This window comes from Oryctolagus cuniculus, chromosome 19 (assembly GCF_964237555.1).
Source record: "Oryctolagus cuniculus chromosome 19, mOryCun1.1, whole genome shotgun sequence".
NCBI lineage: Eukaryota > Metazoa > Chordata > Mammalia > Lagomorpha > Leporidae > Oryctolagus > Oryctolagus cuniculus.
In genome coordinates this window covers 31,652,591-31,935,756 of record NC_091450.1, presented here as the reverse complement: position 1 = coordinate 31,935,756, position 283,166 = coordinate 31,652,591, and the positions used below count along the sequence as shown (strand labels likewise).

The 283,166-nt window shown below is 53.9% G+C and overlaps 5 protein-coding genes across 16 annotated transcripts in view; 1 reads left to right on the top strand and 4 right to left on the bottom strand.

Moving 5' to 3' along the window:
* The window catches only part of NLRC3 (NLR family CARD domain containing 3), a 36,187-nt gene extending 18,357 nt beyond the window's left edge, over positions 1 to 17,830 (bottom strand). For all 3 annotated transcript variants that reach the window (XR_011384449.1, XM_070063988.1, XM_070063987.1), the window contains exons 1-5: positions 17,314 to 17,830; positions 4,458 to 4,519; positions 4,026 to 4,221; positions 2,187 to 3,936; positions 1,411 to 1,497 (exon numbers count right to left, since the gene is read on the bottom strand). Coding sequence is in view for 2 of the 3 variants with exons in the window: in XM_070063988.1 (XP_069920089.1) it covers positions 1,411 to 1,497; positions 2,187 to 3,936; positions 4,026 to 4,197 (2,009 nt within the window). In the remaining variant the exon portion in view is untranslated. The remainder of the gene's footprint in view (positions 1 to 1,410; positions 1,498 to 2,186; positions 3,937 to 4,025; positions 4,222 to 4,457; positions 4,520 to 17,313) is intronic.
* Positions 17,831 to 21,951: 4,121 nt separating this feature from the next.
* On the bottom strand, positions 21,952 to 44,059 carry SLX4 (SLX4 structure-specific endonuclease subunit). Of its 8 annotated transcripts, none has more exons than XM_051836239.2 (17): positions 43,801 to 43,966; positions 43,190 to 43,563; positions 40,907 to 41,622; positions 39,155 to 39,379; positions 36,901 to 37,090; positions 35,423 to 35,635; positions 33,427 to 33,623; positions 33,011 to 33,327; positions 32,293 to 32,515; positions 32,100 to 32,123; positions 31,817 to 31,902; positions 30,806 to 30,952; positions 29,685 to 29,851; positions 26,216 to 28,458; positions 24,012 to 24,111; positions 23,166 to 23,564; positions 21,952 to 22,930 (listed from the first exon to the last, which is right to left on the bottom strand). In XM_051836239.2, the coding sequence occupies exons 3-17, from the start codon at positions 41,259 to 41,261 to the stop codon at positions 22,585 to 22,587; spliced, it is 5,232 nt and encodes a 1,743-aa protein (XP_051692199.2). In that variant the 5' UTR covers positions 41,262 to 41,622; positions 43,190 to 43,563; positions 43,801 to 43,966; the 3' UTR covers positions 21,952 to 22,584. The 8 variants fall into 8 exon arrangements, with proteins under 8 accessions (XP_051692199.2, XP_051692201.2, XP_051692198.2 ...); XM_051836241.2 differs by having other exon boundaries at positions 43,190 to 43,427; XM_051836238.2 differs by having other exon boundaries at positions 43,223 to 44,059.
* Positions 44,060 to 76,489: 32,430 nt separating this feature from the next.
* Positions 76,490 to 79,125, top strand: DNASE1 (deoxyribonuclease 1). The gene is given in 9 exon segments (NM_001082740.1): positions 76,490 to 76,649; positions 76,985 to 77,129; positions 77,452 to 77,540; positions 77,690 to 77,773; positions 78,006 to 78,121; positions 78,256 to 78,368; positions 78,444 to 78,598; positions 78,719 to 78,815; positions 78,932 to 79,125. Coding segments are annotated over 8 exon segments (846 nt in total). The 5' UTR covers positions 76,490 to 76,649; position 76,985; the 3' UTR covers positions 78,980 to 79,125.
* Positions 79,071 to 128,644, bottom strand: TRAP1 (TNF receptor associated protein 1). Its single transcript, XM_051836281.2, has 18 exons — positions 128,488 to 128,644; positions 103,868 to 104,032; positions 102,921 to 103,003; positions 102,006 to 102,146; positions 97,716 to 97,787; positions 95,858 to 96,018; positions 94,881 to 94,990; positions 94,405 to 94,478; positions 93,758 to 93,913; positions 92,419 to 92,539; positions 91,594 to 91,663; positions 85,102 to 85,249; positions 83,490 to 83,675; positions 83,026 to 83,164; positions 82,691 to 82,776; positions 82,014 to 82,159; positions 79,348 to 79,420; positions 79,071 to 79,258 (listed from the first exon to the last, which is right to left on the bottom strand). The coding sequence occupies exons 1-18, from the start codon at positions 128,573 to 128,575 to the stop codon at positions 79,157 to 79,159; spliced, it is 2,121 nt and encodes a 706-aa protein (XP_051692241.1). The 5' UTR covers positions 128,576 to 128,644; the 3' UTR covers positions 79,071 to 79,156.
* A 4,511-nt stretch (positions 128,645 to 133,155) lies between these two features.
* CREBBP (CREB binding protein) lies at positions 133,156 to 267,847 on the bottom strand. 3 transcript variants are annotated; one of them, XM_051836278.2, is made up of 31 exons: positions 266,999 to 267,847; positions 236,503 to 237,215; positions 200,747 to 200,923; positions 184,756 to 184,996; positions 183,429 to 183,542; positions 176,290 to 176,532; positions 174,593 to 174,695; positions 173,914 to 174,057; positions 172,995 to 173,112; positions 172,326 to 172,497; positions 171,953 to 171,997; positions 169,841 to 169,965; positions 169,079 to 169,267; positions 166,459 to 166,875; positions 164,244 to 164,423; positions 162,823 to 163,012; positions 158,023 to 158,141; positions 157,040 to 157,279; positions 156,536 to 156,624; positions 151,284 to 151,364; positions 149,760 to 149,816; positions 146,296 to 146,373; positions 145,928 to 145,995; positions 143,527 to 143,677; positions 143,148 to 143,294; positions 142,643 to 142,756; positions 141,507 to 141,672; positions 141,114 to 141,281; positions 138,110 to 138,271; positions 137,687 to 137,968; positions 133,156 to 136,390 (listed from the first exon to the last, which is right to left on the bottom strand). In XM_051836278.2, exons 1-31 carry the CDS (start codon positions 267,081 to 267,083, stop codon positions 134,258 to 134,260), a joined length of 7,311 nt encoding a protein of 2,436 aa, XP_051692238.2. In that variant the 5' UTR covers positions 267,084 to 267,847; the 3' UTR covers positions 133,156 to 134,257. The 3 variants fall into 3 exon arrangements, with proteins under 3 accessions (XP_051692238.2, XP_069920084.1, XP_069920085.1); XM_070063983.1 differs by lacking the exon at positions 200,747 to 200,923; XM_070063984.1 differs by lacking the exon at positions 236,503 to 237,215 and having other exon boundaries at positions 266,999 to 267,174.
* Positions 267,848 to 283,166: the final 15,319 nt, after the last annotated feature.

Below are 283,166 nucleotides of genomic sequence, written 5' to 3'. Positions count from 1 at the left end.
TGAGGTGATTGTCTGGCTGGAATCCCCAGGCTGGCACTCCCCAAACTATGTCCCAAGAGCCCCTCGGAATCCTTGGGAAGGCGTTAAGGGCCAGCAGGGGTCTTGGGCTCTGGGATTCCCACATCTCCTTCCAATCCTAACAGCACCCTTTTGTCTCTCGTACTGACCGGGGTTCTGCTGGGGTACATTACTTTCTAAAATGGTTCTATTGGTTTTAAAAAGTTTTTAGCCCATTCATCCAAGGCCACTTTCTGTGAGTGTCCTCAAATTCTAGGGAGCCCCTGCCTGTCTCCCCAGGACCTGTCTGGTATTCTGTGAGTTGGATTTCGGGAGCAGCCAAGTCGTCTTCTGCAGTACGCCACACAGCGGGGTGGCATCAAGGACCAGCGTGGTCAGGTAGAGAAGGACACGTGGCCAGGAAGAAGCACTTGGCCTTGCTCTGAGTGATTCGAGCAGCGCCAGCTCCTGGGAGGTGAGACTAAAGGCTGCTGCTTCACCCTCTGCCGAGAGCGCTAGAGGCTGGCACGCTGGAAGGTTGTGACCAGTTTTCTGTCGTGGGGGTTGTGTCTTGGTCTTTCATTCCCAAGACTCAGGTAATCCTGACCACGGTGAGCCCCTCGTGGGCTGCCTCCCCTGCGCCTGGGCCACTAGAGCCCTTTGAGCTCATTACAGCCTCACAAGGACCCTGAGAGGTAGCAGGCAGTGAAGGATTAACCTTGAACCAAGGACAGTTTGGACCCTGCATCGCCCCCAGCCCCCAGGAAATCCTGGCTGGCAGGAATGTCTGCCTGAGGCTTGGGCTGGCTGGCTGGTTTACCCAAGATGGGGTTTATGGCGGGGGTCTCCGGCCACTTGGTAGCCTCTTGACCTCTGCTAGGGTGGAGGCCGAAGGCTCAGGTGAGCCTGCGGGCAGTTGGCTATGCCAGTGAAATGCTCTGGACCAGGGCTCGCTGTCATCACACGTCAGTGCTGGAGTGGATGGCCGGAAGCGTGTGTCTGGCCTCTCTCTCCTGATCTTACTCTGCGTCCTTTAAGTGTAGCGAACCCTGATCAGGACTATAATGGCTTGGCATTCTGAGTCCTAGGGAATCGCTGACCCTGCACCTGGGCGTAAGCACCCCCAAACCCACAGGGATGCCCCCGTGGGCATCGTGGCTATGGAAATCATGGCTGGCACCCCACTGGCACATGTGGTACCCAGAGACACGCCTTGTGGGCACCATAGCACCTGCCCCCGCCAGGCCCTTCTTTCTCCCTACAGGTGAGGAGCCCCTTCCGGAATGGGTGGAACAGCATCCTGAGCCGCACGCTTCCCAGACGCCTCCCCTCAAGGGTCCCCCAGCCAGCGAGCAGAGGGGACACTGAGAAGGGACAGGTGAGCAGCCTGGGCGGGGCTCCCGGGCCAGGTACCTCATCTTCTGGATGCGACAGTCCTTCCCACTCAGCATGCTGCCCAGCAGCTCCATCACGGGGTCCTGGAACTGGTTGTTGTCCAGCCTGGCCAGGGGGAAGAGGGCTGTGACAGCGAAGGGTCCCCCGCCCATGGGAGGCCGTGGACACACCCTCTGCCTCCTCTCCATCCCACCGCAGTACCACAGCCGTGGCTCCGAGGTCCGTGCTCGGCAGCCCCCATGCCCAGGCCTAGCCTATGCAGGTGAACTCCAAGGCCCGGTGCCCCCGAGCCTCACGGTCCCTACCTGGAGCAGTGTCCTCCGTGGGCGGCAGCCCTAGCAACCAGCACGCCTCACGCCTGTGCGCAACACTCTCTGCTGGCTCTCCTACGTCTGAGGACACCTGAGCTGCTCTCGGGCCCTCAGTGAGTCTCGTCCCATACCCTGTCTGGCCTCTCTTTCCTTGATCTTAACTCTGAGTCCTTTAAGTGTAGCGAACCCTGAGCATGACTGTAACGGTTTGGCGATCTGAGTCGTCCTGGGGAATCGTTGACCCTGCACCTGGGCGTAAGCACCCCCAAACTCGCCCGGAGCAGAGCATGGCGCATAGGGTGCAGCTTACGTCAGCAGTGGATGGTTCAGAGGGTGCGGTGGGTTGAATTATGACCCCAGAACGGTGTGTTGAAGTCCTAACCCTGAAAATGTGGTCTTATTTGGAAATAGGGCGATTGCCTTGGAGGGAGTGTGTCGAGTCCCTCTGCTGCCTCTTGTGCCCACCCCCCACCTTGTGCCCACCTGAGGCTCTCGCAGTAGAGCAGCTGGGGCAGCAGGCTCTGGAGGACACCCTGGCTGAGGCACAGGGACAGGTTGGCTTCCTGGGCACAGGCGTCAGACACCTGCAGCAGGTAGGCCAGGGCAGCGCGGTGTGAGGGGCTGCTCAGCCCAGCCAGGGCCCCGCGCTCCATGGCCTCCTGCACGCTGTGGGCCAGCTCCGTGCACTGCAGCTCGTGTAGACAGCGCAGGACGTTCACCGCCTGGGCACCGACGGCAGCTCTGGGGCGCAGGCAGCCCTGCAGGAGCTCGGCTGCCTGTGCCCGGTAGCTCTCGTGCTCCCCTGGGGCCAGCAGGGAGCCGGCCAGCAGCGCGTTGACCCTGGGCGACAAGAGGCCCGAGAGGAAGCGCAGGAACACGTCTAGCCGGCCGTCCTCGGCCTGCATGGCCCGCTGGGCCGCGCTCCGGAAGTGTGTGAGGAAGCCCAGCCGGGGCCAGGACACGCCACTCTCGGTGAAGAGGTCGAAGATGGCCCTCTTGGACGCACCGTAGTAGTAGGCGGCCGCCACGAACTCCTGCAGGGACAGGTGGCCGAAGCAGTAGGCAGCCGAGGAGGCCAGCGTCTCCTCGCGCTGCAGGAAGCAGCTGCACAGGGCCCCCTGCAACAGAGCCAGGTCCACACCGAGCGCCTTCATGTCCTGCTCGTAGAACACGTACTTCTTCTTCACCAGCCCGTGGAAGGCCAGCCGGCCCAGGGTCCCCACCAGCCTGCGGCTGCCCTGGGCCAGCTGCTCGATCCGAGGGCTGGCCTTGCCCTTGTCCTGCCCCTCCCTGCTCAGGGCCATCCTAAAGTACCAAGCGTAAAGCTCAGCCAGGGTCCTGGGAGGCCACGGCGCTGCGTCCTGGCACGCCAGCCTGCTGCGGCGCAAGTGGCCCAGCGCCGCACCCACGAGCTGGCAGAAGGCCGGCACGGCGCACATGAGGTACAGCGCCTGGTTGGCCCGCACCTGGCTCAGGACCCAGCCCGGCAGGCTCTGGTCCTCAGGGAACATCTGCTGCAGACACTCCTCCATCTCCGGCTGCGTGAAGCCCCGGATCTCCGTCATCCGGTCCACCAGGCCGCCCGGGATTTGGCCGGCGGCACCGGGCCGGGACGTGATCCAGACAGAGACTTCTGGAAAGAGATTGCCTCGGATGATGTTGGTGATCAGGTGGTCCACCTGGATCTCCTTCTTAGGGTCCGTGCAAGCCACGGTGTTGGAGAAGTCCAGGGGCGTCTTGCACTCATCCAAGCCATCCAGGATGAGAAGGACCCTGGCTGGGGCCGCCACAGCCAGCCCGGACTCCCCGATGTGCGGAAAGGCAGAGCAGATAAGCCTGTCCACGCACAGCTTCTCGTAGGTGTTGAGGTCCCGGAAGGTCAGGGGCAGCACCAGCGAGAAGTCCTTGCCCACCTGCCCCCCGGCCCAGAGGCGAACAAAGTGCCTCACCAGGGTGGTCTTGCCCATGCCCGCCACCCCGACAGTGATGGAGACGCGGGGCGGGATGGACACCCGGGACAGGGGCAGGAACAGCCTGTCCAGGGGGATGGTCCTGGCGGGTCGCTGGCCCCCGCGGGTGGTCTCCACCTGCGTGAAGTCGTGCTCCCTCAGCTGCAGGTCTGTCAGGCCCTCCACCAGCAGGAGGCTGGTCAGTCGGGGCGGGAGGCCACCTGGCTCTGGGCCACCTCCTGCCCGGCTCAGCAGGGCCTCGCGGTGCCTCTGTAGCCGCAGCTCTGCCAGACACAGGCCACAGGGGAAGGTGGGTGAGGAGGGGGTGGGCCGGGAGAGGGCCCAAGCTCCCCCCTGCCTGCCCTGCTGTTACCATGGGTCCCCAGCAGGGAGTCCGGCATCCTGCTGGGGGCCTGCAGGGCCTGAGGGCCTTGGCTGCCCTTCCCGGCCAGCAGGTCCACGAGGGCTTTCACCTGCTCAGCTGGGGAGCTGCTGCCTGGGCCCTGGCCAGGCTCCCCACCCATCCGTGTTTCCAGCTTCCTCATCGGGTCCAGGACTGTGACCAGGAGCTGTGAAGATGAGGACAGGGCCCGGATCTGCTGCCTGCCGCACCTCTGTCCAGCAGCCCAGGACAGGAGAGTGAGCCTCCACGAAGGGGCTGGGAAGCCCCTTCCTCCTTCCCCAGCCCTCCAAGAGGGGCCGGGAGGACCATTTGCTGCTGGAAGGTGAGAACAGCTGTGGGGACGCAGGGGCTGAGTGGGTAAGAACGGGGGTTCTGGGCTCAGACCGTGGGTCTGCCACTTACCGCCTGGGTGACCCTGGGTGGGCTACATCTCCTCTCTTCACCTGAGCGTCCTCACTGGTGACCTGGAAGTGGTGTGAGGTTAGAGAGGTCTGCACAAAAGGGAGGAACAACAACAAAAATAGTGTGAGAAGTATACACGCTGCACAGCCCCAGCTAGGTGGTGTTCTGGAAGGGGAAAGCACAGAGTGGGGAGGCAGGGGAACGGTCATCTGTTGCCAGGGCTGGGGTGGGGGAAGACTCAGTGGAGCCCAGAGGGTGCTTTGGGTCGTGACACTTTGCTAATGTTGTCATGGTGGGCGTGTGTCATGGTAGACGCCTGTCACGGTAGATGTGTGTCACGGTATCCTGGTAGATGCCTGTCACTGTGGGCGTGTGTTGTTGTACATACGTTCAAAGCCACAGATCTCCCGGCACCAAGAGTGAACCCAGATGTCAGCTGTGGACTCTGGGTGGTCGAGACCTGCCGTGGTTGATTGGTGGTGACAACAGACCACGTGGTGGGGTGTGAAGGTGGAGGAGGCTGTGGGTGACAGGCGGGGGCTATGTGGGAGCTCTCTGTACTTTCCCATCTGTTTTCCTGTAAACCCAAAACTTCCCTGAAAGGTAAAATCTAAAGGGGCGTTTAGCTGAGCGGTTAAGACGCCTGCATCCCACATCAGAGCACTTGAGTTTGATTCCTGACTCCAGCTTCCTGCCAGGGCAGAGCCTGGGAGGCAGCAGCGAGGCTCAAGATGGAGTCCCTGCATCCAGTGGGAGACAGCGGCCAGGGCTCGAGATCGAGTCCCCGTGTCCAATGGGAGACAACGTGGCTTTGGTTCTCAGTTCCAGACTTCAGCCCAGCTCAGCCCTGGCCGTTGCAGGCATTTGGTGAGTGAACCAGCAGATGGGAGCTCGCTCTACTTGCTCTCTGTTCTCTTGTTCCCTCTCTGTCTCAAAAAAAAAAAAAAAGAGAGAGAGAGAGAGAGAGAGAGAGAGAAAAGCTAAACAGAAGCAAAGCAAGGAGGAAAAAGGGGCTGGGCTGGGGTGGGCTTCTCTGTTTTCCGGGGCCTGCAGGAGACACCATGAGGCAGAGCCCCCCACCCCCAACCCCTTGTCCCGCCTCTCACATTCCTTTGCCTCCTGTGGCCAAAGCTGGCCACACCCTCTGCAGCTCTTGGCAACAAGGTAGACAAGGAAGACCCTGAGCCCTCCTCGCTGCTTCTGACCTGGCCCCGGCCCCAGCAGCCCCTCAGGGCATCCCAGGGACTCAGGGACTGGGGCTCAGCCGTCCACGTCCAGGGGCTCAGCTGTCCACGTCCACCATGTGTGCTACTAGGAGAGAAAGCACCCTGTGGTCTCTCTTGAGATCCTTTAGTACAATGTTACATTTCTGCTCATCTAGATCTTGCCACTTTTCTTCTTAACAGGTGTTTTCAAAGTAGCTTTGGCCGGTTTTATTGTTTGGTATAGTGATGGCGGATGAGGCCCTGGGACCCTGCTGGAGGGGCTGCCACGGCTGGCGTGCCTGGCAAGAAGGGGCGAGGGGTGGGGCGGGCTCGGCCTCCACCCCTGTGAGTGTGTGGTGTGAAGGTGATGGGTGTTGGTGTATTTGATGTCGTGTGTCCTCAACAAGTGACGTATTGACAGTGGTTCCCATCATTTCCCAGTTCTCTGTCCATTTCTAAAATTGAACAGTCTCACCATGTCGGCCCACACCCACTGCTTCCCCAGAGCAAAGCCAGCTCTGGGCAGGCAAGGCAGGCGTGCAGGCAGCGGTCAGAGCCCAGACCATGGGACCTGCTGTTTGGGGCAGATCTGCAGTTCCTTTTCTTTTCCTTTGGGGAAGGATTCTCATTTCCTGGTACCATTCTTGTGTGTGTGTGTGTGTGTGTGTGTGTGTAATTATATATATAATTATATATATATATACATATATATATATATATAATTTTTTTTAAAGGCAGAGTTACAGAGGGAGAAGGAGAGACAGCGGGATATTTTCCATCCTTTGGTTCACTCCCCAAATGGCTGCAGCAGCCAGAGCTGGGCCAGACCAAATCCAAGAGCCAGGAGCTTCTTCCAGGTCTCCCATGCGGGTGCAGGGGCCCAAGCGCTTGGGCCATCTTCTGCTGCTTTTCCAGGCCATAGCAGGGAGCTGGATTGGATGTGGAGCAGTGGAGAATTGCACCAGTGCCCATACAGGACGCTGGCCCTGCAGGTGGCGGCTTAACTCGCTAGGCCCCAGCACTAGGCCCGCCACACAAATATTATGTAGCATTCATTGCAGGGGAGCCGTGCCCCAGACACTCTGTTCTGTATCTGTGTCACTTCCTCCTAATAACTGTCATCATCGCTCCCATTCCACAGACGAGGATGCCGAGACTCAGAGAAGTTGAGTGACTTGCCCACGGACACGCAGCTGGGAGACGGCTGGGCTGGGACAGAAGCCAGGGCCTTCCAGGCGACAGTGCTTGTGCTGTGTGACCTGCTGCCTCTCTGGGTAAGTTTACACATTCCTTGAAAAACCAGGAATGTGACGTACGAGCAAGTCCCATCTCAGCACATGTCACTCTAGTGTTACTGTCTATCTCCACTCACTCATTCAGCCGGCACACGCTGATTGAGGGCCCGTGCAGGTCCCAGGCGCTGGGGAGGGAAGGTGAGTGAGTTGGACAAGGTCCTTATCCTGGGAGGGGCTGGGTGCCGGAAGACGACAGTAAGGAACATGGGTCGACACGACCGTCTCTGACGGTGACAAGTGCTGTGACATAAACAGCCTGAGCGACATGCGGCATGGGGGCGATCCGGGGGAACAGGAAGCGGGGAAGACCTCTGAGAAAGGGACAGGGGAGTGGAGCAGGGTGAGGAGTCAGCCGTGCAAAGAGCAGTTCAGGCAGCGGAAGAGCGAGCGCAGTATAGAGAAGAGGGGAGGCCAGAGGTGCCGCAGCGTAGTGAGCGGGCGGCCGGGCCCACCCTCGGCCTGGCACAGTGAGCGGGCGGCCGGGCCCACCCTCGGCCTGGCACAGTGAGCGGGCGGCCGGGCCCACCCTCGGCCTGGCACAGTGAGCGGGCGGCCGGGCCCACCCTCGGCCTGGCACAGTGAGTGGGTGGTCGGGCCCACCCTCGGCCTGGCACAGTGAGTGGGTAGGAAGTCCCACCATCAGGCCTGGCACAGCACGGTGAGTGGGCGGGCAGGCCCACCGTCAGGCCCAGGCGACAAAGTCACAGGGGACAGGAGGCCTGGTCATGTCCTAAGGAGCTCAGCCTGTTCCAGGTGTGGTGGGAAACGGCTGGGCCAGTGACGCGTATCTGATGGCACAGCACTGCACTGCGCTTCTGAACCGTGGCTGACTTCACTGGGCCTCTTTGGATAGAAATTTAGTGTCTTTCCCTGAATGTCTTGCTGTGTCGTCGTCATAACCGCATCTCTGTCACCTGTGCAGACTGACATGTGTCAGCTCTGCCCTCTCTGTGCCCAACCAGCACGCTTCCTGACACTGAGCCAATTGTGCCTTCTACAGAACAATCTTCTGTACACAGCATGACAACATGTGAGTCAACAGGACAGAACACATAATCTGGGGATGAATGTGTGTGTGTGTGTGTGTTGCTAATGCAACAGAAATCACATTTCAAATCAGTAAAAGTGGTCTTGAGGGAATTGACCTACCTATGAAAACAAATTTTTAACTTTCCATTAAACCCACAATTTTATTTCAGGTGGACTAAATAATTAAAATTATATGTGCAAAACTATAAAAGCACAATAAGAAAATATGAAAGAAATTTTTAATGTTCTTTGGGTAAGAAAGACTTTAAAGCAAGACATTATAATCCAAGAAGTTAGAAACTGGAAGACTAACAGATTTGCCTGAATTTAATTAAAATATTAAATCATTAAATACATAATTGAATATTAAATAGTTGAAATGTTTCTAGGGACTAGTGCTATGGCATAGCACGTTAAGCTGCTGCCTGTAGCACCGGTAGCTTATATGTGCACCGGTCGAAATCCTGGCTGTTCCACTACTGATCCAGCTCCCTGCTAGTGGGCCCATGAAGGCAGTGGAGGATGGCCCAGGTGCTTGGGCCCTGCACCCACGTGGGAGACCCGGAAGAAGCTCCTGGCTCCTGGCTTCAGCCTGGCCCAACCCCTGCCATGGTGGACATCTCTGTCTCTCTCTCTCTAACTCTGCCTTTCAAAAAAAAAATTTTTTTTTTTTAAAGAAAAGGGCCAGGCACTGAGGCATAGTGGGTAAAGCCACTGCCTATAGCGCCAGCATCCCATATAGGCGCTGGTTCAAATTCTGGCTGCTCCACTTCAATACATTCTCTGCTATGGCCTGGGAAAGCAGATGATGGCCCACGTCTTTGGGCCGCTGCACCAAAGTGGGAGATCTGGAAGAAGCTCCTGGCTCCTGGCTTCGGTTTGCTCTGTCTGTTGGGGCCATTTGGGGAGTGAACCAGAGGATGGAATATTTCTCTCTCTCTCTCTCTCTCCCTCTCTCTCCCTCTCTCTCTCTCTCAGCCTCTCTGTAACTCTGCCTTTCAAGGAAATAAATAAATCTTTAAGAAAAGAAAAGAAAGAAGTAACCAGATAGAATTATGGATGCAGATGGAAAGAGATCACAGGTAATTCATAGAACATACAAATGACCCAGCTGTTGGCAAGATGCTTGCTTAATCACACTAAGGATGAAAAAAAAACAAAATGACAAGTTGTCATTTTCATCTAGTTGGCGAATGTTCTGAAAACGTAACGGACTGCGTTGGTGAGACTGTGGCAGTAGTAGGAATGCTAATAATAACTGCAAGAATTAGGAATCGGCGCAGCAGTTGTGGATTATAATTTGTCATTAAGTATTTTTAACGCAGACTTTCTGCTTCAGGGAATTTATCCTAAAGAAACAACTGGGCAGCCGGCGCTGTGGCATAGTGGATAAAGCTCTGCCTGCAGTGCCGGCATTCCATCTGAGCACCAGTTCGAGTCCCAGCTACTCCTCTTCTGACCCAGCTCCCTGCTGATGCACCTGGGAGAGCAGTGAAAGATGGCCCAGGTGCTTGGGCCCTGCAACTGTGTGGGAGACCTGGAAGAAGCTTCTGGTTTGTGGCTTCAGATCAGCCCAGCTCTGGCTGTTGTGGCCAACTGTGGAGTGAACCAGCAGGTGGAAGAACTCACTCTCTCTGTGCCTCTGCCTCTCTGTAACTCTGCCTTTCAAATAAAATAAATCTTTGAACAAAAAAAAGAAAGAACTGAATAGGTAACAAAGATGCAGTTATGAGGATAGTCATAGAAACACTGTTTAATACAGCAAGAGACTCAAGGGGAGGAACTGAATTTCTGTCCAAGGGGGACTGAGGAAATCGGTTATGGTTCAGATGCACAGTGCAGTCCTGTGTGGAAAATGTCCACAGTGTATTCTCTCTCTCTCTCTCTCTCTCTCTCTCTCTCTCTCTCTCTCTCTCTCTCTCTTTTTTAACAGTTTATTTATTTGGGAGGCAGAGTTATAGAGAGAGGGAGAGACAGAAAGAGAGGGGTCTCCCATCTGCTGGTTCATTCCCCAACAGCCAGAGCTGGGCTGATCCAAAGCCAGGAGCTTCTTCTGGGTCTCCCATGTGGGTGCAGGGGCCCAAACACTTGGGCCATCTTCCACTGCTTTCCCAGGCCACAGCAGAGAGCTGGATGAGAAGAGGAGCAGCTGGGATTTGAACCAGTGCCCATATGGGATGCTGGCGCTGCTGGAGGAGGCTTAGCCGTCTGCACCACAGCGCCAGCCTCTACAGTGTATTCTCTCTCTCTTTTTTAAAGATTTATTTATTTATTTGAAAGAGAGAAGGAGAGGCAGAAAGAGAGAGGGAGAGAGGGAGAGAGGGAGAGAGGGAGAGGGAGAGAGGGAGAGAGGGAGAGAGGGAGAGAGGGAGAGAGGGAGAGAGGGAGAGAGGGAGGGAGGGAGAGAGGGAGAGAGGGAGAGGGAGAGAGGGAGGGAGGGAGGGAGAGGGAGAGAGGGAGAGAGGGAGGGAGGGAGGGAGGTCTTCTATCTGCTGTTTCACTCCCCAGATGGCCACAATGGCTGGAGCTGCGCCGATCTGAAGCCAGGAGCCTGAAGCCCCTTCCGTGTTTCTCACGCGGGTGCAAGGGCCCAAGCACTTGGCTATCTTCTACTGCTTTCCCAGGCCATAGCAGAGAGCTGGATTGGAAGTACAGCAACCAGGATACGAACCGACGCCCATATGGGATACCAGCAGTGCAGGTGGCGGCTTTACCCGCTACGCCACAGCACCAACCCCCAGCATATTCTCTCTCTCTCTCTCTCTCTCTTTTTTTTTTTTTTTTTTTTTTTTTTTTTTTTGACAGGCAGAGTGGACAGTGAGAGAGAGAGACAGAAAGGTCTTCCTTTGCCGTTGGTTCACCCTCCAATGGCCGCCGTGGCCGGCGCACCGCACTGATCCGTAGCCAGGAGCCAGGTACTTATCCTGGTCTCCCATGGGGTACAGGGCCCAAGTACCTGGGCCATCCTCCACTGTACTCCCTGGCCACAGCAGAGAGCTGGCCTGGAAGAGGGGCAACTGGGACAGAATCCGGCGCCCTGACCAGGACTAGAACCCGGTGTGCCGGCGCCGCAAGGCGGAGGATTAGCCTAGTGAGCCGTGGCACTGGCCTATATTCTCTTAATATAAAAGTTTTAGTCCTTTCTTTGAAGTATGATTTATATGTAATAAATGCACCCATTTTAAAAAAGATTTATTTTATTTATTTGAAAGACATAGTTAGAGAGAGAGGTAGAGACAGAGAGGTCGTCCATCCGTTGGTTCACTCCCCAGATGGCCACAACGGCTGGAACTGCGCCAATCCAAAGCCAGGAGCCAGGAGTTTCTTCCAGGTCTCCCACATGGGTACAGGGGCCCAAGCACCCGGGCCACCCTCCACTGCTATCCCAGGCCATAGCCAAGAGCTGGATGAGAAGAGGAGCAGCTGGGTCTCGAACCGGCACCCATATGGGATGCCGGCATCTCAGGCCAGGGTGTTAACTCGCTGCGCCATAGTGCTGGCCCCTAAATGCACCCATTTTAAGTGTTCAGTTAGTTGAGTTTGAGAAATGGATGCATCTATGTAACAACCACCACAATTAGGACGTGGAACTTTCTAACTCCTGCTTGTTTGTAGTCTGCGCAGCCCAATGCCTAGGGCTCAAGGTCATTGGCCTATTTTTCAATATAAAGTACTTTGCCTTTTTTAGAATTTCATGTAGGTAGATAGAATCACAAAATGTCTGCAATGTGTTTTCATCTGGAAAAAATCAAGATGCAGGAGAGCGTTACAATAGGGTACCATTTTTGCCTAGTTATAGAAAAAGCCTACACGTACATGATAGTGGAATTAAGGAAACTTTTTTTTTGACAGGCAGAGTTAGACAGGGAGAGAGACAGAGAGAAAGGTCTTCCTTCTGTTGGTTCACCCCCCAAATGGCCTCCACGGCCGGAGTTACACCAATCCGAAGCCAGGAGCCAGGTGCTTCCTCCTGGACTCCCATGCGGGTGCAGGGCCCAAGCACTTGGGCCATCCTCCACTGCCTTCCCAGGCCACAGCAGAGAGCTGGGCTGGAAGAGGGGCAACCGGGACTAGAACCTGGTGCCCATCTGGGATGTTGGTGCCGCAGGCGGAAGATTAACCAAGTGAGCCACGATGCCGGCCCTGGAATTACGAAATTTAATTTTGAATTTTCATTGCTCAAATTTTGCTAACAAGCGTGCATTGTTTCCTCCCTACACTGAAGCAGATTGCTTACAGACCTGTGTGTATGCTCAGCAAGAGTGTTAAATCCTCCAGTCACTCCTCACTTCCACTCCCCAGGGATGACCTCTTCTGGATGCTGTTTTTTTTTTTTTTTTAATGTATATATATTTATTTATTTGAAAGGCAGAGAGAGAGAGAGAGAGAGATTTTCCATCTGCTGGTTCACTCCCCAAATGGCTGTGGTGGCTGGGGCTGGGCCATGCCAAAGCCAGGAGCCAGGAGCTTCTTCTGGGTCTCCCACATGGTGCAGGGGCCCAAAAACTTGGGTCATCCTCTGCTGCTTTCCCGGCCATAGCAGAGAGCTGGATTGGAAGTGGAGTAGCCAGGACTTGAACCAGTGCCCATATGGGATGCCAGCACTGCAGGCAGTGGCTTTACCTGCTAAACCACAGCATTGGCCCTGGTGATTTGCTTTTTAAAAAATTTGGATGCTGGGCCGGCGCCGTGGCTCACTTGGTTGACCCTCCGTCTGTGGTGCCGGCATCCCATATGGGCACCAGGTTCTAGTCCTGGTTGCTCCTCTTCCAGTCCAGCTCTCTGCTGTAACCCAGGAGTGCAGTGGAGGATGGCCCAGGTGGTTGGGTGCCTGCGCCCGCGTAGGAGACCAGGAGGAGGCACCTGGCTCCTGGCTTCGGATCGGCGCAGCACCGGCCATAGCAGCCATTTGGGGAGTGACCCAACAGAAGGAAGACCTTTCTCTCTGTCTGTCTCCCTCACTGTCTAACTCTATCTGTCAAATAAAGAAAAATTTGGATGCTAGTGTGGTAGGGTAAATAAAAAATAGAAGCTTTTGATATTGAAAAAATATAAAACTATCATTGTTCACTGTTGACATAGTTGTATATATAGAAAGTCTAAAAGAATTTACAGTTAGAACTAAAATGTGAATTTAGCAAGGTTTCTCAGTAACAGTACATGAAAAAAATGTTATATTTCTTTTTTTTTAAAAGATTTATCTATTTATTTGAGATGTAGAGTTACAGACAGTGCCTTCCCGGGCCACAGCAGAGAGCTGGATTAGAAGAGGAGCAGCCGGGACTAGAACTGGCGCCTGTATGGGATGCCGGCACCGCAGGCTGAGGATTAACCTAGTGCACCATGGCGCTGGCCCCTATATTTCTACTTAATAGAAATCATCTAACTGAAACTGAAATTTAAAATACATTAAAAAAATCAACTATCTGGCACTGTGGCTTAGTGGATAAAGCCTCTGCTTGCAGTGCCAGCATTGCATGCGGGCACCAGTTCAAGTCCCAGCTGTTCCACTTCTGATCCGGCTCTCTGCTGGCCTGGGAAAGCAGAGGATGGCCCAAGTCCTTGGGCCCCTGCACCATGGGGGAGACCCAGAAGAAGCTCCTGGTTCCTGGCTTCAGCCTGGCCCAGCCTCGGCCACCACGGTCATTCGGGGAGTGAACCAGCAGATGGAAGATCCTTCTGTCTCCTCTTTCTGTAACTCTTTCAAATAAAAAATAAGTTGGGGCCAGCGCTGTGGCATAGTGGGTAAACCCACCACCTGCAGTGCCGGCATCCCATATGGGCACTGGTTCAACTCTTGGTTGCTCCACTTCCAATCCAGCTCTCTGCTGTGGCCTGGGAGAGCAGCAGAAGATGGCCCAAGTCCTTGGGTCCCTGCACCCACATGGGAGACCCGGAAGAAGCTCTTGGCTCCTGGCTTTGTATTGGCACAGCTCCAGCCATTGCTGCCATTTAGGGAGTGAACCAGCAGATGGAAGACCTCTCCCTCCCTCCCTCTCTCTCTCTCTCTGTCTGTGTCTCTGTCTCTCCCTCTCTCTATCTGTAACTCTACCTCTCAAATAAATTAAAATATTAAATAAATTAAAAAAACAAATATTCAGGAATAAATCTAGCAAAAAATTTGCAAGAACATCTCTGCAGGGAACTATCACACACCAAGAGCAGTGGTTGACCTCCGTTGGGTTCATGGGCTGGAAGAATCAATGTTATTAAATGCCAGTTGATGTGTGGAATCAGTAACACCCCAGACACAGCCCCAGCAGGCTTTGTGTGGGGGACAGCAGAAGTCGGCAAGGTGATTCTAAGACATACGTGGCTATGCAGAGGGCTCCAGAGTGAGCAGAACAATTTTGAAAACAAAGCTGGAGTGCTTAGACTGGGCGGGGGCGGGCAGGTGGAGCCGTGCGCTGGAGTGGCAGCTGCAGAGCCCACTCACGCACGTGGACACCACTGCGCTGGGTAAGGGATGTCCATGTGCGTGGAATGAACCTCGACCCCAGCTCCCCACACACCAGGATAACAAGCTGGGCTGTAGGTCCACAGGTGCGAACACAGCCTTTGAGAAACACTGAAGGAGAATGTCCGTATAGACTCGAGGGAAAAGCTAAGCACAGAATTCACTATCTATAAAAGAAATGGGGCTGTATCAGGGTTTGTTAAAATTAGGGATGCCTGTTCATTAGAAGACAGCATTAAATCCCTGTTCAAACAAAGACAGCATCAAGAAGGTACAAAAGGAAAGTAGATCAGGAAAGGGAGAGATGGATGGGGTGTGTGTGTGAGAGAGAGTGTGTGTGTGTGTGTGTATAAAACAACATGTTTGTTTCTATATCTCAACACAAAATACATAAGGGCTGGGCCAGAGCAAAGCCAGGAGCCAGGAGCTCCACCTGGGTATCCAGTAGTGGTGGCAGAGACTCAAGTGCTGGGCCATCACCTGTTACTTACCGGAGTGCACGTTAGCAGGAGGCTGGATTGCAAGTGGCAGCAGGACTCCATCCCAGGCTCTCTGATATGGGACGAAGGTGTCCCAAGTGGTGGCTTAACCTGCTGTGCCACACCACCCACCCCCGTGAACCTCCATTTTAAAAAATTAAGCCAGGGAGCTGGCAGTGTGGTGTAGCGGGTAAGGCCACCGCCTGCAACACTGGCATCCCATATGGGTGCCAGTTCGAGTCCTGGCTGCTCCACTTCTGACCCAGCTCAGAAGCTCCTGGCTCCTGGCTTTGTATTGGCAGCTCTGACCATTGTGGCCATTTAGGGAGTGAACCAGCGGATGGAAGACTTCTCTCTTTTTGCCTCTATCTCTCTCTGTAAATAAAATAAATCTTATAAAAATAAAGCAGTAACTATCTAAACATTAATATGTGTGTAAGCCAAAATGAAGCATTGTGGCTGCTGGCCTATTAGTGCCAGAGGCCAGGATGTGCGGGGCCCCTGTCCTGCACAGGGACGGAGTGATGTCAGGGTGTGGCCTGGCCCAGCCGCCTGTCAGGGGTTGGGGTAGTGGCTGGAAGGATGTGGGCACCACGTTGATGAAGGGCCAGGCTCAGTTCCTCTCCGCTGTACAGAGCATTATCTGGACACTGCTTTTATTTAGCTTTTAAAATTGTGGTTAAATGTGCGTAACAGAAATGTTACCATTATAACCATTTCTGAGTGTCCAGCTCTGAGGCCTGAGGCGCCCTGCCAGCACTGCACAACCATCCCCCCTCTCCGGAAACCCAGTCCCCATCAGGCACCAGCTCCCCATCCCCTCCCTCGGCCCCCGGCAACCGCCCTCTCCTTTGCATCTCCGTGAGTTTGAGGGCTGCGGTCCTGGGTGTAAGTGGAATCCCCCGGTTTCCGTCCTTTTGTGCCTGGCCCCTGCGCTCAGCACTGTGTGCTCCAGGTCCATCCGTGTGTCCCAGCCGTCCCTTGTGTGCATTGACCGTCGTGTGAGGGACCCTGGGGGTGAGCACCTCTGGCCATGGTGGACGGTGCCACTGAGGACTTGGGGGTTCAGGCATCTTTCTGAGATCCTCTGTCCAGCTCTTTGGGGTACACACAGGAGTGGGATCGCTGCATTGTGTGGTCATTCTCTGGGACACAGTTTTTGTTCTAAAAATAAAACCCACAGCTTGACCCGACCACCAGAGATTTCACTGAGTGGAGTCCATTCACAGAGGATCAGAGCTGTGGCAAGCGAGGCCGGGGCACAGGTGGGTGACCACTGCCCCCTCCCTGGGAGCCACGCAGGTGTCCCCAGGGCCATCCTCAGAGCTACATCTGGGGGAGAGTGGGTCAGGGCACCTGAGACCTGGACTTCTGCCTCACCCCTGCAAAGACCCAGATCCAACTCACTGTCTGCCAGCGGTTCTTGTCTTGCCTTCTGCTTCTGTCCCAGGGCCTCAGCCCTAGCCTGAGCTGCTGGGCCTCTTCCCCAGTGACCGGCCCGGCCCTGCCCACCGAGAGGCCTGGGTGGGGTCTTCCCGTGCCACCCGCCACCCACTGCCTATGTTCCTGCCGTGATTCCTTGGGTCATTTCTCCTCCCTCCCGACTCCGTCACCACCCCTGAGTGCTGGCGGCTCAGTACTCAGCCCTGGCGAGGCGGCCCCAGCGCCATGGTGAGCCTGCTGCTCGAGATCAGGGGAGGAGGAAGTGGTGCCTGCCCTCAGACACCACCTCGTTACTGCCCCGACCCCACGCCCCAAGCAGGACAGCCGCACCCCGGGACAGAACGGGGGTGCCCAGCTGCTACCTTTGGTGGCAAAGAATGAGACCTGGGCTTAGGCAAACCAGCGCCTGCAGGGAGGGACCAGCGGGACCTGGGGCCCCGCAGCTTGGCCATGGGCAGACGCTGTGGCCCAGCTGGGCAGTGCCTGTTTTAAGAAGGCCTGCCCTGAGCACTTCTCCCTCAGGCCCCAGGGCTGCCCACAGGGCACAAGGTGGCCTCTATGGGGCAGGCGCGGGGAGCTGGGTCTGCACCGTCTCCACCACCTCCCTTGGGTCTCATGACCTTGTCACCTCCACTTGCAGGTGGGGAATGAGGCTCAGATTAGTAGCGTTGTTGGCTGGGAGCCACCTGCAGCCAGGGAGCAGGGCTGGAAGTTCCCTGGGCTGCACTGCGCCGTCTGCCACCTCCCCCCAGCGCCTTCTCGCCGCTTCCTGCTCCAGTGCCATCTCTGGCACCTAAGGGGCTGAGCTTTGAGCCCTGGGACCTGTCCTGGGTTATCCTTGGCACATGCCTGAACCTGGCACCCTCCTCTTCTCACCCATGCCCAGGAGTAGCTCGGGCCTCGAGTCATGGTCCGTCCTCCCAGCGAGACAGGCTGGACTCGGCTTACCTTCTGGGCCTCCTTCCTGCTCCGGGGATGCTGAGGCTGGGGGTCTGAGTGGGGGGCCATCTCCGCAGTCCTGGGCCCTGAGATGCGAGGGGATCTGGTGTGCTTCCCACGCTGAGTGCGGGGCCCGAGGGCGCGGTGGCCGCCTCTTGCCGTCCCCACTGCGCCCACCACTGTCAAGGCGTCTCTGACTCCTCACCTCTTCCTGTGCCGGGCGCCACCTCAGCCTTCCTTCCTGTCTCTTTTCAAAAGCCAACAGCCTCGCTGACAAATCAGTGAGCGGGGGCTGCCTGGGGCGCAGCTCTCCGGCTCTGCCGTGGCCCCTGTCAGTGAGAGCAGGGCGGCGTCTCCAGGCTTTCGGTTCTGGGACGGAGCATCCCTCAGACCCAAAGCTCAGAGGCAAGTGCTTTCTGTCACTGTCCCGACGACGAGCAGCTCAACAGTAAAACCACCCCAGTCCAGGGAAGAAGTGGGCAAAGACCGGACACAGTTCTCAGAGGAAGCACAGAGGGGCACAGATACGTGGGAAAATGCTCAGCATCAGGGAGATGCAAATCAAAACCACAGGGAGCCCCCCCCCCCCCCCCCCGTGGCTCTCACGCGGACAGCAACAGACACTGGCGAGGAGGTGGGGAAAGTGGGACTCCTACTCACTGGTCGCGGCAGTGTAAGTGCAGCCACTGTGGAAAAGTGTGGAGACTTCTGTTTTTAAACAATTATCTATTGATTTTGAGTTGAGAGAGAGATCCTCTATCCGCTGGTTTACTCCCCATTTGGCTGCAACAGCCAGTGCTGGGCCAGGCCAAAGCCAGGAACCTGGAGCTTCATCTGGGTCTTCCACGTGGGTGGCAGGAGCCCAAGCAATTGGCCCTCTTCCGCTGCTTTTCCCAGGCCAGTAACAGGGAGCTGGATTGGAATTGGAGCAGCTGGGACACAAACCGGTAGCCACATAGGATGCTGGCAGCTTAACCTGGCCCCAGAGACTTCTATAAAAACTAGAAATAGACTTGGAAGAAGCTCCTGGCTTCAGACCAGCCTCCTCCGGCCAGTGTGGCCATCTGGGGAGTGAACCGGCAAGTGGAAGAGCTCTCTGTTTCTCCCTCTCTCTCTAACTCTGCCTCTGAAATAAATAAATCTTTAAAAATAAATAAATGAGGGGCCGGCGCAGTGGCTCACTTGGTTAATCCTCTGCCTGTGGCGCTGGCATCCCACATGGGTGCCGGATTCTGTCCCGGTTGCCCCTCTTCCAGGCCACTCTCTGCTGTGGCCTGGGAGGGCAGTGGAGGATGGCCCAGGTGCTTGGGCCCTGCACCCCATGGGAGACCGGGAGGCAGCACCTGGCTCCTGGCTTCAGATTGGCGTAGCTCTGGCCATAGCAGCCATTTGGGGGATGAACCAACGGAAGGAAGATCTTTCTCTCTGTCTCTCGTCTCTCTCTCTCACTATTTGTAAAAAATGAATGAATGAATGAAAACTAGAAGTATACTTGCCATATGATCCAGCTATCCCAGTACTGGGTATATATCCAAAAGATGTGAGTTCATTGTATGAAAGAGATACCTGCTCCACATATTTATAACAGCGCTGTTAACAACAGTCAAAATAGGAAATCACCGAGGGTGTCCCTCAGCAGATGAATGGATGAAGAAAATGCAGAAAATATGGTGTGTGTGTATAATGGAATTTTATTCAGTCATAAAAAATATAAAATTCTAACCTTTGCAGAAAAATGGTTGGAACCGGGGCACACCATGTGGAGTGACATAAGCCGGACACAGAGCAACAAACACTGCATGCCGCCTCATGTGTGAGGAGCGGAAGTTCTTCCAGAAGGAAGCCAGCCCGCGTCTGTTGGAGCCGTTGACTGACATAGGGTTGTAAATACCGAGGCGGTCAGTCGATGGCAGTAGTGCACGACTGTTGGATGAGCGGTTCTGTGACTTGCACAGTTTGATTATTGCATAGCCCTTGCCTAGTCGCCCGGTGGGCTGTTTTCTATTTGCTGAACTCTGTCGTGGAGCCACTGAGCCTTTGAGTATAACACGCATTGAAAATATGCTCTCTTGGCCGGCGCTGCGGCTCACTAGGCTAATCCTCTGCCTTGCGGCGCCGGCACACCGGGTTCTAGTCCCAGTCGGGGCGTCGGATTCTGTCCTGGTTGCCCCTCTTCCAGGCCAGCTCTCTGCTGTGGCCTGGGAGTGCAGTGGAGGATGGCCCAAGTGCTTGGGCCCTGCACCCCATGGGAGACCAGGAAAAGCACCTGGCTCCTGGCTCCTGGCTTCGGATCAGCGCGGTGCGCTGGCTGCGGCGGCCATTGGAGGGTGAACCAACGGCAAAGGAAGACCTTTCTCTCTGTCTCTCTCACTGTCCACTCTGCCTGTCAAAACAATAAAAAAAAAATAAATTAAAAAAAATGCTCTCTCAGCAGTGACTTTGCACCAGGTAAGCTTCTCTCTTCCTGAGGAGGAAGCCTTCCAGGTGGTGGCTGGACGCCCTGAGATGGCCGGGAGGCAGTGGCTCAGGCCCACGGCCATGCCGCCCGCGCCTCTCCCTCCCTGCTCTCCTTCCTTCCCTTCTCTGTCACCCCACAGGCACCTTCTGACCCAGCTGCACCCTGCCACGTCTTCCTGTGAGACAAGGGGCCTCCAGGGCCAGGCCACCTGCGCCCCGAGAGGAAGCGGCAGAATGTGGTCCCTTGCTGCACTCTTGCTCCGCCCTGAAGGGGGACTGCGGCAGGTGGGCCGCACCAACAGGGGACAGCTGACAGCCCGGGCTGAAGGACACGAGGAAGCTTACAGGGAAGGAAGAATCCGGAACACCTCCCAGGGTGTAGGACAGGGAGTGGGCCGCTTCATATGGGGCCACTGAGGTGACCAGGTGGGTGCCCAGTGGTGGAGCACTTGGGGTCTGCAGGTGGGGACAGTGACGGCTGCAGCCGCGTCCAGCAGCTCGTGTGACTTGCCAGCTCACCCTCCAGGGCCTGGGCCTGGGCGAAGGAGGGGCGGGAACCCCCATCTACTAGAGGCAGACTTGCTGTGGTTCACGACACCCTCCGTGTCCCCATCCCTCTCTCCTGGCCAGCAACGCTTTCCTCATACTCAGGACTAGACCAGGTGCTGAGAGGACACCCCAGTGGCCCCCAGAGAGGCCTGGCTCCAGGCAGGCAGAGCGCAGGACCAGTGGCTGCAGCCCTGGCTGTGACGTCAAACCAGGCCACCCACAGGATGTTGGAAACCACAGGGGCCTGGTGAGTCTATCACATGAAAGAGGCCTCCCTCCGTGGTTCACGCGCCGCGGGTGCTGAGGATGGGTACCAACACCCCCCAGGAACGTCCGTCAGCCCAGCCAGAGCCGGCCTGGCCCGTGGCCTCAGCTCCGCAGCGTCCTCTGTGAGAAGCGCGTGGGCTCCTGGCCCCTGGGGGACTGGCGTGTGTGGAGAGGAGGGCTGCACAGTCATCCTCCCTGTGGACTCAGGGCTTCCTGCTTGCAAGGCTGGGGCGCTTCCTTGTGAGCCCCCTTGCAGGGCCGGCAGCTCCCTGCCCCAGGCTGAGGCCAGGGCCACGAGACATGGGACGGGCCTGGCATTCCGGTCCCCTCATGGCCAAGTGCGGCTGATCTGGTCCCCAGCCCTGCTTCCTGCGCAGGTTCCCTCTGGGGTTCCTCATCAGATGGGAACTCCTGCCTTGTCCCCAAAGCGGGCCCTTGGCACACCTGCTGCCCCAGCCTTGCCGGCACCACGACGGCAGCTCTGCTCCACCGTGTTCCTTTTCAATGGATGAGCCGGCCCAGTCCTGTGTGCCTGCCTGCTGGCCGGTTCCTGTGGGCATGTCCAAGTTCTCGGACACTGAGCCTACTGTGGTGGTTCCTTCGTGGCAGGGGCTCCTTCCTCTGAACCCTCCCCCCAGCAGGCAGCACGGCCTCGCCGGCCGTTTCAGAACAAGGTCGTGTTGCTTCGCACGCGGGCTCAGGCTCTCGTTCCTGCCTCCCGGCTGGGCTGGCTGAAGTTCCCCTGCATTCCCCCATCCTGACCCTGCCCCCACATTGCCATCAGTGACTTCTTTCGTCACACATGCCTTTTGATGGTCAGGGCTCTGACAGGGACCTGGTCTCCTCCAGCTTCCAGAAACAGCCCTGCTGGGGAGCCCCTGTGACCCCTCTGAGAGTGGACATGAGGCTCTGGGCTCCTCACTGTCCGCTTCAGGCCCTGTGCACCTGCCAGGCCAGGCCACGTGTCCAGGAGACCCGTTGCTGCTGCTCCACTCCCTCTTTGCTGATGCAACCCTCAGGCCACTGAGCCCCGACCCCCGTGCCAGGATGCAGCCAGGGTGGCCCGTCCATCTCCCCACAGCCCCTGCTCAGGCCACGCAGCGCTCTGCAGCTCGTCCCATGGAAGGTGGGGCCTGGCTTGGCGGCTCTGCATCTGTGCAGCCGTGCCTGAGGCTGGCCCACGGCCTCGCCTGGCAGCTTGGGGCCCGGGCAGGGCTCTGTGAAACGCCGTGTATGACTGACGGATGTGCAGATGAGCGCGTGGCCGTCTGTGACTCACCTGTGCCCCCAGTGCAGGAACAGGTGGGCTGGGACCACCTGGGCTCAAGCTCATGGTCTGTTTCCCTGGGCTTTTTCTGAGGTGCAGCTGCCAGGTTTTGTAAAGCTGTTTGTTTTTATTGCACATCATATAAAACCAACTGCACTGGATTTGAGACAAGGGCGTTCTCAAGGACTGGAGACCCAGCCTCCTCTCGCCTTCGCCTGCCGGTAGGGTACGTGCTTGCCTTGGGGGCTCGGTGGTGCTGGTGCCAATGACCGGGCCAGGAGGGCTGGGCCCTGGTCGTGTGGTGCAGGGAACTGAGGCCACGTGGTTTGCTGGTGGTGGCTGTGCTGAGAAGGAAGCCAGGTCCCTGCCAGCTGGCCTCCAGCTCAGGATGGACTCGTGGGGCAGCTGGGCCTGGGCCTGGGCCTGGGGGATGCAGGGGGCAGATGGGGCAGGATCAGGCCTCGCCCCGCCACCTGGTGCCGCCCAGGCCCCCAGAATCCATGAGGCCCCCGGGAACAAGAGGAGACGTGGAAGCACCGACAGGCAGGGGCGGGCCTCCATCCAGCCGTGACGTGCTCCAGTTCCAGCGCAGGAGGCAGGGCTGCGCCCGTCGTTCCACAGGCCCCAGCCGAGACGGAGGAGCCTGGTGACCGGGCACCCTGCAGCCTCCCACAGGCGGTCTGGGGGCTGTGACACGGGTGCAGGCCGCACACCTGGAGGGTGGGGTCCAGGTGGGGGCGTCACTTCTGCCCCCCTTTCTTCCTGCCCACGCCCCGCAGCCTCTTCCCCCTGAGCTTCTCCTTCCGGGCCGCGGCGGTGGTGAAGGTGACGCAGTGGGTGTCCAGGAAGTCCAGCAGCTTGCCCGCAGCCACGCGGATGCCGTTCTGCCTCAGGGCAGCCTGCAGCTCGGCCAGCTCCAAGGGCTGGTACAGCAGCACCTTCCGGTACAGGGCCGGCGTGGAGCGGATGTAGCGCCTCACCGCCTCCTCCACGGCTGCTGCGGGGACGGCCGCCTGGGAGGCGCTGACGCCGTCCTCCTCTTCACCTGCCGACTCGAAGGCCGCTCCGAACTCTGCGGAGGAAGAGCTGGGGAGAGCGACGCGGCCTGTGACACCTCCTGCAGCCCGAGACGAGCCCCTCTGAGGGAAGGGGTGGGTTCCCACGGGCCCTGGGCAGCCTGGCACGCGGCAGGAAAGTGCAGATGTGGGGGGCGTGGGGCCGGGAGCTCTGCGGGGCTGCTCCGGGGGGCCTGGAGGGAGCGAAGGTAACGGGGGCTTCCTGATCGCCCAGACCCACTGCCCCGCCACTTCCATCTGGTTACCTCTGTGAGCTGAAGGAGCTGTCACTGCTGTCCACAGAGGTAGCCATGGATTCCTGGGAGGCTGGGAGACGAGCGTCACCATCAGGGCCTGGAGAGGCCTCGGGGGCTGGTGGTCTGCCAGGGGCTGGGAGGCCCCCACTGGGCTGCGGCGTCCCATGCTGGGGGCCCTTGGCCCTTTGCGGCCTGGGGCCCGGGGCGGCCTCCAGCTGGGTGCAGCCTCCCGCCCTGGAAGGCTCGGAGGTCTCGGCGTTGTAGGTCTGACTGCAGGGTGCCTCCCGGGACACCTGTGAGGGCGGGATCTCGTCCTCCGAGTCCGACTCCAGGGTCTGGTGAGTGTACTGGAAGATCTCCTTCAGTTTCAGAACCATCTGGCGTTTGGGCAGAGGGCGGACTCCGAACCTGAATGAGAAAGCAGGTGAGCATCAGGACTCCGCAGCCGGCACTACCTCCTCGTCCTAGCCAAGAGCGGTTACCAGCACATTCAGTGACGCGCTGTGTGGCTGAAGCACGGTGCGACGCTAGAAAGCGTTCAGAGGTTAGTTAGTATCTGTGCTGTGCACCGACTGAGCACGGAGAGCTGACGCGGCTCACGGCAGGGGACTCCACAGGCCTGCAGACCACAGGGAGCGTGCGCACTGGGTACGCGGAAGGCCTTCCTGGGGCCCAGTGCGCAGGGAGGCCGGGAAGCTCAGCCACCCCCTTTCCCTTGAAGAGCAGATTAAAGAACCTCTGCCAAGCCCAGGGCCAGCTGCGTCCCCCAGACCTGAGGCGACCACACGGTGCCGCTCCGCTTCCAGGGCTGCCCAGCCTGGCTACGCGGGAGGGACACTGAGGAGCAGCACTGACCTGTCCAGCTCTTTCTTCAGCACCGGCGTCTCCAGGATGGAGTACCTTGGCATCGGCGTTATGGGCACTTTGGGGGGCAAGTTCTTCCTCCGATGAGCACCTTCGGGCAAGACAAAAGCAGCACCCACTTCAACACGAGGGATCCGGACTAACCGCTCTGATCCCGGCGGTGCCACCAAGAGAAGTCAGCGCGTGGAGACGACACCACCACGACGTTGCTCAATGAGCGCCGTGCTCAGTGTTTGGAAGTGAGGTGCCGCCTCGGAAGCAGCCCACGGTGCACGCCCCGCCTGGTAGTGCCGGTGCCGCGTGAGTGGTGTTCCTGGAGCTGGGCAGCCCCCCACACAGCCACACGTAAACGAACTTAAAAATGCTTCAGCATGCCGCGGCAACCGGAGACAGGTGTGCTTCCCGCAGGCAGACATCAGTATTATTTTTATAATTCAACTATTTAAAAATTCCCAATTAAAAACAGGCAAAGGACCTCAACATGCGCTTCAAAGAACATACACAGGGGTTGGTGCCTTGGGGCGGCGCCAGAGTCCCACACGGGCACTGACTGAAGTCCCAGCTGCCGTTGCTCGTGACCCAAGTATGTGGCTCTCTGCACCAGTGTGGGAGACACAGAGTTCTTGGATTCTGGCTTCAACCTGGCACAGCCCTGGCTGTTGTGGCCATGTGCGGAGTGAACCAGCAAATCAAAAATCTGTCTCTTTCTCTGGGACTCTGCCTTTTCTTAAAAACAAACAAACAAAAGCCACAGACACATCGAAGACAAACCACAGATGCCACCTCCTACCCGGGACACTCTGTTGTGAGGATGGAGGAACTGGGGCCCTCCCACACGCTGGGGGGATGTAACGTGGTGCAGCCACCTTGGGCAACAGCTGGTTCCTCAGAGAGTGACCCTGCGGGTCCGCTCCCGATGAGCACTCACATGCCTCACGCAGCCAGGACTGCGAAGGGTGGGTGGAAGAGCAGAGGCGTCCGGGCGTGAAGCTCGAACCTCAGGCTCGGAGAAGGACGCCAGAGACCCCAGACTCGGTGGCTCGGTTTGGGGGTCTATGCCGGCAGATCCAGAGGTGGAGAGCGGGTGCGTGAGAAAAAGGTCTGGGACCAGTGGTGGCGGTCGCACACCTCGTGAACGCAGTGACAGCCACTGAACTGCGCACCTTAGAAAGTGAACTCTGGTGTGCGCATCCCTCAGTCAAGCTGAGGTAACGCAAGCATCGTTTTGATGACTGGGACACATCAGGACCGGCAGCCTCTCTCTGACCACAGAGCCCCGTGAGACCAGGGGCGTCTCCATTCCTCCTGTCCCTTCACGGCCCAGTGCCCGCGTCTCCCGCCCGCCGCAGGGTTCTCATAGCACCCCTGGGAACCGGTGAGAAATGCAAATTCCGGGTCGCCTTGGGTCCTCTAGAGGCAACGCTGTGGGGTGGGCTGCCAGGTGGACTGAAGAAGCCGCGGAAGGCGGAGGGCACGTCAGAGGCCTGCTCCCCCTGGGATCTCGGGAGGCGTGAAGCACTGGGCTGCAGGCTCCAGCAGCTTCTGCCATGGCAGCAGCGACTCACGGATTTGAGTCCCCCGTGACGGGCATGTGCAGCCCCTGCACCTCACTGCCCACAGCTGCCCCACCTGCCTTTCTCGCTGAGCTGAAGGGCAGTCACAGCACTGGGCAGCCAGCCCTCCACCAGCTCCCCATTGCTCCTCTCCCCAGCCCCTGGAGCCACGCGTCCCCCTGGACGTGCGTCTGCACGGAGTCAGCTGTGACCTCCTCTGCCCGCTTTCTCCTCTCCCGCGCGGCGGGCTGCTTCCTAGGTTCAGCCACGCAGGAGCCCGAGTCAGCCTGTTCCTCTTCATGGCTGGACGTCCCTTTCCCCACCGCGGCCGTCCACCCGGCCTTCTCGGCTCTTAGCGGTGAGTGTTGGCTTTACCCTGCTGTGGACGTCTCGGTGGGTGGGAAGGCTGACTCTGCCTGATCCTAGGCACAGCTGACGTGCCTGCTACAAAGAGCTTTCACTTCGGGGTGCTGCTTTGTCATTCTGGAGAGGGGCTTGCCAATCTGCATGCCTGGGGGTGTGGGGACCCAGGCCCGTTCAGGGGACGCTGCCCTGCAGCTGAGTGGAGTTTTCAGTCGGGGTCTCCACACCCCCTCAGTGTACAGAGTGGAAAGCCCAGATGCCCCCCATCCCGGCACTCACCTGGTGTCGCCGATGCCCCTGACCTCTCAGCGCCATCGGCCCCTGGGGTCTGGGCTGTGGGAGGAGCTTCCAGCGACTTTTCTCTGCCATCCCAGTCGTCCCACAGAGCTGAATTCAGAAAGCTCAGTCTTTCGCTCCCTGGGGAGCCGGCCTGTGAGGACGACTCTGGGGACTTTCTGCCTCGGGTGGGGGTAGCACCACTGTCTGGGGACTTCTGGGTCCTGCTGCAGGGACTGCTGGTGCCCAGGGGGCCTGTCCGCTCGAGGTTCAGGTCATCAATTGGGATCGGTGAGAGGGGCTCAGGGTGCCAGCAGCAGCTGTCCGCTGGCCCTGGGGGGTCACTGTCCGGCAGGGGGCTGCTGTTTGCCGGAAGGGAGGCGGCCTCCTGCTCCCCTTCGCTGTCCTCAACTTCCACCACTTCGCTGGCCGCAGCCGCAGGGGGCCGGCCCGGCCTGGGTGGTGAGCATTCTGGGAACTGCCAGGTGAAATCGGGGAGGCCTCTTGGAATGGCACGAGGGGCCAGTGGAGAGGAGCGCTTGGGGCGCCTGGGCTGAGGCCGGGGCGGGCTCCGACAGCCCCGCCTGCCACTGTCGGGAGCCCCCGGAGTGACGGGAGCACGGCTGGCGGGTGGCGTCTGGGGCACGATCACAGACCACTCCTGTGCGGCCCCTTTCGCCGCCCTGTTCTCTGAAGCCCGGGGGGCGTGCCCAGTCTTCTCAGCCACGGGGGTCCTGGGCCTGAGGCTCAGGATTTGGGTCTGGGATGAGCAGTCGCGGCTCCTGCTGGCCAGGGGGGTGGCGGGCACCAGCCAGGACGAGGTGTCCGTGGTGCTGTCCTCATCAGGGGTGCTCTCGTGGTCGCAGGACAGCCAGGGGGTCCCCCTGCTGTGCCCAGGGCCCCGATTCTCTGACAGCACCTCCTCCCCCTGCCGCAGCCCAGTTCCTCTTCTCGGTGGGCTTTGGGAATGTTCCAGATCTGCGTCCACATCGATCACGGGAAACAGCTCCGAGGACCTGGGGCTGATTCCCGACAGCTCCCTTTCTCCTGGGGGGTCAGAAGCCGGCCTGATCTTGGCTTGTTCCGGCTCCGGCTCTTCATCTGAATCTGATAAAAGGATAATCTCATCCGCCTCGCTCCTGGAGGGAGGACTCTGGGACCGGCAGCTGGAACGCTCGGGCTCTGTCTGGGTGAGGTCAATGGATGCCGACGCGGCCGGGGTAGCCGGGGCAGCAGGGGCCCCCGCGGTTCTGGGTTCCAGCCTGGGACTGCAGGCGTCGCCTCTCCGCAGGCCTGGCTCGGTCAGCGCCATGAGGACGCTGCAGGACCTCTTCTGCCTAGAGCACGCCCGTGGTGATGGCGAGCGTGGGGAGGCCGCTTCAGACAGCCTGCTGTGCGCCAGGCCGGATAGCGGGCCTGTGTGCTGAGCGTGAAGCTGCGAGTGGCCAGGACTCCCAACGACTGGGGGCTGCGGCGGGGGGCAGCTGAGATGGGGGTGGGGAGCCTGCTGGGGAGTGGGGGGGTGGGAAAGCTCCCCCTCCCGCCCCCGGATAGTGCTCTCTCGCTCCTTGTGGTCACTCGCTGCCTGGGACGGTTGTAAGAGCGCTCCTTGAGTTGGTGCCAGCAGCGGTTCCTCACTGTGGATACGGACCGAGTGCAAGGAACCTTCTCCCCTTGCCCAGCAGGCCCCAGAAGGGGTGGGGGAGCTGGAGTGACCGCCTGTGTCCTCTGGTGCCTCTTGCTCCTGGGTCCCTGCCTCGCTGTCCACGGCTGAGCGCTGGCCCTGTGGGGGCAGAACGCGCGGCCTCACGCTCTCCCTGCGGGGTGAGGCTGTGGCTCTCCCAGGCCCTGCCAGCTCCGTTTGCTCTGCCTTTTCCAGCTCGTCATTGCGCGGGATGCGTGCCAGCACCTGCCCAGGCCCTGGACCGTCCTCGGGGAGCTGGTCAGCATCCTCCACGTCTGGGACTCCTGCCCCCTGGAGAAGCCTTCGCTGAGTAGCTGCGAATTCATAGATCTCCTGCATTTCTGTTTCATTCACCTCTTCTCGGTCTTCTTCCTGGCCCTCGGACTTGGACAGAGCCTCTGCCTCCTCCTCCTCCTCCACCCACACCGACCGCAGCAGCTCCTGGAAACTCTCCAGTCTGCTCTCACACGTCTCTCCTTCCTTCTCCGCCTGGCGCTCCTCCTCCACGTCCACGCCGGCAGACGCCTGCTGGCACAGCTGCGTGAGGTCACTCACGCCGAACCTGTAGCAGGGAACACAGGCGGTCAGGCCCCTCTGCACAGAGCCCCCCCCCCCCCAGTGTTATGACCTGGGGGGGGGGGGTGCAGAGCAGAGCCTTCCTGAGAAGCCACAGCCGGGGCTCGGGCTGGCCTCTCCCTGCTCTCCTGGGAAGATGGTGTCCAGGCGCCTGCCCAGGAGTACCCAGGGTCCCTTGGCTCTAGCAACCGGAGACCCACGCCACCTTCAGGCACATCCGGTCACTGCGGCCTCAGACATGAAGCCGTGCAGCAGGCCGTCTGTGACAGGAAACAAAGGGACTCTAAACCCAGAGGGCACGTGCTGCTCGAGGCCCTGCGGGCGCTGTGCCCGGTACCAGCCTGGCAGGCTACACCTGCGGGCGGCCGGGCACCCGCTCATAGGCTCTGTGGCTGAGCGCCTCCTTTCCCGAGGCTCTGGCTGACAAGGCTTTGTGCTAAAAGCCCTCGGGCCTTGTCGTGGGGAGAGGCCTCTTCTTGGCTGAGCTCTCTACTGAGCTAACCTTTATCTCTCTCAAAACCCTGGAGTGTGGACAAAGCCATGGTGGCTGGCAAGCGTGGGATGGAGACCACGCACGTCCCCCATGTCCACTCGTGGGGATCTAGAAGAGGGCTGCTGTGTCCAGCTCCCCCGTGGAAGGACAGTTAAGGTGCAGCAGCAGCATTTGTGGGGTCCTGAGGCAGGGGGCCTCTCCCTTCGCCACCCGGGAGCTGAAGCGCGCAGGATCCAGCACCCCTGCAACAGTGTATTCCGGCTGGACTTGGAGGTAGCAGGCCCTGTTCACGACCGTCACGGGTCACAAACTTGGGAGTGAAGGTATTACGGGCTGGCATTACGGCACAGGTTAAGCCACCATCTGTGTCGCCGGCACCCCTGATTGGAGTGCCAGCTGCTCCACTGCTGACGGAGCTCCCTGCTAATGCGCCCGGGGAAGCAGTGGAGGGCGGCCCACGTGCTTGGACTCCTGCCAGCATGTGGGACACGTGGATGGAGCTCCTGGCTCCTGGCTTCAGCCTGGCCCAGCTCTGGCTGTTGCAGCCATCTGGGGAGTGAACCGGCAGATGGAAGAGCTCTCTGTCACTCTGCCTTCCAAATAAATAAATCTCTTAAAAAACAAAAATAGTATGAACAGGACTCAAAGTTCCGAAGGCCTCAGCCTGACCCTCGACCTGCGGACCTGAGGCTGTGGGGTACAGTGGAAGGACAGTGGACCTGAGGGCCAGGGCATGTAGGTCAGGGGCCAGGCGGGGAGGCAGGCTGCTGTCCGCTGTGTAGAGGTACTGCAGGAACGCACGGACCGCCTCGGCGCTCACGTGACTCAGCAGGACGCGCTGGCTCCGATCCCCGTCTTCCACAGCGCAGAAGCCTTCGTCGTTCACCTGAGTGGGGGCGGTAAGGTGCAGTGAGCCTTCTGGTCAGGTGGCCATCACCTGGAGTGGATCCTGGGAGTCTGCAGCCTTGTGGACAGCTCCACACCCCAGGAGAAGCGTGCCCACGGTTGGGGCATTTCATTGGCCAGGAATTGAGTGGGGTGGGTCATAACAAGCCTCTGTCTAAAGAATCTTTTTAGCAATGTCTGTTCAAGAGCCCAGCTAGTTGCCTCTTGATAGACACAGCAAGAGCTCTAGAACTTTCTGACACACAGCAGGGCACTGGATTCCTGCTGATGTTGAAGTCCAGCACCTGTTAGAACGTGTCGGAGCAGAAGGCTGAGAACATCGGCAACTCTTATGGGGCTGGGTGTGTGTGTGTGTGTGTGTGTGTGTGTGTGTGTGTGTGTGTGGCGGCGCAGGCATTTGGTGCAGCAGTCTAAACATCTGCATCCCTGAGACAGAGTCCCATCTCTGCTCCTGACTCCAGCTTCCTACCAACGTGCACGCTGGGAGGCACGGTGGAGGCTCAAGTACTGGACTCCCTACCACCCGCGTGGGAGATCCGGCTTGAGCTCCAGCCTCCTGGCTCTGGCCTGGCTCAGCCCTAGCTACTGCAGGCATTTGGAGTAAGAAAGAGGATGGAAGATTCTCTCTCTCTCTCTCTCTCTCTGCCTTCCTAAATTTAAAAATTAAAAACAGGTAAGAAAAAAAGGTCAGTTTGGAACTCTGCAATTATGCAAATTGAAAAAAGAGGAAACCGTTCTGGGGACAGAGCGCCTTGGCCTTGATTCTGCAGCACAGAGCATGTCGGCCGCGCTGAGGCCACTCCTCACGCGGCAGCTAGCCTGACGTGCCTCTCTGTCCTCCCCAGACGGGACCCTGACAGCAACAGAGCAAAGACGCTCCCGTGCAGGGCGGAAGGGGCAGGAGCGGGGGAGCTGCCTGATGGCCGGTACTCACATGCTGAATGAGAAGTGGACATCGGGCGTAAAGCACAAACTTGTGGGCATAGAGCACCTCGCCGCTGTCCACCTGGAACTGGACGTCGCTCAGGTGCGGGTTGTTGACCATGGCGCTGAAGTCGGCAACCAGCAGCCCGATGGAGAGCTGAAGTGAGAGGCACAGCTGTCAGCACTGTCACCGTCTCGCGCTACTGCCACTCTGCTGACCGAGCAGCGCGGGGCGCCCCTGCTCAGGAAGGGGATGGGCTGTGCCGGGCTCTGCTTTGTATCACCACAGGCACTTGCAGTCGGGCAGTGAGGACACCAGCCCGGGTCTCAGATGCCCAGGCAGGGACCGGCCGGTGGGGAGAGGCAGCACAGCCCTGACAAGGACGAGCAGGCGGCATCCGTGGTTCTGGAGCGCGGGGTGAGCTACGCGTGCTGTAGGCCCAGTGCTCAGAGCAGCTTGGTGTGCTGGACCCAGGCCCCGCGTTCCAGCACTTCAGGGCCCACTGTCCACTGTGCACGTCGATGCCATCGCCCTGGCCCTGGTGTGGCAGTGTGGCTGAGGCCGGGATCCTCTGGGGATGCTGTCTACTCTCGGGAAAACCCAAGTGCTACCCCACTGGTCACCAACACAGGACGAGGGACCGTGGTAGGAGCCGAGCGCGGCCCCGGGGCCACACGGGAGGGTTGCCGTAAGTTGCTACGGCAGGAGCACGCAGAGCACACAGCGGAACGAGGGCCCCGCACAGAGAAGAGCGGCCCCCGGACTCCCACGACTACGCAGGCTTGGGGGTTCAGCCACTGCGGGCGCCCGCCGTGTTCCGAGACAAGCAACAAACAAGCCTTCACAGCAGGGCCCGGGGGCAGCCGGGCGGGGGGGGCTGCCGAGTCCGCCTGCTGGGAAGCAGAGCTGCTCCGTGACGCCAGTGGAAGTGGGGAGGCCCTGGGGACAGCAGGGAGTGGAGCTCCCCACAGCGGTCACAGCGCCAGGGAGGGGCTCACGTGGGAGACCCCCAGTCCTTACCGAAGCGTGGTCGCCCCGCTCCAGGTGCTTCTCCTTAGGCAGGACAAAGCCGGTCGGCGGGAGGCCGCGGGGCACCACATCCAGCCCTGAGAGGGGGTGGAGGTTGAGATAACGTCACGTCACCCTGACAATGTCGGCATCCAGCCGGCGGCACCCACCACAGGCCAGGCTGGACCCAAGATGCCTTGGGAGGAGCTGGCTGAGGACATGGCCATTTAAAGCAAGCCCCTGCCGCCGCCATTGCTACCACCGCCCCTCGCCGGAGGTTACAAGGATCACTCACCTGGGCAGCCAGCTCCGTCTTGGCCTAAAGTTGAAGGAAAATCGTGACAGACTTGTGTGTGCCACAGTCACCTCCGAGCAAAGCAAAAGCTGCTGGGCGCTGCACGTGCTCCTGCAGCAGGGGACACGCCGCCGAGCCTCGGGGCTTACACGAAGGCGCCCCCTTCCCTCCTGCGGCCCACCCAGTGTCTCACCTGTGGCCCCATCGGAGCTGGCCAGGTCCTCACTGCTGGGCCTCGGGCTGGCACTCAGCCCCTCCCGTGCCAGGTCCACGAGGTCCTGCAGGGCCTGGTGCTCCCTCTGGCTGGCCGATGACGACAGGTCCCCGGGGCTGCTGGGGAGAGCAGGTGGCCCCTCCAGACCTGACTCTGGCTGCTCAGGAGGCCTCGTAGGTCGTGGAGGCTCCTGGGTCAGGCCCTGCAAGAAGCGCGCAAGCCAGGGTAAGCACGTGGCTGCTGTCAGACACTGGCACGCAGCAGCCTCTACACATGCGCACGGCCAGACCCAGACTGCAGAGCGGGACCGGAAGTGTCCGTCACTGAGTAGCGACAGGCTGCTCTGAGTGGCCCATCCGTGCCTGTGGACAGCCAGGGGACCCCAGGAAGGCGAGAACTGACTCAGAGCCACCCGCGCGACTGTCTGGAACATGTATGCAGAATGTGGTTCCTGGGCGCCTGCTGTGATGACACCAGCCCCACGGGAGTAGGGCCTGGGACTCGGTGTCCTAAACACTCTCGGGGAAGCCGAGGCTCTGCCCTGTCCTCACCCGCAGAGCCGTGTGGCTGCCACAGAGAGCGCCTCAGCCGAGCCCTGCCCCCCACCGCTCATGCTGTCTGTGGCCCGGCGCTGGTGTCGGAGCTGCAGCTCTGTCCGCAGAGCCCGTGCGCGCGTGTCTGGAGGAGCAGGGCTCACCTCGGCAGGCCGCTGGGGCACGATGGGAGGGACGAGGCTGGCCGTGTAGAAGGCGTCCACGGCCCAGGCTCCGGTCAGGGCGCTGCCCTCCCACAGGAAGTTCTGCTTCCCTTCCGGCGGCTGCAGGCACCAGCCTGCCTTTCTCAGCTTTTCCTTCAGAATCCTGCTGGCGGGAAGCGGCGGCGTGCGGGACAGCGGCGCCTCCTCTGACAGCAGCAGGGCCACGCGGTCCTCTATCTGCCTGCCTGTGGTCACGCGGTCCTGGACGAGCAACTGCGGGGGCGACACCGGGGGCTTCCTCTTGCGACCTTTCTTCTCTAGAGACACACGGAAGCGACGCGGTCAGCCGTGGACTCAGCAACAAGCTGCGTAAGCCACAGCTCCGGCCACACCCACCTGCTCCCGGCCACACCCACCTCTCCTCGCGGAGAAAGCACTCCGCAGTCTGAGCGCAGGCGTGGCAGGGCCCTGCTCCATCTCGGAGCGGGACAGAGCCATGGCCACCAGCAGGTCCTCGGACGGTGCCTCGGGCGGGCCGGCCTTCCTTCTCTTCTGGGGCTCCTTCTTGTTCAAGGTTCCTTTCCGTTTCACACCTCCAGTGGGGCTGCTAAAGCTAAAAGACAGCCCAAGGGAAGTTAGTCACGGCCACGGGTGCCCACATTTGTGAGGCCGGGGGCTGCTCTCCTTTGTGGGGGTGAGAGAAAAGGGATGAACGGGGACCCTTCAGACAGAGGCATCCACTGCCTTGGCCTTCAGTGAGCTGATTCTGCCGTCTGTGAGCTCTCTGACGCAGGCCGAGGGTTCAGCCAGTCCAGACAGGACAGGGTCTTTCCATGTGGTACTGCCCAGCAGGTTCCCGGCACAGGTACTGCACACCCCAGGGGTGGCCAGACCTGGTGGAGTCAACACTTCCTGGCTCCAAGCTGGCTCGCGGGACCTGCCATCACCTTCTGCCCATTCATGCCTCAGGTGCCCAGGGCCAGTCCTGAATTTAGCGCAAGTCCTACCGTTCGAGTGTGCTTGTGCTAAATGCAGCACAGGAACCCAGCGCAGCTGTTCTGTGTGAGGCCTGAAGGCAGGCGGGTGCCGCGTGCAGCCTGGGGGAGCACGGGGGTGGCATCCCGGGCAGGGGAAGGAGCCGGGCAGGGGCGAGGTGAGCCGAGCCAAGCCCCGCCCCGCCCCTCCCCGCAGCTGTCCTGGGCCTCCAGCTCACATGGAAGCTCATGCTGGCTGCCAGAGCACAGACGGCTTGAGATTCTCAGACACTGCTCTCGGGGTCTGAGTGAGCCCCGGGAAGCCGGTATGATGACCACGGCCTCCGAGAAGGGATGGAGCCGCCCATCAGCCCTGGTCCCCGTATGATGGCTGCATCTCGGCACTCGCCAGGCAGGACGGGAGGAGCAAGGGGCGAGTGGGTGCTCTGACCAGCACCTTCTCCCATGGGGAATTCTGACCACCCCAGAGTTCCAGACTCCCACGGCTTGGCCTCGGGAGAGGAGGTGCAGAGTCCCGGGAAGAAGCCGATTCCTGTTAGCTGTCTACTCTGCCAACCCAGGACTCGTGCACGTGGAATCCCAGCACTTGGAGGTAAGTTCAAAGCAGAGCCATTGAACCTGAGCAGGCAGCTGTGTGGTCCCGCCAAGAGGCAAGTGAGAGCTTAGACGACGTCTATTTAAGGCCTCAAGGCTTCCAGTCCTCCTGTTCGAGCGTGCCTGTGCTAAACAGACAGCTCCTTGGGAGGAGCCCCCACCTCTGCCCTCTGCAGTCCCAGCCCAGCTCAGCAGCCCACAAACCACGTGCAAGGCTGTGGCTAGGAAACACAGCCAGCAGCCTCGGCCTTGTCTTGGCTGCCGACGGCTGTCAAGGGAAAAGAAGCCTGGGCCTGGGCCCTGGCAGCTGATGCTTCCGTACAGCTGGGGAGGGCGTGGGGCAGCGTGTGTCGGGACGACACCTCAGCCACTGTGCACCTGTGGTTTGCATGCCGAGGGCTCACTTCCCCACTGTCACGGCCTCTGCTATTTTAACACTCATCCTTAATTCATGCAAATTTTCCAAAAAGGGGCTTGTGGGTAAGCCTCAGCAACTCTGAACTGTGCTGAATAATCCTACATTAAGAGAATACAAGTCAGACCGCACTGAGATGAAACCATGGTGCAGAAGAAGTGGCTGAGCCGCAGTGAACACCAGCTGCTGAGATGCTTGGGGGCACCGAGTGCAGGCCTGGGGGCTGCCGCTGCCGCGGGGGCATGCCGGGGAGCCCAGCCACGCCCTTCTGCGGACACACCTGGCTCCCGGGTGCAGCGTCTGTCTCCACCTGAAGCCCTCCCAGACTCTGCCAGATGTGCTCCGCAAACATTTGCTTTCCAGAGTCAGAGAGGCCTCTGCTTGACCTGTCTCTCCCAGGGGACTCACCTGGGTGTGGGCGGGTGTCCTCCGCCCTCGGGCTGGGCTGTCTGCAGCCGCACGGCCTGCAGCAGGAGCTGGGGGCCCACCTCCATCCTCGCTGCGCACTGCTTCAAGTGGCTCGCTCTGCTCTTTGAGGTGAGAAAAGCTTTGCCACAGATGGGGCACTCGGGGATCTGAGGTGCAGGTGGTCGGAGTGCCTTTTCCGCCTCGTCTAAGCACCTGCAGAGAGACCGTGGATGTACGTTAGCGTGGACGTGCTGTGGCTAGAGCACGTTCCCCAGGGCCAGCGTCCTCCCCCCGGCATCACGTGCTACGGTTAGATGTCTGCTAGCAAGGGCGGTTACAGAAGGCTGAGACACAGACACCAAAATTCCCATACGTCCCAGGGACCCCGTGCCAAAATACTTCTCCAAAAGATCTGAAAGCAGGCCCCCAAATACATGAAACACGAGTCCAGAGGCCAGCACGCGGCGTGTGAGCTAAGCCTCTGCCTGCAATACCAGCATCCCATTCAGAGTGCGGTTTCAGTCCCGGCTGCTCTACTCCCAGTACAGCTCTCTGCTGGTGGGCCTGCGAAGGCAGCAGCAGATGGCCCAAGTACATGGGCCCCTGCACCCACGTGCGGGCACAGATGAAGTTCCAGGCTCCTGGCTTCCGCCTGGCCCAGCCAGTCGTTGTGGCCATTTGGGGAGTGAACTGGCAATGGAAGAGCTCTTCTCCCTCTCTGTTTCTGTCACTCTACCTTCCAAATAAATCCTAAGCAAAGGAAAATGCCCAGAGCAGCTCAGAAACAACCGCCAGCGGTCCACAGTGGCTGAGAAGAAATGATCTGTGCGCACCGCGGGGTGCTGAGCCACAGAAAGGAATGCAGTGCAGTCACGTGGCCCGCGTTCTGTGGTCAAGAGTGGAGCGCGTACACAACCTGGTCCTGTGGGACTGCACTGCCCAGGCGTGTCTTGGGTACCTGGTTTGATTAAGGACACTGTGATGTTATAGTTCCCATCGTGGGGAAACCATAGGTAACTGTACCGATACGCGCTGCGTGGATGAACTTCCAAACCATGATTCTAGGCGGACAGACACAAGAGGACAAGGACTGTACGAGCCCACTTATGTCAGGTGTCCAGAGCAGGCAGAGCCACACAGACAGGAAGCTGACTTTTGGCTGTGAGGGGAGGGAGGGAGCAACAGGGAGTGACTATTAAAGGGCTGGCATTTCTCTGGGAGTGATGAGAATAATCCAAAATTGACTGTGATGATGGGGGCTCAACTCCGCAAATACGCCAAAAGCTGCTGAATGGTACCTCTACATGGGTCAAGTGTGGAGTATGTGAATTCTCTCTCAATGAAGTATTTTTACAGAGGACAGGCTGACAAGATTGAGGTGCTGATGGGGCATCTCAAGGTTCCCGCTAGAGCCTGGGGGTACCCTGGTCCTGGCCACAAGCACGGGCGAAGGGACTGACCGTCGGCACCGCTCCCACCTGTTCACGTGCTGCTCCCGCCGGGCCACACTCATCATCGAGAGGTTCTTCTGACAGATCTGGCAGAAGAACAAGCCCTTCTCCTCCAGGTCGTTGCCACGTGCAGACGCTGCTTCCTGCCCAAACTCGTGCTGCAGGGCCAGGGCCACCGTGGCGTCATTGTCTGTGGCAGAGAGCACAGGCTCACACCCTGTGGGGAAACAGAGAGCCCTGAGGGGCAGCTCCAGAGCCACACCCTCCTGCGTCTGCAGTGGGTCACTGGGCACCGGCACCACGTGGTGAGAAAAAACCCGGAGCTGGCACGCCCAGCTCCTGCAGCGGCTCTTCTCACACTGTACCGTGCATATGCAGTGGAGCCTGTGAAGGCGTGGTTTGGATTCCGGAGGTCCCACTGCAGCCTGGGACGCTGTGTTTCTAACAGCTCCCGGCCGTGGCAGCAGTACTGGCGGCCCAGGGCCACTGAGCGTCAAGGGCTTTCCCCCCTTCTGCTCTCTGCCAGTGCAGCCCCACCAAGGTTTCCATGAGAGGTGAGGACCCATGTTGCTTAGGGGACCAAGAACAGGACGCCTTGACATCGTGTGCCTTCTGGGGCGCCCCAGCACGAAGCACACGGCGCCAGGGAGGTGCTGCTGCTGGGGGTTTCGCCTGCAGCCAGTCAGACCTCTCATGTCTGTACCATCTACCTGCAATACTAGGGCTACAGGCAGGCGCTAAATGATACAAGGAAATAATAAAACAAATCCGGAAAGTGGGAAATCTTGTAAGGCAGCTAGCCTGGGCTCTTCAAAAAATGTCAGAGGGGTGGGAGAACTGTCCTAGAACCTCAACCTTGAGAGACTAATGAGCTGTGTAAAATGCAGTGTGCAAGCTTATATTAAATCCTTGTTTAAAAAAGAAAAAAAGCCGGCCGCAGCGCGCCGGCCGCGGCGGCCATTGGAGGGTGAACCAACGGCAAAGGAAGACCTTTCTCTCTGTCTCTCTCTCTCACTGTCCACTCTGCCTGTCAAAAAAAAAAAAAAAAAAGAAAAAGAAAAAAAAAGGGGGGCTGGGGCTGTGGTGCAGCAGATTAAAGCCCTGGCCCGAAGTGCCGGCATCCCATATGGGTGCTGGTTCGAGTCTTGGCTGTTCCACTTCCAATCCGGCTCTCTGCTATGGCCTGGGAAAGCAGTAGAGGATGGCCCAAGTTCTTGGGCCCTTGCACCTGCATGGGAGACCCAGAAGAAGCTCCTGGCTCCAGATCGGCACAGCTCTGGCCATTGCAGCCATCTGGGGAGTGAGCCAGTGGATGGAAGACCTCTCTCTCTGTCTCTACCTCTCTGTAACTCTTTCAAATAAAAAAAAAAAAATCTTTAAAAAAAAAAAAGAAACCAGCTACAAAAGATCCTTTGGGACCATTGGGGAAATGTGTGTATATGCTGAACGCCAGGCTATATTAATGGAATTAGGCATGAAACTGGTATTGGGGTTAGGCAGGAGAATCCTGCGAGTGATGGCATGATGCCTGTAATGTTCGAAGGACACAGACATGAAAGATGTCTGGTGAGACTATCTGGAACTGTTTTTTGGGTTCAGCCTGCTGCCTGACTTCGGAGTCACAAATAAAGCCAATTAAGAAGTGCAAAACTAAAATTTAAAAAAAAAGCCACCTTAAAGAATTCATTTACATTTTAAAAATGATTCTTTAAGGGAAAAATTTCATAATAAAATAGTTTTTTTTTTTTTTGGACAGGCAGAGTGGACAGTGAGAGAGAGAGACAGAGAGAGAAAGGTCTTCCTTTGCCGTTGGTTCACCCTCCAATGGCCGCCGCGGCCGGCGCACCGCGCTGATCCGATGACAGGAGCCAGGAGCCAGGTGCTTTTCCTGGTCTCCCATGGGGTGCAGGGCCCAAGCACCTGGGCCATCCTCCGCTGCACTCCCTGGCCACAGCAGAGGGCTGGCCTGGAAGAGGGGCAACCGGGACAGAATCCGGCGCCCCGACCAGGACTAGAACCCGGTGTGCCGGCGCCGCTAGGCAGAGGATTAGCCTAGTGAGCCGCGGCGCTGGCCAATAAAATAGTTTTGAAAGAAAGCTAAACCTTTGTTAGGAAGCTAAACGAGAGACGCCACAGGTGACCCTCCACTGGCTGGATCCAAGGAGGCGGCCGGGGCCGGCACCAGCAGAGCCTGCTCCCGGCAGGAACGCAGTGAGTGCCAGCTCCTTCCTGCCGGAGTTCAAACCTGCGTGTGTGGAAGACAGACGCACGCGCGTCCTACCGTTCCCGGCTGCCGTCTGCTCCCCAGGGCTCTTTGGGACGCTTCCTTCGGCTGCCGCCCCAGGAGGCCGCTCTTCCGGCTCATGCTTCAAGCGCTCGGGGTCAGCTCTCTTGAACTGCTGCATCCGCTGCAGAACCAGCTCTGCCGTGCGGGGTTTGGAGGGATTTGGCGCCGCTGTGGTCAGGCAGGGAGGCGGCGGCTGGGAATCGCCGTTGGGAACGCTCTCTGGCAAAAAAGAAAATCGTCACATACGTCTGTGGCGGCTGGAGACCTGAGACTTTCCATCAGATCCAGGCTAGACCCTAGTTTCCCAGGGATCCTTTAGGAACTAGTTCAGGTTTGACTGGTGAGGAAGCTCGCTGCTTGTGGCAGAGCACACACAGATACCAGCGACAGGAGGGGCACGAGGGGTGACAGCCTGCAGTTTATTTTTGGGGTGATGACACTGTTCTAAAATTACCTGGGGTGGTCGCCGCACAACTGTGTGCACACACTGCAAACTACCAGCTCGACACACTGAAAGATGACTTCTGCGGCATGTGGGTATCTCAGTGTTTAATAACGAATGCTAGTGATACGTGTTCCTCTTTTTCTAGCTCAGGTCTCCTTTCACCTGGGATGCAGGTGGCCTTCCAGGCAGCCCACCAACTCCATCAAGTGGTATGTCAGTTAGGAGGTCTGCACGGTGCAGGGCTCTGATCAGATTCACAAAGCAAGCATGAACGACCAAGAACGCTCCAGCAGCGGGACTGAAGCTAAGTCCCTGTGTGCTCAGCCCTTGCCACCACTGTCCTGGGAGGTGGTGCTGTTATTTAAGACTTGGCAGTAAAGGCGAGGACACGTTAGCTACAGAATTCAGCGGCTTATGCATGGCTGGTTTCCAGTGCTGCGTGAAGAGCGCGAGCTAGCTAGACCAAAGGCGGGACCGCACAGCTGCTGCACACAAACAAGAGAGAGAAAGCCTTTTGAAGGGCTGAAAAGAAGGACCTGACCATTCTCCTAGGACCAAGCCCATAGGGTTCGTCATGCGGCTTCCTCAGAAGCTGAACCAAACGGGCTGGCCCACTCTGACTTACCTGCCTTAGAATCGGTTCAAGAAAATCAGAGAAGCTGCATTATTTTCACTCATGTCAACCGCATGATACAAACAATCACAGGGAATTACCAAAGCGCAGAGGCCCCAAACAGTCACGTGGACAAGTCACACATATCTACTTTATCACTGTTGTTTCCAGTCCTGGGACGGGCTACCTATTTAGTAAGTAACACAAGGCCAGACCCACCCATTCACATATGACCAATGGCTGTGTCTTACTACAACAGCAGAGCTGAGTGCAGTCACCCCTCAGGACCCTTGGGACACTGACCCCAGGACACCTCCCACCCCCATCCATGGGTGCTCAAGTCTCCGTTATAAAACCGTATAGTACTTGTCTATAACCTACGTGCACCCTCCCTGTGTGCTTTAAGTCATCTCTGGGTTACTTCTAATGCCTAATACAATGCGAACGCCATGTAAATAAGTTCACACTGCATCATGTAGGTAATAATGACAAAGAAGTCTGCGTGCTCAGCGGAGTCATGACTTTTTCTCCACTATGTCCCTGCCCTAGTTGGGTGGATACAGAGGGTCCGCTGTAGGGGTAACACTGGATGGCCTACAGAGCCAGTGGTCACCATCTGGCCTTTTCTAGAAATGTCCCAACCCTGGATTCCTCTGGCAGGGTCGGGCAGTGGTTCTTGCTCAGTTACCTGTCTGGGTGCCCTGCGCTCTTTCCCCGAGCCCAGGCTGATGTGCAGCAGGAGCGAGCGCACGTGCCTCCCCGTTCACAGTGACGGCCAGGTCACTTGCTTGCGAGTTGGTTTTCCTTGTCTTTTTAGCCCGAGGGGACAGGCTGCCAGGTGGCGGTTTCTTCTCTGCTGGGCCTGGGAGGGGTTCTGCCTTGGTGGCGTTTTGCTTGGACTTTTTCAGTTTGCTTCTTATCTGAGTGCCATTTGAGGCCTTCTGTGTCTTCTTTTCTCCTGACACCTGCTTGGTTCCATTTTTTTTCACCCTCTGGAGAAAGCTGGCGCAAAGTTCTTGAAAATCGTCGTCTGACTCATCCATTGTCTTAAGGCTCTCAGGCTGCTCTTCAGAGGAGTGAGGGTCGATCTCAGGGCAGGTCCGGAGATGAGAGAGGGACTCTCATTCACACCCACAGCTTCGCCTTGAGTTCTGCTCCTCACTGAGACACAGAGAGTCTGCACAGTCAGACAAAAAGGACGCTGCTCCTCTGCGTAATGATGCGGGTACCTTTATGGCCTGTGGCTCAGCAACACATTTCAAGCTTCCCTCTGCAAAAGGTCACAAGTCAGAGAGCGGTGTCCAAGAGATGCCTCTGAAGTAGAACACAGACGAACGGGGGGCTCACAGCGCGCTTCAAGGGGCCCACGGTGATAAAACACAGTTGGTGCATTTACCTTCACATCTGTGGAAAGCCAAACACATCTAAGCGTAACTATGCAGATCATGCCGTTTTATGCCATTTCTTCCAGGCAAGTACAGTGCACATGGAGTATGGGAGTATGGAGTGTCGGAGTAACGATACTGCTGTCAAATACTCAGTGCAGCCTGAGTAACAACCTGACTGTCCTCCAGGACATCAACACCACAACCCAGAAGAGGAATCTAGAAACCTGCTGAAGCGCATTCTCCCACAGGCAGCACAAACATGCATCTCAGGAGAGTGCTTTTCCTGAAATGGGGGAGTAAATTCATGAGGGGCCTTCGCTGCTGAAACAGGTAGTTCCCCACATCTAGGGACCTACCGCCCTGCACCCCGGCCATCAGCTGTGGAGGCTCTAACAGCGAACTGCAGCGGGAGAAACAGGAGGAAGGCAGAAGGGTGTGCCCCAACGCCCACCGAGACGCCCACTTTGCTGGGTCCGCCCAGCCTGCAGGACTGGATCACGTACTTTGACACACAGCTTAGCAGGGTTCAAACACCGAGTTCACTTCAAATCCAACAGCGCAGTCCCTACTAGTATTCCACAGCTGGGCCGATGAGCCCACCTGCCCACCTAGCGACCCTCACCTTGCACGCCAGCTCCGCAGAGGAGCGGCCTGGGCCTCCTCAGCTGCTCCTCACCACTCGCTGGCCTCACAGCGGCGCCCAGACCGCAGACCCCGCGCAGCAGGTAACGTCTACGGGACGCTCACGGTGCGCCAGGCACCGTTCCAATTGCTTTCCAGGTCTGGACTCAGCCAGTCCTTACGAGTCCTTTGTCACACTTGGTTTACTTGAGAGACCCAGCCAGGGGCGGGATGAGAGCGGTCCGTTCCCACGGCGTTAGCAGCGGCAGGGCTGGCCCTCGCCCCGCGAAGGACACTGGCTGGCCTCCTTCGCCCCGTGTGCTTTGGCTGACCAGGTGCCCGACTCGCAGTAGGTGTTCGACACTACTGGGCTGCAGGCAGCGTGGCGCAATCCAGGGTGCACAGGGGGCGGCAAGGGACGGGAACGCGGGGCTAGGCTGACCGCATTTGATCCGCTGGGCGTGAGCAGCCGCCCTCCGCCCGCCTCCGACAGCTGCTCAGCCGGCGTCTGCGGACCACAGGGCGAACCCAGAGGGCAGGCGTCTTGTGCCTCCTCAGCCTCGTACCTACCCGGGCGCCCGGCTCACCGCAGGCGAGGAATGAATGAATGAATGAACTGGGGCGGGCGAACCCTCCCGCTGCCCCCAGACCGGCGACCTTCGGAAAGGCTGTCCGGACACTCCAGCAGGGAAAGGGCTGCCCCGGACTCTGAGGACCTCACAGCCAGCGGAGACCCCCGATCGCCGGAATGGCTCCGGGTCCGCCCGCCCGGCGCCTCCACCGGGGCGCCGCTCCTGCCTCCGAAATGCCTCGGCCGCGGGCGGCCTAAGGCTAAGGGTTTAGGGAGGGAGGCAGGCGGGCGAGCGCCCTCGTCTCCCTCAGCACAGCGAGAGCGGCTCGCGCTGACAGGGCCTCCAGCGCAACAGTGCAGACGCCCAGCCCCGAAGCCCGGCTCCTCCTACCTCCCGCGCGCGCGCGCGCCGCCGCCGCGGTACCTTAACGGAGGGTCACGCGCTTGCGCATGCGCCGCCGGCCTCCCCCGCTCGGAGGTCTGGATGCGCAGGCGCAGAGCGGTTCCGGGGGCGGTTCTCTTCCCGTCTTCCCGTGCGGCCCCGGCGTTTCCGGGCAGCGCGAGGAGGGCGAGGCGGAAGTGGCGTGTGGCGAGCAGTGCGGCCGCCGTCCTCCCTCGGGTACAGCTTACTGAGTGTGGAGGAAGAGGAGGCGAGAGTTGGGGGGCGCCCGCGGAGTTTTAACTTGCAGTCTGGCTCCGCCCCCATTTGTGGACTCCGGAAACGTTTGCGGGTGTAATGGCGGCCGCCTCGGAGCGCCCCCGCCTCTGGAGCGGACGGGGGTGAACCGAGCTAGAGACGGGGGTCGAGGGAACCCCAAACCCAGGCCCGGGACGCCTCCCTCCCGGGGAAGGTGGCTGAGAGCCGAGGGCTGGCGGTCGCGGGGAGAGGACCCGGGCCCGTCTCCCGCCTCCAGGGCCTGGAGGGAGTCTGGCCGCCGCGGGCCACCACGGCTGAGCGTTGAGGATCTGAGCCTCAACCCGAGGTTTCCTCAGCGTCCTTACCGTGGCGGCCGGGAACTGCGGTGACCTAGGAGAGAAGCGAGGGCGCAGGAGCAGGACGGGGTGGCGTGGTCGTGACCTGCGACCCCAGGGCGTCCCCAAGTTAGGAGCGCTGGAGAAGTGAGGGACAGAGTCGGAGCGAGGACAGTGGGTGTAGTTGTTGTGTAAGAAATAATACACATGACGTAGAAGTCAAAGTGTACGCCTTAGTGGTTTCTTCGTACTTTCGTAAGATTACGCATCCGTCATAACCACTAATTCCAGGACTTTTTTTTTTTTTTAAATTTTATGACAGAGAGAGAAAGGTCTTCCTTTGCCGTTGGTTCAACCTCCAATGGCCACCGCACACCGCGCTGATCCGATGGCAGGAGCCAGGTGCTTCTCCTGGTCTCCCATGGGGTGCAGGGCCCAAGCACTTGGGCCATCCTCCACTGCACTCCCGGGCCACAGCAGAGAGCTGGCCTGGAAGGGGGGCAACCGGGACAGAATCCGGCGCCCCGACCGGGACTGGAACCCGGTGTGCCGGCGCTGCAAGGCGGAGGATTAGCCTAGTGAGCCGCGGCGCCGGCCAATTCCAGGACTTTTAATAACCCCAGACAGAAACAGCTGTTCCTGTAGCGGCCACCCTCACGCTCGTTCTTCTCCTTGTGGGTTTCGTTGTAACATGCATCAGTGCTGAATAATATTCCCTTGTATGCACAGGCCACATTTTATTCTGTATTTGTTGCACTTTTTGACTTTTATAAATAATGCTACTGTGGACGTACAACTTTGAGATTCAAATGCTGATGGGATTTCCAAGACGTCTTTTTGTGTGCAGGAGTTGGGAGATGGTGCTTGCCCTCTGGTTTGGAAACCTCAGTGACTTTGTGCTGTTGTGTCCAGCTGGGTTAGTTAAGTAGAACAGGAGTGGTCCTCTTCACAGCAGCAGGGGTGCGGTGGGATTTTAATTTGCAGAGGTGACAGTGATCCCATGATACACATGAAAGGAGAGTGTATTACATGTCCCAAGAAATGGGAACATGACAAACCATGCAGGGCCCAGGGTCAGGTTGTGGTCAGAGGGAAGGACTTAGGAACAAGAGGAAAAGCCTGGAACTTCCCTGGGCTTCCACAGAAAGGTCAAGCAGGGCAAAGCAAACGGGTTTTTGGCTGGTTTGAGGAATTCCCGCAGGTGGTGGGGCTCTAAGGGAGACTTCTAGTTGCCTGTCGCTTGTCCATGGGGTGGATGGTTTAGGGCAGGGGAGATGTCGGCTTCCTGTGTGAGACTTGGATGCAAGGGGTAGTCAGCTTACCTGTGAGATTGAGACCATGCTCCCAAGTCAGTTGTTGATTTTCCTAGGCGGTAGCCAGCCCTGGGGTCAGCAGTCACTCCCTGCCTGCAGGAGAGTTTTAAGATACCAGGATGTCATAGGATACAGAAAAAAATTTAAATGACTAATTCACATAGATATGGCTGGGGTGACATAAAGTGAAGATAGTTTTTCTTCAGAGTGATTGGAAATGAAGTGCCTGAATCCTATTTAGGATTTAAATCTTGAGAAACCCAGTGAAGAGGGCCCTTTCTTCCTCCTCCCTCCCCACCCAAATTTTGGCTGTATTATTAAGGGGGGCAGTTAGTTGAAGAACGGTTTCCTTAAACCTGAGTTGCTCAGCTGAATCACCTGTGGGATTTTTAAAATCGGAAATGCCTGGACATGACCCTTCAACCTACTGAATAAATCTTGGGATAGTAATTCCAACCTCTGTCTTCTGAAATTTTCACAGATGATTCTGAGAACTCTAGATTAAGAGCCACTCTATGTAGCCTGTACCTACTTAGCAAATCCTGTAGGCTGAGCATAAAGAGCCGAAAGGTGGATGAGGGGCGATGGGAATTAGAAAGCAACGTAATCCTTCCCTATGAGGAACAAAGTTCCTGTAATGGGGGCAGCCTTTCCTTTGGTCCAGGGTACACAGTGGGAGTCCCCTTGTCCTGAACCTGACCGTGAGCTCAGGGGTTCACACGCTGTACTGGATTACACAGAAGTCTTTTGTGACTGAGCTGAGGTACAGTGTCCAGAAATAGTGTTACTAGGTCCATGTTCTTTCAGTGAGAATACTACTGTATGTTTTCTGCCGCAGTGCCAGAAACACTCAAACCAGGGATGAGGGAACATTTCACATATCAAAAGGTGAGGATGTCTCTGTGTTTGGTGAACCTTACAGGCTTTCTCAGTAAAGGAAAATGGATAGAAAATCCAAAGATAGATGCATGTTTTCTACTTCAAAATTTATTATAAAGCACCAATCCAAAGCCAGGAACTTCTTCCAGGTCTCACACAGGTGCAAGGGCCCAAGGACTTGGGCCATCTTCTACTGCTTTCCCAGGTCACAGCAGAGGGCTGGATCGGAAGTGGAGCAGCTGGGACTTGAACTCGCGCCCGTATGGGATGTTGGCAGTGCAGGCGGTGGCTTCCCCAGTTTTAGTTCTTGTAATTAAAGGTCTTTGATACATTCTAAATTAATTCCTGTACATGGTGTTAAGTGTCCAGTTTCATTTTCTTAACATGTGGATGTCCTGTTATCCCAGCAGGATAGGAGTAGATAGGATAGGATAGTAGATAGAAGGTGTTGACACCCTTCAAAATCAGTTACCAAGGGGCTATGCTGTGGCACAGTGGATTAAGCTGACGTCTGCAAAGTCAGCGTCCCGAATGGGCAATGGTTAAAGTCCCAGCTGCTCCACTTCCTATCCAGCTTCCTGCTAATGTGCCTGGGAAAGCAGCAGCAGAAGGCTCAGGTGCTTGGGCCCTTACACCAAAGTGCGACACCCAGATGGAGTTCCAGGTTCCTAGCTTTGGCCTGGCCAAGCCCCAGTCATTGCAGCCATTTGGATAGTCAACCAGCAGATGGAAGATCTCTCGCTCCCTCTCTTGCAAATAAATTAATAAATCTTTAAAAATACATGTCAGTTTCCAAAATGGGCCTGTGATGCACAACACTGTGGGTTAAGTAGCCACTTGGGATGCCCAAATCCCTATGGGCAGGCCTTACTTGAATCCTTGCTACTCCACACTGATTCAGCTTCCTGCTAATGTACATGAGAAGATGATGACCCAAGTACTTACATTCCTCCCACCCATATGGGAGACCAAGATGGCGTTCCTGGCTTTTGGCTGCTGCTTGAACTAGCCCTGGCTGTTGTGGACATTTGGGGAGTGGAACAGATGAGAGATCTCGGTCTGTCTGTCCTTTATCACTCCACCTTTCAGTGAAATTTTACAAATCAATTGCTTGGGGGGCTGGTGCCGTGGCTCACTTGGTTAATCCTCCACCTGCGGCTCCAGGTTCTAGTCCCCGTGGCTCCTCTTCCAGGCCAGCTCCCTGCTGTGGCCCGGGAAGGCAGTGGAAGGATGGCCCGAGTGCTTGGGCCCCTGTACCCGCATGGGAGACCAGGAGGAGGCTCCTGGCTTCGGATTGGCGCAGCGCCGGCCGTGGTGGCCATTTGGGGGAGTGAACCAACGGAAGGAAGACCTTTCTCTTTGTCTCTCTCTCTCTCTAACTCTATCTGTCAAATAAATAAATAAATAAAGTAATTGCTCGGGGCCAGTGCTGTGGCTTAGTGCATAAAACAGCTGCCTGCAGTGTTGGCATCCCATATGGGCGCCAGTTTGAGTCCCGGCTGCTCTACTTCTGATCCAGCTCTCTGCTATGGCCTGGGAAAGCAGTAGAAGATGGCCCAAGTCCTTGGGTCCCTGCACCTGTGTGGGAGACCTTGCAGAAGCTCCTGGCTTTGGATTGGTGCAGCTCCAGCCATTGCAGCCATCTGGGGAGTGAACCAGCAGATGGAAGACTTTTCTCTCTTCTCTGTCTCTGCCTCTCTGTAACTCTGCCTTTCAAAAAAAAATAAATCTTTAAAAAAATCTAAAAATAAAAATATGAAACTCTTAGAAGAAATAGGAGTAAATCTCCATAACCTTGAATTTGGAATGGGTTCTAGATTGGGCACCAAAAGCAAGGAAAGGAAAAAAAAGATAAACTGAACTTTATGGAAAAAAAGAAAAAAACAAACAAACTTTGGTGTGTGCCTTTCAACTGAAAAGATAACATACAAAAATGGAAGAAAATATTTGCAGATCGTATCGCTGATTAAGTCTATGTTATCTGAATGTTTATGTTTTTCCAAAATTCATGTGTTCAGATTCTCACTGCTCCCCCTGCCCCTACCCAAGGAGCAGTGAAGCCTTTTGGAGGTTATGTGAATGAAATAAGAACCTTTACCCTTTTATTTTTTGAAGATTAATTTTCTTTATTTGAAAGACTTATAGAGGTCTTGCATCTGCTGGTTCACTCCTCAAATGACCACAATGACCAGAGCTGGGCCCATCTGAAGCCCGGAGCTTCTTCCAGGTCTCCCATATGGATGTAGGGGCCCAAGGACTTGGGCCATCTTCTACTGCTTTCCCAAGCCATAACAGAGAGCTGGATCGGATGTGGAGCAGCCAAGACTCGAACCAGCACCCATATGGGATGCCGGCACTGCATGCTGCAGCTTCAATCCACCATACACCACAGCGCTGGCCCTGAGTAAGAGCCTTTATGAAAGAGGGCCAAGAGCAACCACTCTGCTCCTTCTGCCACTTGAGGTTGGAGTGAGAAGATGGCTGGCTGGGAAGAAGGGGCCACAGCCAGACACAGAATTGCCAGCACCTTCATCTTGGTCTTCCCAGCCTCCAGAACTGCAAGAAATAAATTATTTTGTTGTTTATAAACTGCCGAGTCTGGTGTTTTGTTGTAACTGAATGGCCTAGCACTGTCAAACAGCCACAGTATACATGAACCTTTTACAACTTAAAGACGATTCAGTGAGAAAATGGGCACGGGATTTGAATAGCTTCACAGAAGATGTACAGATGGCCAGCAAGCACATGGGAAGATGTTCAGCATCATTAGTCTTAAGGAAATGCAAATAAAAACCACAATGACGAACTGCTTCATACTCAGTAGGGTAATCTTTCAGAAAAACAAGAACAAATAAATATTGGTGAGGATGTAGAAAATTGGAACTCTTAAATTGGTGGAGAGAATGTAAAATTGTGTAGCTGCTGTGGAAAACGGTTTGTGGTTCCTCAGTAAGTTAAAGAATTGCCATATGACCCCACAATTCCATTCCAAAGTGAGTGCCAAAAAGAATTGAAAAAAAGTGTTCAAACAAAACCTTGTACCCCTGTTCATAATTGCCAGAAGGTTGAGATGACCCAAATGCCCATCAGTGCATGAATGAACAACGAAACGTATGCAATGGGATACCTGTTAGACAAATTCTTCTTTTTTTGGGATTTATTTATTTGAAAAGCAGAGTCACAGAGGGAGAGACAGAGATCTCCCATCTGTTGGCCCACTCCCCTTGTGGCCGTAATAGCCAGAACTGGGCCAGGTTGAAGTCAGGAGCCTGGAACTCCAGCTGAGTCTCCCACTTGGGTGGCAGAGGCCCAAATAGTTGGGCTGTCTTCTGCTGCTTTCCCAACACATTAGCAGGGAGCTAGATTGGAAGTGGAGCAGCCAGGACTCAAACCAGCACCCATATGGGATGCTGGCATTGCAGGTAGCAGCTTAACCTGCTATGCCACACCACTGGCCCTAGTAAGTGCCTTTTATTTTTGAAAGTTTGCTGGTTCTTTGGTGCAGTCAGCATCAGCTATAAGGTTTTAGGAGAAAACATGATTGAAGGCTGATTTTTCAAAGTAAAAACTTCATTGTGAAGCAGTATGTCTAAAGAGTAAAAAATGACTTAAAATATTGATAAACACAGTAAGTAAACCCAAGTATACCTCCTCCAAGGGTAAGAAAGTATTAGCCTCAGTATTTTAAAATTATACTTTAGGGGCTTTATCTGTGGCATTCCGGGTTAAGCCACTGTCTGCAGTGCTGGCATCTCACGGAGCACCTCTGGATACTCATCCAGCTGCCTGTTAATGCACCTGGGAAAGCAGTGGAAGATGGCCCAAGTCCTTGGGCCCCTGCACCCACGTGGGAGATGTGGATGCAGCTCCTGGCTTCAGATGGGCCCAGCTCCGGCTGTTGTAGCCATCTGGGGAGTGAAGCAGCAAACGGAAGACCTCTCTCTCATTTTGACTTTTTTTTTTTTTTTTTTTTTTTTTTTTGACAGGCAGAGTGGACAGTGAGAGAGAGAGACAGAGAGAGAAAGGTCTTCCTTTGCCGTTGGTTCACCCTCCAATGGCCGCCGCGACCGGCGCGCTGCGGCCGGCGCACCGCGCTGATCCGATGGCAGGAGCCAGGAGCCAGGTGCTTCTCCTGGTCTCCCATGGGGTGCAGGGCCCAAGCACCTGGGCCATCCTCCACTGCACTCCCTGGCCACAGCAGAGAGCTGGCCTGGAAGAGGGGCAACCGGGACAGAATCCGGCGCCCCGACCGGGACTAGAACCCGGTGTGCTGGCGCCGCAAGGTGGAGGATTAGCCTATTGAGCCACTATTTTGACTTTCTAATAACTTTTTTTTAAAGATTTTATTTATTTATTTGAGAGGTAGAGTTAAAGACAGTGAGAGGGAGATACAGAGAGGTCTTCCTTCTGTTGGTTCACTCCCCAGATGACTACAACGGCCGGAGCTGCGCCGATCTGAAGCTAGGAACCAGGTGCTTCCTGGTCTCCCATGCGGGTGCAAGGGCCCAAGGACTTGGGCCATCTTCTTTCCTGGGCCATAGCAGAGAGCTGGATTGGAAGAGGGGCAGCTGGGACTAGAACCAGTGTCCATATGGGATGCTGGCACTGCAGGCAGGAGATTAACCTACTGCACCACAGCGCCAGCCCCCAATAACTCTTTTTTAAAAAAAGGTCTATTTTGGCCGGCGCCACGGCTCACTAGGCTAATCCTCCGCCTAGCAGCGCTGGCACACCGGGTTCTAGTCCCGGTTGGGGCGCCGGATTCTGTCCCGGTTGCCCCTCTTCCAGGCCAGCTCTCTGCTGTGGTCAGGGAGTGCAGTGGAGGATGGCCCAAGTGCTTGGGCCCTGCACCCCATGGGAGACCAGGATAAGTACCTGGCTCCTGGCTCCTGCCATCGGATCAGCGCGGTGCGCCGGCCGCAGCGCGCCGGTCGCAGCGGCCATTGGAGGGTGAACCAACGGCAAAGGAAGACCTTTTTCTCTGTCTGTCTCTCTCACTGTCCACTCTGCCTGTTAAAAAAAAAAAAAAAAAAGGTCTATTTCTTAGGATATATATATATATATCCTAAAAAATATTTCATTGTGTTAGCAGATTGGTTATAAAATTAAGGAAAATTCATGTGTGTGGTTTTCAAAAAGTCCACGTCATATTTATCACACCATGTCACATCAAGTCATAATTTATCACCTCAATTAGTCATGTGGCTGGGTAATGAGCATTTTATAGATCAAAAACTTTAGTAGAGGAAACTTGGTTTTGAAACTGAACTGACCCCTTGTAAATACTAAGTTTTGGAAAGGACATTCTTGAGTTACGTCCTAGGCACCTTTGGTCTTTTCCATCATTGCCATAAATCCTTTGAAAATCCCTGCAATAAATATGGTGTCCATTTGTACATGGGAATTAGCTAGGATCTCAAAGTAAATAGAGTAGATCTAGGATTCAACCCAAGTCTAACTACACATTGACCATCTAATTCTTCAAATCTCAGGGAATCTGGGGCTTGAGTTTTAGGGATTGGCTCCTGCTGCATTTTTTTCTGTGACGTTATAGGGAAACCTCAGTCTGTCGGCTCTTTTGTTTCTGCCCACCCATTTTTGCAGATGTTGTGGACCATCGTGACTGTATTTTCCTTACCACATTCCAAATACCTCATCCTCTAACCTCATTCTCTCTAGACAACAAAACCTTAGACCCTGGTGTTTCTGTCTGGTGTGATAGCCAAGCAGCTGAGCACTGCTGGGTGAAATGATGCTATAGGGTCTGCAGTATCACTTTGAGTTCTAGATCATTCCCCTCCTCAGCACCCTCTTGTAATAGTCCGGCTCTCCTCTGCTGAAGGCCCACCTGTAGTCTCTTAGGGGTGTTTGTGTTGGTTTGTGTGGACCTGCGTTAACATCTCCTGTGTGCAAAGAGTAGTGAAACCTCCGTGGGTGTATATCCCTCGAGCTGTTGTCCTTTTATTTTTTAAAAAAGATTTATTTATTTGAAAGAGTTAACACACAGAAGGAGAGGCAGAAAGAGAGAAGGATGTGTCTTCCATCTGCTGGTTCACTTCCCAATTGGCTGCAATGGCCTCAGTGTGCCGATCTGGAGCCAGGAGCTTCTTCCAGGTCTCCCATGTGGGTGCAGGGGCCCAAGGACTTGGGCCATCTTCCACTGCTCTCCCAGGCCACAGCAGAGAGCTGAATCGGAAGTGGAGCAGCCAGGACTCAAACCGGCGCCCACACGAGATGCCGGCACTGCAGGCAGTGGCTTTACCCACTATGCCACAGTGCTGGCCCTGAGCTTTTGTCCTTCTGTTCTGCCTTGCTTCATTGCAGAACTTCTTAAAGATGTGTTAACCTGTTTTATTTATAAAAATAATATATACAAAAATATTTGAAGTAAAATCTTGCTTCCATCCCTCAGCTGTGTCCACCTACCTGAGGTATCCAGTGTCAAAGTCTGATGTATGTTTTTTCCACCTATCTTTATACTCTTTATACATATGTAGCCTTTTCATTTGATAAACCTTTCCAAAAGTACATTACTTTTTTTTATATTTTATTTATTTGAAAGAGTTACAGAGAGGTAGAGACACAGAGGTCTTCCATCTGCTGGTTCACTCCCCAAATGGCCACAATGGCTGGAGCTGCACTAATCCAGAGGCAGAAGCCAAGAGCCTCTTCCAGGTCTCCCAGGAGGGTGCAGGGGTCCAAGGACTTGGGCCATCTTCTACTGTTTTCCCAGGCCATAGCAGAGAGCTGGATCGGAAGAAGAGTAGTTGGCACTAGTGCCTATATGGGATGCGCCCATATGGGATGCTGGTGCTTCAGGCCAGGGCTTTAACCCACTGCACCACAGTGCTGACCCCAATACACATTACATTTTGCTTTTCTTATTATATCATGAGTGTTTCTCTAAGTCCATGGTAGAAAACTGAATTGCATCCATATTTAATCAGACATTCCCCTGTTGTCGAAATATGCTGTTTTTCATTATAAGTGATCAGGTAGTGTATATTTTGTGACTATGTTTTTATTTCTATTGGAAAGAGTCCTAAATATTGGATTGCTGGGTTAAAGGCTGTTTGTGTTTTATCCAGGTATCTGTTTTGAGAGAAGACAGTACCTGCACATTATGAAAATTTTCTTACCAGGACCTTCAGCAGGGTAGAGAAATTCCTTCCTCAGACTCCCTCCTCTGAGGTTTCCTGAAATATTCCAGATATATGTCATGCATATATAAATATATATTATAGGGAATTTATTTTTATATATTTATATAAAATACATTTTTCTCAATGTAAATAAATGATAGCATGTTTTGCCCTTTGACCTGTACCCTGTTTTTCCACTGAGTGAGATACCTTGGAGATTGTTCCTTATTACATGCAAACCTTTTGGGAACCCATTGTTGCTGTGGATTATACTGGGAGTCGGGTGAAAGCAGGCCAGAGGCGAACAGCCAGAAGACTCGTTTATTTCAGTTGGTACAGCAGCTTATATAGCCGAGGCAGCCAATCCAGTCAAAGGGCTGTTTATGCCCTAACCAATCACAGCCTGTTGCCAGGCAGGCTCCTTTGCCAGGTGGGTTCCAAAGCCATTTCCTGAGTAACTGACGCTCACTTGCCAGCAGCCATCTTGGCACGGCCTTCTCATTCCACCACAACCCATGATACTGTTTTTAACAGTTGTATTTTTGTTATTTGGGTGTATTAGTGTCTTATCACATCAATCCCTTGTTGATGGACATTAAGAGGGAGTGGGCTTTCAGTTTTTCTGCAGTGAATGATACTGCACTGATAAAATTATTTGCACATCTCTCTGTAGGATATTCCTGTAAAGTAAGTGAAATTGCTGAGTCCAAGGGTGTATGCTAAATCAGAGAATATTTTGGTTATTAGCAAATTACCTTCTAGAGGTAATTTGGTACCATTTTGTCCATTTTGGAAGAGGGATGTTGACGTCTCCTACAATAATGGTGAATTCATTCATTCCTCTCTGCAGTCCTGTCAGTTTTTATCTCATGTTTTGGTGCTCTCTTTAAGGCACATACATGCCGAGGATTGTTGTCTTCTTGGAGAAGTGTTCCTTTGTCATTATGCAGTGCGTCTGTCTTGCTCTCTCTTTTCCTTGCTCTGAAGTCTTCTTTACCTGAAATTAAGATAGCTATTCCAGGACCAGCACTGTGGCATAGCTCGAAAATTTACCGCCTGAAGTGCCAGCATCGCATATGGGTGCCAGTTTGAGTTCTGGCTGCTCCACTTCTGATCTAGCTCGCTGCTATGGCCTGGGAAAGCAGTGGAAGATGGTCCAAGTGCTTGGGCCCCTGCACCCACGTGGGAGACCCGGAAGAAGCTCCTGGTTCCTGGCTTTGGATCGGCTCAGTTCTGGCCATTGTGGCTATCTTTAGAGTGATCCAGTGGTCGGAAGACCTCTTGTCTCTCTCTCTCTCTCTCTCTCTCTCTCTCTCTCTCTCTCTCTCTCCTCCCTCCCTCCCTTTCAAATAAATAAATAAATATTTACAAAAAGAGATAGCTATTCAAACTTTTTTTGTTAGTAGTGTTAGCTGGTATATCTTTATCCATCCCTTTTCATTTTAATCTGCCTACATCTTTATTTTTAAAATGAGTATCTTAAAAACAGATCTTTGGGTCCCATTTTGGGTATTCTCTGATAATTTCTGTTTTAACTGTTACCCTTAAGACCATTGACTTTTTTTTTTTTTAAGGTATATTTATTTGAGAGGCACAGTTAGGGAGACACAGAGAGAGAGACCATCTGCTGGTTCACTCCCCAAATGGTGGCAATGCCTGGGGCTGAGTCAGGCTGAAGCCAGGAGCTTCTTCTGGGTCTCCCAGGTGGGTGCAGAGCCCAAGCCCCAGGTGCATTAGCAGGGAGCTGGATCATAAATGGAACAGCAAGGTCTCAAGCTGGCGCCAGTATGGGATGTCAGCATTGCAGGCAGTGGCTTTATTAAACCAGTATGTCACAATGTTGGCCATGACCATTGACATTTAAAGTGATTACTGGGGGCCAGTGCTGTGATGTAGTGGGTAAAACTGCTACCTGTAGTGCTGGCATCCAGTATGAGCGCCGGTTCAAGTCCTGGCTGCTCTACTTCTGATCCAGCTCTCTGCCATGACCTGGGAAAGCAGAGGAAGATGGCCCAACTCCTTGGGCCCCTGTACCCACCTGGGAGACCAGGAGGAAGCTCCTGGTTCCTGGCTTTGGATCAGTGCAGCTCCAGCTGTTGTGGCCATTTGGGGAGTAAATTAGTGAATGGAAGACCGACCTCTCTCTCTCTCCCTTTCCTTCTCTCTCTCTCCCTCTCTCTCCCTCCCCCTCCTTTTCTCCTCCCTCCCTCCTTCCCTCTCTCTCCCTCTGCCTCTCTGTAATTTCACCTTTCAAATAATTTTTTTTTTGGACAGGCAGAGTTAGACACAGAGAGAGAGACAGAGAGAAAGGTCTTCCTTTTTCCGTTGGTTCACTCCCCAAGTGGCTGCTACGGCTGGTGTGCTGCGGCCGGCGCACTGCACCGATCCGAAGGCAGGAGCCAGATGCTTCCTCCTCGTCTCCCATGGGGTGCAGGGCCCAAGGACCTGGGCCATCCTCCACTGTACTCCCTGGCCACAGCAGAGAGCTGGACTGGAAGAGGGGCAACCGGGACAGAACCCGGTGTGCCGGCGCCCCAACCGGGGACTAGAACCTGGGGTGCCAGTGCTGCATGCGGAGGATTAGCCTAGTGAGCCGCGGCGCCGGCCTCAAATAAATTTTTTTAAAAAATAAAGTTATTACTGACAGAATTGTGTTAATATCTGCTTTTTTTTTTTTAACTGTATCTTTTGTTTCTTAGTTTGGGTTTTGGTCTTGCTCTCTTTTTAGCTTTCTCTGGTTTTAACTGAGCATTTCATATGCATGTTTTTCCACTCTTAACATATCGCTGTCACTCTTAACATATCGCTGTATCAGTAATAGTTTTTTTATTTTTTTAAATATTTATTTATTTGAAAGGAAAGAGAGGGAGAGGCAGAGGGAGAGAAATCTTCCATCTGCAGGTTCGCTCCCCAGATGTCCGCAATGGCTGGAGCTGGGGTGCATCTGAAGCTGGGAGCCAGGAGCTTCTCTGGGTCTCCCACATGGGTGCAAGGGCCCCAAGGACTTGGGCCATCTTCTGCTGCTTTCCCAGGTGCATTAGCAGGGAGCTGGATTAGAAGTGGAGCAGCCAGGATTTGAATAGGCGCTCGTTTGGGATGCTGACGTTGCAAATGGCAGCTTAACCTACTGTGCTAAAATGCTGCCCCCTGTCTTCCTTTCCTCAAAACTTTTTTTTTTTTAAAAGATTTATTTATTTATTTGAAAGAGTTACATAGAGAGAGGAGAGGCAGAGAGAGAGAGAGGTCTTCCATCTGCTGGTTCACTCCTCAGTTTGCCACAATGGCTGGAGCTGTGCCAATCTGAAGCCAGGAGCTTCTTCCAGGTCTCTGACGTGGGTGCAGGGTCCCAAGGACTTGGGCCATCCTCTACTGCTTTCCCAGCAATAGCAGAGAGCTGGATCGGAAGTGGAGCAGCCAGGTCTTGAACCGGCACCCATTTGGGATACCGGTGCTTCAGGCTACGGTGTTAACCCGCTGTTTCACAGCTTCCTTAACTTTTTTTTTATAGGGTGTGGCTGCTGCTGACACATCTTATTTATTTTTTGTTCATCTGAGAAATTTTGCCTCTTCATGTTGAAGGACAACCTCACTGGATACAGACTTGTAGGTTAGTGTTTTTTTTTTTTTTCTTTCAACACTTGAAGTATGTCCTCCACTCTGTCTGCTGGATAGTTTCTGAAAGAAGTCTTGTGTAATTCTGACGCTTTGTCCTCAGAGTAAGGGGTTCCGCATTCCCTTGGTTTCTTTGAATGTTATCCTTGTCTGATTTTCTGTAGTTTTGATCACCTGTGTGTAGATTTTTGGCGTTGTCTATTTGGTACTCTATGAGCTCCCTCGATATCTTGTTTGTTGGCTGTCATTAATTTTGGAATTACTGCTTCAGCTATGTCTTCTGCCCCTTTCTGTCTTCTCGTGTATTCCATGATACATGTTCATGCCTCTCTAATTTTCCCACTGCTTGGATGCTTGTGTGTTCCGTTCTCTCTTTTTCATTTTTTCTGATTGCATTTCAATTTTGGAAGTTGCCCCCCCCCCCGCCTTTTTTTTTTGACAGGCAGAGTGGACAGTGAGAGAGAGAGACAGAGAGAAAGATCTTCCTTTGCCGTTGGTTCACCCTCCAATGGCCACTGCGGCCGGTGCACCGCGCTGATCTGAAGCCAGGAGCCAGGTGCTTCCTCCCGGTCTTCCATGCGGGTGCAGGGCCCAAGCACTTGGGCCATCCTCCACTGCACTCCCTGGCCACAGCAGAGAGCTGGCCTGGAAGAGGAGCAACCAGGAAAGAACCGGCGCCCCGACCAGGACTAGAACCTGGAGTGCTGACGCCACAGGCGGAGGATTAGCCCAGTGAGCCGCGGCGCCGGCCTGGAAGTTGCTTTTGACATTTCTTCAGGTTCATCATTTCTTTCCTTGGCTGTGTCTAGTCTGTTGATGAGTTCATGACAGACGTTCTTCATTTCTGTTAATTTCTGGTTTCTGTCATTTTCTTTTTGTTCTTTCTTAGAGTTTCCATTTGTGTGCTTTATCCACTTGTTCTACATGTTGTCCTCTTCTTCCATTACAGCCCAGAGTGATTCATCATCATCATCATCATAGCTGTTTTAAGTTCGAATTCTTCTTTTATAAGTTTTTTTAAAAAAGATTTGTTGAGAGGCATAGTTACAGAAAGAGGGAGAAACAGAGAGAGAGGTCTTCCATCCACAGGTTCACTCCCCAAATAGCCACAGCAGCCAGGAGCTTCCTATCGGAAGCCAGGAGCCAGGAGCTTCTTCCAGGTCTCCCACGTGGGTTCAGGGACACAGGGACTTGGGCCATCTTCCACTGCTTTTCCAGGCCACAGCAGAGAGCTGGATTGGAAGTAGAGCAGCTGGGTCTCGAACTGGCGCCCATATGGGATGCCGGCACTGCAGGTGGTGGCTTTACCTGCTACACCACTACACCGGCCCCACACTCTGTGCCTTTCAAACAAAATGAAAATAAATAAGTAAACATCTGAAATAAAGTGTGTGGGGGCCAGTGTCATGGTGCAGTGGGTAGAACCACCACCTGCAATGCTGGCATTCCACATGGATGCTGATTCGTGTCCAGGCTGCTCTACTTTGATCCAACTCCCTGGGCCTGGGAAAGCAGTGGAGGATGGCCCAAATGTTTGGGTCTCTGCACTCACATGGGAACCTGGAGGAAGCTCCCGGTGTGGCCTGGCCCAGGCCTGGCTGTTGCAGCATTCAGGGGAGTGAACCAGCAGATAAGAAACCTCTCTGTGTCTCTTCTCTTTCTGTAAATCAGATTCGAACCGGTGCCCATATGGGTTGCCGGCACTGCAGGCAGTGGCTTTACCTACTACGCCACAGTGCCGGCCCCAAGTCCGAATTCTTAACTCTAATAATTCTAACATCTTCGCCATATTCAAATCTAGATCTAATGCTTATTAAACCTATTCAGAGGCCGGTGCCACGGCTCACTAGGCTAATCCTCTGCCTTTCGGCGCCGGCACACCGGGTTCTAGTCCCGGTCGGGGCGCCGGATTCTATCCCGGTTGCCCCTCTTCCAGGCCAGCTCTCTGCTGTGGCCAGGAGTGCAGTGGAGGATGGCCCAGGTCCTTGGGGCCTGCACCCCATGGGAGACCAGGAGAAGTACCTGGCTCCAGCCATCGGATCAGCGCGGTGCGCTGACCGCAGCGCGCTGGTCGCGGCGGCCATTAGAGGGTGAACCAACGGCAAAGGGAAGACCTTTCTCTCTGTCTCTCTCTCTCACTGTCCACTCTGCCTGTCAAATAAATAAATTAATTAATTAAAAAAAAAAAAACATTCAGAGTCTGCATATTTTCTTTTAGAATGTCCCTGTTGAAGGGCCGGCGCATTGGTGTAATGGGTTAACGCCCTGGCCTGAAGCGCCGGCATCCCATATGGGCTCCAGTTTGAGTCCCAGCTACTCCACTTCCTATCCAGCTCTCTGTTATGGCCTGGGAAAGCAGTAGAAGATGGCCCAAGTGCTTAGGCCCTGCAACTGCGTGGGAGACCTGGAGGAAGCTCCTGGCTTCAGACTGGGGCAGCTCTGGCCATTGCGGCCAACTGGGGAGTGAACCATCGGATGGAAGACATCTCTCTCTCTCTCTCTCTCTCTCTGTGTATATAATTCTGACTTTTAAATAAATTTTTAAAAAAATGCCCTTGTTGAAATGTTGAAATTGTTATTTTTCATTGAAAGTTCTATTTCGTATACTGATTAAAAGGAATTACAAGTAGGCCTTTAAGGTGAGATTTGGTTTCTGTGGCTAGGAGTTAGGTTATGTTTACTGTTTACTTGTTTTCTTTTCCCACTGGATTTCCCTAGAGACTTCTTTTTTTATTATTGTGTATATTTTTAATTTTAGTTATTTGAAAGAATAGAGGAAGAGGGACGAGAAAGAGATATTCCAAACATTGGTTCACTCCCCAGATGGCCACAACAGCCAGCACTGGACCAGGCTGAAGTCAGGTGCTTGTTCCAGGTCTCCCATGTGGGTGCAAGGGCCTAAGCACTTGGGCCATCTTCTGCTGCTTTTCCCAAATTCATTAGCAGGGAGCTAATCAGAAGTGGAGCAGCCAGGGTACAAACCGACGACCTAATGGAATACTGTCACAGGGAGCGCCTTTATGTGCTATATACCACAGTGCCAACCCCAACATGATGACTTCTCCTTCTTCTTCTTAAGTTTTATGTAATTGAAAGAGTTAGAGAGAGAGAGAGAGAAAGGGAAAGATGTTCCATCTGCTAGTTCACTCCCCAGATTGCCACCATGACTAGGGTTGGGCCAAGCCAAAGCCAGGAGCCTCTTCGGGCCTCCCACGTAAGTGCAGGGGCTCAAGCATGTGGGCCATCTTCTGATTTCCCAGGCACATTTATAGGGAGCTGGATTGGAAGGGCAGCGGCCAGGACTTGAACTGGTGCCCATGTCAGAAGGCGGTGCCACAGGCAATGGCTTTACCCACTATGCCACAGTGCCAGCACCCACCCCCCTCAAGGCTTTTCAATAGGGTATGAGATGTGGAGATGTGCTGTTTTTCACACCTGTATGTTCCCTGTTGCTACGTAGGAATCCTGGCCCTGTGATGATCCTAAGATTAGGCCTTGGTCTTTTATACGCCCGTGCCATTTGCCTGTGGCCTTCACGAGTGCTGCTTTGGGGATTCTCCCCCCTTGGAGGAAACAGGAAGCAGAATGGCTTGAGTTGGGTGTTTTCCTTCCCCTCATCTGTTAGGTTCTGGGAAACCCTCATAAATCTGGGCTCTGCTAAAACAGTTTGCCTCGAGAACAGGCCTTAGTGGAATAAGATGCTCTGGAAATGGTCCACAGTGGCCGCTTTCCTCTCCCCTTCCAACAAGAGGCATGAGGGTTTCCTCTGATCTTCACTGTGGTAATCTGGTAGAGCTTGTGGAGATAAAACTCACAAGAGTGTGGGTCCCCCTAAGTAGGAGCCCTCCCTGGGGGCAGGCGTTTGGCACAGTGGTTAGCTCACCACTTGGGAAGCCGCATCCCAGTGTCAGTTCGAGTCCTGGCTCTTCCATTTCTGGTCCAGCTTCCTTATCACGCCCTAGGAGGAAGCAAGAAGTTGCCTGCTGCCTACGTGGGAGCTCCCCATGGAGTTCTGGGCTCCTGGCTGTGGCCTGGCCCAACTCCTGCTACTGCGGGCATTTGGGGAATCAGCCACAGGATGGAAAGTTTCTCTTTCTCTCCCTGATCCCTACCACTACTCCCTCTGCCTTTCAGAGAAATAAAAATAAATAATAGTTTAAGAAAAATGTAGGGGCCAGCACTGTGGCGTAGTAGGTAAAACCATCACCTGCGGTACTGGCATCCCATATGGGCACCGGTTCAAGTGCCGGGTGTTCCACTTCTGATCTGGCTCTCTGCTATGGCCTGGGAAAGCAGTGGAGGTTGGCTCAAGTCCTTGGACCCCTGTACCCATGTGAGAGACCCGGAGGAAGCTCCTGTCTCCTGGCTTTGGATCGGCTCAGCTCCAACTGTTGTGGCCATCTGGGGAGTGAACCAGTGGATGGAAGACCTCTCTCTCTCTGGCTCTGCCTCTCTGTAGCTCTGACTTTCAAATAAATAAATAAATCTTAAAAAATTTTTAAAAAATGAGCACTCCTCACAACTGGGGTATCTGGTTCAAGTCATGGCTCTGCCTCTGGTATCAGCTTCTTGCCGATGTACATCTTGGGAGACAGCAGTGATGGTTCCAGTACTTGGATCCCTGCCACCCACTGGGACATTCTGATGGAGTTCCATGTTCCTGGCTTTATCCTGGCCTAGTCACAGCTGTTGGGGGCATTTGGGGAGTGAACTGACATGGAAAATACCTCTCTCCCTCCCTTTCAAATAAAACAAATGCAAATACATGAAAAACAAAAAGAATGAACCCTTCTGAAGTTTAGTTTTTTTTTTTTAAAGGTTTGTTTATTTATTTGAAAGAGTTACAGAGAGGAAGAGACAGAGAGATTCTCCATCCGCTGGTTCACTCCCCAGATGGCCACAACAGCCAGCACCAGGGCCAGGCCAAAGCCAGGAGCTTCTTCGAGGTCTCCCATGAGGTAGCAGGGGCCCAAATCGTTGGGCCATTAGCAGGGAACTGGATTAGAAGTGGAACAGCTAGGACTTGAACTGGCACCCATATGGCATGCTGACATCGCAAATGGCGACTTTACCCAGCTTTGCCCACTGCATCACAGTGCCAGCCTCCTAGTTTTGTTTTTAAAAAAGTTGTCCACCTTGAACCTCCAGTGATTCATGAATTCCAGTTGGTTTTCCTGCTCTGGTTTCTGCTCCAGTAAATTCTGATTCTTTATACCTGTTTGTCTCTAGTTTATGGGAAGTCATTTATTTTGATATTTTCCCATTTGTTCAGTTTTTTGTGTGTTTGTAAGGATGACAGTGTTAGGGCCAGCACTGTGGCATAGTTGGTTAAGCCTCTGCCTGCAGCGCCGGCATCCCATATGAGCCCCGGTTTGTGTCCGAGCTCTTCTTCCCATCCAGCTCTCTGCTATGTCCTGGGAAGGCATTAGAAGATGGCCCAAGCGCTTGGGCCCCTGCACCTGTATGGGAGGCCCTGAAGAAGCTCCTGGCTTTGGATCAGCCCTGCTCTGGCCAGTGGTGACCATTTGGGGAGTGAACCAGCAGATGGAAGGCCTCTCTCCCTGTCTCTCTCTGACTGTAACTCTGCTTCTCAAATAAATAAATAAAACCTTAAAAAAAAAAAAAGCCTCTGCCTGTGGCACTGGCATCCCATTTGTGTACCGATTTGTGTCCCATTTGCTCTAACTTCTGAACCAGCTCTCTGCTAATGAGCTCAGAAAGCAGAGGAAGATGGCCCAGGTGTTTGGGCCCCTGCACCCACGTGGGAGACCCAGATGAAGCTCTTGGCTCCTGGCTTCAGATTGGCCCAGCTCCAGCTGTTGTGAAATGAACCAGTGCATGGAAGACCTCTCTGTCTCTAACTCTTCCTCTCAGATAAATAGATAAATACTTAAAAAATTAAAGATGATAGTGGCAGCTTCCCTGCTCCTTACCTGTCTGATTGGAGAATGAATGCCTTAATTTTTTTTAAATGACAGGATTTCCTTTATTTTGTTGTTGTTAAGATTTATTTATTTATTTAAAAGGTAGAGTGAGAGAGACGGAAAGACAGAGAGAAATCTTCTATCTACTGGTTCACTCCTCAAATAACTACAATGGCTGAGGCTGGGCCAGGCTGAAGTCAGGAGCTTCATCCGGGTCTCCTATGTGGGTGCAGGGGCGAAGGTCTTGGGCTGATCTGCTGCCTTCCCATGCCATTATCAGGGAACTGGATTGGAAGTGGAGCAACCAAGACTCGAGCTGGTGCCCATATGGGATGCTGCTATTGCAGGTGGTGGCTTATCTCTTTGCCCCGCAACACCAGCCCCAAATGTCCTAATTTTTTATAAATATTATTTATTTATTTATTTGAAGAGTTACACAGAGAAGGAAAGGCAGAGAGAGAGGTCCTCCATCTGCTGGTTCACCCCCTAGATGGCTGCAATGGCTGGAGCTGCCCCAACCTGAAGCCAGGAGCCAGGAGCCTCTTCTGGGTCTCCCATTGGACCATCCCCCACTGTTTTCCAAGGCCATAGCAGAGATCTACATAGTAAGTGGAGAGGCCAGGACTCAAACCATTGCCCTTTATGGGATGCTGGCACTGCAGGCGGCAGCTTTACCTGCTCTGCCACGGCACCGGCCCCGCCTTAATTTTTCAATATTTTTAGTGGACAAAAAGAATTCTGGCTGACAGGTTTTTGTTGCCAGTACTGTAAAGAATGTTTCTCTGTGGTCTTCTGCCTTGCAGCAGAATTCTTACCCCATCCTTGTCTGGCTATTGGCATTCTGTGCGCTTGTAAGGGTTGTGTTTTTTTTTTTTTTTTTTTTTTGACAGGCAGATTTAGACAGAAAGGTCTTCCTTCTGTTGGTTCACCCCACCCCACCCCCAATAAATGGCTGCTACGGCCGGCCCGGCGCTGTGCCAATCCGAAGCCAGGAGCCAGGTGCTTCCTCCTGGTCTCCCATGTGGGTGCGGGGCCCAAGCACTTGGGCCATCCTCCACTGCCTTCCCGGGCCACAGCAGAGAGCTGGACTGGAAGAGGAGCAGCTGGGTGTAAGGTCTTTTAAGCGTTGGCTTTTGACAGCTTGATGTGTCTTGGTGCAAGTTCACTATGCTTAGATTCTTCTTGGGCCTGTGAGTTTATAGTTTTCATCGTATTAGATACATGTTGCTGATTATTTCTTCAAACACAGATAGCCTTTCTTCTCTTCATTCCTGTTTTCTGGGACTTCCAGTTATATGCACATTTGATGGCTTCCCAGTGTCCAGTGCTTCTCAGTCTCCCCCTCCTTCCCTCCCTCCCTCTCCTCCCCACCCCTCTCAGTTTTGAGCAGTTTCAGACGCTGTCTCTGAACGCTGGGATGTATTCTTTGTCAGTGTTTGTGGGAGGTCATTCCCGGGCATTTTCGTTTCACGTTGTTTTCGCTGCTTCTCAGAGTCAGCGTTTGGATTTCCTTTTGCCCTGGTTCCTGCTGCATGAGCTGTTACTGCCCTCATCCTCTGGTTCCTTTACGTCCACCACTTCTAGGTCAATTTCTGTTGGTTCGTTTTATGTTTTAATCTTACTTCCTTTTTTGCATATGTGTTGTAGCAATTATCTGTTTGTTGCCTCTAAACACTATAACCTACTTGTGATACTGTTATGAGCTGAATTGGGCCTAAATTAGTATGTAGAATCTTGCCTTAAATTTAGAGAATTCTAAATGTGGGCCGAAACATGGCATGCAGTGTGATCAACTTTATTTACAAAGTGAGAAAATACACAGGCTTATTAGGGCCTTATTAAAGGAGAAGGGCCAAAGAAAGGGAATTATCGTACCCTGCTCTGCTTGTTCTGAATCCATGAGGAGGAGAGAGTGCACGTCCATTCTCCTAGCTTTTTTTTTTTTTTTTTTTTTTTTGACAGGCAGAGTTAGACAGTGAGAGAGAGAGACAGAGAGAAAGGTCTTCCTTTTCCGTTGGTTCACCCCCCAAATGGCTGCTACGGCCAGCGTGCTGCGTCAATCGGAAGCCAGGAGCCAGGTGCTTCCTCCTGGTCTCCATGCGGGTGCAGGGCCCAAGCACTTGGGCCATCCTCCACTGCACTCCCGGGCCACAGCAGAGAGCTGGACTGGAAGAGGAGCAACCAGGACAGAATCCAGCGCCCCAGCCAGGACTAGAACGCGGGGTATTGGCGCTGCAGGCGGAGGATTAGCCTAGTGAGCCATGGCGCCGGCCCTTCCTAGCTTTTTATGAGCTAAGAAAAACGTGGTTAGGGCAGGCTCTGTGGCACAGCGGGTTAACACCCTGGCCTGAAGCGCCGGCATCCCATATGGGCGCCGGTTCTAGTCCTGGCTATTCTTCCCATCCAGCTCACTGCTATGGCCTGGGAAAGCAGTAGAAGATGGCCCAAGTCCTTGGGCCCCTGTACCCACGTGGGAGACCTGGAGGAAGCTCCTGGCTCCTGGCTTCAGATTGGCGCAGTGCCGGCCGTTATGGCTATCTGGGGACTGAACCAGCAAATGGAAGACCTCTCTCTGTCTCTACCTTTCTGTGTAACTCTATCTTTCAAAAAACTAAAATAAATCTTAAAAAATGAAAAGAAAAAAATGTGGTATCACCACTATGTCCCGGGTAGGAGGAGGTACTTCTGGGGAGGGGTTCCCTGATTGACAGGAAGATGACATGACAGCACAGAACCAAGAAGGTGCGGCTTCCAGTTTATGAACTCAAAACTGTCTAAGCCTTTCGACATCACTACCAGACTGCCTTGCCCAGTGCTACTCTTTGTAGCTAGAGGAGAAAGGGCCTCCTTTCTCGCTCCCGTGTGCTTTGCCGTGTCTGTGCTGTAGCATGGGCTGGCATGTGGGACACAGGGTGTTCAGGCAAATTCATAGCGCCCCAGCTGGCTGCCTGGCAACTTCCTGGTGACTTCAACAGCCTCGCGGCTCTTTCTCTGCCCTGGCCTTGCCTTGGGATAAAACTTCACCACTGGGGCTGGCGCTGTGGTGCACGGAAGGGGACAGTAGTTCTGGGCCTGAGGGGTTAAGGGGTCCGTCAGGGCAGCGTTCAGCTGCCCCTGCAGCACTGGCTTCCCATGCCGGCACCAGATTGAGTCCTGGCGGCGGCACTTCTACCCAGCGCCCTACACCCTTGCAGGGAACGCAGCTGAAGATCCTGGCTTCAGCTTGGCTGAGCCCTGGCTGTGCGGCCGTTTGCAGGGTGAACTGGCGGTTGGAAGTCTGTGTCTCCCTCTCTCTCTCTTTTTGTAACTCTGCGTTTCAAAAAAATAAATCTGAAAAAAAACTTGGTCCACTGGGCAGCTCGCCCTCTCCCAGGTCTGACCGTTCCTTTAAGTGCCTGCCTCGCCCCGAGCGCACTGCAGTGAGTTCTCCCTGCAGCTCTCTAGTTGGTTCCTGTCAGCAGCTGGGGAGGCTTGCTTCTGAGCCTGGAGCGGTGGGCCGGACTTGCGCCGAATCGGCGGCTAGCTGAGCCCGCTCCTCGGGGTGAGGCCCTCCTCAGGAAGCTGACATGCCGTGAATCAGGACGGGGCGTGTGGGGACACAAAGTGATCCCATCCCGTGGGAGCTCTGGGGACCGCCCCTCCACTCCTTTTGAGCGGCTCTTTCCCCGGCTGTCTCCTGGGTTTGTCTCACACACTGGAGGGGGAGCTGCGAGTCCAGGCCCCTGGCTCTGTAGCCCTGCGGAGGACAGCCGCCTCGGCCTCTCGGGAGCCGGTGGGCTCTGCGGGCCTGCCTGTGCTGCAGCCTGGATCCTGCCTCTCGCTGCGGCTGGTGCCGTCAGGGTGTGCCCTGCCTCGGGTCCCAGCTCAGGGATTGCTGGCCCGCACTGATGTTCCCAGTTGTTCTTCCGTCCTGAGTGAGTCTGTAAGCACTTGGGCAGGGAGACAGCCTCTCGGGAGCTTGATGCTGTTCACAGTGGGCTGGCCTGACGGCTGTCATTAACACTCCCTCTTCCTCTTCTTCCTCACCAGCCATGACACGGGGCAGCGAGACTGCAGCGGCTGCGAGCGAACGGGTGGTGACGCCGGCTCCCAGCAAGCTCGCGCTGCACCAGCTCCCAGCGACTCTGTCGGTGGTGGGTGCGGCACCTCCGAAGGTCAGCGCCTCCTGCCAGGACCCAAGTGAGGATAGCACCTGGTCAGCCAAGGGCTGGCGAGGGCGGGGCCGCTGCCCTGCCTCAGTGGCCCCACAGTGATTCCAGCAGACTCTGGACGATGGAGAGCAGGCCTGACCGGGCCACCTAAGCCTGCCTCTCTGGCTTTGGGTTGACCAGAGGACCCAGCCAGATGCATCCCAGCCTCTGGGTGCCATTGCTGCTCCTGCCGGAGGCCTGGGAGTGGCAGGAGCTGGAGGAGGCTGCTGCTGTCCACGGTGAGGGGCCCCGCGCACAGTGAGAGGTAAGCGGGTGGTGGGAACCGACGCCCCAGCCCGAGCCTGCCGCCTTAAAGTTCCCGAGGCAACTGGGTGCTAGGGCTGCCTTTCCTGTCTGCTCTGGGTGCCTTCCCGGCTGGGGCACTGATCGTTGGTTGGAGAACGCAGGCGAGGCCCTTCGTCTGCCCACACTTAAGGGTCCGGTCTAGGCAGGACAAAGGGCAGCAGGTCTCTCAGACTGCAGGCCTGGGGGCCACTGTTGGGGGAAGCCTCCTCAGATGAGCCTGGCTTGTGAAATGGCCTCTACTCAGCACCCAAGCCCTCCCCTCCCCAGAACCCCCAACCCCAGGGAAGAGATGAGCTCTGGAAAACATAATGCCTCATGGCTCCCCCAGGAGTGGGAGCCTGGGGCCCACGGTCTCCCCATGCCAGGGCAGGGGGCCGCACTGTATCACTGTCCTGTACATGAAGTCCAGAGGTGCCCAGGGTCGACAGTGGGTGGGGACATGTGGCTACAGGGACCTGGAGACACGGGCATGACTGACACCAGCCTTGCTGGCTGCCCGGGGAAGGAGAGGGCTCTGGTGGCAACCACTCGGCTTGGCTTTGTTCTCAGCTGTACCTGCTGCCACGTAGGCACTGCCCTGCTACGCCAGCCTTGGTCCCGGGGCTGCTGGCCGGGGCGTGATGCCCTGTCCTCTGTTGGGGAAGGCCCAGGCCAGCTCCTCCTGGGGGCCTGTGCCTAGCATTTCTCACCTGTGGCCTGGGGCCTCCGAGTCCAGCAAGTGGACAGAGCTCTCTTTCTGGCAGTGAGTTCGTCTGCATCCTGCGTTGACAGATCCCCAGGCCCCAGGACTGCCGGCCCCTGTGCTGATGGATCCCCCTAGGTCCCAGGACTGCTGGCCCCTGTGCTGACGGATCCCCAGGCCCCAGGACTGCCGGCCCTTGCGCTGACGGATCCCCAGGCCCCAGGACTGCTGGCCCCTGTGCTGACGCATCCGCTGGCCCCTGCCATCGGAGCCTGTGTGAGCTGCTCCTTTAGCCCTCAGCTCGCTGCCTCCTCCTGCCAGGCCTGGGCGCTGGAGGCCTAGGAGTCTGACCTGTGGCAGAAGCCAGCCTTCATGCGTTCCTCGGAGAAGATGGAGTCACCCCCCACGGGCTCTTACACCTCTCTGACACTCACCTGCACCCAGCGCCTGCTGGGCCTCGGACCTTGTTCTAGCCGCTGCCTCCTGAGCCCAGCTCTCAGGGTCCGGTGGGAGATCCGCAGCAGAGTGTGCGTCAGACGAGCGCCGTGGTGAGAAGGGGGAGGAGAAAGCAAGATGCAGACAGCAGTGGGATGCACTGTGCTGCTTTAAAGTGGGCGTTCAGGAGGCAGCATTGGGCCAAGGCTCGTGGGAGGGGTCGCGCCGTGCAGGTGGCAGGGGGCTCTGGGGGGGAACAGTGCAGAGACCCTGAGGCAGGAGCCTGTTTGGCAAACCTGGTGAAATCGTCTCCGTGGAATGCCCCATGGCTGGTCCTGGGCAGGAGACGGCAGTGACAGCTCGGCTCCCTCGGTCCTGGCTGGGCACGTGGGCAGTGAGCCAGTGGATAGACGATCCGTTGCCCTCTCTCTTCCACACTCTGTGCCTTTCTCTCTCTCTCTCTCTCTTTTAAGATTTATCGATTTTACTTGAAAGTCACAGTTACGCAGAGAGAGGAAAGGCAGAGAGAGAGGTCCTCCACCCACTGGTTCACTCCCCAGATGGCCACAATGGCCGGAGCTGTGCCGATCCAAAGCCAGGAGCCAGGAGCTTCTTCTGGGTCTCCCACATGGTTGCAGGGGTCCAACGACTTGGGCCATCTTCCACTGCTTTCCTGGGTCACAGCAGAGAGCTGGATTGGAAGTGGAGCAGCTGGGTCTCGAACTGGCGCCATATGGAATGCCGGCACTGCAGGCGGTGGCTTTACCTGCTACACCACTACACCGGCCCCACACTCTGTGCCTTTCAAACAAAATGAAAATAAATAAGTAAACATCTGAAATAAAGTGTGTGGGGGCCAGTGTCATGGTGCAGTGGGTAGAACCACCACCTGCAATGCTGGCATTCCACATGGATGCTGATTCGTGTCCAGGCTGCTCTACTTTGATCCAACTCCCTGGGCCTGGGAAAGCAGCGGAGGATGGCCCAAATGTTTGGGTCTCTGCACTCACATGGGAACCTGGAGGAAGCTCCCGGTGTGGCCTGGCCCAGGCCTGGCTGTTGCAGCATTCAGGGGAGTGAACCAGGAGATAGGAAATCTCTCTGTGTCTCTTCTCTCTCTGTAAATCAAACTTTTAAAATAATATGCAAATCTTTAAAAAAATAAAATTTGTTTAAAATGGCATTAAAAGTTGAGTTTATTGTGTAGAATAATTTTGAAATCTGTGCCTTTTTTTATAATACACATTTTTCATGAACTTTTATAAGATCCCCATATGCATGGTTTTCAGAAAGTTTTTTGCACCAAAATAAATTTATCATTTATTTGCATTGTCCTCCAGCTGTTTGAAGTCCCTTCTTACTGCTGGGAGATGTGCACTCCGCCTGTGCTAGGCAGGCTAGCCCGGCCGCTTGTGCAGCTCCGTCTTTGCCACCTCCTTTTGCAGTGACTGCGCCAGGACCCGAAGGTACTGCAAGCAGACTCTGGTCCCACGTGAGCAGCTCCCGGCCGGCCCCTCGTGCCGAGGCCTGGAGGACGGCCCAGTGGCCCCGCGCCCTGCAAGCTTGAGCTTGCTGAGGTGAGACCTGCTGTCGGTCCTGGGCGCGGGCAGCTCCGGCGAGCTGCAGGCAGTACCGGGGGCTGGGGACACTAGGCTGGGAGTTTGGGCCTGCGGAAGCCCGAGATGCCAGTTCCCCGTCCGGACGGCTCGTGAAGCTGCTCGGGCCAGAGAAGCAGGAATGACCAGAAAGCAGTGTGGTCGTGGCAGTCTCCTGGGGCTGGGAGCTCAGGGCTGTGCGAAGGAGGAAGCCTCTAGGAAATCTGCGAGGCCCCTGTGGGGGGAAGCCCAGCGGACTGGTCTTTACAAGGGGGCCAGGGGCTTCGTGCCAGCCTGCTGCTGTCCACACGAGGCCAGCCTTGCCTCAGCACCTGGCCCGCCCCTGCTGTCCTGCCTGAAGCTCAGGGCGGGCGGATGGGGGAGTGTGCACTGGGGTCGTGGAGATGGGGCTTCTATCCGACGTGGACTTGAAGGAAGCTGTGGTAGGTGTCGTGAGGAAAAGAGGTGAGATGGAGAACTGGAGTTCATGAAAACAACGTGTGACTGAGACGTGAGACCCAGCAGGCGGACTCCCCAGCAGATGGTCCACTGCAGGGAGGGTTAGTGAGTGGGAAGCAAGCTCACCTGGGCGCGCCACGACCACAACGCTCACGCTGCCAGCCTCAGGTGGGGAGACGCCCCCTGGAAGGCCGCCTGTGCTCGGGAGGGGCTGAGCCTTTGGGATGGGAAGAACTGACGCGTGAGCCCCTCTGCCGCCCAAGAAGCGGGGTCCCGTGACGAGACCCCAAAGGGCCTTGGCCACGCTGGGAACAGAAGCTCGCGTGTGCACTTGGCCCCGGGCGGTAGATGCAGACCTCCAGCACGTGCAGTTTCGAAAATGGCTTTGTAAACTTCATTTGCAGCTCTCCCAAAGGCAGAAACGGGTGGCCTAGGGCAGGGGAGGGGTAGTCACGGGGGCTGGGCCGGCTGGCTGCCCGCACCAGGCGTGGAGGCCACCGTTCTGCCGCTGCGCATGGCCGGCTCTGGTGAGTCTGCAGGTTAGATGCGTGTGGTCCTGGGAAATTTTCCGTCCTGAGCTAATGCCTTCTTTATGACAAACAAGAAAATGCACGCAGGCTGGGAGCCGAGGCTGGGTCTCGGGCCAAGGGCAACACGTGAACCGAGTGAAGGCTGTCACCTGTTCGGTCACTGAGTACAGGGTTGAATGCAATGTCATGGCAGAGCTCTGGGCCTTCCCCTGGCTCAGCCGGGTGAGCCCGCGTCCTCTAAGGAGCTGCGTCGTGGCCCGGACAGCGGCTGTGGCGGGAACGCTCCTTGGAGATGCATGCTCAGTGCCCGGGGTCGTGGCCGCCATGCTCCTCTCAGAACGCGGTTTTCTCTGGCAGGTTCCCTGGAGAGGGGCCTTCTCTGGCTTGGCCAGTGCCCAGCAGTGGGGCAGCTCAGGGATGGGCAGGGGCAGCGAGGCTGCGGTGTGCTGTCTGCGCCCCAGGCACTGCTGTAGCGTCCTGGTTGTTTTGTGCACAAAGAGGATGACGCCCCTGCTTCATGAAACTTGTGTTTTGGTTGAGGAGCCGGAAAGGAGCAAATAGATGAAAACAAACATGGACGTGGGTCACGAAAAGCCTGGGGCTGTGCTGGAGCTGGGAGTCAGGACAGCTTTTGTGAAGTGGAGATGTTTGCACAGAGCAGGGGTGGCAGCCGCATCCCACGGGGCAGGCCGTGCACTGAGAAAGCAGTGACGTCTGCGGACACGGGGAGGCGGTGTCCTGGGAGCACGCGTGCAGGGACAGGAGTGACAGGCCTGCACTCAGATGCCTGTGGGGCGGGCTCAGGGACCACGGCTACAGGTGTTTGAGCCGTGGATGGGGTGCTGGGGCCCCGGCAGTGAGCAGGGAGGGCCAGGGGTGCAATCAGACCCGCAGTGGCAAGTTACAGTGCCCGCCAGATGACCGAGGGGAGGTCCCCTGCCTGAGTGCTTCTTGAGCAGGCGTTGGGAACAGCTCCCCTGGGAAGGTCACAGGGCCCTCTGTGCGCCAGCCTGCTAGTCCCCTCCCTCCCCCGTGTGCCCTGTGCCGCTGTGTCCTGCCCTGCGACCACTGCCCTTCCGCCTGCTCCCCACCTTCTGAGCTGACTCAGCACCTCTCCACCACCAGAGGAGCCTTCGGAGACGCAAACCTGGGTGTTCAAGGTTTTCTTGTTTTCTTCAGTCTTCATTTTTTTGGGAAAGCGTTTATTTCAAAGAGCAACAGAGAGTTGGGGAGAGACAGAAAGATCTCGTATTTGCTGGTTTACTTCCAAAGTGGCTACCATGGCTGGGGCTGGGCCAGGCCAAAGCTGGGAGCAAAGAACTCCATCTGGGCCTCCCATGCAGGTGCAGGGGCCCAGGTACTTGGCCCGTCTGCCCCTGCCTTCCCAGGTGCACGAGCACGGAGCTGGACTGGACGCCGAGGAACTAGGACTCAAACCAGTGCTCAGTGTGGGATGCTGCTACCTCGGGCGGCGGGTTAACCCTCGGCAGCACCTCGGCCCCGCATTTCCTTTGTTCACATGAACCTGCTACATTACTCTGGGATATGGCATTACATCTAGTTGTGTGTCTTATGAAGTGAAAAAGAAAAGTTAATCCCGGAGACTTCGAGCATATTCAGAAGGGGAGAGTGACATCATGGACCTTCATGCACCTGGCAGTGTTTTGAAGTGAATCCCTGGCGTCGTAGCATTTAACCTTTACTGTTTCCTTTTCTTCATTTTATTCGTTTTTCCACTTTAACTTTTTAAAAATGTATTTATTTGAGAGGCAGAGTTACAGACAGGGAGAAACAGAGATCTTCCATCCCCTGGTTCACCCCCCGAATGGCCACAACGGCTGCAGCTGAGCTGATCCAAAGCCTGGAGAGCCAGGAGCTGCTTCTGGGTCTCCCACGGGGGCTTGCAGGGGCCCAAGGACTTAATCATCTTCCACTGCCTTCCCAGGCCATAAGCATAGAGCTGTAGCAGAAGAGGAGCAGCCAGGACAAAAACCGGTGCCCTTATGGGATGCCGGCACTGCAGGTGGAGGCCTAACCTACCACGCCACAGGGCTGGCCCCTCATTTTAATTTTTATATAAAAGATATGTAGAGATCTTCATTCCCTGAAGCCAGGAGCCCAGAACTCCATCTGGGTGTCTTATGTGGGTGACAGGGACCCAAGTACTTGGGCCATCACCTGCAAGGTGCTGTCCTGATGACACGGAGTAGCCGGGACTTGAGTCCGGGCACCTCGGTATGGGGTGTGGGTGTTCTGACTGCTGCACCTGCCCTTAAATGTCTCATCCACACCGACTCTTAAGCGCATGGTCACGGGGCCGTCGCCGACCGTGAAAGCGTGACATTGCATCAGCTCCGGTTGGCATCCTGACTTCCCTCTCAGATGACTTGTTTGTTGAACAAGGTCTGCTCATGTGTCAACGGGTGCTTGTTCCAGAGTTCACAGGAGCGCCGCACATTTACTGACCGACCTGTTTCAGGTCTCAGTTTAACCTGCGGCACCCTCCTCCGTTCTTTGACCGCCCCTTTCTTGGCATTTATGGTGGGGCTGGCCTTTGCGCTGGCCGCCTCCCCGGAGTCTGGGTGGTGCTGCGGAGAGGAGCCCCCGTCCTGTTTGCGCTCCGTGTTTCGGCCTGCATGTGTGGTCAGATTCAGGACTGCTTTGCCAGGGGCTCTTGCCTGGTGCTGCCTGTACCAGGACCAGGAGGCACTGACTGGTGTCCCTGGCCCTTGGCACTCAGTGCCTCGATTAGGGACCACACGTAGTGCGTTTCAAACCCCAGCATTGCTTCCTCAGGTGGCAGCTGGCTACTGCTGTCTAAAGAGAACCTGCGGAACTGCTGATTGCCGCAGTGCTGTGTGTGTGTGTGTGTGTGTGTGAACTCACGCATTTACACACAAGTGGTATGTAATGTGCTGCAAGTATTCCCTGCAGATGCGTGTGTAGAACTGAGATTTTCTTCATAGGAGGTTGTCGAAGGAGTTATGAGGAAGGCCAGAGAAGAGAGACTCTTCAGAAAGTGGGCTGAGCTGCCACCCGGGTGCGCCCAGTCTCCTAGTTGTGGTTCAGTGGGTAAATACGGATGGACTGCCCGTGTCCTGGCGACAGGCACTCGGCTTCATTTGTGAGTTGCCATGCTCGCGGGCTGGGGATCTGCTTGGACTGCACACGCACGGTGCCTCATTGTTTGCTCCCCATGGATCTGGCCTGGTGCTCACTGTTCCTGCGCCTGGGTGCACACAGAGGCCCCGGGCTTTGCAGACAGGACCTGATGTTGGGACGAGAACTGCCCTGAGCTGGGTGTGCAAAGGTGGTGTGTGTCCCTGCATCTCTGAGTTAAAAAGCACCTAGTGCCCCGCTTTGAGCTCACTGGGGTGCCACTGTGTGGTCCATGCCCGACCCGTTTTCCCTGTCCTGGCCATGTGTGCGCGTACCCAGTTGCCACCTCCCCGCGCGCGGGGCAGGCACGCAGCTCTCCCTGCCAGGGCGGGCTCTGGCCTTCGCCACCCCCGTGCTGTCTCTGTTGTTTTCTTCACCCTTTTCATGGCTTGGGTGTCAGTGAGCCGTTGCTGCGTGCTCTCTCCCTTCCTGCATCTGTGACAGGTTTAATTTAAAAGGAAACCCCAGTTCCTTGGGGCCGAGGTAAACAGCCTGCCCTGACCCTAGAAGGGGTCAGCTTTCCTGTGTGGCCATGGGCTAGTGGTGCCCGTTTCCCTGTTGGTGTGACCTTGAGGAGCGCTGAGCTTCCTCCTCCTCCCTGATGCCAGGTCCTGGGCCTGGGCCTGGGCCCCAGCATGGGAGCGTCCCCCGTGCTGGCTGCTGGGCCTGGGCTCGGCCGTGAGACCACAGGCAGAGGGCCAGTGCGGTTCTCCCTGCAAGCTTCCACCTCGCCCATGTCGGAAGAGCCCCAAACGAGGCCTGCCTGACCACGGAGATGCCCTGCTGGCCTGGTGGACGTCTGAGGGATGGAGCAGTATGGGGGCAGGCCTGTGAGACGGTAAGTGGTCCGGGGTGGAGGGACCATGTCGGACGTGAGACAGCTGCTTTGCTTCACTCAATCCCAGGAGGAGGCCTTGGTCTTGGCCCCTTAGGAAGACTGAAGACATGGGTGAAGACACTGTGGGAAACCTGGACAGGCCCCTGGGCTACCTACCCAGTGGTGCCCAGCACTCCACCCTGGTACCAGGGAGGCCGAGTCCCAACTTGGCAGCTGGTGTGCGGAGGCAGGAGGGTAAGGACTGCCCCGGAACTCCGAGCGGCCCACCAGAGACCCTCAAGGGGCCGGACTGACATGAGCCGTGTGGTGCAGCTGGTTTGATCCTGTGGAGGGCGGTGCTGGCCTGTAGGGTTGCTCCCGCTCCTGCGCCTGTCAGAGGCAGGCACACCTGCGTCGAATATGCCTTTGCCTGGTGTCTGCGGACTGGAGTTTGCGGAGGCTGTCTCAGCCTTGGGCATGGACAGCAGGGGAGCGATGGCAATCAGAACTCCCTCCAAGGCCTGTGTGGGGGCTCCCGGCAGCCTGAGGAGCAGGCCAGTGATTCTACTAAGTGGACACCTCAGGACAAGTGAGTCAGTGCCCATGGCCAGAGCTGTCTGTCAGCAGCTTGTTATATAACAGGACTCTGGCCGGTCTCCTTGGAGCTGGCTCACCCCCTACTGTTTTTAATCTCCACCATGTCCACCCTCTGCTTCCTGGCCAGCTGGGTGGTGGCCCTCGTCCTCTGACCTTGACCCTCTGCTGACTGCTGCCACCCCCCATCCCACCTGCTCTGGTGGGCTGAGGGATGGCACCCCAGAGGAGGCCCTGTCCTCTCTCTGGAACCTCCGGTTAACCTGCATGCAGATGGCCTGGGCCATCGGGAGGGTCCTGACTCAGGCGCGTTAGTCAGAGGGAGAATGGACACTGACGAGGCTGTGGACACAGGTGGGAGTGAGGTGGTCACAGCCAGGGAGCATCAGGGACCAGGGAGCCCCGAGGAATTGTCCCCCGGCCTTACTGACACCTGAGGCATAGCTTCCGGCCTCCAGGACTGGGCTGTGGTTGGAAGCCACGGATTTGTATTTGTTACAGCAGCCACAGAAAAGGGGTACAAAGGCCAAAGTTTCCAAAAAGGATAGACGCACACTCTGCTCTGTCCTTGAGCCCTAATGACAAGGGTCTCCTGGACCTCAACAGCCAGTCCTCCCAGGTAAGAAGGCTCCCTGCCGAGTGCATCTCACAGCTGACAGCTGCGCACCAGGAGGGCTGGGGGTGGGGGGAGGCCGTGGTGGCCTGGTGGCCGCGAGCTTCATTTGCACCGTGCAGCCCAGAATGTGGCTCCAAGGCGCCCTCGGGGCCCCAGTCCCAACCTGCAGCATACACACGGCCTGTCTCAGGGCAGGAACCTGGCAGGGCGGGAGGGCTGCACGTGCGGTGGGCATGGGAGTCTTTGGCCCTAATTTTAGACATTTCGGAACCAAGTGCAAACATGATTATCAAGGGTATTTATAGCAGCAAGGAACTGGTGCTGTTGAAATCACCTGCGTGGGAAGGCCACACAGACAGCACCATTGTTCCCTGCTGTCAGGTGAAGGGCACCCACCTGCAGGGAGGGGGTGTGGTCACAGCTGCCTGAACCTTTTTAAAGCCCAGGGCAGCCAGCGCTGCCTGTGCCGGGATCCTGAGCCCAACAGGTCTACCGGGGCCTTGGGGTCAGTTTTCTTCAGCGGCCTCCCTTTGTAAACTAACATTTTTCCTTAAAGCAGCAAAAGGAGAAAAATTAACATCCGAATATTCCACAATTGGAGAATTACTGCACTCTCATTGTCTTGGGTAAGCACCAGGCTGGAGTCCCCCTGGGTGTCTGGCCAGTCTCAGAGCGGGGAGGGCAGTGGGAGACCAGGCTCAGCCGAGTCCAGCCGGGAGCGCGTGGGGCTCAGGTGGCCACAGATGCTTCTGGCTGGCATTGTGCCCAGGGCCGGTTTGCTGGTGGGCAAGTGACCCAGGGTCGTGTCTGTGGCACTAGGTGTTTGCCCCTCTGGACGCTGGCAGAAAGGCTGAGGGTCCTGTGTTCTAGCACGAGACGGCCTTGGCCTTGGGCCTCCCGAGCTACTGGCAGGCCGGGGCAGAGCCTCATCACCTCTGCTTCTCTGCCCCGTCTCCCCCAGCATGAGGAGCGAGATGCTGACGGCGCTGCTGACCCTGGCTGGCCTGCTGCAGGTGGCCGGGTCTCTGAAGATTGCAGCCTTCAACATCCGGTCTTTTGGGGAGACCAAGATGTCTAATGCCACCCTCACCAGCTACATCGTGCGGGTCAGTCCCCAGGGGCCTGTCCCTGAGGACAGAGGGACTGCAGGGGCGGGGTTAAGGATCCCTACGTTATCTGGTGCACGGTCTAGGTTTGTGCCCAGGGCATCTGGGTAAGGCCAGGCCGTGGGTGCAGGGCAACCAGAGCCTTATGGGCCTGCCCTTGTGTTTTCACGGCTGGCGGCTGCGTCCCCACTTGGGCTTTGGCCAGATGGAGATGCAAACAGCCCAGGAGCAGCAGCCCTGGCTCCCACGGTGACCCTGGGGGTGGGGGACGCAGAGCCCCCTCAGCCACCTCCACTCAGCTCTGCTGCGGCCCCACCCCCAGATCCTGCAACGCTACGACATCGCCCTCATCCAGGAGGTCAGAGACAGCCACCTGACGGCCGTGGGCAAACTGCTGGACAAGCTCAATGAGTGGGTGACAGCTGTGGGGCCTGGGGAGGTGACGAGCACTCCCAGGGCGCAGCCTCACTGCACTTGGGGCCACTGATGGGGACGCGGGCAGGGCCTGCCTGTGGCAGCCACTATGTCGCCTCAGCCAATCTTTGATTTTGCTTCTCCAGGAAGGCCGCAGACACCTACCGCTTTGTGGCCAGTGAGCCCCTGGGGCGCAGCACCTACAAGGAGCGGTACCTCTTCGTGTACAGGCAAAGTCGGGGTCCCGGGGCTGGGGTGGTCTGAGAGTCCAGTGAGGCCCTGCAGGGGGGCCTGGGTTGCAGTCCCACTGCCCGGTGGCCGTGTCCTCCCAGGGACGCAGGTCAGGTGAGGTGACTGAGCGCTGACTGCTGCTATTCCCAGGCTCGTGGACTGGGTGCCAGGAGGCAGGAAGGGCAGCGCCCAGCTCAGGGTCACATGACCTCTCCCTTGACCTTGCCGCAGGCCTGACCAGGTGTCTGTCCTGGACAGCTACTACTACGATGACGGCTGTGAGCCCTGTGGGACTGACACCTTCAGCCGAGAGCCAGCCGTTGTCAGGTTCTCCTCCCCGTCCACGAGTGAGTGCTGCTAAGCGTGGCCCCAGCGCCTAGTGTCCACTCGGGGCACTGCCGTGCCCGTCCTCACGGCCACAGGAGGGTGGCCGCGGCCGGGGCCCTGCACTGACGTGGACCGTGCCGGCCGCCCTCTGCAGAGGTCCGCGAGTTCGCCATCGTGCCCCTGCACTCAGCCCCCGAGGACGCGGTAGCGGAGATCGATGCTCTCTACGACGTCTACCTGGATGTCCAGAAGAAGTGGGGCCTGCAGGTGAGGCCCGGCCCGGGCAGTGGGCTCCAGCGGCCCCACCTGCATCCGGGCCAACAGGTAGGGGTTTCCCGGCAGGATGTCATGCTCATGGGGGATTTCAACGCGGACTGCAGCTACGTCACCTCCTCCCAGTGGTCGTCCATCCGCCTGCGCACGAACCCTGCCTTCAAGTGGCTGATTCCTGACACGGCGGACACCACGGCCACCTCCACCAACTGTGCCTATGACAGGTGAGCAGGGCAGGCCTTCCACGCCCATTCAGCCCCTGCTGGGAGCCCGGGCTCAGCTGCGGCCGGCCAGTGCCCCGGGAGCAGGCCTGGTGGAAGCAGCCGCTCCTTCCGCACCTGCAGAATCGTGGTCGCCGGACCTCTGCTGCAGGACGCTGTTGTCCCCAACTCGGCCGCTCCTTTCAACTTCCAGGCTGCGTACGGACTGAGCAACCAACTGGTAGGTGTCCTCACACCCACGCTGTGGCTCACCTGGCATGTTCCTACTGCCTGAAACCCCTGGCCAGGGCCGGGGGAGGGCCTGCAGTCCCAGCCGTGTGGCATGTTTCCTCACAGGCCCAGGCCATCAGTGACCACTACCCTGTGGAGGTGACGCTCGCCTGATGCGGCGGCTCCCGGGCCCCACCCCCAGCACGGGGTGGGGGCTTCCTTCTCCAGCATCCCTGCCTCCCAGCGCCCACACAGAAGCCTGAAGTGTAGGTGCAGAGCCACCTTTTAATGCAGGTCAATAAAGAGGGTGCTTGGCCTTATGTGTGGTTCCAGTCCTTGCTCCCCGGGCTGTCAGTGTCTCTCCAGGGCCTTGACGAGAAGGTCATGGAGACGGCCCACCATGGGCCTGGGGTCATCCACCAGCCCCGCGGCGATCATGGCATTGTCGTAGATCTGGAAGGCATGGGCCCAAGAAACTTCGTAAAACTGAGCAGAAAACTGCACAACCGACTGGCTGCAGGAGCCTCCCCGCTGCCTCTCACCTGATCCGCCAGCAGCTGGGCCAACTCGGGCTCGCTCGCCGTCAGCTGACGGAGCTTCCTGATGAGTGCGTGCCTGCAACACAGAAGCCCCCAGTCAGCTCGTGCTGGAGCTGTGCCCCCCTGCAGGGGTCTCTGTCCTCCTGGCCAGGTCACCCGAACAGCTTCAGGTGCATGATTACAAGTGGCTGAGCACCAAAACTAAGGCGTGCTGCAACGCACGGGGTGGGCGTTCGGCTGGGCAGTTAAGATCCCTGGTCCCACGCTTCCCGCTGATGTCCTGAGAGGCAGCTGTCATGGGAGAGGTCCCAGCTCCTGGCTCTCGCCCTGGATGTGGTGAGCCTGGGAGGGAACCTGCAAACAAGGTAACACCTTCCTAAACCGACACATGCCGTTCTTTTACACTAACAGTGATTTCCTCCAGGGTCGGCACTGGAGCACAGCCGGCTCAGCTGTGGCTTGTGACCGAGCCGCCCACACCAGGGCACCGGGCTGAGTCCCTGCTGCTCCCTGTTAACACTCCCGGGAAAAGTGGAGGACGGTCCCAGAGCTTGGGCCCTGATACCTGTGTGGGAAACTAGGGGACGTTCTGGGTTTCTGGCTTCAGCCTGGCCCAGACCGGGCCACCCGGAGTGAACCAGCAAATAGAAGATCTTTCTTTCCCTCTGTCAACGCTGCCTTTGAAATAAAAAGTCCTTTTTAAACAAAGTAAGTCTTTTTATTTCCCATCTGTATTTGAAATTAGGTAATCTTCCATGTTTACTTTCCTGAGGGCAAAACAGGACCAGCTCAGCGCAAGTCAGGGAAACCGGGTTCCGCCAGGCATGGCAGGGAGGGACTGACCTGGATTCCTGCCTTATTCTCTGTATCAAATTCCGAAAGGATCAGACACTGAACACGAAACTCAAAGTGACAAAAGCAGAACATCAGAAGAGAATAGGTAGGATTAATCTCAGAAAGAAGCCAAAAAAGAAAATGAGAAATCTGACTATACCTAAGTTCTGCTCCTGCACAGGAAAAAATACTAAAACGATGAGAATGGCGAAGACTGAAGGTGGGGGGCGGTGGGGGGATCCGTGTGCCGTCTCGAAACGACACCGGGTGCTGCCGAGTCGGCTCTGCCACTGCCCAGCAGCTGCAGTCTCCTGTGTGACGAAGGAGACCCGCACGCCTGCCCGTCCCTGCAAAGCCACGAGCAACCTGGGAGGGCAGGAGGGACACTGGTCCTACACACTTCTCTCCTTGAACTCTGAACAACGCAGAGAAATGACCAGACTTACATGAAGTTAAAACTCCGAAGTCCTCTGGCCCTTTTGCAGGGCTCTCTGCTAAACACTAGCCCCACACCAGAGCCGCAGTGAGCAAGCCCGCGGCTGGCACAGACATCGGCCGCTCTTCCCCAAAGGAGGCCCGGATGCAGCTCCTGGCCGCGGCCATGGCGCAGCCCTGGCTGCTGAGGGGAGGGAAACAGCAGGTGAAAGAGCTCTGCTCGCCGTCCTAGCTCCACCTTGCAAACAAAACAAGTCCTTGACAATGCTTCTGGAATGTGAAGACTCGGAAAGCCACTTGTCAGTGGCCGAGTGGGCAGTACTGTCCTGACGCCCCAGGACAGGGACAGGAACGGCGAAGGCAGCATGGGCCGGAGAGGGCGTGTGCTGGGGCCTCGCCACACTCCAGGTGAACTGAATACAGGCGGCAGACATGAGCAAATGGAGGGAATTCCTGGCTGATTCTCTAGAGAGATTTTTTTTTTTTTTTTTTGACAGGCAGAGTGGACAGTGAGAGAGAGAGACAGAAAGAAAGGTCTTCCTTTTGCCGTTGGTTCACCCTCCAATGGCGGCCACGGCCGGCGCACTGCAGCCAGCGCACCGCGCTGATCCGATGGCAGGAGCCAGGTACTTATCCTGGTCTCCCATGGGGTGCAGGGCCCAAGCACTTGGGCCATCCTCCACTGCACTCCCTGGCCACAGCAGAGAGCTGGCCTGGAAGAGGGGCAACCGGGACAGAATCCAGCGCCCCGACCGGGACTAGAACCTGGTGTGCCGGCGCCGCAGGCGGAGGATTGATTAGCCTAGTGAGCTCTAGAGAGATTTAAGACCAAAAAGCATGCAGCAGATTTGTGACTTTGATTACGTCAATCAAGAACTCTCAGGTCACTGAAGGGACAGATGGGAAAGACACCAGCAGCGGCCAGGGCGACATGCAGCACGGTGACCCAGGAGCGAGAGAGCTCAGGAAAAACGGGAGCCCGAGGACCCCCAGGCCAGGGGACGCACGGAGGGGCTGGGGACCCGAGTCCCGCAGGCAACGGGACCCGCACCATCACCCCTGGGCACAGCAGCAGCCCCATGGGCGACCCTCAGAGACGCTCGGGTGTGCAAGAACGTGCGCAGACCCTTGCTCCCAACACTCCCACGTCTGTCACAAGGGCACAGCGGTGAAAGCTATGCGGAGGTGGGGGCACGTGGCGCTGAGTTACCCACGAGGGAGACAGAACAGGGGCCTTGCGGGTGGACCCTGCCTTCCACATAAATAAAGCTCAGGAAATCAGCGCACAGAGTTCTTAAGTTGAACCTAACCCGTGGGAGCACCAGGAAATGCCCCCTCAGGGCCGTCCAAACACGCAGCAGCTCCCTGCGCCCACTCCTGGTTTTCCACGCTGGGCTCACCTGGGGTTGATCTCGAGCGTGGGCTGCAGGAGCTGCGCGCGCTCCTCCTGGGTCCGGGCCAGCTGCTGCATGCGCAGGAAGTGCCGGGCGGCCCCCATCTCCAGCACAGTCACCATGGCAGGGTGGGTGTCCAGGCGCAGAGTCACCTGCAGGCAAGGGGGCCGCAGAGTCTCACCCAGGGATGAGGAAAAAAAGGGGGTGCCCAGGGACAGGCCCGCAGCGCCCTCAGAGTGGCGCTCCCTCCTCCTGCCCTCCCCCCGAAGCCCCCACGCCTCTGTGCATCCATGGCCGACTGCGGCTGGCGTGTCACCCAGGCCCCGGGCCTCTGCCTCCCCTTCCTCTCGAGGCTCGGCTGCCAGCGCTGGCCTGCCTGCCCTCGGGGCAGCAGACGGGGGAGGGTGTGGAGGGTGTGAGCCGATCCTCATCTGGTCTCCGGAACTCGGGCCAACAGCTGACCTGCCTCCCAGGTCGCCTGAGGCCTGACCGCGTAGCATTTGTCCAACCAGGACGCAGCCCAAGCCCACAGGGCAGAAGTGGGTGGCATCGTGAACCTGCCATGGCGCTCGGCTCCAGGTGTCCCCAGGAGCCCTCTGCCCACCCACGACCCTGAGCAAGCAGCCCCGCCCGGCCGAGGGCCACAGCACAGGGCACCGGGGCCCGATCTGGGGACGCCTCACCTTCACATCGGCCACGCGAGACCCCAGAGCATTGCGCATCCAGGCCACCAGCTCCTCCGCCTCCTTGTCCGAGAGCCGCGCCTCAGCTGCGGGAGAGTGGGCACGAGTGAGCCCCCCAGAAGCGCCTCAGCTGCAAGACGGAGCCTCTGACGTCCCCAGGGCCCCAATTCCAGCTCCAGCTCCAGCCCCGGGCAGAGGTGCCACGGGAGTAGCCCTGGAGGGGACCCAAGACCCCCACCCAGACAGCTGCTGTCATGGGGGAAGAGCGAGCCTGTGGGGACCCACCCTGCAGGGCAGGGGTCCTGGCAGGAGGGAGAGGTCGGCCCCCCCCAGACCTGGGGACGTGTCCTCGAACTTCTCCTCCTTGTAGTGGTCGACCACGATGTCGGTCTCCACAGAGATCAGCTTCTTCCTGTCGAACTCGCGCAGGTGCAGCAGGGTCAGCTCATCAAACTGCTCGTAGCAGAAGAGAACCTGCGGGCGCCACACGGATCCTGGAACAAGGGGCCCCTGGGGCACTGGGCTCCGGGCTGCCCTGGGGCAGTGCACCCACCCACCACTCACAAAACAGCGCAGGCAGCGCCCCTAGGGGAGCACAGCCAGATGGCAGACGTGGTCCCACGCCTCCTGGGTCAGGGGCAGCGCATCTTCACCACGCAGAGGTGGGAAGGCCAAGAGCCTCGGTGTGCCCAGCCCCCGCCCTGGCTCCAGCCTGGCTCCGCGGAAGACAAGGCAGCGAGGCCTCCGGGCAGCAGCCGTGGGTGGCCCCGGGGAGCCCCACGTGACCCGTCTCACCCACCTCTGTGTTCTTCTGTTTCATGGCCTCGTAGTAGGGCGAGTGCTCAGCCAGGTGCCGGCTGGGCGCGCACAGGTAGTAGATGTTGCGGGTCCCGGCCTGCATGCGGCTGGCGTAGTCCGCGAGACTGGTCAGCTGGCCGGCCGGCAGCGCCGAGGACTCGTAGCGCAGCAGCTTCGCGATGTCCTCCTGCGCACAGACCAGGCGGGCTCACGCTCTGGTGGCTCAGCCGGCCGGCCTCTGGGGCTGCGGTAGGCTTGCGGCAGTCTCTGGGACAGGCCCCACCTTAGATGGAACCCCAGTGGCCTGGGGCCTCCCAAGAGCCTCTGTGGGCAGCTGGCCTCACAAGGGAAGTTTCTCCCAGCTTCCCCACAGCCAGGGCTGGGATCCAAGTGGGACTTGGAGCTCTTAGAGGAGGGCTCAGTCTCCTCCTGTGGACGGGACGTGACCACTGAGGCCCGCGTGGGTCGGGGGGGTGAGGAGTGGCAGGCTGCGAGCCTGGGCCCCTGTGGACGGGACGTGACCACTGGGGCCCGCGTGGGTCAGGAGGGGTGAGGAGTGGCAGGCTGCGAGCCTGGGCCCCAGTGCCACCAGCCCGGCATGGCCTTCACAAAGCCTCAGTCGTAGGGCCAGTGCTGGGGCGCCGGCATCCTGTATGGGCGCTGGTTCGCGTCCCAGCTGCTCCACTTCCCATCCAGTTCTCTGCTGTGGCCTGGGAAAGCAGCAGAGGACAGCTCTAGCGCTTGGGCCCCTGTACCCGCCTGGGAGACCCAGAAGCAGCTTCTGGCTGCTGGCTTTGGGGTGGCCCAGCTCTGGCTGTGTGGCCATTTGGGAGTGAACAGTGGATGGAGGAGCTCTGCCTCCCTCCAACTCTGCCTTCCACGTGAAGAAAACCTAAGAAGAGCAGGACGCAGCACAGAGCATGGGCACCCGGGAAGGGCCCAGCGGACAGTGACGCCACGCCCGGGCTGCTGTGGCCTAAAGCAGGCGCCAGGCAGGCCCGGGTGGCGCCGCACGGAGGATTCTGCTCTGGGTCCTCACTTACAAGGCTTGCCCCGAGTGGGGCCCACACAGGCCTGCGCGAGACGCGGCCGAGGGCAGGAGGGCCCTGGGGTCCACAGCGCACGCTCCGCCCCTGCACTGGGTGCCAAGAAAGGTGAAAGCCGTGATGGCGACCACCAGGCCTGCATGGGGCGGCCGCTCACAGGCGCCTGCCCTGGCGGGCAGGTGGCTGTCCCGGAGCCCGGGGCACTGGCCACTCGGCACTGAGTGCGCTCCTCCTTGTCAGAGTTCACCTGACAAGACTGATGACACGTGAATTAGGTCGCACACGTCTTCGGGACACAGACACCATCTCACAGAGCTGCTGGCCACCGGGGCAGTGTCAAAGATGCCCCCGATTCCAACGAGAGCCCCTGCACACAGGCCCCCCCCTACCAGGGGAGCCCGGTGCTCGGCTGGCCCCGCCTTGCTACAGACAGACAGCGCGTGTGTGCAGGGACAGGATGAGCTGCACCTCGCTGGGCCCGTCCCATCCACTGATGCCGCCACAGGAGCCTCCCCCTGCAGCCCCAGCCAGGGCGGACCCAAGGGAGGCCCAGCCACCAGCCCCTACCTTGACCTCCTGCTCCGTGGTGGTCACGATGCCCTCCCTCATGAACAAGCCGTAGTCCTCAAAGAACTTGGCGTATTTCTCAGCGTCCTTTCTGCTCTGGTCGATGAAGAATCTGATGAGCCTCTGCTGCAGAACTTCCCGCAGCTTCCTAGAGAACAGAGCGCGGCTAAGACACGCACCGGACCCGGCGTGCCCAAGGTTCCCCCCACCACTGAGCGCAGGCTTCCTAGAGAACAGAGCGCGGCTAAGACACGCACCGGACCCGGCGTGCCCAAGGTTCCGCCCCACCACTGAGCGCAGGCTTCCTAGAGAACAGAGCGCGGCTAAGACACGCACCGGACCCGGCGTGCCCAAGGTTCCGCCCCACCACTGAGCGCAGGCTTCCTAGAGAACAGAGCGCGGCTAAGACACGCACAGGACCCAGGCGTGCCCAAGGTTCCCCCCACCACTGAGCGCAGGCTTCCTAGAGAACAGAGCGCGGCTAAGACACGCACCGGACCCGGCGTGCCCAAGGTTCCGCCCCACCACTGAGCGCAGGCTTCCTAGAGAACAGAGCGCGGCTAAGACACGCACCGGACCCGGCGTGCCCAAGGTTCCCCCCACCACTGAGCGCAGGCTTCCTAGAGAACAGAGCGCGGCTAAGACACGCACCGGACCCGGCGTGCCCAAGGTTCCCCCCACCACTGAGCGCAGGCTTCCTAGAGAACAGAGCGCGGCTAAGACACGCACCGGACCCGGCGTGCCCAAGGTTCCCCCCACCACTGAGCGCAGGCTTCCTAGAGAACAGAGCGCGGCTAAGACACGCACCGGACCCGGCGTGCCCAAGGTTCCCCCCACCACTGAGCGCAGGCTTCCTAGAGAACAGAGCGCGGCTAAGACACGCACCGGACCCGGCGTGCCCAAGGTTCCCCGCACCACTGAGCGCAGGCTTCCTAGAGAACAGAGCGCGGCTAAGACACGCACCGGACCCGGCGTGCCCAAGGTTCCGCCCCACCACTGAGCGCAGGCTTCCTAGAGAACAGAGCGCGGCTAAGACACGCACCGGACCCGGCGTGCCCAAGGTTCCACCCCACCACTGAGCGCAGGCTTCCTAGAGAACAGAGCGCGGCTAAGACACGCACCGGACCCGGCGTGCCCAAGGTTCCGCCCCACCACTGAGCGCAGGCTTCCTAGAGAACAGAGCGCGGCTAAGACACGCACAGGACCCAGGCGTGCCCAAGGTTCCGCCCCACCACTGAGCGCAGGCGTGAGAACACCCTATGGCTCTGCAGCAAACTGACAAAGGCGGAGCAGCGAGGGTGCCCTGGGCAAGCACCGCCCCCTAGAGGCGGGAATGGGAGCTGACGCCACCTCCCAAGGATCCTGCCTCCAGGGACCCAAAGCTAAGGCCACGCTGGGAGGCAGAGTGATGGAGGTTTAGGGGCCATGGCCTCCACCATGGCACATAAAATACAAACCAATTATGAGCAATTTTGTTTCCAACAGGAGAGAACTGGTTAAAACAATGATGCAGGGGCCGGCGCTGTGGCATAGCAGGTTAACGCCCTGGCTTGCAGTGCCGGCATTCCATATGAGTGCCGGTTCTGGTCCCAGCTTCTCCTTGCCAATCCAGCTCTGCTATGGCCTGGGAAAGCAGTAGAAGATGGCCCAAGTCCTTGGGCCCCTGCACCTGCGTGGGAGACCCGGAAGAAGCTCCTGGCTCCAGATCAGCGCAGCTCCAGCTGTTGCAGCCATCTGGGGAGTGAACCAGCAGTTGGAAGACCTCTCTCTGTCTCTACCTCTCTAACTCTGTCTTTCAAATAAATAAAATAAATCTTTAAAAAAAGAAAAAAAAACAAAACAAAAAAAACGAATCAGGACCAGCGTTGTGGGCTGTTAAGTCCCGGCTCCTCCACTTCCAATCCAGCTCCCTGCTAACGCGCCTGGGAAAGGACGGGGAGACGGCCCCAACACCCAGCTGGGAGACCTGGAGGAAGCGCTGGCTCCCGGCTTGGCCTAGCCCTGCCCTGCATGCTGCGGCCATCTGGGGAGTGAACCAGCTAAGGAAGATCTCTCCCTCTCTGTCACTCTGCCTAAATATCTTCACCAAAGACACCCTTTCTTTGAATAATTCTCAGTGACCGGAAAAAGTGCCTAAGATAAAAAAGAAAGCAGAAAGATGCCAACACAGGCAACTGATGGTACACACAGGCTGTACGGAGCTTCTGTCACGGCATCAGCACCAGACGTGGTACACACACACACACACACACACACACAGAGTGAGACCCGTGAACTACACACACACCACACAGTGACACTCGTACTGAACTACAGACACCACACTGTAGATCCATGTTGAACGACACATACATCACACCATGACACCCGTGAACTACACACACACAACACCTGTGAACTACACACACACACACACACCACACAGTGACACCCGTGAACCACACACACACCACAATGACACCCGTGCTAAACTATACACTTACCACACAGTGATATCTGTGCGGAACTATACACACACAGTGACGCCATGCTGAACCACACACCCCCTACACAGTGACCCCGTGAACACCCCCCCACACTGCTGAGGCCCGTGCTGAACACAGCTGTGTTCTCTCGGCCCACGCTGCTGAGGCGCCACACGCAGACCTAAAGTCTGAGCTCCCTGCAGGTGGGTCAGGTGTTCTTACTGAACTTTCCTTTAAGAAGTGGAAGGGAGGGGACGATCGTGTGACACCCACTCCGCCTCACCCCTCAGCCCCGGGCTGCACGCGCCAGGGCGGTGTCCTCACCCGCGAGGGACCACCGTGGCCGGGATGCACAGGACGTTCCCACGGGGCAGGGAGGCCTGGGTGGGCCTCAGAGCCCGCAGCCCAGAGCGGCTGTCCTCGCGGGGCCAGGCTGGGGAGAGGGCACCAGGCATGGGAGTCAGAGCCACGGCAGGCGCACAGGCAGGAAGACAGGCAGTAACAGGCCGGGTCTCCTCTGTCACAGGGCACTGCGGGGCGGGGCACTGACAGCCCACAGGAAGGTGCACGCGCACGGGCCCGCGTCCTGACTTCCGAACCCCACGTCCACTGTGGGGCAGGGCAAAGCCCGCTCCTCCTGTGCAGGAGGCCCTCGGGGCACACAGCAGACAAGGACGGCAACGCGCCACCGCCCTCAAACACCCACGAACCGCACGCTGTACCCCTCGCCACAGCTCACATGCCCACCCCACGTCACCACAGCTCACACGCCCTACCCTACGTCACCACAGCTCATACGCCCTACCTTATGTCACCACAGCTCACACGCCCACCCCACGTCACCACAGCTCACACGTCCACCCATCACCACAGCTCATACACCCACCCCACGTCACCACAGCTCACATGCCCACCCCACGTCACCACAGCTCACACGCCCTACCCTACGTCACCACAGCTCATACGCCCTACCTTATGTCACCACAGCTCACACGCCCACCCCACGTCACCACAGCGTCACACGCCCACCCATCACCACAGCTCATACACCCACCCCATGTCACCACAGCTCACATGCCCACCCCCCGTCACCACAGCTCATACGCCCACCCCACGTCACCACAGCTCACACGCCCTACCCCACGTCACCACAGCTCATACGCCCACCCCACGTCACCACAGCTCACACGCCCACCCCACGTCACCACAGCTCACACGTCCACCCCACGTCACCACAGCGTCACACACCCACCCCACGTCACCACAGCTCACACGCCCACCCCACGTCACCACAGCTCATACGCCCACCCCACGTCACCACAGCTCACACGTCCACCCCACGTCACCACAGCGTCACACACCCACCCCACGTCACCACAGCTCATACGCCCACCCCACATCACCACAGCTCTCTCGCCCTACCCCACGTCACCACAGCTCACACGCCCACCCCACGTCACCACAGCTCATACGCCCACCCCCGTCACCACAGCTCATACGCCCACCCCACGTCACCACAGCTCACACGCCCACCCCACGTCACCACAGCTCACACGTCCACCCCACGTCACCACAGCGTCACACACCCACCCCATGTCACCACAGCTCACACGCCCACCCCACGTCACCACAGCTCACACGTCTACCCCACGTCACCACAGCGTCACACACCCACCCCACGTCACCACAGCTCATACGCCCACCCCACGTCACCACAGCTCTCTCGCCCTACCCCACGTCACCACAGCTCACACGCCCACCCCACGTCACCACAGCTCACACGTCCACCCCACGTCACCACAGCATCACACGCCCACCCCATGTCACCACAGCTCACACGCCCACCCCACGTCACCACAGCTTCATATGCCCTACCTCACATCACCACAGCTCACACGCCCACCCCATGTCACCACAGCTCACACACACACCCCACGTCACCACAGCTAACAATGATGGCAACGTCACAGCCCTCAAACACACCCATGAACCGCACCACAGCACACGCTGTACCCGCCGCCACCACAGCGTCACACGCCCTACCCCACGTCACCACAGCTCACACACCCACCCCACGTCACCACAGCTCATACGCCCACCCCACGTCACCACAGCTCAAATGCCCACCCCACGTCACCACAGCTCAAATGCCCACCCCACGTCACCACAGCTCACATGCCCTACCCCACGTCACCACAGCTCACACGCCCACCCCACGTCACCACAGCTTCACGCCCACCCCACATCACCACAGCAAACAATGATGGCAACGTCACAGCCAGCCCTCAAACACACCCACAAACCACACCACGGCACACGCTGTACCCGCTGCCGCCACAGCTCACACGCCAAACCCCACGTCACCACAGCTCTCTCGCCTTACCTGACGTCACAGCATGATACGTTCTATGAAGACATCATCAAATCACAAGTTCTACCCAATGCCATCACCACAGCACACATGCCCTCCCCCACGTCACCACAGCGTCACGCAACTGCACAGGGACAGACAGACACGCGGCCACTGCAGAGTGAGGGGAGGGAGGCGCAGCTGCCTCGTCCCGGGGGATTCAGGAGTTCGCACTTGCACAGGCCCCTCCTCTCACCAGCAAGCTGGCCCCACAAGGCCGACGCAGCCTTGCTTCCGCGGCCGCCCTGGGCTGGCCACAGTGGTCCAGAGGTGGGAACACTTCCGGAACCCGAAATACCTGCTTTCTGTGTGTCAGAAGCCAAACCCTCATCAGTTCTGCTTAGCGAAACTCGCAAATCAGTGACCCGCAGGCACGCTCACAGCTCACGGGTGCCAAGAAACTGAAGCGGGGGCCGGGGGGCCGGGGGGCCGGGGGGCCGTGGCCGAGACCCCGCTCGGGGCGCTCGCACTCCACATCTGAGCGCCTGCCCCAATCCCGGCGCACTTCCTGCTAACGTGCCCCGGGAGGCAGCAGGTGATGGCCCAAGTACTTGGGTCCCTTTGCTGTCGCGAGCATTGGAGGAGTAAGCCGGGGCATGGAAGGCCTCTCTCTGCCTTTCAGATAGAATCAGTAAATACAAGGCACTGACGAGCCAACTCCAACAGGCGCCCACAACCACGGGGCCTGCGATGACCCCGCCGCAGTCAGCTCGCACTGCCTGGTGGCCTAGGCCAGCACCGAGGGCAAGGTCACGGCCGCCAGGGCCGGCGCGGTCAGCACAGGCTGGCAGGTTGAGCAGAGGTCTCAGGAAAGTAACTGAGGCGCACACTAAGACGTTTGGTGCGTGCGACCGAGGGACCCTCCGCAGTCAAAGCTCCCGGGAAGATGCAGGGAGCGTGAGCCAAAGGACTGGGGACGGCCCACGGCTCAGCCTCAGCAGCCAGGATCCGTCTGCGTGACGACAGCTGAGCGCCTCCAGTCATGAGTGACACGGACGGGCCCCGAAGACACTACACAGACCAAACGCGGCAGAGCACTGTCAATATTACCGATTCAACGTTACAGGAAACAAGAAAGACCCCGTGGCTGTGTCTGCTCGGGACAGTGAGGCGGGGCAGGGCTGTGGGGCACGGGGTGGAGGTGCTGCGCCTCCGCCCAAGCCCCCGGGGGGACCTGGGGCGAGGGGCAGACTTGCAATTTAGGAAGCAGCATCAGCTCCCGGCTGCACCTGCACTTCACAGCACTGGGTGCCAAAGGCACAACTTGCAACCCCACCCCACACACGGACCCCATGCGGCTGTCAGCCCGCCGCACCCCAAGCCGCGGGCACGGCTGGCTGCAGCCCAGGGTTTCTGGGAGTCGACGCTCTCAGACAGCAAACCCTGCTCTCACCAGAGGAGACGAGCGAGCTCAGCCCAGCAGAGCTGCCGCCACGCAGCTCCCCTTCCCAGCTGCCAGTCTAAGCAGTGCGCACCCCGGATTCTTCTGGACACACACTGAGGTGCCCAAGGACAGGCAGAGGCCGAGCCTGGGCCCCCGATGGACTCTGGAGGGGCCCCTCAGGTGTGGCTGCCCTCGGCTCCTGTCAGCAGGCCAGCACCCCGCCCCCAGCTCACCTGATGAGCGCACTCTCCTGTAGCAGCTCCCGGCTGAGGTTCAGGGGGATGTCCTCGCTGTCCACCACACCTGCGGGACATGGCAGGTCAGCTCCTCCCTGCCTGCAGCCCAGGCCCAGGCGCTCCACACTCTTAACTGGCCCTTCCTCTCCACGGCCCGGCTGTCCATCATCCCCAGGAAGTGAGCGGGCAAGAGGGGCGGCACCTGAGCCTCCTGTTCTTCACCCAGTGCTGGAGCAGGTAGGTGGTGTAGGGGGCCACACCAGAGACCCCTCTGCACTGTGTATCTCACGTTAAAAACCAGCCACACGGGGCTGCCACTGTGGCATAGCAGGTAAAGCCTGAAGGGTGGCATCCCACATTGGTGCCGGTTCATGTCCCGGCTTCTCCACTTCCGATCCAGCTCCCTGCTAATGGCCTGAGAAAAGCAGCGGAAGACAGCCCAAGTGCTGGGCCCCTGTAACCCTCATGGGAGACCCAGAAGCAGCTCCTGAGTTCAGGCCGCCCAGCAGATGGAAAATCTGTGTCCACCCCTTCTCCCGTAACTCTGCCTTCCAAATAAATAAATCTTTTTAAAAATAGAGAAAAAATAACTTGCACAACCTAAACATGCAAAGGCCCAAACATGGGATTCTTCCTGGGACTCCAGTCCCACTCAGACTCAGAACACCCCCAAACACCAGGAGAACACACACGAGATGTGACCAGCCTGAGGCCCCGCTGCTCTCCGCCCAGCCCACCCCGGTCACGGCCACAGGCTGACGTGGTCACAGGCCTGGGCTCCCACAGCCCTCCAGGCCGAGGCTGCAGTCCACACTGCTGTACCTCGTACGAAGCGCAGCCACTTGGGCAGGACGTCGGTGGCCTTGGTCTGGATGAGGACCTTGCGGCTGTACAGGGCAACGCTGGAGCCCAGCTCCCGGCTCACATCAAACATGGACGGTTTCTGGGGTGAGGAAAGGTCAAGGTCAGAGGCCCGCGGCAGCATCTCCTCAGTCCCAGGGAGAGAGCCAAGCCTTCCCGGCCACCCTGGGCTGGAGGCATGCAACGCCCGGCACCGCAGCTCTGCGGGGATGGAGTGGCTTTCTCTGGGCACTGCCACCTTCCCTGGCCCCTCCCCAAGGAAGACTACTTGTCCCTGGGAACGTGCCAAACCTTGTGTGGGTTGGCAGGCCCCAGCCCACGGGCCAAGTCAGCCGCGCTGTGAATATGTACAGCCCAGGAACCATTTTTACATCATTAAATGTGGGGGAGAGGATTTTAAAAATATTTCATGAGGGGCCGGTGCTGTGGCGTAGTGGATAAAGCCACTGCCTGCAGTGCCGGCATCCCATATGGGCGCCAGTTCAAGTCCCAGCTGTTCCACTTCCGATCTAGCTCTCTGCTATGGCCTGAGAAAGCAGAAGATGGCCCAAGTCCTTGGGCCCCTGCACCGCCATGGGAGACCCAGAAGAAGCTCCTGGCTCCTGGCTTTGGATCGGCGCAGCTCTGGCCGTTGTGGCCATCTGAGGAGTGAACCAGCAGATGGAAGATCTCTCTCTCTCTGTGTACCTCTGACTTTCAAATAAATAAATAATTCAAAATAAATGAATAAATAAATAAACAAACTATTTTCAAAAGAAAGATTTTAAGAGCCCCTCTGCTTGGGAAGGCCTGAGCCGCTGCATTTCTGACCAGCCAGGAACTGCTGAGGCTTTGGTCTGGGGACTCCACCCAGGGCCCAGAACCTGGCCCAGTTCTTTCCAAAATGGACACTAGGAAGTGTGCGAGTTTACGAAGGTCCAGTCAGAGACAGAAACGGCTTGGCCAAGCCCCAAGCTGGCCCCGTGTGGTGTGGCAGCCCCATCCCACACAACCCTGTGGGTGCCGCTCAGTGGCCTACAGTGCTGGCCACTGCCCCAAGCGCCCTGAGCCAGTCCTGCCCCAGCCCTGTGGGGAAGCACGTATAGAACAGGCCCTGCCTGGGTGCGGCCCCGCAAGGCTGAGAAGCCCGGTCACTCGCCCAGCACATCTTTCTCCTGTGCTCACCTCTGCGTTCACGTGTGAGCATCTGCCTGGGCGGCTGGCGCCAGGGGAGACGGCCAAGGCCACGGCGGGGGGAAGGGGCGGGGAGGGATCGCTCGGCAGCCCCAGCGCGGGGAGGCCGCGTCGGGAGGCTCCTCACCGTCTCTGGCACGTAGAAGAGGCTCCGGATGTTGAGCGGGGCGTCCGTCTTGTAGTGCAGGGTGTAGCGGGGCTTGTCGTAAGCCTGCGCAATGTAGCGGTAGAACTCCTCGTGCTGCTCCTCACTGACGCCCTTGGGGTCCATCATCCAGATGGCCTGCAGGGGCGTGGATGGGGTCAGCACGGTGGACGCACGTCTTCCCCACAGCCCTGACTGGCCGCGGGCTCACACAGAGTCCCCTCCCGAGGACAGTGTCAGCAAAGGGATCCAGGGCGCCTGTGAGGGGCGGTGACACAGCGGCGCCCGCCCACGCAGCTGACCCCTGAAGACCTCGTGCCCTGCCAGGAAGGCAGTCAGACGACCACGAGTTAAGAGACTGCAGTTTGTGTAAAACATACAGAAACCGAGAGCAGTGCGGCTGCCTGGGCTGGGGGAGGGGTGATGACGGGTACTGGTGCTCTACAGGGTGGTGATGTTCTGAACTGAGTGCCAAAGGCCACACAAATCCACAGTGACGCACACACGTGATGGACCCTGCCTGCCTCCCCAAACCTCGTCTCTCCACAAGCAACACGCAGTCCTCACTGCGGACAGCGCCCTCGTCTGTCTCCACGGCTGGCCCAGCCCCAGGCAGCCCAGGGTCTCACCTGCAAGGTGTTGATGCGTTTTCCATTCAGGTACAAGGGGAAGCTGACGAAGTTACTGTACTTGGTCACCACGTCTGGAAGACAGCAGAGAAGTTCCCAGAAGCAGCTCTGGGGTGGCCCCAGAGTGAGCTCAAGCCTGCGGGGGGTGCTGCCACGCTGTGCCACGCCCCAGTGCAGAGACTGGGGCACAGCAGGGGCACCGACACAACGGGCAAAGAACCAGACCAGAGCACAGGGCTCTCTGGGGGCACGAGCCCGGCCTCGCGTCTGGGACGGCGTGTAATGCAACACAGGAACCCTCCACCCACTGGGTCCCGGGGGACCTGGGCTCAGGGGCGCCTCCAGGGCTGCTGACACCTTGCCAGGGCGTATGCAGAGCCCACCACGCTGCTGCAGGCAAAGGAGGGAGCCAGGAGGGGAGGAGGAGGACGCCAGGCCCCGCCTGTCCCTCAGGCATGGGACCTGTAGCGGCTTACCTCGCACCCGGGCCTCGTCGGAGAAGGCCTTGCAGTCCGGCTTGAGGTGCAGGATTATCTTGGTGCCAGTTTTGACTCCTGATGCTTCAGCGACTTCAAACACTCCAGAGCTGTGACACAGCAGAGAGGCGCCAGGGCCCCGAGTCACTGCTGCCACACTCGCCTGGGGGCTGCCCTGCCACTTCCCCTCAGGACCCCACAGGCAGACCCCCAGCCCCGAATGGACATCAGGACAGTGACGGAGCCGAGCGGTGCAGAGGCTTGAGGCTCCCTCGAGGGTCCCGCCTGGGCTTATGTAAGCGGAAGGCAGGTGCAGGACGAAGGCAGGGCCTGGCGCAGCTCCAAATCAGACCCAGGCACCTGAGGGGACAGGCTGACCTGTGCTGAGACCCTGGCAAAGGCCAGGTGCACCCTCAGGAGAGCAGAAAACCAGCGCAGGTGCAGGCTGAGGGGAAGCACCTCCCTGTATCCTCGGCCCGCCCAAACTCTGAGCACAAAGCTCACTGAACTCATGGAAATCTGGTTGTTTTCCTGAGAGGGAGCCAAGAAGCTCCGCTCTGGCCAGGCTGCCCTCCCGCTGGGAAAGCACACACGGCACTGCAGTCTGGGGACATCGAGGAAGTGCTGGTGCCTGGCTCCAGCACCGTCCCAGGCAGGACCACCTGTAGGACTGCCTGGTACAAAGCAGGTGTAAGCGGAGGGAGCCCAGAGAAGTGGGGCTCCCACCCCCACGGCAGCCGCCCCCTGCTCTCCCCAGGACGCAGACCCAGGGCCTCAGATCGCACACGCGGGGGCGGGGGGCGGGGCCGAGTGAGCTCGCACCGCGTGGGCCTCGAGGCGGCCTGAGCGCAGCCCAGCACCCCGCGCACGTGTGCGTTTTCTGGGGAACGTTTCAGTCTCACACTCAGGAGTGATTTCCAATCCCCCCCAGGGGACATGGGGACGCTGTGGGAAGTGGGCCTCCCTCCCCGACTCACCCATCGGAAAGCCACTGGTGACCTTGGCTCTCCGGGGCCGCTGGGCGGGAATAGACCTCAACTCGGTCAGCCACCATGAACGCCGAGTAGAAGCCCACTCCGAACTGGCCGATGATCCTGCTGCTGGCCTCCGCCTGGCTCTGCAGCGCTTCCAGAAAGGCCTGTGATGGCAGGAGCTGGTCAGAGGGCCCCCGGGAGCTGACAGCCGGGACCCCTGTGTGGGCCCCCCAGCACCTGCTCGTCTCAGCTGATCCTGAGGTCAACCACTGGGGACCTTCCTCACATCCTGAAGAACCAAGTCCAGAGAGGGGAAGCAGCCCATCCAGATGCCCCGCGGGGTGGCCCAGGGAAGGGGCTGTGCTACCTGGCGCAGGGAGGAGCCCCCAGAGCCTGGCTGCATCATCCTGCCTCCGAGACGCCAAGCATTGTGGGAAAATAGCCTCGCCAGGCGCAGTCGGCCCTCAGCACCCCCGGGAGACTGGTTCTGGGCGCACTCAGGACTCCGAAGCCCATGGTGCTGAAGTCCCTGCACGAAACCCAAGGTGCCTGTGCAGAGCCCGCGGCGAGCCCTGTGCTTCCTCGCTCTGCCGACGCTCAGTGCCCGGCGTGCTCTGGTCTCAGGTATTCTGGATCCCCGGCTGCTGGGCTCCGTGGACGTGCACCCCACAGACACAGGGACTGACCGCCCGTGCTGCTGTCTAGCACTGCAGGGCACGCAGGGATCCTAACGCGAAGTCACCACCGCCCGAGACTAAGGCTAAGTAAGCATAGACGGTCGGGACCTGCAGGGCCCCACAGGGCCCCGCTGACCCCAAGTGGCCTCTGAGCACCTGAGTGTGGCTGAGAAACCCAACGTCGGATTTTACTTCTCTTTAATGCTTTAAATTTAAGATGCCATTGGGCCAGCACTGTGGTGTGCTGGGTAAAGCTGCCACCTGCAGTGCCGGCGTCCCATATGGGCACCGGTTTGAGTCCTGGCTGCCCCACTTCCGATCAAACTCTGCTGTGGCCTGGGAAAGCAGAAGATGGCCCAAGTCCTTGGGCCCCTGCACCTGAGTGGGAGACCCGGAAGAGGCTCCTGGCTTTGGATCAGCGCAGCTCTAGCTGTTGTGGCCAACTGGGGAGTGAACCAGCATATGGAAGATCCTCCCTCCCCCCGCCTCTCCTTCTCTCTGTGTGGAACTGTGACTTTCAAATAAATAAACCAATCTTTAAAAAAAAAAAAAAAAGAGGACGCCACGCAGAGCCAGCCTATTGCACAGAGCAGCCAGGCCATCCTGGTGGGAATCGCCGTGGTGGGGGTCCTGGCTGAGGTCTTCCCTTGAGAGGGTCAGGCTGGACCCACAACTCTCCTGCACGCACGAGGCCCCCAGAGCCACACAGAAAAGTGCCAGTCACCGAGGGAGGCGCTAAGGGCCACGCGGCCTCTGCCCTGGGGTGGAAGAGGATGGGCGTCCATCCACTGGTCTCCCCCAGGGTGGCAGTCATGCCAGAGGCTGCTTCGGGCCTGCAGGGCGGCTCTGATAAGAACCATGACAGGCACAGACCTCCTGGGCAGGGCTCATGACTGACCGAGGGTCCAGGAGATTTGGTTCTGCCCACCTTGACTGCACAGCTCAGGGAGCGGGTGAGGGAGGGCTGCGCAGGAAGGCAGCGGGGGGCACCGGGGCAGGATGGCGCGCTCTAGACTCCGACCCTACAGCCCACCCAGTCCCAGCTGGACAGCGGCGACCCAGCCCGATCCTCTGTCACAGGACAACCGCGGGCCTGCCTGGAGGTCCTGTGACCGGCAACCACAGCAGGCTCCGAGTGCCTGCCCACAGCGGCGTCCCTGCAGTGAGGCAGAGGCCACGCTTACCTTTGACCCTGACCTGGCGATGGTGCCCAGGTTGGACACCAGCTCCTCCCGGGTCATCCCGATGCCGGAGTCCTAAGGAGAGAGACTAAGTGGCGAGTTTGGCCAGGGGTCCCGGGAGGAAACACTGGCCAAGCATGTGTCTGGTGCGAGCTCCTCTTTAGGATGTGCAAAGAACTCTCACAACCCAGTACGAAGAATGCAAACAACTGGATTAGAAAAGCAAAGTACCTGCACCGTTCCCAAGGAAGGATGCAAATGGCCGCGAGCACAAGGAAGGTGCCACTGCCCTCACCACTAGGACACGCGAGCTAAATCCACGAGACGCCAGTGCACGCCGCCGGAACGGGCCCTCCCTGCTCCAGCACAGCTCCCGCAGAGGGGGCGCCTCCGCGCTGTGCCTCCCCCCACAAGCCAACACCCACGGTCACAAGGAAAACACGAGCCAAATCCCAAAGGACGGACATCCCACAAAAGCCCTGCCCAGGCCCTCAACACCGCCCACAGCATCAAAAACCAGGAAAATCGCGAAACCTCCACAGCCCCGGGGAGTCTAAGGAGTCAGGACGACCGGGGTGGTGGGCCAGACGGAAGCACTCCTGGGACAGGCACACCACAGGCCTTGGGACTGGCTCACCTGTCACCACAAAACCAAGATTTTAACCCTAAGGGAAGGCGGTGTGGCGTGCGCGGCCACTCTGCTCTGAAATAAAAGGCACGGGGCGGGACTGGGAGCAGAGGTTAGGTCACCGCCTGGGACACCCACACGCAGCATCAGAAGCAGCTCAACCCACACCTCCATTTCCGATCCAGCCTCCGGCCAACACATCCTGGGAGGCAGCAGGTGACGGCTCCAGTGCTGGGCCCTGCCGCCCCCGTGGGAGACCTACACGGAGCTTCAGGCTCCTGGCTTCCGCCTAGCCCAGCCCTGGCTGTCCTGGGCATCAATGGATGGAAGATCTTTCTGTCTCCCCACCCCCTTTCCCTCTCTCCCTCCCTCCCTCCTTCTTAGTCACTCTTTCAAGTAAATAAAAAATAAGTATTTATTTTTTTTTAAATAGGGGACAGGTGGGCATTGGGCTGAGCAATTAAGACTCCAGTTGAGATGCCTACGTGGGGGCCAGTATTATGGCACAGAGAGTTAAGCTGCTGCCTGTGACACCAGCATCATCCTTACGGGTACCAGTTCAAGTCCTGGCTGCCCCACTTCTGATCCCCCTCCATGCTAATGTGCCTGGGAAAGCAGCAGAAGATGGCCCAAATACTCGGACCCTGGACCCATGTGGGAGAGCTGGATAAAGCTCCTGGCTTTGGCCCAACTCAGCCATGCCTGTTATGGCCATCAGGGGAGTGAACCAGCAGATCTAAGAATTTGTCTCTCCCTCTTTCTCTTTAACTCTGTCAATAAATCTTTAAAAACGAACAAACAAAACACTGCAACCCCATTGGAGCTGCTGGGTTCACTTCCTAACACAGACCCTGGGAAGCAATGGCTCAGGTGGCTGGGTTCCTTCCACCCACACAGGAGACTGGACTGATTTCCTGACCCCAGCCCGGGCCTGGCAGTGCAGGCATTTGGAGAGTGAACCAGCTTGTGGGAGATTTCTGACTGTTTCTCAAATAAAAAAGAAAAAGGACAGAGGAAGGTAGGTGTCCGAGTTTACTGGAGCATCTGCTCAAACTTTACATAAATCTAGAACTGTCCTTTAAAAAGACAAAGGAAAAAAGACAAAGCCAACCAAGCCCTGGGGACGTCAACAGTCACAGCAGCGAGGAGCAGCCCGGCGGACAGGCCTCCGGACTAAGGGCCCCAGTCGAGTCCTCACCTCCTGCTCAAGGAACCCAGTCTGTCAGCGCCAGGGAAGGCAAGGATGCCCCTTCGGCCGCCCCAGCCCTGCCCACGAAGGCGTTCCACAGCCAGGGCAGCGCGTGGACACGGAGAAGCTGAGCAAACCCACTCCCAACCCAGCCTCGACAAACAGCCTCTATGCACCAAGGGGGCCTGGCTTAAACTCTCCCTGCCCAAAGAGGGAGCACATGAAGCTCCCTCACGCCCCCTTAACTAAAACAGCCCCCTTCACAAGTGTATCATCCATGTAATCACTGACTCACTCGGCAGTGACCTGGGAACAAGCCGGCAGGTCGGGAGCGCCTGTCTCCCGCCTCTCCACATGGGCCAGGAGGCAGCAGGCCCGAGAACAAGCCCTTCGGGCCATGGCCAGAGGAATCGTGGAACTGTGGCCTTTCTTACGATTTGATCCTAGAATCCTAATGGTTAATACAGCAATCTAAGAATTGCTTCATGTAAAGCAAGCAGTTAATCTGATAGGTGGGCTGCTATGCAAACAGTGCCCTAACAGTGTCACGGCTCCGGGGCCAGTACTGTGGTGCGGCAGGAAAGCCATCGCCCGCAGTGCCAGCATCCCACATGGTGTTGGCTTGAGTCCCAGCCGCTCCACTTCAGATCCAGCTCTCTGCTCCTGGCCTGAAAAAGCAGTAGAAGATGGCCCAAGTCCTTGGCCTCTGCACACACATGGGAGATACAGAAGAGGCTCCTGGCTCCAGGCTTCGGATCGCCCAGCTCTGGCCATTTGGGGAGAGAACCAGCACACAGAAGCTCACACTCTTACTCACTTGCTCTCTAATTCTGCCCTTCAAAAAAATAAATAAAGCTTAATTAAAGAAAGAAAGAGAGAAAACACCAGTGCCACGGACTAAATAGTAACGCAGAGAAATAGGTATTATAAGGGGAAAGCACACTTCAAAAGTTCTTGGCCGGCACCACAGCTCAATAGGCTAATTCTCCGCCTGTGGCGTTGGCACACCGGGTTCTAATCCTGGTCTGGGCGCCAGATTCTGTCCCGGTTGCCCCTCTCTCTGCTGTGGCCCGGGAGGGCAGTGGAGGATGGCCCAAGTGCTTGGGCCCTGTACCCCATGGGAGACCAGGAGAAGTACCTGGCTCCTGGCTTCGGATCAGCGCAGTGCGCTGGCCGCAGCGACCATTGTGGGGTGAACAAACAGAAGGAAGACCTTTCTCTCTGTCTCTCTCTCTCTCTCACTGTCCACTCTGCCTGTCAAAAAAAAAAAAAAAAAAAAAAAAAAAGTTCTTAAAAAACAATGTACAGGGGCTGCTGCCGTGGCAGAGGGTTAAGCCGCCGTCTACAGCACTGGCACCCAATACGCACACCAGTTTGAGTCCCAGCTGCGCTGCTTCTGATCCAGCTCCCTGACAATGTGCCTGGGAAAACAGCAGAAGATGGCCCAAGTACCCTCAACCACGTGGGAGACCCAAATGAAGCTCCTGGCTCCCGCTTCAGCCTGGCCCAGCCCTGGCTGCTGCAGCCATTTGGAGAGTAAACAGCGGATGAAAGAGCTCTCTTTCTCTGTCTCTCTTTTTAACTCTGCCTTTCAAATAAATAATGAAATCTTAAAACAAACCCAAAACCCCCACAAAGTACAGCAAAAAGGGTCAGGTGTTGGGGCCGGCACTGTGGCTCAGTGGGTTAAAGCTCCGGTCTGCAGTGCTGGCATCCCATATGGGTGCCGGTTCCAGTCCCGGCTGCTCTTCTTCCAATCCAGCTCTCTGCTATGGCCTGGGAAAGCAGGAGAGGGTGGGCCCCTGCACCCAGGTGGGAGCCCCAGAAGCTCCTGGCTCCTGATCAGCTCAGCTATGGCCACTGCAGCCATCTGGAGGGTGAACCAGCAGATGGAAGACCTCTCCCCTCTCCCCTCTCCCTCCCTCCCTCCCTCTGCCGCTCAAATAAATAAATAAATCTCTTTAAAAAAGGGTTGCGGGGGGGGGGGGGGGCAGGTTTAGCCTAGTGGTTAGGATGCTCCTGTCACCCTGTCAGGGCACCTGGTCCCAGCCCAGCCCCAGCCACTGTGGGCATTTAGGGTGTGAGCCAGACCATGGGAGCTTTCTCCCTCGCTTTCTCTATCACTCACATAAATAAACAAAAACATAGCTGAAAACATTCATAAACCCAGGCAGAACTCCACAGGCAGTATGCACCAGTGTTACCAGCCCCATCTCCGGGTGCTGCAAAGGTTTCCAATTCTGTTTTCTTCGACTTAAGTGTGCTTTCCAAATGCAGGAGCACTCTTTTTACAGCAAACCAAAGCGTTTCCAGGACGTACAGACAGTCAGCGGTCACTCAGAGCCTGGACGCACCAGAACGCAGCTGTCACCTCCCCTGAACGGGCACAGCAAGCCAGGCCCAGTCACCCTGTGCGACCAGTGCCAGCGCCACAAGAGGCTGGCAGCCATGCGCCCCAGCGCTGAGGAGGAGCTACCTGGATGGTGATGGTGCCTTTCTCAGCGTCCGTCTGCAAGTGGATCTCCATGTCCGGCAGCGCCTGGCCGCCAGACACAAGCTTGTGCCGCAGTTTCTCCAAGGCATCACTGGCGTTGGAGATCAGCTCCCGTATGAACACCTGCAGGGACAGGGTAGGGGTGAACAACACGGACGACGCACAGTCACCAAACACCAGGTCCCAGGGCACCGAGTCGCCCGTCGTCAAGGCCCCTCCTCTGAACAGACACTCAGCCTCGGTGGGTGCCTGCACCCTTTCTGTTCTCTCCATCAGCCTGGCTCAGACACTGACAACACGTGGGGGGCCACTTCCTTCCCAACTCCTGTGCAGGAGGACAGAGGAGCCCCGCAGCCATCTCTTGTGTCCCCCAGGGAGGGCCGCCAGAAAGCAGAGCCTCCACTGTGACCCGCGGCAGGCGTCCTGGTGCACTCAGGTGCTGTGCGGATGCCCACGTCCCAAACAGAGGGCCAGGGCTGAGTGCCAGCTCCACTCCCAATTCCGGCTTCCTGGGAGGCAACAGATGACGCTCAAGTAACCTGGGTCCCTGCCGCCCCTGTGGGACACCTGGACTCAGTTCCCAGCTCCCAGGTCCGGCCTGGCCCAGGCCCAGCTGCTGCAGACATGTAGGGCGCGAACCCGCAGATGGCAGAGCTGCCTTTGGGATTAATCAATTCAATAAATAACTGGCAAAGTCCAATTAATTCCCAGAGATCTGGCCCAAAAAATCATCTGGACACATTTCTCCACGAAACCCACAGACTTTGGTAGACACTGCTGTGGCTGCTCAGGGTCAGGGCCTGTGGAGGGGGAGCCACAGACCCCTGCAGCTCACCGTTCGGAATTTCCTCGAGTGACAGAAAGGTAGTTGGCTAAAGAACACCAGCAGGCCCATACCTCTTTTTCTGAGTACAAGGAACGAGCAACGATGTCCAAAAGCTTTTTGGTCTCTGCCTGGAACTCGTGTTTGGAAACAGAACCTGGTAATGAATCACAGACGTGGCTTAATTCATATTTTCATGGAAGACCACGCTATGTAACGTCTGCAACATTTTTTAAGAGAATGAACCTAAGAGACACGGACAAACTTGACTTCCCAAAGCACCGTAGTCCTGAGAATCCAGCTGGAGCTCACAACCAGACCCAAGATTTAGTCTCCAAGAAAGTGGTTTGTGGGGTGGTGCTGTGGCGCAGCGGGTTAAAGCCCCGGCCCACAGCACCGGCATCCCATATGGGCGCTGGTTCAAGTGCCGGCTGCTCCACTTCTGATCTAGCTCTCTGCTACCGCCTGGGAAAGCAGTGGAAGATGGTCCAAGTGCTTGGGCTCCTGCACCCGCATGGGAGACCTGGGAGAAGCTGCTGGCTCCAGATCGGCTCAGCTCCAGCTGCCACGGCCACTTAGGTGGTGAACCAGCGCGTGGAAGACCTCTCTCTGTCTCTCCTTTAAACTCTTTCAAATAAATAAAATAAATTTTTTAAAAAGAAAGTGGTTTCCAAATTTAAAAACCCTAACAAAAAAGAAACCTCGCTTCTCCATGTCGAAGTTCTGCTCTCTCACTTGAACGCCAGCAACAGGCCCACTGGGGACTGGCTCCGAGCCCCGCTCTGGGCTTCTGGGGGAATGGAAACCAACTTCAGACCTCATTCCTGCGGGGCCGGGCCAGCCTCCTGATGGTTAGCAGATGTGCGTGAGTCACCGCGCACCGCGCAGGCCCGCGCCACCAGCAGAGGGCGCGAGGCGCGCGGGGACAGAGCCGGGGCTCCCCGCCGCGACGGAAATGGAGGACGCGTCACTGCCCGTCCCTGCCCTCCGGGAACCCAGGGGCCCGCCCCGGATACGCCACCGTGCACGCTCTCCGTGCTGCGGACGCCGGCCCGCGGGCGCTCCTCGTCCTCGCCCTGCGCCGCGCGTGTGCTCAGCCGCCTGCCCGACGGCGCGCTCCACGCCAGGTGTCGCCGCGGGCCCGGGGACTGCAGCGCCGTCCTCCGAGGACACAGAACGCTTCCTCCTGAAAAGACGGAAAGAACGAGATGAGAATGAGACCGACACTTCGGGAAGGGGCTCGGCAAGGCGCGGACGCGGGCGGGGGAGCCAGGCGAGACCGGTCCGGACTCGGGGTGGGCGTGGACCAAGGTGCACACGGAGCACTGGCCTGGGGCGCTCAGGGCAGGCTCCTCCCACTCCCGCTTTTCACGCGGGGCAGGCTGCGTCCCAGACCCTCTCATCCATCCCACCACACCCCAGCAACAACTCCCTACTCCTCACGGCTGGAGGACAGAGCCGGGCCCGTGGGCCTTTAGCCGGGCAGCACCTGCTGTGCTCCCGCCGCCACCTCTGGTCCGGCCATCATCACCCTCTCTGCCCCTCCTGGAGTCCAGCAGCTTCCAGGCCTTCGTCCATCCCTCCCACCTCTGCAGTCTTCTCCACTCGTCTGCAAGGGTGGACTCCTGACAGCGAAGGCTTCTGCGTGCATCCCACGCGCAACCCCCATCTGCTGAACACCCCCCACACCTGCAAAACCATGCCTGCTTCCACCCCCACCCAGGGGTGGGGCAGTGCAGCCTACCTGCCCCAAATCCCTTTCTGTGTAAACATTCCATCTCCCTGCGAGTGCAGAGTGGCCATTCTTTCTACTAAACACATGCATTCGTGTGGCCTCAAAGTATCTGACTTGTGCCCAACCGACAGATCTATCAACTGCTTGCATTTTGATATTAAGAACAGTGCTGTGGCACAGTGGGTTAAGCCGCTGCTCTGGCACCGGCACCCCACATCGGAGCGCCAGGTTTGAGCCCCGGCTTCTCTGCTTTCTATCCAGCTCCCTACTGGTGCAGCTGGGGAGCAGCAAAAGACGGTCCAAGTGCTTGTGCCCTGGCACCTCAGGGAGGCCAGGATGGCGCTCCCGGCTCCTGGCCTCAGGGAGCCAGCACTCCACAGCCGTGGCTGTCATGTCCATCTGGGGAGCGAGCCAGCAGATGCAAGGGCTCTCTGTCCCTGTCAATCTGTCTGTCCATATATATATATATAGAGAGAGAGAGAGAGAGAGAGAGAAAGAAGAGAAGAGAAGAGAAGAGAAGAGAAGAGAAGAGAAGAGAAGAGAAGAGAAGAGAAGAGAAGAGAGAAGAGGAGGGGAGGGGAGGGGAGGGGAGGGGAGGGGAGGGGAGGGGGGAGGGAAGGTAGGAGTTGGTGCGCTCATCGTGTGAGAAACAAGGGGTGCAGGTCAACACCCACATCCCTATTCCAGTGCGCAGGCAGGTAAACAGGAACCATGGCTGCCACAGCCAAGTGCCAGGAAGCTGTTCTCTCCCAGTTCTGGAGCAGCTGTAGGCAGGGGCAGGTCCCTTTGGAGGCTGAGTGGTCGGTCCCAGCCTCCCATGATCTGCTGGTAGTGACCGACACCCTTGGAAGTGCCCCGGCTGGAAGACACGCCGTCGGATTGCCTGTCAGCACATGGAATCTCCCCCGCGTGCCCTGGCGGCACCCACACCTCGTATGCAGACGCAGGGTAGCCTGGGTTTAGGCTCCACCCTAATCCAACAGGGCCTCATCCTACTGCTCTCCGTCTGCAACGACCATCTTACCACAGGTCACATTCACAGGCGCCCAAGCGTGTGCTTTGGGGGCCCCGGAGCCAAACCACAACAGGTGGGTCACCTAGAAGGTGTGAGGTTAGCCTTCCTGCGGCTGGCGTAAGGAAGTCCCGCAAGCTGGGTGGCCCCATCAGTGGAATCTACCGCCTCATGATTCAGGAGCCCAGAAGCAGAAACCCTAGAGCGAGGCGGGGGCAGGGCCAGTTCCTGCTGAGGCTGTGGACCAGGACCTGCTCCAGCCTCCCGGGCTCCCACTGCCTCCCATGGGTGCCCCCTGGCTGGCAGAGGCCACCCCACCCCACCCCCGGGTCCTCACTGCCTCCCCTCTAGACGTTCAGTCTCCATGGCCAAGCCTCCTCGTTTTACAAGGCTGGGGGCCCAGCCTAACGTGATGGTCTGCAGGCCACGCTGACATCCATAGGTACAGAATTCAACCCAGACCAGGTGAACAGAAAGAAAAGAATAGGAAAAGGAGAGAGGGCAGCCAGGGGAAACAGGCATTTGAGTAAACCCTTTTTGTCCATGGCAGGAGCTGGCAGTGTGGCAAAGTGGGTAAAGCCACTGCCTGCGATGCCAGCATCCCATGTGGGCCCTGGTTTTTGTGTTCCGGCTGCTCCACTTCCAACCCAGCTCTCTGCTAATGGTCTGGGAAAAGCAGCGGAGGATGGCCCAAGTGTTAAGCTCCACCACCCGTGTAGGAGAACAGATAAAGCTCCTCACTCCTGGTTTCAGCCAGGCCCAGCCCTGGCCATTGTGACCATCAGCAGATCTAAGAACTCTGTCTCTCTAACTTTCAAATCAATCAATCAAGCTTTTTAAATAAAGATTTACGTATTTATTTTAGATGCAGAGTTACAGAGACAAAGAGAAAGACAGAGAGGTCTTCCATCTGCCATTTCACTCCCCAAATGGCCCCAACAGCCAGAGATGGGCTGATCTGAAGCCAGAAGCTTCTTGGGGTCTCCCAGGTGTAGGAGTCCCATCATCTGGGCCATCTTCTACTGCTTTCTCAGGCCTTTAGCAGAGAGCTGGATCGGAGGAGGAGCAGCCAGGATACGAAATGGTGCCTCTGGTGCCTCAGGGGGAGGCTTAGCCCACTACACCACAGCACCAGCCCCAATAAATAAATCTTCAAAACAAAAACCATAGCAGTACATTTCACTTCCCAAAAGTGAGTCATCAAAACTGGAGGGGGAGCAGGTGGGAGAGGGGCGATGCTGTGGCGTAGCGAGTAAAGCCGGCGCCTACAGTACTGGCATCCCATATGGGCGCTGATTTGAGTCCCTGCTGCTCCGCTTCTGATCCAGCTCTCTGCTGTGGCCTGGGAAAACAGTAGAAGATGGCCCAAGTCCTTGGGCCCTGCACCCACAAGGGAGACCTGGAAGAAGCTCCTGGCTTCGGATTAGCTCAGTTCCGGCCATTGTAGCCAATTGGGGAGTGAACCAGCAGATGGAAAACCTCTCTCTCTCTAACTCTTTCAAATAAATAAATCTTTAAAACAAACAAACAAAAAGCCAAGGTGTGCAGAAGATGGAATATGAGCAGTAGCAGGTGTGCCTGAGTGTTAGGCAAATCTGAAAGAAGACAGAACTAAGAGAGCAGAAAACTTCGGGAAGGAAGCAGGAGGACTGTGTTCCTGGGGGACATTTTTCAGCATTCTGGGAAGGCTCTGTGCAGCCACTAAGATGACCCCCACTAGACAGGCAGCTCCTAGACAGGCAGGCAGCTACTAGACAGGCAGCTACTAGACAGGTAGCTACTAGACATACAGGAAGCTGCTAGACAGGCAGCTACTAGTCAGGATCAGCTCAAGAGACAGGGACGGACAGAGTTCTCAGTGTGAACCTGTAAGCTTCACACACGTGGGCTGGACACACAACTCGGCATGCAAGTTTGTGTATGTGTGCATGACCGCACCCCAGCTGGGGAGAGGGACTGTCCCCAAGCTGTCCTAGGGTTAGCACCCCGGGTGGTACCGGGATGGGCTGGCCACCTGGCTGGCAGTCAGATCTTGCCTTACAAATCATTCCCCATTCTCTGGTAAAAGGAAGGAGGGCAACCTGGAGAACACACAGGCTGAGCCTGGAGGGCAGGCGGGGCGGTGCAGCCGTTTAACCACCGCTTGGGACGCCTGCGTCTCAGACTGGAGGGTCTGGATTTGAGTCCTGGTCACCCTCCAACCCAGCTTCCTGCTTGTGAGCACCCTGAGAGGCGTCAGGTCCCTGTCACCCATGTACAAGACCCAGACTGAGCTGGAAGCTCCTAGCTGTGGCCTGGCCCAGCCCTGGCCTGTGGGCATCAGAGGCGCAAAGGAAGATCCGTTTCTCTGCTTTTCAAATAAAATGAAAATGAATTTAAAAAATGTTTAAGTTTCAAACAGAAAAGTGGCAGCCTAAGGAGTGTTTTATGTGTCAGTCATTTATGCCAAACACGTCTAGAAGAGGGACCGTCAGGTCCAGGATTACCCATGTTAAACCGTGGTGGAGAACTCCATCAGTCTGCATCCCCCAGCAGCAATGCTCTGCCGAGTAGCGGTAAAGCCGTTGCCAGCAGTGCCGGCATCCCATATGGGCGCCGGTTCGAGTCCCGGCTGCTCCACTTCGATCCAGCTCTCTGCTATGGCCTGGGAAAGCAGCAGAGGATGGGCTAAGTCCTTGGGTCCCTGCACCCGTGTGGGAGACCCAGAAGAAGCTCCTGGCTTCCACATAGCCCAGCCCCAGCCGATGGGGCCGTTTGGGCGAGTGAACCAGTGGATGGAAGACCTCTCTCTCTCTCTCTGGCTCTACCTCTCTCCGTAACTTATCAAACAAATAAAAAATAAATCTTTTTTAAAAAGTATTTATTTATCTGAGAGAGATAAAGATAGGAGGAGGGGCAGGACACTGAGCCCCCTCGACTGGTTCACTCACACTGGACTGGACTGGCGCTAGGAGCCGGGAACTCAACCCAGGTCTCATGCAGGGCTGGCTGCCCCACCATCCGTCATCTGTGGCCTCCCAGGGACTGCAGGAAGCTGGGGTCAGACAAGAGACAGGGTGCCTCAACCACCAGGCCAGAAGCTCACCGCTCAGAACAGCTGTGAAAGGATCTAAGATATCATCCATGAGGGCACTGTGTGTAATTCCCCATCGTTGCGAAAGGGGAAGAAAGAGAAGAAATCAGCAGTTCAGTTTCCAACCAGGACTTCAGGACAATGGCACCATAATCACAGCAGCGGGCAGCCCTGCAGAGACCTGACTTGGGTTAGCTCAACTTTGGACAATGGCTTCAAGATTAACCACCAGTGCACCCCATCTGCCTGCACGAGGTATCAGACACACTCCCCCACATGCCCGTCTTCACATTCACCGACGGCCTCAGGAGAAACCACAGACCCCATCCCAGGCTACAACTTCTCAGATCATCTGCTGGCCAGGGGTCCCACAGAGGGGAAGCACCGACAGCCGACAGTCGGAGCACAGCACCACTCAGGCACACAGTACTCCACCTGCGGCTTCCCCAGCCCGGGCGCTGCCCTTCTTTCCTGCTGAACTGTGGGAGGACTGGCTGCCCCCTCCGCCAGCCCCTGCCCCCTGCAGTCCACAGCAATCTATTCCGACCAGGAGTCCAGCACTCACGTTCGGCACTGCTCTGGCCATTGCAGCCATCTGGGCAGTCAACCAGTGGATAGAAGGCCTCGCTCGCTCGCTCATAGTTTAGACACCTTTCTTAGGGCCTCTAACAATGACTCTGTCCTTGGTTTTGGATCCTGTACGTTTAAACTGCTCGTTAGATTTTCTCCAGACTTGACGAAGTAAAATTCTAAGTGGCCACGCACGTGAAACCTCGGATGGAAGCAGCTTCTGCAAGCTGGCATCTCCCTGGAACAGCCCGCTCCTGCTGGAACCCTGCCTTGACCCCCTTCCCAAGACGGCCCTATTCAGCATGAAGCAGCCAGAGCGGTCGTCACCCAGGTGCCCCTAACACAAGTTAGGGTTTCAATCTTCTGGAGGTGGGAATGTGAGGAGTCAAATGGGTACTAGGCAGTCAGGGTAGTCCCTGGTAGAAATTTGGAGTATCGAGGTGCCTGCTACTCCAAAAAGGTTATTTTTAGCAGCTCAAAGTGTCCTGCTTCCTTAGGAATATTTAAATTTACAAATTTACCACGAGCATATCACGGGAGTGGTGATTTCTGCACCCCCCCCCCCTTCTGGAGGTTGTTTTTTTCATCATAACATCATAAGCAAGCCAGACAGGATGGAGAACTGTGAATCAGGTCTTTTGCTGCGTCTGTCCCCATCTTGAGTAAGTTTGGTCCCCAGTGTCATGGAGTTCTTTGGGTCTTCCTCTCTTGGAACCCTCCCTTTGCTGCTCTGGCAGAGGCTTCCAACTTGAATAAACCCTACTTTACTTAAAAGGGGGGGGGGCGCTGTGGCACAGTGGGTTAATGCCCGGTTCTGAAGCACCAGCATCCGATATGGGCAGTGGTTCAAGTCCTGGCTGCTCCACTTCCGATCCAGCTCTCTGCTATGGCCTGGGAAAGCAGAAGAAGATGGCCCAAGTCCTTGGGCCCCTGCACCCGCCTGGGAGACCTGGGAGAAGCTCCTGGCTCCTATCGGACTGAATTATGCTACAAAGCAGAACAGCTAAAAGAATCTTCAAAGACCACAGAAACGAAAAATATACAGGTTTACTGGACAATTCTAGGACACCACAGCTGAAGTGTGGGATGGGGCTGCAATCGCCAGCCTCGGGACTGGTGGTGGGGTGACCACTGCAAACCCAGTGACCCCTGAAGGATAACAATTAAATACTGACCAAGTCCGCACCAAGACATCTGACAGCCTGGATGAAACAATTTATCCAAAGTGACAGAAGACAAAACAGAAAATCTTAACTGCTTTATATCTAACAAAGAACATGAATTTGTTTATAAAAATATTTCCACGGGGCCAGCCTCGTGGTATAGGGGTAAAGTCGCTGCAACGCCAACATCCCATATGAGCACCAGTTTGAGTCCTGGCTTCTGATTCAGCCCCTGCATATGTGCTTGGGAGAACAGCTCAAGAACTTGGGCCCCTGACAGCCACACAGAAGACCCGGCTGAAGTCCCAGGCTCCTAGCTTGGCCTGGCCCAGCCCTGGCTGTTGTGACCACTTGGGGAGTGACCAGCACATGGAAGATTTCGCCCTCTAACTCTGCCTTTCAAATAAATAGATAAATCTTTTTAAAAAATATTTCTATGAGGGGAACAGAGCTGTGGCAGTGGGTTAACGCCCTGGTCTGAGGTGCTAGCACCCCAGATGGGCACCGGTTCAAGACCCGGCTGCTCCACTTCCGATCCAGCTCTCTACTATGGCCTGGGAAAGCAGTAGAGGATGGCCCAAGTCCTTGGGCCCCTGTACCCACGTGGGAGACCCGGAAGAAGCTCCTGGCTCCGGATTGGCACAGCTCCAGCCGTTGTGGCCCATTGGGGAGTGAACCATCAGATGGAAGATCTCTCTCTCTGCCTCTCCTCTCTCTGACTTTCAAATAAATAAATCTTTAAAAATATATATATTTCTGGGGCTGGCGCTGTGGCACAATGGGTTAACGCCCTGGCCTGAAGCGCCAGCATCCCATATGGGCACTGGTTCTAGTCTCCTTCTGATCCAGCTCTCTGTTGTGGCCTGGGATAGCAGTGCAAGATGCCCCAAGTACTTGGACCCCTGCACCCACGTGGGAGACCTGGAAGAAGCTCCTGGCTCCTGATTGGCGCAGCTCTAGCCGTTGCAGCCATCTGGGGAGTGAACCAGCGGATGGAAGACCACTCTCTGCCTCTCTGTGTGACTCTGACTTTCGAATAAATAAATAAATCTTTAACAAAAAATATATTTCTATGAATAAAATTCTAGAATTAGAATACTGAAAAATTCTGTCAAACCATGAAGAAGATATAATTCAGATCTTACACTAAGTCTTTCAAAAAATAAAAACCAGGGAATATTTTACCACAAGTTTTGAGAACAGCATAAGCTTAATATCAAAACCCAACAAATGGGGCTGGTGTTCTGGCGTAGCTGGTTAAGCCTCTGGCTGCAATGCCAGCATCCCATATGGGCAATGGTTCAAGTCTCAGCTGTTCCACTTCCCACCCAGCTCCCTGCTAATGCACCTGAGAAAGCAGCAAAAAGATGGCCCAAGTGCTTGGGCCCCTGCACCCATGTGGGAGACCAGGAGAAGCTCCTGGCTCCTGGCCTTGGCCTGGTCCAGCCCCAGCTGCTGCATTGGGGAGTAAACCAACAGATGTAAGATCTCTCTGTACCCGCCCCACCCTGTTACACTGACTTTCAAGTAAATAAATAAATCCTTAAAAAAAGAAAAGAAAAACCAACAAAGATGCAACACACACAAACAGAAACGACAGACCAGTATCTCTCACAGATGGAGACATAGAGGCCCTTAATAAAATATCAGCAAAAGAAATCCATAAAGACATAAAACTGGTAACACAGCAAGACCAAGTTTCGTTTAACAGCCCACAAATCAGAAAATGAACTCGATCACATCCCACAGTTGCAGAATAAACAGCATAACCAGGTCAGAACCAAGAAGCAGCCGAGCAGTGGATGCCGAGCCGTGGGGACAGCGGTCACTGGGGGATGTAGGCCAACACTCTCAGATTTTCTGATTTTTCAAAGGATACAAGAAGCTTAAATATTTATACGAAATCTTCCAACTCTCAATGTTGCTAATTTTTAATGTGTGGACCAAACAAAATGTGTACGGTCCAGAGTCAGCCCACAGCTGCTGTGTGCAACTCTCCTTAACCTAGAAGTGATGCCTGGGAGAAGGTTCACCCACAAAGATCAAGGCTTCAAAGTCATCTCCTGTTTGGTAGAAACAAATAAGGTAATATATCTTTTCTTTTTTTCCCACTTATTTGAAAGGCAGAGAGACAGAGATTTTCCATCCACTGGCTAACTCCCCAAATGCCTCCAATGGCCAAGGCCAAGCTGAGATAAAGCCAAGAGTCCAGAACTCAATGTGTGTGGCAGGGACCCAACTACGTGAACCATCAGCACCGGCTCTCAGGGTCTGCGTCAGCAGGAAGCTGCGGTGAGGAGCTAGAGCTAAGAGTCAAACCCAGCTCCAAGCCAGGATGCAAACATCTCAGCGCTGGGAAAAGCACCTGCCCCAAGGCGATACATTTGACTCCATTAAAATGAAGACCTTCCTTTCATCAGAGAGGGATACACACTGTGGACCAGGACGAGTGAAACACGGAGACACAGCCTGGAAGACCACGTTGGCAACGTGTACTACTAACTGGAAAAGGACTAACTGACAAAAGAATAAAAGATTAACTTCCATAAAGAAACCTACAACACAGTAAGAACAAGTCAACCAGTCCAGAAGAAAAAACAGGCAAAAAACATGAACAGCATTTCACAGCAAAGAACACAAATGGCCAATAAACCACAAAAGACGCTGAACTTCATTAGTAATCAATTAAGTGCAATTAAGATCATAACAAAACATCTGTGCATAACCATCACACTGACAAATGCTTTACCAGCCTGAAAGCACCATGTGGTGCAGAGGGACCCCCGGCGTGGGAACAGTCGCAGTTGGTAGCATCGCGACCTAACCCCAGCCATCGCCTCCAAGCCAGGGGCCCTGGAGAAGCAGGTGCACCTGCAAGGTGGGATGCACCGCACACACCAACAGGTGATTCTAGAAGCTCTCATTGCAAGTAACCCACCCCTAACAACAAGACACAGAACTAGGCCGGTGCCGCGGCTCACTAGGCTAATCCTCCACCTGCGGCGCCGGCACACCAGGTTCTAGTCCCGGTCGGGGCGCCGGATTCTGTCCCGGTTGCCCCTCTTCCAGGCCAGCTCTCTGCTGTGGCCCGGGAAGGCAGTGGAGGATGGCCCAGGTGCTTGGGCCCTGCACCCCATGGGAGACCAGGAGAAGCACCTGGCTCCTGCCATCGGATTAGCGCGGTGCGCCGGCCGCAGCGGCCATTGGAGGGTGAACCAACAGAAAAGGAAGACCTTTCTCTCTGTCTCTCTCACTGTCCACTCTGCCTGTCAAAAAAAAAAAAAAAAAAAAAAGACAGAGAACTGAGTTACAGAAGAGTCTCATGCAGTGGACGGTAACAACAATGACATTGCTGATCTTTCAGTCATAACATGGTCTCCCGAAGCTGCACACGTACTTTACCCATTTTCTGATATTTATCTCATCTTTAACCACATTCGGAGACAAGATGTCACTTAACACTCACCATGCCCACAAAGATGACAATGGCCCAAGAACACCCCACATGGCATGTTGACTTGAATGATGCCATGTGGCGCAGCTCTTTTTCAAATGATTTTTAGTTTATTTATTGAGAGGCAAAGCTACAACAAGAGTGAGAAAGGTCTTCCTTCCACTGGTTCATTTCCCAAATGGCTGAAATGGCTGGAGCAAACTGATCCAAGGCCAAGAGCTTCTTCTATGTCTCCCACATGGGTGCGGAGGCCCAAGCACTTGGGCCATCTTCCACTGCCTTCCTAGCCCACGAGCAGAGAGCTGAATTGGAGGAGCAGCAGCCGGGACACAAACTGGCACACACATGGGATGCCGGCACCACAGACAGAGGCTTAGCTTACTATGCCACAGCACTGGCCCCTCGGCGCAGCTCTAGTTGAAAGTAATCCTGCATTTCAGCAAGGCGGGCACAGTAGTTCCATTCAGGTGCATGCAGAAACCATGGTCCACCAACACACAGGAGAAAGCTGGGAAAGCTATGCAGCTACAGCATGGGCACAGACAAAGCTAAGAAACCACAAGGCTGGGGCTGGCACTGTGGCGTAGTAGGTTCATCCTTGCCTGCGGTGCCGGCATCCCATATGGGCACTGGTTCTAGTCCCGGCTGCTCCTTTTCCAATCCAGCTCTCTGCTACCGCCTGGGAAAGCAGTAGAAGACGGCCCAAGTGCTTGGGCTCCTGCACCCCTGTGGGAGACCCAGAAGAAGCTCCTGGCCCCTGGCTTTGGATTGCTGTAGGTACAGCCATTGTGGCCATTTGGAGAGTGAACCAAAGGAAGGAAAGCCTTTCTGTCTCTCCCTCTCACTGTCTGTAACTCTCTCAAATAAATAAATAAAAATCTTTAAAAAAAGAAAGAAAAGAAAACCACCACCAACACAAGTCTGACCAGAACAATCAGGTCGGGAGCTGGTGCCGCGGCATAGCGGTTACACTGCTGCTAGCAATGCCGGCATCCCGTCCGGGAGTGCAATTCAAGTCCCGGCTGCACTGCTTCCAATCCAGCTCTCTGCTAACATCTCCCAGCAGGCAGGAGATGATGGCTCAAGTGCCTGGATTCCTGACACCCTTGTGGGAGACCCACATGGAGCTCCAGGCTCTTATTGGCCTGGCCCAGCACCCACTGTTGTGCGCATTTGAAAAGTGAACTAGTGGATCGGAGGTCTCTGTCACTCTGCATTTCAAGTAGATGAAAAATGTTTTTAAAAAAGTCACAGAAAGGGCCAGCGCCGTGGCGCACTTGGTTAATCCTCCGCCTGTGGCACCGGCATCCCATATGGGCACTGGGTTCTAGTCCCAGTTGCTCCTCTTCCAGTCCAGCTCTCTGCTGTGGCCTGGGAAGGCAGTGGAGGATGGCCCAAGTCCTTGGGCCCCCGCACCCACATGGGAGACCAGGAGGAAGCTCCTGGCTCCTGGCTTCAGATCAGCACAGCTCCAGCTGTTGTGGCCATTTGAGGAGTGAACCAGCGGAGGGAAGACCTTTCTGTATCTCTCTCTCTCTCACTGTCTGTAACTCTGTCAAATAAATAAATAAAAATCTTAAAAAAAAAAAAAAGTCACAGAACACACAATTCCAGTGTTTGCAGACGCACATTACATGCAAGTTTGTATTCACGCACTTGTGTAGACACATAAAGGAAGGAAGGGACCAGCACTGTGGCGCACTGGGTTACGCCGGAGCTTGCGATGCCGACATCCACTTTAGTTTTTCCAAAGGGAGATTATTTTAAAGGATAAGTATGTTTGAACTGTATTTAAATGCTTAATCTGCCTGATGCTCAGTCTGTAGGTTTTAGTGTTATATTAACGTTTTACCCAATAACCTACTCACAACTCCCCCACCTGCAGGCAGTGTGTGTGTGCCCAGAAAACCTCACAGAATCAGTCAGAAAACTCCTACAACAGTAAAAACAGTCTAGCACAGAGGCAGAGTACAGAATTTCTGCACAAACATCAACCGCCATTCTACGCAGAAAATACTAATGGAGAGGCCAGCGCCATGGCACAGAAGATTAAGCCTGCATCTACCGTTCTGGCATCCCATATGAGCACCAGTTTGAGCCCGGGCTGCTCCACTTCCAATCCAACATCCTGCTGATGCACTTGGGGAAATGGCAGAAGACGGGTCAAGTGTTCAGGTCCCTGCACCCACATGGGAGACCCAGAAGCTTCTGGCCCAGCTCCAGTTGTTGTGGCCATTTGGGGAGTGAACCAATGGATGGAAAAATCTCTGTGTCTCCCTCATCTGTAACTCTACCCCTTAAATAAACAAAAATCTTAAAAAAAGAAAAACAACTAGGAAGCACTATCAAGGGCCAAGGACAGCTACTACATCTGCATTTGTGACAGCTCAAGACAGTTAGGCAGCCTACACACTCACTGGCATGGTAATAATAATTATATGTATGAGGCAGCCCATATGGGATGGGTTTTGATGTTAAATCATCTAATGGAAAAACCTAAACGCAAAACACTGGTTTATAGAAGCCACCAAGGTACTGAAACACATACATGCACGCATGTGAGTGTACACATGTGTGCATGCTTCTATCCTCATGTGCCAGGTAGATCCCTGCCAGGACACCAAAGACACCAGCGTGGGGGCTGCCGGGGGCGGGATGGTGCCCGAGGCCCGGCAGTAAGAGACAGGCTCTCACTGCATACGCCTTTCCATCCTCTGACCTTTATACTATGTGCATCAGTAACCAATGTATAAAACAGCTTATTCATAAAACTATTTAGAAAAACTGCATAGTGTCAAAAAAATACTTTAGGGCCGGCGCCACGGCTCACTAGGCTAATCCTCCGCCTAGCGGCGCCGGCACACCGGGTTCTAGTCCCGGTCGGGGCGCCGGATTCTGTCCTGGTTGCTCCTCTTCCAGGCCAGCTCTCTGCTGTGGCCCGGGAGTGCAGTGGAGGATGGCCCAGGTGCTTGGGCCCTGCACCCCATGGGAGACCAGGAGAAGCACCTGGCTCCTGCCATCGGATGAGCGCGGTGCGCCGGCTGCGGCGGCCATTGGAGGGTGAACCAACAGAAGGAAGACCTTTCTCTCTGTTTCTCTCTCACTGTCCACTCTGCCTGTAAAAATAAATAAATAAAAAAATAAAATTCTTTAAAAATGTAATAGAAGGGCTGGTTTTGTAGCACAGGTTAAGCTGCCGCCTGCAGTGCCAGCATCCCATATGGGTACCAGGACCGAGCCCCGGCTGCTCCACTTCCAATACGGCTCCCTGCTAATGCACCCAGGAGAGCAGCACACATGGGAGACCGGGATGGAGTCCCAGGCTCCTGGCTTCGGCCTGGCTCAGCCCCGGCAGCTGCAGCCATTTGGGGAATGAACCAGTGGATGGAAGATCTGTTTCCTTCTCTTTCTATAACTCTGTCAAAAAAAATTTTTTTTACTAGAAACATAAAACACATTTACAAAAGAAAACAGCTTGGGAAATGTTCTTGAATAGTAGGAATAAATATTAAAAATGGCAAGTTTCCTCTTAATGCATTTTTTAAATAGTACTTTCATATGCTTGAAAGGGAGTGGGGTAGGGAAAGGAGATCTTTTTTTTTAAACATATAATGTTTCTCTCTAACTTGATAATCTGAATTACAGAGGAGAGGCAGAGAGAGCTATCTTCTACCCACTGGTTCACTTCCCAAATGGCCACAATGGTCAGGGCTGGGCCAGGCTGAAGGCAGAAGCCAGAAGCTTCATTTGGGACTCCCATGTGGGTGCAGAGACCCAAGCACTTGGACCATTCTCTGCTGCTTTCCCGAGCGCATTAGCAAGGAGCTGGATCGAAAGTGGAGCAGGGGCCAGCACTGTTGTGCATAGCGGGTATAGCTGCCGCCTGCAATGTCAGCTTCCCATATGGGTGCTGGTTCAAGTTCCGGCTGCTCCACTTCCAATTCAGCTCTCTGCTATGGATTGGGAAACCAGTGGAAAATGGCCCAAGTCCTTGGGTCCCCGCACCTGCGTGGGAGACCCAGAAGCAGCTCGTAGCTTTGGATCGGTACAGCTCCAGCGGTTGCAGCCATCTGGAGTAAACCAGTGGATGGAAGACCTCTCTCTATTAACCCTGCCTTTCAAATAAATAAATCTTTAAAAAGTGGAGCAGCCAGAACTTGAACAGGTGCTGCAGATGGTGGCCCCCAGAGAGATCTTTTATCCTCTGGTTCACTTCCCAGATGTCAGTAGAAGCCAGGAGCCAGGTCTCACATGGGTGGCAGGAACTCAAGTACCTGAACCATCTTCCGGAGCCTCCCAGGATGCAACACGAAGCTGGTTCAGCAGCTGAGTGGTCTGGGCATGAGTCTATATTTTTAACATGATCCCAATAAAAATCCAAAAGAGATTTTTAAAAAAACTACTCAAATTGATTCTACAGTTCACATGGAACAAACATGTTTAAAAAGCTAAGAAAATTAAGGGGGAAAAGTGAGGGTGTACTGTTATCAACAAATCTTCAAGCACATTAACGTAAAGCTGTAGTATTAAAATTGACTTCCTCTTACTAAACCAAAACAAAGTCCAGATAAACAGTAAAATGAAACTAAAAGCTAACAGTATTGAGAAGACTGCGATGGTTAACAAAATGGCTTTGCTGAGATAGAATTCACACACCGTAAACCTCGCCCGTGCGAATAAAGTGTAGTTTGGCACATGCTGTGGCCCAGGCGACTCAGCCACTGCCTGGAACGCCGGCATCCGCTCTCGGAGTGCTGGTTCAGGTACAGGCCATGACGCCTCCAATCAAGCTCCCGGCTCATGCGCCTGCGAGGCAGGGGTGATGGCCCTGCCACCTGCATGGGAGACCCGGATGCAGTTCCTGGCTCCTGACCCTGGCCTAGCCTAATCCTGGCTATTGCAGGCCTTTGGGGAGTCAACAAGTGGAGGGCGACCTCTCTGTCACCCTGCCTTTCAAACGATAAATAAGTCTTTTTGAAACTGTACATTTCAGCAGCTTTTGGTAAATTCACAAAGTGCACAACGTCACACTAATTCGGAGCACTTCCCTCACCCCGCTGCCCTGCCCGCCTCGGCACTCCCCACCCCTTCCCCACAGCTCTCAGCAACCCCTCGCCCTCTGCCCAGGGACTCGTCGTTCCGGGCACCTTGCACAAAGGGGACCGCCAACACGCCGTCCCGTGTCTGCTCTCACCCGGCTGGGCTCCCAGGTTTCGACACCGTTGCAGGCTGAGTGACACTGCAGTGTGCAGGCAGACTAAGCCTGCCTTTCCACTCACCACCTGACCAGCCACTGGGGTGCTCCCGCTCTGCGGTGGACAACCCGGCTGTCTTCACGTTCTGGCTGAACGACGCTGCGGCGAGGTTCACGCACGCTGTGTGTGCACGTGCTCTCCTCTCTCCTGGGCGCATGTCTAGGCGTGGAACTGCTGGTACCACGGCACCTCTAGGCTGACCTGTCGGAGGAGCTCCAGCAGTGGGGCTGAGGCTTCCGAGTTCTCCACACCCATGCCTGTTTCCTGCCGTCACGCTGGGAGGTGTGAAGCGGCATCTCACAACGCTAACCACACTGAGCATCTTGAGTCTTCTCCAAACATTATTAAAACACCTGTGCATTTGGCATGGCACTGAAGACGCTGTGAGGGGGACCACTGTGGCGTGGCATCCCACGTCAAAGCGCTGGTTCAAGTTCCAGCTGCTCTACTTTTGATTCTGCCCCGTCAGTGCACCTGGGAAGACAGCAGAAGATGGCTCCAGTGCTTGGGCTCCTGCTGCCGCCGTGCCAGACACAGCTGCAGTTCTGGGTTCCTGGCTTCAGCCTGGCCCAGCTCTGGCCGTTGCAGTCGTTTTGGGAGTGAACTAGTAGACGGGAAATCTCTCTCTTCCCTGCCCCAGCACCTCGGCTCTACCTTAATAAAACTTTTTACTTCAAAGGCAATGTGATGGGGCCAGTGCTGTGGCACAGCGGTAAAGCTACCACCTGCAGTGCTAGCACCCCATAAGGTTGCTGGTTCGAGACCCAGCTGCTCCACTTCTGATGCAGCTCTCTGCTGTGGCCTGGGAAAGCAGTAGAAGATGGCCCAAGTCCTTGGGCCCCTGCACCCATGTGGGAGACCCGGAAGAAGCTCCTGGCTTCAGATCAGCATGGCTCCAGCTGTTGGGGCCATTGGGGAGTGAACCAATGGATGGAAGACCTCTCTCCCTCTCTCTCTTATTCTGCCTTTCAAATAAAATAATTAAATCTTAAAAAAAAAAAAAAAAAAGGCAAAGTGATTGAGAGGAAGGGATAAAGACAGAGACCTTTATCCACTGGTTAGTTTCCCAAATAGCTGCAACAGCCAGGGCTGGGCCAGGCCCAAGCACTCAGGCCGTCTGCTGCTGCTTTCCCAGGCCCATTAGCAGGAAGCGCAGTCTGAAGTACCGCAGCCAGGACCCGGCATGGGACCCCACCAACACGAGTGGTAACTTAACTCACTGTGCCATGCCAGCTCCCAATAAATAAATCCAAAAAAAAAAAAAAAAAAAAAAAACACCTCACACCTAAAAAAGGACACTGCGAGATATGCCACATCCCACCTCAGAGTGCCTAGGTTCAAGTCCTGGCTCCACTTCCGATTCCAGCTTCCTCCTCATGTGTAGCCTGGAGGGCAACAGTGATGGCTTGGATCCAAGCGAGTCTCTGTCACCCACACGGGAGGCCTAGAAGAATTCTGGGCTCCTGGTTCAGCCCAGCTTAAACCCTAGCTGATGCAGGCGTCTGCAGGGTGAAATCAATAGATGGAAGCTGTCTCAGAGTAACGGAAAATTATTTTAGGATTTAAGGAGTGGGCATGGATTGGAGGTTAAGATGCCAGTTAAGGCACCTGCATCCCTTACTGGAAGTCTGGGTTCAAGACCCAGCTCCAGTCCCAATCCCAGCGTCCCGCTACTGTACCCCCGGGGGGCAGCAGTGATGGTTCAAGTAGTCGTGACCCTGCCAACCCTGTAAGAGACCTGGACTGAGTTCTTGTCTCCCAGCTTTGGCCTGCCCTAGTCCAGGTGTCACAAGCGTCTGGGGAGGAAACCAGTGGTGGGAGCACTGTCTCTATTTGCTGCTCCAATTTTTAAAAATAAATTATTTAATAGCAACTCCTGCTGCTCCATTTCTGAACCAGCTACCTGCGAATGTACCTGGGAAAGCAGTGGCAGATGGCCTAAATGCTTGGGCCTCTGCCACCCACATGGTAGACCCAGATGGAGTTGAAGGCTCTTGGCTTCAGCCTGGTCCAGCCCCAGCCGTTGCAGCCACTTAGGGAATAAACCAGCAGATGGAAGACCTTTCTCTCTCTCTCTGTGATTCTTTCAAATAAACCTCCATCAAAAAACAATTTATTTTGAAAGGCAGTATTACAGAAAGAGAGACACAGAGAGGTCATCCACCCCTGGTTCAGTCCCCAAGTGGCCCCAATGGCCAAGGCTGGGCCAGGCAGAAGCCAGGAGCTTCATCTGGGTCTCCCGTGTGGGTGCAGAGGCCCAAGTGCTTGGGCCATCTTCCTCTGCTTTCCCAGGCACATTAGCAGGGAGCTGGATCAGAAGTGGAGCAGCCGGGACTCCAATCAGCACCCACATGGGATGCTACACCATAGCAACATCTTCCACATAAATAAATCTTAAAAAAAAAAACATTAGAGTCAACAAGTACTCTGGGAAGGACTTTCTGAAATACACTCTGGGGTTTCAGTTAATACAGCACAGGCTGTACCCTTACCAGTCTACAGAGAAAAGGCCAAAGACAAGAGAAAAGTGGCAACCCCACCACAGAGAAGACACAAAAGGCTGTGGACGACAGGAGGAGGAGTCTCACAGCACCCACACTGAGGAGGGCAGGAGGAGGAGTCTCACAGCACCCACACTGAGGAGGGCAGGAGGAGGAGTCTCACAGCACCCACACTGAGGAGGGCAGGAGGAGGAGTCTCACAGCACCCACACTGAGGAGGGCAGGAGGAGGAGTCTCACAGCACCCACACTGAGGAGGGCAGGAGGAGGAGTCTCACAGCACCCACACTGAGGAGGGCAGGAGGAGGAGTCTCACAGCACCCACACTGAGGAGGGCACTGCCCTGCCAAGCCAGCCAGCAGGTTCACAGCACTGTGGCTCCAGCATGGTAGGGCTGGGGATCTCAGAGCCACAGTCTGCAAATCACCCAAGGACCCACCAGGACAGAGGTGGCTACAGACACCCATCCTCTGGAACTCTGGGAGTCACATGAACGACTTCCAAATGGGATGTGAAAAAGGCGTGATGCAGAGAGCGCAGAGCAGCTGGGGTGCGTTTCCTCTCCCTGCCACGGGAAGCAGGCGTGCAGGCGCGTGTCCTGGTGGGAGGAGACTGTCTCCATGCCAATGAAAACCTGTGCAAAGCCACCTTCCTTTCCAACTCAATATCTCGCCTTAGGCGTCACCAGCTTGCACGGTGACGTCACACTCATGAATGCCGCGCACCACCCACTGGAAGGGCTCACCAGTGGCCCCGCTGTTCCATGAGAATGCCAGCCCACTCCTGCTCCCCTGCCTGCACCCTGAGGGGCTGCTTCACCCCGGGCTCTGCTCCCACACCATCTTCGCCACAGCCCCGCCCCAGCATCTCACCCACACTGCCGTCACCAGGGCAGGGATTCCTGTCTTTGGCCCTGGGTATCCCCAGTGCAGTGCTGGGGCACGGTGGCCCACGAAGCTCTTTGTTTCGCGAGCGCTTGGTGCCGTGATGTCCAAAGGCCAGGGACTCGCTCCTCACGTCCTTGTCTTCCCACCAATAAATGTTATAGCAGGTCCTCAACAAAGAATACAGCTAATTTTCTCAGAAGGTGCGGCCTCCTAACACAAACTGCAGGCCAAGGGCAGCAGCTAGTGAGCTAGGAAAGGGATTCGGGGGTAACCTAGAATGGTACAGGCAATGAGAAGTGCCAGAAGGCACAGCCAAGGGTGCACATCCCCAAAACCCTCCCAGCTAAACCCGCACGGATCTGCAGGTGTTGTACCGGCAAAGCAGCTCAGCACGTGAACGGCTTTTTTTTTTTTTTTTAAATAAAACACTTTTAACATTTTTTTAAAGATTTATTTATTTGAAAGGCAGAGTTACAGAGAGAGGGAAAGAGAGCTTCCATCCACTGGTTCACTCCCCAAATGGCTGCAATGGACCAGGGCTGGGTCAGGAGCCAAGAGCTTCATCCAGGTCTCCCACGTGGGTGCAGGGGCCCCGGGACTTGGGCCGTCTTTTACTGCTTTCCCAGGTGCATTAGCAGGGAGCTGGATCGGAAGTGGAGCAGCCGGGACTGGAATTTGTGCCTGTATCTGACGCTGGCGCTGCAGTGACTTAACCTACACGCCACGGCAGCCCCTCAAAAGGCATTTTTCACAGGAGGGCTCATGGACACATCTTTAAAATTCCCTTATATAACATGTAATTCAACCAAAATATACCTAAATTTAAAGCTGGAGACTGTGAAAGTCAGCATCAGTTCTATTTGCGAGCTTCATTTCTGTAAACTGACGTACTTCCAAATGGCCGAGAGCAGCACTGACTGCTTTACCAAATGGAAACACCACAGAGGATGACGCGGGAGGCAGCCTCGGCCATTCACGGCGGGCACTGCCGGTGATTCCAACAGTTCCAGGCTCACAAGCAAGCAGCTCTTGGCTTTCAGTCACCCCGACACCTCTGTTCCTGTCTTTACCCACAGCTGAAATCTCTCCATCTTGTTTCTGAACTTCTAGGATTATTTCAGGTAAGATGTTAAAATCGTTATCCAGGGGCCAGCATTGTGGTGAAGTGGATTGGGCCTCCCATATGGACACTAGTTTGTGTCCCGGATGCTCCACTTCCAATCCGACTCCCTGCTGGTGCCCCAGGGAGATCAGCGGAGGATGGCCCAGGTGCTTGGGCCTCTGCCATCCATGTGGAAACCTGGATGGGGTTCCTGCCTCCTGGCTTCAGCCTGGACCAGCACCGGCCATTGTGGCCATTTGGGAGTGAACCAGCAGATGCAAGATCTCTCTCTATAGGCTGGCGCTGCGGCTCACTAGGCTAATCCTCCGCCTTGCGGCGCAGGCACACGGGGTTCTAGTCCCGGTGGGGGCGCCGGATTCTGTCCCAGTTGCCCCTCTTCCAGGCCAGCTCTCTGCTGTGGCCTGGGTGTGCAGTGGAGGATGGCCCAAGTGCTTGGGCCCTGCACCCCATGGGAGACCAGCAGAAGCACCTGGCTCCTGGCTTCAGATCAGCGCGGTGAAGGAAGGAAGACCTTTCTCTCTGTCTCTCTCTCACTGTCCACTCTGCCTGTCAAAAATTCAAAAAAAAAAAAAAAATCTCTTTCTTCATCTCTCCCTCTGATTTTTTTTAAGATTCATTTATTTTGAAAGTCAGAGTTACACAAAGAGAGAAGGAGAGGCGAGAGAGAGAAACAGAGAGGTCTTCCATCCACTAGTTCATTCCCTGATTGGCCACAAAGCCTGGAGCTATGCCATTCCAAAGCCAGGAGTTTCTTCCGGGTCTCCCACGCGGGTGCAGGGGCCCAAGGACTTGGGCCACCTTCTACTCCTTTCCCAGGCCATAGCAGAGAGCTGGATCGGAAGTGCAGCAGCCGGAACTTGAACTGGCACCCATATGAGAAGGTGACACTGTAGGTGGAGGCCTTACTGGCTACACCACAGTGCCAGCCCCTCTAACTCTGATTTTTAAATATCTATACATAAATTTTTGAATAAATAACAGGGGCTGGTGCTGTGGCACAGCAGGTTGAAGCTCCAGCCTGCAGTGCTGGCATCCCATATGGGCGCCAATTCCAGTCTCGGCTGCTGTTCTTCCAATCCAGCTCTCTGCTGTGGCCTGGGAGAGCAGCAGAAGGTGACCCCAGTTCCTAGGCCCCTGCACCCACATGGAAGACTCGGAAGAAGCTCCTGGCTCCGGATCGGCGCAGCTCCGGCCATTGCGGCCAACTGGGGAGTGAACCAGTGGATGGAAGACCTCTCTCTGTAATTCTTTCAAATGAATAAAATAAATCTTCAGATAAATAAATGACAGTGGTAAATGCCCCTAAAGTAGACACTTGTTCTCCAAGTCACAGTTTCCAGATCTGAAATTACTGGTGTTTTTGGCAGAGAAAACCAGCCAGACCAGAGACATACCTCCTCAAATTTCTTCCTACTAAATGCTATACAACTGCAGGCAGGTCTCTGGGCTGGGCAAACAGACTCCAGGATGGAGTTCAGCCTAGCAGGGAACATGCCTGCGTCCCGTACCCAAGCACCTGGCTTCACTCCCAGCTCCGCTCCTGACTCCAGCCTCCTGCTAATGCACACCCTGGAGGCAGCGGTGAGGGCTCGGCTCACTGGGTCCGCCGCCACACAGAAGGCCTGCACCGTCCTGGCTCCCAGCTTCGGCCCCACACACTTGAGGAGCTTTGTGTGTTTTTTTAAAGATTTGTTTATTTATTTGAAAGTAGAGTTACACACGGAGAGGAGAGGCAGAGAGAGAGATAAGTCTTCTGTCCGCTGGTTTGCTCCTCAATTAGCCCCGACGGCTGGAGCTGCACCAGTCTGAAGCCAGGAGCCAGGAGCCTCTTCCAGGTCTCCCACGCCGGTGCAGGGGCCCAAGGACTTGGGCCATCTTCTGCTTTCCCAGGCCACAGTAGAGAGCTGGATCAGAAGTGGAGCAGCCGGACTTGAACCGGCGCCCACATGGGATGCCGGTACAGCAGGCAGCGGCTTTACCCGCTATGCCACAGTGCCAGCCCTCTTTGTGTGTTTTATTCTTTAAATAAAAAAAAAAAAAAAAAAAAAAAAAGTGGTTTCCTCACGAAAGGCAAGTCTCCCATATAAAGACCACGAGGCTGGCGTTGAAGGGAATCCTAGCCAGCTTCACTTGAAGGTACCAAAACTGCAACGCGGGAACACTCTCAGCAGTGCCGCGTGAGCTGGCATTAGACCCAGTCAGCGTCCCGGGGCCGCCCCTGCGGAACCAGTGTTTCCGGACCTCTCAGGAACGGTCAAGTACCTGCACTGCTTTCTCACCGACCTGACGCCCTCTCCCCAGGCCGAGGGGGGGCCACGCGCGGGGGTTCCTCTCATCTGAGGTCTGGTCAGCCACGCAGCTGGCCATTCCTGAGGTCCATGCTAGCCTGCTACATCTTCTCACAGCTCAGGTAGCGCGGGCCTCCTGGTCTCAGCAAGCCCTAGGGCCCATGGATGCCCCGCGGACGCCAGGCTGAGCCCCAGCAGCGTGGCCAGGTTCCCCTGCCACCTGGGCAGCAAGCCCACCTCTCCACCCTCAGAGAGCGGCCTGGGACGCCCGAAAGTCCCCGACTTCCTGCGAAGGTTGCAGCAGAGGCGCACGGGCTCCAAGGTGACAGCAGGAGGCGGAAGCAAACAAGTCAACAGAGAAAGAACCAGGAGGCTGCGGTGTCCGCGCGGCCCAGGGACGGTCTCTATAGAAGGTGCGACAAGCCGCCCAGTGCCGGAGCCCCGCAGCCAGCGCAGCTGCTCGGCCAACCTCACGGGCTGGCACCAGCCGGCTCTCACCTTTACAGAGGCCCAACCAGCACCAGCCAGTCCCACGGCAGACACCAAGCCCCGTCCACACAGCGCCTGGGATGCGCTCCTGATGGCGTCGGGCCGTCTCCCATCTCCCCCACTTAGCTCAGTTTCCTTGTGCCCATCAAGGCCCTACTGAAGCGCGGGAGCTGTCGCCACAGGGTCCCAGACGGCCAGACTCCTGAGCGCCCTCATCCCCCACAGACAGCAGTGCGAGGTGAAGGCTCAGAGGTTTCCCGATCTGCAGGCCCTGAGCAGGCCACCCCAGCCGCCTGACCGCGCGGTCACATCCGAGCCCACTCCGGATTCTTCTGGTCCTGTCTGGGGGAAGCCTTATCAATCTACTGGCAAACAGGCTGCTTCTGATTTCATGGATTCCGCTGACAGGGCGTGATGGCGGTTTACATCTTCATGACCAACGTCCACCTTCCAGATGACCACGCTCTGCTCTGCTTCCTCCCCAGGACCACTACTACCGGTACCTCGCACATGTACGGATGAGAGAACTCTCGCCTCCTAACTACCAATCGACTCAGGATTCCTGATAGAGACGTCCTGTGAAAATGACACCAGGTCAGCGAAGCCTGGCGTGTGGGCCCTCACCCTGGGTCTCCAACACGGAGGCTACGTCGGCTCACAGACAGCCCCCCCTCATGTCTACAGGAAAGGCGGTAACCGAACCCTGGGGCGCCGTGGGGTCCAGCTGTCAGCAAGGCTGCAGCGCCTCTGTCCCATATCCCGGTTCCAGTTCCTGATTCCAGCTTCCTGCTAGTCTGGACGGTGGAAGGCGGCGTGTGATGGCTCAAGTACTTGAGTCCCTACGGCTCACGGCTTCCATGCGGCCCGGCGTCATGTGTTGCAGACAGCTGGGGAGTTAACTAGCGGATGAGTGGCACTGTGTGTATGTTAAAGGTTGATTTGAAAGGTGGAGTGACAGAGAGAGGGAGAGATTGTCTACCTGCTCGCTAACTGCCCAGATGGCTGCAACAGCCGGGCCGGGGCCGGGTCGGGGTCAGGAGCTCCAGCTGGGTGGCCCACACAGCTGGCAGGAGCTCAAGTACTTGAGCAATTATCCACTGCGTCCCAGGCGCATCGGCAGGGCGCGGGATCAGGAGCAGAGCAGCCAGGACTCGAACCAGCACTCGGATGTGAGATGCTGGTGTCGCAGGCGGGGGTTTAACCGGCTGGACCACAATGCTGGCCTTGCTTCTAAAACCATGGAAGAATCAAAAAAGGCTATACTAAAATTATAAACGCAGAAAACGGTGTCAAAGACGAAATTCAGATACACAAAGACCACTCAACAGTGAAGGCATTCTCACTCTCCCTGGGATCCAAGCTAAACAAGGTATCTGACAGACCAGGGTCTGAACAGATCCCGTAACAGTGCTGGAGAAACCACGGAACCGGCCGTCTTGCTCTCGTTAAAGGGCCCACGCACCGGGACCACCATCCGGCTGCGGCGGCCAGCGCTTCAGCAAACGTCGACTCAAACCCCTCAGCCAGTGCCCGAACGCCCAGGAGGTGATCACGCCTGCTACCACCACGACTCTGCTGTTAACACAGCGACACGGGAGGCACGCGCAAGCCACGAGGCCCGAGGGGGCCACGCGCGCACCGGGCTCTGCGACCTCGCTTCCGCACGCGGAGCCGCACTCAGCTCATCTCTGCCCCCGGACCGACACCAGCCAGTTCCACGGACGCTCGGCCGGCCCGGCTGACCGGCGAACCAATGAATGGACGAAGGCTCTCGCCCCGCGTGGGGACGGGGAGGCCAACAGCCACGTTCAGGGGACTCACACGACCACCCCCACGAGCCCCGGGGGCTGCCCTCCGGGGTTCCCCCCTGACTGAACCCTCCACGGGTCCCAGGCCGGCTCCTGTCAGGTGGCCGGGGGTCGCGTGGGGAGGCGCCCGGGAGAACGCAGCCCCGCGGGGCCGTGGCGGAGCGCGGAGACCCGCACCTGCTCAGCCGCGCGCGAGCCGCCCCGCGGGGCTCCAGTGCCGCCCGCTTGGAGGCTCGGCCCCGGCCACAGCCCGCTGTCCACCTGCGCAGCCCCACCGCCCTCACCTCCGGGGACAGCCGCCAGCCCCGGCGCCCGCAGCGGAGCCCGCACGCAGCGGCCCCACAGCAGCAGAGCCCGAAGCTCCCGCGCCATGGCGTCCTCCGGTCGCGTCGCGCGCAGCCACGAGGGCGGGGCGCGGCGCGGCGGGGCGGGGCCACGAGGGGTGGGCCTTCCTCGGGCGCGGCGCGGTGACGTCACGGCGCTCGCGGGGCTGCCCGGCCCGCTGCCTGCGCGGGCGCTTGGGTGGGGCAGGCCCCGCGCGGGGACAGTCGGGCCTTGGGGCGGGACCTCCGTGACCTTGGGTCACGTCGTCAAGGGCGACGGGTCGTGCTCACGCCGCGGGGGCGAGTGGGCCGAGTGTCTCGACCCTACGCTGCCCAGCTGCGCCTCGCTTTGCGGTCCCCGAAAGGCGGCGGCTGTCAGTACCCACGCGAGGGTGTGGCAGGCGGCGCTCGGGAAGACGCTCTCTGTTTCCCTGCGGGGCACGGCTTGCTGGTGGCTTCGCGTCTCCAAGGCCCTGCCCCGCTCAAGGGCCGTGTGGCGTCCGGCGCCGCGCCTGCGTGACCCTGACGGCCAGCCCGGGGGTGCGGGCTCGCTCGGACCAGGCCGGCGGGGCTCCCCTGCCACGGGAGAGGGCGGATGACGTGACTGCCTTCCTTTTTTTTTTTTCTTTCTATTTTTAAATATTTATTTAGTTATTTGAAAGGCAGGGTTAGAGAGAGAGGCTCCTCCATCCGCTGGGTCACTCCCCAAATGGCCAGGGCTGGGCCAGGCTGAAGCAGGGGCTCCGTCCGGGCTTCCCGAGTGGGTGCAGGGGCCCAAGCACCTGGGCCCTAGCCGGGAGCTGATGAGAAGTGGAGCCGTGGGGTTAGGAACCCGTGCCCGCGTGGATGCCGGCCCCTGACTGCCTTGTGTGTGTGTCGCTGCCGGCATTTGTCGCACAGTAAGGGGACAGCTGTGTGCACCTGTGTGGCCTGAGGCAAGCGAAATGGGCAGGGAATTGAGAAAGGCCGAGCAGGACCACAAAGGGACAGCAAACTCCACGACGGCCGTGCCCACCTGACCAGAGCCCCTTCCCAGGCTCACGGGTTTGAAATTTTTTCTTAAATGATTTTCATTTTATTTGAAACAGAGCCAGAGAAAGACATCTTCCATCCGTGGCTCACTGCCCAAATGCCTGCCACAGCCAGTGCACACCCTGGCGGGCAGCGGGTGCCGGCTCAAGTGTTTGGGTCCCTGGCACCCCTGTGGGAGACCTGGCTGGAGTCTGGCTCCTGGCTCCCACGTGGCCCAGCCGTGGCTGTGGCAGGCATCTGCAGTCTGTGTGTGCCTGTCTAAGTCCTGATGCTTGGGTCTTGGTCCTGAGGCCACACGACCCCAAATGCTGCTGAAACCAGAGCTCTCGGGCCTGCCCCAGACCGGCACAGGGAAGATAGCTCTTCTGTGTGCTCGCCTGGGGAGAGGCATGTGCAAGGAACAAGGTCGTGTGCACGTGGCAGCGTGGGAGCAGGGCCTTGGGCGCCCTTGGCACTCAGCTCGCTCTCCTCACAGGCACTAGGGAGGCAGGACTAGGGTCCCCTGCACTGGGAGCTGGGTGCTGTGGCCACTGGGGTTGGCTGGCACCAGGACATCCCCATCTCGCTCTCCAATGGCAAACGTGACACGGCAGCGTGACCTTAAGTAAGCCGAAGAACCTGCTTTCAGCTCGCTGCCTATACACAGCGCTTCCAGGTAACTCTCCCACTTTGCCAAGGCGCCCCCAAAGTGCACTGACGGTGGCTGTGTAAGGGGGGTCAGGTTGCCCTGGCTGCCTGACCCCGCGGTTCCTCGGCTCCCAGGCTGGGGCGCGCACACAACTCAGCAGTGCCTGAGCGTTAGTGCTGCTCCTGTCTCCTCCCTTACTCCCCGCAGAGAGCAGGGTAAGGCCAGGACCCCAGCTCGGGGCCAGGGTCTTAGGCCCGTGTGAGCCTCTGATAATCTGGCCCCTCCAGTCTCTCCTCTCCCCTTACAAAGACCCTGACACTTCAAGGTGTTTTACAGCCACCAGCTGCCTTTGAATTTTTCAGTTTAGTCAACAGTGAAATCCCTGCCAAAGGAGTCCCTGCCCATCTCCACAGAACGGTGCGACTATGTTGAGACCATTTTATGCACAATTTAGACAAACTGCAAAGGCCTCTCTGCCCCTCAGAGCTCACCGGAGGCCTTCCTGTTCGGTCCAGGTGTGGCAAACGGCCTTTAAAATCTTACAGCTGGGGTGCAGTGGGGTAAGCTGGCGCCTGCAGTGCTGGCATCCCATATGGCTGCTCCATTTCCAATCCAGCTCCCTGCTGATGGCCTGGGAAAGCAGCAGAGGACGGCCCAAGTGCTTGGGCCCCTGCACCCAAGTGGGAGACCCATCAAACTCCTGGCTCTGGGGGCCCAGCCCTGGTCGCTGCAGTGGATGGAAGCTCTGTTAAATATTCAATAAATAAATCTTTTTTTTTTTTTTTAATCTTACACCTGGGGCCAGTGCCGTGGTGCCGTGGGTTAAGCCACAGACTGTGATGCCAGAATCCCACATGGGCCCCTGCATCCCTGTGGGAGACTCGAATCTGAGTTCCAGGCTCCCAGCCTCAGCCCAGCCCCGGCCTGCTGCGGCCATTTGGGGAGTGAACCAGTAAAAGGAAGATCCATCATCTCTCCCTCTCTCGGGAACTCTTTGAAATAAGTCAATCTTTGAAATCTTACAGCTGACACGTTTTCCACCCTCCTGCCTTGCGCACGCCATGAAGTCACAATGAACACATACGACACTGTGCCGCGCGGCCCTGGAGGGTGCTGTGCCTTGACGGTCCCCGGTAGGCCCTGCGTGCACCTGCACACCGGTCATGGGTCCGACATCAGGGCTGCGGGGCCATGCCCCCAGCTTCAGTCCTGCATGGACTTCCTAGGCGCACAATGGCTACCGGTACAGTCGTCTCCTTGGCAAAACCCATTTCTGTTTTCTGCATTTTGTTTTTTTTAAATGGTAGCTTATTTTGCTACACAGTGTTAGAAGTACATTTTGGTTCAAATGAATTCTTAGGGTCTATTTTACAGCAATTGCAACAGAAAGTGACGGGTTTTGTTCTGCAGAGCCACCTCACTCCCTCTGTTGCTCAGCATTTTAACACAGCAAAACTCCAAAGACAGCTTTACATACATGCTTGAGACAATCCCAAGTGAGCGTCTATCTCCAGTCTCCCTGGGACAGATCATTAGCCAATGGGAACCACCTTTGAAGCGAAGCAGTTTTACCAGCTTTTTTATTACAAACACCAGCACATTTCAAATTTTTCCTCTTTTGACCACAAATGTAAGACTCTCCTCCTCCTAAGCATACAGCATGAGAAAGAGCGCCCAGGCTCTCCAGCCTGGTCACGACTAGCCTAGCGTCAGTATCCACACCACACCCTTGCTTGCGTCCTTTGACACGTGGATGGCCCGCGACGGTTGCACACGATGCAGACTCCAGAGATGAGGTTGGTCGTAGGAAGCCATCAACTCCAGGACAACCCGAAACAGCTGCCCCTGCTGCCTGCGCATCTGGGAGAGGCCACCTCGGGAGTGTGGGCGTGGGGCTGCTCCCCGGCTCAGGGATTCCCCTTCGGTGGGAAGGGTGGCATAGGAACTGAGCTGCAAGGCCCAGAAGGTGGACAGGACAGCAGGACCGCACTGGAGGGCCACGGCGCTGCCTTCCCTTCGCGGGGGTGGGGTGCACACGGGGACTGGTCAGGGCTGGCTGTTAGCTGGTGACTTTACTCTTACCTGGCCTCATCTACATTATTAAAACTCAAGTTTCAAAACTGTGTAACTAAAACTAGATTGCACCTTAGTTTCCTCAGGCTGATTCTCAAGTTAGGTATTCAAGTATTTTTGAAAATCTGTGACCAGAATGGCCAAATGGAGGTTACCTGCGCCGTGATTTCTCAACACCACAGCACCTCCCCGCCCCACTCAGGCCAGCCTTTGGCTGGAGGACAAGGGACAGAGCAGACAGTCCTCCCGAGTGTGTGTTGGAGGTGGGGGGGCAGAAGCAGAGGCTCGGCCCACGTCTGCTGCCAGCTGTCCCCCCCAAAGCACGGACCTGTCCAGTGCTGAGTGAACTCAGGTCACTGGACCCCTCCGGGAGCGTGCGTGTGCAGGGACATCTTCCAAGCAGGGCTGGGAGCCAGTGCTCAGGACCCTGCCCCTCGGCAGCCGCAGGACAGCGCAGGGGCCCTCAGTCCTGGTGGCACGTGGGACAGTCTGCCTGGCACCATCCTCACTGCTGAGTGCAGTTTCAGGGGGAGACAGGAACCACCCCAGGTCCCCGGGGCACCCTTGGCATCCGTAACAGGCGCTGTGGCTAGAAAGGCAGGAAGCCCTTGCACGGGGGCAGCTGGCTAAGAAGGGAGGGGAGACGGGGACGAGAGCTGGAAGCACAGTGCTGTTCACAGCCGCGGCGCAGGGCTGCGGGGCGCCGTCCCCAGGCGGCCGCTCAGACCGGGCGGGCTTCCCCACCACCCACCCCCACCCCCAGACTGCAGGCTCCGCCTCTCCACTCCGAGTGAACGATCAGAACCATGTCTTACAAAGAACAGACTCCAAAAATATATATAAATAAATAAAACCTTCAACATTCTTACAGGGATCTTAAAAGAACAGAATACATGTTAAAAACTTCAGTAATTTATATCAATTTTAAGCGATACTTTATATACAATGGGGAAAAAACACATGCATAGTCCAAATACAACGTTGAAAACAGCATTTTCATAACAAAAAAGCCCCGAACACTAAGTGTTAATACCATGTACATGAATTCAAGAAGGACCACCCTTTTTGTCTGTTGCACACAGTTTATTTAACAATATGATATAAGAAATGAGTTGGTTCTTTACCATTCTATACAGTGATTGAATCTTCTCGAGTTTTCTTATTTATAGTAATTATAGCGCTTGCATGATTTACACTAGAATTGCTTTTCCTCATTTCAAGTTTCACATAGAAGAAAGAAAAGAATGCTTCTTCTCTATTAACATCAGCATGGTCTAAGAGAGTGATCATCCCTATTTTTTGTCTAAAACCAGTTTTATCAGAGAAACAAAGCAACAATTTCTACATCTGCAAGACAAGAGTTTGGCTTAAGCCAGCACGTATAGATAGATGTGTGTGTGGGTGTGTGTACGTGTGTGCACACCGGAGTCAGTTCCTATTGTCCAGGGGTAATACTTGGAGACGCCCACAGAGTTCACTATAGAAAAAAAATCTTCCCGCAACATCAGAAAGTTACCGGGATACATTATAAGCTTGCATTATTTCAGGAATCAGTTTCTGAATATTATTTTTCTTCTCACTTTTAAACATAAATGTTTAAAGTCTTGAAAATACAAATAAAAAATATGAATATAATGAGCTTGTTTTTCCCGTTAAAAAAAGGCATGAATCACCAGCAATGACAAAAAGAATCCAAACCAACCCCCCTCCCCCAAAAACAAAAAGGAAAAAAACAACAACAAAAATAAAACAAAAACAAAAAAATAAAACCAAAGAGAGAGAAAGAGAGAGAGAGAGAGAGAGAGAGACCAGATATTTAAATCAACTGGTTTTTAACAAAAAAATATATTCTTTGTATTGTTTCTTTAAACATCAATCCACCCTTCCATGGCTTGGAAGCAGCAGTTCCGTCTAGGAATAAAAAGGCCCTAGACGCCTGGATTTTCAGTACAAAAGTCCAGGGGCACGAACGGGAGCAAACGCAATGCTCTCATAATGCTACAAACCCTCCACAAATTTTTCTAGCGTATCCCCTGTGGTGTCACCGACCAGGGACAGTTCGCTGGACAGTGTGCTCCTACTGGGGGTGTTCAGCTGGGGGAGCATTGCACTCTGTTCAGGGTTCCCCAAGTGTCCCTGATCTATGGAGCTGGCCATGGTGACTGCGAGTCCGGGATGGGGGGAACCAGTCTGGGGCGAGACGTGGTGTGGCGAAGGCTGGGGCTGTATCCGCGGTGACGGGCTGGAATGTGGAGGCTGGGACTGGGGCCGCGGAGACTGCACAGGGGCTGGAGACCGCACCTGGTTGCTGAGGGACGTGGCGATCTGCTGGCCGGGGAGGTGGGAGGCCTGCGGCTGTCCTGAGAGCAGGTGTTGCTGGGGGCTCATGGGGTTCGGCTGGCCTGGGGACCCCATCTGCTGCTTCATCTGCTGCTGCTGCAGAATCCGCTGCTGCAAAGCCTGCTGGATGCTGGGGGTGCCGTCCGCCCCCAGCCCCGGCTGTCCCATCTGGCCGAGCTGTCCCATCTGAGCGGCCATCTGGCCCATGGAGCTGCCCTGGATGGGGAGGTGCGGCTGCATGCGCTGCTGCTGCATGGCGGGGGCGTAGCCGCCAGGTCCCTGCGGCTGCTGGAACTGGCCGTGCCCAGCCATGCCCCCGGCCACGCCCCCGGCCACGCCCCCGCCGCCCTGCTGCTGCTGCTGCTGCTGCTGCTGCTGCTGCTGCTGCAGTAGCTGCCGCCTCAGCATCTCCCGGTACTGAGGATTCATGCTCGCCACGCTGGGGCTGTGTCCTGGGTTCATGATGTTCAAGGCCTGGCCCGGGGCGTTCAGGCCTCCCATTGCCTGCTGCTGGGGGGGCACCCCAGGCCGAGGCACGCCCGCTTGCATGGCGTTCAGGTTTTGCAGGCCGGGCTGCTGGTGCATGCCGGGCTGGGCCTGCAGGCCGGGCTGGGGCTGCAGGCCGGGCTGGTTGGCCACATACTTGGCTGTGCGCTGTTTGATGAAAGCTGCCATTAGCTGCGGGTTGGACTTGAGGATGTTCAGCACCTGCTGCTGCTGCTGCGGGGAGCTGGGTGATTTCAGGGTCCGCAGGAGGTCTTGCAGGGCGCTGGGCGAGATGCTCCTGGGTGGCGGGACGCTGGGCATCCTGGGCCCAGCCACGGCTGCCTGGGCCTGCATGGACATCACAGGCCTGGGCATGCCTGGCATTGGCTGCTGCGGGGGGAGGGGCGCCTGCTGCCACTGTCCAGGCGGCATGCCGGGCATGCCAGGCCCGCTGACCTGGCTGGGCCGTGGCACATTCAGGCCCACAGGGGCCATCTGGCTCCCGGGGGTCCCCAGGCCCGTGCGCCCGGGGGGCATGCCGCTGTTGATGTTCACACGGTAGAGGTGCTGCTGCTGCTGGGCCTCTCGCTCAATCTGCCGGGCAGCCTCCACCGCCGCGGGTGGGGGCTGGGCAGGGGGCGGGGCAGCCGGCACCTGGTTGGTGGGCTTCCCTGCGGACACAGTCGTGGGGGGCTGAGTCCGGGCCACACTGGGGAAGCCGGCTGGTGACATGCTCACGGGTGAAGGCTGGGGCTGGGCAGGGGGCTGCGGCGTCTGGGGCGTGCCGGGCTGCTGCGTGGGGGTCCCGGGCGGAGCTGAGGTAGGAGAAGGCAAACTCTGCTGAGGCACGTTGCGGGTGTTCATGGTGGCCATCCGCCGGCGCATGAGCTGGGCCTGCTGCAGCCGGTGCTGGATCTGCTGCTGGCGAAGCTTGTGTTTGATGTTGAGGCAGAAGGGCACGGGGCACTTGTTCTCCTGGCAGTGCTTGGCGTGGTAGCAGCACAGGGCGATGAGCTGCTTGCACACCGGGCAGCCGCCGTTGGTCTTCCGCTTGCAGCCCTTGGTGTGCTGCACCACCCGCTTCATCTTCTGGCAGGACGGCAGCGAGCAGTTGGCGTTGCGGCACTGGCAGGCGTGCACCAGGGACTGGATGCAGCGCTGGATGCTCAGGCGCCGCGACTCCTGGGGGCTCTTGGACTGCGGCTCGCCCTGGCTGCTGCCCTCGTCGTCCAGGCCCAGCCCCCACTTCACCATCTTGTGCGTGTGGCTCTTCGTGTTGTAGCAGTTGATGCACAGGTCATAGTCCTGCAAGCAAAGAGAGTGGTCAGCAAGGCCGCCCCCTCGGGCTGGGGGCGTGCACGCTAACACACAGGACCGTCTGCCCGAGGACCCAGGCAGGGACGCTGGCTCCCCTCCCTCCTCTCTCTCCCGCAATCGCATCAGGACTCTGCCACACCCAGCCACGAAGGCCAACAGTGTGAGGGCGAGAGGTGCCACCCAAGGGCCAGCAGATACCATGGGCATCTCCCCAGGGGAAGGCACCACACAGGCTTTCCCAAGAAGCAAGTCCTGGGGACAGAGCTGCCTACAGCTGGAAAGCAGGAGGCAGACACACGTCCCCCACATCGGAGCCCTGCGCCCAGGCCGACTAATGGTGAGCCCCGGAAGAACACGACAGCAGTGAGGGCTCAGGAGTGGGGGCAGTGCTGCAGCCAAGCACGGAGAGTGGCCACCGGCGACGTCAGCATCCCGTGTCGGCCCGGGTCTGATGATCTCTGCTTGCTCAGGTGCCTGGGGAAGTAGCAGCAGATTGCCCAAGCATCCCTGCCCCCAACATGAGACCTGGATTCCTGGGTCCTGGCTGCACCTGGAGCAGCCCCGGCTGCTGCAACATTTGAGGGGTGAACCAGCGGATGGAAGATGTCCCCTCTCAGGTCTGCCTTTCAAGTAGGTGAACAAATCTTACAAAAAAACACCCAAAAAGGAGGACAAAGAGCCTGCAGGAGGCTGGGGGAAAGAAGGCAGGCAGCGGAGGGGAGCAGAGAGGTCTGGGACATGCATGGCGACCGCCTGTGGCAGAGCGCAGAGCAAGCAGCCCTGGTCGGCGGTGACTACGGACTGTCCTGGGAGGAAGGAGGGGTCAAGGGCAGGCCCGACGACTTGCCCTGTGGAAGAGGCGAAGGGTCACACTGTGCCCAACAACCCACCCGCGGGCGACTCCACATCAAGGCCCAAACCTGCAGAGGAAGGCCTGTGAGACGTGTACGGGGCCCATTAGGAACAGTGAGGGGCCGGGACAACAAAGGGTCGAGGGCATCCGAAATCCTCAGCTAGACCAGCCCCGGAGCACGCGGGAGCAGGAGCAGGTGTCTGTGCCTGTCTGCCCTGAGCCTCCCTCCGGCTCTCCAGGCAGGCTTCCTCAGCACTGCACGGTCTGCGCCCGACACAGAAACACCAGGGAGAAAGCAACAAAGCCTTCGGCCTCGTGCTCCTCTCCTCACCCTGAGCCAGCACCAATGCCACTGCACAGAGATGCCAAGGCCACATCCAAACCCACGACAGCCCTGCCAGATCCTGGCCCTGGCTGCCGGGCAGACCCACCTCGCACACCGTGCAGTGCCAGCGTGTCTCCACGTGGTGCTTGCACTCGTTACAGGTGTAGACAAAGCGGTCCTGGCCCTGGGTGTGCAGCTCCACCAGCATGCACAGCGTGGACCACTTGGAGCGGCGCAGTGAGGAGAACTCCCAGTGCTTGTCCCTGGCCAGCGTGAGGAAGGCGTCGCGCCCGTCCATGAGGTCACAGCTGAGCAGCGGGTCTGGGTCGACGATGGGGGGCAGGGTGTTGATAACAGGCCCTGCGTGCAGGTGGATCACAAAGAAGACCTGGGGAGAGGAGCAGCATTAGCCCCGGAGAGCGCACAGCCCACCCGCCACCGGCACACCATGGCGCGGCATCACCAAACCCACAAGCTCCGGCTGCCAAGCACACGTGTCCCGTGCCACCCCCTGTGCTGGCAGCTCTACCTCCTTATGCTTCTCCATGGTGGCATACAGCTTCTGGGACAGGTCGTTGGACACGCTGGGCACGCTGGGTTTCTTCTTGTTGGCACGGCTGATGCTGCTCTTATTCTTGTTGGTTTTCTTGTTGTTCTTCTTCTTGGCGTTCTTGCTGTCGCCCTGACTGCCCTGCAACACACGCAGAGCCGTCACGTCAGGCCGCCCAGCCTCGCAGGGGCCTGCAGCCGACCCCACCAGCACACGGGCCCTGAACACGCAGCGTCCTTAGGAAGAGAGAGGAGAGAGCGGCAAGGACGGAAGCGGAGCCTGGCCTGCCCCTGCAGACCCAGCACACCAGCTCAGAAACCTGAGGAGCGAGGGCCCGTGGAAGCCGTTTCCCATGATGCCTCACTATTCTACTGGACACTCGGAGTTCCGTGTCACATCTCACAGGCACGACATCTTGTTCTTTGCCTTGAGAAGGGCTCCAAACACCCACGGTGTTTTTTTGTGAGACGCACATGAAAGATACTAGTGGCCCTAGGGACGCAGGACTGCCTCCCGGACCCGGCTACCCCCTGCCAGGCCTGCTTGGACTGCAGTTGGTGGCTGCAGGTAAATGAGAGGGTCGTGCTTCTCAGTTCAGTGTTCCTGTCCTGCAGACAACTTTACACCTCACGACGGGAAAGGCAGGCGGCCCTGGTGCTGACAGCGTGGTTTTTAGCAGGAGAATGCAGACCCACAAGAGACACTGTGGGTGCCAAGATGTGCTGAAGGGGCATGACAAAGTTATGTGGCTTCGCTGGCACCCTGGGACAGAAAAGGTTTACTGGGGAAATCTGAATAAAGTCTGAACTTCAGTTAAATGCAACAGATGCACCCCACTAATGGGAGGTGCGCCGGTTTTGCTGGAATTCTCTGTTCAATTTTTCTAAAAGCCTTAAATCTCTCAAACACAAAGTCTATTTTCAAAAGATATTATTCAACGTGTTCACTGCTTAACATTTAGGGAGAGTATGGCTGGGGGCCCAGCATTGTGACACAGTGGGTAAAGTAGCCACCTGTGAGGCCAGCCAGCATCTCACATGGGTGCTGTCTTGAATCCCGGCTGCTCCACTTTGAATCTAGCTACCTGCTAATGCAACCAGGAAGGCATGAGAAGATGGCCCAACTATGTAGGCCCCTGCCACCCATATGGGAAACCTGGATGAAGCTTCTGGCTCTTGGCTTTGGTCTGGCTCAGGCTTGGGGCCCTTGCAAACATCTGGGGAGTGAACCAATGGAGAGACTGATCTCAGTGTCTCTCCCTCTCTGTGTAACTCTTTCAAAATAAATAATCAACCAGTGGATAGAAGATCACTTTGTGTCGTTCCCTCTCTGTAATTCTTTAAAAATAAATAATCTTAAAAAAAGTAGGGGCCAGCATTATGGTGCACTGGGTTAAGCTGCCACCTGCGACACCAGCATCCTGTATGGGCTCAAGACTGTGTCCTGGCTGCTCCACTCTCAATCCAGCTCCCTACTAATGGACCTAGGAAAAGCAGCGCAAGATGGCCCAAGTGCTTGGTGTCCCTGCCACCCATATGGAAGACCCAGATGAAGCTCCTGGCTTTGGCCTGGCCTGGCCTGGCCTTGGCTGTTGCAGCCATTTGGAAAGTGAACCAATGGATGGAAGATCTCCCTTTTGTTCTCTCCCTTTCAAATAAATTTTTTACCATAAAAAAAAAATCGGCTAAATAATAATAAAATTTTTGCCCTTCAGAGCAATCACATTTCATTTTTCTCTTCACCTATGCACTCAGTCTCTTGTGCAGGTAATTCTTCACCAGACTGGGAGCACAAGCAGCCAGCTACATCTCGTTCCCACTGGTGACGCCACGGCAGGCGTCCGCTGCTGCTGTGCCTTGGAAGTGTGGCTGCTTACGGCGGGGCAGCACTGCGGCCCCAGTGTGGGCTGGAATGGAGGCGAACGCCCGCAAGCCCTGGGCGTGGCCATGGTGGTATGTCCTCACCACAGCACCTGGGAGCTGCCCACACGATGGTGAGTCCATCCCCAAACCTCAGAGTTCTGGCCCCCGCCCCCACCAAGTCCTGGGCCACCAGTGGCCAAGGCTGGCTCCAGCATGAGCCCCTCATCCACCTGGACGCTGTGGACGGCCCAGCCTCACCCCGTCAGAGGTAGGTCTGCCCGCCCTCAGAGGCGCCCAAGGGCTCTGTGCACTGGTTGAGATCACTCGAGGCCCAGAGCTGGGCCACCCTCAGAGATGACCTTCAGGGCTCACAAGGCACTGGCCTCTGGGTCAGCCACTGACACCTGTCCTCACTCTGCACATCCTCCTGACTTACTCCATGGAGGAAGCAAACGGCTCAAGTGTTAAACCACCAAATGCCAGCCAGTATCAGCCAGGCTCTGGAGCGTGGCTGGATGACAGGAGTCAGGAACCACTGGGGACATGAGCTCACACCACATCCTGGTCTGCTAGACGGAGAAGTGCTGCCTCAGGGTCACAGCACACGATGGCAGCGGCCTCAGACACCACTGCCTGCTGACTCCTCTAGCCTGCCCAGGGCCTGAGTCCTCGTGCCTCTTCCTGGCCATCCACAAGGGGCAGTGGGCAGCAGCAACACCGCTCGGCTGCTCAGGCCCCCCACCCCATCTCCTGGGCCTGCTACCCTCACAGTTCCCCACACCACAGCTGCCCAGCCGCCACATGCGTCGTGGTCCTGCCCGGCATCGTCCCCGGCAGGCTAAGGCCCAGGGCCTCCCTGCTCTCCCCGGTTCTCCACAGCCGCCTCTCAGCCCCGCCCCACCCTCACTGCAGGGCAGGAAGGGCCCTCAATGACCTCGGCAAGCATGGACTGCACAAGCAGCAGGCAGGAGCTGCAGCGAAGCAGCCGCTCGCGGAGGGCCTTCCTCACGAAGCAGCGTGGCTCCTGCCGGCACTGCACTCCACAGGCTCGGCCCCTTCCCCGCTCGGGGCCGCAGGCAGTGACCAGCCCCAGCGCCCCCGCTGGGCCCGGAGGTCCCTACCTCGGTGGTCTCGCTGGCGGCAGTGCTCTCCTCTTTCTTCCTCTCCTCCTCCTCCTGCTCCAGCTCCTTGATGCTCTCTTCCAACACGTTGGGCCAGAAATCACCTTCAAAATAGGGCAGTTCCTTGGCACTGGTGAGCCTGTCTTCGGTTGCTTGTTTGAGAATGTCCTGAGAGGGAAGAACACCGCCGTGAGGGGCCCACAGGCCGCTCTGGGTCTGGGCACGCGCACTGCTGCAAGTGGCGTGGGGGCCAGCGGCACAAGGGCGCCACTCTCAGAGGCTGCTCCACGTTCACCTTACGCCTCGACTTCTCCCTCCTCGGAAGTGGACCCCGCCGTACAGTGAGTGAGGGTGAGAGGCGGCGGCAGCACACGCGTCACTGGGCACCGGTACCTTGTAGTCGTGAATGATGCGCTCGGCGAACGCCTTGTCCAGCATCTTCTTGTACCACTCCTGCAGGCGTTTTGGCTTCGGGATTTTTTGGTCAGGGGGGTGGCAATGGAAGATGTAGTCGTCTCCTTCACTTGGGGGACAGGCCCAGATGTGCCCTGTCACATACCTGCCAGACACACGCCCAAGTCAGATCAGCGTCAGCAAATGGCCCTGCCTTCAAGGAGCTACAGCGGAGCAGCAGGGACCAACACTTGGATACATATTACACACAAGGAAGAAAACACAGAAATTTTCATAATGCTTGTGGTAGAGCCTGACAGAGACTCAGGTTCCGAGCCAGTGTGCTGAGGCGGGTATGGCTGAATCTTTACTACCTGCAAACTCAAAAGCTACAACTTCTCTCTCCCCCTGGGCGTGTGCCAGGCAGGGCCAGAAACACAGCGCAAAGCTGCAGCCTTGTCACAGAGCCCCCAGGCAGAGGGAAGGCGGCGCAGGGAGGCGCTGGGCCCCGCCTGCCTCCTCCTGCACGCTGCCAAGGCAGCTCGGCCCAGCATCTCTCTAAGGGGTTCACGTCACAACCGTCGCATTCTTTAAGACCCTTTCATCAAGTCCCTCTAACCTTTTCAAGTCTGCGAAAACAATGCGGTAGATCTAGAGCATACAAGCAAAGCCAACGAAGTCAGACCACAGACCACACACTAAGGATCCCACTTACACAGAAAAGACAAAGGCACAGAGACGGGAAGTGGATGAGGGGTTGGGGCAGAGGCGAGAGAGACCAATGGCACAGCGTGTGGAATCCGCACGGCCATGGAAACGCTCCAACACCAACGTGTGCTGATGGCTCCACCACGTGGCAACGCCTCCGAACACCCGCTGAGGCACACACCTGTGACAGGCGAGTTCTGGGTGTGGAGTTACGCCCCAGTGAAGTGCAGGAGAAGGAAAAGCAGGCAAAGGCAGAGGAAGAGCACGCGCCCTGGGAACACCTGGCCCCACACTCGCTCCCGACCTGACCTCGGGGTGCGAGAAACAACACAGCCAACATAAACCGTGCAATTATGACTTCACAACACACACACACCGAGAAATGCAGAGAGCTCTGACTAGCTCTGAACAGTTTAGTCCAAACTTACCCCAATTTCTTCACATATTCTAGATATCCAATAAGGATCTCGTGGTAAACGGCTGTCCGGAGGCAACGGGGCCGGAAGAAGTGAATACTGTCCAGGTAGGATATGTACACACGCCTGCGGGAGTGGGGTGGGTCCATTTTTAACTCAAGGTACCCCTCAAACTGGAAACCAAACAGCAGTATCCAAGAAATCTGCAGAAACAGGCTCTGCCGAAGCCGCCGGCAGCGCCCCTGCCCACTGCCATTCTTGCCTCAGCAGGAGGGAACTCCCGGCAGAGGCGCCTCTCATGAGTGCGGACACCTGCTTAGGTGAGACGGAGGCGGCGGGGAGGCCAGGGCCCCGGACCGGGGACACGCACACTCGCCACAGTCGTCTAGTCCCTTCATTTTCCATGAGTTCTCAGGTAAACAAAACTAAGCTTGGCTAACGGCGGCTTAACCTAACTTCCCAGAACCAAAGCACACAGTTCCCCTAAGACACTTACTAAGGGAAGAGCTGGGATTACCTTGTGTTTGGAGGCGGGCAATCGGAGCCATATTCTTGGACATGCATTCCAAAGAAGCACACATCCACTCCATCAATTTCCTCAAAAGCAAAGAGCGCTTTGGTTCGATATGGGAAGGACTCGGACATCTCCCCAGAGTCCACAAACCTGGAAGAAAAGCCAGCGCTTAACGTCCTGCTTCCACAGCCTCTGCTCCGCACCTGCCTCACGTCTTGGGGCAACACGGCCGTGCCTCCCCGCAAGCCGCAACCATGTCTTCCCAGCCTCACGCAGGCACGGCACCCCCGCACGGGCCCGCATTCTGGGAGACGTGCTGGGCTGCCAGGAGGGCCCTGCACGCGCGGGCCCTGGCTGCGGCCGGAGAGCACAGCACACACACCGAGACTTCATCCCAGGCTTGACTTCCACGGTCTTGTCCGAGCTGGCCACCACTCTGACGAAAACCTCCCCGGCTTCAGGGTGGTTTTGGCGCCGCAGGAATTTGTTCACTCGGTCTTCCAGGTGGTTTCCCAGGCGTGTGGTCTGCAGTCCTAGGAAGTCCGAAGGAGCAGGTGAGAGGCTTAGGCAAAGGCCAGTGAGACCACAGCACCACCTTTCTCCTGGCACAGTCTTACATCTGTCTTACTGGAGACCTTATTTATCTGCTTATTTGAAAGGCAGAGTGACAGAGCAGGGGAGACAGAGAGACACCGTCTATCCGCCGGCTCCCTCCTCAAGCATCTGTAACATCCAGCCTGAGGACAGACCAGAGCTGGGACCCAGAGACCCGAGCTGCTGTCCACTGCCTTCCCGGGCCAACGGGCAGAAAGCGGCTCGGACCGGCATGCTGACGTGGGCTGCGGGTGTCCCCAGAGGAGGCTTCACTCGCTGTGAAACAACTCCCGTCCCACGGCCGACGTTGTAAAGGAGCGAAGCTCTCCAAACACAGGAGGGGTCCTGTCTTCCTCAGGTGGACTCAGGGAGCTCAGGCACTCGACAGCCAGAAAACCAACAACACTCCCAGACATTTCCATCTTTTTCTAATAGTGAGGGGCAGAAGAACTAGAGGTAGAGGTAGCCCTAGGTCTGGCAGGAGCTGTGGGGTGGAAGCCAGGCCCAAGGAGGGGCCGGGCTGTGTCCTTCTACCCCAGGCCCCAGGCCCTTCCCGCCACCAGCACCCCGCAGCAGGACACCTAGAGCAATCAGACTGGCTGGTGCTTCCCCAGAGGATGGGCACTACACCCTCAGGGAAGGCGGGTTTCTGGTGAGTGACCAGCTCTGCAGACTAGAACATTCCAGGAACCACCCACAAAGCATCAGCCGAAGATGGCCTGCTGCTTCAGGGACTCTCCAGTCATGTGGAGGACAGGAACTGCACAGGCATGTGAGTCTGGCCCTATGCCCACCGTCTCCAAGCGAGTGTGCACCCTGACAGGGTGGCCGTTCTTAGGCCGCTCCCCCTCACGAGGCCAGCCCCCAAGGAAGAAACAAGGGTCAACACTCGGTGTGGCACAGAGCACGCCTCACAGATGCCTGCAAAGGAAAGTGGCACAAGGCTCACCGGGACGCCGGTCTTCTTCATCGACTCTCTAGTATTTCCCAATCAGAGACATTTAAACAACGACCTGGCATTTCACAAGACTCCTTACTGGGGTGAACCTGGGGGGCCGGCGCTGTGGAGTAGTGGGCTGAGCCTGGGCCTGCAGCACTGGCGTCCCACAATGGGCATGGGCTCATGTCCTGGCTGCGCCCTTCTGATCCAGCTCCCTGCTGATGCACCGGGAAAGCAGCCTACGTGCTGGGCCCCTGCACCCGATGGGAGACCCAGAAGAGGCTCCTGGCTCCCGGCTTCAGATCAGCGCAGCTCCGGCCGTTGCGGCCAACTGGAGAGTGAACCATTGGATGGAAGACCTCTCTCTCTCTGTGTAACTCTTTCAAATAAATATATAAATTCTGGTTAACAGCAGAGTTTGAACTTGCGTTAAGCCCTGCTCTGGGGCAGCAAGCACAGCACGGTGTGGACGCCCACGTTCTGCACTGGGCTCCAGTTCCTGACTGCAGCTTCCTGTTTGTGCAGACCCTCCAAGGGGTCTTCCCCTTCTTGCAACCAAGACAGAAAGATCTGGATGAAAATCCTGGCTCTCAGCTCTGGACACCTGCCACTGTGTGCAGGCAATGAGTGAGTGAACCAGCAAGACAAGACCTCATGTAAGTAAATAAATTCAAAAATTAACTTAAAACAGACTGATCATAAAAGCTGACTTTCATATAAAGATCAAGCCACATGACTATTTATGGGTAAGACAAGAAAAATAGCAAGTATTGGGGCTGGCGCTGTGGCGCAGTGGGTTAATGCCCTGGCCTGAAGCACTGGCATCCCATATGGGTGCCGGTTCGAGACCCAGATGCTCCACTTGATACAGCTCTCTGCTATGGCCTGGAAAAGCAGTGGAAGATGGCCCAAGTCCTTGGGCCCCTGCACCTGCATGGGAGACCCAGAAGAAGCTCCTGGCTCCTGGCTTCGGATTGGTACAGCTTCAGCCGTTGCAGCCAATTGGGGAGTGAACCATCGGGTGGAAGACCTCTCTCTCTCTCTCTGCCTCTCCTCTCTGTGTACCTCTGACTTTCAAATCAATCAATCAATAAAAATAAAAATATCAAGTATTAAAAAATAGATTAAAACCTTAGATAACTGAGCTGTAAAAGTACTCATCGACTGAGAGGCACCCAAGGAGACCAGGACAATGTGCCCAAGTTCTAAAGAGGACCGTTCAGGAAACAAAAGTCTCCCACAGACTTACTCTTAGCACTGAATTTGTTTTCTTTTCGAGGTCTGCCAGTTTTCTTCAAGCAGTTGTCGCATACAAAGCTGGGGAAAAAAAAGGTGTGATCAGATTCCATCCACCAGCATGTGCTGCCAAACCAGCAAAACACAGCATCACAACCCTTTGTTGGCATCTGCATCACATCATTATAAAAAAAGTGAAGAGGCAGACAGCTTTGATTCTCCCATTCCTAAAGCGGGCAAACACTTAAGACTTCAAGTTAGAACTAACCGCCAGCTCCTATGATTGCTGCAGTCTGACAACAAGGAAGAGACCGCCACTGTCACCCCGACCCCGCAAGGCCGAGCTGCTCACCGGTTCCAAGACCACAGGAAATGACTTACCCCGAAGGCCAAATGATGTCATAATGCAGCACACAAATCTGATGCATCTTCCGTCCACACTCTTTGCAATCAACAAAACTAGGAGACAAAAAGCCCAAAGTTACGCACTCAGAAACACAAATGAAACCAGCCGCAGGCGCCTGAGTGTGCGCACACCTTGTTCTCAGGGCCACCAGGAGCGCCTCTGAGGCTGACACAGGCGAGGCTGACCTCCCACCTCTCCTCCAGAGAACAAGCGCCTCACTCCTCTTGCTCCCAACCTCCCTTTGCAACCAGAAACGCAACCTTATCTTTTCACAAACTACCAAGATGATTCAAAGACTTTCGTGGAAATTGGCATTCAGTGGTAATGCAAATACTCTGTGAACTTGGACCCTGGTCAGAGACGTGGGCATCCCCGAGTGGCGTTTCATGCGCTGTGCTCAATGTTCACTGCTCTGTGAACTTCTCAAAGTCTCCTTACACCGTAAATTAAGGCCACTACTTCTTCACACGACTACACATACTTTCTCGAAGTGACTTCACGTGCCTCAGCTGACTTAGGAAACAGAGGACAATACCTTCGGTGTATAAATACAGTTCCTAGGAGGATACTGAAGGCCGTGTGGTCCGGTCACAGCTGCTACAGCAGGCCTGATGCTGCTGTCACTATGGAAGGTGTCAGACGCCAGGCCTACCATTAAGCAGACAGGTCTGGTTCACACAAACACTGGTATGGCATCTTCAAGATCCATCGACTCCCTGCACTGCCTGTGACAGCCCACGGCTGGCACCCCGGCTCTGCTGCCTCCAGGATCTGCCTCACCTCGGAGACTTAAATGCCAAGACATTCCAAGGTCAAAACCTCTGCTGGTTCTCACCTCGCTCCCTCAGTGCTGCCACAGGTCACACAGCCTGGAAGGTTTAGGGGACAGGGGACAGAAAGTACCCTGGCTCCCCCACACTCGTGGGCTCTGGCCCTCTCGTAGCGTGGCCCAGACCCTCCACCTTCCTGTGCCTGTACTGGGGGGAGCCTTCGGTCTCGGCTGGGGAATAGCACACACACAAAGCCGTGTGGACCGGGGGCGGCCCAACTGCACAGCCTTCGAAAGGCAGCCAGGCAGGAATGCCCTCAGCTTCCGTGCCATCACACCCCTTGCACATCAATGAAATGTCACCAGGATGCTGTACGTTCTAGACCCCAAAACATCACTTTGGCATTGCACCCTCCCTGAAGTTATCATTAACCCGTCAGCTGGCTCCTCGCCCAGGGGTCCCCTCCACCGTCAGATGTACTTGCTTTAGATCAGGATTGGACCTTGCCTGGCTGCTGCTGCTACCTTCTGACTAGCTGCCCGTGCGAGGTCTGAGTCTTCTCCTCTGATCAGTCTGTCCCACATGCCCTGGTCCTTCCACCCCAGAAACCAAGGCTCCTCCTCACGACCTCCCTGCACACGTGGGACAAAGCCACACCAGAGTCCACGCCTCAGGAAGGGCCCCTGCTAGGCAACCTGTGTTCTTCGATTCCATTGTGTCTAGAATGCTCCACCCCTCCCCCTACATCTGCTTCTAGAGGTGTCACCTCCTGTCCACTGACCCCAACAGCGGTGACTGCCCTGCCCAGGCTGCCACACTTGCCTCTTGCCTCCCTGACAGACTGCGCCTGGCTCAGAGCAGCAGCCCTTCTTCAGCCCCCACACATCCCCACCACCTGGCACGACCACTTGAACCACGAACATAAACCAGGACGCACATATGTGAGCAAAGAGGCGGAACAGCAGGAGGAACCACCACTGGCGGTCACAGGCACAGGCGGGTCTGGGGAAGTGTCTCAGGCACCGCCACAGCCCCAGTGCACAGGAAGTGCAGCAAGTGACCTTCCAGAAGGGAAGGGGCAGCTTCCCAGTGTGGCCTGTGTGGTTCCCTGCAGCTGGGAGGCTCAGGGCCAAGGCGACTCTGGGTGCTTCACAGTTCCCATTTCCCAAGCAGGTGGTGCTCCTGGAAGCCACACTCAGCAAGCCACGCAGGATGGGCATCCCCCGGGACTCTGCTCGGGGACCTGGAAGGAGGCTGGGCACCCTAGGCACTCTGTGAAGTCTCTTCAGGGGCTACTGCCAGGCAGACACAGCAATGCGCTCTATCTCTGTGGCAAAGTCAAGTTCAAAGTATTTCAGGGGCTGGCATGGTGGTGAGGCGGGGGATACAGACACCCACGTCAGAGCTCCAGTGAGAGTTCCGGCTGGGAGGCTTCCGTCCCGCTCTCTGTCAATGCGCCTGGGAAGGTAGCAGAAGGCGGCCCAAGTGCTAGGGGCCCTGGCATACACGTAGGAGACCGGATGAAATTCCTGGCTCCTGGCACTGGCCTGGCCCAGCCCTGGCTTTGTCACCATTTCAGGAGTGAACTAGTCAATCAAAGATCTCTCTGTCACTCTGCCTTTCAAAATCATATATACATTTTAAGAGTGTGTGGGCCAATGATTTAAAAGATTAAGTTAAAGCTGGTGCTGGGTGCTATGGCACAGCTGGTTAAGCTCCCACCTCCAACATCAGCACCCTATGCTGGAGCACCGATTCGAGACACAGCAGCTCTGTTTGCGTTCTTTCTTTCTTTTTTTTTTTAAAGATCTATTTTACTTATTTGAAAGTCATAGTTACAGAAAGAGGTAGAGATAAAGAGAGGTGTCTTCTATCTGTTGGTTCATTCCCCAGATGGCCACAACAGCCAGACCTGCGCGATCTGAAGCCAGGAGCCAGGAGCCTCCTCTGGGTCTCCCACACGGGTGCAGGGGCCAAAGGACTCGGACCATCTTCCACTGCTGTCCCAGGCCATGCAGCTCTGCTTTTGATCCAGCTTCCTGCTAGTGTGCCTGGGAAGGCAGTAGAAGACGGCCCTAGTGCTCAGCCCCTGCACCCACGTGGGAGATGCAGACAGAGTTCCTTTGTGCTGGCACTGGCCTGGCCCAACTCTGGTTTTGTGGCCATTTAGGGAGTGAATCAGCATCCTGATGGAAGATCTCTCTTTTTGTCACTAAAGCCTTTCAAATAAGTAACTCCCTAACAAATCAGAGATTAAGTTTATTTTGAAGCAAAAACTCCTCAATCCATGCATAGTTCTTTCATATTATGCATTTCTGTGAACGTTTCAAAGACTCATGGTATTTGACAATGCCTTTTGGGAATATACCATATCAAAGACACTGGCAAGAACACAAGTAAACTAAGTTTCACATTATTTATTTTCAGAATGCAGTCTCTAAGATGGCTACTTCCTGAAATTGCCCTTTTATCCAAAAAGTTATTAGAAACAAAACATGCAACTAATCCTGTCACTGCTGAAACCTGGTCATCGGAGGAGCACGTCTTATAGAGGCATAAGGAAGAATCTGTATCTGACCATGTTTTCTCTTACAAGCCAATCTGAGTAATATCTAGATCTGAAAACTAATTTAAAAAGTCACAATGTCAATAAAGAACCATATACTCACGGTTCGGGGTCTAAGGTATCGTTTTTCTTCTTTTCAAACTGATCCTTTGAAATTGTCCTTTAAAAAAAAGATATTAATTAGCTAATGAAAATTTACCTGCTGAGTATGAAGTATAATAGGGTCTCTGAAATACTCTGTGACCAAGTCTTCAAATAAGAATAAATGGAAGTCAGCCGAGGCATCAGCGACGGATGACCACCACAGACAGCACCACCCACTACACTCACGCAGGCCCCACCACTGCTTATTTTCTAAGAACACTTCTCTCTTCCCAGCTACTCTCAGCTGCACTACAAGAGTTATTCAAGACTAGTCAATCTACGACGGCAACACCGTGTTGAGGTGAAAGCCCGCCAAGTTTCGGTTAGGTCTGTGTGGTGAGCAGCCGCGGCGTGTGACCAACACTGGAGTAAGCACTGCTTGCAACTGCAGTGACAGCGCTCACTCTCCTCAAGGCGTCACGGCGGCGTGCGTGTCAAGAGGCTTTCCCTGCTGAGCCAGGGCTGGGCAGCTGGGTTCCCTTTGTTATGATCTGTGTTATGCAGACTTCTTTTAATTCAAAGAATCACACAATTCAGTGATTCACTTTTGGGAATAAAGTAAACCAAGGAGAAGATGAGGGAAATAGAAGTAAAAGGAAAGAACAGAACTGCAGGCATTCGGTTTAATACCGAGGCTCCGGGCACGTCTGAATGATGGAAATCGGAGCCGGAGGGTAGGCGCCTACCAGCCAGAGGCTGCTCTTGTGGCTGAGCTACCCCGCCTGTGACTTCTAGTGTGAGGTCATGGAAGAAAGAGGGGACCCTAAACACCAGCAGGTCAGAGCAGACAGGAGGGATGGTGACAGGCATTTCAGGAATTCCAAGGGTATAAATGAGGTGACCAATCCAATGCAAGGTGTCGCTTCGCTTTTCCTTGCCACACCCTGGCCATCCTTCCACGCAGTTAACTCTTGGTGGGGACAAGTCTGTGGGGGTGGGGGGTAGGGGGTGTCCACTTTGGAGTTGTATCAGTCTAAACACCACCAAGGAAGGAGACCCTTTTGTCCTTCAGACAAAAAATGAATTTGGAGAACACTGGAATCTCATTAAACTGCTTTAGCTCAGCAACCTTATGAATGGAAATCTATGTGGAAGACAGACAGACTGAAGACGGTGGGCCGGCTTTGTCTGTGACACTCACTTTGTGAAACTCATTTTTTGCTTTCAGTTCTGTGAACAGACACTAGGGCTACCTAGTTTTTTAGGTGCAACCAAAAATGTATAATCTCCCCAAACAGAACTGGTGATTAGACAAGAAGAGACAGACCAGGGCCAAGAGAGACCACTGGACTGTGGGAGGCCACAGCACTCCCGCCCTGAATGGAAGAACAGAGACATCCCTAGCTTCCAGTACACACACTTCAGACTCAATGTGAAAATGCTGCACAGAGGCAAGAACAGCAGTGTGTTTCCTTTTCACTTGCAGGTGAGAGGCACAAACAACTAAGGGTCACCCCAAGAAAAACAACAGGATGGTACTTACGTCTGGGGTTGTGAAGGGTCGTCACCCAGGGTCACATTCTCGCCCTGGATCTCTGTGAAACACTTCTCACAGAAATGATACCTGTCAGCAAGAAGGCCATACTTGGGTGAACTGGTCCATCATAACACACAGCCACCCAAGCAACGAAGCCACCAATCAGAGCAGGGCAGAGCACCACGACGAAGGGGGGGCGTTGTTGGTTGATTGATGGGTCAGTGAGGACAATGAAAGGAACAGGGGGCAGGTGGGGAAGGGCAGGATTAGAGAACAGGGAAGGGGACAAATAGCACAGACACAGAGGTAAGACGCAAACACCAAGACAACACAGAGCAGAAAGCCAAGGCAAAGCATTGATTAGCATTCGGTCTCATCGCACACGTCCCAGGCCATCATCACTAACAACGACAGGCTTGAGCCAGCTCCACGATGACTTGTTAGCACTAGAAATGCATGGAGCTTAAATTTAGGAATCTGAATTTTATTATTACTCAGAGAAATCAAATGTAACTCCAGGGTCTGAGATGAAAATTTTTACTTCAAACAAAACATTGTGACAAAGGCCTTAAAAAAGCAATTTAAACTGAAATAGCTTTATTTTTCAAAATGAAAAATTTATGTTTGACAGCAATTCAGAGATTTTATTTCTAATATTAAATCAGATCTTTAAATGTATGAAAACATCAACTACCCAGAACTGATTTTTAATTTGTTTTCCTGTTATTTTTTTCTTGCTAATCACTCAGTTAATTTTGTTACAATACAAATGAAACCAAATCCATATTCTAGACAAACATTTAACATAAATGCAGTCAGGGTCAAAAACTTTCCAGCCATTTATTTATAAGATTATATAGAGAAAATTGTGATATATTGTATAAGCAATACAATATATGTAAATCCATAAACAATCTTAAGGACTTAAAATTCAACTCTAAACTGATTTGAAATTTTTGGTGCTAGGACCAATCATTCATCAATCTGAGATATTTAGTGAATGACTGTTCTGACTTGGTGACAATCCAAGTAAAGCAAATTTAGAGAGTCAATCTTTACGGCACAATCTGCATTTGAGAAATTATCCATCACCCCAATTTACTGTATGATACAGAGCCTGGGCTCAAGCAATCAAGTAACAATTAAAGTAAAACCTATTAAATGTTTGGAAAGGACATGAATGAGGAATCAACAAAAATGGTGGGTGCTGCATAAAACAGATGAGCACATAATACTTCAAAATAAACAGGCTGAACGGAGGTGCATCACACACGCAAAAAGAATGAGCGGTAAGGTAGCGACGGCAGCACAGTACAATGCGGTTTTAGTGCTCAACACTACGTCTACAAGATGCCAGGAAGGATTAGTATTGGCGACACTGCGGTGAGACTGGGAGCGCCACACTGAACCACGGGCAGAGTGAGAGCGACAGCTCCAGGCTCCTCCTCGCTCTGCTGCCACTCACCAGCCTGCCTTCATCACCACTACGAGAGGCCCCCCCGGGAGTCCCAATCCTGATCTTAATTAAACACACTGAGCATTCTGTCTGCTCGATTTCACCAACCACACACACACAGCAAATTTACAGCACAGAACTTCAGGACACGCACAGCTTCTTGAGATTATCTAATTTTTCACATTTGGTTGATGAACGTGACAGATTCACTCTGGGTAGTAACTGGATTAATGAAAATTTCCTGCTGAGACCACTTTAGTTAGAACCAAGTTAATTTACAAATTCTGCCAAGATAAAAACTGACTAGGAACAGACAAATACACACACACGCGCGCGCCATTCATTGCTTTGTCAATATTTTTATGGAGCTTTACATCATATACTTAAAAAAAATTCCTCATGTGCAGAAGGGCATGGTCATCACCAGCAAGAAAAAAATGTAAGAAACTATAAACCAACTTGGTGGCTACCAAAACAATATGCAAAAACACATCAAATATGTATTTTAAAAATAAAACTCAGGATTGAGTGCTCCCTTCATGGTACAATCGAACACGCCTAACTGTGGGCCAGCTGGAAGAGGACCACATGAAATCACCATGAAAATCGTATGTGAGTCTAAATTGGTTTTACAATCCTGGACAAACTGTTGGCTTTTATTTGAGCAGGACATCGAGTCCAGCAACATCCAGAAAACAAGGACTTCCAACTTGCCAGGGGAGGAAACCAGGGCCGCGGGATGCACTGGCAGCTGACGGCAGCCTGGGACATGCTGGCGACGGTGGCCATGAAGTCAACGCCCTCCGTGTCACCAGCTCTCAGCCCGACAATCTTGGGGTCAGAAGCCGGCAGGGACAGAGAAACAGACCCTGGTGTCCGTCCAGTGCACTGCCAGAGAAATCAGAGAATCTGGCCTGTGTTTAAGAGGAGGGGGCAGGGCCCGCTGTCTCACTGTCACTCTTCTGAGGCAGGAAGACAGCAGAGTGGGAAACATCACCATCCAAACAACCTTGGCCATCAGTGGGTGACAGATGTAATGCCAGTCTGCCCCTATCTTATCGCCCAGTCCAGACGTCATCCTCCTGGGAAACACACACAGGTTCAGAAACCCACCCTGCCATGAAAAAGCCTAACGATGTTCTGCCGTGCTGAGGGAAGCTGCTTGATGGATATGGAATTACAGAAGAGGAATACTTCAGGTAATCCGATGGTGATACCTATCTGAAGTTCTAGCACACTGTCACTGCAGAGTTCACCTGCGTGGGTAATTTCACCTCTGGATTAAGTTTTCAAATGCAGATTGTGTGAGGAGTCTACCAGCATACCTGAGGAACTGGGCTATCTATAGGTAACACGCACATTAGCTACAGAAACTAACTGGAAAAGCTGGAGAACCATTTCCCCAAATGAGTTACTTCCAAATTTTCAAAGTACAGAAACAAGTGAAAATGTAACCACACACATTAGTCTACGTGCTAGTCCCACCTGTCTGAATGGGCTGGAGGATTTTCTATTGTTCCAAGAACCCGAACAGTTTAGGACTACAGTGCCCCTACCAATTCTTCCTAAGGACACCACAGTGTTCAAGCACAGAAAACGTTAAGAACAAAACCGCAGTTAAAAAGTTCCTTTCGAATCAGACTCCTCCTCTCTCAGACACTCACACTCTGGGAGAGCTGAAGCAAGGTTCCGCCCAAGCTGTGTCGGTGCAGCCCGGGAGAAGGAACTCAGACCTCCTTTATCTGCATCTCCTCTCTCAGAAAACCCTTCACTTCTGTTTGGTAAAAGTGAAGTTTTATGCAGAAATAAAAGTGAACACTTCAGAACTTCAGTGTCTGTGCCCTCCAGGACAGCAGCACCCTGACCCTGCACTTACACGCCCAAAATCTGTGCAAATATGCACAGAAAGGGTCCCACAGGGCCCAGGGACACTGACAGCAGAGTCCCAAATACCTAGAGACAGTGGCAAACCACCTGTTCTTCCTTCCAGATCAAATCACCCGGGGCAACATGCTGGCGGAGGTGGTGTTTTTCAGGATTATAGTTAAAGTGTCCAAACTTTATTTTGCTTGGCAATAATTTTCAAGAAGTACTGCCACTCATCATTTCTCTGAAGATCTAACATTAGGCTGCCAGGGAAGATGTTCCTGCACCTGTCATGGACGAGGTCAAACCTGACACTTCAGGATCTGCTGAAGGTCACGGGGCTAAAACTGTTCACGGAAGGGCCAGCATTCCCAGCACAACACGGCGGAAAAGAGCCCATTACAAAGGGGGCTATCATCACTTTAAATTTCATCTTAAAATAGTGTTTTTGATAAAAGGCAAAGTTAGTTCAGACTAACTAGTCAAGGTCCGAGTGCCAAGCTGACCTAAGTGAGGCCCTTGCACTGGCACACCAAAACTCATAGCGTGGTGCTTGAGTGAGTGTGCCAGGCAAAGCTGAGACACCCTAAGACATTTTTGTTTCAAGTTACTTTTTAAAATGTAGGATTTTGATGGAATTTATTATCTTGAACATGGTTAGATTTTTAAAAAAATTCTAATTAAGAAACATAATTGGGACAAAAAATCATCTAAAAATGCCAAATGTTGAGGCCTATGCATGTCTTTGTGACAAATAACAAAAAGCCCTCTATTGTCTTGGAAGCATTAGAACACAGTAATTCCTAAGACCAAAACAGAGAATAACTACCACCACACCCTAACGCTGAAACCTCACACCCGAGTCTAAAGGTAGAGTCAGCACAGGGGCTCCATTTGGTCACAAGTGGAATCCAGTTGCAATTCACCAAATTGAAGGCCTGGTACTGAGTCTGACCACCTGTGCTTCAAGGCCTGACGTTCTAGTGTTGTAGCAAATGTGGCCACTTAACACAGGGCTCCAAATAAGCCCAATCTGTGATTAGTCATGTAGGGAATCAACAATAAGTATTTTTACTCTCCCTCTACTTTTATGTCAGGGATCTATTCTTTAACCACCTTCACATTCCAAAAAAGAAAGCAAAAATTCTTAAGCAGAGCCACAGAATTCTGAACAAGGCATCTTTTAACGGAGGTGGGGGGTTATTCCTGAACTCAATAAAAACAGACCTCGTTGTTTATCGTGCTGCCAATAAAAATCTTAGACTGAGGGACTGGCATCGTGGCATAGTGGGTAAAGACACTGCTAGACATATGGGTGCCAGTTTGTGTCCTGGCTGCTCCACTTCTGATCCAGCTCACTACTAATGGCCTAGGAAAAGGAGTGAAACATGGCCCATGTATTTGGGCCTCTGCTACCCATGTCGGGGACCCTGACGAAGCTCCAGGCTTCAGCCTTGCCCAGTCCTGGAGGTTGCAGCCATCTGGGGATCAGTAGATGGAAGATCTCTCTATGTAACTCTCTCAGATAAATAAAAATAAATAAATCTTAAAAAAAAAAAAAAGCCCCTTAGACAAGGAAAGGAAGCAGCAGTAATCCACGTCTTCCCACCTGGCTGACCAGGTTAGAGTATCTAACCAAGTATTTGCAGGCAGAAGAGTAAAACACAGCTTTCAAACTCTGAGTGTCTTGAGAAAAAGGTATGTCAATGTCAATCTTCATTCTAACAGGCCTATTCTAATGTACCTATTGCAAAGCACTATGGCGAGTGGCTCGGAGGTTAAATTCTTACATAAGCCTATCTGTAAAGCCTATCTGTAACTGGGGCACATTTCACTGGAGCTCCAGGAAAGAAATAACGTACCAGGCTGCGGTCACACGAGCACGGCGTGCCCTGGGACCTGCCTGCCCTGCCATGCGGGGCCGTGGAATGCTTACCTATTCTGATAGCTGTAGTAGGCTGCATCGCGGGGGATTGTACACAGCTGCTTCCCGTAGCAGCACAAAGTCTGGGGGGAGAATTCATACTGCAAAAACAAAGGAGAAAATACTAAAAATACATCCACCCCCTGTGATATCTAGTCCACTACAGAAAAGTTAGATTCAGCCAATAAATTACTTCTTAGTACATTAAATAGTTTTCTAGCAACTTTAGTAGCTACTTAAAGATGGTTTTGGATTAAGTATGACAGAGTTAGTGTAGCGGTGGCTGGCAGTGGCTCTAACATGAAATAGGCAAGTGGTAGCCAGAAACAATCACCCCAAGGCTTCCTGCTAAGCAAGCACCTAGAGCTCTCATCATGATGCCACTTCAGGCAATCGGCTGTGTGACAGTAGACCAGATGGCATGAGGTCAGAAGGGTAAATCTCTCATCTTAGTACAATACCCTTCTGCCTGGATTAACCAGAAAAGTTCATTTGCAGAAAAACTGTAAACTGTACCTTGCGTCCACAGCAATATCCAAGGGACTGCATCACGGGGTCGATCTCCTGCTCAAAGACTTCTGCAAGCTTACTGCAGAATTTGTAGACACGCGAGGTCTTGCGGTTATAGAGCCAGGCATTGTTGAACATCAGCCAGACGTCATCCACGTACTGCCAGGGTTCCTGGTACTGCCCTGTGTCCAGTTTCCGCTTGATCGTAGAAAGGTCCATGGGATTCTTCACAATGTCGAAATAATCCTTAAAAACAAAACTGTCTCAGGCAAGGGGATCCCCAATTCCGTATGCCAGCCTTTTATCTAAGATAAAGCTGCAACAGGTACAACAGGGAGAGAAAGTGCCAGAACAACTTCCATTCCCAACAGTAAGAAATGAGAAGTGAAAGTAAGCCTCTGAGTTCTCTGATTTTACTCACTGAATTACCAAGTGAGATTTTCAAGTGTGAACAAATCAGCTCACAAGCAAAGTTAAAAAATACTACTGGATTGATTTAAAAATGTATTTTTAATAAAGTCTGTTAATAAGGACTTTTATCACTGAATTAAAATGGTGAATGAATTCATCAAACGATTGTACTTCTAGAGATTCACTCCTGGTCCTGGCCAGCAAAATGAAATTCTAAGGCCAACACCAACAGCAAACCGGGAGTAAGTTCTGCTCGACACAGCTGGCCAGGGGCCACAGCCCTGGGAAGACTGCCCGGGGAATCAAAGTGCAAGACTGTGCACTTCATAATTGATGTGTACCAGTTCTTCAATCTGATTCATTTAGACAAAGTCAAACAGAGAGTCCCCTGGGGCCAAGTGCTGAAATAAGTGGGTGGGGCCTCACCAGGGTCCCGGGGCTTCAAGGAGGGCCGAAATCAAATCCAATAAATATTTCCACTGATGACTGCTGACAAACCATGGTGTTTCAGATCAGGAGAGAAATCTTCCCAGCAAGGGCATTATTTTACCCAACATGCTTTTAGCAGACGAACTCACCGGAATTCCTAGCAGCTGAGGATCTACAGGCTGCCGAAACGGTAAAGACTCTGGGTCCTGTCGATACAGCGCTTCCAGGGTTGGCATGAGGGCCTGGCGTAGCTCCTCAGGTTTAAAGACTGCAGGCAGAAAACCCCAGAGAGAGATGGTAGGTTAAAGCAGCACAGGCCCTCTGCTCTCCATCCAAGATGGAAGCCCGGTCAGCTCTCACGGGCGAGGGACACAAGCCAGGGCTTCTAGCCACACAGCGAGTCAGGGTTCAAAAACCTGCTTCCAGACCATGAGGCAACACACAGCTTCGAGGAGTCTGCGTCTTCAACCAAAGGGTTCCATGGTGGGACACAGACACAAGCTAACTCCAGTACCGGTGTCACTGTCAAACAAAGCCATTGCACTGGAAGGGACCTTAAAAGTTACTCTGACAACCCTATCCTGTGCTTCACCGAATTAAAATTTAGGCTACTTGAGACAAATGGCTATCAACTGCAAACTATTTATACACAAAAACACTCGGTAACAGAGCGAAGAAATGAGCACTTCTCTGCACGTTCTGCACTGCTCACTCCCTCACTGACCACGGCTATTTCTCTGACTCCTGAACTGTCCCGTTTCCTAGCGTGCTTTCTGACAGCTCAGGTATGAACGCAGGCTGCCAAACACCTAAGAGGGTGCACTCCCACAAACCCGCACGAACACAGCACGTCTGTGCTGGTGAACGGCACCATCGGCCTGGCTCCACACTCTTCCCTGGAGGAAAACTACTCGGAGCACGTGCGTCAAAGGAGGTCTGATTGACATTTTACTTCAAAACAATTTTTTTAAAAAAGATTTATTTATTTATGAGAGGCAGAGTTACAGACAGAGGGAGAGATAGAGGGAGAGGCCTTCCATCCGGTAGTTCATTCCTCAAATGGCTGCAATGTCTGGAGCTGGGTTGCTCCGAAGCCAGGAGCTTCTTTCAGGTCCCCCATGAGGATGCAGGGGCCAAAGCACTTGGGCCATCTCCTACTGCCCTCCCAAGCCGTAACAGAGAGCTGGATCGGAAGCGGAGCAGCCGGAACTCACACTTGGTACCCATATGGGATGCTGGCACCAGGTGGGTGCAGTGCTGAGCCCACTACGCTGCAGCGCCGGCCGCGACTTAGGTTTTAAGTGATGCAAATTTTCTTGTGTTTTTCATATCTTTAAAAGATTCTCTACAACAGATACTTGGGAAATTAATGTAGAATTCAGATGATGGTGGGCACTGCGGTGCACATGGGACGCCTGCATCACTGTTGAAGAGTGCGGGCAGTGCTGCCGCCACTGCTGATCCGGGTTCCTGCTGCTGAGCACCCTGGGAGGCTCAAGATCATGATGGGACCCTGCCACTCTCGTGGGAGACCCAGATGGAGCTTGTGGCCATGCTCACTTTCACCCAGAATGCTCTCTGTCACCATGGTGAGCATTTGGTAGGTGAACCAAAGGGGTGGAAGGCATCTCCCTTCCTCACTGTGCAACTCTTTCAAACAAGTCAGTAAATCTTTAAAAAAATAAAGATACTATAAAGTTCCACTAAGTGGCTTGCATAGGGCACTCAGGCCAGTCCTCACTGCAGGGAGTTGGGGGAGAGTACCAGAGTCTAACTTGTTGAATCCTAGAAAGAGTAACAGCTGAGAGTTACAGGAGTTAAATGCAACTCTACACTCTCACTTTAGACTCTCATCAGCCAGGGCTGACGGAGTCTCCTGAGCATCCCCAGCAGCCATCCTGTCTCCAGGACACCTGGCTGCACAGCACCCTCGGAGGCCAGCGGGTGCAGGCGTGCAGTAAAAAACCCACGCTCGGCCCCCACGCGACACACCAGCACTGGCAGACCTGGGCGCCCCCAGGTGTCCTGGCTTCCACCAATCTGCTTTACACAGAGACGAAGCGGCATTTGGTTATCTGCGTAACTTTTTTTTTTTTTTTTTTGGACAGGCAGAGTGGACAGTGAGAGAGAGAGACAGAGAGAAAGGTCTTCCTTTTCCGTTGGTTCATCCCCCAGTGGCCACTGCGGCCGGCGCACCACGCTGATCCGATGGCAGGAGCCAGTTGCTTCTCCTGGTCTCCCATGGGGTGCAGGGCCCAAGGACCTGGGCCATCCTCCACTGCACTCCCTGGCCACAGCAGAGAGTTGGCCTGGAAGAGGGGCAACCGGGACAGAATCCGGCGCCCCGACCGGGACTAGAACCCGGGGTGCCGACGCCGTAGGTGGAGGATTAGCCTAGTGAGCCGTGGCGCCGGCCTGCATAACTCTTTATAAGAAAACAATCGTTTCATCAATAGGTTTTCCATTCTTCCAGATGAAGGACTAGCAAACAATGACCAACATGCCACATTTGGCCTGCTGCTCGCTTCTGTGCAGCCCAGGAACTAAGAATGGATTTTACGTATTTTTAACAACTATTCAGAAAAAAAATAGTCATGCCACATTTGAACAACTGACAGTGTTTGTTGCCAATGACAAAATGTGGGCTTTCATCCACAATGAAGAGTCTGGGAAGACTTCCATCTGCCACGGGGCTTGACAGCGCCTCTACGTTCCTAAGATTTGCTTGAAGACCGATGGTGATAATAATGAACAGAGTTTTTCTATACTTGATAGTGAAACACGTCAACCTTTAGAAAATCTATAGGGGGTGGGGCCGGCGCCATGGTGCAGTAGGTTAATCCTCTACCTGTGGCACTGACATCCTATATGGGCGTCAGTTCTAGTCTCAGCTGCTCCTCTTCCGATCCAGCTCTCTGCTATGGCCTGGGAAAGCAGTAGAAGACAGCCCAAGGGCTTGGTCCTTGGCACCCGCATGGGAGACCAGGAAGAAGCACCTGGCTCCTGGCTTCAGATACACACAGCTCTGGCCGTTGCGGCCATTTGGGGAGTGAACCAACAGAAGGAAGACCTTTCTCTCTGTCTCTCCCTCTCACTGTCTGTAATTCTACCTCTCAAATAAATAAATAAAATCTTTAACAAAAAAAATAAAGAAAGAAAATCTACAGGGGGCCGGCGCTGTGGCATAGCAAGTAAAGCCCCCACCTGTAGTGCCAGCATCCCATATGGGTGCTGGTTCAAGCCCCAGCTGCTCCTCTTCCAATCCAGCTCTCTACCGTGGCCTGGGAAAGCAGCAGAAGATGGCCCAAATCCTTGGGCCCCTGCATCCGCATGGGAGACCTGGAAGAAGATCCTGGCTCCTGGCTTCGGATCAGCGCAGCTCCTCCGGCCATTGAGGCCATCTGGGGAGTGAACCAGCAGATGGAAGACCCCTCTCTCTCTGTCTCAACCTCTCTGTAACCCTGCATTCCAAATAAATAAATAAATCTTAAAAAATCTACATAAATCACAAAACTAGTACTTTTCAGATGACCTAAGGATGATGTCACACCCCTCCCCTCCAAAAAAAAAATCACCCAAACACAAAAGATCCTTCAAAATGCAAGATGGGCCAGTGTGTTCCAGTCATAGAAAGCACAAAAATTCACTGCTGTGGGCTCAGACTCCACGCAGCAAGCGGCCTTCTCCAATCACCGCCCGGCTGGCGCTGTGGTGCCGCAGGTCAAGTTGCCGCCTGTGACACCAGCACCCTACATCAGAGCTCTGGTCTGAATCCTGCCTGGGCCCCCGCCACCCACACTGGAGATCCAGCCCAGCCTCGGGCAATGTAGCCGTTTGGAGAGTGAACCCTTCTGTGTCAGTCTTTAATTCCGCCTTTCAAGTGAATACATGAATTTTAACAAAAAGAGAAAAGATAAGTCCCACTTGAAGTATCAAAGCAGATATCCACAATGACCTGAAGGGCACTAAAACCCTCTTTGCTTCACAAAACAACTGAGGGCCAGGTCAGACCCAGCTGCGTCCCTAACTTCGTCAGAGAGAAACAAAATGGTAGAGCAACATCACTACTCTCATTTTAGAAGGTAGTTTTCATAAAGTGTGTTACGTATGGCAAACACACAGAAGCTGTACCCCCTCAAGTGACTTCTAGGAGAGTGAACAGGGACAGGCAATCCACACGAACAGAAGCTCTGGGGTCTCCAACTGTCAAGACCAAGAGCAGGCCTGAAGCCAGCTGTGCTCCAGCATCTCGCAGCTCCCCCTCCACATTCTCTCCGAAACCTCTCCTCGACGTGTCGCCAGCAGCCCTGAACCTTCTCCCATCCCACAGTGCTCAGGTCCAAGAGACACTCTCCTCGACGTGTCGCCAGCAGCCCTGACCCTTCTCCCATCCCACAGTGCTCAGGTTCAAGAGACACTCTGGATGCAACCCAAATGGGCTGGGTCTGTTCACCTGCCACTGCGCGGCTGGATCACTCCACACATCTAAGATCCCAAAGCTTCCCGACCCTGCCCAGCACCCACATCACCAGGCATGATCCCGCCGTGTGCTCCAGCAGCCGGGACTCCTCAAGGTACCAGCAGAAACCACCCTCACCCCTGCCCAGTCAAGTGCACACAGTGGCCACTTCCTTGAAATTGCTCTGCCCCGCGAGCCCATCACTGGTGCTCCCACAGCGCGAGTCAGCCCCAACTCCTCTGCCTGCTGGATGACCCAAGGCACGTTCCCTGTACCTCCAGGGCCAACCTGTCTAAAGCCAGCCGTGCACTGTGGGCAGCCTCTCAGGAAGGCGGCTCAGGGCTTGCGCACACAGGGCCCAGCCCACACCACTGCTAAGGAGTGCAGCGTGAGGAATGGCAGGCCAAGCAACACAGGATTATTGGTCTGCTGTAGCTGTCAATCCCCAGTGTGGAAGCACCGCGCACGGGTCACAGAGCCAAAGACCTACTTTTCTTGCGTGGCTGTGAAGGGGATGTTGACTGCGAGGCCGTCCCATTGGTGCTGCTCTCTTCTTCCTCCTTAGCTTCCACTTTTACTTCGGGTTTCTTTTCATCCACTTCCATTGGTTCTGGTTTCTGCTCTGTAGAATCTGTTTCTTCTTTAATTTGGGAGGAGCCCTGCAAATCCTCCTCCATCACCTTAAGAAAACAGAATTACAGATGACTCGTGAACAGCAAAGACCTTGATTGTCACTCAGTCTTAACGCAAGGCTCTTAAATCTAGGTGGGCGGGGCCAGCACTGCGGTACAGTGGGTTAAAGCCCTGGCCCGCAGTGTCAGCATCCCATATGGGTGCTGGTTTGAGTCCCAGCTGCTCCACTTCCGATCCAGCTCCCTGCTAATGTGCCAGGGAAAGCAGCACAGAATGGCCCAAGCCCTTGGGCCCCTGCACCCACGTGGGAGACCTGGAAGAGGCTCCTGGCTTCATATCAGTGTGGCTCCGGCTGTTGCGGCCATCTAGGGAGTGAACCAACGGATGGAAGACCTGTCTCTGTCTCTACCTCTTTCTGTAACTCTTTCCTTTCAAATAAATAAAATAAATCTTTAAAAAAAAAAAAAAAAAAAAAAAAAGAAGCAGAGCTGTGTGTTTTGAATCAGCACTCAGCTCCGGCTGTTGCAGCCGTTTGGGAGTGAACCAGTGGGCAGAAGACCTTTTTCTACCTCTCTCTGTCACTCCAAAGTTCAAATAAATCAAATAAATCTTAAACAACAACAACAACGATGTGGCCTTTGCTGAGTCCTCTTCCTAGTCAGAGTTGTGTTATCATTCCTGTTTTTTCCCAAGAGGAAAGCAATATTGGTCTTCATTCACTTTAACACAGTCCCACAGGCCCCCGATTCTAAAAAACTGCTAACATGAAGTGCTTTTAAAAAGCTTGCACATGCTTGGTGTCCTACGTAGATGCTTCCAGGAGGTGGAAGGAAACAGCTTTGATCAGAGGCCGTTGCTCAGAGGCCAGCATCCTATATGAGCACTGGGTCCTGTCCCAGCTGCTCCACTTCTGTACCAGCTCCCTTCTAGTGTGCCTGGAAAAGCAGCTGAAGATGGCAAGTGCTTGGGTCTCTGCAGCTACATGAGAGACCTAGAAGAAGCTCCTGGCACCTGTCTTAGGCCTGGCCCAGCCCTAGAATTGAGGTCACCTGGTGAGAGAATCAGTGGATGGAACATCTCTCTCTCTCTCCTCACCTTCCTCTTTCTATACATATAAAGTGAACAGCCAATCTCTTCAATGTATTTCTCACGAAGAAACATACAGAATGTCACAGTGAAGTCCAGCACCAGCCCTGGCAGACCGACTCCCATCTTTCTAGAGGACACGGGCTGGGCTTGGACACAGCCGCCGCCCTCCCCTGGAGCAGCAGCACCCACCTCAGACCGAGGCTCCCCTTTGGGTTCCCCAGGGTCGGGCTCGGCATCCTCGGCCTGCACCTCGGCCTTCATTTCCAGCACAGGGACATCGGGCCCCGGCTGCTGGGAGCTGGTTTCCGCACTGGCCACGGACGAAGGTGTGGGAACTCTATTATCAATGCTGGCTGCTGCCTGGGAAAGCTGTGAAGAAAGAAACCGGAATCATTCGTCTCTGCAAACCAGACCTGACAGGTGACCCAGAACTCTGCTATTCCTCAAAACACTTCACAGTGCTAACCTAACAGGCATCCCTGTTTGAGAGAACCCAAGAACGGGTAGGAGTGAGTTCTAGAGGAAGCCATCATCAGTCAGAAACAAATTTAAGAATGCAGAGATGGAAGAACAGAGCTTTTCTACATTTGGGCATAAAATAATCAACTTCTACTTTTGAGTCAGAGAACCTCGGCTTTTAAAATCAATGCCCGGGAAGCGGCGCTGTAACACAGCGGGTAAAAGTCCTGGCCTGCAGCACCACGTTCCATATGGGCCCCTGCACCCACGCGGGAGACCTGGAAGAAGCTCCTGGCTTCAGACTGGTGCAGCTCCAGACGTTGCAGACATCTGGGGAGTGAACCAGCAGATGGAAGACCTCTCTCTCTGTCTCTACCTCTCTCTGTAACTTTTTTTTTTTTTTTAAGATTTATTTTATTTATTTGAAAGAGTTACAGAGAGAGGTCCTCCATTCCGTTAGTTCACTCCCCAAATGTGCTGATCCGAAGCCAAGAGCCAGGAGCTTCTTCTAGGTCTCCCATGTGGGTATGTAGGGGCCCAAGGACTTGGGCCTTCTTCTACTGCTCTCCCAGTCCATAGCAGAGAGCTGGATCAGAAGAGGAGCAGCCGGCGCACAGATGGGATGCCGGCGCTATAGGCTGGGGCTTTAACCTGCTGCACCACAGCACCAGCCCCAGTAGCTATATCTTTCAAATAAATAAAATAAATCTTAAAAACAAAAACAAAAAACAATTCCCAGGGCTGATGTTGCGGCATAATGGGTTAAGCCACTGCCTACAATGGTAGTGTAGGCACCAGTTCAAGTCCTGGCTGCTCCCCTTCTGATCCAGCTCCTTGCTAATGCGCCTGGGAAGGCAGCAGAGGACGGCCCATAGTCATCGGGCCCCTGCACCATGAAGCTCCTGGTTCCGGAGTTTGGCCATTTGGGGAGTGAACCAGCACATGGAAGATGTCTTTCTCTCACTCTCTGCTAACTTTGACTTTCAAATATAAATAAATCTTAAAAAAAACCAAACCAAAACAAAACAAACAACCAAAAACAAAGAACAATGTCCTTCAACAGTCAGTAGTGTTTATGTTCACAAATATCCAAGTATATAAGGGGGGGGGAATCAAGGACCCCACTTAACACCTGAGTTAATCAAGGCACCCTGGAGAGGGGGCACATACACAAAGAGTAAAGAAAAAGAATCACAAAAAAATTAACAATTTTCATAGACTTATCCAACAGTTTTAAATAAATGAAAGATAAAGAGTAAAAGCAAATAAGCGCATTTCCCTCACGTCACACGGGGACTACTGCTGGGATTGACTTTGCCACTGTATAAATGAACACCCTCAGCACCTACATGGCTGAATCTGGCATGCTTTGGGAAGTAGGGGGTAGAGGTTAGAATGGTAAGAAAAGGGACTCTAAGATTTCCGTGAGAACGTGGATGAAGGCGGTGGCAGGGATGGACTCAGCCTGAGGTCAGGGCTAGTGAAGGCTGTCCAGCCTGGAAGGGTATCTCCGGCAGGCCTGGTGCACAGCTGTGATCACCCTGCCACTGTCCCCACCATGGGAGAGGCAGTCCTGAGCCACAGGAGGTACAAACCTGGAGCTGCCTCTTCATAAAAACAGGCTGAGGCAGAGACAACCCCACACAGCATCAGCAGACACACCCCAAGAGCTTGCAGGACACCCGTCGAGCGCAGGCAGAGGCGCCTCACTGGCCCCATAAAGTTCTACATGTGACTCCTTGGCGATTTCTTAACACACACTGACTGTGCACACTCGTCTAATCACAGGGCTAGGGAGGACACCAAGTCGTCTCCTGCCACACAGCCTCAGCAGCCACAGCTGGGAGTCACTGCAGCCCCACGTGGGACACACGTGCTCAGGGTGCGCAGGGTGGCAGCACAACACCTAAGGGCCCGGCCTGAGGAGCAGAGGGAGAAGGCTCACCGGTGTGCTGGGAGGCTGCACATGCACAGGTGTCGGCTGCTGCTGCGATGACTGGGGAGTGGCCACAGACGGGGGCTGCACCGGGGTTTGAGGCTGTGGGGTCACCTGGGCCTGGGATGCTGCCTGCACCGTGGGGGTGCTCTGTGCTTGGGCAGCACTGGGCACGGAGCCAGGAGTCGGGGTAGGCGTCTGCCCGGAAGACGACACAGGGGTCGATGGCTGAGCAGGTGCCGCTGGCTGGGGCGGTGTCATGCCAGGTGGCGGCGGGTGCTGCAGAGACGGCAGGCCAGCGGCCGCAGAGGCAGGAGGTGGCGTCGGGTGCAATGGTGACTGCGTCACTGGAGGGCAGGGCAGCTGGCTGGTCTGGGGCCCAAGCATGTTCAGAGGGTTAGGGAGAGCAGCACCAGGCACCTGCCCCTGAGGGAAGCAAACACACACAGCACGTTCAAGTTCCTTCCCTACTTGAAAATACAGTAATACACTCGAAGACTTAAATGCATGAACATCTTAATCATGGCTTCAAAATAAGGTCTGCTGGTTTCACACAATGTTGCATTTGTAAAAATTCATCGAGCTGCATCTGAGTGTGTACTTCCCGATAAAGTTAACACTACAAATGTTTCTGCTTCCATCTATGTAACTAAAATAACTGTCAAATCTCCTGCCTTCAACAAATGCCTATCACTCTCTATTCATGAGCTTCATGTTCCACAGTGTCCATCGAGACTGGAACGCAGAGAAAGGAGTTTCTTTTTTTAAGAAAAGGTTACTGGAACACCAAAATGGTTCAGTGCAGTGGCTCACCACTGGGGAGACCCTTCAGAAATGTCTGAGGACCTTTTAAAAACAGATTCTGTGCGACTGTCCCAAACAGAAGTTGATAAAACTATGGTTCAGGGCCCCAGAGCAGCCAGCTTTTGTTCCAATAAATAAAAGTTTTCTTGCAACACAGCCATACCCATTCACTTTTTTTTTTTTAAAGATTTATTTATTTATTTGAAAGTCAGAGTTACACAGAGAGAGGAGAGGCAAAAAGAGAGAGAGGTCTTCCATTCGATGGTTCACTCCCCAGATGGCCGCAACGGCCAGAGCTGTGCCGATCAGAAGCCAGGAGCCAGAAGCCTCCTCCCGGTCTCCCCCAGAGTGCAGGGGCCCAAGGTCCTGGGCCATCTTCCACTGCTTTCCCAGGCCACAGCAGAGAGCTGGACAGGAAGTGGAGCAGCCAGGTCTCGAACCAGTGCCCATATGGGATGCTGGCACTTTAGGCCAGGGCATTAACCCACTGCACCACAGCACCAGCCCCCATACCCATTCACTTCTGCATGGTCTATGGTTGCTTCTTTGATAGCAGCAGGGCTGAATAATTAGAGCTAAAACTGTGTGGCCAGCAAAGCTCAAAGTACTCAGTATTTTCTAATGAAGGTATGCTGATCCCTGTTTCAAAGCAATGAAATATTACGCAAAATTAATAATTAGTAATCACTTAGTGAGTTTAACGTGCTTAATGACTTGTTCGGTATTACTTCATGTTAAAAAATTAAAACATGAATTTTATCTTCCTTGGAAGATTTAGCCAGTTTTAACAAAACAAAAACAAATACAGAAGCAGTAACAAGAGATAATAATTTCTAGCCTTGGGTTGATTAAAAAGACTTTTCTCAAAGAAGGGGATAATAATAACATAAGTCTGCTGGCTTAACCTCATCTTGGCAACTGAAAGACACAGAATCCTGGGGCCTTTTTCACTCCCCTTTTAGAAATCCCAATGTCTCAGGCTGGCGCCGTGGCTCAATAGGCTAATCCTCCACCTAGCGGCGCCAGCACACTGGGTTCTAGTCCCGGTTGGGGCACCGGATTCCGTCCCGGTTGCCCCTCTTCCAGGCCAGCTCTCTGCTGTGGCCAGGGAGTGCAGTGGAGGATGGCCCAAGTGCTTGGGCCCTGCATCCCATGGGGGACCAGGAGAAGCACCTGGCTCCTGCCATCGGATCAGCGTGGTGCACCGGCCGCAGCGCGCCAGCCGTGGTGGCCACTGGAGGGTGAACCAACGGCAAAAGGAAGACCTTTCTCTCTGTCTCTCTCTCTCACTCTGCCTGTCAAAAAAATAAAAAATAAAATAAAATAAAAAAAGATATACAAATAAAAAACAAAAAAAACAATAACCAAAAACCCAAATATAAAAAAAAATCATAATCTGTTTCAGTTTTGCATGAGGTATACCCAGAAAGGGTAAGAGGAGTCACAGACAAGACAAGAACGACAGATCAAAGATGCTGACTTCAGATAATGACATGCTGGGGGCCGCACTGTGGCGCAGTGGGTAAAGCCGCCACCTGCAGTGCCGACGTCCCATACGAAAGGAGTAGAAGGTGGCCCAAGTCCTTGGGCCCCTGCACCCATGTGGGAGACCCTGAAGACACTCCTGGTTCCTGGCTTTGGATCAGCACAACTCCGGCTGATTGGGGAGTGAACCATCGGATGGAAGACCTCTCTTTCTCTCTCGCTGACTCTCCTTCTCTCTCTGTTTACTCTTTCAAATAAATAAATCAATCTTAAAAACATGCATATCCTACAGTTCCAATTTCCATGAAGCACAACAGGCTCAGGTCCACAGTGAACGTACCTGCGCCACTCCGGCCTGGGCCGTCGGCTGCCCCATGCTCACACTGTTCACACTCATCGCCCCACTCGATGACGGGAACTGGTTTTGCGCAAGAAACTGGTTCTGAGTGGGCGTCTGGGCCATCATGTTGTTGGCGTGTGCACCCATCATGTTCGGAGGCTGGGGCATTCGAGAAGGAGAAATGGCCATCTACGAGACAACCAGAACCATGAGAGCCACACTGGTGACGCTGAGGGCCGCAGCCTAGAGGAACAGTGCATGCCCCACCCCATGACCACTGCACCATGCCCCACCACATGTGGTGCCCATGTCCCACCCCCCACCCCCATCACCACTGCACACTAAGACCTGCCCAGATTCTGGGCACTTTATAGGCTTTTTTAATCAACCTCTCAAGTGAGCCAACTTCCAACTGTTCTCAGAGCAACCTACAGCATCGCGTCCTGTGACGCTCAAGCTGAGCTTCATTAGGTCTCAAAGTGCTTGACAAGCAGCCTCGGAGGGGGAGCTCAAGTCTACAGACACTGACAACTCCCTGGGGCCAAATCTAAGGCTACTGCTCCATCCTCAGAACTCACCTCCCAACAAAGCTGTGAATTCTTATGAATTCACTATTCCAATAAAATTAACAGCCAAGCGATTCTCGCTGTAGTAATGAAGATGAAAAACCGACAGAGATGGAGGAAACGAGGCCAAGTCAACCTGGCAAGAGCCCCGACGAGAGCAGCCTGCTCGAGCTGGGGCTGCAGGAGGAGCGCTTACCCCTGGGACGGAGCCCATGCTGTTCATCTGCACCGAGTGGTTCATGGGGGAGGCTGCCCTCGGTCCCATGGGTGCTTGCGGCAACTGGACATTCCCCAAGGACATTGGGTTAAATGAATTCATCCCTGTAAAGGCACCCATAACAGTTCATTAGCAAAAACACTCACAGGAAGACAAAATTACAACTCGCCAAGTAAATGCTAAGTAAAACAAGATGGGACTCATGCCATCTCCCCAGCTGGCAGGCAGTCACCCAGGTAATGAGCAAGGAAGAGGCATCCACGTGGTGGTGGTGAGGGTGGTACTGGGTGCAGCGAGTGCCGGCGCAGGGTCAGGTGAAATGAAGGAGGCTGAGGCCCAATCCGGAGGGCAGCACATCACAGAGAGCCACAAAGTAACCAAAGACATGAGGAGGTGCAGGCAAGGGAGAAGGCCCAAGGACCCGACCTAGGCCTCGCTGCCCTCACCCTCTCTGTTTCTTAAGAGCCAGGCAAGCGTCTGAGGTCCCATCCCCACTGCTGAGCAGCAGGCTCCCAGCACCCCAAGGCTTCCGAGCTCCACCACAGGCTTGCGTTTCTTCTTAGGCAACGGTGCCAGACGCGAGCCCCATTTTTATTTGTAAGCGCTCTGAGCATTTACAAAGTGCCCAGGAGTCAGCTGTCACACAGAGAGACTGCCAGCGGATGAGAGGCGCCAGGCCACTTCTAGTTCTAACTTTCTACAACAATTCTGTAACTTCTATTCTCCGAAGATGGCAGTTCCAGTTCGTCATGGGCAGGCACGGGGAATCTCACAGAGTCCTTGTTGGAATGCCTGGGAGGGGTGTCCCGAACACTGCCTCAGAGGCCAACAACCGCCACGCATGGGCGCATTCCTCAGCACTACCTTTAAAGACGTCCCAGAAACAGCACCCCCATACGAGGACTGGTTCCACATCCTCCACCTGAGTCCTCGGAAACGGAAATGCTTCCTCCCTCCCTTACAAGGCTTCTCTCAGAAGAATGTTCCTCCGTCCAATTAAAAAAGAAAAATGCGGGCCGGCGCCGGGTTCTAGTCCCAGTTGCCCCTCTTCCAGTCCAGCTCTCTGCTGTGACCCGGGAATGCAGTGGAGGATGGCCCAAGTGCTTGGGCCCTGCACCCCATGGGAGACCAGGAGGAAGCACCTGGCTCCTGGCTTCAGATCAGCGCAGCACCAGCCGTGGCGGCCATTTGGGGGGTGAACCAATGGAAGGAAGACCTTTCTGTCTCTCACTGTCTATAACTCTGCCTGTCAAATAAATACATAAATAAATAAAAAAGAAAAATGCTAATTTTCTACTTCAGTTAGGTAATTAGGCTTTTTTTTTTTTTTTTTTTTTGACAGGCAGAGTGGACAGTGAGAGAGAGAGACAGAGAGAGAGGTCTTCCTTTGCCGTTGGTTCACTCTCCAATGGCCACCGTGGCCGGCGCATCGTGCTGATCCGAAGCCAGGAGCCAGGTGCTTCCTCCTGGTCTCCCATGCGGGTGCAGGGCCCAAGCACTTGGGCCATCCTCCACTGCACTCCCTGGCCACAGCAGAGAGCTGGCCTGGAAGAGGAGCAACTGAGACAGAATCTGGTGCCCCGACCGGGACTAGAACCCGGGGTTCCGGCGCCGCAGGCAGAGGATTAGCCTATTGAGCCACGGCACCGGCCGGTAATTAGGCTTAATTTATCAGCCAGGGTAAGGACGGGGCTAGGTCACAATCGCACTTGGAAGCCCAGTACCAGTCGCCAGGGGCTGGCTGCAGAGACCCAGTACTGTGAGCCAGTACCACTACCCCGAGGATTCTCACGAGCAAGAAGCTGGAGTCGAGAGCCAGAGCCAAGCACCAAACTCAGGCACGCAGAGGTGGAGTCTCCACCCTGGATTCACGCTGGCCCTCCAAACCCACTTCTGACCTCCCTGGAGACCTTCCCTACACTCTGCCAACGTCCCAGTACAACCGCCACACTACCCACAGAACTAAGCTGTGCTCCTTAGCTAAAAGCAACGCCAAGAAGAGAAGAAGAACTCCACAGGGGAGGGGAAAGCACTGTGACCAGTGTACGACTTGAATGTCACATGCAGTACGCTTTACAGACAGATAAATACCTTGGGAAACCTGCATGCGGGTCACTGGCAGGGACAGGGGCCCATCTGTAACAGCAAACAAAAACAAACCCTGGTTATTTAAAATAATCCTTGAATTAGGAACGGCGAAATTCCTATGAAGGACTTCAAACTTCAAGGACAAAACATTCAACAGATGCAAAAGCACTGATGTTCTGATGGCCAGCGAATCCTCTACGGGCTTCCCACAACAGAAACTCAGCATCCCATATAGCCCAAGGCAGGTGGTCACAGCCACAACCTCACAAACAGCTCTGAGGGGCACGCTCTGGGAGAACACAACTCCACACTCTCACAAACGCAACACAAACCCAGCACGCAGGCTAAGGGCGGGCAGAAGGGCACGCAGTCTTACTTGGAGGCCTGACAGGCTGTGTCGGTGGCATCCCGGGGGGCTGAGCCCCAGGGGCTGGTAAGGCTGGCTGGTTACCCAAGATGCCCTGCTTATGTAAACGTGACCTCCGCTTTTCTTCTAGTTCTTTCTGTATCTTGTAGATTTTCTCTGCTAATAAATGATAGTATTCATCCTAAAAAGCAAGAAGATTCAATATTAACCAGTTAAAACTGTGAAACCACACGTGATTTTTTTGCATGTTCTAACAAACTACGAAGTTTTTTAAAGTGCATTGGTAAAGATGAGTAGAGCATCCAACACAGCTGATCAACCGAAGGTCCAAATCCAGGCTGCCTCCTGGGACCTTGGAGGGCTCTCAGACAGCAGGACTCCGTGACTGATCTCTCCACGGATACTCGCTGACACTGGCAACAACGCGATTACCATCAATACCACCCACCAAGAAAAGGGCAGCCCACAGACCCGAGACAACTCCCTATGCCCATTTCCTACTGCAGCGGTCACACCCGCGGCTCACAGAGGGAGCTGTGCAGGAGCCTCATGTCTTAGGTGGGAAGTCTCCCTGGTCAGTGTCCTCACGGTGAGGCATCCCCCTTGACCACACAGACACAGACACAGCTGTCTCTACTGAAGGGCTGCAGTCAGGTGGCCCTGTGGCAGGCGGCCTACCCTGCTGTTGGCAGACTCATACATGTCCCCTTCCACCTTCTTCGCATAGGCGACCAGGTTCTCCATGCGGCGATCCTTGAGGGCTGCGGGATCAGGTGTTGGGAAGATGGCTTGGACACTGAAAGGACAACACAAGCTATCAACCTGCTTTCAATGCAGTCACACGAGAAGCACAGAGCAGCATCGTGCACCTACAGGAGCAGCAGAGCTGGGAGGAACCTCAGGTATCTCTCGCCTAGTACACGCACACACAAGCCAGACACTCCCTGGAAGCTATCCTGACCAATGCACTCGATCTGTATGTCAAACACAGCAATATCTGGGTATGAAAAAATATGTGCTGCATTTCTTCTAGAATAACATGAGCTCAAATTCCTGACCTTAAACTATTTATTACCAGGAAAAAAAAGAAAAATAACCTCGGTGAGAATCTAGCTGATTAACTTCAACATACAGTAGCTATCTCAAGAAAGCCAACTCCTAACCTTCAGCGTGCTAACCACGTGACAGTGCTGTCATTCCCTCGGCACCCCTCCAGCCGGGTACACTCCAGTTCTTAGGGGTCTCCACCAATACAAGCTTGAGCCATGAAATACGGCGAAGCTCCTAAACTAGTCCCACAGCTCAGACAGCACTGGGGTGCTCTGCCCAGCTGACACGGACTGCAGGTCGTGCCTTCTGCAGAGCCAAGCCAAGGCAAGCCTGCTCTTTCTGATGCCCCTGTCCACGGAGAGCCAGCACTACACTCAGGAATCCCCGGCCTTTCCACGGCACTCGGCACCATGCTCTCTAAAATAAGCACCTGACTTTGCCACCCGGGGACCAGTGGGCCACTCAAGAACAAAAATCACAATCCACCAAACTGCAAGATCATCCCACCGCCATCAGCCACGGGAAGCGAAGCACGGATACCACGTACAGCTTGTGAACCAGATGGCTCCGCAGGTCCTGAGTGACGTGCTCGTGCCAGCCTTTCCGCACCCCGGTACTGGAAGGAGGTGCCGCTGCGGGTATGGTGCTCAGGGTCCCGATGTTGGAGCTGGAGCCATCGTTCATCAGAGGACTAGGAGGGGGACAGGACACGGCATCACCTCCTGAAGTGACGCGGTCACACTCCATCTGCGCAAGGTTCTCTAGCCAGAGAAGCAGCTAATCCATATATATTATATGACTGTATATATTACATTACTATATATATATAAATTGAACTGTTTATCATCTAGTCAACATTCCTAATTTTAAAAAAGAAAACACAGAGTACAAAAAATGCAGTGTATAGGAGTGAAAGGACATCCTGAGACTGATTCCTGCTGAAAGCCCCTGTCTAGATTCCTGCTGAACGGCTGTCTTTCTACTTTTCTTGTTGAACTCTTTATTTGGTGGCACATTAAACCTAGGACTATAAATTAAAAATATGTTAAGATACACTGTCATGCAAAGAGAGGGAGAGCAAAGGAAGGAAACGGCACTCTCCTTCTCTACACACAGTCACCCCATTCAACACACTTCCTCTGCCACACCGAGGGAGGACGCCAGTCGTGCGTGACTGCCAGCGCACTCTGTGCCTGTCGGACAGGCTGCCTGGCACCGGGTCTTACTTGGTGGCTCCAAGGGAAGCTGGAAGAGCGGATTCTGAAATCAGGTTTGGTGGCTGCTGATCTGTTGTCATCCCTCCTGCTGGAATGTTCATAGGGTTATTTCCTTTAACGAAAAAAAGCTGCATTAACTCCCAAGTTCTAAGAAGTTCTGGTAACAGATAAACAGGAACTACAATGGTCACGTGTCGGGTTTGGTAGTGGTGGCTGACACGCAGCGCGTCAGCAGTGACTGCATGGAGGTCTGGGGCCCTGGCGCTGTCGGCACGACCGCTCTGGGGATCATCAGTGAGCAGCTGCAGCCGTCGGCTCGGATTCTGCTGCACCAGAGGCACACCTTGGGCAACCAGGCCGGCCTGCTCCACGCCTTTGTGACTTTTTGTTGATTAAGCATATCAAAAAATAAAGTTCAGGAGCACACTACAGACAGCCAATGTCTATAAGCTTCCTATTAAAGTAAGAACAAGTTGAAACTCAGAAAACATTGTTCCGAATGAGGCCATCCCTGGGTGTGGAGTGACAGCAGGATCCAGCCTCAGGCCTCACGTGTACCATACTTACTCTAGGGAAAGAACGAGACTGACACGACAGGCCTCACTTCACAGACCTCGCTGTCAGCACACGTCTCCATCTCCAGGACTACTGGGCTGGACGCCTGGTGCAGCAGCCAGGATGCCACATGGGACGCACGCGTCCCACTTCAGAACGTCTGGGTCTCAGCCCCAGCTCTGCCTCCAATTCCAGTTTTTTTGAAAGATTTTTTACTTATTTATTTGAGAGATAAGAGTTACAGACAGATAGAGGGAGAAACAGAGAGAAAGGTCTTCCATCTGCTGGTTTACTTCTCAAATGGCCACAACGGCTAGAGCTGGGCCAATCTGAAGCCAGGAGGCAGGGGCTTCTTTCGGGTGTCCCACACACGTACAGGGGCCCAAGCACTTGGGCTATCTTCTATTGCTTTCCCAGGCCTTAGCAGAGAGCTGGACTGAAGAGCAGCCAGGACTCGAACTGGCACTCATACGGGATGCTGGTGCCACAGGTGAAACTTAGCCTACTGTGCCACAGCATCTGCCCACCCCCATTCTTGTGAATGCACACCCTAGGAGGCAGCAGGTGACGGCTCAGGCAGCTGGGTCCCCACACGGACGCAGTTCCAGGCTTGTGGATTCTGCCTCACTCCTCCTGGCTGTTGCGGGCATTTGGTGAGTGAACCAGCACATTAAAGATCTTCTCTTTTTCTCTTACCTCTCAGCCTTTCAAAACAGTAATAATAAGAAGAATAATGTCAATTTAAAGAAAAATAAGTAACAATATGTAGAAAAGGCAAAAAAATATTGCAGAGCTGTGAGCGTAAGTGAGCACGGGCTGGCAGGTCTACTAGAAGCCGGAGACAGACGTTTCTCAGGCTCCTGTTGACAAGCTGTCCGAGTTCAGGCTGCTCACTTCCGCGGTCAATTTTCCATCAAATCAACAGCTGCTGCGGGCCCACACGGGAGTGCAGCCTTGGTCCTGAGTCGCCACTCGGGATGCGGAGCCCCAGGACAGGCTCTGTTTGCAAAGTGTCCAGATGCGCTGGTTTGCTTGGAAACGCTACTCCCTTCACAAGCAGGTAGCCTTGTGAGATAAAAGCTAGGACAACCTAGCTGTTTCCTGAAGGCTTGTCAGCCGCCCGGAGTCCCCGCAAGGGCGGGTGCACCTACCCAGAGGGGTGAGGGTCCGCATCTGCTGGTGGGTCGGGGGCTGTGCTGGTTGCTGGCCGGGAGCCTGCGGCTGCAGCTGCGTCTGCGGCTGGTTCATGTAGGGCAGTCCGAGAGCCGCGTAGGCTCGCTGCATGGAGCTGGGGTCTATGGGATTCGGGTTACTTAGAGAAGTGGCGTTCTGCTGCCCTGTGCCAACAGAGCCAATTGTGTTCTGAATTCCACTAGCTGGAGACCCCAGGATGGCTAGAACAACAGACAGACAGACAAAGGGGAAAAAAAAAAAGGTAAGCAAGAGAGGGAAGCTTAAAAATTAAAATTACTGAGAAGAAAACAGTTTTATCGAGACCACACATGTGCAGCACGAGGCTAGAGGCGGCAGCTGTGCTTAAACAAAGACTCCAGCTCACGCAGGTCCGGCCTGTCAGCAGCTGAGCACCCAAACGCTGAAGGAAGTTCCTGCCTCCATCTTAGGAAGCAGCAGACCATAAAAACGCAGAGATCACTTACTGAAAGTCAACACAGAGTGAAGTCTACAGTGCTAAGAAGCCAGTACTAGAAGGCGGCAACCGTGTGGCCAGGGCGGGGGAAGTGACTGCAGGAGCCGCTCCGGCTCACTGCGGGAACAGGGCTCTCCCACAGGCGTCCTGAGCAGGACAGCATGGGAATCTGTTCCTGACTCACTCTCCTGGTTGGAATTCAGGGATCCCCTGAGGCCTGGCAATTCTCCAGGAGTTTTCACTTCTCTGGGTGCCACCCTGGCATCACTGACACACAGGAGCCAGCTCCCCACACAGCCTTCCGCAGTTACCACCTCCTATGTCTGCCACAGGCCTGCGGCAGCAGCCCCTCGAGATGGCTAACTCCAGGTGAAAGCACACCAGTGTCACACAGGGAACGCCACTGCAAAGGGCTCCAAATCAACTGAGAGGAGAGTCCAAACTCGCCTCTCCTAGGTCATTTCAAGGTTAATCCACTTACCAATATATCTGTCCATTTGTCTACCCACCCACCCATCAATCTCTCTGACTACACAAATACCCTAGACCAGTGGTATGTGCCTTAAAGCAGAAGCTTCAAGCTACAATATGTATCTTTATTCTTAACAGATTATTTTAACTTTCATGAACTTTAGAGTCATGTTAAAAATAGGCAGCTGACGAAGTTGATACTATAATATGTGATTGTGAAATTCATTTAAAACACTGTCACGGCCGGCGCCGCGGCTCAATAGGCTAATCTTCCACCTGCGGCGCCGGCACACCAGGTTCTAGTCCCGGTCGGGGCGCCGGGTTCTGTCCCGGTTGCCCCTCTTCCAGGCCAGCTCTCCGCTGTGGCCAGGGAGTGCAGTGGAGGATGGCCCAAGTCCTTGGGCCCTGCACCCCATGGGAGACCAGGAGAAGCACCTGGCTCCTGCCTTCGGATCAGCACGGTGCGCCGACCGCAGCGCACCAGCCGCAGCGGCCATTGGAGGGTGAACCAACGGCAAAGGAAGACCTTTCTCTCTGTCTCTCTCTCTCTCTCACTGTCCACTCTGCCTGTAAAAAAAAACAAAAAAACAAAAAAACAAAAAAAACAAAAAAAACACCACACACACACACACACTATCACAAAGCCTTTCAAATTCAGAGCACTTTGTCTAACAGTAACATTTTCAGTCATCCATCAGAGGAACCATAATAAACAACTCAAATACTTAGCAGAGCAACTTAATTAAACCAAAATGTGTAAAAAAAATTTCCTGGTAATTACACATTCCATACTATTAACTTTTCTAATAAGGATATTCAGATCTCAAACTCATTAGTGCTCATTAGACACAATTACACACACCAAGCACCTCATTATTATAAATGAAAAGTAGCTCCCAAGGCACACTTTATAACACGCGTGCAGCTGAAGTCACGTACTGCACCTTCACAAGCAGTGTCTCACAGGCCGTGCTGTTCTAAACTTCACTATGTGCTCGTTATACTTCTGAAACCAACGTGCTCAATTTTCACCACAGCCTCCAGCCACACCTCCCCAGTGCCATCTACCACCTCACTGCCAATCCCACGCCCAAGCCTAGGCCCCTTCAGGGAAGCCAGTGTCCTGCAAATTGCCGTCATGGTCAGGCATTTATTTCCTAAATATAAAACTGACTGTATTTTTTATTTTACCAGAAGACAAGCAAGCACTTGGAACTTGGCATTTATTACGACTCAGATTCAAGGAAAATAAATCACAAATAGGAAAGGTCCCTGACATTTAGGCACAATGCAATTTGAAGTCCACATGGAGCTCCCGGATGAAATGATGCAACTATTGAAGGCACCCACCGTGCAGGCAGCGACTGTGGCTAAGGGGTCGCAACGCACCAGCAACCTCAACTCTGCTTCGCAACCTTGAGAAGCGAGCGCTCTGCCCGGCTTTCCCGAGCCCCCTCTGAATCCCCACAGTGCCTCCCGGGTCTCACATTCTGGGTTCACTCTTGGCCTCACTCTCCCCACCACAGACTCTGCAGAAGCACAGGCCGCAGACTTGTGCTGAGCACGGAAGGTGCTGGGAGACAGAGATTAAGTCAGTAAGCACTAGTGCACACAGAACTGCAGCTTGGGACCCTGGACCAGGAAAAAACACAACAAAACAAACCCTCTGCTCATGTCCTGTGCACATCTGGAGGTGGGACTCAGCTTCCCACTTCTCTCGCCCTGGGCCACTGGGCCACGTGAAATGCTGTGCAGAGTCCAGGGCCCGCGGCCTGTCACTTCCCAGCTGCCCAAGCACTATGGTCTAAAAACAGTGATGAGAACAGCGACACTCATTCCCCCGGTGCCCCGAGAAGGCACCGTCTGCAGAGTTTCCACTTCCTTCCCATTTTCTCCTTCCATGTCAAGACCACTTGCTCACTTGGCCATTTTTACTTCTTTTCTCCTGTCTAGCGCTTACGGCAGCGTTTCATGCATCATCAGTCCTCCTGCGTCACACTCCACCCCGCAGGGTCCTGGCACCTGCACGCTGGGCCAGCTTCTTTAAAGACCTCCCCAAACCTCCTCTGCCTCACCATTCTCCTCGCTGTCACTACAGGACGAGCCCACGACCCAGGAATCGGACGGCCGAGCTCCTGTGGAGGCCCCTTCTGTCACCTGCAGCACAGGCCTCCTTCCTCAGCGACCACACGGCGGTTCTGAGATGGCCCTGTGAAACCGAAGCTGCAACTCAAGTGCTCCACTCTCCAGAAAGCCTCCGCTTCCTACTCGTGCCCAATAAAACTGCACTCGGCTTGGAAACGCAACGGAAATGGACACAAATTAAATTTCAGAGCTTTGATGTGGGGTTAGGGGGTGAGAAACTGGAGGGTAGGGTGAGGGTGAGGACAATCACGAAGCAGATGAAACGGCTGCCATCTGGCCGGGGGTCAGGGCTGAAACCTCTACTCACGCAGCCCCAGCACGAGGTCTCACGGGCAGTGAGCACGCGGGCGCAGTCTCACCTCCTGTCACACACACTCAAGCCCTCACACCCAAGCAGGGAAGCCGCAGGAGGAGCAGCACTGCACTGCCCCGAGGGCAGGGAGAAGGCTGCTCTGAGAAACCCGTCCTCCGCCACTGCCCACCACAGGCTCCAGCGTTCTCCCAGGGGGACACAAACACTGAGCAGGCCAGCAGGCTTCCCCAGGAGTGCACGTTTTAAAAAGGTGGATTTCTGACACACAGAACCAAGGAAGGCTTCTGAATAGTCCGAGGTACCTACGAATGGAAGACCCGGCGGAGCTGAGCAGCAAGAGCAGGGATGATGGTGGCACGGGAGTGGAAGCCGCAGCACCCGCGCAGACAGTCCTTGGGGGATTCTGAGATGGAAACCCGCCGTCCTCCAGAGAATGACTCAGATCGCCGCAGTCCCAACACAGACATCTGCCCTTCAAGGCACATCAGATCTTAATGCGCCAGCCAGGTACTGGTTAAAGTCCTAGATTCCAACAGAGGACTGGGATGCGGGCCCACATCTGTGCACTTCCCAACAGCACCTGGAGGGCGCCTGCGTGGCCTGTGTCAGGCCCGTGACGCTTCAGCCGCGAGAAGCCCAGAGGAGAGGCAACTCGAGCTCCCACAGGAGATGGGCTTGGTCCTGTGTCCTCCAGGACCTGTGCACTGGAATCTCCTGGAAGCCAGACATGACTAGCATTAGGTCTGTAATCTCGCAAAGTCCTGAAGACCGAACACAAACCAAATCATCTCCATAACGGATGGACAGCACCAGAGCAATGACCGCAGAGTTTCTAGAAACAATTCAAACAGAAAGCAAACATAACCTCCATGTAGGCCAAAAGATGGCCTGGGTTTCACCTCAAAGAACATCAGGTTACCATCACAGGTAATTCTGCCAAGTTCCCTCAGTTCAGACAGGAATTACAAAAGTGAGAGTGGAAGCATGCTGACCAAGAAAGTGTGCAGGGGGTGTGATCTTTGTGGGCAACACAGTCCCAAAAGCTGCGTCCCAGCTCACCCTGTGCCATCCTACGTGAGCAGGCACCACAGGGTCCCTACAAGCCGCAGTCTGTCTGTGAGTGACCTCGCTTGTACAGGAACCTGAGTCCGGTCAGACCTGTCCCCCGGCAGGCTCTGCACTGTGCTAACACTGTTCCTGCAGCCTAGAATGTTCTTCCATCGTTGTTCTGTTCAAACTGGACTCCATAAGCCCTACCTTTCTGCCTAGGTAGCACCAGCTGGCCCCGGCCTCAGGGCGTGTGTGAGCTCCTCGCCAGCTCAGGCCCAGGGATTCGCGTATCTTCTACACCGGCCTTCGGCTGTCAAGTCAGCTCCACACTTCCCTGCATTCCTAAGCCTGGGTGCATATACCATAAGCACCATTTGTTCTAGCAGAGGGGAAGCTACAGAAATCCACGGAAAGGATGTGGTAACAGCCTTCTCACTCACAGAACTCTATACCCATAACCTATGGTGCTAGAGAAAACACACTGAAGCTGAAACCGAATTTAACAAACACTGAAAATTTTAGAGTTTTCATTTCTTTCATAAAAAACCATCAAATCTCACACAAAGTTCATTTAAATCTTCCTGTTATTTTATACTAAAAAAACTGTCCTGGTAACACCTTGCGTTCTGACTAGTAGAGATACTGTGGTTTACCACTTGAGAGAGCAAGCAGCAAATCAAGGTTCACAACACTCACAGTCACAGGCTGCTTAGAGACAACAACAACAAAAACCCAAAAAACCACATTACTTTTTCGTCTCTCTCTCTCTCTCTCTTTTTAAATAGAAACCACGTTAAATGTTTCTTAAAAAGAGAAATCTCAAAAGTATGCAAGTCATGGCTCTCAGGACATACTAAACACAGAAGATCCCAGAAAAGCGACATTCCCAAATTAAAAGTTCAGAAAGAAACCCTATCTCTATTCATGCACCTCATCTCATACAATACAAGCTTTTCAACGGCTTACACTGGGGCCACTACTGAAATGTGTCCTCAAACATGAGAAATTTAACCACGGCAACGTACTAGTCTTGAAAAAAAGGTTTCACAGTAACTGAGATGAAAAACACATAGCACCCCATTGGAAGTACTGTGCAAAGCTCTGTTTCTAAAAGACTGATTTCAGAACTTCACTTTATAAAGTAGGAGACGTCCAGGAACTGTGAGTGATTGAAATTTTGGCTGATCAAAGATTAAGTTTACTGAATAAAGAAACTGACTTCTAAAGGAAACCTCCTGGAGGCCGGCGCTGTGGCGGAGTGAGTAAAGTCACCGCCTGCAGTGCCGGCATCCCATATGGGCGTCGGTTCAAGTCCCAGCTGCTTCACTTTCGATCCAGCTCTCTGCTATGTCCTGGGAAAGCAGTGGAAGATGGCCCAAGTCCTTGGGTCCGAGGGAGACCCAGAAGAAGCTCCCGGCTCCTGGCTTCGAACAGCGCAGTTCTTGCCACTGCGGCCAACTGAGGAGTGAACCAGCAGATGGAAGACCTCCCTCTCTCTCTCTCTTTCTCTGCGTAACTCTGACTTTCAAATAAACAAATACATCTTTTTAAAACATGAATAAATAAAGGAAAGCTATTTGGGCTGCAGGACAGGAGGGTGATGGCCAGAGCGAGGCACCCTGGAGCCAGCTGGCCTCACCTAAGGGGACGGTGCCTCACGCTCAGGGCGCTCTCAGAAACAAAGCGCTCCCCCGGCCTTCCCTGACCACAAAGAAAAGCAGCACAGGCTCTCCAGGCAGAGGCGGGGTGGAAGACGATGGTCGAGAGGCGTGAGGGAGCGAACACTTAAGACACACATACAGGAGGCTGCACAGACAACATGGAGGAAGACTCTGAGGCAGCGGCTCTGGCTGGAGGGTGGTGTGGGTCCAGGGCCAGCTCTTAGCTATGCAGACTGAGGGACACAATCGGAGACCACAGTGTCACCTCTGAAATGACAGCAAAAGACTTAAAAATGGAAGGAGATGTCCACCCTCCTCACTGCCCCAACACCTACAATGGCAGGAGAGCCCCCCCCAGGGGGCGGGGGGCGTGTACTGGCCTACTGAAGACAGGGCTCACTGCATGACGGCCACGCTAAGGTGTGCAGACACCTGAAGATAGCCAATGATAAGAGTGAGCAGGACAGGCCTGTCCTGGGGCACAGGCACCCAACCTGAAGCCCGAACGAATCACTGTGGAAGGAGGTCTGGGAACCACGGCACTGAGCGGGAGGGCAAACCTTCCCAAACTCTCCCTGTGGGCTTTGACCCTGATCCAGCCTGTCTCACAGAACCTTCACAGCTCACTTGGCGTGAGGGACTTCCAATTGCAAAAGTGTCCCTCTAATCCTCCTCCCACACCCCACCTTCACCACTAAGTGCCACGGTGTTCACAGCTTCACAGTGCGTATCTCTCAGGAAACAGCAAGTCTCTGGGTCAGCTTTGGATCGAGGGACTCTGCTGTTTGGCACTGCTTCAAGTGCGTGTCTGCAGGAGTGCGGGCAGTGAGGGGCAGCCCAACGCTACCAGACCCTTCTCCTTCCCTCTGAGCTACCCTCTCAGCTCCCTGTCCGCCCTACCTCACCCTGCACGCTCTGGCTGGCAACCCCTGCCCACTCCCTGCCTACTCTCCACAGCCTCTACGCTCATCTCCAAGCTTCTCTGTCCCCGTGCTCACTTACTTTGTTGGTTTCGCTTGTCACTGGCATTTTTCAAAGGGAGGCAAACAGGACAGTCATGTCGTGTGCAGTTCTTCCAATGAGAGATGATTTGTCGTGAAGATGCACAATGGGCAACTATGACCAGAAAAACAACGAGATGTTATTTTTCTATCCAAATCGTCACACTTTCAATTACACCTAAATTATAATGCCAGATTCCATAAGAAAATGGTATCAAGTATAACCATAACACAGTATAGGTGGTCCTCAACTTACAAACAGACTATTTTTCAAAAAGTTTGTAAGTTGATTACTGAGAATTCAAAAACAAAAACAAAAACAAAAAGAAAGCTTTCCCACAGAAGCAATGTTATGAATGATGGGTGATTAAGTCTTGGCCCACAAAACAAAACAGCAATTAATCAACCCAAAATACTGAACATAATCATGAAAGTAGAGTAAATGTAGTTTTGTAATACCACCAGTGAAAACAACAATGTTAAATTATGTTTAAGATGAAACTATCTCAACATTACAGCTGCAGAAACTGAGGAAGCAGCAGAAGGAAGTCTGTGGCGATTTGGAAGGGGGCGGGGCTGGCGTGCAGTGCTCTGGGGACAGCGTCCCGAGCCTGACACAGCGCTCGTCTTCTGAAGGTCTGACCTCACCCTGCTCTGCTTCTTCAGCTTCAGGTTGCTCTGGGGACTCCCAAACAGCACAACGGGGAGAGGGAGCCCAGAGACAGATTTCCCCAAGGTCATGAGCACAAGAGAAGGAGAGAGACGAAGACGAGAGCAAAGCCGCTGAGAGGAAGCACGGGCTCTGGGGGAAGCGAGGTGTCGGCTACCAGGGGGTCGGGCGCGTGCTGAGCCTCCTTCGCCACCTCCCCAGGGCTGCACAGTACACAGTTCCCACGTCACTGCCAGCCACTAGGACATCATCCCTGTCAGCGGAGCAGCATCAAGCGCAGGGCAGAGGAGCAAAGAAGTGCCCGCGGAGACGGGGATCCGCAAGCAGACACAAGACAGCTGATCAGCGTGCAGGGAAGGGCGTGTGCCCACATCTGCATGCCCTACATCCGCTGCCCAAGAGAAAGCCACGAGCTAGACATTTACAACAAACAGTACTCGAGAAGTGACAGCTGTCTTCCATGAGAAAGGACAGAGGAGAGGACAAGTGCAGGGCCCAGCCTTTCTCCTCCGCGGGGCTTTCCAGGACACCTGACTGGCAGGTGTGGGGAACCTGACGGCTGTGTGCCCTAGGTCACTCCACGGAGAGCTAAGCACTGACCACGAACACGGGCAGATTCCATCCCGACCTGCGCCGTGAGTCAGAACACAGCACTTACCTTGGCAGGCTTTCCCAGCCTGACAATGTGTCATGTGATTCAAGACATTCTTCATGGTTCGACAGTGAGGCAGAGAGCAGGCCCGAACCTCCCCATTCGCTTGTTCTCGTCTCTGACATTTATGAGCGTGAAGCAGTAGAACCAGCTGCTGCTGTATCAGCTTGCGTTTTTCAGGATCTGCAGTGGGGCCAGTTGCAATTGCTTGTGTGGGTACAATTCCCACTGATGTTTGCATCTGGGACTAAAATAAAACAAAATAATAACAACATTTTGGTAAGCTTTCAGAGTTCCAATTCACAGTCATTGATTATTTCCCAAATGTAAAAGCTGATGGATCATGTCGGCCACTGGGAGAAAAAGACCTGTTCTCTTCACTCCAACGGCAACTTTAAGATACAGAAGTTCAGAAATCAACCTGTCCAACAGAAGGCTGATTCCAGTTCACCTGCACACATTTATCATCCGGGCAAGAAAATGGCACTTAGTTCTGACTGCAGCAGCAAAACCCAACTCAGCCTCCAACACAGAGCAGCAGAGGGCTGGGGCACCTGGAACTGCTGTTTCTGCGTGTCCCAAACGGCCACACACTGGCTACTTCACTGGTTCCATCTAATGAAAAAGAATGCAAAGCCCGCGCAACCTCTGCTCACTTCGAATATCTGATGCAGCAGAAAGGGTCCGCACCTCCTTTCAGACCTCAGTGCCACGTGCCCAGGACAGTACGTGCAGCCTGTGTCACCGCGGTCACCGCTCTGAGCAGACACCACTCATCCTAACGTCACCAGCCACAGAGGGAATGCTTTCTTAAATTACAAAACACTCTGAATTTCATTAAAGTTCCACTCAGACATCGGACGATTTTTTTTTTTTTAAAGCATTTGGTGAGCTGCTGAAGACACAGAATAGTTTTTTTGCTTTTGTCTGTCTGAATACCAAGCACACCTCTGAACTGCTAAGAAAATGCAAGTGGTCACCAGAAACCTACAGAGCAGGCTCACCCACACCACAGGGGCTTCCAACCTTCTCTTCAAACACAACTCCCACTACCTCCCCTGAATTAGACCTCACCCTGCTTTTATTATTCAAACACCAAAACCTTATCTGCAACTACGAGGTAAAAACTATCAAAAAACCTTTCTTCCTGGACGGGAGTTTGGCACAGCAGTGAAGACGCCACGTGGCACAGTCACATTCCACATGAGGGCCTGGGTTCAAGCCATGGCTCAGTCCTCATGCCAGCTTCCCACTCACGCACACCTGGGAGATAGGCACTTGGGTCCCCATCAACCACACAGGAGACCTGGACTGAACTCCCAGCTTCTGGCTTCATCCTGGCCTCGTGCTAGCCCCAGCTATTTATGCACAATTGGAGAGTGAATGTATGCATATAACTATTTGTTTATTTCTCTGCCTTTCAAACAAATACATTCTGAAAAATTTCCTCTTAAGGAATCAAAGTTCATGTGAGGGTGTTCTTTTGGGGTTTTATCTTTCTGAGAACTCAGACAGTAAGTGAGAAACTGGGGGCTTTGCCCCAAAGCACAGCTCCTAGAAGCCCAAGAATGACTCAAGGCAAAATCCAAGTCCTATGGGAGGCAGGACACCATGAGCACAGCTAAGAGAAACATACTCTCTTCTTTTTTTACAAAAAACTTATTTATTTACTTATTTGAAAGGCAGAATCATAGCAGTGGTGGGGAGGGATCCGTCTTTCATGCCCTGGTTCACCTCCCAAATGGCTGCAACAGCCAGGGCTGGGTAAGCCCAGGAGCCTGAACTCCATCCTTGTCTCCCAAGTGGGTGGCAGGGGCCTAAGCACTTGGGCTACCTTCCCTGCTGCTTTTCCAGGCCATCAGCAGGGAGCTGGATCGGAAGTGAAGCAGCCAGGACACAAGCCAGCACCTATGTGGGCTTTGGCTGCTGTGCCACAACGCCAAACCCTAGAAACACCCTCTTTTATACCCGCTCATTTTCCCTGATTAATCCAGGAATCTACTACTCAAGTGTCAATGGTTTGCTTTCTTTCTCCAACTTTTTAGTTCAGGATAGCGTGTTTTTGTTTTGTTTGGTAATTAGCTTTCTGTCTTTTCTTCTTTTTCATACATAGATTCCTATGTATGAACTATTACCAGTAAGTCACATATATGTTTCTCCTGGTAAAGCCAGTAAACCGTCATCTCACTCAGTAGGTTGGTGTTGTTTGTAATCACAGTACAGCATCTGACCACACAACTATGAATTCAATGAACTAATATCCCACTGTAGAGCATTAACTGGAACCCTTACTCCTGGCACTTTCTGCGATTTCAGGTAACGCTTCATAAACAACCAGCCTTTGACCATGCCCCTGCCTGAAGGCAGTAAAAACCCAGTAGTCTCCTTGATCAGCTTCGCAGGGAATAGAAGGGTCCAAGGACAAAGAGGCCCGGAGTGAGGGAAGAAGTCAGGAGTTCGGTGAGAAGTGCGCGCTGACACTCGCTCAGATCTTTCTTTCCATTTACGAAAACCTCAATCATACGGAAAAGTGGAAAGGACGCCACAATCACCTAACAGACAAACTACTCTGCGACCTCAGCTAATTCCAATCACGGTCCAATTTCTTTTTAGCTGTCCAAAGTATGTCTTTTATAGCTGGTTTGCAAAAATCAGGATCCAATTCCAGCCCACGCCCTAGATTTGGCTGTCATTTTTAAAGTTCCTCATCTACCATCCTCCTCTCCTCTTTCATTCATTACACTGACATCTCAAAGAAATTAATCGGTTACCTTTTCTTCTGTTAAGTACAGAAATATTGTATACCTAGGTTACCAAATATTAACGCACTGCCTGTCACCTGGGATATGCTTTAAGAGATTCTTTCCACTATCACTGATCTTGTGTCAGCAAAGCTAGTGCTGGGGTGGGCATCTGGCTTCGTAGTCAAGACGTGAGCTGGGGCACCTGCAACCCACACTCAAGGGCCTGGGCATCAGCCTCCGCTCCAGTGCACACCCCAGAAGGCGGCAGGTGATGGCTCCAACATCTGGGTCCCTGCCACCTAGGTGGGATGACTAGATTGAGTTCCTGGCTTCAGCTTGGCCCAGTCCTAGTAACAGTAACTATTGTGGGAATTTAGGGAGTGAACACGTGGATGGGAGATGTTTGTCTGTTTCTCAAAATACATAAATAAATAAATAAATATTTCGAAGAGAGAATGCAAAAGCATATCACAAAATGCAAAGAAACACAAACATTTTCTATATATTCATGTGAAGATGACACCTCAGAGAGGAGAAAAGAGTCTTCTCAACTAACAATGAGGAAAAGATCAGGACAACTAACATCCCCAGTCATACGCAAACAGACCAAAGACTAAACCTAAGAGCTGAAGCTGTAACACTTGCACAAGCAAACACGCACCTCTGCATTAGGAAGCCACGAGAAGCACAAGTCAACTCGATTTCATACAAAATCCTTCCTATGCATCAAAGGATAACCATCAAGAAATGGAAGACGTTAGCAAATCATGGATCTGATAAGAAACTCACACCCAGGACACACCAAAAATTATTTTTTTAAAATAAAGGTTTATTTATTTATCTGAACAGCAGAGTGAGTGAGTAAGAGAAAGAGAGAGAGGGAGAGAGGGAGGGAAAGAGGGGGAGAGGGAGAGAGGGAGGGGGAGAGGGGGAGAGGGACAGAGAGGGAGGGAGAGGGAGAGAGGGGGAGAGGGGGAGAGGGAGGGGGAGAGGGGGAGAGGGACAGAGAGAGGGAGAGAGGGAGGGAAGGAGGGAGGGAGGGAGATCTTCCTTCTACTGGTTCATACTCCAAATGGCTGCAAAGGCTGGGCCAGGTTGAAGTCAGGAGCCTGAAACTCCAGCTGGGTCATCTGGCAGGGGCCCAACTACTTGAGCCCTTTTCCACTCCCACCCGCCCCAGGTACATTAGCAGGGAGTTTGATCGGAAGCGGAGCAGCTGGAACTCAAATCAGTCTCCACAGCATTGGCCCTGTAAAAACTCTTACAACTCAACAATAAAAAGACAACACAATTGAAAAACTGACACACGATCGTAACAGATTTTTTCCCCCATGAAGATACAAGAATGATTAGGAAGTCCCTGAGAAGATGATCAGCACCACTGGCCATTAGTGAAACACACATCAAAACCACAGCCACTATCACACCAGCCAGGAACACTGTAGGACGACAGACAGACATGACCAACAGCAAGCCACTATCACACCAGCCAGGAACACTGTAGGACGACAGACAGACATGACCAACAGCAAGCCACTATCACACCAGCCAGGAACACTGTAGGACGACAGACACGGACCAACAGCATCACTGAGAGCAGGGAGGTCCGCAGAGAGAATCCTCACACACGGCTACTAGGACAGGAAAACGCTGCAGCCATGTGGAAGACATTCTGGCAATTCCTCAAACAGTGAAACAGAATTACTGTATGACCCCAGACTCCCGCACCTAGGCATACACAGGAGAGACCTGAAACCACAGGTTCACACACACAACAATCTAATGAAAATGTTCAGCGCACTATTATTTGTAATATCCTAAAAACATAAGCAACTCAAATGCTCATTTACTGATGGATGGAAAAAATCTACGTATTTCCAAAGTGGAATATTATTATTCATCTACACAGAAGGACACACTGACACTTGCTACAACAAGAACTTTAAAAACACTATGCTCAGTGAAAGCAGTCAGTCGGGCCCGATTCCGTTTCTCTGAAGTGTCCAGAATACTTAAATCCAGAGGGGCAGAAAGGGGATGTGTGACTGGCTAGGGTGAAGGGCCACAGGAACCAGGAGTGTTCATGCACAGAGAAGGAAATGCTCTGGGCTGATCTCAGTGACCACCACACAACAGTGCTTTGGAAGGGGGACTGTATGGTATACGAATTTTATCTCAAGAAAGCGGTTTTTTAAAAAAGATCTACCTCATTAACTAACAAACAAACTAGAACAATGGGGCTTTCTTTCACCTATCAAAATAAACAGAAAATAGGCCGGCGCCGCAGCTCACTAGGCTAATCCTCCGCCTTGCGGCGCCAGCACACCAAGTTCTAGTCCCGGTCAGGGCACCGGATTCTGTCCCGGTTGCCCCTCTTCCAGGCCAGCTCTCTGCTGTGGCCAGGGAGTGCAGTGGAGGATGGCCCAAGTGCTTGGGCCCTGCACCCCATGGGAGACCAGGATAAGTACCTGGCTCCTGCCATCGGATCAGCGCAATGTGCCGGCCGCAGTGTGCCGACCGCGGCGGCCATTGGAGGGTGAACCAACGGCAAAGGAAGACCTTTCTCTCTGTCTCTCTCTCACTGTCCACTCTGCCTGTCAAAAAATAAAAAAATAAATAAAAAAAATAGAAAATAAACTTAAAAAACTTTTTAAAACTTAAAAATAACGAATTTTAAGAGATTTATTTATTTTACTTGAAAGGAAAAGTTAGAGAGAGAGGGAGAGACAGATCTTCCACCTGCTGGTTCGCTCTCCACATGGCCACAATGGCTGTGGCTGGGCCAGGTCGTAGCCAGGAGCCAGGAGCTTTCCCCAGGTCTCCCACGCAGGCGCAGGGGCCCAGTACTTGGGCCATCCTCCACTGCTTTCCCAAGAGCATTAGCAGGGAGCTGGATGGAAAGCAGATCAACAGGCACCCATTTGGGATGCTGACGCTGCAGACTGTGGCTCTAACAGCTGTGCCGCAGCGCCAGCCCCCAAAATGTTAACATATTGACGAGGATATACTGACACACCGTTCCTAAGTACTCCGTTGATGAAGTTTTTTAAGTTATGTATAGCAAAAGGAAAAATGTATATTTCTTTTGATCTAGTAGACTTCCTGAAATTTATTAGGGAAGTTAACTGGATGGGTATATGCTAAAATGCATGTGTGAAGATATGCACCACACCCTGACTAAACACAGTTTGACTCTCTCTATCCAAAATGTTTGGCAACACAAGTGTTTCGTTTTTTTTTTTTTTTTAATTATGGAATATTTGCATATGCATAATGTGCTATCCTGGGAACTGGATCTAAATCTAAACATGAAATTATTTATTTGTTTGTTTGCAAGTCAGAGTTACACACAGAGAGAGGAGGAGAGGCAGAGAGAGTCGTCTTCCATCCACTGGTTCATTCCCCAATTGGAGTCAATGATCAGAGTTGTACTGATCCAAAGCCAGGAGCCAAGAGTTCTTCTGGATCTCCCACGTGGGTGCAGAGGCTTAAGGACTTGGGCCATCTTTCACTGCCTTCCCAGGACATAGCGGAGAGCTGGATCGAAGTGGAGCAGCCGGGACTTAAACCGGCGCCCATATGGGATGCTGGCACTGCAGGTGTCGGCTCTACCCGCTGCACCACAGCACCGGCCCCTGCAGGTAGTCTTACACAGCTCTGACCACAGCCTGTCTCACTTGTAGCATCACACTGTCAGCAGTTTCAAATTCTGGAGCATTTCAGATTTCAGACTTTTGGATTAGAGATTACCAAAAAATTGAAAGCAAAAATCTCTAAAGGTCTGTCAAGGCAGAACAGGCTACAGACCTTCATCAGAGCAAGATGCAACCATTAACAAGCAGGTGTTTGGCTTAGCGCTTTTGCCCCAGTGAAGAGTCACATCTCACATCACGGTGCCAGGATTTTATACCCACCCTCGGATCCTTGGACTGCTGCATTTTGCTCATGCAGCCCAGCCAAGCTCTTCCCAGGTTCCGGACACACAGGATGGTGCACCGGCCACAGCGGCCATGGGGGGTGAACTAACGGAAAAAGGAAGACCTTTCTGTCTGCCTCTCTCTCTCTCACTCTCTCTGTCCACTCTGTCTGAAAAAAAAAAAAAAAAAAAAAAAAAAAAAAAAAAACCCGAATGATGTCGAAGTACTATTCTGTAACCTTTTTTTTTTTTTTTAACAGTGTGTTTTAAACAGCCTTTGGTTAAACTGTATACTGTTACTTGTTGCCTTAAGTAGTGATCATTTTGTGTTATCTCCCTTGTCCAGGTGGTGAGCTCTCCGGCGGCAAACAGGCCACCTGGCAGAGGGAGCCCCACCCGGAACCTCTGTGCCCCCGCTTGAGGACGGTCTTCCTCTGCACAGTTTCTCAGAGAATCTAATGGCAACACTGGCAGACCACAGGAACTAAGAGCTCCAACCAGGAGATGTCGATATCAACAAACATGCAAGGCATCTCTCTTTTTTTGACAAACAGAGTTAGACAGTGAGAGAGACAGAGAGAAAGGTCTTCCTTCCATTGGTTCACCCCCCAAATGGTCGCTACAGTTGGCGCCCTGCGCCAATCCAAAGGTAGCAGCCTCCCCCTGGTCTCCCATGCAGGTGCAGGGCCCAAGCACTTGGGCCATCCTCCACCGCTTTCCTGGGCCACAGCAGAGAGCTGGACTGGAAGAGGAGCAACCGGGACTAGAACCCAGCACCCATATGGGGTCCTGGCGCCGCAGGTGGAGGATTAACCAAGTGAGCCACGGTGCCAGCCCCAACATTAGTGCTTTTTTCATGCCTGCAAGGCATCTCTTAATAGCAATCACAGCAATGCAAAACCACAGTACCAGGACAGCTTTCCTATCAAAGGACAAGGTAGCAGCCCGCCGACTCGAGAGAAACACGATGCGGGGGCCTGGTCCCGGGCTTTTGTTGAGAAGCCCTATGATGGCCTCTGTCAGAAGCCTTTCAATACATAGGCTATGTGGGAGGAGTCACTTTCACTTCTAAGCAACCTGAGGCCCAGGTAACAGCAGGTAAACTCTCACTGACCAGAAGCTGCTGGGAGCACTCCCCTCTCGCAGCCCTCCTTCCTGAACTTGACCACACGGCTCGGCCCTTGTCACTTGTCACCATAACTCAGCAGCCTCAACCATCACTGAACCCCAGCCAGCAAATGACCTGTAAAGGCAAACTCCTTAATTCTAAGGCCCATCTAACGGGTACTTAAAACTTTTTTTCACCTTGACACTAGTAACTGTACATATTTAACATGCACTTTTACAACTGTTTTGTCACACGCATTTTGTGTCATTAGCCACAGCTCCCTTTTCCCGATTCCCTATATTTCATCCAGGTGACACAGTCAGAAACAGGCACAGGGAGCGTGGACAGCAAAGCCTATCCTGGCATTCTTCACAGAAAGCATATGATTCTCCATTAACACACCCAAGAGCAGGTCACCATGTCTCCAAACAGAAGATACTGACCAAGAAAGAACACGGAAGGGACTGGCTTCCTCCCTCCATGCACCCTTGCCCCAAACTCACACGGGGCTGAGGTCCCTGGAGTTGGCCCCAGCCTCCCACATTCCAACAGAGTGCAGAACCATGCTCCCTGCACACTCCTTCCCTAGACCTGCAAACCGACTCCTCCAAAGCCTCCACTAAAATCAGTGAACACCACGTGGGACAAGCGTGGCTCTTCAGGGTCTGTTGTTCCGACTCTTCCACAGGACCCTACAATAGTGTGAACACAAAGACTTGGGGTCAGAAGACAAAGAACGTGTTCACTAACATATGGCTCCTCAATCCGACAAAATCAACTGCAAGAACATAGCTACACAGACACATGAAGTGTCTTGTGGTTTCTTCTTGTTGCTTGATGTTCATTAATTTTTTAAAAATTTAAGATCCAGAGGCTGGCACTGTGGTGTAGTGGGTAAAGCCACCGCCTGCACTGCCGGCATCCCATATGGGTGCTGGCTCAAGGCCCGGCTGTCCCATTTCTGATCCAGCTCTCTGCTATTGCCTGAGAAAGCAGTAGAAGATGGCCCAAGCCCTTGGGACCCTGCAACCATGTGAGAGACCTGAAGAAGCTCCTGGCTCCTCGCTTCGGATCGGCACAGCTCCAGCCATTGCGGCCAACTGGGCAGTGAACCAGCGGATGGAAGAACTCTCTCTGTCTCTCCTTCTCTCTCTGTGTAACTCTTTCAAATGAATAAATAAATCTTTAAAAAAAATTTAAGATCTGAATTCATAGAAAAATAACTGCAAATGAGCAAGTTGGATCAGAATGATTCATAACTCCTCTTCCACATGAAAGAAGCTATGATTCTGAAGTGGGAAGAGAATGTCCAAGGCAGGCAGGGAAACGTGACGGGCAAGTGGGGAGCTGAGGCAGGGGCAGGTGGCACGTGCAGGGCTCACTGAGGGGCTCCCACCCCTTACAGCCTCAGACCTGGGTAGGAGGTCCTCCCAGGCTGGGTGGGGGTTACCTGCTACCTCACAAAGACCCCCTACAAGGTAGGAGGTGCTGGCCCTACTGTGACAGTCAAGGTAAAGGCCCAGTAACCATGTACACCAGCCAGTCCAATCCGAGTTAGAGGGTCTTAAGTGGCATCAGGACCACTCACTGAATGACAAGTTCAGGAGAATCATCTATTTATTCAAAACTCTCACAGGAGTGTTCTTCTTGAACACTGTGGACACACTCAAACACAAGCATATTCTTCAAGGACACTCACTACAGCAAGTTTCTGGTAACCTGGCAAAAAAATCATTGGACAGACTGTTTTCTAATGGGTTCCAACCTTCAGAACAGCTAAGAAGTCAGGATAACCCAGGGAATGCAAAGGCTGGTGTGATTTGGGAGGCTTCATTGCTGCCTGTGACTTCCTCAGCCAGACCTAGGAAATGGGCTATTTACTGAGTTCTTCCAACAGTTACTTACCAGTAATACCTGGTAAATATTCCCACTGGCAGGCAGGCAGGCGCTGTGGTGCTGATTTTTTTTTTTTCTTTGACAGGCAGAGTGGACAGTGAGAGAGAGAGACAGAGAGAAAGGTCTTCCTTTGCCGTTGGTTCACCCTCCAATGGCCGCCGCAGCCGGCGCGCTGCGGCCGGCGCACCGCGCTGATCCGATGGCAGGAGCCAGGAGCCAGGAGCCAGGTGCTTTTCCTGGTCTCCCATGGGGTGCAGGGCCCAAGCACCTGGGCCATCCTCCACTGCACTCCCTGGCCACAGCAGAGAGCTGGCCTGGAAGAGGGGCAACCGGGACAGAATCCGGCGCCCCGACCGGGACTAGAACCCGGCGTGCCGGCGCCGCAAGGCGGAGGATTAGCCTAGTGAGCCACGGCGCCGGCCGTGGTGCTGATTTTAAGTATGTAGCTCACCCTGTTTAGACTCGAGGAGCCTTCTGACCCAGCCTCTACTTTATGAAGGGCGAGACCTGAGTGTCTGTGCTGAGAATTTATGCCCCCAACTGGGAGGGTCGGCTGAAGGACTATGCTAACAAGATTCTGGAAAAACACCTGTTGGTTAGTGAGAGACCCATCAGGAAGAAAGTTACACAAGTGATCTGGCCTGAGTACCTGCAGCGCAGACGAGTGTGTCTGCTATCCAAGCACTCGGATTTTTCTCAATTTAAAGTTTCCTACCATTTGCACGTGTCACATAGCGTACTTTGTGCTCAGACTCTATTTTCCAGCTGATACTTATTGCCAAAACGACTGGGGCTAAGTTTAAAGAGAAGAAAAGATTCACTGTTAACTTCTGTCAAGAATTTTCGACTAAAGGTTATTTTTTTTTTTTATTTTTTTTTTGACAGGCAGAGTGGACAGTGAGAGAGAGACAGAGAGAAAGGTCTTCCTTTGCTGTTGGTTCACCCTCCAATGGCCGCCATGGCCGGCACGCTGCGGCCGGCGCACAGCGCTGATCCGAAGCCAGGAGCCAGGTGCTTCTCCTGGTCTCCCATGGGGTGCAGGGCCCAAGCACTTGGGCCATCCTCCACTGCACTCCCGGGCCACAGCAGAGAGCTGGCCTGGAAGAGGGGCAACCGGGACAGAATCCAGTGCCCCGACCGGGACTAGAACTTGGTGTGCCGGTGCCGCAAAGCGGAGGATTAGCCTAGTGAGCCGCAGCGCTGGCCTAAAGGTTATTCTTCCAAGGCCTGTATACACATTTCTCAGAGATCTTGTAGATATACGTGGAGGCAGTAAGACGGGAGTAATTGATGCAGACTCTTAAACATACACAAGCAGGTACATTCCTAACAACTTTGGACAAAGGCTTATTCCCACATCTTTTGCTATGTTTTCCAATTATTAGTGAGGTACATCTCACAATCACAGTGATTTTACATAGAATCGCTTGGTGAGGAGACAACACGACGTGTAACTTACATAGTGACTGTCACTGAGCCTATGGCAGACTTTAAGGAAAGTTCCCAACAGCCTTAACTAAAGTGAACACAAAGACTACTGGTCACTAAGCTTACTGACCTTTCAGGGGACAGTGGCTCTCACAAGCTTTGTTCTCTAACAGAACCAAGGGAGGAGCTGGTTTTAAAACTGCAGAATTCAGCGTTAAGACAAAGAACCACAGGCCATGATAAGGGAACATCAAGAAGTTTATGGAAAAATGCGGGCAGGTATTCAGTGTGCAGGTGAAGACGCTGCTTGGGATACCTACAGCCTACACTGGAGTACTGAGTTTGAGTTCTGACACTGCTTCCAATCCCAGCGTCCTGCTACTGTGCACCGGGAAGCAGCAGACTACGGTTCAAGTAGCTGTGTCCCTCCCACCCATGTAGGAGACCTGGGTGAAGTTCCTGGCTCCTGGTTCCCGCCTGGCCCAGTCCCAGCCCCAGCTGTTGTGAGCACTGGGGAGTGCACTAGTGGAAGGGAGATTCCCCTCTGTCGTATGCCTTTAATAAAATAAATTTAAAATTTTTAGTTCTTTTTAGGGCTTATGGAAAAGTGTGATTAAAAGATAACTTTATTTAGCTGCAAAAACTGCCTGAATTTTTTTTCATAATATACATTTTACAAGGATTTTTTGAGGACTTCCCTGTATGCTTGGATCAAAAATTTTTCTGCACCAAAATAAACTTACCTTTTAATTCCATTTTCCACAAGCTTTCTGACACATCCTTGCATTAGAAAGTCCTGACTCACATTAGAGGGAATTAGGTGCATAAACCAGGAAACTGAGGTGATCTGAAGCTTCCTAACACTGACCACAACGCCCCAAATTCCTCCCTTCCTGCTACGGGGTCTGAATCAGGAGGACTCGCACTGCTCAGGAGCCACCGCTCGCGGTGAGGCGGGGTCCAGAGCTGCAGAAGAGGCTCACATCCACACACTGGCAGCTGGGAAGGCCGACGGCCCACGGCCCAGCACGCGAATGTCCCACAAGGGTTCTGGACCACGACGGGAAGACACCCCGGCAGCCCTTCCCTGCCGCCACAGTTCCCATCTGTTAGAGGTGGCTGCAGCAGCTGTCAGGGGCCCTGCATCAAACCTCCACTGCAAAATGCTCTGACACACAATCAACAAACCCCAGCATCACCCCACGGGCAGCACTCTGACAAACCTCCCGCGCTGCAGGTGAAGCCTGCGGGTTGGGCTTAAAAACAAAGGACTGATTTATCTACTTGAAAGTCAGTTACAGAGAAGGATAGCCAGAAGCAGGAGGGGGAGAGTATCTTCCATCCCCTGGTTCACTCCCCGAATGGCCACAATGGCTGGGGCTGGACCAAGCTGAGGCCAGGAGCCAGGAGCCTCTTCCAGGTCTCCGACATGGGTGCAGGGGCCCAAGCACTTGGGCATCTTCTGCTGCTTTCCCAGGCTCAACAGCAGGGAGCTGGATCAGAAGTACAGCAGCCAGGACTTGAACTGGCGCCCATATGGGATGACAACACTGCAGGGAGAGGCTTAACACTCTACACCACAGTGCTGGCCCAGGATGGGGCTTTTGATTTTTTCTTTAAAAACAAACAAAAAACCTACGCATATGAACTCCCTGTTAGAAATAGCCCTTGTTGGCTACCATGTGTGATAACTTGAAGGGTGAACCCATCTGGTCACCAACCACTCTCAATGACACAGCCCACTTCCAATCAGTGTTCTTGGAAAACCCAACCCAAAGTTTAGCAAGACAAGCTAGCTTCACCAGGAACCGGGCAGTCCCAGAGTCCAGGAACCAGGACTATCATCCCCATATGCGTCTCTAAAGGAGTCTCTAGGGTGGAGTCACTGAGACATTTCTGTTCATCTCCTACCCAGAGCTCCCACTCAACCAAGCTCTCCCCCTAGCAGCCAACCCTGTGTCCAGTTTCCTGTTCCGGCTGGATCCCGACCTAGACCACAGCAGTGCATCCCTCCTCAATCCCGGCTTCACCTGGAGCCAGAACAGTCTCTCTAACCAACAAAGATGTCAGACCGCCTCCCTGAGAGCCACGGCCTTTCCTGCAGGACCTCCGAGCCCCCAGCTTCTACTCACAGTGCTCCTGCCTCCCACGAGACCTCTGCCAGCTCCTACACAGGCCAGCGCCATCAGCTCCCTGGGGCCTCTGCGGCTTCTTCTCACCTTTCCAATCTTGCTGTCCACCCCCTCCCTGACGGACCCTCTAAGAAGGCCCCTGGGACAATTCCGCCACTGCAGGCTCCTCAGAACCGCTACAGCAGGGCTGTGACCCACGGCTCCCGTGGCTTGAACTCCAGGAGCGCCACAGGGCTCACCCGCGAGGCACACGTGAGAAGGTGACCACAGGCCATGTCCGCGGATGCTGCAGACCTACCGAAAGGAGGAAGGCAGAACGACCACGAGGCAACGAGAGCTCAACCAGGCGACTGGGTGATTCCGCACCAGAGTCCTGGCCTGAACTGTGCCCCACACCAAGTCCGGTTCAACTTCCTCAAAAGATTATCCCCAAAAGCACGACCAAACAAAATGCTGTATTTTTCTTCTTTTCATCAAATAGACCTAGATTTCCCCTACCCACTTTCCCTCATTGCAAAAATCTGCGCACTTCAAGAGGCCAGATAAAATTTAGCAAACTCAAGAAGACCACCTGACTCAGCGGGGGAACTGCAAACACGCCGCGGGAGCACAGGCCTGCACAGCAGCCAGCAGACAGGCGCTCAGAGGCCTTCAGGACATGATTAGAGCAGAGCTGCGGGCTTTCCAACAGGAAGCTCCACAGCCTGGAGAACCAGAGACTGCGGAGCCTCAACTTCCTTACCTGCAAAGGGACCCAGAGGTAACGCGTAAGCGGCTGCTACAGCAAAAGTAAAATGCAGGCTGGGAAAGCTGCCGCTGAGCCCTGGGTGCTAACGCCACCCTCATAAGGAGCACACAGGGCTGTGCCAGGCCCTTGGGATAAAGGGTACAGGAACCCAGCCTGGGAGGTCACTCAAAGTTTACCCTCGAAAGAAATGGAAGGCTACCTACCTCCGTTTCCCATGACCCAGAGAAGTCAGAGAGAGAGAGAGAGGTGGAGGGAGGGGGGCAGAGGCTGAGAGAATTGTTTTTATTTCTGTCCGATGTCCAGGAGAAAAGACAAAAAGATGAGTTGCAACTGCCTATCTCAACGACTCTCTGGAAGAGACGTACAGCTGCAGTCCATGAATGCATTCCAGGTAACACATGGCAGTACCCAGACACCCCTTTGACTGTCACGCCTGGGTGGGGGGGTGGGGGGGAGGGCCATGAACACTCCAGGGCCCCAGGGCCTCAGCCTTTGGTGAGCGCGGCCTCTGCAGCAGCGGAGCGCCACAGGATGGGACTGGAGGAATGCTGTCTCTAGGTTATGAGTGAAGGACGTGGCACAGGGCACCGGGGCTGCAAAGGGTTTAGACGGAAAAGGGAGGAAATGGCTAGGTCACAGCTACCCTGCCGCAGTACATTCATTCTGGAAACGCAGACGCTTTCACTGTGAAGCCCAAACACGCTCCTGGTCACTGAGCAGGTGTGAGTGGTGACGGCCGACGGGAAGCAGCACTACTGTCCCCTCAGGGAGGACTGGAAAAGGCAGCACATGCGGCCAGGCCCCAGCTCCAGGCAGGCCAGAACCGCTCCCAGGACTCGAGGGGCTGGGCTACAGGGGTTGTGTGCTTCGCTCAGGTGCTGTACCTGACTGTTGGGAACCAGACAATCCTAGCAACCAGGATCTATCAGAAGGAGAAGCAGGGGCCGGCTGTGGCGTAGAAGGTTAAGCCTCCTCCGCCTGCAGTGCCGGCATCTCATGTGGGCACTGATTCAAGTCCCAGCCGCTCCACTTCTGATCCAAATCCCTGCTATGGCCTGGAAAGGCAGCAGAAAACGGTCCAAGTCCTTGGGCCCCTGAACCCATGTGGGAGATCAGGAAGACGCTCCTGGTTTCAGATCAGCCTACTCTGGCCACTGTGGCCATTTGGGGAGTGAACCAGCAGATGGAAGATAACTCTCTCTGGCTCTCTCCGTAACTTTACCTTTCAAATACTTTTAAAAGAATGTAAAGCTAAGCATATGCCATTAAAAGAAAAACCACACACACAACTTTTCCTAAACATAACCCCCTAGATTTCTTCTGAGTCTTCCTGAACTGCTGTTGCAAAAATGTGTGCGGGACACCGGCATGGGAGCCAAGTTCCGGCCTGGGGAGGCAGCGAGCTGGCTATGCTTGGTCTTTCCTCACTCTCGACGCACATCACTCAGCAGCTGGTGTGTGCACAGCAGCGCAGACAAAAGAAGGCACCTTCTGGTTTTGTGGTGCAAAAGAAGGTATTTTCCCACTAACACCTTGCTTCATTACGCTGAAGGTTGCAAAGATAGTTCCTATTTTATACACGGGACACCCTAGAGAGAGGGAAGACATGTGAAGCCATCTACCAAGTCAGACGACGTAACACCCATCTCTCTCCAACATAACACAGTTCTTGGAAGATCAATGACCTGCACTTGATGGTTATACAATCAATGGGCTTCAACAGACATCTTCAACCTAATAACAAACAGCAAGAGTTAGAGAAGCCAGTGTCTCTGAGCGTCACGATCCTGGAGAAGGTAACGTGACTCACACACATGAATTCTCCAGGATACAACGGGTGTCTGGGAGGGGCGGCTGCCTCATCCTTGCCTACCCCGCCTCTTGCCAGCTCATCACAGAAAATGCACCACACAGTTGGAAAGCCACTCACAAGAAGTATGGATCATCTTGCTATCACCCATTTTCATGAGAGCACAAGATCCCCCAACCACCCAGAGGAGACCCCCAGCACCCAGAGCAACTCACCATATTTGGCACGTTGGTGACCGAAGTGTTCTTGATGTCTGTCGGGAAGGTGGGCAAACTATTGACCATGCTCTGTTTACTGGATAACTGGGGGTTCACTCCAGCGCCTCCCATCTGCTGCCCTCCAGTTTGACTAAAGGGTTGTCCAAATGGACTTGTGTTACCAGTCATTCCCATCTGAAACAAGAAAGGCAACGTCAGCTATCATGACGAGATCTCGCCTAAAAGGAAAGGCCTCAGGAATGATCGCTTTGGCCCAGTGACACAAGAACTAGGATCCCCTGAAAACGTCGTTTCAATTATAAATGAAAGGTTGCTGTCAGGGCTCAAAGCCGGGAGTATGAACACGCTGCTCAGCAGGCTGCACACTACGGCCAGAGGCTCTGCTCTGCACAGCTCCTTCAGCCCCTCACCCCGAGCCAATGACTGCTTCTCCGCCCGGCCTCAGCCACGCCCCTCCTACCTGCAGTGGCACTGACACGCTAAGGAAATGATTTAGGAATCAAAACCTTCCAGAGTTACTGATCAAGGAGAAATCCTTCTGTTTAATCTTCAGTTACTCTGAAACTAATGACCTTCTCACTGGTTCCTCTATCAGACTTGAACTAAGTTTCTCATTAGTCCAAAATACAGAATAGAAAAACTGGCAATGGAATAACCACGGGGCTCACTTTAAAATTATCCAGTGAGGCGGGTGGCGACAGCAGAGGAGCCTAAATGACAGGACTGGCGACATGTTGGTAACTATTAACCAAGCAAATGGGGAAAAGGGGTTACATTATCCTCTTTAATATTTTACAAGTTTAAAATTTCCAATAAAGGTTTTTTTAAAAATTAAAGTGAAACCAAGTTAAACATACACAGCAGATAAAGAAATGGCAGAAATGGGAGGAGGAACCCTCGGCTGTGCCACTACAAGAGCCTGAACCACAGGGGCCGGCACTGTGGCACAGTAGGTTAAAGCCCTGGCCTGAAGCACCAGTTCTAGTCCTGGCTGCTCCTCTTCCAATCCACCTCTCTGCCATGGCCTGGGAAAGCAGTGGAAGATGGCCCAAGTTCTCGGACCCTGCACCCACATGGGAGACCTGGAGGAACCTCCTGGCTCCTGGCTTCGGATCGGTGCAGCTCCGGCCATTGCAGCCGTCTGGGGAGTCAACCAGTGGATGGAAGACCCCTCTCTCTGTAACTCTGTCTTTAAAAGAAGTGTTGACTATCAAAAAAAAAAAAAAAAAAAAAAAAAAAAAAGAGTCCGAACCAACCAGGACTCTCGCACCCAACACACATATACCCCAGCTTCCCTTCTGACTGCTCTGGTCCCATCCCCACAGGTCACTGTGGGAACCCAGGGATGACACCCTCACACTCACCTGTGCCCTGGGGAGGAGCAGACTACTCACTAAGAACCCGCACATCAAGTCGCTGCTACGCATGCTTCTGCTGCCCAGCGCTCACTCTACCTGTCTGGTGCCTCGTGGCTGAGAAGGGTCCTGCCCAGGAAAACCCTCTTGGGGGGGAGTATCCATCTAAGGAACCACAGCTCAGTTCTCTCCATCAGTCTCACTCACTCATCCCCTCTGGGGAACTCCCAGTCCTTCCATGTACCTCCATCTTCTTCTTCTCTTTTTTTTTTTTTTTTTTTTTGACAGGCAGAGTGGACAGTGAGAGAGAGAGAGAAAGGTCTTCCTTTGCCGTTGGTTCACCCTCCAATGGCCACCGCGCACCACGCTGATCCGATGGCAGGAGCCAGGTGCTTCTCCTGGTCTCCCATGGGGTGTAGGGCCCAAGCACTTGGGCCATCCTCCACTGCACTCCCAGGCCACAGCAGAGAGCTGGCCTGGAAGAGGGGCAACCGGGACAGAATCCGGTGCCCCGACCGGGACTAGAACCTGGTGTGCTGGCGCCGCAAGGCGGAGGATTAGCCTAGTGAGCCGCGGCGCCGGCCCATGTACCTCCATCTTCTTACCTGTAAGCTGAGTGTCCTAAACAGACTTCCTTCAGCGCCACTCAGGCTGTAAACAAATACTCCATGTGACTGGCTGCTGAGGTGCCCACAGAACACACCACCCAACGGTCCTGCTCTGCGTGTCCCCAAACACGGCACACACCAGGGGCTTCCTCCCAGCAACTTCCACCATTCTGAGAGTGAATACATTCTAGCTAGTTCCACCTCACGTGCTCTAATCAGATAAAACACGAACTTCACCAAACATTAGGCTCAACGTCCGCGTTCAGGTGACTAAACCAAAGCAACCAGTAAATAGAAGGCTTTCTGAATCTAAACCAGGCTCCTTCCACCACTGTCTAAAATGATGAGTCAAAGATGAAATGTGATTTCATGAAGTGCCACACTCAATTACTTCCATGCTACAATTTCTACCCTCAGCACGTGCTTTACTATATATTAATTAAACGACTGTTAACACTGTGTTCTTAGAGGTCCAGAATTTAAAAAACAAACAAGAAAACAAAACATATGGTTGCCATTTTCACTCCTAAATTTACGTACTGTGGAGAAACCTGCCAGAACACAGGTATTTTCCACCTCCGTCACTCCATCCTTGCAACCAGTATCCACCAAGTACCTGCTATGGGCATGAGCCAGCCCCGTACTGCACCTGCGTAGATGCGATTCTCCTACTCGTCACAGAGCCTGCAACTCACATCCACCAGCACCACAAGCAAGAAAACCCATGTCGTTTGGAAATGTCTGATTGATCAAGATAAGGCCTACACTTCTACACTAATGAATCAAGTGGATGGCAGCTGAGGGCCCAGGGCAGCGCTGGATGACTTCCCCCTACACAGATCAACTGCCCCAGGCAATCTCGCCCCTCAGTGAAATACACGCCAGGAGGCCAGAGTCTCGGAGTCCACAGGACTGGGCCAGCACTGTGATGCAGGGAGCCGAGCACTGGCTTGCAACACTGCCAGCCCATGTCAGAGCGCTCTGCTTCTGATGCAGCTCCCTGCTGTGACGCCTGGGAAGGAGGCAGATAATGGTCCAGGGTGTCTGGGCCCCTGCCACCCACAAGGGAGACCCAGACCCAGATGGAGTTCCAGGTTCCTGGCTTTGGCCAGAATCACTCCAGCCATTTAAGGCCATTTTGGGGAGTAAAACAACAGAAGTAAAAACGCTCTCTTTGTCACTCTGCCTTTCAAATAAACAATAAATGAATCTTAAAAAAAAAAAAAGCTTGCATAATGTGTTTTCAAAGAATCTGGCTCTAAAACTTTTCAAATATTCTAACTTTCCTGAGACCACGCTTGCCTGGTCAGACTCCACGGCATTTCCCATCTGGCCAATTTAAAGTGTTTGGGAACAGTGGAAGATTTCATCAGGAATCCGTACCTTTTCTTCTTGACCACCCCATAAGACAGGAAAGGAAACTGTTTTAACATGGTTTCTTTCTTTCTTAATTAATTAATTAATTAATTTATTTGAAAGGCATAGAGTAACAGAGAGGCATAGAGAGAGAGGGAGGGAGAAAATGTCTTCCATCACTCCACAAATGGCTCCAACAGCTGGAGCTGGGCCAATCCAAAGCCAGAAGTCAGGAGCCTCTCCCAAGGACTCAGGGGCCCAAGGACTCAGGCCATCTTGTACTGCTTTCCCAGGCCACAGTAGAGAGCTGGATCAGAAGTGGAGCAGCTGGGACTTGAACCAGCACCCATATGGGACGCAGGCATTGCAAACAGCGCCGGCCCCTTAATATGGCTTCTATACTCACAAGATAAGCGCCCACAGGCAATCAAGGTCCAGCCCCCTGGGAACATTTAGAAGGAGATTCCCCCCTCCGTCCATGACAAAACGCAGGCTACCTGCGGCAGGAGCCCAGGCTTCAACCTCCCCCTGGCCAGCCCAGAGCTAGTCAACAGTGAGGCAGAAGAGGCCAGATCCCCCACCCCCAGGCAAGGCCCCCCTCACCTGACCACCACCCATGCCTGCTCCCAATCTGTCTCCTGGCAGGGCTGCCAGACGTGAAGGACACGCTCCAGTCCTTGGCTGCCGTGCAGGGGAACACCATTCACGTCTAGAGAGTCTACTCTCTGAATTCCTTTTCTGAATCTATTCTCCATGGATCAAATTGAATACTTTGGCTCCCAAGTCTATATAACAAAGATAATTTTTAGCACCAATACACAAGATGAAATGGGGAAATCAAAATATCTAACTCTAAGTAATAAAAATCTACTTATTTCTTTCAATTTCCCTACAGTTATTTGATTATAATTCAGTGAACTTGATTTAATTTTCAATTGAGGTTTATCAGAATCTGTTTTAGGACTGTTAGGGAACCTCCACATAATCTTTTTAATAAAAATTTTAAAAGTGGAACACAGCAGAAACAGGCAACTGGCCAGCTGATGATAAAATTCATATAATATACAAACAAACTAAAATCTGTGGAATCCTTTTCTGCCTCATTCAGCAATAGCCCAAACACATTTAAATTCCCTTTCACTCTCCTCTTCCAAACAAAGCCCTGCAAGCACGTAACTCATGCTTAATCTCAGAAAGCAGGAAGAGGTAGCCACAGCAAGCCTCTGAAACAGGCAGTCTCTTCCGTGATGGAATCCAGACTCAATGACGTCACCGAGCTCCCGCATCAAGTGTCCTGCGAGAAAGCGCTGTGACCACAGGCACCCACACACTGAGAACCTCACTTCACTATGAGAATAAAAATATGTAAGCTACTGTCCCTACCACATGAAAAAACAAACTATGTGAGAAGAAAAAGCCACTAGTGTCAGGTCCTGAGGACCACTCGCCCCCACTACAACCCCCACGCCTTAGCCTGGTCCAAACACTAAGTTCTGATGCGGCGGCCATGACCGGCTACACCTGCATCTGCAGCACATCTGGGGGCTGTGGAGTCTGCTGACCTAAGCCACTGCAGTCCTGAGCGTCCGGCACAGAGCTGAGGGCCAGTCACCCAACGCGCATGAAGGGAGAGTAGCCCCTGCTTCTCCTACTCTGACAGACACACGGGTAGCACAAAGCACTACACAACTCCACAGCAGTACCTTTCATAACGTCTGTGACGACCCATCCTGCTCTGGTCAGAACACAAAACTAGAATCCAACTTCTTGCCTTCCTGGCACATTCCTCCCTGTACAGCCTCTGTTTCCCCAGCACACGGTGGACGCCAAGGCAGCATCTGGGGGAGGACCCAAGGGAAGGAGCACTGTAAGACAGCCCTGAGCAGCAGAGCTTTAGCTCTGAAGGAGGTGACCCAAGGCCCTTGGGAGGGTCCTCAAAGCCCAGGTGCAACGGCCCAAAGGTCAGCACCAGCTGGTGGGCGCTGGGCGAGGCAGCAGGAACAGCTTCCACCCTGCCTCCCTCGCTTCCCCGACAGCAATCCGAGCTCCTTGCTGGAGAGCACAGGTGGCTCCCCTGCGCATGCGGATTCCTGGCCTTGCATAAATGGGTCCTTCCTGCCATACCTCCCAGGCCAGATCCTGTCCTAACAAGAGCCCCCCACTGTGCGCTGGAGTAATAGCCCATAGGTGTCAGCAGTCACTTCTGAGAGCAAACAGCCACCTTGGTTCACCTCAGTGAGTGGGATAAATACAGTTTTCTAATTGTAATGATATGACAACTATTAAAATTGTAGTAAGTAAACAAGCTCAGGGCTGGAGTGTGGCACACAGGGTTAAATGACTACTTGCAATACCAGCATCCTGTATTTAAGCGCCGTAAGTCTCAACAACGGCACTGCTTCCAATCCAGCTTCCTACTAACGCACCTAGAAAGCAGCAGCTGATGCCCAAGTACCTGGATCCCTATCACCCTTGTGGGAGACCTGCACAGAGCATCAGGCTCTGACCCAACCTGGTTGTTGAGTGGCCATTTGGGGGGAGAAGCGAGAACCAATGGATGGAAGGTTTTCTCTCTCTCTCTCTCTCTCTCTCTCTCTGTATCAAATCAATCAATATGAAAGAGAAGATGGGCTCTGGGCTCCCCAAGAGCAGAGAGACTACAGGTTCACTAGCCAGGAGACCATCTACTGTTCCCCTTCTCCCTAACCTGCCCTATCCAGTACAGTCCAGGCTTACAGAAAAGGTGGTAAACTGAAGCCCAAGAACTAACTCGGGGCTTCAGGAGGAGTAACCTGGCACGGAAGAGGACTGAGAGGGAAAGGGGCAGCCTTCCCTCTGGTGTGCCAGCAGCACACCAGGGCCCCCAGCTCTTCCTGGACACTGCAGAAGCAAACGCTCTCTTTCCAATGAGGTTAACAGCAGCTGCAGCCGCTTTCCCTCACTGTGGCCCAGAGCACCCTGGGATGAGGCTGAGCCAAGGGCTGCCTTGGTAGTCTATGATTCTGTGTGTGTGTGTGTGTGTGTGTGTGTGTGTCACACAAACAACTGTCCAAAACTTTGTGGACAGATGCGTCACTAGACTCTCAAAGGGAGTCCTTACATCTCCTGAAGGTTGAGAACGCCTGTCCTTGGGGTGTCACCTAATCCTTGCTGTCACACACCCCCATGCTACACGTGGGAGCCTTTGCAAGCAGCAGGTCTCCCTTCAGACACGTCCCATCACAACTGAAATCCCTGGACCTCCAGAACCAAATGTCCTCTGGAGACGCACGCTCAGAAGGGTCTGGACCTGACAGGACACACTGTGGGGCCGGCAGGAGGCCAGGATAGCCAGAGACGCGCTGCCACGCGGCTCCTGCTGGAGTCAGCCAGGACTACAGAAACATGTTCGGTGGCAACAAACACTGCATTTGATGTGGTTTCGATGAGACCGCTGAACACAGTGTCTTTCCAAGAGCTGATTCTTCAGCACTTTCCTCGCAGCTTGACATACACGAAAACCACACCACACAGCACAGCGCAGCACAGAGGAAGTGGCACTTGGGGGGGGGGGGGCTGGGGTCACTGATGCTCATCAGAAACCAGACAGGGAGGAAACCAAATGCGATCTTTAGCAATAAGCTTCACAGGGACATACACACAAGTCAGAGTGTCCAGTCCGCATCCATCACCTCACAGATGAGCAGAGTCAACTCAGAAACCTCAGGGAGAACCCAATCAGCCCCAAAGTGCCTTGCACTCCGCATATGCAGTCCTGAGGGCCTGTCCTGTGCCACCTCCCTGCGGCGTAAGGAGAGTTGTTTCTCACACGGGTATCACTGGATGGCCGCACAGGCTCTGCCCCCTAGGACCAGGCAAACTGAGGCCCATGGACCAAAACAAGCCCAACCTCTGTTGGAACACAACTGCAAAGATTCCACTCAGAGCCAACAGGTCACCGACCTGGTCTGCAGAGAGGCTCTGCCACACACAAGCTGTCTGACCTTGGGCCATGTAATTAACCCTCTCTGGTCTCACCCATTAAACAGCTAAGAGCACCTCCTCTTATGGCTGCGTGAAGGTTAAACAAATTCACAAACCTGAAGCGCAGCAGCTGACATGCAGCAGGTGCTAAAGTGCGGGCCAGTGCTCCATCACAGGCTTGGGAGGCGTCACTTGACACGGTGCAATTCTAAGTGCGCTTAGGGAGTAAAGTAGCAGAGACAGTGTCCAGAGAACATGTGATGGCAGGGAGTGCTCCACACACACAGGATGGCAAGAGAGGCCAGGTGCAACCACTGGCATTTGCTTTTAAGACATTTTCAGAAAAACATGAAAACAATCCTGTGGGGCCAGTGCTGTGGCACAGTGAGTAAAGCCACCGCCTGCAGTGCGGGCATCCAATACAGGTGCCGGTTCAAGTCCCGGCTGCTCCACTTCCGATCCAGCTCTCTGCTGTGGCCTGGGAAAGCAGTGGAGGATGCCCAAGTCCTCGGGCCCCTGCACCCGCGTGGGAGACCCGGAAGAAGCTCCTGGCTTTGGATTGGTGCAGCTCTTTCTCTTCACCTCTCCTCTCTGTAATTCTTTCAAATAAATAAATATTTTTTTAAAAAATCCTGTGCACTTACTTCTTGTGGAAATATTCTGAACACAGACATTATTTTCAGGATGCCCCATTAAATCACAAACATTTTCACTTCTCACTTGTTTTCGAACCTTAAAAATAGTGCTTATTTCAAACTTAAAAACTCATCATAACCAATAATGAAATTCAATCAAAATACACACATTTACATTCCTGAGCTAAAATTTAAACCAAGAGATGGACCGGACAAGAACAAACACCCCCAGGAGAACAGAAGGCCCTGGCCACCCCGCAGCAGCACAGGCTCCATGAGATGTGGCTCCAGCCTAACCTGACCCATCTTACGCTGAGTTCCCAGGACCTTCTTTCTCACGCTGATGCACACACGGTGTGCAGAAACAACACAATTCAGTATGCTGGGAGAAAAAATGTGCTAAATTTAAGAGTCAGAAATCTCATTCTTTTCAATGATATAAAGAACCAGAACTAACCCAGACTATGGCCAGATCATCTGTAAAGCCTAAAAGACACTTTCTCCTGGCAATGTACCACTGCTGGAAGAAAGCCAAGAAAAGCAGCCTTGATGGGAAGACACGGCAGTACTCAGTTGTCGGCTAGCACCCGCCTGCTCCTGGAATCCTGCCAACACTCCCTTGGCAAATGGTGAGAAAGGAGAAGACACCATTGATGACAATGCCACAGGCAGTGCTCAGCTGTCCAGAGCACACTGGAGCAGGAGAGCAACCGGCAGGTGAACAGCCCACGTGCTCTGCATCAGTGAGTCCTCACTGGGAGGCAGGTAAGGACTATCCAGCAGTTCTCTTTTCTTCCCTGGAATCGTGTCTTTCAGGATGCCGTGACTTACACCAGTGAAAACTCAGGCCTGGGGCCTCAGCCACCAACTGCCCTCGCAGCTTCTGGCAAAGAATCCAGCACCCTAATGCTGCCATGAGATGCACCAGCTCCCCAAGGTGGTTCTGCATTCATTCATAAGCAACGGCACTGAGCCAAGGACAGCAGAGAAACTGTGATGCTACTTTTGATGCCCAGGACAAACTTCATGTCCCTCATCTGCAAAGCAGGAAGCTGTCACATGATACTGGTGATTTTTTAAATTCCTCCTTTCCTAAAATCCAATGCTTTCACCAGTTACAGTCCATGCTTGATGCATGTGCAGTGAGGGACAACAGGGCTGAAGCCTGCACAGCTAACTGACACCCCCGCCCCCCCGCCCAGGGATGCTCCCAGCTGGAGCTGCTTCTGAAAGACTGACAACCACTGGGCTGCTCTCTGCCGCCCACCCCACAGACACTCAGACTCCCACATCCCGTCCAGAGTTACTTTATAGGAGGTACGGCTGATGTGAGAAAAGTCAACCAATCTGCCCAAGTCCTTCCAGTTCTATCATCTTCAGGATAAGCTGGCCTTCGAAGGCCAGGCCACTGTGGCAACAGAGGCGACAAGGGAAGGAGGAAAAGAATAGAAAGGGGGGAAGGTATGGAAAACAGCGCCGTTTTCTATGAAGAGTGAACCTCTGCACTTAATTAATTTACCCTGCAGGCCAGGAAATGAGATGAGAGCGACGAAGAAGTCACCAGTGAGGGCAGGTGCATCGAGGCAAGGCCACTGCCCGCCAACATCAGCATCCCACAGGCGCGCTAGTTTGTGTCCTGGCTGCTCCACTTTCGACCCAGCTCCCTGCTAATGACCTTGGAAAAGCAATGGAAAATGGCACAAATGCTTGGGCCCCTGAACCCACATGGGAGACCAGGGTGGAATTCCTGGCTCCTGCCTCTTGGCCTGGTTCAGCACTGGCCACTGCAGTCACCTGGGGAGTGAACCAGCAGATGGAAGATCTCTCTCCCTTGTGTCTCTCCTTTTCTCTCTCTGTAACTCTGATTTCCAAATAAATAAATATATCTTTAAAAGAAAAAATGGGAGGCCACCACTGTGGTGTAGTGAGCAGGTAAAGCCACCGCCTGCAGTGCCGGTATCCCATATGGGCGCCGGTTTGAGTTCCAACTGCTCCACTTCCAATCCAGCTCTCTGCTATGGCCTGGGAAAGCAGTAGAAGATGGTCCAAGTCTTTGGATCCCTACACCTGCATGGGAGACCTAGAAGAAAACTCCTGGCTCCTGGCTTTGGAGTGGTGCAGCCAGTTAGAAGAGTGACCCAGCGGATGGAAGACACACCTCTCTCTCTCTCTCTCTTTTTTTTTTTTTGAAGGCAGAGTTAGACGGGGTGGGGGGAGGGGGGAAGAGGCTTCCCTTTCTTCCCTTTCCTTTGGTTCACCCCCCAAATAGCTGCTATGGCCGGCACGCTGCGCCAATCCGAAGCCAGGAGCCAGGTGCTTCCTCCTAGTCTCCCATGGGGTGCAGGGCCCAAGCACTTGGGCCATCCTCCACTGCCTTCCCGGGCCACAGCAGAGAGCTGGACTGGAAGAGGAGCAACTGGGACAGAATCCACCCCAACCGGGACTAGAACCCAGGATGCAGGTGCTGCAGGCAGAGGATTAGCCAAGTGAGCCGCAGTGCCGGCCTCTCTCTCTCTTTCGGTGCCTCTCCTTCTCTCTATAACTCCGACTTTCAAATAAATAAATCTTAAAAAAAAAAAAAAAAAAAAAAACAAACCACGGGCCAGCATTGTGGCATAGCAGGTAAAGCCGTCTCAACGAGGGAAAACAAGCAATTTGTGCAGGAGATGCAGGACAGAGTGGGGCAGCACCTGCAAGGAAGGCGTCACAGACGGGAGTCCCGAACTCTGGAAAAGTGAATGTAAAGGAGACAGATGACCAATTTTCAGAATTTCTTCCTCCCTACACTGAGGCAGGAAATATGAACAAGGCCTTTGCTGTGTGGATAGGAAGGACAACACATGGGTGAGTCCAAGAGGCAGCAAGAGCTACCCCAGGTTTGGTGCCACCTCATCAACTGCAGGGAATGAAGAAGGGCCCTCCTTATCAAAGACATCACAAACCTCAAAGTGTAAAGCACACTCAGAAGACGTGTTATTGGTTTCAAAATATGTGGTTCTACCCCTTACCAAAAACTGAGATGTGAGAAAAGTCCTAACAAAATATATCTGGAGGGGCAGGTGGTGTAGTGGGTTAAACTGCCGCCTGTAGCGTGAACATCCCATATGGGCTCCAGTTCGAGCCCTGGCTGCTCCACTTCCAATCCAGCTCCCTGCTAATGCACCCGGGAAAGCAGCAGAAGACGGCCCCAGTGCTTGGGCCCCTGCTACCCACGTGGGAGACCTGGATGAAGCGCCCGGCTTCAGATCAGCTCAGCTCTGGCCACTGCGGCCATTTGGGGAGTGAACCAGCAGGTGTAGACTCCTTACTGTCTCTGCCTCTGTCTCTCTGTAACTCTCTGCCTTTCAAATGAATGAATGCATCTTAAAGAATCAAGCAAGCCAGGCTGTAAACTTTCTTTGCTCTAATGCAGTATACAGGTGACAAGTGAAGAGTCTGAATGGGCTCAGCCACCCTGGTCAGAGTGCTGCCAACAATGTCTGAAAAGAAGGCTGAAGGAGGGAAAACGGACTTGAGTATGACCAGGATTAAAACAAATACCCACAGCGCACACGCTGCTCACAGTCACACGGCTGGCACTTGGTAAAACAAAGGCCGGTTATGCCCGCTGCCCGAGCACTGTGGCTCAGAGTCTAGAATTCACCCAAAGCTGCTGGTGCCGAAGCTTCAGAGGTGAGAGGCTGGGCCTGAGGCGCCTGCTGTACTAGGTCCAAGTTCAGATCGGAAGTGCATGGTTACCATCACAAAGCACCTATGAAGGGAGCAATTGTTCCGGCAAGAAGACCACCCTGCAGCCATCACACTGCCAACCTGTCTCAAGCTCTCTCTTGGCTGTCAGTAATGATACTCTTGTCTTCCAGTCCGGTGACATTAAAAGGACTATGGCAATACACACACTTACCAACCAGGAGAGCTCTACCTACTGAACATCCCAGAAGGCAGGAGCTCTGGGGTGGTGAGGGAGCACCCACACTGACTGCTACAGGGAGAGGAGCACTGCTGAAGTCACACGAACAAGGCCTTGAAAGGCAGGCTGTACAGTAAGAGCAATGTGGCCGCATCATCACCACAGGGGAGAGCATGGTAACAAAGCCAAGGAAGGGGACTGAGTAGCCATATTCTTAGTTTCAAAGACTATTTCCACTCAAAATATCTAAAATGCCCACAACAAAATAACGAGACAAACAGCCACCTGGCTATGTGTTAACTGATAGGTCTAAGCCATGATTCAAATGAACAGAGACTAGAAGGGGCAGGCGTAAGCTGGTTGTTAGCCTTGATCATTAGTCACAAAGGTAAGAGCATCACTCACAACATCAAAGACAGCAACAAAAGCTTATCTGATCTCTCCAAACAAATTCTGGGCTTCAATCCTGGCGTCAGAGACTCCCAGCTGGCCACACCCACCACCACACACCTCCACTCAGAGAGTCTGCGTAGCAGAGGCACACTGGGGCTTAACCACACCCTGAGAACTCGCAAGCACACCTGCCAAGCAGGCAGCACCTGCCGCTCTGCAGCAAACCTCGACACAGGATGTGTCAGCCACACATTCCAAAAGTGACGTCAGGATAGCCGCTCACACCCCACGTCGGAGTACCTGGGCTCGACACCCGGATGCTCGTGCTCATGCCCAGAGCGGCTTCTCTTAGCAAGCCCAGGGGAGGCAGCAGCGACGCTCACGTGACTGGGTCCCGCCGCCCATGCGAGCTTCCAGCTCCAGGCTTCTGGGCTGTTACAGGCATTTAGGAGAAGGAAAAATGGAGTCACAGGAGAAAAAAACACAGGCTGTGCAGTCAGTCATGGGTGGATTTAAGTAAGTCTGCCACTTCCTAACTGTGTCATCCTGGATAATTTTCTAGACAGTCGAAAAGTGGCTCAGAGCATTTCCTTCCTATGGGAAACAGACATGGTACCCACCTCAGAGTGACTGGAAATGAGGTGGGACGATTCTGTGTGTGCAGAGCACAAGGGACCCAGACAGCGGACATGGCCTTTCCCGCTCGTGGGATCCTACTGAAATGTTGTGCTACAGTCATGATACCTAATTTTGAAAAATGCCAAAAATACTACACAGCAAGGAACATAAAAACCTTCAATGTTTTAACTTCGAGACAGATGGATGGCAAATTACTACCTACTGTACTTTCCAGAAAGAGCAGAAACGTTTGGAGAAGCTGGTCCTTTAAGTTATGCTCTATCCGTTAACAATAGGATCGTTAGGTACAGGGGCTGGCACCAGGGTGGCAGGCTAAGCCACAGTCAGCAGTGCAGGCATCCCATCTGGGCACTGGCTCAAGTCCTGGCTGCCTGACTTCTGCTGCAGCTCCCCGCTAGTGCACTGGGAAAGCAGTGGAGGATGGCCCAAGTGCTTGGGCTCCTGCACCGACATGGGAGACCTGAAGGAAAGCTGCTGGCTTTGGGCCTGCCCAGCCTCAGCCATTGTAGCCATCTGGGAGTGAACCAGTGGATGGAAGCTCCCCTCCCCCAACTCTGCTTTTTCAAATAAACAAAAAAATAAATCCTTTAAAAAACAAAGAATAAAAAAGAATGGTAGGTATAGAGCTTCCCAAGATTCTACTCCTCTGTCAATCCAGCCACAAATGGAGGAACCCTCACAGGTGCAAGGCATCCACCACCATGAGGCACTCACCCTATGCTACGATTTATACAGTGTCTCTCCTGCACCTCAGTGACACCCCTGTACCTCCTAAGAACGCAGCAGAGTCCACCCAGGCACGCAGGACTAGGAACGGTGGACTCAACACATGGTGCCGGCAGCACAGCACTGGGGATACATGAATAATAAGTGTCAAGACCTTTCTGAACATCCAAGGAACTGAAATGAGATTCCCTTCACCAAAAAGAAGATGGCTAAAGGGGGTATGGGTCCTAAAAGATTCACTCCAAAACAAAGTAAAAATCAAGCTTTGGGGGCTGGCGCTGTGGCGCAGGTTAACCCCTTGGCCTAAAGCACCAGCACCCCATAAGGGCGCAGGTTTGAGACCCGGATGCTCCACTTCCCGTCCAGCTCTCTGCTATGGCCTGGGAAAGCAGTAGAAGATGGCCCAAGTCCTTGGGCCCCTGCACCCTCCTGGGAGACCTGGAAGAAGCTCCTGGCTCCTGGCTTCAGATCGCTGCAGCTCCAGCCGTTTCCGCCATCTGGGGAGTGAACCAGCAGATGGAAGACCTCTTTCTCTGTCCCTGCCTCTCCTCTCTCTGTGTAACTCTTTCAAATAAATAAATAAATCTTAAAAAAAAAAAAAAAAAAAACCGGCCAGCGCCGGGACTCACTAGGCTAATCCTCCGCCTTGCGGCGCCGGCACACCGGGTTCTAGTCCCAGTCAGGGCGCCGGATTCTGTCCCGGTTGCCCCTCTTCCAGGCCAGCTCTCTGCTGTGGCCAGGGAGTGCAGTGGAGGATGGCCCAAGTGCTTGGGCCCTGCACCCCATGGGAGACCAGGATAAGTACCTGGCTCCTGCCATCAGATCAGCGCGGTGCGCCGGCCGCGGTGGCCATTGGAGGTTGAACCAACGGCAAAGGAAGACCTTTCTCTCTGTCTCTCTCTCTCACTGTCCACTCTGCCTGTAAAAAAAAAATAAAATAAAATAAAAAAATCAAGCTTTGATAGGACCAAACTGATTTGTAAGCAATTAACTGCCAGAACAAAACTCAATTCTAACCGAAGACAATGAAACTCACATTCAAATGTTTGAGAATTTTGATAGTATTTTGTTACTGATTCAGATTCCACTGTTTTAGGAACACATCATCAACATACTCATTGCACGAAAACTTATTAGACATGCCAAGAAGATGGAAAATGTGACCCATAACCAGACTACAAATGAAACAGAACAGAGATGACAGAGATGTTGGAATTAGCCCTCAAAAAAAGGGCAGGAAACTGTAAGAAAGAAATTAACACAGAAGGGACAAATGGAAAACAAACAGCAAGATGAAAGACCTAAGTTCAACTACTACCAGCACTGAATCTAAGTAAACTAGACACTCCTATTAAAAGGTTATCAGGCCGGCGCCGTGGCTCACTAGGCTAATCCTCCGCCTTGCGGCGCCGGCACACCGGGTTCTAGTCCCGGTCGGGGTGCCGGATTCTGTCCCGGTTGCCCCTCTTCCAGGCCAGCTCTCTGCTGTGGCCCGGGAGTGCAGTGGAGGATGGCCCAAGTACTTGGGTCCTGCACCTCATGGGAGACCAGGAGAAGTACCTGGCTCCTGCCATCGGATCGGCACGGTGCACTGGCCGCAGCGCGCCGGCTGCGGCGACCATTGGAGGGTGAACCAACGGCAAAGGAAGACCTTTCTCTCTGTCTGCCTCTCTCACTATCCACTCTGCCTGTCAAAAAAATAAAAATAAAAATAAAAATAAAGAAAGAAAAAAAAGATTATCAGAACAAAATAAGCAATGATACAAATAATATATCTTTATTTATAAATAAATTATTTTATAACTAAAATAAAACAAGATTCAACTATACAGCATTAGAAGAAATGTACTGCTAGTATAAAGACAGAAAAGCTAAAGGGGTAGAAAAAGTTATACTGGGGCTGGCACTGAGGTGCAGTGGGTTAAAGCCCTGGTTTGCATCACCAGCATTCCATAAGCGCAGGTTCAAGTCCTAGCTGCTCCTCTTCCAATCCAGCTCTCTGCTTTGGCCTGGGAAAGCAGCAGAGGATGGCCCAAGTCCCTGGGCCTCTGCACCCACATGGGAGACCCGGGAGAAGCTGCCGGCTCCTGGCTTTAGATTGGTTCAGCTCCGGCTGTTGCAGCCATTTGGGGGAAGTGAACTAAGGAATGGAAGTTCTTTCTCTCTGTAATTCTTTCAAGCAAATAAAAATGAATCTTAAAAAAAAAAAAGAAAGAAAGAAAAAGTTATACTTTGGGAGCACTGCTCATAAGGAATTACAAATGGCCATACAGAGATGAGTGCAGTAGATTTTGAGACAAAGAGTATTAACAAATATAAAGATGCACTTTCCATAACAATCAAAGGGTTGATTTATCTAGGAGACATAATAATCCAAAATATGCATCCACCTAATAAATGGGCTTCAAAACACAAGAAACAAGTAACTACATTTCATTCTGATTAAAGAAAAAAAAGGCCGGCGCCACGGCTCACTAGGCTAATCCTCCGCCTTGCGACGCCGGCACACCGGGTTCTAGTCCCGGTCGGGGTGCCGGATTCTGTCCCGGTTGCTCCTCTTCCAGGCCAGCTCTCTGCTGTGGCCAGGGAGTGCAGTGGAGGATGGCCCAAGTGCTTGGGCCCTGCACCCCATGGGAGACCAGGAGAAGCACCTGGCTCCTGACTTCGGATCAGCGCAGTGCACTGGCCGCAGAGCACCAGCCGTGGCGGCCATTGGAGGGTGAACCAACAGCAAAAGGAAAACCTTTCTCTCTGTCTCTCTCTCACTATCCACTCTGCCTGTCCAAGAAAAAAAGAAAGAAAAAAAAAATCTATAGTTGTAGATTCTTCCCTTGGTCAGACAGAATCGAATAAGGATTTTAACACAATCAACCTGTTAACTCTGACATTTATAAGCTGCTACAAACTATAACCATAGGATGCACATTCTTTTCAACACTCATCAAGAAAAACTGCGGGGATGGAATTGTGGCATAGCGGGTAAACCTGCCCGCCACCTGCGGTGCTGGCATCCCATATGGGCGCAGGTTTGAGTCCCCACTGCTCCACTTTTGATCCAGCTCCCTGCTTTGGACTGGGAAAGCAGTAGAAGATGGCCCAAGTCCTTGGGCCTCTGCCATCCATGTGAGATACCAGGACAGAATTCCTGGTTTCTGGCTTTGGCCTGGCCCAGCTTTGGTTGTTGTAGTCATCCAGGGAGTGAATCAGTGGACGGAGACTCGATAACTAACTCTCTCTCCCTTCCCTCCTTTCACATAAATAAACTTTAAAATGTATGTGATGCTGTTAACAGTATTTTTCTTTTTTAATGTGTACCAGCTTATAATAAAGGAGTCAACTCAGGAACAGGGAAATAGACCAGATGCATAAAGTATGAGAGAGGTTCACTACCAAAATGTTAACACTGGAAAGTTTAGAATCAATGACTTCAGCTTTTACTCTAAGACACCAGAAAGAACAGAGGAAACCCAAAATAAGCAAAAGAAAAGAGAAAAAAGAAACAAATGATAAAGATACTAACAGAAAACTGACAGAAATGTTTGAAAATATCAACAGACATAACCCAGCGTAGAATGACCAGGGACAAAACAAGCAAGCAAGCAGAGGGGCACAGGACACGTTACAGAACCCACACAAGCTAAAAGGTAAGCAGGGACGTGTGGACCAGCACCTTTATGCCAATTTAGGAACTTAGAAGAAATGGATAGACAAATTCTTTGAAAAACTACTAACTACCAAAATTAAAACAAGTGGAAAGCTCACTAACTTAACACCCATCTTCTCACAAGCATTCAGAACGTCAACAAAACAGCTGCAACTTTTTCTATGCAGTTACACAGCGGTATTCAGCTAACAGAAGAGCACTCAATCCATTCCCTATACGTCACTGATTTGTTCTATGCACCACCAGGAACCTGCTTTAAATTTCCATGCCAATTTACACCGCCACACTGGACCAGCCAGGTAGATGGCTATGGACTGTTACTCATTTACATTAAGTGAGACCTAATTAGAAACCCTCCCACAAGGAAAACTCCAGACTCCAACAATGTCGCTGGTGAATGTTATCAAATGTCTAAGGACTAAGTATCACTACCCTTAGATGAACTCTGCCACAGAAGAGCAGGAAAAGGCAACAATTCCCACGTGGCTTTCTGAAGCCAGCACACTCCTCACAACCAAAACCACGTGAAAACACCGCAGAGAAGGGAAACATCTGCCCACATCACTCAGGAACACATCTGCACAAATCCTGACCAATACTAGTAGGCTTATCCCAGGAATGCAAAGGTGGTTCCAAACTCGCCAGGAAGACTCACATTAATACAATGTTCACCTCAAGAAATGAAGAAAAGTCCTGGGACACAATTCAGCAGTTTATGATCACAAAAGTCAGCACACCAGGAACATCTCCTAGGTGCAGGTGCTGTGGCTTACTGGGTAAAGCCACTCCCTACAGGGCCAGCATCCCATATGGGCACCAGGAGAAGTCCCAGATGCTACATTTCTGATCCAGCTCCCTGCTAATATGCCTGAGAAAGCAGTCAAAGATGGACCAAGTGCTTGGGCCCCTGCATCCATGTGGGAGACCCAGAAGATGCTCCTACCTCCTGGCTTTGGCTGGGCGAGGCCGTTGTGGCCATTTGGGTAATGAACCAGCAGATGGAAGATCTCTAACTCTACCTTTCCAGTAAGTAAATACATCTTAAAAAAAAAAAAAGAGAGAGAGAGAGAGAGGAGGAGGAGGAGGAGGAGGAGGAGGAGAGCATCTCCTCATTCTGACCAAGGCCATCTGCAGCCTACAACTAACACAGCAGGAGTGATGCTGAGTGCTCCTTCCCCAGGGCAAGAGTGAGTTGGGTGAAGTATGCGCTCACTGCTATTAAACACTGTACGGCTGGTCCCAGGAGCAACAGGAAAGCCAGACAAAAAGTAAAATGCACACAGATTAGAACGGAAAAATAAACTATCCTTATTCTCAGAGAGCATGGCCAAAAAATTTCTCAGGAATTGTAAACAGAACTAATAAATGAGCTTTAGCGAGGTCACCAGACACAAGAGCACCTCTTCATTTACTTCCTGGATGGGCCGGGCATTTAGCCTGCATGCTCCGTAACCCACACAGGACTTGTGTCCAGTTCCCAGCTCTGACTCCCGACTCCAGCTTCCTGCTTACACAGACCCTGGGGGGCAGCACCGATGGCTCCAGTGATGGTTCCTGCCACCCACACGGGAGACCTGGATACATTCCAGCTTCCAGCCTCAGCACAGGCCCAGCCCCAGCCACTGCGGGAATCGTGGGAGCACCAGTGGATGGGGAGCTCTTTCTGACTTGACTGTTTCTCTTCTTTTCAACTAAATACATTTTTTAAAGTGAAAAACAGTTTGAGGAAAATGGAATTTAAAAATGTTGGGTTTGGTGTGAAACATTTTTGAAGTCTCCGCATAAGTTTCTCATTATGGGTACTTCCATGAACGTCTTGAAGTACCCACATACATGTATGCAGAAAAATCACTCCTACTTCTCCATACTACAAGAAGCCAAATAATGATCTAGAGCATATAAACAGAAATGAAAATGAGAGACTTAGCAAATCACTTACTATAAAACTACAGTGCATCTATGAAGGAAGTAACTGATAAGCTAGACTTCACTAAAATGCACAACTTTGGCCCTCTGAAAGACTTTATCAAGAGAAAAACACAGGCCGGCACCACGGCTCACTAGGCTAATAAATCCTCTGCCCTGTGTCGCTGGCACCCCGGGTTCTAGTCCTGGTCGGGGTGCCGGGTTCTGTCCCGGTTGCCCCTCTTCCAGTCCAGCTCTCTACTGTGGCCCGGGAAGGCAGTGGAGGATGGCCCAGGTCCTTGGGTCCTGCACCCGCATTAGAGACCAGGAGGAAGCATCTGGCTCCTGGCTTCGGATCAGCATGGTGCGCCGGCCACTGCGGGGGGGGGGGGGGGGGGGCGGGGGCGGGGGTGAACCAATGGAAAAAGGAAGACCTTTCTCTCTATCTCTCACTGTCCACTCTGCCTGTCCAAAAAAACCACAAAAAAACAGAGAGAAAAACACAAAGCATAGACTGGGAGAAAATACCTGCAAGAGACACACAGGATAAAGATCTGTCAATCAAAATATGAAAAGAGCTCTGAGACACAGTAAGAAAACAACATGATTTAAAAATGGGCCAAAGGGGTGCCTGGGATGCCTGCACGGCACACCACAGTGGTTTCAAGCCCTGGCAATGCCACTTCCGATCCAGCTTCCTGCTAATGTGCATCCCAGAAGGCAGCAAATAATGGATCAAGTGCTTGGATCCCCGCCACCCACGTGGGAGATCCAGACGGAGCTCCCAGCTCCTGGCTCTGGTCTGCCCCAGGCCTGGCTGCTGCATACATTTAGCAAACAAGCCAACAGATGGAATAGCTGTCTTTCTTCTCTCTTTGAAATAAAACGAAAATAAGTAAAAAAGAATGCTAATGTGACCCCTAGCCCAAAAATGGGCCAAAGACCTTATTAGACAACCCACCAAAGGAGATACACAAGCAAAGTAAAAAAATGAAGAGATACCCCACATCATACACCAGCAGGGAAATGCAAATTAAGACCACAATGAGGCATCACAGTACACATTCACGGAAGGTCCAAACCTGCAACACTGACGTCCAAGGCTGGTGAGGAAGTGGAGCACCAAAGACCCTTACGCTGCTGCTGGGAGCACCAGCTCCCAACTCCGTAGTTTCTTACAGCTGCACGCGTTCTCACCATGCGACCCCACAACCACGCTCCCATCCCCAAGAGCTGAAAACTTACATCTACACAAAAACCTGCATGGGGATGCTTACAGCACTTTTAGTCAAAACTGCAGAAACCGAGAAGCAACCAAGGCGTCCTCCCGTAGGTAAATGGACAAATGCCATGAAAAGATATGGGGGAAACCTTAAACGCGTATTACTAAGTGAAAGAAGCCAATCTAAAATTACTGCATATGGCCGGCGCCGCGGCTCACTAGGCTAATCCTCCGCCTGCGGCGCCAGCACACAGGGTTCTAGTCCCGGTCGGAGTGCCGGGTTCTGTCCTGGTTGCCCCTCTTCCAGGCCAGCTCTCTGCTGTGGCCAGGGAGTGCAGTGGAGGATGGCCCAAGTGCTTGGGCCCTGCACCCCATGGGAGACCAGGATAAGTACCTGGCTCCTGCCATCGGATCAGCACGGCCGGCCACAGCAGCCACTGGGGGATGAACCAACGGCAAAGGAAGACCTTTCTCTCTGTCTCTCTCTCTCACTGTCCACTCTGCCTGTCAAAAAAAAAAAAAAAAAAAAAATACTACATACAATATGATTCCAAACGCAACATTCTGGAAAATGCAAAACTACAGAGGCATTAAGAGGCCCAGTGGTTGCCAGGGTTTTGGGAGGGGAAAGAGACGAACAGAGGGAACACGGAGGATTCTCCAGCAGGGAAACTACTCTGTATGATACTACGCTCTGTCCACACTCTGTATGATACTGCGATCTGTCCACACTCTGTATGATACTACACTCTGTCCACACTCTATATGATACTGCGATCTGTCCACACTCTGTAGGATACTGCGATGTGTCCATACTCTGTATGATACTACACTCTGTCCATACTCTGTATGATACTGCGATGTGTCCATACTCTGTATGATACTGCAATCTGTCCACACTCTGTAGGATACTGCGATGTGTCCATACTCTGTATGATACTGCGATGTGTCCATACTCTGTATGATACTGCAATCTGTCCACACTCTGTAGGATACTACGATGTGTCCACACTCTGTATGATACTGCGATGTGTCCATACTCTGTATGATACTACACTCTGTCCATACTCTGTATGATACTACGATGTGTCCACACTCTGTATGATACTGCGATGTGTCCATACTCTGTATGATACTACGCTCTGTCCATACTCTGTATGATACTGCGATGTGTCCATACTCTGTATGATACTGCAATCTGTCCACACTCTGTATGATACTGCGATGTGTCCATACTCTGTATGATACTGCAATCTGTCCATACTCTGTATGATACTGCGATGTGTCCATACTCTGTATGATACTGCAATCTGTCCACACTCTGTATGATACTGCGATGTGTCCACACTCTGTAGGATACTGCGATGTGTCCACACTCTGTATGATACTGCGATGTGTCCATACTCTGTAAGATACTGCGCTCTGTCCATACTCTGTATGATACTACGCTCTGTCAAACTCTGTATGATACTGTGATTTGTCCAAACCTTCACAATGTACAACAGCAGGAGTGAGCTCTAAGCAAGCTACGGACTGTGGGTGGTAACAATGTGTGTCAACGCAGGTTCACCACCCCTAACAAACTGTACCATTGTGGTCGGGAACCTCGATGATGGGGGAGGCATGGTGTGATTTTTTGGGGGGAGGGCGAGGGGGACTGTGAGAAACCTCGATACTTCTATTCATTTTGCTATCAAGTTAAAATGGTGGTAAAAAATAAAATCTTTAAAAGATTTTTTGGGGGCTGGTGCTGTGGTGCAGATTAAGCCACCATCTGCAGTGCTGGCATCCCATACGGGTGCCAGTTCAAGGCCCAGCTGCTCCACTTCTGGTCCAGCTCCCTGCTCATGTGCCTGGGAAGCAGCAGAGGATGGCCCAAGGCCTTGGGCCACTGCACCCACATGGGACACCAGAGGGGCCTCCTGGTTCCTGGGTTTGGCTTGGCCCAGCCCTGGCCATTCCAGCTATTTAGGGACTAAACCGGCGCATGGAAGATCTGCCTCTCTAATTCTTTCAAATAAATAATTTAAAAGAAAAGATTCTTAAAGAAATGAACTACAGAAAGAAAGAAATGAACTACAGAAAGAAAAGAAATGAACAGATAGATCCAAAGAACAGACTAGAAGAGACCAGTCGATTTTTTCTGTGGAGGGCAACTTGGAGTCCGTCTTTGCGGGTGACCTATAGTTTACTGCCCAGACTTTTTTTTTTTAAAGATTTATTTTATTTATTTGAAAGTCAAGAGTTACATAGAGAGAAAAGGAGAGGTAGAAAGAGAGAGAAGGCCGGCGCCGCGGCTCACTAGGCTAATCCTCCGCCTAGCGGCGCCGGCACACCGGGTTCTAGTCCCGGTTGGGGCGCCGGATTCTGTCCCAGTTGCCCCTCTTCCAGGCCAGCTCTCTGCTGTGGCCTGGGAGTGCAGTGGAGGATGGCCCAGGTGCTTGGGCCCTGCACCCCATGGGAGACCAGGAAAAGCACCTGGCTCCTGGCTCCTGCCATCGGATCAGCGCGGTGCGCCGGCCGCGGCAGCCATTGGAGGGTGAACCAACGGCAAAGGAAGACCTTTCTCTCTGTCTCTCTCACTGTCCACTCTGCCTGTCAAAAAAAAAAAAAAAAAAAAAAAAAATAGAAAGAGAGAGAGAGAGAGAGATCTTCCATCAGCTGGTTCACTCCCCAACTGGCCACACAGCCGGAGCTGCACCTATCTGAGCCAGGATCCAGGAGCCCCCTCGGGGTCTCCCACATGGGTGCAGGGGCCCGAGCACTTGGACCATCCTCTACTGCTTTCCCAGGCCATAGCAGAGAGCTGGACTGGAAGTGGAGCAGCCAGGACTTGAAGCGGCATCCATACGGGATGCCGGAACTGCAGGCAGCAGCTTTACTTGCTACACCAGAGCGCCGCCCCCCTCCCCAGATTTTTTTTTTAAACAACCCTTTCAAAATCCAAACCCACACTTCACTTACAGGCCACAGACCAGATGTGGCCTAGGGGCTACAAGTACCAGCCTCTGAACAAGATTCCTGCTTACCCAGTCAATTCCATTCCCAGCTACTTATCTGAAAGAAATGATAACATGTATATCCACATAAAAACTTGTACAAAAATGTTCAAAAAGCTTTATGCATAATAGCTCCAAACTGGAAACCACCACAATATTCATCAGTAAAAGAAAGGATAAGCAAATCTTAGTGACAAAAAAATTAAAAAAAAAAAAAGATGAATTATTGATTCATGCCAACTAACTACACGGCTCAATCTCAAAAAAAAAAAAAAAAAAAAATGTCATCAGCACAAGAAACCCCCAACAAAAAACAGTGTGATTCCACTTCTATGAGGGTTAAGAACAGGCAAAACCAACCCATGGTGAAGGAAATCAGCCAGGACTGTCAGGGTTGGGGCCAGGGGACAGGTAGCAGAAATCTTAACAGGGGCTAATGTGTTGACAAATGTGAGATCCATGCACTTCATACTACATAAATTAATCCCCTACATATTAAAACTATAAGACATTTCAAGTATTACAAGTAGGTCTTTACTCCAGGTCCTAACTGTTGGACCTTCGGGGGATAAAGTAACAAAGATGATTCATTTTTCTTACAAGTATAACTTCAAGGGAGTCACCTGGGAGACTTGTCAAGTCAGTCTTCATTGTTGCTACTATGGAAAACATTCATTCAGCTTGTGTTAATAGAAAATAATCAGCTACAAAGTTGACTGGAAAACAGAACCCATTCCAGCATGTACTTTTTTTTTTTTTTTTTTTTTTTTTTTTTTTTTTTTTGACAGGCAGAGTGGACAGTGAGAGAGAGAGAGAGAGAGAGAAAGGTCTTCCTTTGCCATTGGTTCACCCTCCAATGGCCGCCGCGGCGCCAGCCCAGCGTGTACTTTTAAGAGGATACATAATTACGCAAGCCTGCTAAGTGAGGCAGGCAGCTGCATTCCGCCAGGCAGTTCTCACAGGGCATCCCGAGTGAGGGTGCCCAATTCAAGCCCCAGCTTCATCCCCAATTCCAGCTTCTTACTAACACGCATCCTGGAGGCAGCAGGAGATGACCCCCTGATGTCTGGGAGGCCAGGACTGAGTTCTGGGCTCCTGGCTTCAGCCTAGTGCAGCCTCAGCTGCTTGAGGGTATTTGGGAACATGAACCCTAGAAGGAAGATCTGTCTCTCCTACTCGCTCTGGTTTTCCAAAAAATTTTTTGTAAAAAGCCAACACCAAGACTGGGTGACTCATTAGCAACATTTTCTAGTTGTTTCAGTGCTTTCAAATTGGAACACACCATCAATAAGTTTTATTAGAAAATGTCCTCTTGAAAACATTAGAAGAGGAGTCTCAAACCACTTCAGTGTTTTGTGGCTATCACAAATCCTTTACGTAGCAAATCAACTGGCCAGTTCACTCACTGTTGGGAAAGTTTTAAATGAAATATGTTAGTTACATCATCTTGCTTAGTTATCACATAACTGCAAGATTTCATTATCATCTCCTTTTAGTCAACACAACACTTCTCAGAGGCAGGTATTATTATTATCTTCATCTAAAAGGCAAAGAAAAGCAAAAAACCAAAAAGCAAAAATAAAGAACTGCAATTGAAGTAAGTGTTCCACCATGGAGATCAGTGCAGCAGGGACTTGAACTGAGGCAGCCTGCTCCCACGCAGCAGGCCACAGCTACCTGCCAAGGACCAATTTCACCAAGTAAGATCTTTGTCAATCTACTTAACACGCATATATAATTCATTTTAAAAACAAATAAATTCATGGATAATTATCAGAGAAATTAGGCGCATCCTGAATCAAAAACTCTCTTCTTTGTTTTAAAAGATTTATGTATGGGGCAAGCATTGTGGAGGAGTCAACTCTCCATCTGAGCCCAGCATCCCATATGGGCACCAAGTCAAGACCCGGCTGCTCCATTTCCGATCCAGCTCTCTGCTAATGCACCTGGGAAAGCAGCAGAGGAGGTCCCAAGTGCTTGGGGCCCTGCACCCACGTGAGAGACCCAGAGGAAGCTCCAGGCTCCTGGTTTCAGCCTGGCACAGCCCAGGCCATTGCAGCCACTTGGGGAGTAAACCAGCAGATGGAAGATCTCTCTCTCCCTTCCTATCTCTGTAACTCTACCTTTCAAATAATTTAGAAAAAAAAAAGTGTATTTAAAAATAATAAATAAAATTCCATCCTTGCTTCAAAAAATTTATTTATCTGAAAGGCAGAATTAGAGAGGGAAAGGAAAGGTTAGGGGGATTATCCTCCATCTCCCCAAGTGACTACAACAGCCTGGGCTGGGCCAGGCAGAAGCCAGGAGCCAACAGTATCTTCTGAGTGCTCCCCCTCGGTGGCAGGGGTCCAAGTACCTGAGCCATCCTCCATTGCTTTCCCAGGCGCAGCAGCAAGGAGCTGGATCAGAAACGGAGCAGCCAGGTCTCATGTAAGATGCTGGTGTCAAAGGTAGCAGCTTAACTCACCGAGCCGCAACCCAGGCCTCTTGAATCACCCATTTTGAAGGATATCTATCATCACCTTCCACCAAAGACACAGGAAGAGCAGTAAGCTGGCAAAAGATTCCTTAGTATTTTTTGAAGCTTCTTTATTTTCATTTTATTTGAGAGAGTGAGAAAGAGAGAGAGATCTTCCATCTACTGGTTCACTCCTGAAATGCCTGCCAACAGCCAGGTCTGAGTGAGCTGGGCCAAGCCAGGAGTCCAGAACTCAATCAGGACATCCCACAGCAGTGACCCAAGGCCTGGCGCCATTATCCGCTGGCTCCCATAATGCACTAGCAAGAAGCTGGGGAGGGAAGCAGAGGAGCCAGCACTAGAAGCAGACTGATAACTACTGCACCAAACGCACCCCAGCCCTGAGCCCCGCGTTAACGTTCCTTCCACAAATCTGTGCTGACTGGAGTTACTGCTCGCGCGCGCTCTCTCTCTCTCTCTATATATATGCACACGCACACGCACACACACACACCTCACACATTACACTGCATTAATTCATCGTACTACAGTTTTGTTAAAAAAGAACTTACACTTGTAATTTTTTTTAGTTTACTTGAGAGGCAGAGAGAGTGAGAAAGCATCCTGCTTCACTAGTTCACTCCCCCAAGTGCCTGTGACAGGAAGGGCCAGTGCTCACAGCGGGCAACTCCACCCCAGGGGTCTAGACCTCAGTGAAAGCCTTCACTCCACAAACAACTCAGGGCAAAATCGTGCTCTACAATTCCTGACCCTTTCCTTAAAAAAGTATTCCAAAAACCTTACAAAAAGAAGGTCCTAATATAATCTCCAATGAAAAAGGCTTACCATACAAACTTTTCAGATTTGCTAGTTAGAACAAGGGAATAAAAAGATTTTTCTCATTAAAAAGGTTATTTATTAATTTGAGAGGCAGAGAGAAACAGACATCCCATCTGCTGATTCACTCCTCAAGTCTACAACAGCCAGGAGCCAAGAACTCAAACCAGGTCTCCCCTGTAGACAGCAGGGACCCAGCCACATGGGCCATCACTTGCTGCCTCCCAGGGTGCCATCAGCAAGACGCTGCCATCAGGAATGGAGCCAGGACTCAGTCCCAGGGACTGCGGTTTGCAGTGTGGGTGGCCCAAGTGGCAGCTCAACCACTACGCCAAAGCCCACCCGATAAAGATTTCTATGGCCACAGGAACAAATTATTCCCAGCTGTTTTTATTTTTTTCAAGGCTTATTTATTCAAAAGGCAGAGCAACAGAGAAGGCGTGGTGGGGAGTTATCAATCTTCCATTTGCTGGTTCACTCCCCAGACAGTCACAACAGCCAGGGATGGGACAGGCCAAAGCCAGGACGCAGGAGGTCTATCCTGGTCTCTCCACATGGGTGGCACGGCCCCAAGCACTTGGGCCATCATCTGCTGCCTCTCCAGGTGTACTAGCAGGAAGATGGGTAGGAAGTGGAGTGGCTGGGACTTGAACCACTCTGATACGGGATGCAGGCATCCAAGGCAGGGCTTAACCCACTGCACCACAACCTCAGTCCCTATCAGACTTACAATTAGAATGACTGTGGATCCTTTGGCCATATACCACAATGCTTTCCTCTCTCCACCAGCTTCCTTCTCCCCCTTTTCTGGGCTCAGCAGCCTCTTTCAACAAGTGTAGGTGGGAGAATTAATGTGACTGTTCTGTATGGCTTCTAAATCTCATCTTTTTTGCTTTCTAAGAAGAAGATAAGTTTTTGGGTTTTCAGTAGAAAGCCAGAACATGCTCCCTTCAAAAAGGTAACATAGCAGGGTTGCACTGTGGTGCAGCGAGTTAAGCTGCTGCTCTGACACTGGCGGCCCCTATCAGAGTGCTGGTGTGACACTGGCAGCCCCTATCAGAGTGCTGGTTGTGACACTGGCAGCCCCTATCAGAGCACTGGCTGTGACACTGGCAGCCCCTATCAGAGCACTGGCTGTGACACTGGCAGCCCCTATCAGAGCACTGGCTGTGACACTGGCATCCCCATCAGAGTGCTGGTTGTGACACTGGCAGCCCCTATCAGAGTGCTGGCTGTGACACTGGCAAGCCCCTATCAGAGTGCTGGCTGTGACACTGGCATCCCCTATCAGAGTGCTGGTTGTGACACTGGCATCCCCTATCAAAGCACTGGTTGTGACACTGGCAGCCCCTATCAGAGTGCTGCTCTGACACTGGCATCCCCTATCAGAGTGCTGGCTGGAGTCCTGGCTCCTCCATTTCAGATCTACCTCCTAGTTAATGTGGCTGAGCAATCCGGGGAAGATGGTGCAACTAACTGGGCCTGTGCACCCACAGGGGAATCTCGGATGAAGCTCCCAGCTTCAGGATGGCCTGCCCTGCAGTACGGAGTGATCCAGGGGATAGAAGACTGACAGGCTCTCTCTCTGCCATTTTACCTTTTAAATAAACATATTTCAAAAGAAAACACAAATCAAGGTTTGCTACTCCTGAAGCACAAAAACTATTTTTTATTGTTGTTGTCAATCACGTAGTACCTTGTACCAACTGCTATGTTGGTGAAATGAATTACTTTTTGCTATTTTAAATATTTTCTTTAGAAGAGTCATACAAGGGGCCAGCGCTGTGGCATAGTGGGTAAAGCTACCACCTGCAGCAGGGCATCCCATATAGATGTCAGTTCAAGTCTCAGCTGCTTCACTTCCGATCCAGCTTCCTGCTATGGTCTGGGGAAGCAGTAGAAGATGCTCCAAGTGTTTGGGCCCATGCCCTTGAGTGGAAGACCCAAAGAAGCTCCTGGCTCTTGGCTTTGGATCTGCTCAGCTCCAGCCACTGCAGCCATTTGGGGAGTAAACCAGTGGATGGAAGATCTCTCTCTCTCTCTGCCTGCCTCTGCCTCTCTTTAACTCTTTCTAATAAATAAAATAAATCTTTAAAAAAAAAAAGGGTATTTATTTATTTGAAAGGCAGAGTTACAGAGAGGCAGAGGCAGAGGCAGGCGGAGAGAGAGGTCTTCCACCCGATGGTTCACTCCCCAGATGGCCGCAACGGCCGCAGCTGTGCCGATCTGAAGCCAGGAGCCAGGAGCTTCTTCCTCCCACGCGGGTGCAGGGGCCCAAGGCCTTGGGCCATCTTCTACTGCTATCCCAGGCCACAGCAGAGAGCTGGATCAGAAGAGGAGCAGCCGGGACTAGAACCAGCACCACCCATATGGGATGCCAGCGCTTCGGGCCAGGGCTTTAACCCACTGTGTCACAGTGCCAGCCCCAAATAAATAACTCTTAAAAAAAGAAAAAAAAGTCATATAAAATCAGGAATGGAGCCGGCGTTGTAGCGTGGTGGGTAAAGCCTCCTCCTGCAATGCTGGCATCCCATATGGATGCTAGTTCGTGTCCTGGCTGCTCCACTTAGAACGCAGCTCTCTGCTAATGGCCTATGAAGAGCAGCAGCAGATGGCCTAAGAGCTCAGGTCTTTGCAACCCACGAGTGAGACCCAGATGAAGCTGCTGGCTTCAGCCTGGCCCGGCCCTGGCTGTCTGCTGAGTAAAGCAGCGGATGGAAGGTTTTTCTTTCTCTCTTTCAAAATAAATAAATATTTAAGAATAAATAAACAAACTGGGTATAAAAAGGGGGAAATAATCACAAGTCTCAAGGACATCTAAGTAAATTTAGACTTCTCTTAAAACAAAAACAAAAAAGCTACACTGATCCACAAGACGAAGAGGCCAGTATCTGTAGGAGAGCAAGAAGGCTGGCTCCAGGGAAGAGCGCCTCGGTGCTGCTTCAACTACCCCAGTCAGAGAGCGCTCAACTTTTCTGGACAAGATAACACAGCAACGATATGAAGATCTGATAAAGCACAAAAATTACTACAGATCAGTCTCATTATTGATTGGCAGAAATGAGTTCTGAACAAAACACTACCAATAAAATCCAGCAGTAAAATTTCATTGTACAATCACATAGATGGCTCACACTGGTATTAGGAAACCAGAGATAATGTCACGTGAATAAAAGAAAGAAAGGAGAAAATTAAAGTGTGGTCACCACAGGCGTCAAAAAAGGAATCTGATAAAATCTAACATCTAATAAATGAGGAATGAATTAAGGCCCAATTTAAAAACAAATGCACTACTGACTACAAACCAAAACTCTCATCATACTGAAACACCAGCTGCATCTCCAGTTACGTCATGCAAGACAGCAAAAATACCGGCAGAAATACTGGCAAGAAGACAAAAGTATCAATAATGTAAAAAATGAATGTCTACTTGGAAAACCCAAGAGAATCACCTGAAGAAGTATTAAAATAACTAAGAGAATTCCATAAAGTGGCCAGGTTACCAATTTATATTATCAACAGCCACATTAAAAATAAATGGTTTGATGAAACAGAAAAACTTATATCCTCTAACAACAACAACAAAAAATCCAAAATACACCCACAGATAAATTTATTAAGAAAGGTATGAACAACCTAAGACTCCACGGGAAGATCTAACTTGTTGGGCAGGCATCTGGCCTCGTGGTCAAGACACCCAGACCTCACAACAGTGTCTGGTTTCAATACCCAGCTCCAGCTCCTGGTTCCAGCTTCTGCTCGAATTCTGGGGGAGGCAGCAGGTAGGGCTACCACTCACTTGGGAGACCTGGGTTGAGTTCCGGGTTCCCAGTTCAGTCACTCCAGTCCCAGCTGTTGTAGGCATCTGGAGTGGAAGTAGAGGGTGGGAGCTTTCACTGCATATATGTTCCTCAAATAAATAAATTTTAGGGGAAAAAAAAAAGATTAACTTGTATGTATAGAGTAAGAAAATGCAAGAAGCCACAAAACTGTTGAAGCTAAGATCCAGTATAATCCTAACCACAATCCCAAGACTGCTGTTTATTTGCTTTTATTAATTTGAAAAAGTCCCGGTGTTTATCCAGAATGCTGGTTCTCAGCCCTGACGGCCATGGAATCACATGAGGAACTACCCAGAAGGCTCATGCTCATGCCACGCCCACAGACTGTGGCGAGGTTCAGCTGGTGTACAGTTAGTCCTAACAACACACACCTGCAAGAGCGACAAGCCCCACCGCACACAGGTGCTCGAGTCAACACCCAACTCCAGCTCCCAGACCTCGTTTCCTGCCAATGCAGGCCCCGCACTGCCCATTCCTGGGCACCAAAGGCATCTGCAGAGTGACCCAGTGAATGGAAGTTCTGTCTGCCTCTCGAGTGAGTACATTCACTAATCACCTTTTCAGAGTTCACTATATAGCTGGGACACTAAGTTTCTGGTGGCTTCACCTGCTACACCACAGCACAAGACTCAACCAATATCTTTAAAATTAAAATAGAGGTCACAGTAATTTGGGAGAAAAGATATACTGGGGGCGGGGGGCTCGGGAAGTGGGGTGGTACAAGCATTGTGGCATGGCAGGTTGCCCTGTCACCTGGGTAACTGCATGCTTCCCGATCCAGCTCCCTGCTAACACACACAGGAGGCAGCAGATGTGTTCCTTAAATCCACATCTCAGAACCAGATGCAGTCTCCGCCTCCTGGCTTCCGCCTGGACCAGTCCTACTATAGCCCCTTACAGGCATCTGGGAAGAAGAGCAGTGGGTGGAAGAACTCTCTCCTTCTCTCTCTCTCTAGTGCACGGGCGCACCAAAATTAACTGAGCTAAAGATGCAACGAAACAGGGTGGACATTTGGCCCAGGAGTTAAAATGCCAGTTAAAACACCCACATCCCAGGGCAGGCAACATGCCACAGTGGGTTAAACTGCTGCCTGCCATGCTGGTATCTCGTATGAACAGTGGTTCGAGTCCGGCTGCCCCACTTCTGGCGCAGCGGGTTAAAGCTCTAGCCTGCAGCACTGGCATCCCATATGGGCGCCGGTTCTAGACCTAGCTACTCCACTTCTGACCCAGCTCTCTGCTGTGGCCTGGGAAAGCAGTGGAAGATGGCCCTAGTCTTGGGTCCCTGCACCAATATGGGAGATTTGGAAGAAGCTCCTGGCTTCAGATGCACTCAGCTCTGGCCATGGCAGCCATTTAGGGAGGGAACCAGCTGACAGAAGATCTCTCTCTCTGTTTCTATCTCTCTGTAACAGTGTCTTTCAAATAAATAAACTAAATCTTAAAAACACACACACAATAAGAAAAAAAATGCAAGAAAACAGATGATATAAACAATTAGCAGAACACAAATGCCCATGAACTCTGAAAATGCATTCCTATAAAGAAGATATCTTGGCAAATTTAAGAAGAATATCAACCAGTATTGGTAAGAATTTGGCTAGGAACTCAATGAGTGTTGGTGATGGTGTAACTTGTACAATATTTCTGAAGAATATTTGGTAATATCTGTTTATTATAAATGCCAATATGCTTTAATCCAGAAATTCTACTTCCAATGATTTATCCAGCAAATACAGTCACTCAGCTGTTCAAAGATGAATGTCCAAGTATGTTCAAAGCAAAACTGGTAACAGCAAACACTGCAAACAACCCACATGGCCAGCCCATACAGCAAAACCCCTGTAAATTAAAACAGACCCAAACCAGGGAGTACTGCTCCATCTAGGAAGACTGAAGACAAGCTGTATGGAACATGGAATGAGGTCCGTTTCAATGCTGGGTGGCAGGTGGGGAGCATCTGTGACTCACAGGAAGTGAGTGTAGCCCACTGCTCCCCACGCTCCGGGATGATCTCCACACACACTGCTCCTGACACCTGTGTAAGCACAGACCACTCCTCCACGGACAGGCACATGCACAGCTGCCTTTCGTCAGAGTTCCCAAGAACCAAAGATCAAGATTAAATAGATTCACTTTCTAGATCCTACCCTTGGCATTAGTTTTTTGTTTTCTGGATTGGCTGTTTGTTTTTGATTTTGGCTGGATGTTGTTAAATCATGTACATGTTTACTTTCTGAAAACAAAAACTTTTAGTAAAGTCTCCGACTCACTAATTCTGCTTTTTCACATCGAGCCCACGATGCAGGTGGATATACTCTCGGCACTGTCTGTGCTAGAGGAAAGTCATGAGCAACCCAAACACTCGTCATCACGGATTCTATCAATCAGCTACGGTGCATCATGCAATGCAGTCCTGCACTATCAGCGGGGGAAGCCATGTCTACACCCCAGTGTGGAACACAGCTAGGGAACAGAGCCAAGTAAAACAGCAAGGTGCGCACGGAGTTCAGCTGCATTCTGGTTTTCTTTTTTTTTAATTGATAGACTTGATTTTTTTTTTTAGAGCAGTTTTAGGCTCACAATAGCATTGGTCAGAAAACTACAGAGTGACCACATACTCTCTTGCTACTCACAAATTTCCCCAACATCCTTGTCACCCTTGGTTTTAAAAATTTATTTGAAAGGCAGAGTGACAGATGAGGAAAGAGAAGAAAGAAGGGAGAGAAGGAGGTATCTCCTACCCACAGGATCACTCCCTAAACAGCTGCGATGGCCAGGACTGGGCTGAGCCAAACACAGGAGCCTGGAATTCCACCCCGGTCTCCCGCTTGGATGGCAAGGACTCAAGTACTGGGGCCACCATCCACTGCCTTCCTAGGTTTATGAGCAGGAGCTGCATCAAAAGCAGAGTAGCTGGGACTCGAATAGGCACTCTCACAGCAAAGCTGGCGTCATGAGAAGTGGCAGCTTAACCCATTGTGCCACAACACAGCCCACTTCTGTGTGCATTTGGAAACCTAAGCTGACTTAACTATTGTAATGTTATAGAGGAAAAATGTTCAAAATGGCCCTCCATCTTGCTCTTCACTGTCTGTCTTCTTGTCCATCTAAAAGGACAAGACATGTCTTTTCCGAAGTGCAAGTCCTCCTACCACAACTGCTTTGGTGTACACGTAGGAAACAAGAGATGACCACCCCCCATCACTCCAAGAGTAACATTCACAAGTCAGATACTGTTTTTCCAGGAGGATCACTCTGTACCAGCAAAGAACCCCAAACTGCTGTGATTTTAATCGGCAAAATCCACCCTGCAGGGAGCTATCCAGGACAAAAACCAAACAATAATCCAAACATCTTCTTCAACAAATTAGCAGAACCATAAAAACAAACAGGTTCATAAGAACTGTATCAACTGACTGAAATACACATTCTCTATATTCTGTATAAAAAACTGAAAACAAATTATGACAAATGAGACCATGGGAAACGAGTATTTAGTGCATACTGCTTGATGCAAAGGGACTGTTAACTGTTTACATCCTTTGTACCAATGGCTCTCCCAGGGTGGTTCAGGGTCAGACCCTTATGTGGAGGGTTGGGGAAGAGGGAGGAGGTTGAACAGCGTCAGAACTACTTCCATGAAACACACAGACACCATGCGCCTTCCTCACAGGAACACGGTGGCGCTTGCCAGCTGCTCTGGGATCAGGTTCACCACCGTGCTTGATGGCTGATGACATGTACACTTGTGTTCCAATGAAGGGCTTTAGTACCCAACACAGTAAACACACATTTTAAAGAAATCTCTTTATAGAATCCCCAATAATCTTTGAGATTATCCCAAAAGTCTGAGAACCACTGCATCAGTGCTAGTATGTGTCCTCCTGTGCATGAGTTAAATCCTTCAAAATAATGATTGTTTAAACTGTTTTGTGGAGTGAAGAGCAAATTAGGAATAAATCTCAATCTATCCAGGAACTACATACCCAACAGAAACGTCCCTTTTCAATCTGACCCTACAAGTTCACACATTCACAAACACTCTTCTTCAAATGCAAGGTAAAACTACAATCTATGCTCATATTCCCTTCCACTAAAGTTTCAAAAGAGAATCAACCCAATTGTAATGTTCAAAATCACTTAAGTTAAGAAACAAAGTCCTCTCCTTACCCAAGACATCCACAGGAACTCAGAGCCGCCACCTACTCTTCTCACTGAGCTTCAGGGAACTGCATCCCATCATTCTCCCCTTTGCCCAGTCTGGGACTAGTCAAGTCCCAAGAGCAGCCGCCAGGACTTCTGCTCTGGAATGTGCACAGTCCCACTGCCCGCTGCCCACGGTTTCTGCAGCGCAAACCTCTCTGCAGAGCTCCCGAAGCCTTGTCACTTCAGTGGGCTGGGCGCGGCCTGTCCTCTGCACTTCTTCCCACGTCAGCCCACCTATTTAAGCTTTCTCGTTCCTGGCTCTCTAAGTTCAGTCCCTACTCTGAACCACAGCTGGTGGCTATCAGCTGCAACTCAGGCCGTCCCTGGAGCAGAGCACTTCAGAACTTCTCGAAGCGCAGCATGCACGCCGGTTGCTGAGCCAGCCGGTCCGCACTCCTCCTGAGCTCCCTGCTGCTGCTGCTGCTGCTGCTGCTGCTGCTGCTGCTGCTGCTGCTGCTGGCCCTGGCAGCCCCTCTGAGAACTACTGCTCTGGTGTCTCCCCTGGGACCCAAGGAGCCAGGCTTCCCACAGCTCAGCCACCTCTGCCCCGCTACCCTCAGAACACAGCTGCCTGCAGCGAGGCAGACAGGGACAACCACGGCGTTCCTGGGAGGCATAAAGGAAGGGTCCAGAGGAGGACGTCGGCAGGGTCCTCTCCCAGACGCACTGAGGACGCGGCACTAAGGCGACTCCCAGAAGACGCGCCTTCTCTCCAGCAGGCACTTCTTTCACAGCTTCCTCAGAGGCTGAAAACGGCACCCAGCCCAAGGGCGTTCCCTGCACCTTTCCAACTGCCTCTTCTACAGGCTGTTCCACTGGTGGCTTCTTTAAGAATTCTCTTTTTTAAAATATGGGACAAAGATCTTTACACCAAAAAGAAGGGCTCCAGAGAGCGCAGTGTTTCTTCCCAGTGCATGTGGCCTGTGGAAAGCCCAACAGGCGGAGCACACAGATCACGCAGCCTGCTTCACTACGCTGCTTGCAGGGGAAAGCCCAGACGGGCAGTCAGAAACAAAAGCACTTCAGCGCACTTACCTTGGGCATGCCTCCTGCCTGCGCTGGGTTCAGTCCCGCGTGGCCGGCCATCTGTGGGGAAACCTGCGTTAAGGTCTCAGCCAGCACACTGCTCGTGGCCCCTTGCATGGCTGGGGCAGGATACGGCATTCCAGCTCCCCTTCCTCTGCCAGCAGCCCCAAGGGATCCGTTCATGACTTGCGCCTGCCCTTGCTGGGCCTGATTCATTAAGCTATGGCCAGAGTTACTGTTGAGGAGGCCTGGGTGGGTCTGGTTGAAGTTAGCACTCATGCAGATCCCAGGTCCAGTCTGCGACGTGGCAGGGCTGCTGGTCACCAGCCCCACTTGCTTTTGTGCTTGCGGATTCAGTGCTTGGGAAGCAGGAGGGGTGGGCCCAGAGGTACTGGCTGCCTGCTTGGGCAGGCTGGACGCGTTAGAGTCTCCCTGGTTCAGAGGGCTTTTGCCCATGGCACCCAGGCTGGCCATGTTCGTACTGTTCGGCTGCCCTTGAGCCTGGCCCCCAAGACCCTGCTGCACCGGGCTGCTGGCGCTCACATTTCCTATTCCTGGGTTGATACTAGAGCCACTGCCTCCTCGCAGGAGCTCCGACAGTTGTTTATGTTTGGAAGCAGCATCTGGAACAAGGTTCCCACTGTTTAAAAGGCCTAATTCTCCTCCATTGGGAATCAGCTCATCAGGAAGATCATTTTCCAAGTCAAACAATGATCCAAAATCTAGAAATTAAACAGAAATGAAAATGAGAAGCTAAGCAAGCATAATAGCTCTCCGACTGTCACATCCTATGATCTTACCCTAATGGGGCATCTAGCACAGAGCACGTGTGTGTCCTGGGCTTAATGTCAATATCATCTGAAAATTCATTTGGGAAAATAAAACAATGGAAAATACTTTCAAATTCTGAAGAAGGAAAAGTTAAAAACAATGAGAGGGGAAGAAGCCCTACTAGATTTTAACATATTCTAAAACAGTGATTAAATAACATGGTGGGAAGACAAATTAAGATACACAAGTAAAGGAAACCAATGCAAGTCTAAAACTTCACTAAGTTATCATGTTAAAATGTTCTTAAGAATGTATATGCATTAAAACATAATTGGGCATGTGGTCAGATGAGTAACAATTTGGGGAAAACACAGCCCATCCTTAAGTTTCTATATATTTGAAAGTTAGATTATCAGACAAAGGGGAAAAAAGCCTTAACAAGGAATGAAATCAGAGATTTCTCAAAGTGCTGAAGCTGCAGAAATCAATCAAGACTTATACTGAAACTATGAACACTTAAATATGAGCTTGCAAACACCTGAATGACATGAAACGGTAAACCCCAATCACTTAGAGCCGCAAGGTCAATGTCAATCACGCAGAAAGGAGAAGCACAACTACTCCCAAGCACAAATAAACAAAGGACACCACCAGAGAATCGCTAAAGGAAGATAACACGGCAAACCAAACAAATCTCTTCCTGGGGAAAACTAAAGCAGCACCTCTCTCAAATACGGTCTGTCTCCACGCGCCACTCCCTCACCCAGCACTGTTCAACACACAGCAGTCAGGCTGTGTGCTCACAGGCTGAGAAACACAGAATCTGCTCATCTTCGCAGTATTCACACCACCAAGCAACGCACACACTGCCCGGGGCAGTTCAGTCAGCGGCGGCAGCCCCCAGGGATCTCCGCTCTTCTCACTTACTAGCTGCGTGCCACTGAGGAGGTAACTCAGCCCTCTGTCCTGTTTCCCCACCTCTACACTTCCACAGTGGCCGGCCCCCATGTCTGGCAAAACGCGCGGTTCTAAGGAGACTGCTTCAGAGGTTCATCTGCAGAAGAGCAGCACCTTCCTGGCCACAAGGAAGCAGTGACCAGCAGGCCAAGCACCGTAAGTGCCTCCCTGGTACAGGTGACACAAGCCCAGCTAGAGGAAGGCGTTCTGGCAAAGTTCTCATTCCCACTAGTAAGGGACGCTCAGGCGCAAAAAAAAACAAAACAAGAAACACCTCCTCCCATTTCTTGACCACGTCATCGCAGGCCTCCGTCGGCCAGCTGCCACCCTCAGTCACGGACAGCTGCAGCAAACACGGGCAACTGGACAAGTGACCCTGGGACTCTCCCACCTGACTCTGACTTCTTGTTGTCTGAGAAAATAACTCTTGTGGGGTGGCTGCTGCAGCTTGGCAGGTAAACCACAGCCCGAGACACTCACTCCCCACTGATGTGCATGGGAGGGTGCCAATGACGGCCCCAGCTGGGCCTCTGCCATCTGTGTGGGAGACCCAGAGCTGCTGGCTCCGGGCTTCAGCCTGGCCCGCCCGAGCGCTTCAGGCGTCTGGGGAGTGAACCAGCACTTAGAGAATTAGTGGTGCTCTCTCCCCATCATTCTCTCGCTCTCTCTCCCACGCCTCACTCCTTCCAGCACTATGCCTTTCAAATACATGAATGAATGAATGAATCTTTAAGAAAAATACACTTCCTATGCTTTATGCCAACTTTATAGACTTTAACGCTCAAAGCATCCTGCTACGCCGTCTCTGTGGCTCCAGCTCAACTCCTGAGCCCAGCCTACGAGGTCACGAGAACGGCCCAGCCCTCCCCTCCTCCCGGCTGGATGCAGCTGATGTTCCACCAGGAACATGGCGAACCGTCCCCCACATCCAGTGACCTTTCTTCACCCACGCTCTCCCGTCTACAACTGCCCACTTCCGCCCCGCTCAGATTAAACAGTGCTGCCAGGCTGCCCCTGGAGGAGGGACCGATCCTTCCCTCCAGCCCCCAAGTTCTCTCTTCACTCATGCCCAGCAAGCCACCCCGCACCACCCGAGGGTCAGGAGGCGAGCACCTGTCTCCTCCTGCAGCGCCTCTGAGAGGAACGTGCAGTACAATCACTTCCTCCCTACCACTCAGCGTGCATCTCCGAGGAGCGGACTCCCAGAATCGCAGCACATCTGACAAATTTAGGAAGCCAAGCACTGACAGAATACTTAAAATGCTGCCCTTACTCAGTCTGCTGGGTGTCCAAAGAATGTCCTGCACCACATGTATTTTCCTGACCCAAGATCCAATTCAAGGTGCCAGTACATTTCTCATTTAATCCAGAATGACTCCTTGGCCTCTTTTTTTTTTTTAAAGATTTTATTTATTTATATATATATATATATATTTTTTTTTTTTGACAGGCAGAGTTAGACATTGAGAGAGAGACAGAGAGAAAGGTCTTCCTTCCACTGGTTCACCCCCCAAATGGCTGCTACGGCCGGCGCTGTGCCGATCCGAAGCCTGGAGCCAGGTGCTTCCTCCTGGTCTCCCATGGGGTGCAGGGCCCAAGCACTTGGGCCACCCTCCACTGCCCTACTGGGCCACAGCAGAGAGCTGGACTCGAAGAGGAGTGTCTGGGACAGAACTGGTGCCCCAACTGGGACTAGAACCCGGGGTGCCGGTGCTGCAGGCGGAGAATTAGCCTAGTGAGCCACGGCGCTGGCCCTAAAGATTTTATTTATTTATTTGAGAAGTAGAGTTACAGACAGTGAGAGAGACAGAGAGAAAGGTCTTCCATCCACTGGTTCATTCCCCAAATGGCCGCAACCGGCCGGAGCTACGCCGATCCGGAGCCAGGAGCCAGGAGCCAGGAGCTTCTTCCGGCCATTTTTTACTGCTTTCCCAGGCCATAGCAGAGAGCTGGATGGGAAGAGAAGCAGCCGAGACTCGAACCAGCGCCCATATGGGACTTCGGCACCGCATGTGGAGGATTAACCTACTGAGCCACAGCGCCGGGCCCTCCTCGGCCTCTTTTATAACTGACATTTTAAAAAATTTTACTTGCTTATGTGAGTGAGACACAGAGAGAGCGCCCATCCACTGGCTCACTCCCCCATGTCCACAACAGTCAAGGCTGGACTGGTCTGAAACCAGAAGCAAGGATCTCAGTCCACATCTCCCTGCCAGTCACCGGAGCCGTCACTGCAGCCTCCAACGGTCTGCATTATCAGGAGCTGCAGCCAGGACCCGAGCCCAGACCCTCTGCTGCGGGATACAGGCACTCCCAGGACTGACATTCCTCCAGGCTAGACAGGCTGGTGTGTTTGTGGAGGGTCACTCAACTGGGGGGCCTTCTCGTGGTTCCAGGGGAGGAAAGGGTCTGGCCTGGCTGAGGAAGCCAGCTCCCTGAGAAAGCCAGGGCCAGTCCCACTGCCAAGCTTGGATGCTATGAAGCTGCCCCGAATCCGGGAATTCACTAACGTTTCCAGGTAGAAAGATCACATGAAGTAGTGTTTAAAAAAAAAACCACTTCCACCATAACCAATGTTCTGTGTGTTGCCTTCCAATTTTGTCCACATGTACACACACTGTACTCAGTTCTGTTTCAAAAATCAGTTATTAAAAATTTGATTTTTTTTCAATTTGAAGAACAAATGCAGTAGTCCTTAACCCACGAGCACGAAAACAACACTTCATCGACAGCAGGATGCAGACCACCTGACAGTTCAGTTCCTTTCCTCCACACGGGGTGGGGAGGAGAGACTCCAACACGCACTGTAAACCAGGCCAGCTAACAAGCTCCAAGCATTTTATATTAAAGTCTGGAACAACCTCCAGGAGCTCCCCTGACCGAATCTTGCCAGCATCCCCAAACACTCTTCTTAGGATAGGGAGGCCAGGTCACACAGCAGAACACAAAGTGAGTCACAGACACCCAGCGCAATGGCCCGGCCCCTCGCTACTGCCAGCCCACGGAAAACCACCCTCCCCGGTCCCCGGGGCAGTGAGACTTGACATCACAAGCAGCCGTGGGTCCACACACAAAGCACTCAGCCTCTGACTCTTCATGCCTCCTCTGCAAAACAGGGACAACAAGACCCCAGGTTCCATGATAAAAACGAGCAGAGCCATCTTGTGAAATAGAGTAGTCATTTTACTAGGTCTTACAGGTAATTTCATTCTAAACATTTTTAAATTTTTGTAAGGATTTACTTATTTGAAAGACAAGTTACAGAGAGAGGTAGAAACAGAAAGAGAAAGGGGTCTTCCATCTGCTGGTTCACTTCCTGAAGGGCTGCAATGGCAGGAGTTGAGCTGATCTGCAGCCAAGAGCCAGGAGCTTCTCCCGGGTCTCCCACGTGGGTGCAGGGGCCAAGGAACTGGGCCATCTTCCACTGCCTTCCCAGGCCACAGCACAGAGCTGGATTGGAAATAGGGCAGCTGGGACCCAAACTAGCACCTTAATAGGATGCCGGCGCTGCAGGTCAGGGCTTTAACCCACTGCGCCACAGTGCTTGCCCCTTTTAGCTATAAAAATTCACCCACCATCCTGCTATTCTCAGACCTACAGGATCACATTTGTGGTCTATTCTATGTTTTATCAGGAGCACAGGGAATGTTCATAGCTGTGAGCAGGGCACTCAGTCCTGCGCTAGCACTTCTGGCTTTACCCTCCTTGTCTGCTGCCCTTACTTCAGTCCTAACACATCTAACAAGGCCTGGCTGCAGGGAGGGCCGACTCCTCCCCATGTCCAAACGCGGGTAAGTCTCTTTCTTCTTCTTCTTCTTCTTTTTTTTTTTTTTTTTTGGACAGGCAGAGTAGACAGTGAGAGAGAGAGAGACAGACAGAGAGAAAGGTCTTCCTTTGCTGTTGGTTCACCCTCCAATGGCCGCCGCAGCCGGTGCGCTGCAGCCGGCGCACCGCGCTGATCCGATGGCAGGAGCCAGGTGCTTCTCCTGGTCTCCCCTGGGGTGCAGGGCCCAAGCACTTGGGCCATCCTCCACTGCACTCCCTGGCCACAGCAGAGAGCTGGCCTGGAAGAGGGGCAACCGGGACAGAATCCGGTGCCCTGATTGGGACTAGAACCTGGGGTGCCGGCACCACAGGCAGAGGATTAGCCCAGTGAGCCGCGGCGCCGGCCATGGGGTAAGTTTCTAAAAGACAAGACAGGCAGCCTACCACCGCTCTTCCTATTTTCTAGCTCACAACAAGGGACCTGAGAGCAAAGGAGCAGGGCCAGGATACTGCAGCACCACCAGCTTGCTTTCCACACACCACAACTTCCCCACACACTGCAAGTTCCTAGGATTCAAGCCTGAGGGCTACCGCTGCCAGCCACAGGTGAGCTCCCCAGAGTCCTTGAGAATGAAGAACCAAGGACACACCAGCCGTGGGCTCCCCACGCGCCAGGCCTCCGCTCCGAGGAAGAGACACCCAGGACACAGGGCAAGCAGCAAACGCCGCTTGTCAACACAGCCGTGCTGGGGACAAGGAGCTTCCCCTCTAGAGCCTCCTGGCTTCTCTCCTCTCATTCAGCTGGGCAGAGCACAACAGAAGCTGCACGCGACGCCGGAGGTGCAGCGAGGAGTGAGGAGCAGCGAGAGCTCGGGAAGGGCGGTCAGAGCCAGCGCTGCAGCCGAGCGGGGCGCCAGCAGTCAGAAGGGACTCGTCCCCACTTCAGCAGTGACACGCTGGAACACCAGTCTTCCATCACGATCAGAGAGCAGTGTTTCATCCTAGGGAATGAACTACCAGTCATTTATTAAAAAAAAAAAAAAAAAAAAAAAACAAACTTTTCACTTCACACAAACACTAGTTTGTCTAGCCAACAGCATCTAAAGAGTTATTAAAAAAAAAAAAAAAGGTTCAGGGGCTGGTACTGTGGCGCAGTGCGTATGTCACCGCCTGCAGCACCAGCATCCCATACCTGCATTGGTTTGAGTCCCAGCTGCTCCACTTCCGATCCAATTCCCTGTTAATGTGCCTGGGAGATCAGCAGAGCCATGTCCGAAGTGCTTGGGCCCCTGTACCCCTGTGGAAGACTGCTGCAGCTATGTGGACAGTGAACCAGTGAATGGAAGAACTCTGTGTGTTTCTCCATGTAACTCTCCCTCTCAAATAAATAAATCATATTAAGAAGTTTCAAGGGGCCAGCGCTGTGGTGTAGTGGGTGAAGCCGCCTCCTTGCAGTGCTGACATCCCATGTGGGCGCTGGTTCGGGTCCCGGCTGCTCCACTTCCGAGTCAGCTCTCTGCTATGGCCTGGGAAAGCAGTTCAAGGTGGCCCAAGTCCTTGGGCCCCTGCACCTGCATGGGAGACCCGGAGGAAGCTACTGGCTCCTGCTTTTGGATCGGCGCAGCTCCAGCAGTTTCGGGCAACTGGGGAGTGAACCAGCTGATGGAAGACCTCTCTCTCTCTCTCTCTCTCTCTCTCTCTCTCTCTCTCTCCTCTCCTCCTCCTGTGTAACTCTTTCAAGTAAATAAATAAATCTTAAAAAAAAAGTTTCAAATGCCTCAATCTACAAAGCGCACCTATTCTTCACATTTTCACCTTTTTCTGTCATAATATCTTACTTTTTTCTCTTAGAATTACATTTAGAGAACCAAATTCTCTGTATTGACATAAGTGGTTATTGTGTCACAACACGTACCAATCATTCTATTGTCTGGAACGATGGTCAGAGGTCATTCACATGCTACAGATCGAGTGAGTACAAGGACAACCTCCACTTCACAAGCAACTCCTGTGGCTGTGGGCTCCAGGAAAGCAGAGATGTGCTGGGTTCTGGGCACTGCACACGCAACAGCACTCACCAGTCAGAGACCCAGACACCACAGCAGCCTTAACAAGCTGCCTGTCTGCTCAAGGGTGGAACAGCACAAAATCAAACAAGGAGTTCTCTTGAAATGTTATACTGATTTACTCATTTTTCTTTTTCTTTCTTTCTTTTTTTTTTCTTTTTTTTTTGACAGGTAGAGTGGACAGTTAGACAGACAGAGAGAAAGGTCCTCCTTCCACTGGTTCACCCCCCAAGTGGCTGCTACGGCCGGCGCGTTGTGCTGATCCGAAGCCAGGAGCCAGGTGCTTCCTCCTGGTCTCCCATGGGGTGCAGGGTCCAAGCACTTGGGCCATCCTCCACTGCCTTCCCAGGCCACAGCAGAGAGCTGGCCTGGAAGAGGAGCAACCGGGACAGAACCAGCGCCCCAACTGAGACTAGAACCCAGGGTGCCGGCACCGCAGACAGAGGTTTAGCTTAGTGAGCCGCGGCGCCGGCCTCTACTGCCTCTTTATTGTGTTCCCGGGGCCCAGCCAGGTACACTTCACTCCACAGCTGCACCTCAGCATCAACAAGCAAAACACCGAGTGCAGCAGAGGAGACCAAGCAGAGCAAGCTTTGGGCCGTGGGGTCCACTCACATCCTCCCACTATCAGGCCTGTACTGACCAGAGAGAAAACAGACACACGGATTCCCACTAATGCATTCTCTTCCCGCCTACTCCTCATTTCTCTCCTGCAACGCTGTTCCCTATAAAAAGATTTGTTGTCTTTAATTTTGCATCACTTCTTTAGATTTTTCTTTGGCATTACTTGGTCTACGACTCTACTCAAATGCTTCTCCTCAATCTTTCAAAAGCTAAACACTTTATTCACTTAAGCTGGGAAAACAGAAAGGCATTTTAACTCCTAAGTCAATACTGGATACAATGTGAGGTAATACACATGTGAAGTAACTTGATTCTGCCGATCCACAATGTATACATATTTCACAACATGTTGCACACAATAAATACACACAATTTCTGTTTGCCAATTTAAAATTTTTGAAGGAAAAAATGGATACAAAACATTCCATCTAGGTCAGGCATTATGGCCCAGCAGGTTAAGCCCATGTTTGGGATGCCTACGTCCCGTACTGGAGTGCTGGTTCAAGTCCCAGATGCCCTGCTTCTGATCCAACTCCTTGGTAATGCACCTGGGAAAGCAGAAGAGGATGGTCAAAGTACCTGGGCCCCTGCCACCCACCTGAGATCCAGATGAAGCTCCTCCTTCTGGCTTGGCCCAACCCCAGCCGTTGTGGCCATTTGGGAAGTGAACCAGCACACGGAATCCAGAAAATAAATCTTTAAGAAACATAAGATTTGTTTATTTATTTAAAAGAGTTACACAGAGAGAGAGAGACTGAGACAGAGAGAGAGAGAGAGAGGAGGTCTTCCATTCATTGGTTCACTCCCCAATTGGCCTCAACAGCCAGAGCTGTGTCAATCTGAAGCCATGAGCCAGGAGCTTCTTCCAGGTCTCACACACGGGTGCAGGGGCCCAAGGACCTGGGCCATCTTCCACTGCTTTCCCAAGCCATAGCAGAGAGCTGGATCGAAAGTGGAGCAGCAGGGACTCAAACCGGCACCCATATGGGATACTGGCACTGCAGGCAGTGGCTTTACCCACCACACCACAGCACTGGCCCCTTAAAATTTTTTAAATAAATCTTTTAAATAAAAATAAAAAGGACAAAGGTCCTATCTAGAGATGAGGAATTTACAAAATAGCAGATGAACTGAAGACCACCCTGGACTTCCTTGGAGGGCTTCTTACTGCATTACTGATCTCACACTAACAGCACAGCAATTGCACCCTGGTACACTGAGAAGGGTGCCCAGCCAGGTCTTCGTGTATCACAGTTGCCACTGTTACCTCCCTGTGTGTGCTTCCTCTACACAGAATAGAGAGCAGAGCAGCACTGTCACGCAGGATTGTAGATGAAAGAACTGAACCATACAGTGTCCAGACGGCACTCAGCACTGAGCCGGCACACATGGGACACGGCCATCTCGCAGGGGGCTGGGGGCTGCCCAAATAGGACTCGGTCCAGTGCAGGCACTCAACCACGTCTCAGGCAAAAACTTGTGGCCTGTAGCAATGCAGGATGAGTGCCCCTTTGCTCTGAAAATCTTTGGGGACCTTAAACACAGCGGAGCAACTCTAGCAGTGGAGAGGGAAAACACAGGAGAGAGAGGCATGCCCGGCAGCACTTACGCCGCTGTAACCGAGTTCTATGACACAAATTCCCAATGACACTTCACCTTCTTCTCTTCCGTACAGTGACTACCAGGACATGGTTAAATGCCGTCCAAAATCCGCTGTGATTCAGGCTCTTTTTATGTAGATGCACCGCCCTCATCAGTACAGACAAGGAGGCTCTGCTCCAGTCCTGGCCTCCATCTCACACAGAAAGGTCTACCCCAACCCCCTTGGCTAACCTGCTAGGAGCTGGGGGCTCGGCTGTCCCCTGTGGAGGGGAGCAAGGTGGGCTGTGAGGGAATTACCGCGTTCCTGAGGCTGCCTCCCCGAGGACTATAATCCAGCGGAGGTAGACACCTGGACACTGCGTCACAAACTAAAACTGATAACACACGGATCGTATTTCATGGCCACCTGGACCAAGGAGTGAATTGAAATCACAAGGGCTGCAAATAAAGGCAAACTGAAGGCAGAACTTCAGAGGGAAGGAACGCTGAGAAGAGAACATTCCACACAGGCAGCAAAGGATGACATCAAGCTAGATGGGTCCCAGGAGCTGGTCCTGTCACTGGGGCGTGTGAACTTCAAGTTGGCAGAAGCCCTGGTCCGGGGGAATCCCTCACACTCGGACACTCTCAGTTTGGAATAAACTTCTTAGGGAAGATCATCTACATGTCCATCGAAATGTCATCCATCAAACAAAGCACAGCACAGGAATGAAAAATCACACAACCCGTATCTTACTCTAGCTAACAGGACAAGTGCTATTTTACTTTATTTTTAAAGATTTATTTATTTACTTGAAAGTCAGAGTTACAGAGAGACAGAGGAGAGAGACAAGTCTTCCATCTGCTGGTTGACTCCCCAAATGGCCACAATGGCTGGAGATGAGCCCATCTGAAGCCAGGAGCCAGGAACTTTTTCAGGGTCTCTCACGCGGGTGCAAGGGCCCAAGCACTTGGACCATCTTCTCCTGCTTTCTCAGACCACAGCAGAGAGCTGGATCCAAAGTGGAGCAGCTGGGACTGGAACCGGCGCCCATATGACAAGCGCTATTTTAAGAGTTTCAAAATAAGGGCCAGCACTGTGACATAGTGGATAAAGCCGCAGCCTGCAGTGCCAGCATCCCATATGGGCACCAGTTCAAGTCCTGGCTCCTCTACTTCCGATTCAGCTCTCTGCTATGGTCTGGGAAAGCAGTGGAAGATGGCCCAAGTCCTTGGGCCCCTGCGCCCGCCTGGGAGACCCAGAAGAAGCTCCTGGCTCCTGGCTCCAGATAGACGCAGCATAGGCTGTTGTGGCCATCTGAGTAGTGAACCAGCAGATGGAAGAGATCTCTCTCTGGCTCTGTCTATCTCTGTAACTCTGCCTTTAAAATAAATGAACAACCTAATTTATATACCCCAAATTTCTTTTTTTTTTTTTAAAGAATGATTTAATTATTAATTTGAAAGTCAGAGAGAAGAGGAGAAACAGAGAGAGATATCTTCCTTAAGCTGGTTTATTCCCCAATGGCCATAACAGCCTAGGCTTGCCAGACCTAAGCCAGGAGCTTCTTCCAGGTCTCCCAAGCAAGCAGGGGCCCAAGGATTTGGACCATCTTCTGCTGCTTTCCCAGGCCCATTAGTAGGGAGCTGAATCAGAAGTGGAGCAGCCAGGATTTGAACCAGCGCCCATGAGATACTGGCAAAGCAGGTGGAGGTTTTATCCGGTATGCCACAACACCATCTCCTCTTTAAAAGAAAAAAAAAAAAAATCGGCAGGCGCTGTGGCTCACTTGGCTAATCCTCTGCCTGCGGTGCCGGCACCCCGGGTTCTAGTCTCAGTTGGGGCGCCAGATTCTGTCCCAATTGCTCCTCTTCCAGTCCAGCTCTCTGTTGTGGCCCGGGAGTGCAGTGGAGGATGGCCCAAGTGCTTGGGCCCTGCACCTGCATGGGAGACTGGGAGGAAGCACCTGGCTCCTGGCTTCAGATCAGCGCAGCGTGCCAGCCTTAGTGCCATTTGGAGGGTGAACCAATGGAAAAAGGAAGACCTTTCTGTCTCTCTCTCACTGTCTAACTCTGCCTGTCAAAAAAAAAAAAAAAAAAGGAAAAAATTATTTATTTATTTGCAAGAGTTACAGAGAGGGGCCGGCGCCGCGGCTCACTAGGCTAATCCTCCGCCTAGCGGCGCCGGCACACCGGGTTCTAGTCCCGGTCGGGGCGCCGGATTCTGTCCCGGTTGCCCCTCTTCCAGGCCAGCTCTCTGCTGTGGCCAGGGAGTGCAGTGGAAGATGGCCCAGGTGCTTGGGCCCTGCACCCCATGGGAGACCAGGAAAAGCACCTGGCTCCTGGCTCCTGCCATCGGATCAGTGCGGTGCGCCGGCCGCAGCGTGCCGGCCGCGGCGGCCATTGGAGGGTGAACCAACAGCAAAGGAAGACCTTTCTCTCTGTCTCTCTCTCTCACTGTCCACTCTGCCTGTTAAAAAAAAAAAAAAAAAAAGAGTTACAGAGAGATGGCAAGACAGAGACATCTTCCATCTGCTGGTTCACTACAAGGGCCCCAACAGCCGGCAGTGGGCTGATTCGAAGCCAGGAGATACTTCCAGGTCTCCCACATGAGTGCAAGAACCCAAGGACTTGGGCCATCTTCCACTGCTTTCTCGGGCCATCAGCAGGGAGCTGGATCAGAAGTGGAGCAGCCAGGACACCAAACGGAGCCCATATGGGATGTTGGTATCTCAGGCAGCAGCTTTACCCGCTAGGCCACAATGCTGGCCTCTAACCCCAAATTCCTAAGAATAGTCTAACACACATATTCATGTTACAGAGGGACCCACATAGTGGGCTCCTGGAGGGAAAGCTGCCTACTCAACACACTGAAGACACAAAAATCCTACAAACTACACTGTCTGGAGTCAGAGGAAGGAAATCAAGCTGGGGTATTAAATAAAACTCGTGGAAATAAAACTGCAGAAACTTAGAAACTGTAATGTAAATCTAGGGGGAAATATATGATATAAAAATGTACTTCATGGGGGCGCGGCTCACTAGGCTAATCCTCCGCCTAGCGGCGCCGGCACACCGGGTTCTAGTCCCGGTCGGGGCGCCGGATTCTGTCCCGGTTGCCCCTCTTCCAGGCCAGCTCTCTGCTGTGGCCCGGGAGTGCAGTGGAGGATGGCCCAAGTGCTTGGGCCCTGCACCCCATGGGAGACCAGGAGAAGCACCTGGCTCCTGCCTTCGGTGCCGGCCGCAGTGCACCGTCCACGGCGGCCATTGAAGGCTGAACCAACAGCAAAGGAAGACCTTTCTCTCTGTCTCTCTCTCTCACTGTCCACTCTGCCTGTCAAAAAAAAAAAAAAAAAAAAAAACAAAAAAAAAAAAACACAAAGTACTTCATGGGGCCGGTGCTATGGCGCAGTAGGTTAATCCTCCGCCTGCGGTGCTGGCATCCCATATGGGCGCCGGTTTGAGTCCTGGCTGCTCCTCTTCCTATCCAGCTCTCTGCTATGGCCTGGGAAGGCAGTGGAAGATGGCCCAAGTCCTTAAGCCCCTGCACCTGCATGGGAGACCGGAAGAAGCTCCTGGCTTCAGATTGGCGCAGCTCCAGCTGTTGCAGCCATTTGGGGGAGTGAACCAGCAGATGGAAGACCTCTCTGTCTCTCCCTCACGGTCTGTAACTCTACCTCTCAAACAAATAAAATCTTTATAAAAAATGTACTTCATATAATTTTCAAGAAAATTCTTCCTGGCAAAAGTAAAAATTCACTTTGCATAATTCACTATCAAAATTGTGGCGTTTCACCTTTTCATTCTCAAATGCACTTCATGGCAACTCTGTTGGGCATTAAGAAGTCTTGCTTCACTGAATGGTTACTATTTACCTCCCACTCAAAAACCCAAGACAGGCCTGACGCTGAGGTTCTTGGCCACGCTGGGCGCTGACCCCGAGCCTTTCACTTGCGGCCCCAGAGCCCAGGCATGTGCTGCTTACAAGCAGCCTGTGCGCCACCTCCGCTCTGTCCAGGTACTCAGGGTGGAACACAGGGTGGCTGCAACAGCAGCGGGCCACCACCAGACCAACGGCAAGCGTCCAAGCAGTCTCTTAGACGCTACCCCAGTGGTCTGTGCCCAGGACATCAGAAAGGGTCCAGTGACCTCTGTCACTACGGCGGAGAGGGCACTAGGGCCTCGTGAGGGGCAGTAACCCTACAGCTCAGCTAAGAACAGTCCTAGAGCGGGAGGAAAGTGGGGCTAAGATGGGATCCGAGCCCTCAGGCCGCCCTGGACGCCTTGCAGGCCCGCTCCCTCAGAAAACCTGGCCGTGCCGAGTACCAGCAAGCACAGGATTGCAGGCCAGGTCCTTTGTCCCAAAGTCTGTGAGCTGCTGCTGGCAGGCAGCCACACAGAGTGAAGAGAGAGGGCGACATAAGAGCAGATTTAGGGGGCTGGCGCTGTGGCATAGGTTGACCACCCACCTGAGGCGCCAGCAACCCATATGGGTGCCAGTTCGAGTCCTAGCTGCTCCACTTCCAATCCAACTCCCTGATAATGGCCTGGGAAAGCAGTGGAAGACAGTCCAAGTGCTTGGGTCCCTACACCCACGTGGAAGACCCGGAAGAAAACGCCCAGCTCCTGGCTTCAGATCAGCCCAGCTCTGGCCATTGTGGCCATTTGGAGAGTGAACCAGCGTATGGAAGATCTGTCTCTCCTTTCTATTTGTAACTCTGCATCTCAAATAAATGGATAATTTTTTTTTAAAGCAGACTTAGAGGTGCCTGCTCACAACGTATGAGAAAATGAATGCTTTAAGTCCAGAGAGAGTCCCATAAAGTCAGACATCGACCAGCAGCAGCCGCAGCAGAGAGAGGCACCCGGTGAGGGGGATCAGGAGCTGAAGAGCAACCTGTGCACCCCCCCCCCCACCCGGCCGGCAGTAATGCAGGCAACACACACGGCCAGCAGACTGCACACAGACTCCCGTCACCCTCCAAGCTCTGCAGGAGAAATCTGATCTGGTCAAAACCAGCAAGGTGTATGCCTTTCATTCACCCCACTCTAGGGCCTGTTACGTCACTGCACACGCAACTGCTGGGCTACTACTGTGAGAAGGTAAGAGGGGAAGGGGAACCGCCCACCGGTGGGAAGCACACTAAACCAACCACAGCCAGCTCCCGCAACGGAACGCCAGGCAATGCAGACGCTCTCCCCCTGCTCCATTAGCAGGGAAGGGGCAGGAGGGGGGCGAGGCAGCTAAGAACAGTGCCTGGAGAGAGAGAGAAGAGCACAACCAACCGGAGAATGAGCGGAGGAAGCAAAGGAAACTACTGCCTCTGTCCGCTATGTTTCAGTCACATGACTCAGCGACCAGTTTAGGATGTTTAAAATAAATAAAAAGCAGCCCTCCTTACTGGGGTGCCCAGACGCAGGGGGCTGGCTTTGGCATCAAGCGCAGTTTCTAGCAGGAGGATTTGCAGTTTGAGGATAAAACCTGAGATGCGTTCAAGACTAGTTTAAAAGGCTAGAGGGGGCAGGTATCTGGCACACGATGAAGCTGCTGCCTGGGGCACACGCATCCCTTATCGAAGTGCCTGGGTTCAAGTCCCAGCTCTGCTCCTAATTCCACACATCCTGGGAGACACCAGGTAATGCCTCAAGTACGTAGGTCCCTGCCACCCTATAGGAGATCTGAATTGAGTTTTGGGCTCCTAACTTCAGCTTGGTCAGCCCTGCTGTTGCAGGCATTTGGGGAGTGAACCAATGGATGCGAATCTCTGTTTCTCTTTGCCTTACAAATGAATTTTCAAGACTTTAAGGCTGGATTTACTTTTTTCTAAAGGAATGAGACCACCTACATGTAACATTTCATACCTAGCACAATCAAGAAATCTGACATAATTCAAAATAGTCCAAAGATGCATTAGTTGGCTCTCATGTCTTGTAGCTCCCAGCACAACAAGGACACCACCAATAAAAGAGATTCTGCTAAAACAGAGCGAGTAACAGAGGAAGTGGTAAGTGGACATCATATCAAAACACAACCACATCTGTCTGTCTCTGGATGGAGAGTCTTACCTAATCAACTCAGACAGAGGTGTACAGGTGTTTAAAAAAAAAAAGATTAATTTACTTATCTGAAAGGCAGCTCTACCCAATATGGGAGGCCGGCACCACAGGCGGCAGCTTCACCTGCTACGCCTCAGTGCTGGCCCCTGCAAGTACAAAGGTTTTGCAACAGAAATCAAGCAAAACTCTGCTTGTCATCATTTAACAGATTCTCCTAGCCAGAAATACAAAGACACAAAATACACACACATAAAGATGTTTTGCTTTCAGTTGGTTAATTCAGGTTTCATTATACAAATAATACATTTAGGGACTGATGTTGTGGTGTAGCAGGTAAATTTGCTGCCTGTGACACAGGCATCCCAGGTAGGCACCGAGTCCCGGCTGCTCCACTTCTGATCCAGCTCCCTGCTAATGCACCTGGGAAGGCAGAGAAGGATGCCCCAAATACTTGGGCCCCTGCACCCACCTGGGAGACCCAGAAGAAGGTCCTGTCTCTGGACAGGCCCAGCTCTGGCAGCTGCGGCCATTTGGGGAGTGAACCAATGGATGGACGATGGATCTCTCTCTGTCTCTCCCTCTCTCTCTCCAACTCTTTCAGATAAGTAAGTCTTTTATAAAATACATTTTTTTAAAAAAAGCACTAAGAATATAAAATGAACAGCAGAGATCCTCCAGAACTACCCATTTTCTCCATCTCCTAAATACAGTTTCCAGAAATTTTCCATATACACATCAGCATACATCTTTTCACCCCTAAAAATAATTTAATTATCATTCTCTTCTCCGTCCTTAATTTGCTTCTTGATTCTCAATGGCCCAACCCTCCCCCTCCCAGACCTGCAATGGCAGGAACCCACCATTCCTCTGATGGAGCCCAATTTAACCTGTTCTTTTCAAAGGGATTTCTAAGTCATCTTCAGTGTTTTACAATCTCTAAATAATTAACAAAATTAATGAGAAGGTCTGGGATTAATATCAATGTTACCAGACACTCTACCAAGCAAGAAACTGATGTTCACTTTAACCTTAGCTTGGTGTAGGTTATTAAGCAACAAATATCTGTATATAAATTAATAAGGTGGATAATCAAAATTAGAGGTTTTAAGAAACTTTTCCAGGAACTAAGAAAGTATAAATAGAACTTGGGTGTACCATATGCATTTTAAAAAATGTTTCTTTGTGGGGGGCCGGTGCTATGGTGTAGTGGGTGAAGCTGCCGCCTTGCAGTGCTGACATCCCATGTGGGCGCTGGTTCGGGTCCCGGCTGCTCCACTTGCGAGTCAGCTCTCTGCTATGACCTGAGAAAGCAGTACAAGGTGGCCCAAGTCCTTGGGCCCCTGCACCTACATGGGGGACCCAGAAGAGGCTCTTGGCTCCTGGCTTCAGACTGGCGCAGGTCCAGCTGTCCCAGTCAACTGGGGATTGAACCAGTGGATAGAGGACCTCTCTCTCTCTCTCTGCCTCTCCTTTTCTCTCTGTGTAACTCTGACTGTCAAATAAATGAAAAGATCTTTAAAAAAAAAATTTTTTTTCTTGGGCCGATGTTGTGGCATAGCATGTAAAGCTGCTGCTTGCAATGCCAACATCCAGTATAGGCTCCAGTTCGTGTTCCTACTGCTCCACTTTTTTTTTTTTTTTTTTTTTGACAGAGTGGACAGTGAGAGAGAAAGGTCTTCCTTTGCCATTGGTTCACCATCCAATGGCCACCGCGGCTGGTGCACCACGCTGATCCAAAGGCAGGAGCCAGGTACTTATCCTGGTCTCCCTTGCAGGTGCAGGGCCCAAGCACTTGGGCCATCCTCCACTGCACTCCCTGGCCACAGCAGAGAGCTGGCCTGGAAGAGGGGCAACTGGGACAGAATCCGGCACCCCAACCAGGACTAGAACCCGGGGTACCAGCGCCACAGGCGGAGGATTAGCCTATTAAACCGCGGCGCCGGCCCCTACTGCTCCACTTCTAACCCAGCTCTCTGCTAATGGCCTGTAGCAGAAGATGGCCCATGTGCTTGGGGCCCTGCTACCCACACGGGAGACGTGGGAGAAGCTCCTGGCTTCTGCCTGGTTCAGTCCCGGCAGCTGCAGCCACCTGGCGAGTGAACCAGTGGATGGAAGACCTGTCTTCACGCCTCTCACCCACCCACCCCCAGGGACTGTGCCTTTTTTTTTTTTTTTTTTTTTTTTTTTTATATTTTTTTTTTTTTTTTTTTGACAGGCAGAGTGGACAGTGAGAGAGAGAGACAGAGAGAAAGGTCTTCCTTTGCCGTTGGTTCACCCTCCAATGGCCGCCGCGGCCGGCGCGCTGCGGCCAGCACACCGCGCTGATCCGATGGCAGGAGCCAGGATCCAGGTGCTTTTCCTGGTCTCCCATGGGGTGCAGGGCCCAAGCACCTGGGCCATCCTCCACTGCACTCCCTGGCCACAGCAGAGGGCTGGCCTGGAAGAGGGGCAACCGGGACAGAATCCGGCGCCCCAACCGGGACTAGAACCCGGTGTGCCGGCGCCGCTAGGCGGAGGATTAGCCTAGTGAGCCGCGGCGCCGGCCCTTTTTTTTTTTTTTTTTTTTTGACAGCCAGAGTGGACAGTGAGAGAGACAGAGAGAAAGGTCTTCCTTTGCAATTGGTTCACCCTCCAATGGCCGCTGCGGCCAGCGCACCGCGCTGATCCGATGGCAGGAGCCAGGAGCCAGGTACTTCTCCTGGTCTCCCATGGGGTGCAGGGCCCAAGCACTTGGGCCATCCTCCACTGCACTCCCTGGCCACAGCAGAGAGCTGGCCTGGAAGAGGGGCAACCGGGACAGAATCCGTTGCCCCGACCGGGACTAGAACCCGGTGTGCTGGCGCCGCAAGGCGGAGGATTAGCCTAGTGAGCCGCGGCGCCGGCCTTTTTTTTTTTTTTTTAATTTTTAATTTTTTGACAGGCAGAGTGGACAGTGAGAGAGAAACAGAGAGAAAGGTCTTCCTTTGCCGTTGGTTCACCCTCCAATGGCCGCTGCGGCCGGCGTGCTGCGGTCAGCGCACCGTGCTGATCCGATGGCAGGAGCCAGGTGCTTCCTCCTGGCCTTCCATGCAGGTGCAGGGCCTAAGCACTTGGGCCATCCTCCACTGCACTCCCGGGCCACAGCAGAGAGCTGGCCTGGAAGAGGGGCAACCGGGACAGAATCCGGCGCCCCGACTGGGACTAGAACCCGGTGTGCCGGCGCCGCAAGGCGGAGGATTAGCCTAGTGAGCCGCGGCGCCGGCCGGGACTGTGCCTTTCAAACGAAGAAATAAATCTTTAAAGAGAAATCTTCCATCTGATTCACCTCCAAATGCACAACAGCCAGGGATGGACCAGGCTGAAGCCAGGGGCTCAAAGCTCCATCCGGGGTCTCCCTCCTGGGGGTGGGACGCCAAGTCCCTGAGCCACGCCCTGTGCTCCCAGAGTGCACACTGTCAGGAAGCGGCATCAGAAGCCGAAGAGCCAGAACTGGAACCAGCGCTTGATATGAGATGCAGGTATGCCACAACACTTACTTTGGTAACAAAACGCTTAGTATTCCAGATGACATGCAATTAATTTTTCTAAAACTTCCATTTTTCCTATTCATCTCATATAATGAAAACACTAAAATAATTTGTTACTTATCTAATTATAGCACCAAAGGATTTTACCATTAAAAATTAAAGCTTTTAGAATGAAGCCCGCTCTTTGAATATTAGTATTTTCAGCAGCTGAAATATTTATCAGTCTGCAAAGTACTCACAGAACACCACCATGTAATAAAGTAAAAAGAGTAAGAGGGACGTGCATTTGATACAGCAGTTGAGTTACCACTCAAGACACCTGCATCCAACATCAGAGCGCTTGGTTTGGAGTCTTAGCTCCATAATTCATCCCAGCTTCCTGCTAACACACCTTAAAAAGAAAGAAGGAAAGAAAAAAAGGCAAGACTTTTTTGAAAGGCAGAGTTAGAGATCGAAAGAGATCTTACACCTGCCAGTCCATACCCCAACCGGCTACAATAGCTGGGGCTGCACCAGGCTGAAACCAGGAGCGTCATCCAGGTCTCCCGTGTGGATAGGAGGGGCCCAAGCACAGGCACATTAGCATGGACCAAGACCGGCTCATATGGGATGCCCGCATCACAGGCACTGACACAACCCACTGCGCACAATGCCGGGCCCCCTAACACACACCTTGGAAGGCAGAGAATGATGGCTCAAGAACGTGGGTCCCTGCCACACCAGAGGCTATCTGAGCTGAATTCTGGGCTCCTAGTCCTGGCTGCTGCAGGCACCTGGGGAGGGAACCAGCAGATGAGGGATCTCTCTCTTTCAAGTAAATACAAATAAAACTTTGAGAAACAACCTTGAAAACTATTCTACAAAAGACGAGGCTGTGTCTGCCTGGCTATGCACAGTCTATCTCTACAGTGACACCTGAGAAACAGCTAACACTGCCTCCTGCCTGGAGGGGAAAGGGCAGCTCCAGAAAGGACAGGAAGGAAGTTTGTCAGCCAGTATTCTTTATTTATGTTTTGAAATTTTGAAACATCAACGTATCATCTAGTCAAAAGAAATTCTTTTAAAATCCTTTTGAAGAAAATTCTCCTGCTTGAACAAAAATTTCCTAACATCTTAAATAAGAACACTAGTTGAAATTTTTTTGTTTCATTTTATATCTTATTTTATTTTTGAGAGGCAGAGACACCGAGCTCCTATCACTGGTTCACTCCCCAAATGTCTGCTACAAATAGGGTTGGGCTGGGGCCTAAGGCAGGAGCCAGGAATGCAACTCAGGTCTCCCAGCGGGTGGGAGGGACTCAATCACTCAGGACGCTGGAGTCAGGAGAGGGAGCTGGAAACTGCGCTCAGGTACTGTGGTGTGGGAGGGGGGTGTCCTAACCACTAGGCTAAAGACCCCGTCATAATTGCAGTTCTTAAGCTGCTTTCCACAGGGTCCTTCTCCTCCCAAAAATGGAACTGGGGGAGGGGACGACAGCTACCAGTGTCTCTCAAGATTTGAGACTGGATGGAAAAGCACACTTTGGGAAGAAGGTGATCTCAACTTATGAAAAACACAGTCACAACAGCTCTGCCCCAACTACTCTGGACAGGATGGGATTTTCTTAAATGCTGTATTCTTTGTCTCAGCCCTAACAGGGTGACCTGCACCCCTTGTTTTGACATTTGAAGTTCTCAGAGACCTCACACGGCTGTCACATGCCCAGGCTAGCTCTCCCCTCACCCGAGTGAACACCGAGGTCCTTCCTGACAAGTCTCCCTGGCCACCCAGCCTGAAGCAAGGACAGAACTGGTGGCAGGGAGCTCTGAATACTGCCACACCCTTCAGAGTTCCTAGAGGACAGGAGCAGCCACTCAAAGTGCCCCACACGTCATCTCCACTGAAACACTGCGGAACCGAAGAGTGAAGGGACTAGAACTGAGACCCAAGCCAGGGGCACTGAGAAAGGCTCCCGCTTTTAAAAGCTCTCACCACTAGCCACATGCAGCCACTGGAAAACTCAAGGTTGCATTCTGAGGCACAGCAGCCACATCTAAACCACGCAGCGCCACACCACCTTGTCCCAGGGCCGGGCAGCTGCAGTCACAAAACGTACATCACCACACAGTTCCCATGACAGCACCGACCTCCGTTCTCAAGCACATCACAACTCGAACTCAGGACACGTCCGAATCGATTCCCTCTGCTAAGAAACCTGCTCGTCCTCCAACCGTCCCAGCCAGAGAAAGCCATCAGGGAGGGCTGCAACCTGAACTCTCAAGACAGTGAGCAGTCCTCTCTCAGGCTTTCAGAGAGAAGTGCAACCCACAGGGCAGGATGCGCGGGGCGAACACCGGATTCCCACGGCAGAGCCACCGCCGAAATCCTGCAGAAAGCCCACCAGTGTTCTGTCGCACTTCCCACAGAGCAGCACAGCTAAGCACGTGAACAGGATCTAACGCAAAGACCCACAAGTCAGCACCAAAAATCCTTTGTCCACCATGGGACAATTTTTACCAGCAAAAACTGAAGTCACCACACTTAAAATACCTAGGAGAACGGAAAATTAGTAATCGCCATTGACACAACTTCCCACTACAGAATCTGTACAAAGAGGAAACTCTCACAGCACACACAGAGCTGGTCGGTTCCTTCCAAACTGACCAAGCTGGACCAGGGAGGGAATCTCACTGCACTGTTGCTCTCAGCACCTCCCTAATTCTTGTCTCCTAGAACACAAAGACCACTTTTGTAATTTCTCTGTACTCACACTCCCTTTTTCACTAAATCCTAACCTATTTCCAGTCACTGCTCTGGAATAATTACTAGAAAAGCAGTTCCATTTCACCAGAGTTCAATTTTCCAATAACGATCAGTTGCGTTGCAAAGGCAGGATGAGTGATGTGAGTCAAGCTAGCACCACTCTGCAGGACTACCGATTCTTACTTGGCTTACTCCATTCTTTTACAAACCGGGACTGAAGCTTCGCCAGACTTGGTAGCAGCAGGGGCGGCAGCTTCAGGTTTACCCTCGAGAAGCTCCGAGTGTCTGGTTCTGGGTTGGCCTTGGACTACACCAGCCGTGTCCTCACCAGCCAGAGGGGTGGATGATGTCTAACACAAATACAGCTGCCTCGACCTGCTACATGCCAGGTACCGCAGCAGCCCCACAGCTACAGCCAGTCAGAGTGAGCAGAAATGCTAAGCATCCCTTTGTAGCCCGCTGTGTTCACGCACACACACACAGGCACACACACACACTGCCCAGAGCTCAAAGATGGCCCCTGGCCCAAGACACAGTGCTCAAGAGCCAAGCAGCCAGGATTCCGCGTCCACCTGAGCTGGAGCCAGAGCCGCCTCCACGGCACACATGCTGGGACCCGGAATAAAAAGCTCTGACATTTCCTTCAACTCTGAGTCATGCTTAGAAGGTTCTACTTTTAATCAGGTGACAAATACTCAAAATATTTTAATCCAAAGGAATTGGGTCAAGCTCTTCTACTTCATAATTGTCCCTAATTATTTGACAGATTTCCATAGCTCCTGAGTGTCATCAGTTTGCAACCAAATCCCAGAGTCAAGTCTATTTAAATATCGCACAAGCCTCTCCTATAGGCTACCACAAAGAACAGTAGTTTATTTTTCTTGCTATTTCACTAGTTATTCTAACTATAAAGTGTGTATAGGTAGTGTAATTTAGGTAAGAAAATTACAAAACAGGGGAAAGAGAACACTTTTGGACTATGACAAGAAGTTACTTTATGACAGAATTCACGGCCCTACCAAGTGGCTCTTTTTCTCTGCTTACTGAAGGTGACGTAAGCACAGCTGTAACACCTACATACAGAGTGAGGCACAAAGGAGGACATTTTCAAACAGCAGCAGACGGGACACCTAGAAATGAGAGTCAGATGTAAGCAAGTGGAATAATTTTCACCATTAGATTTTACTATTCTTAGCAGTGGTTCAACTAAACATTTTTTTGCTTAATGGAAATGGAACACCGGGGGAAATGTCACACGGGATGATATCCAGGTCTTTTTGAAGGGTAAGCTTAAAAACAAATTCAACTTTAAGACGCAGACCTCAAAAACAGCCTTACTCCCTAAGTTTAGAACCAGAAAACACGCCAAAGGCAGTTCTCAAAGACGACCATTCTCCACACTGCCTGAAAGTTTCAAAGAGGAACAGCTGGTTTTGCTCACTTCTTGCGTCTCGTGCAGGTGTGCAGTGCTCAAGCTCAAAGCCTCCACAGCACGCACCTGACCTCTGCAGGGCGCTCCAGGGGTTCCTGCGCACGCCCCGTCGTGGCACCCCCCAAGAGGTGGAATCCGGAAAAACTGCACAAGTGTGGCTGCAATGACTTACATTTCTCCCAGACTGGGAAATCCAGGCTGAAGCCCTAACTGGGAAGGGCGGCATCCTCTCCCCAGGTGAAGACAGCACAGGCCAGAGCCCACATTCTGAACAGAGGAGCCAGAAGGGAACGCCAGGCACATACGCCCAAAACACGGGGCGGTGCCAACAGTGCCAGAGCCTCCAAGAGACCCTGCACAACCAGAAGCTGCCACAGGTCACAACAGCAGCCCAGGGGCCACCCAAGATGAGCAGGATTCACCCACTGCCTGGCTCCACTCTGGCTCTGCAGGGGTCGTGAGGAGGCCCAACTACTCCTGATGAATGGCTTTCCCTCAGCCCAGGGTCCCCAAGCCACTTCCGGGGCTGCTTCACACAGTGTCCAACCCAGGAACCCAGGAAAGAATGCACGCAGCCCTCCTCTCGTGGCCTTTTCAGACTCATTTTTACACTTGGTTGCATTTTGAATTCTTAAGTGTCACCTCCAAGTCTTGTCAACACAGTTCTCCAAGCTATCTATGGGGCTGGCACTTTGGTGTAGTAGTTAAGTCTCTGCCTGCGGGACCAGAATCCCATATGGGTGCTGGTTCAATTCCTGGCTGCTCCACCTCCCTGCTAATGGCCTAGGAAAGCAGTGGAAGACGGTCCAAATGCTTGGGCCCCTGCACCCACACAAAAGACCAGGAAGAAGCTCCTGGCTTCGGACAGGCCCAGCTCCAGCAGTTGCAGCCATCTGGGGAGTGAACCAACGGATGGAAAACCTCTCTGTGTCCCCCTCTTTGTGTCTGTAATTTCGGCCTAAGTAAATAAATTAAAAAAAAAAAAAAAAGGCATCTACCAGAATCCTTGGTACACTGCTTTGCTCAATGGGTACCTCACACTTGAGTATATTGTATATAAGAAAGAACAAAATCATACATTCATTCATCTGCTGCTTGAGCAGCCCATGAACTTTGCTTCAGATTACCAGGATTTTCAGAATGCATGCCACTTACACTTCTGTAATTTTAAAATGTCATAGCCATTATGTTCCCATTTTTAAACTGCAATTGAAAACAGAGGTACGACCAGCAGCACAGACGACAGAATCCCTGGCGCTGAACCACCACGCGGGCCACAGGCAGGCCTCTGTGGACACGCACAAGGCTGCTGTCCCTTCCAGAACCAGAGCAACAGGCCTCGGTTCCACCAACCTGGTGCTCGCACCCCTCCTGAACACTCGCCCAGCCCAGGCGTCCCACACAGCATCCCCAACTGCGACAGGAGCTGTGACCGCCATTGCACGGAGGGGAAACTGAGTCTGATGGAACTCGCCCCAAACATGCTCTGGCCTGAGCACCTGCCGCTGGGCCAGAGTGCACAGGTACAGAACGTGGGGCCACAGAACAAAGAACAGACCTGACTGGTGGCAATAAGCTCAAAAGCAAAATCTGAAGAAAACCGTGACAACTTTGCAGGGCAAATACTGTGTGTTCTTTCTCAAACATTTCCTGAGGACCTAGGGTGTGCGGGCACAGCTCCAGCTCCCAGGGCGGGGCCCGAGGAGAATGCTGTGCAGGCCACTGGCTCTGCAGAAGGCAAAACCCCTCTTCCTAAAGTCACCTGGCGTTCGGTTACACTTAGCTCTCATCATAAATAAAGTAGTACATAAAACTGATAAGAATACAACAGAGGCTGCTAACGAGCTCCCGAGTGTCTGTCTCACCCGCTGCACCTTGAGCTCAAGGCCATCCCACCGCCCCTCTTCCCCACTTCACTTCACGGTCAGTGTCCAGGCCAGCACACAGTGGGTGCTAGGAGGCCTGTGCTGCTACTGCGCAGCCACCCTTCCTGACAACCTGCCTAGGGCAGCAGGGCACCCACCACTCAGACAGGGGCTCGGGAGTCAGCCCCACACCCCACCAGGGTAATGCAACCTCCATCCCGGGGCCAGTCACTGGAACTCAAGTCTCCCCACGCCACAGCCATTCACATCCATGTTGCCTATGGCTGCTTTCTGACTGAAATGACCACAGAGTGGTAACGCAGACCACATGGCACACAAAGTCAAAAACTCGCCCGCACTCTGACCCTCTACATAAAGTCTGCCAACCCTTTTGCATAACACCAAAGACGTTCCAGGGGCCGACACAGCAGCATAGAGGTTAAAGCCACTGCTTGTGATGCCACTAGCATCCCACATGGGCACATGCATGTCCCAGCTGCTCCACTTCTAATCCAGCTCCCTGCTAATGGCCTGGAAAAGCATTAGATGGCCCAAGAAGCTCCCAGCTCCTGGCTTTGGCCTGGCCCACCCAGGCCACTGCAGCCATCTGGGGAGTAAACCACAGGATGGAAGATCTCTCCCCCACCCCACCCCGTAACTCTACCTTTCTAACAACACAAAACAAGTCTTAAAAATAAAATAGAAGGGTTCAGGGTCAGTGAGGTTTGAGAATGGCAACAGCACCATCAGCAGACGAGGGCTCTGGGAAGCTCTGGCTACAACCACCTCCCCAGAGCACAGCCCCTCTGATTCCTGGAAGGCACTCCAAGTGTGCCCGAATGTTTCCCCAAAACTAAACTGGCAAGGCTTTCCAACCCTCAAAGACTCACAAGGACGTGAGATAGCAAGAACACTCTAGAAAACTCCTTTTTAGCCATTGTATTTTAAAACACATTAAGCAGAAACTAAGCACAGCGGAGGGAGCCCCAAGTAATGGCACACTTCATCACACAACCCCACGGCACAACCTAGAAGCTGCAGAAATGCACTCACGACCCCAGCCTCAGCCCTGCACAAGTCCTTGCAGTTATGCTTAAGAATCACAGTCCCGGCCGGCGCCGCAGCTCACTAGGCTAATCCTCCGCCTTGCGGCACCAGCACACCGGGTTCTAGTCCCGGTCAGGGTGCCAGATTCTGTCCCGGTTGCCCCTCTTCCAGGCCAGCTCTCTGCTGTGGCCCGGGAGTGCAGTGGAGGATGGCCCAAGTGCTTGGGCCCTGCACCCCATGGGAGACCAGGAGAAGCACCTGGCTCCTGCCATCGGATCAGCGCGGTGCGCCGGCCGCAGCGTGCTGGCAGTGGCGGCCATTGGAGGGTGAACCAACGGCAAAAGGAAGACCTTTCTCTCTGTCTCTCTCACTGTCCACTCTGCCTGTCAAAAAAAAAAAAAAAAAAAAAAGAATCACAGGACCAAACCTGAGTGCCACACCGGAAGTGATTCCCAACCTTCCGGTGACTGCTAAGGCACCCTCGGGGTGCTCCATTTCCACGCCCTCCACGGCAGGCACTGGACCCTCTCACAAGCCCCTGCTTTTGTACCAAGTGAAAGCAAGGCAAAGTCACAAAGACCTAGCTCCAGGAGTCCCCAGAAAACTCACTTCCTGTTTAGACAGAACTTGGCAGTGAGGTAAACTAACCTGCAGCACAGGGGAACGTGGGCCCACGCGACTTCACAGACTGAGACTAACACCAGAGCCTGAGAGAAGCGCGAGTCTTGCTCCTGCACCCCTCGACGCGGCCAGTTACAAACTTCCCCCAAAGGGACTGAACACACTGGCTGGAGTGATGCTGTTTAAACCTCCCAAGCATGGCAGTCTCCTGAGCTCACAAGCAAGGTCAATGTGTCTGGATGCAGATCTACAAAACATATACGCAAGTGCCTGCTTCCACGGTGGAGGTCCGGCTCTGGCGCCAGCCCTTCACGCTGCTTTGGGCAGACCACCTCTCCCGTGTCTAAGTCCGTGCCCAGAAAACAGCAATGACGGTACCTCTGCCTCCCACCACACAGGATGCTGGAAGGACCACACTAAGATGGCACAGGGAAACGCCGATGTGTAAAGTCCTGCACGCAGAGAGAAGATCATCCCTTCATCCAAATACTGTGGCCAGGAACTGCATTTACCACAGGCTTTTCTGAACACGCTCTCCACGGCACTGATCAAACGCCACGACTGCTCAGAGCCTCCTACAGCACGGGATGACACACCCATACTCGTTCTTAAAAACTTTGTCATGATGGACCCCCAGATAGTTTCCTGCCTGCCTGCCTGTTTCCCCCACACTGTGAAATCATACCCCTCAATATTGAGACACTAACATGCTACTTTAACTTAGACATATTAAAAAGAAGGTTCCAAGCACACACAGCTGGTAACACAAAGGCCACACTTAAAATAGAGGATGCTAAGGAGAGCCTGCATCCGTGAGAGAGGGCAAGAAAAGACCGCCGTGTGGCCGATGTGGCGGCCACATCCGCGTCTACGCCGCGCCGCCAGTGGGGGAAGGACGGTTCCCTCCTGGCCCCTGCTCCCTTGCTCTGGGGCACATGCCCGTCCCCACGCCATCTCTCTGAGCCCTCCCAGCCTTCAGTGACTACCATCTGTCACTGGTGGCAACGGTTCACTGAACGCTCGGATGCGCCGGCCCGTCCAGCCCGTCCCGCGGCGTCCGGTGCCTACCTCGACGCTCCCCAGATGGACGGCAAGCGCCGCGCAGGCAGCCCCCGCCGGTGAGGGCCTCAACATCAGCGCTTCCTCCTCTCAGCCACTGCTGCTCCCAGGCACCTCCAGGCAGGGACGCGCCCTGGGCCGGCTCCCCTGGCCTCAGTACCTCACAAGCTGCTCCCGGTGCTCAGGCTGCCGAGGCGGCCTTCTCCTCTCTCTCCAAACCCTCAGGTCCCCCTGGAGAACACAGCGCCCATCCCTCAATTTGTTTAAAAATGATATGTTTATTTCAAAATCAGAGTTACAGAGACAGAGAACTTTCATGTACTGGTTCACTCCCCAAATGGCCACAAAGCCAGGGCTGGGCCAGACCAAAGCCACGAGCCAGGAACTCCATCCAGGGCTGTGACGTGGGTGGCAGGCGCCCAAGCACCCGGCCATCTTCCTCTGCTCTTCCAGGCACAACAGCAAGGAGCAGGATGGGAAGCGGAGCAGCTGAGACTTGACCTGGTGCTCAGGTTCGCGGCACACCGGCCATTCCACTCCCTCGGTTCTTACGTTTGCAGGGCCAATGCTTGCACCACCCGGCCCAAATCTCACCAAAATAGGGCTGAAAATCTCAAAAATGTTACTTTCTCAGGTCTCTCTCCCATCATTTCAATGTACTGAATGTAAATACCCTAGTCACCTATCTACTTAAGAGACACCAAGATCCATGTCCATCTCGGCACCCGATGCCAGACTAGGAGTTACTGTCAAGTGTGCCTTGTTTAGCCGTCTGAGTCCTTGGTCCCCATACCAACACACCCGTCCAGACCAGTGACTGTGACAAACGTGTAACTCACGACCCAGCTGGAGTAGTTATTTCATTATTCGTATTCTTTAAAACAGACTTTGTTCCACACTTGGAAAAGCTCAGCAGCCCTGTGCTTCACGAGGGCCCAAACTGGACACGGAGAGGCAGTGGGTACCTGGGGGAACCCCTTCCCGTAACAGCTTTGTCCGACTGGCAGCACATCCCCCGGCCTATCCGGCAACAGAAGCCACCCCAAAAGGCCACGCCCCTTCTGTGCACAGCAGCACAAGTCTCTCTCAGTCCCCCCCCCCCCCCCCCCGTGCAGAAGTCCAACAAGAGCAGCGCTAAAACGCACGCCAGCGGCCACTGGAGAGGCTTCCGAGCTGACCGGGCGGGCAGGCTGCAGGGCCGGGCCCAGAGGAGGGTGTGCACCGCGCGGCTTCACACCTCTCACCCCGTGCGTCCCCTTCCTAAAACCAGAGCCCAGCTCAGCCGCCAGCCGTTCAAGAGAAAAGCACCCTGCCTGACTTTCGGGAGCCCCCATACTACTCCCCGGACCAGGCAACACCCTGTAAGTTAACCAGGCACTCTCCTGAGGCCGACCGTCTTAGACCCCTTCCCTAACTTACAAGCCACTGTCATAACCGGATTCCACACTGAAGCCACAAAACTCAGTTTCCAGAACACGCACAGGCTCCTCAGTACACTAGTGGCCAGTCACAGGAAGACTTCCACCCGCCGGGGGCCTGCGAGCAGCAGGTGTAATTCCATTCGCCCATTCGTCGGAAACTGGTTTTCAGATGCTGCCACACTGGACCGACCGCGCCGAGAACCGGCGCTCCCAAGCCCGGCTGCAGGAGGGCGCTCCGGGAGGACGCCCCGCGAGCCGCGCGACCTCTCGGGCTCCTGCAGATCCCCGGGTTCCCAGGGAAGCTGCTTCATAGCGGGTGGGTGGGTGACTTAGTCAGCATCCTGCTGGTACGTCTTCCGAAACATCGGGATTCCTACACGGCTTAACCCAACTTCTCCGCGCACCCACCCCGGAGAGCAGCAAAGCTCCCGCGGAGGCTGCCGCAGCCCAGACGACTCGCAGGATCCGCCAACTTTCTTTGAAAGTTGAGCGTGTAAGTGAAAACACGCCACGGCAGCTCGGATGACAGACGCGTTCCTAACGAAGGCCGGGTTTTTGAAAAATGGAATGACAAGGCGGCCCCCACCCACCAGAGAGAGAGAGAGAGAGAGAGGGAAAAAAAAGATCAAGAGTTTTCAAAATAACTGCTTCGCGTTTTTCCGAGGCACACATTCCACGAAACTTCTTCGTGCTAACTCCCGAGAGGGCGGCTGGCCCCGGGGGAAACCGCGGCAAGGGGCCGCGACCCCCGCCCACGCGCCGGCCGCGGGGGGCGTCCGCCCGCACCGCCCCGCGCCCCCTATCCCGAGCGCCGCTCGGCTGCGTCGCGGGCCGGCACAGCAGCCAACTCCGCCGAGCCCGGCGCGCCCGGGCCAGCGCGGCGCCCTCGGGCCCGGTGACAGGCGGGCTGCCCGCGAACTTCCCGGCTCCGTCCGCCGCCCTCGGGTGGACGCCGCCCCGCCGAGCCCACACCCCCGGCCCGCTCCTCACCTGTGCTGTCATTCGCCGAGAAGCCGGGCGAGCTGAGTTTGGCTCGTTTGGGGTTGGGCGGTCCGTCCAGCAAGTTCTCGGCCATTTTCACCTGCTCGCGAAGGCGGGCGGCAGGGCCGGGGGCCCGGCCGGCCGCGGGCCAGCAGCGAGCGCCGAGCGAGCGCGGGCCGGCGGGCGGGCGGGCGCCGAGGGGAGGAGAGCGAGGCCGGGTGGGGGAGGCGGCGGCCAAATCTCAGCCACAGCAACAGCGCCCCGCAGCGCTCACCGCCCGCCCCCGGCCGCCGCCGCCGCCGCCGCCGGCCGCGGCCCCCTCATCCCCTGCCCGCCTCCCGAGCGCGACACTCCGCGGCGGGGGCGCCCAGGCGGCCCGGCCGCCCCCCCGGGCCCGGCTGGCAGCGACGGCGCCCGGCCGGGCGGCTCAGGCAGTCCCCGGGAACATGGTGCCGCGCCGCCGCCTCGCTCCCCCCCCGCGCCCCACTTAATGAATTCGCTCGCGGCCCGACGACGAGGGGGCTCCGGGCTCGGCTCGCCGCCCGCGGCCCGCCGCCGCCGCCGCCGCCGCCGCCGGGAGGAAAAACAATGCGCCGAGCGGGGTCGCCGCCGCCGCCGCGGCCCCCCCACCCCCGTGCCGCCGCCGCCGCCGCCGCCGCCGCCGCCGCTGCCGCCGCCGCCGCCGCCGGGCTCCGGGAGGCCGAGCCGAGAGGCGAGCGGGGCCGCCGGGGCGGGCGCCGAGGGCCGGGCGGAGCGGGCCGGCCGGGCGGAGCGGGGTGCGCGGGCGGTTGTGGGGCCCGGGACCGGCGGGGCCGAGTAGATCGCGCTCGAAGCCCCGGTCGGGTCCGCGACAAGATGGCGGCTGTTGATTCCTCAATTAAAAAAAAAAGAAAGTTTTTTTTCTTCTCTTTCCAGAGCCTGAACGGGGAGGGGGAGGGGGCGGGGCACGCCGGTGCGTCACCCCCCCGCAGCGTCACCACGCACGGCCCCCGCCCCGCCCCCTCCACCTGCGCCGGCCGCGGCGGAAAGAGCCGAGCGCGCTCGGGCGGAAGGGCCGAAGGCGCGGCGGCCGTGCGTGGGGCGAGCGAGCGAGCGAGCGAGCGAGCGACCGGCCGCCGGCGGGGGCCGGGCCTGTGGGGCGCGAGGGCGCCGGGCCCAGCCGCCACTTTTTGTTCTGACTGCGCCGGGCCGCGGGGGCACGGGTTCCGGGAGCGTGCGCCGTGAGGTCGCGGGCCCGCCCGTCCCGCCCGTCCCGCCGGGAAGCCGCCGCGCCTCAGCGGCTCTTCGCGTCCCCTGCCCGTCGGGCGAGGGGGGGCCGGGGACGACTTTTCTCTCGCCGCCTGCCGGAGGTGTGGACTGGGCCCTGCGGGTTGCAGACCACGCTCCGGCCCGCTGCCCGTCGGGCGGCGGCAGAGAGGGGAAACTGAGGCAGGAAGGGCCCGAGCAACTTCTCCAAGGTCACCGAGGCGGGAAGCAGCAGACGGGACTCCCAGGGCCCCGCTCCCCAACTCCGAGGCGACGGAGCCCCAGGGCCGACGCCTCCCCTCGGGGCTCTGGGGCGCGCCCCCTGCAGGTGCCCCGGACGGACGGACGGCGAGCTCCCCTCAGGGGCTCCGGCCGCTCTGACCGCGCCGCGCCGGCCCGCCCTCTCGCCTCCCTGGGGACGCGGACCCGCGGCTCCGGTGCTGTCCGCCTCGTCCGCCGGCTGCCCTGGCCAAGTTCCCGCTAAGCATCCTCGCTTCTCCTCACGGAACGCTGGTGGACGTCCCGGAAGAAGCAAAGATCCTGTTTGAAACAGCTACCTACCTCCTGTCCGTGGAAAACTTGGCAAATTCCGCTACAAAGAACATAGTGGAAACACGCAGGGCGTAAGATGGCGGTGGCAAGCCCGGCAGGACTTCCCTCGGGCCTGCTCGCCACCCGCCGGGCCACCAGATGTTTGCCAGCATCAGGCCTGCTCTGCCCTGGACTGGGAACACTCAGGCCTGGCTAAACTTTTAATTGGTCCTCCAAGTTCAGATGTCACCTCCTCCAGGCAGCCCCTAGATCTGTTTATCTATCAGGTATCTGTCAGGTATCCCTGCACTTTCGGGGAGTTAACTCCTGTAGAGGACTGTCCAGGAAGTCAGTCTGCACAGAACAGGCAGGAAGCGTGTGGGGCCCAGAGCTCCTTGTGGGCCAAGCCTTCTCTTAGTGACAGCACAGTGGCCAACAAGTAGCCATGTAAAATTTGGTGAATGAATGGGTGAGGGATAAACACTCTCGGATCCCCTGGGTCCTGGAGGCCTCCAGACTGGACAGGGTGTCCAGCCCCCAGGGGACCTTCCCCAGGACCTACCTGGGGGCAGTGCAGACGCCATGTAGCCCCAGCGAGCCTTAGCAAGTGACTCTCGGGCCAGGAGGCGTCTGCACACTGTTGGGCAGCCGTGGTGCACGTTTGTGGCCCCTTGACAGAAGAACGGAGGGAAGTGGAACCCCACGGCTAGAGGTCAGTGACCTGAACCAGCCGGGGCCCAGCCTGCGGTCGGGGTCCTCACTCCAACCTGAGCTTCTGCCTTGGCACGCTCCGCCTGAAACATACCTGCTGCGCAGGGCTTTCTGTCCCCTGGGATGCTGCGGCGTCACCGCGGCCACTTCTGGTACTTTCTGATCTCCATGTGTTTCTTCTGCCTTGCACTTGACGCCCTTCAAGGAATCCTGGGCGAGATGCTGAGGACAGAGCAGCGAAGGAGGAAGTGCAGTGCCTGCCCCCCATCTGGAGGCCGGGGGTACTACTGAGCACCTGGCCGCCGCCCCACTGCGCTGTCTCCTGGGAGGGAATACTGCCCTCATATCACAGTAAGTCACAGGAAGTAAGGCCGGGAGAATTGACCCAGCCACGAACGGGGCCTCCAGGGTGTACACCTGGGGCGACGGGCTTGTCACAAACCTCAGCGTCTCAAAACTCAGAGACCGCATTGACCAACCATGGAATTCCTACCTACAGAACTCTTGGGAGCCAAGAGAATGAGAGGCAGAAAGGGGCTGGCGTTGTGGCACAGCACGTAAAGCCACTGCCTGTGACGCCAGCATCCCGTATGGGCCAAAGTCCCAGCTGCTTCACTTCTGATCCAGCCCCTGCCAATGTGCCTAGGAAAGCAGTCGAAGATGGCTGGAGTGCTCGGGCCACTGCCACCCATGTGGGAGACTCGAATGGAATTCCTGGCTTCAGCCTGGCCCAGCGCTAGGCCTTCTGACCATTTCGCCTGCAGAGCAGGCATCCCACATAGGCACCGGTTCAAGTCCCGGTTGCTCCTCTTCCGATCCAGCTCTCTACTTGTGGCCTGGGAAAGCAGTGGAAGATGGCCAAGTCCCTGGGCCCCTGCACCCACATGGGAGACACAGAAGAAGCTCCTGGCTCTGTCTGTCTCTTCCTCTCAAATAAAATAAATAAATAAATCTTTCAAAAAAAAAATCAGCTGAAGAGTGGGTAAGCACAGAGACTGTCCTTGCAATGGAATATTATTCTGCCATGAAAAGTGCTGATTCATGCTACAGGTGGAGGAACCTCAAAATCACTGTGCCACGAGAAAGCAGCCAGACACCAAAGGTGTCTGCGATTCCATTCAGGATCCTGTGACTGCATTCAGATGCAGTGGCCGGAGTAGGCAAACCCGTAGAGACAGGAAGACAATTTAGCGGGTGCCAGGGAGTTGGGCAACAGCGAATGACAACTAAGGAGGCAGGGCTTCTGTGAGTGACGGCAGCAGTGAAAGTGCTCCAAAACTGATTCTGAAGACGGCGGCACAGCACCACGTACGCCAAAACCCACGCCAGTGGGTAACCTGCAAGGCGTGAGGAGTCCTGTGCGGCAGCCCTGGGCCGTGTCGCTGTGACGGATCTCGAGGCCGCTCCTGTTTTCAAGTCAGTTTAGAAGGCAGAGAGAGTGCAGGTGTGTCAGCGAGAGGCTGGCGCTCTCAGCAGAGGGGAGCAGTCCCGGGGGCGGCTCTGATGTCACGCAGCCAGAGACTCAGAGGCCGAACTGCGAAGACAGGAGGTGAGGTGGACGGATGCAGACTTCTCCCGAGCTTTTGCACACCCAGCCCCGCGACTCGAACCCTGGCGGACGCTTCCTCCCCAGCAGGCCCCAGCCTTTCTCGTGTGCTCCCACCCCAGGTTTCCGTCACTGACTCTCCGAGCTGGCCACCTGCACACAGGGCCAGCTATACCATTTGGGGTGCCCAGTGCAAATGGAAATGTGGGTCCCTTGTTCATCAAGTTTGAAGACTTTCAAGACAGGAGCGGCAGAGGATTCAGCCTGGCACGGGAACCTTCTGAGCCAGGGACACCACAGCTGTACCCGTCACACAGCCAGGAAGCCATCCACGCCAGGACTGGGTGTCCTGTGAAGCTACATTCTCCCCCACCCCCACCCCCCGGAGATGCCACCAGACCCTGCCCTTCCTCCTCCCAGGAGTGGCTGCTGCAGGCCCGCAACCACGAGCAGGAGGCTGCAGGTCCATTGGAGCCCCTGTACTCATCCACGCTTCAGCTTCAAGCCACGCACAACAGTGGGAGAAAGAGACAGCCCAACTGCTACCTGCAGCCGTGGGGAGGGCCGAGGCCTGGGAGGGACTCCAGCGGGTCCTGGTGGAGCCCGGCCGCCCGCCTGCTCTGGGAGCACCCACACTGGGGGTCCCAGTCCCGAATCTCTGCTTCCTGAGCTATGGCAAAGACAAAACCCTGCCCCACTGCACACAGAACTGCCGTGCTGGGTCGGGATGGAGGGTGTGCGGAGGGACCTGCAGACCCAGGCTCCTACACGCAGCTGCTGTCTGGAGCAGCCAGGTGACCCCTTCCCCCTCCTCCCTGCACCTGCATGGCCTTTCCCACCTCTCCTGCTGCATCTTCGGCTCTGACCTGACCCCAGACGCCCTCCCCTCAGGGGATGCACTGGCGGGATCCACAGCTTACCCTTGGTCCTGCCGGTGTCTTCCCCGCCCAGCAAGCTTCTCTAGACCCTCATGTACGTGGACCCGGCTCCCTTCCTCTGCTCCCCTGTGCTATTTTTATTTTTATTGTTATTCATAAAAAAAAAAGTCAAACACCAAGTTACATGCAGACACTTGTGTATACATAACTAGCGCAAAGCAATATTAACATCTTGCCATTTGGACTTTTGTTCTTTTTAATTAGGAAATAGCACATCAGTGGCTAAAGTCCTCCCTCCCCATTCCCTGCCTCCCTCCTGGGAGGTCACCATTTTCCTGAAGTTGTGGGTGTATTACCATGCAAGACGTGAATTTTTACTAAGCTAGGCCAATCCTTGAGTGTTTTTGACCCTTCCAGAGACAAAGCCAGACACTAATAAAATTTGTTTTGAATATTGAGACATCTGACGTAAATGCCATTTTCTGTGATTCTTTTTGGGAATTGCTTCTTTACCCTCTCGACATTATTTTTTAGTTGTGGTAAAGGTGCAGTTGCTTAAGTGCACTGGGCTAAGCGGCCACTTACATCCCAATCAGAGTGCCAGTCTAGTCCCAGCTGCTCCTCTTCCCCTCCAGAGTCCTGCTAATGCCTCCCAGAGGGAGCAGGCGATGGTTCAAGAGCTTAGGTTTCTGCCAGCCACGTGGGTGACCTGGATGGAGTCTGCTCTGGCTGCAGCCTGGCCCAGCCCTGGCTGTTGCAGTCCTTTGGGAAGTGAACCAGCAGATAATGATCTCTCTCTCCCCCTCCCTATCTTCCTCTCTGTTGCTCTACCTTTCAAATAAACTTAAAAATTGTACATGTAGTCTCTTATTCTTTCCTCCATTTTCATGTTTTAAAAGTTCTACTTACGGGGCCGACGCTGTGGCTCACCTGGTTAATCCTCCGCCTGCGGTGCCGGCATCCCATATGGGCGCTGGTTCTAGTCCCGGCTGCTCCTCTTCCAGTCCAGCTCTCTGCTGTGGCCAGGGAGTGCAGTGGAGGATGGCCCAAGTGCTTGGGCCCTGCACCCCATGGGAGACCAGGAGGAAGCACCTGGCTCCTGGCTTCGGATTGGCGCAGCGCACCAGCCGTGGCGGCCATTTGGGGGCTGAACCAATGGAAGAAAGACCTTTCTCTCTGTATCTCTCTCTCACTGTCTATAACTCTGCCTGTCAAATAAAAAAAATAAAAAATAAAAATAAAAATTCTACTTACTTACCACCCTTCCTGTGCATTTATTATATCTTTCACTCCAATATGCATCAATAAACCTCATTCTTCCATTTCTCTCTATGAAGTGGTGTTTCTCATCAAATCTGGGAAGTTTTCAGCCATTATTTTTTCTTTTTTTTTTCTTTTTTTTTTTTTTTTGACTGGCAGAGTGGACAGTGAAAGAGAGAGACAGAGAGAAAGGTCTTCCTTCCGTTGGTTCACCCTCCTAAATGGCCGCTACGGCCGGCATGCTGCACCAATCCAAAGCCAGGAGCCAGGTGCTTCCTCCTGGTCTCCCATGTGGGTGCAGGGCCCAAGCACTTGGGCCATCCTCCACAGCCCTCCTGGGCCACAGCAGAGAGCTGGACTGGAAGAGGAGCAACCGGGACAGAATCTGGCACCCCAACCGGGACTAGAACCTGGGTGCCGGCACCGCAGACAGAGGATTAGCCTAGTGAGCTGCGGGTCCGGCCTTCAGCCATTACTTTCTCAAAATTATATCTGCTTTAATATAACTCTGTTTTTCAGGAACTCCAACCATGGATTTCCAATTGCTTAATATTGTCCCTAAAGCTTTGTTCATTTTTTTCTCAATCATCTTTGTCTCCGTCCTTCCTAGTGAATAATTTCTATTGATGTTTTCAAGTTTACTGTTTTTTGTTTTTTTGTTTTTTTGTTTTTGCCAGCTGCAATCTGTTGAGGCTGCCCAGTGAATTTTTTTGCTTCAGTTATCTTACTTTTCAGTTCTAGAATTTCCATGTAGCTCTCTCACATTTTCAATTTCTCTGCTGAAATTCTCTATTAGTTCACTCATTAAGGTCATATTTTTAACTCATTGACTTTATCTTCCTTTAAGAATACACAAAATTGGAGCTGGCACTGTGGCATAGCAGGTAGAGCCACCACCAGCAGTGTTGGCTTCCCATAGGGACGCCGGTTCCAGTCCCGGCTGCTCCACTTCCAGTCCAGCTCTTTGCTTATGGCCTGGGAAAAAAGTGGAAGATGGCCAAGTCCTTGGGCTCCTGCACCCATGTGGGAGACCCAGAAGAAGCTCCTGGCTCCTGACTTCGGATTGGCCAAGCTCCATCAGTTCTTGTAGCCATTTGGCGAGCAAACCAGCAGATAGCAGACCTCTCTCTCAGCCTCTGCCTCTGCCTATCTGTAAATCTGCCTTTCAAGTAAGTAAATCTTTAAAAAGAAACATATATAAAACTTACATAACCACTTTATACATCTGGGGCATCTTAAGTTCCATTTGTATTGACTGCTTTTTGCCTTGACTTTAGATGGTGTTCCCTGTTTTGTGTTCCCTGTTTCTTTGTGTGTCTAACATTTTTGAGTGACAGTAGCTATTGTGGTTAACACAATGGATTCTATCACTGTCCTCTGGAAAGTAGTTACTGTTATTCCAGCCGACAGCTACTACTGACTGGTACCCTTGAACATCTTCGGCTTGACTTTTTCATGCTTGTTAGAGTGGCTCTACAGAAACCCAAGGTTGGCCGGCACCACGGCTCAATAAGCTAATCCTCTGCCTGCGGCGCCGGCACACCAGGTTCTAGTCCCGGTCAGGGTGCCGGATTCTGTCCCGGTTGCCCCTCTTCCAGGCCAGCTCTCTGCTGTGGCCAGGGAGTGCAGTGGAGGATGGCCCAGGTGCTTGGTCCCTGCACCCCATGGGAGACCAGGAGAAGCACCTGGCTCCTGGCTTTGGATCAGCGCAGTGTGCCGGCTGCGGCGCCCATTGGAGGGTAAACCAACAGCAAAGGAAGACCTTTCTCTCTGTGTCTTTCTCTCTCACTGTCCACTCTGCCTGTCAAAAAAAAAAAAAAAAAAGAAAAAAAAAGAAAGAAAAAAAAAAAAGAAAAGAAAGCCAAGGTTTTTCTAGCGTCTCTGTCTCTGCAGGGCTCAGTCCTCAAACTGCTTCTGCTGTGGATCTTTCTGTGGTTTGGTGGGGCCCAGGGCCATAAGGAGTCTTGAATGCAAGGCCTTATTCTAGGGCAGAGACGGTCAAACCACGATCCGTGGGTCAAACCCATCCACCGCCTGTGTTTTTTGTAAGCTCTTACTGCAATGCGGCCAGCCCCACTCATGACGTGCGTCTCTGGCCGCTCTGACACTGCAGCAGCAGCCCTGGGTGGCTGAGGCAGACGCCAGGTTGCCTGTGAAGCTTGGACTTTTTCATGCCCACCCCCTTCCAGGAAGAGCTTGCTTTAGGACGTGCTCCTTGCTCCTGAGGCGTGTGCTCCCTCGGATGCCGGGAGCACTAATGAGACGCTAGTGCGGCCTCTGCCCCAGCGAGGTCAGGACGTCCGTGCTGCCAGAACGGCCCTTCCTCCTGCCTTGCCTGACCGTGGCCCTGTCGTCTGGAGCACTGTAGAAGCCTGGGGAGCCTCACCCCGAGCGTGAAGAGCCCAGCCCTCCATCACGGACGCACGGGGAGCTCAGGAGGCCCCTCCCACCCAAGCTTCCCCCACTGCAGTGCCTCAGCCCACAGTTTGAGCCACTTCAGGTTTGCAGAGCTGGTACTCCTGCCTCCTCATCGCAGCGTGGCCCCTGTGCGCTTCAAATCCAGGGCTTCCTCTGGGCTGAGAAACTGTCCTGAGGCGAGGAGCTGCACAGCTGTGGGGCCCACCCGTGAACCTCCCTTGTCTCGGGGGCCGTAGCCTTGTGCTGCCCTGTGTTTGGCACGTGCAGGGCTAACCCAATCCCGTGGCCTTGAGCAAGCTTGAAGCAGAAGCTCCACGTTGTTTCGTGCACCCACTGCAGACAGGGCTTCACTCCTACCCATTCACTGAAAAGTCACTTTCAGGACACCAGTGGCCTCAAAGCTGCTAAATGTGATAGCTAAGCCTCAGTTCTCATTTTTTTTTTTAAGATTTATTTATTTATTTAAAAGGCAGAGTGACAGGGAGATGATAGAGAGCGAGAGAGAGCTTCCATCTACTGGTTCACTCCCCAAACAGATACAATGGCTGGAGCTAAACCAGGCCAAAGCCAGGAGGCCGGGACGCCATCCTGGTCTCCCATATGCTGACTTCCAAGGTGCATTAACAGGGAGCCGGATCAGAAGTGCAGCAGTCAGGACTCAAACCAGCACTCTGTGTGCAGCTCACGAGGCTGCTTAACCAGCTACAGCCAGACAGCAGCTCCCTCAGTTCCCGTCTTCCTTGGTCTCTCAGCCACACTGTACACAGTCAATGATTCCCTCTTTTCTTGGTATCAGTTTGGCCCTCCAAGTCCATGGGGTCTGCATCCCTGGATTAAACCAAGCACAGAGTGAAAATATTTGGGGAAGATAAATGCATCAGTACTGAACACATCCAGACCTTTTACTGTCATCAACCCCTAAACAACACGGTGTAACACCTACTCGCTTGGCATTTGCACGGTATTGGCTGCTGGAGATGGTTCAAAGTATGCAGGAGGATGTGCAGAGGTGATATGCAGCTATTCCATTTCACAGAGGGATTTTTAAAAGTATTTATTTGAAAAGAAAAGTGAGAGAGAGAGAGAGAGAGAGAGAGAGAGAGAGATCTTCCATCTGCTGATCAGTCTCCAAATGCCTGTAACAACCAAGGCTGGGCAGGCTGAAGCCAGGAGCCAGAAACTCCATCCCGGTCTCTCTCCCACTTGGGGGGCAGGGCCCCAAGCACGTGGGCCCTCTCCAAATGCCTTTCTATGTGCATTAGCAGGAAGCGGGGTTGGAAGTGGTGCATCTGGGACTTGAACTGGCACTCCAATATGGGATGCCGGTGACGCAAGCTGCAGGTTAACCTGTTATGTAGGGTTTTTAAACATCCCTAATTCCATATTATGTTATTGTAACAAAATACCCAAGGCTATGCACTTTGTGTAGGAATGTTTACTTAGCTCACAGTTCGGGAGGTTTGAGAGCATGGCATCACCTTCTGGCTCCAGGGTGGGCCTCATGGTGACAGCAGGTGCAGAAGACATCCCGCAGACAGGAAGCCAGACGAAGTCAGGGGCCGGGTGTTGCTCTGCACACAACGATCCGCCCTCCCAGGACTACCTGGGGTCCTACAGAGGCAGAGAGCCCTTCAAACGCTGCTACCCGACGACCTCGGTACCTCCCACCAGGCCCCACCTCTCACGGGTTCCACCACTTACCGACATCACCACTGTGAGCACCAAGCTTCCAGCATAGGAACTTCAGGGGGACATCCGCAGGCCTGCCCAAACCATAGCACTCAAACACTGGTATCCATGGGGACCCTGGGTCTGACCCCTACACGAACGCCAAGGACCAACTGTGCTTCCCCGGGCTCCCGGGAGTTCACGTTCTGTTCGCGTCTTCCTGGCCTTCCGAGTGTCTCCTTCTCAGTCTCCTCTGCTGGTCCCTCCTCTTCACTCTTGGTTCTTGATGTTGGAACGACAGGGCTCAGGCCTCCTCCCTCTGCACTCATTCCCCTGGGACTCTCATCTGGGCTCAGAGTTTAAGTATCAGCTAAATGTCCATGGCTTCCAAAGAGCTGTCCCACTTCTCCCGAATTCCAGATAGAGGTCAACAGATGTCTCGAAATTCACAGACTGACATCCTGCTGCGCCCCCCACAATACCCATCCCGCAGCAGCCACGTGCCTTCTCCTTGCTGATAGTGACTCGGTTCTTCCAGTCACTCAAGCCAAAGAACTAGGAGTGATTTTTGATTCTTCCACTTCTCTCACCCTACATCTGACTAATGAAAAAATAATAATAACCTAAACCCTATAGGCTCTACTTCAGAAATTCACGGAAAATTCAGGCACTCTTTATCAGCCTCTGGTTCGCATCCCCACCATATCTCACCCAGACGACTGCAACACACTTGCTTCCACCTTGACACACAACAGTCTGCAACCAGCGCACTGTTCACAGTGGTTCTGTGGCGGCATCAATCAGACCACAACACTCTTCCGCTCAGAACCGCCCCCTGGCTCCTCATTTCCACCATCACTCTCGCCCTTATTGTGGAGGCCTTTATCCTGAGCCTCTCCCAGGCCGAGCACTCTCCTAGGAACCGGGATGCCACCAATGAACAAAGCCAGTCTCCGCCTCTGCAGAAGGTTCTAGCATAGGGAGACAGCTTGTCAGTAACAGACGCGTCCGTCCTTCTACGGCGTGGTAGGCGGAGACAACTGACTGCTCAGACAGGATGCAGCGCAGGACTGAAAACAGAACAGTGGAAATAAGGCTGTCAAGGTGGACAGCACCGAGGCAGAGAGACGGGAGCAGAGACTAGTAGGACGTAAACAGTCGTCTGCGAGGATTCCAGGCGACAGAACAAGAGCTCAAGGCAGCAGCACGCGACCTGTTCTAGAAACAGCAGGTGAGTGGCTGCCAAGGACGGAGGCAACACCATGAATTCAGAGGCACCTGGTGGCCCTTGGAGCACGCTTTAAGGACTTGGGCATCGCTGGAGTGACATGGGAACCATTGGAAGAACCCCAAGCCAAGGAATAATGTCATCTGGCTTCTGCTTCCGCTGGAAACGCGAAACGGTGCAGCCCTTTTGGAAAAGTCCAGCAGTTCCTCCAAAGTGGCGTTACCGTGTGACCCTAGGCACGTACCCCGGATAAACAAAAAGGCAGGTCTACCAGAAGGCTGGCACGTGAATGTTCACAGCAGCACTACCTGTGATGGCCAAAAAGTGGGAACAAAACAAACGCCCCCTGAACAGAACGTGTTGTCTCACACCGTGGGCTGGCATTCAGAAAAGAGCCACCAGCTGCCACGTGGAAGAACCTGGAGAACAGGGTGCTGAGTGACAGGTGCCAATCACACAGGGCCACGTGCTGAGTGAGTCCATGTACACAAACTGTCAGTAACAGGTAAATTTGTGGAGGCAGACAGTGGAGTTGTGCAGTGTTGAGGGGACTGGTGAGTTGTGGGTGACTGGTTTAGGAGGACAGGATACCTCTCTGGATAATAAAAGAGCTCTAAAATGGATGAGAACAGGTGCACAGATCTGTGAATAGACAAACAGCCACCAACAGACACACACTAAATGGGAGAATTCTGTCACAAGTGAGTTCTCTCACAATCCATCTGTGGGCTTCTGTTTTGTCTTGAAGGGCTCCTTTAGGTGTTGCGTTGAGAATCAATACGGGGTTAAGGGCAGAGCTGGGAGTAGGGAGGAGACTGCACCAGGCGGCTGTGGCTGGGACCACAGGTGACAGTGGAGACGGGGACCTGAGACTGGAACCTGGATCTACGAATATTTTAAAGGAGGGCCAACCGGACTTCCTGGTGAACCAGAAGTGGGGCACATGACAAAGAGAGGGCTCAAGGGCTCAGTCTGAGCAACTGGAAGGGTCGCGGGTCACAGAGGCAGAGACGCAGCGAGGCCGGCGGGCGAGGAGGGCGAGCCGTGGGAGGGCAACATGCTATGCAGCTTTGGGCAGTCAAGCTTCCTGGGGTTCAGAGAGCCACGCTGCTGTCACTCGTTGGGAATTACCTGGAAGAGAGCTAAATTTTTTCAAACCGTTCCGAGTTTGAGGACATTCTCTTGAACCTGCTAATGTTGTGACACACACCAGTACATATTCTGATATTAAACCTTCATTTTGTTCCTGGGGTAAACTTGACATAATTTTAATTTGTGAGTTTGTTTTCCCGCTGCTATCACTTTTAATATATTGTTGGACTTGGTTTGTTAATATTTATTTAAGATTTTTGCTTTTGGTTTCATAAATGAGATTGACTTGTAATTTCCTGTTTAAATTGTCTTTGTCTCATAAAATCAGGTGAGTTGGCTTCTCTCTCTCGCATATTTTTCCTTTTCTGGAATATTTTGTATGAGACAGAATATAATTGTTCCTTGGATATTCATCAGAACTCATCTATAAGACAAATTTTATGCATATATTTTTGTGTTGTTATTGTATTTGATTTTTTTTCTCTTAAGCGATAGAATTTTAACTACTGAATCAAATGACCACGATGGCCGGAGCTGGGCCAATCTGAAGCTAGGAGCTTCTTCCAGGTCTCCGACAGGGGTGCAGGGGCCCAAGCACTTGGGCCATCTTCTACTGCTTTCCCAGGTACATCAGCAGGGAGCTGGATCAGAAGTAGAGCAGCCAGAACTCCAACCTGTGCTCATTATGGAATGCTGGCACCGCAGGCCAGGGCTTTAACCCCCTGCGCCACAGTACCGGCCCCTCAAATGCTCTTTTGTTTGTTTTATATTTATTCCAGAATGAGGAAAGGACAGGGGGCATTGCTGTGGCTTAGTGGCACCAGCATCCCATATGGGCTCTGGTTCAAGTCCCTGATGCTCCTCTTCAACCCAGCTCTCTGCTATGGCCTGGGAAAGCGTAGAGGATGGCCCAAGGCCTTAGGCCCCTGCACCTGCATGGGAGACCCAGGAGAAGCTCTGGATCCTGGCTTTGGATGGGCCCAGCTCCAGCCATTGTAGCCATTTGGGGAGTGAACTAGCAAAATGAAGATCTGTCTTTCTCTCACTCTGTGTTGCTCTGTCTTTCAAATATATAAATAAATCTTTTAAAATAAAAAGTAAAAGTACTGGGTGGAAGGTAACCACAGAAATCGCTTTTTGTTAAAACAGCTGCTAGGTCTGCAGCTGTGTTGTTTTTTCTGTTTTTATGAGTCCATCGGTCTGACAGAGTTTTGTCTTATTTTTCTTTTTATAAAACCAACTTTTCTTTCTGCTGATCTACCTTACTGGTTCTTTGCTTTCTATTTCATTCACTCCTGCCCCACATTGTAATTCTATGTAAGTAGCCTGAATGCCCTAATTAAATGGAAGAAATTGTCATACTGGATGAAAACACAAGATACAGCTGTATGCTAGCTATAGAAAAAGTTAATTTCTAATCCTTCCAATTTCTCATTACACTTTAATTATAACGACAGAGAAAGTTAAAAGTGAAACAATTAGTATTTACACTGATGGAAGGGAAGCAGGACGGGCAGGCATTTGGCCGAGTGGTTACAGCACAGGTCAGGATACTCATCCCCCATATCCGAGTCCCTGCGTTTAATTCCAGCTCTAACTCTGGCTTCCAATTCTAGCGTCCCACTGATGCAGATCCCGGAGTCACAGGTGACAGACCCAGCGCCTGGTCCCTGATGCCCACCAGGACACTGGGATGACGCTCCCACCTCTTGGCGCTGGTGCTGGCCCAGCCCTGGCCATTGTGGGCATTCGGGGAGTGACCCAGGTGATGGGAGCTCTCTCTGTCTCTGTCTCTCTCTGCCTCTTGAACAAATTAAAAACAAAACTTTTCAAAAAGGAAGCAAGAGTGATTATATTATTATCAGACAAAGTAGGTTTCAGAGCCAGGAATATTACTTAGGATAAAGAGAAACATTTTATACTCATAAAGAGCTGAATTGATTGAAAACACAAAATGATACTGATAGTACCTGCACCTAACAGCAGAGTTAAGACATGTGAAGGAAAAACTGACAGCTATTAAAAATAAAAAGGAGGGGCCGGCGCCGTGGCTCACTTGGTTAATCCTCCGCCTGTGGCGCAAGTATCCCATATGGGCACCGGATTCTGTCCCGGTTGCCCCTCTTCCAGGCCAGCTCTCTGCTGTGGCCAGGGAGTGCAGTGGAGGATGGCCCAAGTGGTTGGGCTCTGCACCCCATGGGAGACCAGGAAAAGCACCTGGCTCCTTGTTTCGGATGGGCACAGAGCCGGCCATAGCAACCATGTCGGGGGTGAACCAACGGAAGGAAGACCTTTCTCTCTGTCTCTCTCTCTCTCACTGTCTAACTCTGCCTGTCAAAAATAAATAAATAAAATAAAAAAGGAAACTAATGCTAAAATAAGCAGAGGAAAAGAAATAAAATAAAGTAGAAATCAATGAAAGAGAACACTGGTGATACCAAAAGCTGGTTCTTCTAAAATGTCAATAAAATTGATAAGCACCCAGAAGAGAGAGAAAAATTCCAATACCAGGAGACACCATGAACACCCTCCCGGGAGAGGTAGTAGAAGAATCTTATGAACGACTTTATACCAGCAAATCTGAAAAGTTAGATGAATAAACAAATTCTTATATAAACTACCAAAGCTCACACAAGAAGACATAGAGTAAATTTCTATTGAAGATGTTACATTTGCACTCAGAAATCCTCCAATTACAAACAGCTCAGGCCTAAGTGATCTCATTTGTGAATTTTTTTTTTTTTTTTTTTTTTTTTTTTTTTTTTTTTTTTTGGACAGGCAGAGTGGATAGTGAGAGAGAGAGACAGAGAGAAAGGTCTTCCTTTGCCGTTGGTTCACTCTCCAATGGCCGCCACGGCTGGTGTGCTGTGGCCAGCGCAACACGCTGATCCGAAGGCAGGAGCCAGGTGCTTCTCCTGGTCTCCCATGGGGTGCAGGGCCCAAGCACTTGGGCCATCCTCCACTGCAATCCCTGGCCACAGCAGAGAGCTGGCCTGGAAGAGGGGCAACTGGGACAGAATCCGACGCCCCGACCAGGACTAGAACCCGGTGTGCTGGCGCTGCAAGGCGGAGGATTAGCCTAGTGAGCCGCGGCGCCGGCCTCATTTGTGAATTTAACCAAACACTTAAGGCAAAAACAGGGAGCTGGCACTTAGCCTAGCAGTTACGATGCCTGTGCCCCACATCCGAGGGCCTCGGTTCGATTCCCAGCGCTGGCTCCTAACTCCCGCCTCCTGCTAACATAGGCCCCGGCAGCAGCAGTGACGGCTCAGTTAGGTTCCTGCCGCCTACCCACCTGGGAGGCCTGCATTGAGCTTCTGCTCCTGGCTTCAGTCCTGGCTGTTGCCAGCATTTGAAATGTGAATCAGCAGATGGGAGCTCTCTGTCTCTCCCATTCTTAAATAAATAAATAAAATGAATTCTACACAAAATTTTCCAGAAAATAGAGGCAGAGAGAACACCTACCACTTCATTTTATGAGGCCTGTACTACACCAAAATGAGACAGACATAAAAACACAACCAGGGCCGGCGCTGTGGTGTTGCAGCAGGTAAAGCCGCCGCCTGCAGTGCCGGCATCCCATATGGCGCTGGTTCAAGT

Bases quoted from the DNA above. Each gene is read 5' to 3' on its own strand.
- SLX4 (XM_051836238.2), bottom strand. From the start codon at position 41,261: ATGGATGAGTCAGACGACGATTTTCAAGAACTTTGCGCCAGCTTTCTC. The intron at 28,459-29,684 runs GTCCACTGTCCT...TCCCTGCTACAG, and splicing joins CTACATGCCCTGGCCCTCAG to GTTCGGCGTGAGTGACCTCA. The intron at 24,112-26,215 runs GTGAGTGCCGGG...TCTTGCCCGAAG, and splicing joins AGGGGCATCGGCGACACCAG to GTGCTCATCGGAGGAAGAAC.
- TRAP1 (XM_051836281.2), bottom strand. From the start codon at position 128,575: ATGGCGCGGGAGCTTCGGGCTCTGCTGCTGTGGGGCCGCTGCGTGCGG. The intron at 104,033-128,487 runs GTGAGGGCGGTG...CCGTCTTTTCAG, and splicing joins GCTGGCGGCTGTCCCCGGAG to GAGGAAGCGTTCTGTGTCCT. The intron at 79,421-82,013 runs GTGAGCCCAGCG...TCTGTGTTGCAG, and splicing joins ACGCTCGAGATCAACCCCAG to GCACGCACTCATCAGGAAGC.
- CREBBP (XM_051836278.2), bottom strand. From the start codon at position 267,083: ATGGCCGAGAACTTGCTGGACGGACCGCCCAACCCCAAACGAGCCAAA. The intron at 237,216-266,998 runs GTGAGGAGCGGG...TTTAATTTCTAG, and splicing joins CTCGGCGAATGACAGCACAG to ATTTTGGATCATTGTTTGAC. The intron at 138,272-141,113 runs GTAGGGACCTCC...CGTGTGTTGCAG, and splicing joins CCGCCAGCGAGACCACCGAG to GGCAGTCAGGGCGACAGCAA.